The 224,809-nt window shown below is 35.0% G+C and overlaps 29 protein-coding genes and 2 pseudogenes across 60 annotated transcripts in view; 17 read left to right on the top strand and 14 right to left on the bottom strand.

Moving 5' to 3' along the window:
• The window catches only part of LOC18605608 (UPF0496 protein At3g49070), a 2,390-nt gene extending 806 nt beyond the window's left edge, over positions 1 to 1,584 (top strand). Inside the window, exon 3 of one of the 2 annotated variants that reach the window (XM_018117511.1) lies at positions 473 to 1,584. In XM_018117511.1, coding sequence (XP_017973000.1) covers positions 473 to 1,557 — 1,085 coding nt within the window. In that variant the 3' untranslated portion in view covers positions 1,558 to 1,584. The remainder of the gene's footprint in view (positions 1 to 472) is intronic. The other variant, XM_018117512.1, reaches the window with a different exon arrangement.
• LOC18605607 (BAHD acyltransferase DCR) lies at positions 3,835 to 7,059 on the top strand. The gene is made up of 2 exons (XM_018117500.1): positions 3,835 to 4,376; positions 5,811 to 7,059. Exons 1-2 carry the CDS (start codon positions 3,927 to 3,929, stop codon positions 6,693 to 6,695), a joined length of 1,335 nt encoding a protein of 444 aa, XP_017972989.1. The 5' UTR covers positions 3,835 to 3,926; the 3' UTR covers positions 6,696 to 7,059.
• Positions 8,798 to 17,705, bottom strand: LOC18605606 (sec-independent protein translocase protein TATB, chloroplastic). The gene is made up of 6 exons (XM_007038705.2): positions 17,348 to 17,705; positions 17,102 to 17,223; positions 10,050 to 10,109; positions 9,791 to 9,959; positions 9,380 to 9,526; positions 8,798 to 9,300 (listed from the first exon to the last, which is right to left on the bottom strand). The coding sequence occupies exons 1-6, from the start codon at positions 17,577 to 17,579 to the stop codon at positions 9,239 to 9,241; spliced, it is 792 nt and encodes a 263-aa protein (XP_007038767.2). The 5' UTR covers positions 17,580 to 17,705; the 3' UTR covers positions 8,798 to 9,238.
• LOC18605605 lies at positions 22,016 to 25,954 on the top strand. 2 transcript variants are annotated; one of them, XM_007038703.2, is made up of 2 exons: positions 22,016 to 22,363; positions 24,165 to 25,954. In XM_007038703.2, the coding sequence occupies exons 1-2, from the start codon at positions 22,271 to 22,273 to the stop codon at positions 25,527 to 25,529; spliced, it is 1,458 nt and encodes a 485-aa protein (XP_007038765.2). In that variant the 5' UTR covers positions 22,016 to 22,270; the 3' UTR covers positions 25,530 to 25,954. The 2 variants fall into 2 exon arrangements, with proteins under 2 accessions (XP_007038765.2, XP_007038766.2); XM_007038704.2 differs by having other exon boundaries at positions 22,026 to 22,375.
• LOC18605604 (putative transporter arsB) lies at positions 29,544 to 35,221 on the top strand. Of its 4 annotated transcripts, none has more exons than XM_018117452.1 (5): positions 29,544 to 29,604; positions 29,736 to 29,839; positions 31,738 to 33,175; positions 33,283 to 33,472; positions 34,749 to 35,221. In XM_018117452.1, exons 3-5 carry the CDS (start codon positions 31,994 to 31,996, stop codon positions 35,015 to 35,017), a joined length of 1,641 nt encoding a protein of 546 aa, XP_017972941.1. In that variant the 5' UTR covers positions 29,544 to 29,604; positions 29,736 to 29,839; positions 31,738 to 31,993; the 3' UTR covers positions 35,018 to 35,221. The 4 variants fall into 4 exon arrangements, with proteins under 4 accessions (XP_017972941.1, XP_017972942.1, XP_017972943.1 ...); XM_018117453.1 differs by having other exon boundaries at positions 29,736 to 29,868; XM_018117454.1 differs by having other exon boundaries at positions 29,733 to 29,839.
• On the top strand, positions 47,875 to 50,681 carry LOC18605599 (putative transporter arsB). Its single transcript, XM_007038693.2, has 4 exons — positions 47,875 to 48,082; positions 48,330 to 49,699; positions 49,851 to 50,040; positions 50,221 to 50,681. Exons 2-4 carry the CDS (start codon positions 48,506 to 48,508, stop codon positions 50,481 to 50,483), a joined length of 1,647 nt encoding a protein of 548 aa, XP_007038755.2. The 5' UTR covers positions 47,875 to 48,082; positions 48,330 to 48,505; the 3' UTR covers positions 50,484 to 50,681.
• Positions 53,391 to 58,683, top strand: LOC108661185 (annotated as a pseudogene).
• Positions 54,391 to 55,493, top strand: LOC108661356 (annotated as a pseudogene).
• LOC18605600 (putative transporter arsB) lies at positions 68,244 to 71,398 on the top strand. 5 transcript variants are annotated; one of them, XM_018117463.1, is made up of 4 exons: positions 68,244 to 69,174; positions 69,379 to 69,552; positions 69,660 to 69,849; positions 71,129 to 71,398. In XM_018117463.1, the coding sequence occupies exons 1-4, from the start codon at positions 68,371 to 68,373 to the stop codon at positions 71,395 to 71,397; spliced, it is 1,437 nt and encodes a 478-aa protein (XP_017972952.1). In that variant the 5' UTR covers positions 68,244 to 68,370; the 3' UTR covers position 71,398. The 5 variants fall into 5 exon arrangements, with proteins under 5 accessions (XP_017972952.1, XP_017972951.1, XP_017972950.1 ...); XM_018117462.1 differs by having other exon boundaries at positions 68,244 to 69,283; positions 69,371 to 69,552; XM_018117461.1 differs by having other exon boundaries at positions 68,244 to 69,298; positions 69,374 to 69,552.
• On the top strand, positions 77,450 to 79,682 carry LOC18605598 (putative transporter arsB). Its single transcript, XM_018117599.1, has 3 exons — positions 77,450 to 78,854; positions 79,005 to 79,194; positions 79,374 to 79,682. The coding sequence occupies exons 1-3, from the start codon at positions 77,661 to 77,663 to the stop codon at positions 79,634 to 79,636; spliced, it is 1,647 nt and encodes a 548-aa protein (XP_017973088.1). The 5' UTR covers positions 77,450 to 77,660; the 3' UTR covers positions 79,637 to 79,682.
• Positions 83,136 to 87,349, top strand: LOC18605597 (putative transporter arsB). Of its 2 annotated transcripts, XM_007038689.2 has the most exons (5): positions 83,137 to 83,317; positions 83,458 to 83,573; positions 83,670 to 84,670; positions 84,791 to 84,980; positions 86,700 to 87,071. In XM_007038689.2, exons 3-5 carry the CDS (start codon positions 83,729 to 83,731, stop codon positions 86,963 to 86,965), a joined length of 1,398 nt encoding a protein of 465 aa, XP_007038751.2. In that variant the 5' UTR covers positions 83,137 to 83,317; positions 83,458 to 83,573; positions 83,670 to 83,728; the 3' UTR covers positions 86,966 to 87,071. The 2 variants fall into 2 exon arrangements, with proteins under 2 accessions (XP_007038752.2, XP_007038751.2); XM_007038690.2 differs by having other exon boundaries at positions 83,136 to 83,317; positions 83,458 to 84,670; positions 86,700 to 87,349.
• On the top strand, positions 89,546 to 97,238 carry LOC18605596 (mitogen-activated protein kinase kinase kinase YODA). Its single transcript, XM_007038685.2, has 12 exons — positions 89,546 to 89,864; positions 90,706 to 91,473; positions 91,629 to 92,369; positions 92,660 to 92,747; positions 92,880 to 92,942; positions 93,266 to 93,426; positions 93,548 to 93,623; positions 93,807 to 93,866; positions 94,042 to 94,149; positions 94,339 to 94,578; positions 95,725 to 95,810; positions 95,947 to 97,238. The coding sequence occupies exons 2-12, from the start codon at positions 90,917 to 90,919 to the stop codon at positions 96,458 to 96,460; spliced, it is 2,694 nt and encodes an 897-aa protein (XP_007038747.2). The 5' UTR covers positions 89,546 to 89,864; positions 90,706 to 90,916; the 3' UTR covers positions 96,461 to 97,238.
• LOC18605595 (short-chain dehydrogenase TIC 32, chloroplastic) lies at positions 97,061 to 100,563 on the bottom strand. The gene is made up of 8 exons (XM_018117529.1): positions 100,284 to 100,563; positions 99,627 to 99,858; positions 99,402 to 99,481; positions 99,119 to 99,272; positions 98,952 to 99,030; positions 98,401 to 98,485; positions 97,864 to 97,910; positions 97,061 to 97,772 (listed from the first exon to the last, which is right to left on the bottom strand). The coding sequence occupies exons 1-8, from the start codon at positions 100,387 to 100,389 to the stop codon at positions 97,599 to 97,601; spliced, it is 957 nt and encodes a 318-aa protein (XP_017973018.1). The 5' UTR covers positions 100,390 to 100,563; the 3' UTR covers positions 97,061 to 97,598.
• Positions 101,936 to 104,554, bottom strand: LOC18605594 (cell division cycle 20.2, cofactor of APC complex). Its single transcript, XM_007038682.2, has 5 exons — positions 104,124 to 104,554; positions 103,596 to 103,871; positions 103,231 to 103,500; positions 102,289 to 103,134; positions 101,936 to 102,202 (listed from the first exon to the last, which is right to left on the bottom strand). The coding sequence occupies exons 1-4, from the start codon at positions 104,220 to 104,222 to the stop codon at positions 102,412 to 102,414; spliced, it is 1,368 nt and encodes a 455-aa protein (XP_007038744.1). The 5' UTR covers positions 104,223 to 104,554; the 3' UTR covers positions 101,936 to 102,202; positions 102,289 to 102,411.
• Positions 105,136 to 110,552, bottom strand: LOC18605593 (short-chain dehydrogenase TIC 32, chloroplastic). The gene is made up of 8 exons (XM_018117530.1): positions 110,281 to 110,552; positions 108,960 to 109,191; positions 108,641 to 108,720; positions 108,070 to 108,223; positions 107,505 to 107,583; positions 106,770 to 106,854; positions 106,575 to 106,621; positions 105,136 to 105,598 (listed from the first exon to the last, which is right to left on the bottom strand). Exons 1-8 carry the CDS (start codon positions 110,384 to 110,386, stop codon positions 105,440 to 105,442), a joined length of 942 nt encoding a protein of 313 aa, XP_017973019.1. The 5' UTR covers positions 110,387 to 110,552; the 3' UTR covers positions 105,136 to 105,439.
• Positions 111,536 to 116,236, top strand: LOC18605592 (SKP1-like protein 21). 10 transcript variants are annotated; one of them, XM_018117516.1, is made up of 10 exons: positions 111,536 to 111,708; positions 112,206 to 112,532; positions 112,797 to 113,018; positions 113,180 to 113,371; positions 113,456 to 113,566; positions 113,750 to 113,828; positions 114,193 to 114,293; positions 114,576 to 114,757; positions 115,005 to 115,138; positions 115,520 to 116,236. In XM_018117516.1, exons 2-10 carry the CDS (start codon positions 112,497 to 112,499, stop codon positions 115,537 to 115,539), a joined length of 1,077 nt encoding a protein of 358 aa, XP_017973005.1. In that variant the 5' UTR covers positions 111,536 to 111,708; positions 112,206 to 112,496; the 3' UTR covers positions 115,540 to 116,236. The 10 variants fall into 10 exon arrangements, 4 of the variants coding, with proteins under 4 accessions (XP_017973005.1, XP_017973006.1, XP_017973007.1 ...); XM_018117517.1 differs by having other exon boundaries at positions 111,557 to 111,708; positions 112,019 to 112,532; XR_001927112.1 differs by lacking the exon at positions 111,536 to 111,708 and having other exon boundaries at positions 112,497 to 112,532; positions 115,566 to 115,656; positions 115,961 to 116,236.
• On the bottom strand, positions 118,500 to 119,707 carry LOC18605591. Its single transcript, XM_018117557.1, has one exon. The coding sequence runs from the start codon at positions 119,403 to 119,405 to the stop codon at positions 118,662 to 118,664; it is 744 nt and encodes a 247-aa protein (XP_017973046.1). The 5' UTR covers positions 119,406 to 119,707; the 3' UTR covers positions 118,500 to 118,661.
• LOC18605590 lies at positions 120,800 to 126,647 on the bottom strand. Of its 2 annotated transcripts, XM_018117424.1 has the most exons (11): positions 126,421 to 126,647; positions 125,681 to 125,739; positions 124,862 to 125,091; positions 124,629 to 124,765; positions 124,365 to 124,409; positions 124,209 to 124,262; positions 123,855 to 123,959; positions 123,550 to 123,753; positions 123,237 to 123,322; positions 121,491 to 122,533; positions 120,800 to 121,391 (listed from the first exon to the last, which is right to left on the bottom strand). In XM_018117424.1, exons 3-11 carry the CDS (start codon positions 125,040 to 125,042, stop codon positions 121,168 to 121,170), a joined length of 2,079 nt encoding a protein of 692 aa, XP_017972913.1. In that variant the 5' UTR covers positions 125,043 to 125,091; positions 125,681 to 125,739; positions 126,421 to 126,647; the 3' UTR covers positions 120,800 to 121,167. The 2 variants fall into 2 exon arrangements, with proteins under 2 accessions (XP_017972913.1, XP_017972912.1); XM_018117423.1 differs by lacking the exon at positions 125,681 to 125,739.
• On the bottom strand, positions 127,384 to 135,877 carry LOC18605589 (U-box domain-containing protein 32). 2 transcript variants are annotated; one of them, XM_007038670.2, is made up of 10 exons: positions 135,319 to 135,877; positions 134,419 to 134,540; positions 134,068 to 134,189; positions 133,706 to 133,810; positions 133,219 to 133,343; positions 132,961 to 133,088; positions 132,428 to 132,577; positions 129,743 to 130,270; positions 128,388 to 129,146; positions 127,384 to 127,990 (listed from the first exon to the last, which is right to left on the bottom strand). In XM_007038670.2, exons 1-10 carry the CDS (start codon positions 135,500 to 135,502, stop codon positions 127,808 to 127,810), a joined length of 2,406 nt encoding a protein of 801 aa, XP_007038732.2. In that variant the 5' UTR covers positions 135,503 to 135,877; the 3' UTR covers positions 127,384 to 127,807. The 2 variants fall into 2 exon arrangements, with proteins under 2 accessions (XP_007038732.2, XP_007038733.2); XM_007038671.2 differs by having other exon boundaries at positions 134,068 to 134,183.
• Positions 137,655 to 140,537, top strand: LOC18605588 (uncharacterized protein At3g49055). The gene is made up of 5 exons (XM_007038669.2): positions 137,655 to 138,735; positions 139,117 to 139,193; positions 139,391 to 139,502; positions 139,609 to 139,725; positions 140,079 to 140,537. The coding sequence occupies exons 1-5, from the start codon at positions 137,767 to 137,769 to the stop codon at positions 140,430 to 140,432; spliced, it is 1,629 nt and encodes a 542-aa protein (XP_007038731.2). The 5' UTR covers positions 137,655 to 137,766; the 3' UTR covers positions 140,433 to 140,537.
• LOC18605587 (kinesin-like protein KIF22) lies at positions 140,951 to 145,820 on the bottom strand. The gene is made up of 17 exons (XM_007038667.2): positions 145,313 to 145,820; positions 145,047 to 145,212; positions 144,739 to 144,942; positions 144,456 to 144,642; positions 144,144 to 144,349; positions 143,803 to 144,047; positions 143,639 to 143,693; positions 143,376 to 143,429; positions 143,162 to 143,209; positions 142,834 to 142,923; positions 142,674 to 142,758; positions 142,294 to 142,586; positions 142,164 to 142,210; positions 141,715 to 141,736; positions 141,572 to 141,640; positions 141,379 to 141,417; positions 140,951 to 141,211 (listed from the first exon to the last, which is right to left on the bottom strand). Exons 1-17 carry the CDS (start codon positions 145,480 to 145,482, stop codon positions 141,167 to 141,169), a joined length of 2,025 nt encoding a protein of 674 aa, XP_007038729.2. The 5' UTR covers positions 145,483 to 145,820; the 3' UTR covers positions 140,951 to 141,166.
• On the bottom strand, positions 146,536 to 149,512 carry LOC18605585 (probable prolyl 4-hydroxylase 12). 2 transcript variants are annotated; one of them, XM_018117531.1, is made up of 7 exons: positions 149,185 to 149,512; positions 148,527 to 148,643; positions 148,235 to 148,292; positions 148,055 to 148,156; positions 147,473 to 147,530; positions 147,200 to 147,372; positions 146,536 to 147,106 (listed from the first exon to the last, which is right to left on the bottom strand). In XM_018117531.1, the coding sequence occupies exons 1-7, from the start codon at positions 149,253 to 149,255 to the stop codon at positions 146,753 to 146,755; spliced, it is 933 nt and encodes a 310-aa protein (XP_017973020.1). In that variant the 5' UTR covers positions 149,256 to 149,512; the 3' UTR covers positions 146,536 to 146,752. The 2 variants fall into 2 exon arrangements, with proteins under 2 accessions (XP_017973020.1, XP_017973022.1); XM_018117533.1 differs by having other exon boundaries at positions 148,522 to 148,643; positions 149,185 to 149,511.
• On the bottom strand, positions 150,527 to 155,279 carry LOC18605584. The gene is made up of 5 exons (XM_007038663.2): positions 153,410 to 155,279; positions 152,107 to 152,165; positions 151,726 to 151,854; positions 151,224 to 151,359; positions 150,527 to 150,982 (listed from the first exon to the last, which is right to left on the bottom strand). Exons 1-5 carry the CDS (start codon positions 154,112 to 154,114, stop codon positions 150,650 to 150,652), a joined length of 1,362 nt encoding a protein of 453 aa, XP_007038725.2. The 5' UTR covers positions 154,115 to 155,279; the 3' UTR covers positions 150,527 to 150,649.
• Positions 158,025 to 159,747, top strand: LOC18605583 (60S ribosomal protein L36-2). Its single transcript, XM_007038662.2, has 4 exons — positions 158,025 to 158,100; positions 158,784 to 158,887; positions 159,135 to 159,334; positions 159,438 to 159,747. Exons 2-4 carry the CDS (start codon positions 158,786 to 158,788, stop codon positions 159,469 to 159,471), a joined length of 336 nt encoding a protein of 111 aa, XP_007038724.1. The 5' UTR covers positions 158,025 to 158,100; positions 158,784 to 158,785; the 3' UTR covers positions 159,472 to 159,747.
• On the bottom strand, positions 160,165 to 165,763 carry LOC18605582. 4 transcript variants are annotated; one of them, XM_018117393.1, is made up of 11 exons: positions 165,187 to 165,763; positions 164,771 to 164,857; positions 164,504 to 164,602; positions 163,584 to 164,413; positions 163,394 to 163,482; positions 163,165 to 163,268; positions 162,979 to 163,069; positions 162,520 to 162,595; positions 162,303 to 162,417; positions 161,681 to 162,212; positions 160,165 to 160,942 (listed from the first exon to the last, which is right to left on the bottom strand). In XM_018117393.1, the coding sequence occupies exons 1-11, from the start codon at positions 165,485 to 165,487 to the stop codon at positions 160,450 to 160,452; spliced, it is 2,817 nt and encodes a 938-aa protein (XP_017972882.1). In that variant the 5' UTR covers positions 165,488 to 165,763; the 3' UTR covers positions 160,165 to 160,449. The 4 variants fall into 4 exon arrangements, with proteins under 4 accessions (XP_017972882.1, XP_007038720.2, XP_017972884.1 ...); XM_007038658.2 differs by having other exon boundaries at positions 163,584 to 164,602; XM_018117395.1 differs by having other exon boundaries at positions 163,584 to 164,602; positions 164,771 to 164,984; positions 165,187 to 165,762.
• On the bottom strand, positions 166,290 to 174,834 carry LOC18605581 (cleavage and polyadenylation specificity factor subunit 2). The gene is made up of 19 exons (XM_007038656.2): positions 174,598 to 174,834; positions 172,616 to 172,837; positions 172,354 to 172,522; positions 171,971 to 172,067; positions 171,598 to 171,724; positions 171,383 to 171,504; positions 171,152 to 171,246; positions 170,900 to 171,051; positions 170,650 to 170,707; positions 170,452 to 170,559; positions 169,854 to 170,106; positions 168,937 to 169,121; positions 168,712 to 168,804; positions 167,991 to 168,089; positions 167,412 to 167,543; positions 167,281 to 167,325; positions 167,022 to 167,189; positions 166,820 to 166,894; positions 166,290 to 166,694 (listed from the first exon to the last, which is right to left on the bottom strand). The coding sequence occupies exons 2-19, from the start codon at positions 172,762 to 172,764 to the stop codon at positions 166,593 to 166,595; spliced, it is 2,229 nt and encodes a 742-aa protein (XP_007038718.2). The 5' UTR covers positions 172,765 to 172,837; positions 174,598 to 174,834; the 3' UTR covers positions 166,290 to 166,592.
• On the bottom strand, positions 175,276 to 182,702 carry LOC18605579 (signal peptide peptidase-like 1). 2 transcript variants are annotated; one of them, XM_007038650.2, is made up of 5 exons: positions 182,602 to 182,702; positions 181,826 to 181,957; positions 176,489 to 177,428; positions 175,861 to 176,061; positions 175,276 to 175,629 (listed from the first exon to the last, which is right to left on the bottom strand). In XM_007038650.2, exons 3-5 carry the CDS (start codon positions 177,284 to 177,286, stop codon positions 175,513 to 175,515), a joined length of 1,116 nt encoding a protein of 371 aa, XP_007038712.1. In that variant the 5' UTR covers positions 177,287 to 177,428; positions 181,826 to 181,957; positions 182,602 to 182,702; the 3' UTR covers positions 175,276 to 175,512. The 2 variants fall into 2 exon arrangements, with proteins under 2 accessions (XP_007038712.1, XP_017973004.1); XM_018117515.1 differs by lacking the exon at positions 182,602 to 182,702 and adding an exon at positions 182,391 to 182,472.
• On the top strand, positions 184,742 to 188,630 carry LOC18605578 (pectin acetylesterase 9). Of its 5 annotated transcripts, none has more exons than XM_018117502.1 (13): positions 184,742 to 185,088; positions 185,294 to 185,376; positions 185,591 to 185,720; positions 185,807 to 185,886; positions 186,151 to 186,237; positions 186,328 to 186,449; positions 186,536 to 186,596; positions 186,839 to 186,895; positions 186,986 to 187,063; positions 187,171 to 187,276; positions 187,553 to 187,701; positions 187,936 to 188,046; positions 188,447 to 188,630. In XM_018117502.1, the coding sequence occupies exons 1-13, from the start codon at positions 184,956 to 184,958 to the stop codon at positions 188,573 to 188,575; spliced, it is 1,326 nt and encodes a 441-aa protein (XP_017972991.1). In that variant the 5' UTR covers positions 184,742 to 184,955; the 3' UTR covers positions 188,576 to 188,630. The 5 variants fall into 5 exon arrangements, with proteins under 5 accessions (XP_017972991.1, XP_007038711.2, XP_017972993.1 ...); XM_007038649.2 differs by having other exon boundaries at positions 188,138 to 188,537; XM_018117504.1 differs by having other exon boundaries at positions 188,124 to 188,537.
• LOC18605577 (pectin acetylesterase 9) lies at positions 190,243 to 197,268 on the top strand. 2 transcript variants are annotated; one of them, XM_018117507.1, is made up of 14 exons: positions 190,243 to 190,610; positions 190,696 to 190,967; positions 191,080 to 191,162; positions 192,222 to 192,351; positions 194,096 to 194,175; positions 194,444 to 194,530; positions 194,729 to 194,853; positions 194,931 to 194,991; positions 195,538 to 195,594; positions 195,678 to 195,755; positions 195,870 to 195,975; positions 196,154 to 196,302; positions 196,610 to 196,720; positions 196,808 to 197,268. In XM_018117507.1, the coding sequence occupies exons 2-14, from the start codon at positions 190,826 to 190,828 to the stop codon at positions 196,817 to 196,819; spliced, it is 1,221 nt and encodes a 406-aa protein (XP_017972996.1). In that variant the 5' UTR covers positions 190,243 to 190,610; positions 190,696 to 190,825; the 3' UTR covers positions 196,820 to 197,268. The 2 variants fall into 2 exon arrangements, with proteins under 2 accessions (XP_017972996.1, XP_007038709.2); XM_007038647.2 differs by lacking the exon at positions 190,243 to 190,610 and having other exon boundaries at positions 190,662 to 190,967.
• Positions 198,688 to 212,685, top strand: LOC18605576 (tripeptidyl-peptidase 2). The gene is made up of 34 exons (XM_018117382.1): positions 198,688 to 199,176; positions 199,303 to 199,381; positions 199,482 to 199,555; positions 200,030 to 200,139; positions 200,257 to 200,337; positions 201,003 to 201,089; positions 201,172 to 201,314; positions 201,609 to 201,759; positions 201,850 to 201,972; positions 202,301 to 202,384; positions 202,496 to 202,683; positions 202,775 to 202,949; positions 203,060 to 203,181; positions 203,267 to 203,346; positions 203,735 to 203,793; positions 204,118 to 204,272; positions 204,509 to 204,687; positions 204,817 to 204,929; positions 204,998 to 205,168; positions 205,618 to 205,746; positions 205,896 to 205,996; positions 206,098 to 206,215; positions 206,478 to 206,557; positions 206,910 to 206,982; positions 207,279 to 207,364; positions 207,473 to 207,524; positions 207,603 to 207,737; positions 207,916 to 207,987; positions 209,156 to 209,248; positions 209,878 to 209,973; positions 210,800 to 210,898; positions 211,163 to 211,255; positions 211,557 to 211,757; positions 212,363 to 212,685. The coding sequence occupies exons 1-34, from the start codon at positions 198,774 to 198,776 to the stop codon at positions 212,519 to 212,521; spliced, it is 4,164 nt and encodes a 1,387-aa protein (XP_017972871.1). The 5' UTR covers positions 198,688 to 198,773; the 3' UTR covers positions 212,522 to 212,685.
• On the bottom strand, positions 214,654 to 217,898 carry LOC18605575 (cytokinin hydroxylase). The gene is made up of 4 exons (XM_007038645.2): positions 217,610 to 217,898; positions 217,256 to 217,485; positions 216,004 to 216,615; positions 214,654 to 215,291 (listed from the first exon to the last, which is right to left on the bottom strand). The coding sequence occupies exons 1-4, from the start codon at positions 217,896 to 217,898 to the stop codon at positions 214,863 to 214,865; spliced, it is 1,560 nt and encodes a 519-aa protein (XP_007038707.2). The 3' UTR covers positions 214,654 to 214,862.

Raw genomic sequence — 224,809 nt, 5'->3', positions numbered from 1 at the left:
TGTATATAAGTATATATATATATATATATATATATATATATATTTTTTTTTTTTTCAATCAATGAATGCACATGGCGTTTTTTACCAAATTTTTGCAGCTTCATGTATGATGATAGAAAGAGGTTGTTGGGACAGGTTTAGCCTGGCCGGTCTATTAAAGCCTACTCAGCTAGGAAGAGATAACCGCGGCGCTCAGGGCTTTTGACATGGAGCAACAAGTGTAGAAGCCATAGGGCCTATTACTATGTTTGCTTTTTTACAAGTTTAAGCCCGGGATAACTAGTCAACTTAGCCACGATTAGACCTGCAATAATATGTTTGATTTTTAGTTTATATGATATCAAGTTATACGATGAACCCTTGATGAACTAACGAGTCGTTTTCACTAAAGGAAAGCCTTGAAAAAGCATTTCTTTCAAAGTTGAATTGATAATCCCCTTAACCTTTGTTGATATTGTTCTTTGCTTTGCAGCATCTGGTGCTAACTCTTCTGTCATCCCACGCAGCATAGACGTCCGTGAAGAATATGCCAATGCCTTCCGAACGGAATCATACAACGATTTCTGGACACGTGTCCTTGCTATATCCCATATAGATTCTGCCACGTGTATTAGCCCCATTGATTCAACCACTGCAGCTCGGCTTTCTTCTTATCGGCTCTTCGCCGAGCATCTCTTGGATCCGGACCAACCCACTGTTTCTCGGATCCTTACTTTGATCCAAAACCGACCTACCACCCACTCTCTTTTATTGGACTATTTTTCTCAAACTGCTAATGCTTCTCTCTTATGTGGCCTACTATTAAAAGATATCGACCATACACGTGTCAAGTATCGCTCTTTTAGGACCTCATTTCAAGCCCTTGAGATTGCTCAATTTTCAAATGGAAATCAATTTTTGGGTATTGTAACCCGGTTAATTGAATTCTCCAATTCTCCTAACCCATTTTTATCAACTGCTCCATCTTCAAGCCGGGTTCGGGTCATTCAAGCAGGTTGTTGTGATTTGCTTGAACGGCTTGAGTCTAGTCGCGACAAGGCTCGAGCCAAGCTCCATTTAATAAACAGTCTACAACATGGCTCGGGCGTATTTCTAGTAGCATTAACGGCTTCACTAACAATAATAGTTGCATCCCATGCTCTGGCATTGGTCGTGGCTGCGCCGGGCCTTATAGCAGCTTCGCTTGAGCTGGCTTCGATGAGAAGGCTTGCAAGGGAGTCGGCTCAACTAGACGCAGCTGCCAAGGGGACTTATATATTGAATAGAGACTTGGACACAATAAGCCGGCTGGTAGCTCGGCTAAATGACGAACTTGAAGACATGAGTGCAATGGTCAAGTTTTGGCTTGACCGTGGTGAAGATCGACTCCAAGCCAGTGGTGAAGTGGCGCGCCAGCTGAAGAAGAATGATGCTAACTTTACCCAACAGCTTGATGAGTTAGAGGAGCATTTGTATCTGTGTTTCATGACCATAAATAGGGCTAGAAACCTAGTTGTGAGAGAGATTCTAGATCCGGGTCCACGTACCACCCGGACTCCTGATCTGGTATCAAGATAATCATTTATTCTCTCCATACTAATTTAGCCAAAAAAAAAACCATTTTATTGTTGATTTTTGTTGGTTTTGTGTTGACAAACATTGAAAAATAATGAAAAACACAAGAAAACTTACGCCTTAGGGTACCTTTTGGTGAATAATAATTAAAGCAGGTAATGGATCAATGCCACCCCAACTTAATTATGAACAATTTTAAGCTGCGGTGATGAACATTTATTGCTCACCAACTCTTTAGTGTAGAAGTTCTGGACGATGAACTGTCAATCAGAAATTTAGAATCTAGTATAATCAGTTGTCACCATCTTTTCTTTTCTTGTGTTTATACACGCGCATGACATTATGTGACAATTCTATTGTGTGTAATGTAGAAAACTACAGCAAAAAAGTATGGAAATTGTGGTAACTCCCGACGATAGCTACTTCCACTCAACACCCTAGGAAACAATTAATTTCCAGCGTCACTCAAAATTTACGATCTAAACTATGTATTGCTATCTAGCAAGTCTGGCATCATTGATAATGGAGATCAAGCCAGCCTGCCTGCAGCCCGTCTGCATCACCATCCCTCCTTACAATAAATCAAAGGTATCTTAAGAGTTTTGGCTGGCAAGGTCATATGGAGTTAATGATGAATAACTGAATTGTTCCTAGAAGTGAAAACCTGTCCTACATTTTTTGCTAGTAATAATTTCTCATTTCCTTATCATCAACAATAAATACTTTCCGTTTTTGTGGTTGCCTTTTGGCCCTTTTGTTGCAGTCCTGTTCTTTGATATACAATTATAACAGTATGGGATCACATAGTCATAGTAATAAAATCACGGACCGATCTAACCGAAAAGTGTGGGTGCTGTCCCTGTTGAAAAGTTTTTATGCTGTTAATCAAAATCTTACATTTCACAACAGGGGAAGATCTTGCACCCTTTTACGTACTAATGGTCAATTTGGCTTTAGTCAAAAAACATATGGGCCAGGGAACAAGCGGTGTGTCATCAAGCAAGAGATCTGACTTGTAAAATTTTTTAAATAAGGGTACTGACTTTGTTGTAATCGTTGGTTTCCTAGTATCTGTTGTAAAGAGAGGCAAAGGTTAGTGTTGTATTAATAAGAACCGCACATAATTAAGGTCCCATAAGTGAAGATGCATACATCATTTCATAGGCATGGGAAGGTAGTAGTTGCTGTCGACAAGGTCTCCTATAGAAAGTCTAGTTCATGTAGAAAACTTTCCAGTAAATTGACTTAATAAACTTGCATTCAATCGCAACATTTATTGTTGCAAATTTATTAGTCAGCAATATCTTTTGATGGTTTAAGTCTTCATCAATGAAGAGCGTCATGAATTCAAATCTCATCGGTGGAAAGCATATTTTCTTTCTTTTTCATTTTATTGGAAAAAAAATGAGCTTTCATAGAAAATAATGAAATTAGGCATCTCACATGAAGGTCTCCATTACAATGCAACATTTATTCGAAGTGATCTAAGTTGTTAACCATCTTATTCAAAATTGCTATCATTACATGGAATCTTGTAATGTTTAAAGATTAATTTGGGCCATTTGGCATGTGAGGGGTTTTTAAGTTCAATTAATGCTTATGGAAGAAAATGAAGCAAATTAAAATGAGATAGAAAAAAAAAATGGGATTGGCTTTGATTTACGAGTACTACTGGTCCACTCTGAACAAGGAAAAGATATAGAGATATTAGAGAAATACCAATAGCTTTCCGCTCAAACAGGGGGGAGGATGCATCATATATATATATATATATAAGTCCATAACATAAGAGCACCTCTTATATTTATATAGTTATTTCTTTTCTACTAAATATGTAGAGCTTTTTTTTTTCAGAAAAAAAAAAAAAAGAATCTGAGTACCTCTAGTAAATATAGACGTGAAAAAACTTCTACGGCTTCCAAAAGGTTATTTATTGTTTAAACTTACCCTCATTGAGAAAGCTGAACAGGATGCTAGGTGCAAGAGTTTGCAGCTCAAGGTACAAGAGCTTTACAGCACATACACGATAGAGTAGTAACGTTTTGACACAGAGAACAACTATTGAGGTGTCTTAATGTTGGCATTTATTTTAGCCATAGCACAGACAGTGAGCTCGCATAAATTTTTTTACCCAACTGCTTCCCAAACCAGAAGAAGGGACTCGGGCATATTAATGGATCACAACCGCTCTCATGAATCGCATTAATGCAACCCCAACTACATCAACGGAGTGTATGTGCGTGTCTTCTTCTATAAGTATCTATACAGTCTAGTCCCCCCTTTTCTATGTACAACTCTTCGTTTCTTTGAAAACATTGTTCTCTTCTTCTAAGATTTTTATTTTGCTAAACAAAAGAATAATCATCAAGGTTATGGCAGCTGAAGTAGGGAAGAAGGAAGAAATGGCGAAGGTGAAAATCACCAGCAAAAACCATGTCAAACCTTGCAAGATTATAGGAAGAAAAGAATGTCAGTTGGTCACGTTTGATCTCCCATATCTGGCATTCTATTATAACCAGAAGTTGTTGTTTTACAAGGGTGGAGAGTTTGAGGACAAGGTGGAGAAGCTCAAAGACGGGCTCAGGGTAGTTCTGGAGGAGTTTTATCAGCTGGGAGGCAAGCTGGGAAAAGACGAGGAAGGGGTTTTCAGGGTGGACTACGATGATGATATGGACGGTGTTGAAGTCTTGGAAGCCACCGCCGAGGGGATCAGCGTCGATGAACTAGCGGCTGACGAGGGCACAAGCTCTCTGAAGGACCTGATACCATACAATGGTGTCTTGAACTTGGAGGGTCAAAACCGGCCTCTGTTGTCTGTTCAGGTAACACTTTTTTAACTTTTTGCTGTTAGTCCATTGCCAGCCATCAGCCAAATGACATTAGGACTTGCCATATTTGCTTGTTTGCTTCTCTGTTTTCCACAAGGGCTGATCTCTGTCCAGATTCCATTGAATCATTCTTTATACCCTGCAGTTTTTTTTTGGCACTCTGTCTTAGGAAATCATCCTGCATGCTTATTCCCATTACAAGCAACATGAATTCAGATTGGAATGATCAATTTTTTTTTATTAATAAGGAAGATTTTACAATGGCTATATATAATTTTAATTGGCTAGAATATACTACTACGACTACTACGCTATTTTGCTAGTTAATTTAGATATTTGTAGAAGAATATAAAAAGTAAAGAATCAATCGAGTTTTTTTGGCAAAAATATTGTAATAGATGTTATATTATATTTTTTTAATAAAATGTACTTGTTGTGTCACTTAAAAGGGGGACAACTGGCCCACGACCCTTCTGAATTTGATGGAATATATAACAAATGGAATAAAACCTTAATGAAGTTACAGCTGTGCATGCATTACTGCATACATTAGTCTCAGATAGTAGTAAATATTTCACACATGTTTATTTGATAATCAAAACATTTGTTTAAGAAAGAGTGTATAGGTTCACCCAGAATTTGAGATTGAACCTCATTTCTATGGCTGAAAGATTTATACAGAGGGAAAGGATCATATTGCATTATGCATGAATAACCCTATGAATAAGGGAAGTTTTGTTAATGATTGAGGTGCCCATATGATATGCTCCAACAAGGAGCCAGTGCATGCCTTAAATTGACAACCTTGCTGTCCTGAGTCATGAAGAGCATTATAACTCCTTAACTGTAATTCTTATAAAGGAAGAACTTCTGAGTGTTGCCCTGCTCCTATCCATTAGAATTAGATCCTCGTAAAAAGACCAGACGATGGGTCTAGACTTTGATTAGACTCTGCTGTTTGTCATGCCAACCAATGACCCACCTGCATTAATTCTTGATAAACACAAACTTTATTACTTTTATTATTATCATTATTATCTTGCTGAAAGTTACCTGCTTGCTGCTGCTTTCTCCATAATCAAACGGCATAAAGCCAAATAGCCCAATTTGAAGTATGAAGGAAAAAATGTGCAAGATAAGGTAAGACATTATTGGACAGCTCTGAAGAATTTTTATGGGTATGGGACCCCAAGAGAACTGGTCCATCTTTAATTTGTAGGCCATAAATCTGCTTCACTTCTTTTTGTGTTGCCCGTTCATTAATTCCTGTACCATTGGCCTATCTCAATCTGTGGTCTTCAGATATATTCATTTTCATCCAGCCCCATTTTTTGGTCCGTTAGATGCAAATCCATTTATCATCATCACCGTCCATTTTGGGTTAACCTTTTTAAATTATTTATATGTGTTAATGATTTTGTACGACAGTTAACGAAGTTGAAAGACGGACTGGCAATGGGGTGCGCGTTCAACCATGCGATCCTTGATGGAACCTCCACGTGGCATTTCATGAGCTCGTGGGCTCAAATCTGCAGCGGGTCGAACTCTATCTCGGTTCAGCCATTTCTTGAGCGGACCAAAGCCCGAAACACCCGCGTGAAGCTGGACCTCTCGCTCCCACCCAACCCTGTCGAGTCAACCAACGGCGATGCCAACCAAGGCCCGCAACTCAGGGAGAAACTCTTCAGGTTCTCCGAAGCTGCCATCGACAAGATCAAGTCAAAAGTCAACTCTAACCCACCATCCGACGGCTCAAAACCATTCTCAACTTTTCAATCTCTGTCTGTCCATATTTGGCATCACGTAACCCAAGCACGTAACCTTAAACCTGAAGACTACACAGTTTTCACTGTCTTTGCAGATTGTCGTAAAAGGGTCGATCCCCCCATGCCCGAAAGTTACTTTGGCAACCTGATTCAAGCCATCTTCACAGTCACGGCGGCCGGGTTATTGCTGGGGAACCCGCCGGAATTCGGTGCATCAATCGTACAAAAGGCAATCGAAGCTCACAATTCCAAGGCTATCGATGAGCGTAACAAGGAGTGGGAGGCCGCACCCAAGATTTTCCAGTTCAAGGATGCTGGTGTCAACTGCGTGGCTGTTGGGAGCTCTCCAAGGTTTAAGGTGTACGACGTGGATTTCGGGTGGGGAAAGCCAGAAGGGGTGAGGAGTGGTTCCAACAACAGGTTCGATGGGATGGTGTATTTGTATCAAGGGAAGGCTGGAGGCAGGAGCATTGACGTGGAGATCACCTTGGAAGCTGGAGCAATGGAGAAGTTGGAGAAAGATAAGGAATTTCTCATGGAAGTCTAATAATAGTAGTAATACTTTGTGTGATATCATGCTTGGGGTAGCATCATTATAATTCTATGAAATGTCCTTGGTCATTTTAATTTTAACACGGATTGATGTAGAGAGATTGCTAGCTATTGTCACATTTATTTTGAATATAGTTACATTTTCATTGGTTAAAATGAACTAATCGATATAAATGTGAAAATGGTAGCCCCTTGAAAAGTCCGTGTTTAAAATTATAAAATGAAGGCGGCATTTTGTGGCATACGCTTGACTTTGTTGGTTAGGTACGAGTTTGCTATTGGTTTCGTGTTGATATATATATATATATATATATATATATATTTATGCTCTTGTGGCTTTATGGAAGTAATTGATAAGACATATAAAGGTAGTTGGGATTCTCGTTTGGCGATAATGTTGAACTCATTGAACACTTGGAAATCAGGACAACATATAAATAGACGTCGAAACGGTGTTGTCCTATGTGTCGGATGGCCTCTTCATTCTTTAAGCAATTTCTGAAGTGCTGATCCCTTTTAAAAAAATTTTCAGCTTAATTTCCCTTGAGTTGTACCAGAAAGAATTAAGACATTATTACTCAAACACCGATCTGCACCACGTGGGTGTTGTGTTGGTAGTTGTCATTCTCAGTGGTCTTATCCATCTTACCTACCTGTTACCAGATTGGCACTAGGATGGAGGGAGGGGCTACCAAAAAGGGGGTACAATTCACCATTGGTCGCTAAACTTATACTGCATTCCGAAATAAGTTTATCAAAGTTTAATTTCTACCAAACAAATCATGACCAAATTTATAATTAGTTGCAGTAATCACTTTAGTAAGGAGCCATAAATTCAAGAAGAGAACGCCAATGTGGCTGCCACATCAACGTCCATATTAACTGGGAATTAGTCATGCGAGAGGTTGCAGCATAACTGTGACATTGATTGTGGAGGCTACTTATAAAAGACTGGTTGAGAAGCAACAAATCGCAAAGGCAAATAATTGGCCTTATGAAGCTAGCCCGGCCATTTGAAACCACTGCTTATGGGTGGGGTGGAGAAGAGACAAGACACACAACTGTTCCTTCGGCTTGTTTGACCAAAGAGGTAGTTAATTAATTAACAAAAAGCTGACCCTTCAACTAATTTTGGCGACAATTTTCCTACGAACCAAGGGGAATTGTCCCAACGATAACAATAACCTGAATTAAAACCTGTTCCTCTGATTTAATGTGTGATTACCAGTAAGTCATTGTCTTTATTACTAAACAATCATCCCTCAATTATTAAAGATGACACACACTAGAATAAAAATTATAACACCTAAAATACACAACTACTTCTTGATCATTAAATCAAGTAAAAATTAAGACACCTAAAGGCACAACCCACAAGTTCTTGATGATTAAATTGAAATAAAAATTAATTACCAAAGGATGAATAAAAGAAATTTTTTCCTTCGATCTGTGAATACAACTTTATTCTCTTTTAATATGGGTAATATACGTCCAAACAGAGTATATAATGAATAATACATTTCGTTTTATCATATGATGTTATGATGCCGTACCCGAAGAAACGCCACTGATTGAATTATCCAGTTGTTATCTGAAACTTTCTTAGGGAAAAGAAAAAAGGAGAAATTAGATGCTTTGTTTGTATTTTCTTTTTCCTTCTCAATTATAGCCCTGGACCATTTTTAAAACCATTGCAACTCAAGCCATTTTAATGGGAATAGCGTAATACACAATATGGTGCTTAAAGCAAGTCCACCGTCAAAAATGTTTGTGTGAAGAGTAGGTTCTTTCCTTCCTCTCCTCAGTTGCCAAAAATCAGACCTTTGTTCCTCCACCAGTAAACCTAACTCAAAACATTTTTATGGTTTCTCTGCCGTTAACAGGTTCATCTCTTTGTTTCTCTTTCCTTTGGCTCCTTTCTGCAAGCCCTTGCATTAAACTCAACCGAGGCATTTGCAAAACAGAGCGATGGGGTCTCCTTCTTTGCCTTTTGGTTGATGTTATAATCAGCTTCGACTGTAGGGATTTAGCATTTTGTTGTTACCATTATTGGCTTCAATTGAAGTTATCTACGATTTTTCTTTGAAGCACCAGAAATGCCACCTGATATTTTTCTTCAACTCAATTTGCCAGCCGCAAGGGTTTTTCCAATATAGCACAGTTTACAGTAGTATTGCAACAAAGCCTTTCACTAAATGAAAGAAATAATTTTCAGCATATGGTTTTTAGCTGACATGCAGACAACCATCTCCAGAAATGAACAGACGAACCAAAGAAGATTCACGTTCATTATCCCAAAATTCAGAATTCCTCCTCTGCAATGGTACTTGATATGGAAATTATGTTGCAAAATTACTCTTGGCGACTACAGAGATTTGCAGGAACTATTCTACATTATTTAACCAAAATTAAGATGGAAAAAGATGACAAACGTGGCATTTCTTTCTCCATATTTTTCAGGAGGTTTCATCCCTTGCTCTGAGGCTTCTGTGAAACTAATAGATTAGACAACTCCTTCATTCCCCATTTCATGGGATTTCACGTGTCACTTTCAGGTTTCTGAGATGGAGGCATTGCAGAGGCAGTTTCTTTGGCAGTAGCTGTCACCAATTTACACCAATTACATCAAAATATCAGAGAGAGAGAGAGAGAGAGAGAAGAAGAAGAAGGAGAACCAACCTTCTTGTTGATTTTGCGATTCTAACTGGCTTTCTGCAGGAGAGGCAGTCTGATCCTGCTGTTGAGAAGCAGAAGCTTTTAGCTGCTCCTCTGTGACCTTTAGGTACTCTTCACTAGTATAAGCCTTGTTCACGGATGGAGTACCATCTGCAGTTAGGTGACGAATTGCATGGTTCATTGAGTTTCTTCGAAAGATATAAAGGGAATAGGAAAAGGAATAAGAAAGACCCCTCTACAAAGCTATAAACAGCAGAATTGACCACTAACATGTAGCATTTAGTGCATGTTTCAGGGAAACAGATCAAGCAATAAGATAAATGAGGTTTGAAGGAAAAATCTCATTAAGGATCAGAAAACCTAAGGCAATTCATGCCACTAATAGCTTTAAATAAAAGAATATAAATCACTCACTGGGGTCAGCCTTAGTGCCAGATTCCTCAGTGTTGGTAACTGGTGAAGGGGTTGGGATAGAATTACTTATATAGGGGCTGTTTCTTTTCAGTGTAGTTTGTGTTGAACTTGGCATTTCATCAAGACCAATCTCCCGCTCAAGGGTGCTCTTGAATTCCCTTGAAACTTCCTTCATGGAAGAAAAAAACAAAGGTGAAGAATTCAGAAGGGCAAAGCTACCAAGTAAAGATACAAGTAAAACCAAAGTTTCATGCCCTACCTGAAGTTCTCTAATGGTGGGTTGAAATTCACGCAATGTTTTTCCCAGATTCCGAGCAACCTGCACTTTACTAGGCCGTTGAGATACCTAAAGGATTTCAACTTGAACAGAATATTATCTTAACTATGTAAGCTTCTGTTTGGTTGTCTTCTTCACTGCTAAGTTTTTGCTTCCTCAAAAGTTGCTAAAATGTACAAGTAAATATTTAAAGGGCTAGAGGCAAACTCATATTCAACTAAAAATGAGAATGTAGCTCAAATGTAATACAAACATAATTATTTCATCTTAAAGGAAAACAATGTATTTTGTACACGAATATTAAAATTTCAATTTTCAATTATTTAAATTAAGTAGTAAAAGTAACAAGTAAATGCAGCCTACACAAATGGTAACCAAATGCTAAACTCCCAGAAAAATCATTTAACTTCCATTAAGGCAGCAAAGTGACTGCTATACAGTTGTAAATTAATTTTTGATACCTAACACAGTGCAACTTCCCATTAAAGGATAAGAGCATGGCAGGCACTAATTGTCTTCTTTTAATGCCTTTATGGCAGTTTAGATTTATTAAATACAGCTATGTTCACCCATTATGATGCAGCATACCTGATAATTGATTACATAACCTTTTTTAACAGTACCAATGAAAATGTTTACCCTTAGATTTGAGTAACAAATCGTCTAATTAATCAAATGTGATATACCGCAATATCAATATGTCTTCTAACCCTCCACAAGTTAGATACTTCCAGACATCGAGCCATTTAGTAAAATGACAAGATGGATCTTTGGTAAAAACATAACACTTGATCCTAAAGATCTGGATTAATAAAGACCGCAAAGCATGCTCATCAGGAAGCATAAGTCAGCAAGACCTCTGAAGGGACAAGTGAATGTAGAGTTTAGAATAGGTTAACACAATGATCTTTTTCTGGCCGGATAGTGGGAAAGTCATGGGAGTCACAAAGTCAACAAAGATCATCAACTCAAATGCATTGGGCTTAAGTGTCAGATGAAAATAAAAGATTTAGACATCAAGGCCAATTAGGCATTATCTAGTCAAAAGATAACACATTAAGTTTGGTAACAGCAGCTAGCAGTATGGTCTGGTCTTTTGATGGAACAAAATAAGACTTTCATCGATGATTTTTTATCATCTAACATGTTAAGTAGCTATCAATTTCTTTGATTGTCTAGTGGATTCTCATCTAAGAAAAAGCCAAACTACCACCGAGACAAGAAACCATACAGGTAAAGCTAACTTCATTTCTTTACAAAATCCCACACTAGACCAGCTTCAATTTTAAAGAAATTTGTCTTATCATCCTAATCACTTAGAAAAATTCTCAACACCAATTCTTTTCCCTGATTTATTTCAGACTGCATACCATCCATTGCAGGTTGTTGCTTAATTCATTGGGAATTATATTAGTGTATTTTCAAAATCAAAGGTTATATCACATAATGAAAAGCTATCTTAACTCACATGTTATGTCACATAAAGTGCCATAATGTAACTATTGGATTGTACGTAGGTTTTTTTCATATAAATAATTATGTCTCTTGGTAAAATAACAAGCAAAGGTTATGAGACAAATAAAAAAACATCACAGCTCAAAAATTTAAATATAAAAAATTATAGTTTCAAATTATGGCTCAAAGATTGTGTTTTATGGAATAAATAGTTATCCTTATATAAGGTGATTATTGAAACAATACCTTTATTCTTGATGTATCTAACAATCTACTCTCGTAAAGTGCAAAATGAAATTAAGCGTTGGCTTCATTGTAACCCTAAGGCTATTCACATTATTCAACTTTGCATACTAATTGATGAGGGCAAAATAAGTCTTAAAAATACTGTCTATCAACAAGCTCGTCTTGAAATCAATTTTACTGGTTCCTTGAATTCCATTTAAACCCCATTTGCAGCGATAATTTTAAAACTTATTTTTGTGGTGTGAAATTCAAAAGGACTTCACTTAAAAAGATGATCACCAACGTTATCAAGTTAGATTGCTTTAAAGGAGGAAATTTTATTCGGTGGTAGAAAAAAATACGTTTGCTCCTTACAACTCTCAATGTGCTTATGTTCAAACTTGTATGAAGCAAAAATGCGATAATGCTGACTACATATGCATGGGACATATTCTTAATGAAATGTTAGATCCATTGTTCGATGCATACCAAAATGAAGCTAGTGCAAAACAACTTTCGAACAAATTGAAAAAAAGATACATGACTGAAAATGCAAGTAACAAGAAATTTCTCATTAGTCGTTTCAATAACTACAAAATAGTTGATAATCATTCTGTTTTGGAACAATTACGTGAACGTGAACGTAATCTAAATAGCTTTAAGCAATATAGCCTTAAAATGAATGAAACTATTATGGTATCTTCTATAATTGAGAAGTTTTTCCCTTCATGGAGAGATACTAAGAAAATTCTAAAACATAAAAAAAAAAAAAAAGTCCGTCGAGGAGCTTGGTAATCATCTTTGAATATAAGAAGATTATCGTAAACAAGAAGAAGTCAAGCTAGATGAAAAAGAAAAAGATTCTAAAGAAAAGAATCTTAAGACTTCGAAGGTACATGTGATGGAACACAAACCATCAAACAAGTCAGTCTTGCGCAACAAAAGAAAATATTTCGTGAGCATAAATGACAAAAGTCATAAAATCAAAAGGAACAAAAAGAGGACATATTTCCATTGCAATAAATTTGGATACTTCAAGGCAGTATGTAAACTTTTGAAAAACAAGACATAAGGTGTGAATAACAATAAATTTGTAACTACGGTTTCCAAAATCAATCTTCTCCAAGATGATGGAGTATAATGGATTGACACTGGTGCAACTAATCATATATATAAGGACAAGATTCTCTTCAAGACTTTGGAAACAGTTAATGATGGAACCGTACTCTACATGAGAAATTCTTCCAATACACAAGTGAAAGGAAAAGACACCGTACTCTAAATAATGTCTATTATGTACCAGAAGTTAAAAAGTATTTTATGTTGGGTAGTTTGTTAAATAAATATGGCTTTAAATTAGTATTTGAAGCGGATAAATTCATCCTTACAAAAGGTGGACAATATGTGAAGATATTTTTATGAAAAAATGTTCAAACTTAATATTAATAAGAATATTACTAGTTCTATTTATATTGATACCTCATTTAATATTCATGATAGTAAAGCAACTTTGTCTAATTTATGGCATAATAGATTAAGTCATGTTCATTATAGAATAATGCATGATATGGCTAAATTAAAGTTAATACCCAATATTGATGTAAATAATGATATATGTAAAACATGCATGGTTATTAAAATCACAAGAAGCTCATGTCTTAAGGTAGAAATAAACTCCAAATTGCTTGCATTAATAAATTCTGATGTTTGTGACATGCATAATACTCTATCTATTGATAGAAAGAAATACTTTGTAACATTTACAGATGACTTCTCTAGATATTGCTATGTTTACTTATTGCATGCTAAAAATGAAGTAATGAAAAAAGTTAGAATTTATAAAAATGAAATTGAATTACATTGTGAATTGTTTATCAAATATTTACCAAGTGATAGCAGAAGTGAATATTATGATCTCAAGTATTTTGAGTCTACTAGTATTATTCATAAGATTACCACTTTATACGCACCAAAATAAAATGGTGTAGGGGAACGTAAGAACCTAGTTCTTACAGAAATGGTCAATGCTTTGCTTTCTAATTCAAGTTTAGAAAAAGGATTTTGCAGTGAAACCTTATTAACGACTTGTCATATACTAATTAGAATCTCAAACAAAAAGAGTAAAACTACTCCTTATGAGCTATGGAAATGAAGAAAGTCAGAACCTTAATTATTTAAAAGTTTGCAAATGCTAAGTTATAGTAAGAGTTTTTGAACCAAAGAAAAGGAAATTAGGTGAGGAATTAAATGTATATTCATAGTATATGTTCGACATAGTAAAGCATATCGTTTCATGGTGATAGAGCCCAATGATTCATATTCCATTAATACAGTTATAGAATCAAGAGACGTTATCTTTGATAAAATAAAGTTCAATTTAATTCCAAAATCCAAAGAACTAGTAACAGAAAGTGATAAACTTTTGAAAAATGGTGAGGAAACTATTGAGCTTCGAAAAAGTAAACGAATTAGAAAAGCAAAAACATATAGATCCAATTTCCTCATGTACTTAATAGAAGGAACAAGAGAAAAAACACGTGAATACTTACCTTACTACTTTAATGTAGAAAGTGAAGGTGAAGGTGATCCTTAAACTTATGAAGAGGCAATGAAGTCTCGAGATACTTAATTTTGGAAATAAGCAATACAAGATGAGATGGTTTTGCTAATGAGAAACAAAACTTGAAAGTTAGTAAACCTCTCACCAGGTTCTAAGCCAATAGGCTATAAATGGATTTTCAAAAAGAAAATGAAAGTTAATGGAAACATAGATAAGTTTAAAGCAAGACTAACAACAAAGGGTTTTAAACAAAAAGGTATTGATTATTTTGATACATATGCATTGGTAGCAAGAATAGCTACAATTAGAGTGCTTATAACACTTGCATCTATATATAATATGATAATTAATTAAATGGATGTTAAAACAACATTCCTAAATAGTGAGTTAGATGAAGTGTACATGGCACAACTTGAAAGATTTGTCTTTCTTGGTCAAGAAACAAAAGTGTGCAAGCTTGAAAAATCCTTATATGGATTAAAAAAATCACCTAAACAATGGCATCAAAAGTTTGATGAGGTAATGCTAGCTAATGGTTACAAGATCAATCAATCTAACAAATCTAACAAATTAATGTCATCCACATATAGATAAATGATGACATCAATCTATAATGGTAAAGGTGTCATCATTTATCTATATGTGGATGACATTAATTTTTGGTACTGATATAGAAAAAGCGGAGGACACAAAAGTTTTTATCAAAAAATTTTGACATGAAAGATATGAGTATGGCGGACGTTATTTTAATTATAAGAATAATCAGAGACAATAATGACCTAACATTGCCTCAATCTCATTATATTGAAATGATTGTAATAAAGTATGGCAAGTTAGATTGTATGTTAATATCTATGCCTTATGATTCTAATATAAAGCTAATATCTAATAAAGATAAGTCAATAGTACAAAATGAATATGTAACGATGATTGGATGCTTAATGTATGCTATGGTGTGTATAAGGCCGGATATTTTTTTTGCGATTAGGATGCTAAGCCGATTTACAAATAATCCAAGTAAAGAGCATTAGTATGTTGTTTATAAAGTTCTTAGGTACTTAAAAAGTACAATGATTCATGATTTGTTATTTAAGTTTTCTTTTGGTTTTAGAAGGGTATTCGAATGTTAATTGGAACTCAAATAAAACTTATCACACTTCTATGACTAGCTAGGTTTTTACAATTGTTGAGAGTGCTATTTCTAAGGGTTTTAAAAAACAATCTTGTCAAGCGGACTCCACCATGGCAGCTAAATTTATAACTTTAGCATCTGTCATCTAAGAAACGGACTGGTTGAAAGATTTATTTTATAAAATTTCATTATGGCTTAAACCAATGGCATCAATTTCAATATATTGTAACAATGAAGCAACAATATCAAAGGCATATAATCAAGCATACAATAGAAAGAGTCAATATATTAGACTTCAATATAATATTATAAGGCAAAAAATTAGTAACAGTATAGTCACTATAAGTTCTGTGAGGTCTTGTTAAAATTTAACGAATTTATTTATCAAAAATCTAAAAAAGGACTTGATAATAAGGACTTCAAAATGGATGGATCTCAAGCCTATCGACTAAATCTCTAATGGTGGGAGCTCACCTCCACGCTTGTGGTCGACTTGTAAGTCTTGGATAATAACCATTTGACAACATGGATGATTGCAAGCATTAATTTATAATTTCCATCCCAATATGTATAGTGCTTGGTTCCCGTAATGCATAAGGTAAGGTTGAATAAAAGTTCTTAATTGACTCATAACATGTATATGTTAAAGCACTATAATTACAAGGTACTTTCGATAGAGGTTACTTATGTGAGTGGAAGTGTGGCCACTTCTAAAAACTAAAAGCTTGACTTTAACAACACTCATGAGCGGATGCAAAACACAAGGCTATAAAATGTGTTGGCAAAACTAGATACAAAGTGAGCAAAGAAACTTGTGTGTATTTGGTGACTGGACTAGTCAAATGAAAAATTAATGGTTCAATACTTAATCAACCATTCAATTCAAACTAGAATCAACCACATTCACTAAGTAAAGTTCAAATCTGCGAGATATCTTCATTCATACACAAGATTCCCAAAATTGTTAGTATTTGAAAATTTTTGAAAATGGTAAGATATTTTTTGTGTATTTTCAAAATTAAAAGTTATATCACATCACAAATAATTATTTTAGTTCAAAAATTATATCATATAAAGTGACATAATATGACTATTAGATTGTAAGTAGGTTTTTTTCATGTGAATAGTTATGTCCCTTGACAAAATAACATTCAAACGTTATGAAACAAATTGAAAAAATAACATACTTCAAAAGTTTAAATATGAAAAATTATCATTTCAAATTATGGTTCAAAAATTATGTTTTATGAAATGAATTATTGTCTTTTGTGATTATTGAAATAATATTTTTGTCAAAAAGTTATGTGTTGCAAAATGTAAATATATCTTTTATAAAAAGTGTCCTTGAAGAAGAGACACTTGCAAACATATATAAAGAGCTTTCTAGATTAAAATTTGAAAATTGTTGGCATGAGGCCAATGTATCCAAAGATTATAACTAACTAAATCCAATATCCGCATGAAAATATAAGAAATTTCAAGACATGTATACATAAAGGAAACAAAGAGTCTCGAAAATCATCAAATATTTTTGTTTTTGAACGGCGAAAATCATCAAATATTACAAGCCACAAAAGGAGCAACTAATGCGTTCTTCTTTATAATTGGAAAAAAAAAATTAAAGATTAATGAACTAACCTACGTATAAAAGGTAGAACATACCTCAGCCAGACCCTTGGGACCAAACACCAACAAAGCAACTACCCCAATAACCAGAGCCTCAGGAGCTCCAACCCCAAACAGAGATGCATGAACCACCCTACCTTTGCGTCTTCCCCTTTTCTCTGCACCGCCATCATTTCAAACAAAACAAAAAAAACAAACTGAAGAATCAAAATAAATGGTCTTTAAAGGAAAAAAAATACAGCTTAAAAACAAGAAACCCTGATTAGAAGAAAAAAAAAGTACCTAGTTTAAGAGATTTGGGCGAGATTGAAATGCCCAGATGCTTGAGACCACTCCACGGAGAAAAATAAGCTGAACCCAACTGTGGAAACAACGTGGAGAAACGGATACTCGAGGCTCTAGGATATAAAATCAAAGGAGACAAGGAGCAGCTTACTGATTTTGAGCTAACTGAAGATGTGCACAAGAACGTGGAGGTTGAGATTGGTGAGGCGATGACCATGATTGTGGTCATTTGAAGAGACAATTTTATTCTGAGTTTTAGGGGAGCTCAGATTTTCGACGTATAGACATGGAGTGGACCAAAGATTATCTCGAATTGGATGATGTCCATAAATGCAATAGGTGGAAAATGATTATCGAGACGATTACAGTGAAGTTTGCTTTCGGACACAGCGCTGAAGGCCTGCCATGCAGTCCAGTTATCATGTGTTGGGCTCAGACATGACTACTTATTGGTCTTAATCCGAGCAGTCACAGGCTCGCATACCATGTTTGTGGTTGCCCAAATAATTGGGCTTTTCCACGCTGTTTGATGAGCATGAGTTACATGACTAGCACGAGGTGATGTTTGCTTGCGTCTTCCCATTAAAGTAACGATTGGGGTACTGTTAGATGTTAATCTCTTTTTTGACTTTGATAATACTTCCATTTCAGTTACATGGACTAAAGTGCTTGGCCTCTTCCATCAATGGAATATTGTGTCTCCCTAATTCCTTTTCTTTTTTTTTTATAAGAAATGCTAATGCTAATGCCTTTTTCCATAGAGCTAAATTTTGAAATTATCTCAACACTTTATTTCTTTTAAGACTTTGGTCAAAGAAATTAAAGTGACTCAATTCTGTTCATTGTCACAAACATTGATTATTCTTTAATTTTCAAACTTAAAATTTCAAAATTAAAAATTAAAAATTTTTAATTGATCCGTTCAATCACAATACATAATTCGGTTTGAATTAAATTCATAATTTAATAAAGTTGAGATTTATAAAATTGAAAGATGAAATGTACTGTGTAATGTAGTCCAAATAAAATGCATGGTAAACGTTTTTATGAATTGTGTGATTAATAACCAAAAACAAAAAGAGGGAGAAAAAAGAGACTCACAAATCATGCCATTCCATCTTCATAAGAAAGCCAGTTATGATGAGGGGATGAAGCATATGGTGTGCGGCTGGTAACAAGGCATCTGCAATGTATGTATGTATGTGAGAAATCCCCCTCGCATTTATTTTTGATAGAAGATGTCAACAAGAAAAAGAATGGCGTTGAGAGAAATATGCCTGGTGGAATTTTTGCAATACGGGATGGGATGGGATTTTGTTACAACTTTAAATTTTGGGATCAAACCCCCACCTACTTTGATAGCTTGGACATGTGGTGTGCCGGTTTAGCTTTTGCCCTGTAGGTCCATAACCACACTCAGCCACCCCATTTGCGGGTCACTTCCTAAAATATCCCTTCCTTGCGCCTCCTATTGGACCCATCCCTTATATGAAGAAAGTTTTTATAGTTATTCGAATTTAAGCATCATTTATTCAATAGTTTTTTTAATTCAAATTATTCGTAATTTTCATAAATTTAAAATTTAAATCATTAGTAATGTTATATGAATTTTAACAATCAAATGTGAAACATTTTAGCTTATTTGTTTTTCTTTTTAATGACTTACAAAAAGTATGATTTTTTTCAAAAAAAAAAAAACCTTACTACCAAATTTATTTACTAATTAATACCTTTAATTTTCTTTTACCTTTATGTAGTAAATCATCTTAGATTACTTTTGCAACACTGCTTCACCTTTTTTTCATCTGCCACACGTGTGGGAACTGGAAAAGTGAACCATCATAATGTGGAACTTTATAGCCCATTATCTAAAAAAAAGATACATGAGAGAGAATAAAGGCAAACATGATTTTACAAGAAAAAAAAAAAAGTAACCACCCCTCCAAAGTTTATAAGATTAGAAGTTGATATATGAATCATTGCATTACAGCCAACTTTTCCCATCACTATCACCTTCCGGTTACAGAGGTAAAGGATAATGAAATCAAGGTAAAAGTCAATAAAAAGAGAAGGGGTATAATCAAACAATTCTTTCTTCCTTTTTTTTTTTCAATCAATTTGATATCATGAAAGATTTCATTTGATAAGGTAATAAAGAAGAACAAAAAAAGACATGAAGGGAAAAGGTCGAATGGAAAGATTGGAGAAAAAGGGTAGAGAAAGAGCCAAAAGTGAATGGGGGTTGTGATATCATTATCATAGAGGGAAAAGATAACGGGGTAAGAGAGAGAGAAGAGAAACCGAACCACTCGTGCAAGTTTAGTTAAAAAAAAAAAAAAGTGTGTGTGGGGGGGTGTGGAGAGAGACGAGAGAGAAGGGAGTGTCGCTGTCCTACGTTATGCACGAAAGCCGATTATCCGAGCAAGTTGATGAGCACACGTGCACAGCTTTGACAAAAGAGTTCCCTCGTTCCAATGTAACAACAAAGAATGAAAACAAACAAATAAATAAAGAAAGTAACGGGATTGCTCGCTTTGTTGCTCATGAATGAATAAAAAATACCCCTTTAAAACTTTGCAAATTTAGCGGTTGCCAACTGCTATTGTCTTGTCCCCGTTGAGGATTTTCTTCTCTTTTTTTTTTTTTTCTATTTTCATGTAAGTTGTACTACCTATGCATAGACTCTTGAAAACAGTGCGTGAAGGGAAAACATAGAATAAAAGAATATGAAAGAGAATTATTTATCCTACTCAACTCAAAAACCAACAATTTTTTGCACGTATAAAATAAATTATCCATAATAAAATTTTATGTCTGTTCATCACCTAAGTTAAATTTAAGCAAGTCATAAGAAAATTCTCATACCCCTCTCTCTCTCTCTCTCTCTCTCACACACACACACACACATAATAACGGGGTAAAAAATAGTTCTTACACTCGTATACATCGTTAAATTTTAGTGATTTATATTATTGGGCATTGAGGCTTTTTTTTTTAAGTTTTATGAGTAAATTACAAAGAAATATTATATAAGTTGAAGTAGAAGAGATTTATTTATTTTTTTAAATCTGAAATTTGATACTTAACTGTCTTTGATTTATCCTTATACTTTTTTATTTAAAATCATTATTTTATTTTTAAAAAAACTGATTTTAATTTTTATTGTTAGTATTAATTTAATAAAAAATAGATATTTTAATTATTTTATATATGACAGCGTAAAAGATTTTAAATAAAAAATACACGACATTTAATCAAATTTTAAATTTTAAAAAATAAATTTATTTTGTTAAAATTTTTTTTATCATTTACCCTTTTTGATTAGTTGGCCCACAAATGCCAGGCGAAGGTAGCCAACGAATGAAAGAAATGGCAGTCACGAGAGTCTTGCATGGGACGTTGGCGACAGGTGACAAATGCACGCACATAGTCACAAAACAATGAAACTCACGAGTTTCTCACACCTTTCTCTTACCTTCTTTCTTTTTCCGCCATAACTGCGTAGCAATGGCATCCTGAACAATTTTCAATAAAGCGGAAGGGCAATCCCGTCAACTTCCTCGCTACAAAATGCGAAGCGTTATCTTCTTCGGTGAAAACTCCCAGTGGGACTTTAATTATTGCCAAGCTTTTGTTACTTGTTGTTTGAACTTAAAACAGAAAGATTTATAATTACAAAATCACATTTATTTTATTACATAAATAAATTAAATATATAGTAATAATAATTAGAGAGAGAAATATAAGAGAGTGAGGATACACAGCTGTTTCTTGTCCACTCTGTCATCTTTATTTTAGTAAGATTTAGCCACGTCATATTATGAATCTATACTAAGATTAGCCAATCAATTCCTTTGTATACATCGTGAAAATGCCATTTTACATAAAAACATAAGCTATTGTCTTATAACAGCGAAATACTATTATGTAAAAGTGATAAAACGAAATACTATTCCATCTACAATAAAACTCAAATGAAGTCTTTCCCACAATCAAATTTGCCAAAGCTTTATTTTATGTACTTAAAAAAAAAAGTACTACTACTATACTCTTTATGCCCTGTTCGACTGATAGTACTATATTATAGTTGACTTCATGTGTCTCATATAAGCTGTTTGAATTATTTTTCCTGAAAAAAACTAAAGATGAGAAAATGATAATCTTAAGTTAGAAGATTTGTTATACTTAATTATTTTGTTAACTTAATTTCCTTTCTCATAATTGTTTATATTTAATTATTAGTTATTTTTTATATTTGAATATTAATTCTCTAATAAACTAGATACATTTTTACTTCAAGATTAAATTTGAAATCTATTTTATCTTGAAATTATTAAATATACTTTAAAAATAAAAGCATTATTACTTTTGAGCACTATTTCTAAATGCAGGGTATGTGTATTTTCAAAAAGGAAAAAGAAAAAGGAATTATTTAGTATTAATTTCTAATTGGTGGGAGTATCATACACGAACTTCCCGCAAGAGTCCATAAATTACACATGAAAGCAAAATAGATTTTTTTTTTCTTCGAAAAAGAAGCAAAATACAAGCAGCAACAAATGAGGAAAAACTAAAACCAGTGGGTCCCAATCATCTTTTAGATGACGTGGCAATAACTCGGTGCAAAATGGATGAAAACTGGAGGATAACGACTGGAGGGGAACTGAACCGGAAGAGAAGGAAAAAAGGGGAAAACACAAGCAAAGAAAAAAAAAAAAGGGATGCAGAGCGGATAGCTGATCTATATGAATTGATTTAAAAATAAAAATTAACATCTTCAACTTGTCATTTTTTTAATTTTTATTTCAGTCCCGTTGTCTTCAAATCGTTTGAGATTTGTTGAATCTTGAGAGTCAAAAGAGATCAAAGTTACATGAAGCTGATGTTATTAACGCAATGTTTTAAGCTTAGAAATCGAAGATGAGAAGCGTAAACGACAGCGTCGAGACCGTCAACGCCGCTGCTACAGCCATCGTCTCCGCCGACTCCAGAGTCCAACCTACCACCGTTCAGGTACATGTTTATGTATGTATATGCGAATCTTAACATCCACTTTTACTCTTATTTAAAAAAAACCTTTTTCTTTCCGATTGGTTACCTGAGAAAATTATCGGGAAATTCGGGACTTTGAGATTACTTAAGCTCTCTTTTGAATCGAAAATCTTAAGGGAGGAAAGAATAGAAGACAGCAAAAGTGTTGTTTCCGAAATTTTGTTGGTGCTGTTCTTTGCTTGGGTTTTTTATGTTGAAAGTCTGAAATTTCGTTTCGTGATTTGTCTCAAGTATTGAACTTTCTTGCTGTTTCTTTGTTCTCTGTTTGGTTGCCGAGGAACCGAGGTAAAGTAAAAGAAGTTGAAATTTGGATCTTGAGTTTTAATTTGTTTTAGTCTTGGCAGGCAAGTCAATTAGCTGAGCTAGGCTCAGTTAAGGTTCTGCTTTTACTTTTTGGTTTTGCATCAAGAATAGGCATAAAAAAAAAAACTCTTAACAGTGGAATTCGACTTATCAAACAAAAAAGAAAAGTAGATAAGAAAAAGAAATTCAAAGAAAAAAACATCGTTTTATATACGTACTTCTAAAGTGCAGATTTGAGTTTTGAAAGTTTAACTATTCCTTTTTTCTTTTTCTTTTTTTTTTAAAATTAAAATAGTAAAATTTCCGGTATTATGCCTCTTTGTCAGTTTTCTGCAATTCCTTCCTGCTTTGGGTGGGGGCAGCTTTTCTGTTCATTTTAGTGTCTTTTGTCGAAGAATTTGCTGATATCAGGCTAGAGTGTATTACAGCAATTTTTTAAAAAAGAGATATTACGTTGTGGCGGAAAAATAAGGAGATTTGACAAACACAATATAAAAGAAATGGAACTTAATTGGTCATTTGATATCAATGGTTTACAGGTTTTTCTTGGTATATTTGCCATTTTATTGAGATGCCTATAGAAACATCTTCAGGGAAGAACGAAGTTTGATTAGCCAAAATAGTTGATCGGTCTTGTATTTTTGGATTAAAAGTAATTTTCAAAAACTGTGTAATTTGCATTCTAATGTGTAGTCTTCCTTAGAATTCTTAAAGAGTAATCAAAACTAGTTATTCCTTAAAGTCATAGATATGTATGTATGTATGTATGTATGTATTGCTATTGTATGTCAAAAAGGCATTCATGATCAATGTTGTGCTAGTGCTATTCTTATGATGTTGAGACTTGTTTCTGCTGCTTTCATGTGAAGTTTGCTTGTGTGCTTGAACTTTTTTTCATGTATGTCAAAATGTACACAAGAAATTATCCAAGAAACATGGAAAACCAGAGTTTAATAAACATACAGCAACTACCAGGCAGAGAAAAATTTATCAACTTTAGGTGTGGGAATTAGTCATCCTGATGTACTCATTATCATGTTTGGGCAGAGGGACATGCTATTTTAGAGTCTGATAGATGCATTAGATGTGAAGTGCAATCTTGCTTGACTATATTTTTATTTTCAGACTTGAAAAATTTTGTGTTGATAAAGCATGATGCACATGGTGTTCTCCAACAAGTCAGCACTCAGCAGCATGAGAGCAGATGTTTAATTTCGGGTGGCTTAAATTTTCAAATTGAATTTTTCATGATGCTATAATACATTGGTTGAGGGAGGTGTAGAGACTGAAGATGGTGTTCATCTTGCTCTTCATTAATCCTTTGCTCCCATATTGTTCTGGGTGCTGAGAGTTGAAATGAATGTACCTATATTGCTCACTGCCTTATGTAGAATACTTGAAGATGGAAAACTTATTTTCCGTACAAAATACTGATTCACAGTCTTTCATTTAAATACAGAAGAAAAGATGGGGAAGCTGCTGGGGCCTTTACTGGTGTTTTGGATCTCAGAAAAACAGTAAGCGAATTGGCCATGCTGTCCTTGTTCCTGAACCTGTGGTACCAGGAGCTTCAGTCTCAACTGCTGAAAATGTAAGTGATCCAACTGGCATTATACTGCCCTTTATTGCCCCTCCCTCATCTCCTGCATCATTCCTCCAATCGGATCCTCCATCTGCCACCCAATCACCAGCTGGATTGCTGTCCCTAACTTCCCTTTCTGTTAATGCCTACTCCCCCCGTGGCCCTGCATCCATTTTTGCCATAGGCCCTTATGCACATGAAACCCAGTTAGTTACACCACCTGTATTCTCTGCCTTGACAACTGAACCGTCCACGGCTCCTTTTACACCTCCTCCTGAATCTGTTCAACTGACAACACCTTCATCCCCTGAAGTACCATTTGCTCAATTGCTGACATCTTCATTGGAGCGTGCTCGGAGAAACAGTGGGATCAATCAGAAATTTGGATTATCCCATTATGAGTTTCAGTCTTATCAAATATATCCTGGGAGCCCTGGTGGTAATCTCATATCACCGGGTTCAGCAATCTCTAATTCTGGCACATCCTCTCCTTTCCCTGATAGACGTCCAATCCTTGAGTTCCGCATGGGGGAGGCTCCCAAACTTTTAGGGTTTGAAAATTTTACCACTCGCAAATGGGGTTCAAGGCTAGGTTCTGGATCATTGACGCCAGATGGACTGGGGCAAGGTTCAAGACTGGGTTCTGGATCTGTGACTCCAGATGGTATGGGGTTGGGTTCAAGGTTGGGCTCGGGATCATTGACACCTGATGGTTTGGGTCCTGCCTCACGAGATGGTTTTCTTGTAGGGAGTCAGATTTCTGAGGTAGCATTGCTTACTAACCCAGCAAATGGACCTAAAAATGATGAAACGATAGTTGATCACAGAGTATCCTTTGAGTTAAGTGGTGAAGATGTTGCACCCTGTCTCGAAAGCAAGTCATTGCTTCCAAGTAGAGCCGTGTCAGAATATCCAAAGGACTTGGTGGCAGAGGGCAGAAAAGAAAGAGATGGAATAAAAAAAGATCTAGAAAGTTCTTGTGAGTTGTTTATTAGGGAAACTTCCAATGAAACAGTTGAAAAAGCATCAGGAGAAGCTGAAGAGGAGCATAGTTATCAAAAGCATCGCTCTGTTACACTTGGTTCAATTAAAGAATTCAACTTCGACAATACAAAAGGAGAAGCTTCTGATAAGCCCACCATCAGGTCCGAGTGGTGGGCCAATGAAAAGGTTGCTGGAAAGGAGGCTAGGCCTGGTAATAGCTGGACTTTCTTCCCTATGTTACAGCCAGAGGTCAGCTGATTTTGGAACTATGCAACTAGGTTCACCGCAATGCATAAACTTGCGCAATAGATTTGCAACACTAAGCCACTAGCCTTCAGTTGTTTGATCTGAAGATTGTACTTCCTCAGAGTCACAGCTTCAACAGTCTGGTATTAGATGGTGGACTAAAGGCTAGTTTTCAGAGGTCAGAAGAGTCTTTATTCCTCGTGACCTGAAAGATGATCCAGTGAAGGAATACTTTGTTGGGGTCAACAGTGTGGGTACTGTTAGAGCATTCTTTTAATATTTCTTTCCCCGATGTTATACAAAAGAAGAAAAATGAATAGTATTCACATATAGTGTTGTGTTATTATTATTATTTTTATTTTCTTCTAATATGTAATAATAATAAGGATAATTTTTTTTTCATGCTAGTAAATTGCAGCTCATTTGGTGATTTACGAGGTTAATATCTTGCTCTTTTTCGGCAACTACAATGCATTGTTTCAGCACCCATTCAATATCATTCTACTACTCACTGTATGCATTAGTTCTATGTTAATTAATCAACAGCCAACTCAACCTGGTGCCTAGTTGCCATTTTGTGAACTACACCATATCGATGTATGAGTCTGCTTCCCAAAAATTAAAAATGCTATGAAGATGATCCATACGCTTCAATTGCCAGTTCATTCTTTTTCTATCAGGAATTATTTTTTATTTACCGGCTCCTGGAAATTTGTGGCTATGTTTTAACTTTGCTTTTGTGTGTCAAGGTGTTTAACAAAGGCCTGGCCATGGACATCTAGTTAAGCTAGTGCACAAAGAAATCTCCTTAGGAATTGCAAATATTATGAGGCAGCATCCAGCATGGCATCGTCTGTTGTCACTGATAAGAAAGGCAGTTAGTAGGATTCTTGGGATGGAAAAAGTAGAAGAAAGAACACATCTGCTCACTATTAATAAATATTGCTCTGGGACTGCTGGCAGAGAAAAAAAATGGGTCTTCCTGTGGTTAAACCTCTCAAGGCTCATTACTTCAGGTAACTTCTTTGCGTCCTGAACACTAGTTAGAGTTGATGGCCAAATGGCTAATGCATACCATTTTTTATGCCAGGCTATCAGGTCAAGTGTAAATTTCATTGGAAAATATTAGTAGTTTGGAAGTTAGAGCAAGCCCAAAAGCCAGTTTCAATATCTGGATCCAGAATTAACCAAATAAAGAACCCACAGCTGAAGCAGTCCTAACTCCGGACCAACTCTGGATAGCATTGAAGTCGGGAAAGCAAGTATGGTGCAGAAAGTAGTTGATGAGTCAATATGCTTTTAAAAGACAAATCTTTGTACGGCATAGATGGATCAGTAAGACAGTGGAAGTTTTTAGTAGATCATAAAATGATGGTTGATGCCAGCACTTTTTATGCTGGCTAAGGATAAGCAGCATAACTAGCAGCCAAGCTATGTCTCTATCCTGCCCACCTATCCATGAGAAAAATCAACAGACAGAAAAGATAAAATAGCCTGTGGCCCACAGAAAATGGACTCTGATTTACAAAGTCACACTAAGATCGACGGGGATTTTGCGGCCTCACTTCTGCTCTGTTTCTTTTGTCAAATCCTTCTCTTTCTTAGTATCTGACCAACTGACCAACGCTACAAATCTTCTCTTTTCTATCAATAGAGTAAGATTGGTATTTGTCCATTTGGAACCTGATGTTTACAACTGAAGCCAAAGTCCAAGCTTCACATTGTAGTGAGTTGAATCCAAAGCTTTGAATCTGAATGAGGTTTTTGCGTTCACTATTGAACCATTTTAGCCGAAAGTTGTTTCGTTTTTTCCCCTAATTTGGAAGAAAAGTGATTTGAGTTTCAGGACTCCTCTCAAAAGACCAAGTCCTAAAAACTGTTTTTTCCAAAAAAGAAAAGTCAACAAATTGAAATTGGGCTGATTCTGCTTGTAATGGTTATAAATGGGCCGAGATCCCTCTGCCCAACAGAACCCGATTCTTCGGCTATCGGGTTGTATCATTTTGTATCGGGTCAAACAGTGTCTCGCGCCGCTCAATACTTCAGTTCGTTTTACAGGTTACACCTATTTTTTCTTTTTTTTTTTTAAGTAAAAGAAAATAAAAATAATGTACTTATATCAAAATAAAACATGAGAATGAAATTCGCATAAGATTGCTTAATAAAACTAAAACATTATCTCTAGGAAGATTTTTGAAAAACATCATACTAATAGAATATTTAAAAATCATATTTATAAGAAAATCTAATAAATAGTTAAATTCGCAATATACATAAATAATACTAATCTGTCAATCATCTTTTAAGAAATTTTTAATAATTAAAATTAAATTTGAATTAGTATTGATTTATTTGTTTTCATTTGAATCACCTGTGTAGTAATTTTGTTATCCACAACTTAAATCACTTAACCACATTTGTCATTCTAGATCATTGACAAGTCTCAATAAATATCTCATAATTCTACTTGATATAGAAAATAATTTTCAAATTTAACGAAAAAGCCCTATTTTCAGTTCCCAGACCGCATTTCCTTCTTTTTCTTTCTATCGAAAAACAAAAACATCTTTTTCTTTTGTTATATGAGAGTCAAATTCACAACTCAACACGTAACTATAAATGCATGCACTAGACTTCACATTACAGGACCAATAGGCTAATGAAACCTTAACGAAGAGTATATGAACCTAGTCCTTAAAGATTTGTTTCCAAGAAGTTTCAGAATTAATGTAAATGTGACATTTTTCCTTGGGTTTTATCACAAGTCGTAACACAAGTCATAGAAAGAAAATCAAACAAATAAGGAGCGAAGGAAATTAAGGATCTTCAACATTCTTGACTAATTAAACCTGAAAGTGATGATAGTCTTGGCCGTTACTATCTCTCAATTTTAATTTTTTTATTATATATATATATATATAATTTGAGATATATGAATTCATAATGTTTTATGATTATTTTTTAATTACTTTTTATGTAAAATCCTAAATTCGCTGCTGATCACTACACTAAAATTAAATTGTTTAATAATTTTTAAAATTTGTTAAGAAAAATATAACACAAACACTATTTATTATATTACTATTTTTTTAATTATTTTTTTTTATATTTTGAAGCTAATTTATTAGTTATTGTCCTTTCTGTACTATAAGATTATAGTATGTAAGATTCAACTTTCATTACTCTTAATCTTATTTCATATAGTTTTCAAGCCAATAATACATGAAAGATTAAAAATTTACAAAATGTTTGGCAAATTTTTTTATATTTGGAAAAGGGGAGATTGGAAAAAAAAAATTGAATAAAGAAATATACACATTTACCATTAACCTAAATACATGGACTTTGCTTTTCATTAGTAACATATTTTCTTTTCAAAAGCAGCGTCACTGCTAATTAAATACATGATGTGCCTTACATTTTGCAAACATAAATACTTTTCAAAAATAAAAATAATTTTGCTAACATATATAATCAAAATAATAACCTAATAAATTTATAAAATTTTCATGTTGCATCTAAATATTTGATTTAATAGTATGTACATGTATTTTCTTGTTTAAATAATATTTAAATTTGAATTCTCTATTCAAAATTAATAAAAATTATTATACTATATGATATGATAATAAATTCTTAACTTATTCTATTTACATAGAGCATATATATACATATAGACGTTTGCTTGATGCACTCCTCAGCCTTTATTTCCTATTTTAAGACTTGAAAATTAATCATACGTGGTACGAACCCAAAAAAAAAGAGAAGAGTCTTTATGTAGCTTTTCCCCGGTAGATACGCTTCCCACAAAGAGGACAGTAATTTCAACTTTATCCAGCTAGATAGTGACCTTACGACCTTAACGTAAAGTGCACTGTTATGCGCATGATTGACTGATTAGCAGCCCACCGTCCGAGCAAGTCATTGGAAGTTTCTTTTGGTTAACTTGCATCAAAAGTGAATCTCCCAAAAAGTATTCTTAAATATCATCCCAAACCTGGTTTCTTCTATTATAAAAGCCCCACACCTTCACGTCCAACCCAAGGCGCTCTCAACGCCATTATAGCTAGTACAACTTTTTGTTAAGGTGAGTTTAAAGTGCTTTCTTTTTGAGAGGAATAGTCACAATAAGTAGATTGTGAGACAGATTATTATAGCATTTGAATTACATATGGATATTGAGATTTGAGCTAATTAATAGTTCGTTGAATATAGCAGAGGCGAAGATAGATGAACCATAGGCGCGTTTGGATAGATGAACCATAGGCGCGTTTCTTCTATCTTGTTTGAAAACTTCCCATCTGGGTGTTTCCCGTTTTAAGGTATTTTTGAGGTATTTTTGCATGTACAGGTGGGCATGAATATTTCTACCCCTTCGCTTTTTTCTTGTGTTTTATGGTTGAACCGTGTTACCATTTAGGACCCAGGGGACTAACTGTTTTTTTGTGACTGAATTGTTTGGCCTATTTGATCTCTTTGTAACAGGGGATTAGCAGCTGAACGGGTTTTCTTTACCCTCTCTGTTTTTTTCTGGCAACCCCCTTGCCAGCTCTTTCAATGAAATGTTCATGCCCTTAAAAAATATATATATATATATATATATATTTGGTCGTTTGACGCATGGACAGGGAGCATATGTGACCATGAGAGTAGCATTTTATAGAAACAAGTTGAACTATTTGATTTGTTTTTTTGGTATTTTAAAAGCATTTTGTATGCGTGTTGTGGCCAGGGTATACGTACTTGCCATTAGAATCCGGATTTTATCTTTTTTTTTTTAAAGTTGGTTTTATCTTATACTACCATTATGTATTGCACTAGTTATCCTGACGACGATGATGATGATGATGATATTTTTGTTTGTATTTTTCTCGAGCTCATTTTTATTTTTCTGACATGCAAGAGATTTTGCATGGAATATCTTTTTGCATGACTAGTTACTTTTCCGTGTATTTATTGTCTGCTCTCAAGCTGTTTCGTTACTGTTCAATGAACGTCTTATCAGGATATTTGAGTTGGGTTTTTTTTCGAAAATATCCCTCATAATAAAGTATTTTTGAAAATAATTTTTTTTATTTTTAGTCAAGATAAATTAATTTTAGACAAAACTACTTTTAATGAATCCGATCCATATGTTTAGGTCTGTATTTCAAACCGATTCATATCCTTTGAGTTTTCTTCACAAAACCATTCATCTTTGGAGTATTACTTGTTAGAAAGAAAAACTTTTAAGCATTTTGAGCATTTTGAAGTGGTTTTTAATACACGAAGAAAAACTTTTGAACGGTGATTTTTTATACATGAAAAAAAACTTTTGAGCATTATTCACCAAATAGGCATATTCGTTGATTATATTATTAAATGGAATATGATGTGCTGTTTGAAGTAGTTGATTTTATTAAATGAAATTTAATAGTTTTGGTAGTTTTTAAGCATTGCGTAATTAGTTTTTGCGTATTGTGTGACTAGTTTTTAAGTATTATGTGACTAATTTTTAGATATTACGTAACTAATTAATATGGTATTGCGTGACTGGTTGATAAGTATTGCGTGACTAGTTAATAAGGCGTTGCGTGACTGGTTTGTAAGCATTGTGTGACTTAGGCATTGTCTAAAAATCAATCACGTAATACCTACAACCTAGTCATGCAATATCTAAAAACTAGATACACAATGATTAAGTCATATAATACATAAAAATTAGTCTTATAATACTTAAAAATTAGTGACATAATATCTAAAAACCAATAATACAAATACGTAATAATTAATTGATTTGCTTACTCGCAGTCAGATTTAAGTTACCAAAGTTATACAGTATTTTAATTTAGAAATATGTCTAATCAATTTCAACCACTCAACTTTGAAGTTATATGAATATAAACTAATAAATTTAAGAATTTAAAACACATATTTTGATGTCATCTCTACTTTTTGAGATAATAAGAAAGAATTAGATAGTGAGATAAACAGTATTTGATAATAAAGAGAAATCGAAATTTGATTTTAAAATTTTTATTTGAATAGCGAGATGGAGAAAATCGAAATTATTTTTATTTATTTAAAATTATTTAAAAAACATTGTTATCAAATCATATTAAAAATTAATAAAAAATAATTAAAATTATAATAAATAATATTTTTAAATTAAACTTACAAACAAAATTATCTGTCACGATTTCCTTTTTAAGTTTCGTAATGTTGCTTGCTTTTGTAACAGTGTCTTGTTCGGCGTCAAATCTTGTCTTCACTCACTGACAATGTTCGACGGGTTGGCTAATCAATATCTCGGCTCTTTAGTGCATGCCCCTAGGCAGCTAGTTTCTGATAAACTAGAAGTACTTGAAAGGACTACAGTTCCGATATATAAGATTTTTAGGGTTTAGAACTTCATGCACGTGCTGGAATTCTACTGAATAAGATTTTGAAGATTCGAAACTTGCTAGCAAGAAGAACATTTTTATTGTGCTGAGAAAATGGACATGGCTTCTCCGGTTGATGTAGTTCTAGGATCCATTGCTTTTGCAGTCTTTTGGGTATTGGCGGTTTTCCCTGCAGTACCTTATATGCCAATAGGGAGAACAGCGGGCTCCCTACTTGGGGGCTTGCTTATGGTTTTATTCGGAGTCATGACTCCAGATCAAGCTTATGATGCAATTGATCTCCCAATAATTGGTCTTCTGTTTGGAACGATGGTTGTTAGTATCTACCTTGAAAGGGCAGACATGTTCAAATACTTGGAAAAGTTGCTTTCATGGAAGAGTATGGGACCGAAGGATTTGATTTGTCGAATTTGCCTGATTTCTGCCATTTCAAGTTCTCTTTTCACCAATGATACCACTTGTGTGATTTTGACTGAATTTGTGCTGAAAATTGCAAGGCAACATAATCTTCCCCCTTATCCCTTCCTGCTTGCTCTTGCCACAGCTTCAAATATCGGGTCTGCGGCAACTCCAATTGGAAACCCCCAAAACCTGGTCATAGCATTTCAAAGTAAAATTTCGTTTGGGGATTTTCTTATTGGAATTCTGCCCGCCATGCTTGCGGGTTTAATTGTGAACGCTTTACTTCTTCTATGCATGTATTGGAGGTTGTTATCTATTCCGATGGATGAAGAAGATGCCATTGGAAAAGTAGTAGCAGATGAAAATAGAATTTTTCCTTGTGATTCACCAGCCACGATGTTACATTCTTCATCATTAAACTCTCAAGAATGGAACTCCATATTGGAAACAATGAGCCCACAAATATCTCCCAAAACTAATACAAACACAGCTTATGTTGACACTCTTAAAAACCGAGAGAGTTTTGCTGAGAGTGAAATGATCCAGATGTTATCCAAGAGCGCAGTTGAGTCTAATGCAGTAATGATAACCGTGACAAGTGTTGGTTCTTCCGAGAGAAGTGAGGCAATTCCACTTCTATCAGAGCAACATAGAGTGAGGGCACCAGTCTTCGTAGAATCTTCGAAACCAGTAGGGAAGGAAAACTTGGCCACAAGGTGGAAAAGGATAATGTGGAAACCATGCGTGTACCTTGTTACCTTAGGAATGTTGATTTCGTTTCTTATGGATTTTAACATGTCCTGGACTGCAATCACCGCTGCAATTGCTCTTATAGTTCTTGATTTTAATGATGCTCAGCCTTGCCTAGAAAAGGTAATCTGCAAACCAGAATGTTCTTGCTATTGCATCTTTTGCTTCTTGTAATCTCTTTGACGTGGGTACTTACTCAAAGTTCTGCTACACTTCTTTTCTTTTACCAGGTGTCGTATCCGCTTCTAGTTTTCTTCTGCGGAATGTTTGCTACAGTGGCTGGCTTTAACAGGACTGGGATCCCAATCACTCTTTGGGACTTGGTGGAGCCCTATGCAAAGATCAATGATGTTTTCGGGATAGCAGTTCTTGCCATTGTCATACTTGTACTCTCAAATTTGGCTTCGAACGTACCAACTGGTATATGTTGATCTTTACACTCTACATTTTTTTTTAAAGTTAATGATATATTTCAGACGGAGGAAATCAAAAGTTCACCTCTGGATGAATTAGAGTCTGATTCAGGTCTGTTACTCTGAATTTTGAGAATAACAATCCTCAACCATCTCAGTACCCTATACCCAAAAAACTATATATACAATTCACTAGTAATCGCTTGCCTCCCTATTTCCTGCCAATTGCCCTCCCAAACAAAAGAGAAACCAAAGACAGCCTTGTAACTTTCCAGCAAACAAAATAGAGCTATTCCAACTACCAGTAAACACATCTGGTAAAAAAGTTCATTTCTAACATATGTACAATCAAAAAGAACAAAAACCAAAACCTCCACGGCAACATGACCCATAACCGACCAGAGGTAACTCATCCCAGCACTAGAAAGCCTCGTCCTTGATCATTCTGGAAAGCAGTCTCATCAATCACATAGAAACCATCAATTCACACAATAATAAGCCATACCAGTGGTTAATCCAGCACATTGATGAGGTCCTGAGCACGTTGAACTTCAGCTTTAGTGAGTTTATCAGCCAACAGATTGTTCTCTCTAAAAACGTGCTTAACCTCCGAACTTATTACATTCATCCCCACCACTGGTTTGATCCAACCCTCCACGTCTCTATGTCTCCTTCATTCCTACACCAAAAGAAGAATTCCGGTATGCGTCAAGGACCACCCTAGAGGCGGAGGGAGGGGGGGCTAGCTGGGCCCCGCTCTCCCAAAGTTTCAAAAGTTCATAATTTTTTCCTTGTTTTGTTTTAAATATTTATAATTTTATTTTTGGTTTTTTAAAAATTATATAATGTTACCTCTTTAAATATTAAATTTTTTATTTTTGTTTCTTCTAATTTGAAATCATGACTCCACTATTGGACTATTCCATACCTGATTCGCTATTTAACCTTGGCCCAAACCGCAACCCTAAGCTTGCTGGAGCTCCCAAACCTGATTCGCATCCCATACAGCCCCTCTAAACACAATTCCATTGCGTTGTAACCACACAGATCAAGAGATTGCATAAAATGCCATTCTCCAAACTTGTTCATCTCTTCCTCTAACGACTACCTCATTTTACAATTTAAAAAACTCTCTTGGCCTATTCGGGACCACCTCAAACTCTCCTGCTTACACACTCTACATTTGTCAGCGAGAAATGTTGCAGCTGTACAACACTGGCAGGTTTAGCCAGTCATTAAAATTAACATATATGCTCATGGTTTTCTTTTTATTTCTCAAACAGTTCTTTTGCTTGGATGCCCGGTGGCATTATCAGCATCAGCTATTTCTGCAACCCATGAGAAGAAGGCGTGGCTGATTTTAGCTTGGGTCAGCACTGTAGCTGGTAACCTGTCACTTCTCGGATCAGCTGCTAACTTGATCGTGTGTGAGCAAGCTCGCCACGCTCCAGTTGGCTACAATTTAACTTTCTGGAAACACCTTAAATTTGGAGTCCCTTCCACTCTTATAGTTACAGCCATTGGTTTGGCATTGTTGAAGAATGAGATTTGATTTGAAGAATCATATTTAGTTATTCTTAATAATTTTTAATTTATTAGTTAATATCAGCTTATTTTCTCTTTACAGTTATTGTCATATTGAGTAATGGGTTTGTATTGTGAAGTAGTGGTTATGTAAGATATAAATATTACATTGTAAATGTATTTACAAGTGTTATAGTTAAATGAAAAGATTGTAAAAAAACTTTGAGTTCAATTACATTTTCTCTCTCACTATATCTTTCTTTAGTCCTTCAGTTTTATTTTTCATCATTTTAGCAAATAATAGTCTACAAATATAACAAAAACTTTTAGATTTCCAACAGGCATTCATGATGTGCTCATAGAACATAGCCTACGTATAGTCATAACGACAAAGTTTGATTGGAATTAGTATATCATTTTGTACGTTTATTACCATGCTATCGTAATGTAAACCAGCCATTGTTTGACTTCAAAAAATTTCACAATAAAATTCTTGGTCCCTCGTTAGACATTGAATATGGATTTAATGCACGCTCACCTGCAACTTTGCAACTGGCATGGGTATTGATCCCTAAAGTCAGTGTGGAGCATTTACGTTTTCCACTTCATTGGTGCGTTCCTTCCACCAAGTTTTGTCATCTTTCACTTTGATATATTAATGGCTGTTTGAGAACATCTCTACTTACTCTCTGTTGCTGTTGACGGGGGATGGGTCTGTCTTATTGTGATTTGGTTCTCCCTTTTTCTTGTTTCGGTACATTACTCGTGTTAATTTATGCCGGCTATTTGAATGTTGCCTTGGCTGGGCTGCTTTGAACAATGAAATCTTTTGATTGGTTGAGAAAAAAAAACACGCTCTAAACTTTTGACTAAGCCAAAGGAAAGTTATCCAAAGAAAGCAGTAACAATGGTGGAGCATGCTTAAGAATAGGTGGATCGAAGTGACAAACAAGTTGAAGGATACCACACGTTCATTATCTTTCTTGTAGGAGAAATAAATTAAGGGATATAATTAAAGCTCTTTGATATTTCTACATGCCAAAGTCATACCATGGCATATTCTTTGTCACTGATGGTAGTCACAAACAGTTCTTTTTCTTTACTTTTCGTACAATTGCAAGTTCTTACTGTTTAAAATCAAAGTCATTTTGGTGCCTTAAAGTCTTGAATTGAATTTCATACTTTTTTTATGCACCGACCATTGAATTTCATTTGCTAAAGAATATAAACAAGTTACCCGATAACTAAAAACTAATAATTATAGCAGCTTCTATAAATGGATTGTGAGCTGGAGATCAAAGTAAGGGATAGACACATATTGGTGGATCCTTAATAGATACACATTATACATACATACATACAATTATTAGAGTATATTTCATCACATATTTTGGGATTGGCTCTTACAATGATATTAGAGTGTAACCCGCGCGATACGCACGGCAAGATAAGTAATTTTTTAAGTAAATTGAAACTAATATTGGCAGGTCTTGTGTTTAATGGACATGTAAATAGTATCATTTGATAATAATTATATACAAAGCATTTTACTCCAATAGTGTATTTAAGTGAGACATGTTCACTTACAAAAAATTTAACACATGAATGCAAGGCTAGGCAACTATTAAATTTTATGAAATTACTGTTAACATTGGAAAATATATCAGAAATAAACTATTGCATTAATGACAACAGAAATAAAACAGTACTAAACAGAAGTAAAATTTGAATGGTGCATTTTATGCAATGGCTGCCGTCAACAAAAATATGAACAATCAATCCCTAGCAAAAATAGAACTATTCAGATGTATATAATGAATTAAACAAAGAAAATGACAAAAGCCAACCAAAAAAATACAAATCCAACACAAAAAAGAAGAACCCAAGGAGAAGAAAGAACCAACACTAGAGAGCGGAAGACAAAACAACATGCAAAGTAAAAAGACGAGGAAGCAGAACAATTAAGTGAGAGAAGAAAAATTTGGAAGAATAAAAGGAGAAAATACCCAAAAAAGTTGACAAACACTCAAAAACCCCAAAGCACTCCCAACATTTTATTTCAAACCCAAACTCAATATCTAAAACAATCAAAACAATTTGAGTAGTACCAACCATGTCCGAAAACTTCCAAAAGACCAACACAAATTGAATAATACCAATTTTGTTCCCAACAGGTGTCAACACGGGACCTCCCTCGAGATAATTTTTCTATATGTTATGGATGTATAGATTGATTAAATTAATTATGTACGTACTTCTTTTTTATTTTTTAAAAATAAATTTGAAATCTCATGAATTTTGATAACTCTAAAGTCAGAATCATTCAATTAATAAATGTTTCTTTCACTTTATATATATATATATATATATATATATATATATATATATATAATATATAACTAGAGAAAATATTTGAACTTGAGACACCTTAAGCAAAATGTACATGTGATTTAAATATATATTTAATATATAAATAAAAGTTAGGTCTTGACACAAAATATACATTTAAATATTATAAACATATCTCTCTGTATTTAACTTCAGTAAGATAGATTACGTGATACTACATGATAGCTGTATCACTGAAACATCTTTTTTAATAGGCCAAAGTAAAAGGACTATTAGTATAAAGGAATAATTCAACAATAATTGATCACTTCTATTTTATTACTATAATTAATTAATGTCGTCTAAAAACTAAACTCCACAAGTATAATTTATTCCGATCTATAAAATCATTCCTGGACCTCAAAAATAAAAATAAACTCAATTCTTGGCTTTTTCTATTAATCATAGCATGCCATCCACATCAAACACCTTAGAAAAATAATTGAGTAATTCCGCTGTTGTTGAATATGGCCGCTCTTTAGACTTTAGCCCAACATCTTAGAATTTGAAAATGTTAAAAAGTTGTCCTGTCAGGCTGTCTCTGTTCGTCACTGTTTGTTAACTTGTACTGGCTTGACTAATCTAATAACGTGATAAAAGGGTTCGACGCTAAATGGCTCCCCTGGTCTCAAGGGCGGAGGGTAATGTAACAAGTTTTTTTTTTTTTAAATGGATCTCGTATATAAGGTATTTTTGATAATAAATTTTTTTATAATCTTAATTATTTTTAATTAAAAAAAATTAAAATTTAGATAAAATTATCCTTAATGAAACTGACATATTTATTTAGCTTCGCTTCTCAACCTAAAATCTATTAACGGGTCAAGTATATTTAAGTCTACGCCTCAAACTAACTCATATTCTTTGAGCTTTCCTTGTCTGACTATTCATCTCTGGAGTATTTTTTATCAAAAAGCAAATGTTTAAGCATTTTGAGCATTTTGGAGTAGTTTTTAATACACGAAGAAAACCTTTGAACGTTTTGAATATTTTTAAGTATTTTTGAGTGATTTTTGATATATGAAAAAAAAACTTTGGAATATTTTGAACATTTTTTGTCAAGTAGACATATTCGTTAATTATATTATTAAATGAAATATGGTGTATCGTCTGAAGTTGTTGATCTTGTTAAATAGAATTAAATAATTTTTGTGATTTTTGGGCATTACGTGACTAGTTTTTAAGTATTGTGTGACTGGTTGATATGACATTGCGTGACTAGTTGATAGGCATTGCATGACTTATCAGTAAGGCATTACGTGACTTGTTAGTAAGGCATTGCGTGACTTGTTAGTAAGACATCGTGTGACTTAGGCATTGTTTAAAAATCAATCACGCAATATCTAAAAATAAGTTACGCAATACCTAAAACCAATCACGTAATGCTTAAAAACTAGTTACACAATTATTAAGTTACGCAATACCTAAAAACCAATCTCGCAATACTTAAAAACCATTATAATCAATTTCAACTTTTCAACTTTGAGGTTCTATGAATAAACTAATAAACTCAAGAATCTAAAACACATACTTTTTTTTTTGCTAAGCCATGAAATTATGCATTTCATAAAAAATAGGTTACAAAACTCCATAACCCTCCAAAGCAAGACAAAATATATTCCTATTGGGAGGGCCTTGCTCACTCCCTTATATAAAAACAAAATATACCCCATTTACAAAATATTTCTTAAACAATTTTAACTCAAAATCTCATAAAAAAAATCAAAATCCCTAGCAAACATTTTTAACAATCATCTCAATCCCAAACACTATAAAATCGTGAACCACTATAAAACTCATTAAACATACTTTAGCTGTTCCTTCTCCCTGAGCAAAATCGATGTTCATCACCCTTGAGAACCCTAAGATCCACCATCCCAAAAAATAAAACAAAATAAGAAAGAACTTGATGTCATTTCTACGCTTTGGATAGCAAGATAAATAGTATTTGATTAGAGAGAGAAATCGAGATTTTATTTTGAAATTTTTGTCTGGATGGTAGGATAGAGAAAACTGAAACTATTTTAATTTGTTTGAAATTGTTTAAAGGGTATTATTGTCAAGTCATGTAAAAAATTGACTAAAAATAGTTAAAATTATAAAAAGTGATATTTTTGAATTGGGCTTATGAGAAAGGTTATTTCTCACAATTTCCTCTAATGTAACAATGGGGGGCCATGAATTTTTAAAAAAATTTATTATATACATTAATGATTTTTACAAAATTTTTAAAATTTTTTAGTGATTCCTTTCAAAATTTATGAAATTATTTATTGGCTATACATTTTTAATAATTTTTTCAAAATAATTTTTTGTTTTAATATTAATATAAATAAATAATAATAAAATAACTTTATAATAACTTTATTCGAATTTTCTCACACCTCTTTCTCTTTCTTTCTTGTCCTTTTTTGTTTTTTTTTTATTTTTATTTTAATCTTTTCTCTGTACCTCACCACTACAATGCATTTCATTGCTCAAAATAAATTGATGAGCTTATGAGCTTGGACAAAAAATTACAAAAACCAGTCACCATCATTGTGTAAAATTAAAAGGAAATAAAGTTTTTTATTTTTATTTTTTTATTTATATATTTAACCATTGTGTAAAATCTGTTGAAATATTGGCAGATAGTCAATTATCCTTGTAATTATTCTTGTGGTTCTTTCCCATTCTAAAGAGAACTTAGCTGTACATTAGGTGTTGACAGACTCATTATGAGAAAAGCTTGATTATAGGAATAGAGAAGAACTTGATTGTAGGAACAATAGCTTGATTATAGGATCTATACCTTTGACTCATGTCTATATATGGACTGTACAGATTCATTGAGTAATAACACCACAAATATTCTTCTCATACTCTGATTTTTCAACTTGGTATAAGAGCTTGCTCACACCACCATGAGCAAATCCTCTCCTATTATTGTTCAATTCGAAAGTTCATCTTTCAACGTAGGAATTGTACTCAATGAGACAAATTGTGATGTGTGGTCTCAAATCACGAAAATGCATATTGCTGAGAAGGAGAAACTCTTCTTTATTCGTGGATACCCAAAACTACCTATCGAAAAGGATGATGGATATGAAAAGTGGTATCGAAAATGTTGATGTCTATGTCTCCATAAATTATGAAGCGATATATTCGCTTACCCACTACTGGTGATATTTGGAAAGCCATTTTCAAAGCTTTTCATGATAGAGCAGATGAGTTACAAGTTTTCGCTTTAAATTAGAAAGCTTTTTTTGTCAAACAAAATGGTAGAGCACTATCTGTGTATTATGGAAAAGTAACCGAAATCTTTAGTCAGTTGGATCATTGTGATAAGGTGATTATGGAGAGTGAGAAATATGTTTAATCTTACCAAAAATCAGTTCAGCAACAAAAGGTGCACATTTTTCTTGTAGGATTAGATGGTGAATTTGAACAAATTCGTGGTGAAATTTTGAGAAAGGAACCTATTCTTGAATTAGAAGAATGTTATGCATTGGTTCGCCATGAATCTGTTCGACGCACAACGATGAATGGAGACTTTGAAAAATTTGAAGCTTCAGCCATGGTGGCTCGAATCGACCTCCTTAAAACCAGCAAAATCAAACAAAGCCTAGCTATCATAAGGCCACTAATGGTGCCAACAAATCCACCTACAAATGCACCCATTGTGATCAAACTGGTCATACTAAAAGTAGATGCTTTGAAATAGTGGGGTATCCTGAATGGTGGGATCATAGCCGTGATTTACGAAAAAGGAATTCCAAGAAGATCTCTATTGCTGCAATGGTTGAAACAAAGGCAGAGGATGAGGTTGATGAAAAAGCCTCGGCATTGGCAACACTCACAAGTAATGGTGGTAAGGTCTTAAATATGTTTACACTGTTGGAGTAAGATCTTGTGGATTAATGTGATTGTGTAAAGCATGGATTTCAAAAATTTCTTTAACAAAAGAAGCAAGCAATCTAATTATACAAGCGGAAACACACATTATTATTATTGTAAGTAATATAATCACATAAAAAAATAAAATAAGAATCTATTAAGTAAGAAAACCATACCTTTATTTTGAGATTCTTATTTTTTGATAACACCACACCAATGAATGATTTCTCAACCAAATAAGTTTACCACTTATTCTTCAAGAATACTTTCAACTTGAACCTTGAGTGGACAAGGTGTGGAATGCAAAGCTATAAGATGGCAACTAAGTTTATTCTCTTTTTTTAAAAAAAGCTTGGAGGAGGAGAAGAGAAGAGATGGTTGAAACTTTTTAAGGAAAAGTACGTTCTATTATTTTCTTCCAATCTCTTTTCTTTTTATTAAAACTCATGCTTCAAAGGTTTAATCAAAATAAAACACCTTTTAATCAATATTGACCATCCATTCAAAGTTATGGAAGCATCAAACATGCTCCATAATTATCAAAATAAAAATTAAAAAATAAATAATTTAATTCTTTAATTATCATTTAGAATTCTTGATAAAATAAATATCCTTATTGAATAATAACTCTTATTTTATTATTATCCATCTTTATTTAAAAAAAATTAATAATAAATAAAAGAGTAATAGTCAAACATAAAGTCTCTTTTTTATCAACATGGATGTCTAGATTCATTTTGTAAAAATTCTCCTAAAATTATCTTAATTTAAGACAACTCTTGTCTATAATTAAGACAAAAAATATTTTATCTTGTCTAAATTGAGAAAAATATGTTTTCTTGACTAAATTAAGACAAAAATTTTTTTTCTTGTCTTAAATTAAGGCAAACATATTTTTTTGTCTAAATTAAGACCAAACATGTTTTCTTGTCTAAATTAAGACAAACATGTCAAAGCTGTCAATTTTGTATATAATTTAATCAAACAAATTAAAACATACATTCCAACTTAAATAAGTTGAATTTTACGAAGCTAAGTGGAGAATCTATTTGGACATAGATATTCCAAGCTCCAATAAATTTAGAATTATTCTTAATCTCATTAAAAATAATTCAAGCTTATTAACCATGAAATCACTCCACTATAGAGTCATGGTTACACTATTGGATTAACTATTATTACAAGAAATAATTCAATATTTGATATTAATTATTAGTTATCCAATTACAAGCCTTATATTGTGAACCCTCATAACCATCCAATGACAAAAGGTGAAATTATCGTTTTACCATTTATGTCAATTTTGTCCCATAGTCTCAAATTTCATCCAATTAGTGATTGAATACTCTAGATCTAATCTTTTGAGTATCCAGATGTGATGAGTAGTTAATTCATCAATCCACTAGGCTCAGATTAATCACCAATCTTCTTGAAATCACTAGAAGTGATGTTAATGCTATGAACTCCATTATCTGAATATATGTTCCCAAATGTTCATCTCAATTCTAATCCAAAATACGGAGTCTAGATCAACGCTTTATGATGATCATGCTCATGGTAAATCAAATATTATAAGGAGATTAAACACGAGTCCACTATCTATCAGGATTTCGGTTCTACTATAGGCAAATGCATAAGTGTGAGATCAAGATTTAGGTAACGGTAAAACTTAAATTTGATTCCCACATGATTCCAGTTCATGTTATAGTATCATTACTCGAAGTCAACCATTTTGATGATTTGAGATTCATCATTCCCTTGAAATGAATCACATTCGTTTTGTTGGAAGTAATATAGACACTACAGCCTTAACATAATAAAGTGACCAGCTTTATTACATGGCTATGAACAATTTTTAGATTCAATTAAAATACATGTCTCTTATGTATGACTCTTCATACAAATGTATTTTAATATCTCAATAAAATCTTGGTACCTTAATAACTAGATAATGAATGCTTACTAAAACAAACTCTTCATCTTATTATCAAAATGTACTTTCATTACAAATAAATTCAATGAATTTATACATGATAATATACTTGCTTTCCAAGGGACCATATTCTCAAAATTCCCAACATACACTTGTTTCTAATAGTACATGGATAATTGATTCTAGTGCTATAGATCATATGACATTTGATTCTAGATAAGTCTGAACTTTCAAACCATTGTCACAAATATCTATTTCCACGGCCAATGGTTCTTTTAACCCGGTTATTAAGGAAAGATCTTTGTCCTTCACTAATACTTTGAATTTAGATTCTGTTTTAGTTGTTCCATCCTTGGACTATAATTTTTTGTCCGTTTCCCAAATAACTACTTCCTTATTTGTGTTGTAATTTTTTGGCCTGATTTTTGTGTGTTTAAGGACATCCAAATGAGGCAGACGATTGGTTGTGGTGTTAAGCGAGGGAAGTTGTATTACTTGGACTTGGTGTCAAAGAGTTTGGACAAGTTAGGTCAAGCTTTGAAGGTGGATGGCCATGAAGAAGAGAAGAAAAAATATGCCACCAGGTTATGGCATCGACGTTTAGGGCTTACTTTTTTTGGTTATCTCAAGAAGTTATTTCCTTGTTTATTTGCAAAATTTGATGTTGCTAGTTTCAAGTGTGACGTTTGTGAACTTGCAAAGAGCCATCGTGCTTCGTTTCCATTAACTTTGAATTAAAATCCAGTTCCTTTTATGGTCATACATTATGATGTTTGGGGTCCATCTAAAATCACTACCTTGGGTGGATCACGTTGGTTTGTTATTTTTATTGACGATTGTTCCAGAATGACCTGGGTGTGCTTCATGAAGTCCAAAGGCGAAGTGAATTTGTTATTTCAAAAATTTCATAGAATGGTTTGTACTCAGTACAATGCACATGTTCAGGTTCTTCATAGTGACAATGAAGAAAAATATTAGAGTACTAAATTGGGGCAATATTTGGAAGCACATGGAATTATTTATCAAACTACTTGTACTGATATACCATCGTAAAATAGGGTAGTTGAGCGAAAAAATCGTTACTTATTGGAGGCTGTTCATTTTTCATTGATAGAAGCTCATATGCCATTATCTTATTGGGGTGAAGCACTAATTTCTGCAACATATTTGATCAATCGAGTACTCTCAAGCACTATTGATTTGCAGACACCATCGCAAGCTCTTACTAAAGCAATAATTGCCCCAACTGTCCCAAACTTACCTTCATATGTATTTGGTTATGTAGCATTTGTACACCTTCATAAGTATCAATGCAACAAGTTGGCACCTCGAGCATTTTGATGAGTTTTTCTACAGTACGCTACTCATCAAAAGGGGTACCGATGCTATCATCCTCCCACACAACGAATGTTTATTACTTTGGATGTAGTTTTTCATGAAAACTCAATGTATTTTTCATCTGGGTCTAAACATCAAGGGGAGTACCAAGAGGAAGTTCAGACTCTAGACTATGAAGTTCACTTTTCTAAAGAAAGGGAACTCCCTGAACATGGTAACCAGAATGTAGGTAACTTGGACTTAAGTGGTATAAATGTGGACCAAAGTGGTGACACACACCTAGAAACTGAAGTTGTGGTTTCATCTCCATCCAAGTTCCTTGCACCATAAGAAACTGATACACTAAACCAATCGCCTGCTGAAGATGTTTCTGATTTATTGTCTGAACCATTTAGGAAATAGCTACCACAACATCACATTAGAGGTATTCCTAAACCCACATATGAACCTGATCTTTCTAGTAAAATTAAATATCGTATGAGTCATCATGTGTCTAACTACCGTTTGTCAGAACCTAATCAATCCTTTGTGAATCAATTATCTATTGTATTTATTCCTACAATGTGCAAGAAGCCTTAATTGACCCAAGGTGGAGAGCTGCGATGAATGAGGAAATGAAATCCTTACAAAAAAAAATAAAACTTGGGAACTTGTTAATTGTCCACTAGGAAAGAAAACAATTGGATGTCGTTGGGTTTTTACTGTGAAGTACAAAGCAAATGGTACAATTGAATGCTTTAAAGCGAGATTGGTTGCAAAAGGGTACGCTTAAACCTATGGAATTGATTATATAGATACCTTTGCACCTGTAGCTAAACTCAACACAGTTCGAGTCTTGTTGTCTCTAGCTGCAAACTTGGATTGACCATTACAACAATTTAATGTGAAAAATGCCTTTTTACACCGCGAGTTGTCCGAAGACGTCTACATGGATCTCCCACCAAGATGCATGATGCCAAAAAAATATAGTCAGAAGGTATGTAGATTAAAGAAATCACTATATGGGTTGAAACAATCTCCAAGAGCATGGTTTGGGAGGTTCATAAAGTTTATGCTAGCTTTTGGCTACCATCAGAGTAATTCATATCACACTTTATTCCTAAAGAAACAGCAAGATAAAATCACCACACTTATTGTGTATGTAGATGACATGGTGATCATAGGAAATGATCTTGAGGAAAGGAAGAAACTACAGAGTTACTTGTCCAAAGAATTCAAAATGAAAGACCTCAGTCCCTTAAAATTTTTTCTGGAAATCGAAGTGTCCTGATGTGATAAAGGGATCTTCCTTTCTCAAAGAAAATATGCCTTAAACTTGTTACAAGAAACTGGTATGTTAGTATGTCAATCGGCTAATACATTAATAGAATAAGGGTTAAAATTACGTGTGTAGTCTAATCAAGTACCAGTTGATAAATGGAGATACTAGAGACTTGTAGGAAGATTGATGTACTTAGCACATACAAGATTGGACCTTGCTTATGATTTGAGTATTGTCAACCAATTTATGCATAATTTGGGAGAGCAACATATGAATGCTGTTATGCACATTTTGAGGTATCTATAGTCTGCTCCTGGAAAGGGAATTTTGTTTACTAAAAACATGGATTATTAGAGCATGGAAGCATATACTGATGTTGAAAGCATGGAAGCAGTAGATGATAGGCGATCCATTTTTGGATATTTCGCCTTTGTAGGTGGTAACCTAGTAAAAGTAAAAAATAGAATGTTGTTGGACGCTCTAGTGCAGAGGCTGAATTTAGAGCTATGGCACTTGAAGGATAAGGTTTCTCTTAAAGGATTTGGGCTATCCACCTAGACAACCAATCAAACTATATTGTGACAATAAAACAGCTTGTGATATTGCCCAGAATCCGGTTCAACATGATCGTACAAAACATGTGAAAGTTGACAAAATTTTCATCAAGGAGAAGTTGGATGAGCTAATTGTGGAATTGCCTAAAATTCGATCAAAGGACCAGCTGGTCGATATCCTCACCAAAGCAGTTTCAAGTCGAGTGTTCTCAAAGTTTTTGGACAAGTTAGGCATGTGTGACATATATGCACCAACTTGAAGGGGACTGTTGAAATATTGGTAAATAGTCAACTATCCTTGTAATTGTTCTTGTAATTTTTTCCTATTCTAGAGATAACTTAGCTGGACATTAGGTGTTGACAGACTCATTATGAGAAAAGCTTGATTATAGGAATAGAGAAGAATTTGATTGTAGGAACAATAGCTTGATTATAAGATCTATATCTTTGACTCATATCTATATATGGACTGTACAGATTCATCGAGTAATAACATCACAAATATTCTTCTCATACTCTGATTTTTCAACTAAATTTTGTATATTGTATTTAACTATTTATATTTTATACATTATAGTTTTATATTTAGTATTCTAAATTTAAATAGAAATAAAATAATAATTTTAGATATTGACTACCCATTGATTAGGATCTGATCTTAGGTTTTTTTTATGTCAATGGTGTGATGTGCTTGTTCTTTTTTCTGTTGTTGGGTGTTTTTATTTTTTTTTGAGCAACCATCAAGTTTTTAAAGTGGTTTTTCTATGTAATTGTATAAGATTTCAAATAGTTTATCAGTCTTTGATCAAGCAAAAGTTTAATAAAAACACTTTCCAAAAAAAAAATTTTAATTTGATTAAAATACGAGTAAGTTCTAAATAATTTTTTTACATTTGAACTATCAAATATCAATACTTCAAATCATGAAAAAAGTAATATGAATCAAAACGTCTTAAGTTTAATTTTAAAAAAATAGATACTTTTCAAGTAAAATTCGATACTTATAAAATTATTTTTATTTTTTAATTTATATATTATATAAAATTATTTTTATTATAAATTTTTTACTTATTTTTAAATTTAATGTATTTATTTTAAAAAATTTTAATTTTTATACTTTTTCATCTTTGACCTCTCAATAAAAGTTGTTGGCCTCCAACTCTTGATGCCAACTAGTTGCTACTTGGGTAGGTTGCAGCTTACAACTCGAACTGGAAATCCAGTAAAAGAATTTGGGCGACCGAGTGGGTTTGAATTTAACCAACTTTTACGCACTAAATAGATATAATACAAAATGGATTGTTATCAGTAATATGTTTTTTTTTTCCTTTCATTTGTATGATACTAGTGAATTATTATAATTAATTAATTTCATAATATGTTAGTGCTATTGCAGGGATGGTTAAGGGGGTAACTTTCTAAAAGATTGAACGACAAAGAAAGAAAATAATAGATAATAAAATTTAACTTTCTAAAATATTGAAGGACAAAGAAAGAAATAAAAGACTGAATGAACGCGATTGACTGAGTGGACGTGAAAATTATACGAGACAAGATAAGACAGGATTTCTTTCATTGTTCTAAAACGGAAGCTCCAGCTCGTGACACCGAACTTGTGATCCACATTTCTCCTTCAGACATCTAGAAAGAAGTGCTTCCCAAACCCATCTAATGCAAAACCTGGTTTGATGGGATGCCGTTGACTGCACATGCAAAGATCGCCCTGTTCAATTTTTCATTACTGTGAGTATAAACCTTTTCTTCAGTGCTTTGTATGAACATACTTTGCATCTGAATACTTTGAATTCAATAGAGGTTGTGGATTAGAAGTTCACTAAATGGCCATGACTTGGCGACAAAGGAGATAGTTGAATCGTGGACTCTGTTACATCTTTCCAAAAGTTTTTGGGTGCTTGCTGTTTTGAGTTATTGTTTTTGAGTTTACGGAGTTTTCTGACTTCTTTTGAAATTTGACTTGAATTTATGACAGTATCTCGAGGACAAAAATCTTTTACTTCGAAAACAATGTTCTGTTGGATCATACTGCTAAGCTGCTCTGCGCATTTGTTTTGGGCGTGAAACTGATGGCATGAACTGGACTGCTTGTACTGGATAAGATTTTTTCGAAGGTTTGGAATTCTTTAGGTTTTTAATTGATCAGAAACAATGGCCATGGCTTCTTCTGTTAAAGTGGTTCTAGGCTCAATTGCGTTTGCAATCTTCTGGGTATTGGCAGTTTTCCCTGCTGTCCCCTTTCTACCAGTTGGGAGGACTGCAGGGTCCTTACTAGGGGCCATGCTTATGGTTTTGTTCAGAGTCATAACCCCAGATCAAGCATATGATGCAATTGATCTCCCAATCCTTGGCCTTTTATTTGGTACTATGGTTGTCAGTGTCTATCTTGAAAGAGCAGACATGTTTAAATATCTAGGTAAGTTGCTTGCATGGAAGAGTAAAGGTGCTAAGGACTTAATTTGCAGAATCTGCCTGATTTCTGCCATTTCAAGTGCTCTTTTCACCAATGATACCTCATGTGTGGTTTTGACTGAATTTGTGTTAAAAATTGCAAGACAACATAATCTACCCCCTCATCCATTCCTGCTTGCTCTTGCCTCAAGTGCCAATATAGGGTCTTCAGCAACTCCAATTGGGAATCCTCAAAACCTTGTTATAGCAGTTCAGAGTAAAATTTCTTTTGGGGATTTTGTTATTGGAATTCTACCTGCAATGCTGGTAGGAGTCTTAGTGAATGCTTTACTTCTCCTGTGCATGTATTGGAGGTTGTTATCTGTTCAGAAGGATGAAGAAGATCCAAGTGGGGCGGCTGTAGCTGAAGAGGATGTGAGTTCTCATCGGTTTTCACCAGCAACCATGTCACATTTTTCTTCATTGAACCCTCAAGAATGGAACTCAACATTGGACTCTAAGAATGTGATGAGGTCTCCCAACGCAAATGGTAGCACAGCTCATGTTGAGACCCTTAGAAACCGAGGAAATTCAGCTGATCAGAATGAAATCCAGAGGGTACCTAGTGGTTCAATTGATTCTGCAAGGAATTCAAATGCATCAAAGGAGGCCACAACGGATGACCACTCCCATGGGAAGGAGGAACCTGTGGCTTTAAAGATTATTGCATTGACGGATAGCTTGCAAGACGTATGTTCTGTGCAATCTTCAGAAGAAAAGGAAAACTTACCCAGAAGGTGGAAAAGGAGGTTTTGGAAATTCAGTGTTTACTTTGTTACCATGGGGATGCTGATTTCTCTGCTTATGGGCCTTAATATGTCCTGGACTGCAATTACCGCTGCTCTTGCTCTTATAGTTCTTGACTTTCAGGATGCTCGGCCTTGCCTAGAAAAGGTTTTTAAACAATAAAATCAGATTGGAAATAGAAAAAAAAAAAGAGAAAAAGAAAAGCATTATTAGTTTCATAAGAACTTAAATGTTTTACTTGTTATTTTTTTGGCCAGATATAGTTAATTAATTAAGCTCAATTATTTTCTGTGACCAGGTGTCCTATTCGCTTTTAATTTTCTTCTGCGGAATGTTTATCACAGTCGATGGCTTCAACCAAAGTGGAATCCCATGCACTCTTTGGGACTTGATGGAACCCTATGCAAAGATCAATCATGTTTCAGGGATAGCAATTCTAGCCATTGTCATACTTGGCCTCTCCAATTTGGCCTCAAATGTACCGACCGGTATGCTGATGTTTCTTTCCTATGAATATATATCTGATAACACTGGCAACTTTAAAGTACAGATCTTTGTTTCTTCATTTCTTTTCTCCTGAAATAGTAATCAGTTTTGCAACCACCTTTTATGTGCCAGGTCACATTACTTTCTAGTTGCTTAACACCAACATGTTTGATACTTTTCAGTTCTGTTGCTTGGAGGGCGAGTGGCAGCATCAGCTGCTGCAATTTCTGCATCTGATGAGAAGAAAGCATGGCTTATGTTAGCCTGGGTCAGCACTGTGGCTGGGAACCTTTCACTACTGGGATCAGCTGCTAACTTGATAGTGTGTGAGCAAGCTCGTCGTGCTCCACAGCTTGGATACACTTTGTCCTTCTGGAAACACCTTAAATTTGGAGTTCCCTCAACGCTTATAGTTACTGCTATCGGTTTGACACTCTTTAGATGATTAAATAAATGTCCTAAAAAGGAGGCTTATAAGAAAAAACACAAAGAAAAGAATACATGGCACTCATCTTATAGAGAAGATCGAGATTTGCGAGGTTTCCCCAATTAGGCATGGCAGCAAATGTTTGTTTCAAAGCGACTGGTTTTGGTTTATGTTAAATGAAATAATGCTATTAGTCTTGAACTGTTGCATTTGTCATGGCTTTCTTCTAGCCAAAAAGAAAAAAAAAGTCACTATGTTCTCCAATGAAAATTTTATTATATAGAGTTATTTTATCATATTTTAAGTGATAAAATAACTAAATCTTTGTGTTTAAGTAAAATTGTAAGTTGTTTTTTTTTTTTTTTCGTTAATTAGTTAACTTATGATTGAGTTAATTTACTTCAAGTTATTTTAATTTATTTGTATGATAAAAATGTCTATTTTTAACTATGATTGATTTAGTTTTTATGTTTTTAAGATCTTCAAAAGAGAATGCGTCAAGTGACAAAAAATTATACAAATTAATCAGGTGTAGATTTCACTTAATATGTTATGGTATTTTAAACATAATTCAAGTTATAGAAGTCCAATTAACGTGATTTTTAGACCATTAGAAAGCTAAGAGGAATAACTACAATTTTTATTTTTATCACTTCATCCATTTTTTATCAGAACATAATCAAAATTGCATTAAAACTAGCTTGACCACAGTAGTTTTGCTCCAAGCAACTTGAAAGAACAAAGCATGGAAACAGCAAGTACAGCACTGTCCTAGCCAACTAGCAAGCTCCCAAGCCAAAAGCTTGGGCGCTGCAGTGTCGTGCTTCCAACGTTGCAATGCCGACGCGCAAGTTGATAAATTTTTACACTCTTTGATCTTTTAAATCGAAAGGTTACATGGAGTGGTGAAAATAGGCCTTTTTAAAATTGAAAAGAGGGACTTTTCAAGTTTTTTTGGGAGCTAGAAAAGAGAGGCAACTTTCTAAAAAACAGAGGAAGGAGAGGATTCAAGGATTTTTGGGGGAGCTTCAATCATCTACATCAGCTCATTTTTCTCTCACTAGTTCTATCTCTCTCTACTTTTTATTGCAAAATGAATATTTTTTAAAAAATATTAGATTTTGTATTAAATATGTTGAATTGAATTTCTATTCCTAAGATTGTGGTTAATCTCTACTTATAGTTTGGATATTTTAATTTTCTTTTACTTAATATTAATGGGTAATCTGTTGTTTATTTCAAATCGATGTTTATTGCTTCTAATTGTTTGATCAATAATTAAATTAAGTTGGATTTCTAAATACAACTTGACATAGGAAATTTAGAATACATCAAGGATTTGAATAACATGTGTTTACTTTGCTTAGAGTATGGGTGATTTGATTAATATTTAGGATAAAAATATACCTAAATACCATGTGCAACTAAGATTAAGGTATAAACTTAGTGAACTTACCTTAATTAATTTACATAGACATGAAAAATTAGTTAAGATAGGTTTGTTTATAATATCTCAACAGAGAATTGTAGATAAATTTATATTCTAGGTTAGCAACCAACTCATTAATATAAGTATAATGAGTGAAATTAAATCCAAGTGAAAAGTAGAGTACCACAGTCTAGGTTCTACTTTATTGAACTTCTAGAAATTTCTTAACGTTAATTCATTAGTTTAGCTTTGTTACTTTAATTTCAATTTTAATCAATTTTCAAAATTAAATTACTTGGATAAGATTAGAGTGCCGAATTTTAATAATTAGTAAAAATTTAGATACAATTCTTTGTAGATATAACTCCCTCACCACTATATTACTTGTTAATCATATGCATTTACATGATGTCATGCTAAAATTGATAAAATTCTTAAAGTAATTTGCCTTGATAAACTAGAAAACAACATCCAACTTGCCAGCTAATGCTAGATTCTGCGCAAAAATTGATCATGATCAAATTTCTTTTTCCCTTTTAGCCATGAATATATATCTAGCTAAATAAACACAGCCCTTCAAATTCCATGCTCACGCAGACACAAATTGAGTGTGCTTTGCCCAATGCCAATTTTACAGTTTTCTTCAAGTTCTGTGATTATCGATTAGTATTGGTAAGTCTTGGGCCCGCAATTTCGAACGACGAATTGCAATCTTGAGCCCTTCTTCTTTGAGTCTAATGACTAATAGGTAGGAAGCCCAACCCTCATTTGAATACTAACATTATTATTAGACTATGTTAGTCACAGTTAAGGTAAGATTTGAATAGTAATTTTAAAATATTTATTATTTAAGTTTAATTGTAAATAATTATTTTTAACAATAAATTATTTTTTACGAATTTTTTATAAATAATAGAAAATATTTATTAAAATTCATCAATAATCTAAATATGATTTTAAAATTTAATTTATTTGTTTATAAAATTAATTTTAATTTTTAATAATAATAATAATATACGTAAAAATTGATTATAAATTTATAACATTCGAGTAGTCTATCAAATAATAAAATTCAAGATAAAATATCTTAATAATAATAAATACTCTATCTATTAATATCTTTAACAATAATTTATGTGACCAAATTTACTACTAACGTTTCTTTCACGATATAGAAATAACATGGACTTCATTTATCGAGATCCATTCAATAGTTTAATTTGTCTAATCTTTTTTAATCATGAATTATTGAATTTAACTCTCTTTGTTCTTTTTCTTCTTTTTGTCTTTGGTAACGCTCTTTGTAAACAAGAACAAAAAGAATAGCAGTAGTAAATGGCTTTGCTAGGGTGACTCGGGAATATAGTAGTATAAAATATTCCAACCCAAGACAGGGTGAGTGAGTGATCCCTAAATAATACATGTGTAGATCCCGGAAGCCACTCAAAAATCCGAGTAGATCTTACGCATAGCGCATTGAAAATATTGAAATGACGATGGCACAGTTGAAGCCGCATATCTTATTCTTAAATCTAATCCGTCAAATGTTTTTATTTCCAGACAAGTTACTATTGTATCGGATGTCCCCAAGGGACAAGTTACTGTAAGTTTATGTATTAATTTGGTTCCTTCTAATTTATTTTATTTTTAGAAATTGGTTAATTATAACATGTCTACAAAGAAGAATAGGTAAAATAATATAATATTTTTCATGAAATAGGGTTTTTTTTTAAAGCATAAATAGGTTTTTATTTTGATATTTTTATTTGTAAAATAGGTAAAAGTGAGTGTAAAATATATTGTATTAGGAAAATAAATCAGATTAAACATAAGTTGATAGTTCTAATAAATATAAACATCAGTGAGAAAATGTATTATTTTTTGGTATTGGGTGGCTAATAAGAAAATATACTTAAATTTAAAAAGATGAAGATTTGTTTTCTTTATTTATTAGATGCATGGATATATTATTTTTAAATTCAAATTTTTACAAGTATAACTTTATTTACTATATTTTTTGTTAGTTTTGCCGTTAATCTATTTTTATCATTTTTCTTAATTTTTACTATTTTTAAATATCCTATGAAATATCTTAATATCAGGATATATCATGACCCGGGGCAACCTAGCCAAGAATCAGCGGTTGCTCCCTGTACCTCCTCAATAATTGCAAGGTGCAAGTGGGGTTTCTTACAAATTCTGGAACTCTAAAAAAACAGAAGAGAGAAGAGAGAAGACAGGCCAGCCAAAATACATGTGGGATTCTGGCAGTGCAAAGTATTCTCAACTAAAAGCTAATTGAACTAGCTTTTTTCCAGGGAATGGAATGTAGTTTAATTTACTGTCAACAGCTTTCTCGTAACAGTCTTGCTGATAAAATATAAAGCTAATTTTGTTGTACTTGCTAGAAATAGTAGCTGTAGTTGTTGTTCTTACTAGTATTACTTTTCCCAAGCAGAACGAAATCAGCAGTCTGATCCCAAGACAGAAACATAAGGTATTTTAGACAATCTTTATCGTTTCAATTATCAAGATTTCGAGCTTGAAGGCCTGGAGCCTTGTGCAGTCTGTTAGATAAGGCTTTTAAAGAATGCTAAAAGATGGCAATGGCGTCTTATGTAAAACTGATTCTAGGCTCAATTGCCTTTGCAATCTTCTGGGTACTGGCAGTTTTTCCTGCTGTTCCATGTCTACCCATCGGGAGGACTGCAGGGTCCCTTTTAGGAGGTATGCTGATGGTCATTTTTCAAGTCCTAACTGTTGATCAAGCATATGAAGCAATCGATCTTTCAATCCTTGGTCTACTCTTTGGTACAATGGTTGTCAGTGGATATCTTGAAAGTGCAGATGCATTTAAGTACTTAGGTAAGTTGCTCACATGGAAGAGTAAAGGCGCAAAGGACTTAATTTGCAGAATCTGCTTAATTTCTGCCATTTCAAGTGCTTTCTTCACCAATGACACATCTTGTATGGTTTTGACTGAATTTGTGTTGAAAATTGCAAGGCAGAAGAATCTCCCACCTCAACCTTTCTCACTTGCCCTTGCCTCAAGTGCTAATATTGGATCTACAGCAACTCCTATTGGCAACCCCCAAAACTTGGTTATAGCCACAGAGAGTGGGATTTCTTTTGGGGAATTCTTAACCGGAATTCTTCCTGCGACTATACTAGGATCTATTGTCAATGCTCTATTACTTGTATGCATGTAGTGGAATTTGTTATCTGTTAAGATAGATGAAGAAGATTCAGCTGCACAATTTCTTACTGGGGATAGTGTAAGTTCTCACCATTTTTCACCAGGCACAATTCCACGTTTGGCATCATCATGCTCTCAAGGACGACACCCTGGATTGGAAATTAAAAATGTGCTAACCTCCCCCTATGGGAATGGCAGTGTGAACTTGGCTCATCATGACACTCTTAGAAACCGTGTAAATTCAAACCAGGGTGAGACTGAGATTCATGGCTTCCTGGATGGTCCCTGGGAGTCAAGGAATTCAAATTGTTCAGAAAGATGGAAAAGGAAGCTGTGGAATCTAGTTGTTGTAGGAATGTTGATCTCTTTGCTTATGCCTATTCTTGAGTTTTAATTTGTTTTATTCTTGGCAAGCAAGTCAATTAGCTGAGCTAGGCTCAGTTAAGGTTCTGCTTTTACTTTTTGGTTTTGCATCAGGAATAGGCATAAAAAAAAAATCCTCTTAACAGTGGAATTCGACTTATCAAAGAAAAAGAAAAGTAGAAAAGAAAAAAACATCGTTTTATATACGTACTTCTAAAGTGCAGATTTGAGTATAGCAAGTTTAACTATTCCTTTTTTCTTCTTTTTTTAAAAATTAAAACAGTAAAATTTTCGGTATTATGCCTCTTTGTCTGTTTTCTGCAACTCATTCCTGCTTTGGGTGGGGGCAGCTTTTCTGTTCATTTTAGTGTCTTTTGTCGAAGAATTTGCTGATATCAGGCTAGAGTGTATTGCAGCAATTTTTTTAAAAAGAGATATTAGGTTGTGGTGGAAAAATAAGGAGATTTGACAAACACAATATAAAAGAAATGGAACTTAATTGGTCATTTGATATGAATGGTTTGCAGGTTTTTCTTGGTATATTTGCCATTTTATTGAGATGCCTATAGAAACATCTTCAGGGAAGAACGAAGTTTAATTAGCCAAAATAGTTGATCCGTCTTGTAGTTTTGCATTTAAAAGTAATTTTCAAAAACTGTGTAATTTGCATTCTAATGTGTAGTCTTCCTTAGAATTCTTAAAGAGTAATCAAAACTAGTTATTCCTTAAAGTCATAAGTATGTATGTATGTATGTGTGTATTGCCATTGTATGTCAAAAAGGCATTCATGATCAATGTTGTGCTAGTGCTATTCTTATGATGTTGAGACTTGTTTCTGCTGCTTGCATGTGAAGTTTGCTAGTGTGCTTGAACTTTTTTTTCATGTATGTACACAAGAAATTAGCCAAGAACATGGAAAACCAGAGTTTAATAAACATACAGCAACTACCAGGCAGAGAAAAATTTATCAACTTTATATGTGGGAGTTAGTCATCCTGATGTACTCAGTATCATGTTTGGGCAGAGGGAGATGCTATTTTAGAGTCTGATAAACCATATTTTTATAAGTGCAATCTTGCTTGACTATATATTTATTTTCAGACTTGAAAAATTTTGTGTTGATAAAGCATGATGCACATGGTGTTCTCCAAAATGTCAGCACTCAGCAGCATGAAAGCAGATGTTTAATTTTGGGTAGCTTAAATTTTCAAATTGAATTTTTCATGATTGCTATAATACATTGGTTGAGGGAGGTGTAGAGACTGAAGATTGTGTTCATCTTGCTCTTCATTAATCTTTCGCTCCCATATTGTTATGGGGGCTGAGAGTTGAAATGAATGTACCTATATTGCTCACTGCCTTATGTGGAATATTTGAGGATGAAAAACTTATTTTCCGTACAAAATACTGATTCACAGTCTTTCATTTAAATACAGAAAAAAAAATGGGGAAGCTGCTGGGGCCTTTACTGGTGTTTTGGATCTCAGAAAAACAGTAAGCGAATTGGCCATGCTGTCCTTGTTCCTGAACCCGTGGTACCAGGAGCGATGAAAACAAGCACGATAAACTCTTTCAGGAAATTCATAAAGCCTCTGTTCAGACTATTGAAACTGAGATATATATGTGTCATATATAAAACGGTTTGATTACAAGATTATATACTGCTGTGTCATACATCACGCCTGTTCCTAGTATTAACAAGTGTCAGGCATATGGCTACCGTGACCTTAACAAGGCAACACGTATGTGACACCAAGACAGCATAGTTAGCTTACATTGGTACCAGGACAGCGAAGCAAAGTGTATTACTACAAAAAGGACATTTGTCTTGGGGATGCAGGCATTAATATCTAACAGAGCTTCAGTCTCAACTGCTGAAAATGTAAGTAATCCAACTGGCATTATACTGCCCTTTATTGCCCCTCCCTCATCTCCTGCATCATTCCTCCAGTCGGATCCTCCATCTGCCACCCAATCACTAGCTGGATTGCTGTCCCTAACTCCCCTTTCTGTTAATGCGTACTCCCCCCGTGGCCCTGCATCCATTTTTGCCATAGGCCCTTATGCACATGAAACCCAGTTAGTTACACCACCTGTATTCTCTGCCTTGGCACCTGAACCATCCACTGCTCCTTTTACACCTCCTCCTGAATCTATTCAACTGACAACACCTTCATCCCCTGAAGTACCATTTGCTCAATTGCTGGCATCTTCATTGGAGCGTGCTCGGAGAAACGGTGGGATCAATTAGAAATTTGGATTATCCCATTATGAGTTTCAGTCTTATCAAATATACCCTGGGAGCCCTGGTGGTAACCTCAGATCACCTGGGTCAGCAATCTCTAATTCTGGCACATCCTCTCCTTTCCCTGATAGACGTCCAATCCTTGAGTTCCACATGGGGGAGGCTCCCAAACTTTTAGGCTTTGAAAATTTAACCACTCGCAAATGGTGTTCAAGGCTAGGTTCTGGATCATTGACGCCAGATGGACTGGGGCGAGGTTCAAGACTGGGTTCTGGATCTGTGACTCCAGACGGTATGGGGTTGGGTTCGAGGTTGGGTTCGGGATCATTGACACCTGATGGTTTGGGTCCTCCCTCACGAGATGGTTTTCTTATAGGGAGTCAGATTTCTGAGGTAGCATTGCTTACTAACCAAGCAAATGGACCTAAAAATGATGAAACGATAGTTGATCACAGAGTATCTTTTGAGTTAAGTGGTGAAGATGTTGCACGCTGTCTCGAAAGCAAGTCATTGCTACCAAGTAGAACCGTATCAGAATATCCAAAGGACTTGGTGGCTGAGGGCAGGATAGAAAGAGATGGAATAAAAAAGGATCTAGAAAGTTCTTGTGAGTTGTTTATTAGGAAAACTTCCATTGAAACAGTTGAAAAAGCTTCAGGAAAAGCTGAAGAGGAGCATAGTTATCAAAAGCATCGGTCTGTTACACTTGGTTCAATTAAAGAGTTCAACTTCGACAAAACAAAAGGAGAAGCTGGTTGCTAGAAAGGAAGCTAGGCCTGGTAATAGCTGGACTTTCTTCCCTATGTTACGGCCAGGGGTCCGCTGATTTTGGAACTATGCAACTAGGTTCACCACAATGCATAAACTTGTGTAATAGATTTGCAACAGTAAACCACTAGCCTTCAGTTGTTTGATATGAAGAGTTTACTTCCTCAGAGTCACAGCTGTTAGAACACTAAACTGAAAACTTAAAAATTAGCTTCAAGATGTGTATCAATGCTACTGTCTTTAAGGTTTTATTCGCCCCTACTTGTAGTGTGCAAAAGAGTTTCCGGCGTATAAATCTTGAAGATACAATGAAACCCAATGATTGACTGCATTTTACACTGACGAAATCAATCCACTGAGCACTCACCGGAATATAACAAGATTATCAAACTTCTATAATATTTTTCTGTAGAAAAATAGTATAGAAGAAAACTTGAGAAATTTGAGAAAGGAAGGAAAGTTTTTATTTTTCTAATGTACGTTCTGTTGGATAAAGAGAGTATCTTTTATAGGCATAAATGTCGGTGCCCAACAGACACTATTTGTGTCTGTTTCAAAGAGTTGCTTCTTGTTGATCTTTTCCAATAGACGTAACTCTTTTTCTTATTCTCTCTTTTTATTATTTTTTTAATTTTATTTATTTATTTTCAACAGACACAACCCTTCTTTTAACTTAATTTTCAACAGTTACAATTTTTTCTTTTATTAAGATATGAAATCATATTTTTTATTTGAAAATATTCAACAATCCCCCACCATTTTCAAATTAATTCAAATTTTCGATAATCTTGGAAATCATTTGCATAAATGAAGGTGTCTTCCGATTGAACCTTCATTTAGTGAAAACATATTAAAGTTAATCGAAATTGTATGGCAGACTATGTTTTGAACCAGTTATTCCATTTGGTTAACCAAATACATCTCACACAACGATTTCAATACCAATGAATGCACAGTATCTGACGACGCTTTTATGGCCATGCGTCTGTATCTTCTTTTCATGAGTGCTGTTAGAGCCAAGCTCTTGAACTCTTGGAAGCGGCCACACTTCACACTAAAATAGGTAGATCCCATGAATGCCCCCGTAACTAAAGCATTCTAACAAATTATGTTATGGGTTTATTAAGATATATAACTCATCATTTCCTTACCATTACGGGTAGCTAGCACTTCACTTAGGATAAAATATATTATATTATAGTGCTAGCAGCCACAAACAAATGATGTACTTTATCTCATTGAACTCAAGACTTGACGTTATACCAAACGTTGAGTCGAGTTTCCACCATTGGTGACTTTCAATTTATGAGCTTGAGTCTCATCCATTGTGAGGTCTTATTTACAAGATCTCTAGTAAGATTTTTTGTTAAATGATTTGCCAAGTTTTCACTAGACCTCATAAGAGTTATAGTGATCAATCCATCAGAAATTAATTGTCAAACATAGCTATGTCTTAATCCAATATGTCTAGACTTTCCATTATACACTTGGCTATATGTTTTTGCTAGAGTTGCTTCATTATCACAACGGATAGAAATTGGAGAAATTGGTTTAGGCCATAAAGGCACACTATAGAGTAAATTTCTTAGCCATTCAGCTTCTTTGGTGGCAGCAACTAATGCAATAAATTCGACTGTCATGGTAGAATCAGTTATACATGTTTGTTTCTTGGACCCCCAAGAAATGACACCCCCACCAAGCATGAAGATCCATCCGCTTGTGGAAGCATGATCTTCTAAACTTGTAATCCAACTAGCATTTGAATATCCTTCTAGTACTGATGGATATCCATTATAGCAAAGTCCATAATTAATTATTTTCTTTAAATATCTTAGTACTCAATTTATGACTTGCCAATGCAAAGTATCTGGATTACTTGTATATCTACTTAACTTTTCAACAGCAAATGTTGTATCTGGCCTTGTACATGTCATTGCATACATCAAGAAAACCAATTACTCTTACATATTGTAATTGATCAACAACCCTACCGACATTAAGTACTAATTTAATTTAAGGATCCATCGGGTATAGATGCTGAAATACAATTAGTAAGATTAAAATTTTCAAGCACTTTTTCAATGTAGTGCGATTGAGATAAAGTTATGTTATTTTCATATCGAAATATTTTAATTCCTAAAATGACATCTGCTACACCCATATCTTTCATTGCATAGTTTTTTGACAAAAACTTCTTTGTCTCCTCAACTTGTTCTAAATCCGTACCAAAAATTAACATATCATCCACATATAAGCAAATTATAACATCTTTATTATTTTGAAATTTGCTATATATGCACTTGTCAGATTCATTTATGTTGTAGCCATTAGCTAAAACAATTTCATCAAATTTTTTATGCCATTGTTTAGGTGCTTGTTTTAGCCCATACAATGATTTGACAAGTTTACAAACTTTATGCTCTTGTCTTGAAGCAACAAACCCTTCTGGTTGTTCCATGTAGACTTCCTCTTCTAATTCACCATTTAAAAATACTATTTTGACATCCATTTGGTGAATTACCAACTTATAAATTGATGCAAGGGAGATTAGAAGTCTAATTGTAGCAATTCTTGCTACTGGAGCATAAGTATCAAAGTAGTCAATCCCTTGCTTTTGCTTAAAGCCTTTGGCTACTAATCTTGCTTTGAATTTGTCTATGGTTCCATCTACTTTAATTTTCTTTTTGAAAATCCATTTACAACCTATTGGTTTGAAACCTGGTGGAAGATCAACCAAAATTCAAGTATTATTTCCCATTATTGAGTCTATCTCATCATTGATTGCTTCATTCCAAAATGTAGAATCTTGAGACTTCATTGTCTCATCATATGTAACAGGGTCTGATTCTAAATTAAAACAATAAGAAATCTTATTGTCAATATTTTTCCTTATTCCTTCTACAAGGAACATATAAAAGTCTAGGCCAAAATCTTTTACCTTTCTAGCCCTTTTGCTTTTCCTTATTTCTGATCTAGATTCATCATTATCTTGATTTTGTTCCAATGGAATGACATTTGACTGAATTGATTGTAGTGGTTGTAGTTGTCTTAAAACAGATTTGAATCTATTTTCATTAAATATTGCATCTCTTGATTAAATAACAGTATTGACAGGAATTGAATCATTTAGTTCAATTACCATGAACCTATATACTTTACTATGTTGTGCATATCCTATGAATATGCATTCTATTCCTCTTTCGCCCAATTTCTTTTTTTTGGGTTTCGAAATTTTAACTACAGCTTTACATCCCCAAACCTTCATATAATTAAGGTTTGGTTTCTTTTTCTTCTATTGCTTATACGGGGTCATTTTAGTTTCCTTTATAGGAATTCTATTTAATATATGACAAGCTGTTAACAAAGCTTCTCCCCAAAAACCTTTTCCAAGACCTGAATATGATAACATAGCATTTACCATTTCGATCAAGACCCTATTATTCCTTTCTGCTACACCATTATGTTGTGGTGTGTTAGGTGCTGAAATATGATGGATTATTCCAGTGGAGGCAAAATAACTTGGACTATAATATTCTCTACCTCTATCCGATCTTAAACACTTGATAAAAGATTCACATTGTAATTCAACTTCTAATTTATAAACCTTAAATTTATCAAGTACTTCATCTTTAGAATGCAACAAATATACGTAGCAATATCTAGAGAAATCATCAATGAATGTGAGAAAATATTTCTTTCCAACTAATGTAGGTGTACTATGCATATCACACACATCACTATGTATTAATTCAAGTAATTTGGTATTTCTTTTAACTTTAGGAAAAGGATTTCTAGTTATTTTTGTTAGCATGTATGTATTACATTTATCAATATTTGGATTGAATTTTGGAATTAAGTCCATTTTATACATGTCATCCAATCTTCTATAATTTAAATGTCATAATCTATAATGCCATAAATAAGAAGATTCAATCATATAAGTAGAAACATCTATCTTATTATTAACAGTATTTAATTTAAACATTCCATCACACATGTAACCTTTTCCAACAAAAATTCTCCCTTTGGACAAAATGAATTTATCTGCCTCAAATACAAGCTTGAAACCAAACTTATTTAATAGACTTTTAGACACTAAATTTTTCCTAACTTCTGGAACATAGAATACATCTTTCAAAGTTAAAGTTTTTTCAGAAGTGAATTGAAGTTCAACAGTCCCTTTGCCTTTAATCATTGTTGTGGAAGAATTTTCCATGTATAGGAAATTTTCACACTCACTTAATACGAAATTCTTGAAAACACTCTTATCATTGCACACATGTTTTGTTGCTCCAGAATCAACCCACCAAGCATCATTTTCTTCAAGTACATTGATTTCAGAAATCATAACTATAAAATTTTCAGAAGCTTTTCTTTTTGAAGAATTATTTTTCTTCTTCAATAATCGATATTCATTCTTGAAATGTCCTGGTTTTCCACAATAGAAACATGTGCTTTTATTTTGTCTTTTGAATTTCGGACCATTAGCAATCTGCTTGAACTTCTTTTTGACAGGTTTAGTGGTCTATCTTTCCTCTACAACATGTACTTTGGCTTCACCAGAAACAACAACTTGTTCTTGTTTCCTGTATTCCTCTTCAATTCGAAGATGATTTGCCAAAGCCCCAAGAGTTATTTCTTCCTTTTTGTGTTTTAGACTTCTTTTAAAGTCTTTCCATGATGGAGGAAGTTTGTCTATAATGGAGGAAGTTTGTCTATAATGGAGGATACAATTATAGTTTCATCCATTTTCATTTTATATTATTTAAACTGATTAAGCATTCTTTCAATTTCTCTTAGTTGTTCTATAACAGAACGCCCATCAACCATTTGATAATTAATAAAGCGACTAACTAGAAATTTCTTACTTGTTGCATCTTCTGTCATGTACATGGCTTCCAGTTTGTCACATAATTCTTTTGCAGTAGCCTCATTTTGGTATGTGTCAAATAAGCCATCAACCAAACCATTCGAGATGTAACCTTTGCACATATAATCGGCATTTTCCCATTTTTGCCTTTCTCTCGTTGTAGCAACAGACTCATTTTCGTCTTCTTTTGGTCTAGGTGTGGTCAAAACATAGACAACTTTCAAGGTTGATATTAGGAAATGCATCTTCTTTTGCCATCTTAGAAAGTTGCCACCATCAAACCGGTCCAATTTTACAAAATTAGAAGCCAATTCTCTTAGTGTCCCACTTGCAGCAGCCATTGTTGGAACGAAAAGAAAACCTTAAGATTGTTAGAACACCAAATTGAAAACTTAGAAATTGGCTTCAAGGCGTATATCAATGCCATTGTCCTTAAGGTTTTATTTGCCCCCACTTGTAGTGTGCAAAAAAGTTTCCGACGTATACACTTTAAAGATACAATGAAGCCCAATGATTGACAACTTTTTGCACTGACGAAATCAATCCACTGAGCACTAACCGGAATATAACAAGATTATCAAATTTTTATAATATTTTTCTGCAGGAAAATAGTATAGAAAAAAACTTGAGAAATTTGAGAAAGAAAGGAAAGTTTTTGTTTTTCTTATGTACGTTCTGTTGGATAAAGAGAGTCTCTTTTATAGGCATAAATGTCTATTCCCAAGAGACACTGTTTGTGTCTATTTCAAAAAGTTGCTTCCTGTTGGTTTTTTCCAATCTTTTTATTATTTTTTTAATTTTATTTATTTATTTTTAACATATACAATTTTTTTTTAATTTAATTTTCAACAGTCACAATTTTTTCTTTTATTAAGATATGAAATTATATTTTTTATTTGAAAATATCCAACAATAGCTTCAACAGTATGGTATTAGATGGTGGACTAAAGGCTAGTTTTCAGAGGTCAGAAGAGTCTTTATCCCTCGTGACCTGAAAGATGATCCGGTGAAGGAATAATTCATTGGGGTCAACAGTGTGGGTACTGTTAGAGCATTCTTTTAATATTTCTTTCCCCGATGTTATACAAAAGAAAAAAAAAAGAATAGTATTCACATATAGTGTTGTGTTATTATTATTATTTTCATTTTCCTCTAATATGTAATAATAATAAGGATAATTTTTTTTTCATGCTAGTAAATTGCAGCTCATTTGGTGATTAACGAGGTTAATATCTTGGTCTTTTTAGGCAACTACAATGCATTGTTTCAGCACCCATTCAATATCATTCTACTATTCACTGTATGCCTGAGTCCTATGTTAATTAATCAGCAGCAAATTGCTCATCAACAGCCAACTCAACCTGGTGCCTAGTTGCCATTTTGTGAACTACACCATATCGATGTATGAGTCTGCTTCCCAAAAATTAAAAATGCTATGAAGATGATCCATACGCTTCAAATTGCTAGTTCATTCTGATTCTATCAGGAATTATCTTTTCTTTACCGGCTCCTGGAAATTTGTGGCTATGTTTTAACCTTGCTTAGGTGTGTCATGGTGTTTAACAAAGGCCTGGCCTTGGACAACTAGTTAAGCTAGCGCACAAAGAGATCTCCTTAGGAATTGCAAATATTATGAGGCAGCATCCAGCACGGCATCGTCTGTTGTCACTGATAAGAAAGGCATTTAGTAGGATTCTTGGAATGGAAAAGGTAGAAGAAAGAACATCGCTGCTCACTATTAATAAATATTGCTCTGGGACTGCTGGCAGAGAAAAAAAATGGGTCTTCCTGTGGTTAAACCTCTAAAGGCTCATTACTTCGGGTAACTTCTGTGTCATGAACACCAGTTAGAGTTGATGGCCAAATGGCTAATGCATACCATTTTTTATGCCAGGTTATCAGGTCAAGGGTAAATTTTATTGGAAAATATTAGTAGTTTGGAAGCTAGAGCAAGTCCAATAGCCAGTTTCAATATCCGGATCCAGAATTAACCAAAGAACCCACAGCTGAAGCAGTCCTAACTCCGGACCAACTCTGCATAGCATTGAAGTCGGGAATGCAAGTATGGTGCAGATAGTAGTTGATGAGTCAATATGATTTTAAAAGGCAAATCTTTGTAGGGCATAGATGGATCAGTAAGACAGTGGAAGTTTTTAGTAGATCATAAAATGATGGTTGATGCCAGCACTTTTTATGCTGGCTAAGGATAAGCAGAATAATGTTTGTTGGGTAGCAGACTAGCAGCCAAGCTATGTCTCTGTCCTGCCCACCTATCCCTAACAAAAATCAACAGACAGAAAAGATAAAACAGCCTGTGGCCAACAGAAAATGGACTCTGATTTACAAAGTCACACTAAGATCGACGGGGATTTTGCGGCCTCACTTCTGCTCTGTTTCTTTTCTCATATCCTTCTCTTTCTTAGTATCTGACCAACTGACCAATGCTAGAAATCTTATCTTTTCTATCAATAGAGCAAGATTGGTATTTGTCCATTTGGAACCTGATGTTTACAACTGAATCCAAAGTCCAAGCTTCACATTGTAATGAGTTGAACCCAAAGCTTTGCATCTGAATGAGGTTTTTGCGTTCACTATTGAACCATTTTAGCCCAAGGTTGTTTCATTTTTTCCCCTAATTTAAAGAACAAGTCTTAAAAGCTTTTTTTTAAAAAAGAAGAAAAGTCAACAATTTGAAATTGGGCTGATTCAGCTTGTAATGATTATAAATGGGCCGAGATCCCTCTGCCCAACGGAACCCGATTCTTTGGTTATCGGGTTATATCGTTTACTGTCGGGTCAAACAGTGCCTGGTGCCGCTCGATACTTCAATTCGTTTTACGGTTTACACCTTCTATTTTTCCTTTTTTTTTATTAAGAGAAAATAAAAATAGTGTACTTATATAAAAATAAAGTATGAGAATGAAATTCACATAAGATTGCTTAATAAAACTAAAACATTATCTCTAGGAAGATTTTTGAAAAGTGTCATATTAATAAAATATTGAAATATCTTATTTATAAAAAAATTTAATAAATAGTTAAATTCGCAATATACATATATAATATTAATTTTTCAATCAATTTTTAAGATTTTTTAATAATTAAATTTAAATCTGAATTAATATTGATTCATCTGTTTTCATTTAAATCATATGTATAGTAATTTTATTATTCACAACTTAAATTACTCTATAACATTTCTCATTTTAGATTATTGACAAATCTCAATAAATATCTCATAATTTTACTTGATATGTAAAAAAAAACCCTATTTTCAATTTCCAAACTGCTTTTCCTTCTTTTTCTTTCTATCGAAAAACAAAAAACATCCTTTTCTTTTGTTATAGTTGCGCTTAATAGGCCGGTTTGGCTTCCTCTCTGGCGGCGACTTTCATTACCTTACCTACGCTACACTCCCACTCCAAGCTACGCCTGCTGAGCAAGATGCATTGTGATTTCCTCTTCTGTGGATGCACCGGAATATATATAAAAGTCAAATTCACAACTCAACACGTAACTATAAATGCATGGCTAGACTTCACATTACAGGACCACTAGGCTAATAAACCTTAAAGAACGGTATATGAACCTAGTCGTTAAAGGTTTTTCCAAGAAGTTTCAGAATTAATGTAAATGTGACAATTTTTCCTTAGGTTTTATCACAAGTCGCAACAAAACTCTTAGAAAGAAAAACAAACAATGAAGGAGCGAAGGAAATTACGGATCTTCAACATTTTTGACTAAACCTGAAAGTGATGATAGTATTCTTAAGTATCTAATCCATCCAATTACAAACCTGGTTTCTTCTATTATAAAGGCCCCACACCTTCACGTCCAACCCAAGACGCTCTCAACGCCATTAGAGCTGGTACAACTTTTTGTTAAAGTGAGTTTAAAGTGCTTTCTTTTTTAGAGGAATAGTCACAATATGTAGAGTGTGAGACAGATTATTATAGCATTTGAATTACATATGGATATTGAGATTTGAGCTAATTAACAGTTCGTTGAATACAGTAGAGGCGAAGATAGATGAACCAAGGGCGCGGTTCTTCTATCTTGTTTGAAAACTTCCCATCTGGTGTTTCCTGTTTTAAAATATTTTTGAGGTATTTTTGCATGTACAGGTGGGCACAAATATTTTCTACCCCTTCGCTTTTTTCTTATGTTTTGTAGCTGAACTGTATTACCATTTAGGACCCAGGGGACTAATTGTTTTTTTGTGGCTAAATTGTGTAACCCATTTTGTCTCTTTGTAACAGGGGATTAGCAGCTGAAGCGATTTTCTCTACCCTCTCTGTTTTTTTCTGGCAACCCCTTGCCAGCTAGCTCTTTCAATGAAATGTTCATGCCTTTCAAAAAAAAAAAATTTATTTGGTCGTTTGACGCATGAACTGGGAGCATATGTGACCATGAGAGTAGCATTTTATAGAAACAAGCTGAACTATATGATTTTGTTTTTTTGGTATTTTAAAAGCATTTTGTATGCGCATTTGGCCAGGGTATACGTACTTGGAATTAGAATCCGGATTTTATCTTATAGTACCATTATCTATTGCACTAGGTATCCTGATGATGATGATGATGATATTTTTGTTTGTATTTTTCTCAAGCTTAATTCTTATCTTTCTAACATGCAAGAGATTTTGCATGGAATATCTTTTTGCATAACTAATTACTTTTCAGTGTATTTATTGTCTGCTCTCAAGCTGTTTGGTTACTGTTCAATGAACGTTTTTTCAGGATATTTGAGTTTTATAATGTTGCTTGCTTTTGTGACAGTGTCTTGTTCGGGGTCAAATCTTGTCTTCACTCACTGACAATGTTCAACCGGTTGGATAATCAATATCTCGGCTCTTTAGTGCACGCCCCTAGCAGCTAGTTTCTGATAAGCTAGCAGTACTTGAAAGTACTACAGTTCCGATGTATAAGATTTTTAGGGCTTAGAACTTCATGCACTTCCTGGAATCCTACTGAATAAGATTTTGAAGATTCGAAACTTGCTAGCAAGAAGAACATTTTTATTGTGCTGAGAAAATGGACATGGCTTTTCCGGTTGATGTAGTTCTAGGATCCATTGCTTTTGCAGTCTTTTGGGTATTGGCTGTTTTCCCTACAGTACCTTTTATGCCAATACGGAGAACTGCGGGCTCCCTACTTGGGGGCTTGCTCATGGTTTTATTCGGAGTCATGACTCCAGATCAAGCTTATTCCACAATTGATCTCCCGATCCTTGGCCTTTTATTTGGTACTATGGTTGTCAGTGTCTATCTTGAAAGAGCAGATATGTGTAAATATCTAGCTAAGTTGCTTGCATGGACAAGTAAAGGTGCTAAGGACTTAATTTTCAGAATCTGCCTGATTTCTGCCATTTCAAGTGCTCTTTTCACCAATGATACCTCATGTGTAATTTTGACTGAATTTGTGTTAACAATTGCAAGACAACATAATCTACCCCCTCATCCCTTCCTGCTCGCTCTTGCGACAAGTGCAAATATTGGCTCTGCGGCAACTCCAATTGGAAGCCCCCAAAACCTGGTCATAGCATTTAACAGTAAAATTTCGTTTGGGGATTTTCTTATTGGAATTCGGCCGGCAATGCTTGTGGGTTTAATTGTGAACTTTTTGCTGCTTCTGTGCATGTATTGGAGCTTGTTATCTATTCCGATAGATGAAGAAGATGCCATTGGAAAAGTAGTAGCAGATGAAAATAGAATTTTTCCTTGTGATTCACCAGCCACGATGTTACATTCTTCATCATTAAACTCTCAAGAATGGAACTCCATATTGGAAACAATGAACCCACAAATATCTCCCAAAACTAATACAAACACAGCTTATGTTGACACTCTTAAAAACCGAGAGAGTTTTGTTGAGAGTGAAATGATCCAAATGGTATCCAAGAGCGCAGTTGAGTCTAATGCAGTAATGATAACCGTGACAAGTGTTGGTTCTTCCGAGAGAAGTGAGGCAATTCCACTTCTATCAAAGCAACATAGAGTGAGGGCACCAGTCTTCGTAGAATCTTCGAAACCAGCAGGGAAGGAAAACTTGGCCACAAGGTGGAAAAGGACAATGTGGAAACCATGCGTGTACCTTGTTACCTTAGGAATGCTGATTTCGTTTCTTATGGATTTTAACATGTCCTGGACTGCAATCACCGCTGCAATTGCTCTTATCGTTCTTGATTTTAATGATGCACACCCTTGCCTAGAAAAGGTAATCTGCAAACCAGAATGTTCTTGCTATTGCATCTTTTGCTTCTTGTAATCTCTTTGACGTGGGTACTTACTCAAAGTTCTGCTACACTTCTCTTCTTTTACCAGGTGTCGTATCCGCTTCTAGTTTTCTTCTGCGGAATGTTTGCTACAGTGGCTGGCTTTAACAAGACTGGGATCCCAAGCACTCTTTGGGACTTGGTGGAGCCCTATGCAAAGATCAATGATATTTTCGGGATAGCGGTTCTTGCCATTGTCATACTCGTCCTTTCAAATTTGGCTTCGAATGTACCAACTGGTATATGTTGATGTTTACACTCTACATTTTTTTTTTAAAGTTAATGATATATTTCAGACAGAGGAAATCAAAAGTGCACCTCTGGATGAATTAGAGTCTGATTCAGGTCTGTTACTCTGAATTTTGGGAATAACAATCCTCAATCATCTCAATACCCTATACCCAAAAACCTATATATACAATTCACTAGTAATCGCTTGCCTCCCTATTTCCTGCCAGTTGCCCTCCCAAACAAAAGAGAAACCAAAGACAGCCTTGTACCTTTCCAGGAAACAAAAAAGAGCTATTCCAACTACCTGTTAAAACATCTGGTAAAAAAGTTCATTTCTAACATATGTACAATAAAAAAGAACAAAAACCAAAACCTCCACAGCAACATGACCCATAACCAACCAGAGGTAAATCATCTCAGCACTAGAAAGCCTCGTCCTTGATCATTCTGGAAAGCAGTCTCATCAAATCACATAGAAACCATCAACTCACACAATAATAAGCCATACCAGTGGTTAATCCAGCACATTGATGAGGTCCTGAGCACGTTGAACTTCAACTTTTGTAAGTTTATCAGCCAACAGATTGTTCTCTCTAAAAAAATGCTTAACCTCCCAACTTATTACATTCATCCCCACCACTGATTTGATCCAACCCTCCACTTCTCTATATCTCCTTCATTCCCACACCAAAAGCAGAATTCCGGTATGTGTCAAGGATCACCCTAGAGGCGGAGGGAGGGGGGCTAGCTGGGCCCCGCTCTCCCAAAGTTTCAAAAGTTCATAATTTTTTCCTTGTTTTGTTTTAAATATTTATAATTTTATTTTTTTATTTTTTAAAAATTATATAATGTTACCTCTTTAAATATTAAATTTTTTATTTTTATTCCTTCAAATTTGAAATCATGACACCACTATTGGACTATTTCATGCCTGATTCTCTATTTAGCCTTGGCCCAAACCGCAACCCTAAGCTTGCTGAGCTCCAAAACCTGATTCGCATCCATACAGCGCTTCTAAACACAATTTGATTGCGTTGTAACCACACAGATCAAGTGATTGCATACAATGCCATTCTCGAAACTTGGTCATCTCCTCCTCTAACGACTACCTCATCATTTCACAATTTAAAAAACTCTCTTGGCCTATTCGGGACCACCTTAAACTCTCCTGTTTACACACTCTACAGTTGTCAGCTAGAAATGTTGTAGCTGTAAAACACCAGCAGGTTTAGCCTGTCATTAAAATTAACATATATGCTTATGGTTTTCTTTTTATTTCTCAAACAGTTCTTTTGCTTAGAAAGCCGGTGGCATTATCAGCATCAGCTATTTCTGCAACCCATGAGAAGAAGGCATGGCTGATTTTAGCTTGGGTCAGCACTGTAGCTGGTAACCTGTCACTTCTCGGATCGGCTGCTAACTTGATGGTGTGTGAGCAAGCTCGCCACGCTCTAGTTGGCTACAATTTATCTTTCTGGAAACACCTTAAATTTGGAGTCCCTTCCACTCTTATAGTTACAGCCATTGGTTTGGCATTGTTGAAGAATAAGATTTGACTTGAAGAAGCATATTTAGTTATTCTTAACAATTTTTAATTTATTAGTTAATATCAGTTTATTTTCTTTTTTATAGTTATTGTCATATTGAATAATGGATTTGTAAAGTAAGATATAGATATTGCATTGTAAATGTATGTACAAGTGTTATAATTAAATGAAAAGACTATAAAAAGACTTTGAATTTAATTACATTTTCTTTCTCGCTTTATCTTTCTCTAGCCTTCCAGTTTTATTTTTCATCATTTTAGCAGAATAATAATCTGCAAATATAACAAAATCTTTTAAATTTCCAACAAGCATTCCTGATGTGCTCATAGAACATAGTCTACGAATAGTCATAACCACACAGTTTAATTGGAATTAGTATCATTTTGTACATTTATTACCATGCAAAGGTTTTCTATACATGGTTTTGTCAGAACCCATTTTAGTATATCGTAATATAAACCAGCCATTGTTGGACTTTAAAAAATTTCACAATCAAATTCTTGGTCCCTCTTTAGACATTGAATATGGATTTAATGCACGCTCACCTGCAACTTTGCAACTTGCATGGGTATTAATCCCTAAAATCAGTGTGGAGCATTACGTTTTCCACTTCATTGGTGCTTTCCTTCCACCAAGTTTCGTCATCTTTCACTTTGATATATTAATGGCTTTTTGAGAACATCTCTACTTCTGTCTGCTGCTGCTGAAGGGGGATGTGTCTGTCTTATTGTGATTTGGTTTTCCCTTTTTCTTGTTTCGGTACATAACTCATGTTAATTCCTTGGCTGGGCGGCCATTTCATATTCTCTTTTGTAATTGAACTTATGTTAATTCCTTGGCTGGGCGGCCATTTCATATTCTCTTTTGTAATTGTCATTCAACTATCAATGAAGTCTTTTGATTGGTTGAGAAAAAAAAATACGCTCTATACTTTTGACTAAGCCAAAGGAAAGTTATTCAAAGAAAGTAATATCGATGGGGAGCACGCTTAAGCAGAGGTGGATCGAAGTGACAGACAAGTTGAAGGATACCACACGTTCATTATCTTTCTTTTAGGAGAACTAAATTAAGGGATATAATTAAAGCTCTTGGATATTTCTACATGTTAAACATACTGGTATAATAATTATCTAAAAAATAATAAAGATAAAATCTAAAGAAATTAAGTAAATAAAAAAATATAAAAATTTAAGTGATTCGATCTCTTGCTTATGTTTACGAAGTGAAACTGTTATTTTATTATTAAAAAATTAAAATATAATAAATTAACTTTTATGTTTTTTCAAATCAACCCAATATCTCTTACACATCCTTTTTAAATAACTGATCAAGAACACCCATCCAAACCACTCTAACTTTAACTAGAGCAAAATACAGAGTTACAAAATATCTCCTCTCTAGAGCTCCCAAAGCACTACTTTTAATTTTAAAGCTTAGAGATCCATTTTTATAATATAAAAGTTTAAAGTAGAATACGATTATGACTTAATGAAAAATAAGAAATTTAAAACCATACAACTATTCAATATTGTAAACAAACAAGAATCCTATTCAAATAAAATTTAAAATTCTAGTCAACCTAAAACTCAACACATACAATAACAAATTCTTTGAACAATGACATTCACTAATGGTAGTCACAAACAATTCTTTTTCTTTTCTTTTCATACAATTGCAAGCTCTTACTGTTTAAAATCAAAATCATTTTGGTGTGTTAAGGTCTTGAATTGAATTTCAAACTTTTTTTTTATGCTCCGACCATTGAATTTCATTTGCTAAAGAATATAAACAAGTTACCCAATAAATAAAAAATAATAACTATAGTAGCTTCTATGAATGGATTGTGAGCTGGAGATCAAAGTAAGGGATAGAGACATATTGGTGGATCCTTAATAGATACACATTATACATACATACATATAATTATTAGCGTGTATTACATCACATATTTTGGGATTGGCTCTTACAATATTATACATACACACATATAATTATTAGAGTGTATTACATCACATATTTTGGGATTGGTTCTTACAATATTATACATGCACACATATAATTATAAGAGTGTATTACATCACATATATTGGGATTGGCTCTTACAATATTAAACACACATGCATATAATTATTAGAGTGTATTACATCACATATATTGGGATTGGCTCTTACAATTTTATACATACATGCATATAATTATTAAAGTGTCTTACATCACATATTTTGGGATTGGCTCTTACAATATTATACATACACACATATAATTATTAGAGTGTATTACATCACATATATTGGGATTGGCTCTTACAATATTATACATACACACATATAATTATAAGAGTGTATTACATCACATATATTGGGATTGGCTCTTACAATTTTATACACATGCATATAATTATTAGAGTGTATTACATCACATATATTGGGATTGACTCTTACAATTTTATACATACATACATATAATTATTAGAGTGTCTTACATCACATATTTTGGGATTGGCTCTTGCAATGATCTTAGAGTGTAACCTTATGCATGGCAAGATAAGTCATTTTTTAAGTAAATTGAAATTAATGTTGACGGGTCTTGTATTTAATGGACATGTAAATAGTGCCATTTGATAATAATTATATACAAAGCAAAGTGAGACATGTTCACTTACAAAAAATTTGACACATGAATGCAAGGCTAAGCAACTATTAAATTTGATGAAATTAATAGTAACATTAGAAAATATATCAGAAAAAAACTATTGCATTAATGACAACAGAAATAAAACAGAAGTAAAATTTGAATGGAGCATTTCATGCAATGGCTGCCGTTAACAAAAAGAAATATTGAACAAAGAACGTGGTCTCTGAATATAAAAGACAAAGCAAAGCAAATACTCTCAACACTTGTAATATTCTTTTCTTTCTTTTTGGGGCCAAGTTGCGAATTTCAGAGAATTTGCAAAGAGTAAAACTCCAGTCAAGAATCGATTCACATATAACAGAAAAGAGAGCGTTAATGTTAGGAACCATTCACTCAATTTCAGGACGCCAAGTTTTTGCATTTCAACAAGCATTTGTGTCGCAAATGAACTACTGAAACAGTAAAGCAAAAATAAAGAGGGAAAAATCAACTGATAGTTTGGATGACAACCATAGAAAAAAAAAAAAAACCCAAAATCCAACTCACAATCTAACAAAAAACAAAAGGAAAGAAAATTTTAACAACGATCCGAGAAAACCCAACAGAGCAAGAAATGAGGCGAAACCAAAACAAAACACAACATAGCATCATCAACTATGAACAATCAATCCCTAGCAAAAATAGAAATAGTCAGATGTATATAATGAATTAAACAAAGAAAATGACAAAAACTAACCAAAAAAAAAAAACACAAATTCAACACAAAAAAGAAGAACCCAGGGAGAAAAAAGAAAGAACCAACAATAGAGGCGGTAATTTAACAATGTGGGGCCGACGAAGTTTTAAAATTTTTTATTATATATTTTTTTATATTTTAATTTATTTTATTATAATTTAAAATTATTTATTTATTATATATTTTTTAATGACTTCTTTCAAAATTTATGAAATTATTTATTGACTATATATTTTTAATAATTTTCTTAAAAATAATTTTTTTATTTCAATATTAATATTTAATAATAAAATAATTTTATAAACCCTACTTAACTGTATTTTAATTTAAGTTTTTTTACATCTCTTTTTTCTTTTTTGTCTTTTTATTTTTACTTTAATGTTTTCTTTGTACCTCACTAGTAGAATGCATTTCATTCCTCAAATTAAATTTATGAGCTTTCGAGCTTAGACAAAAAATTATAAAGACCACTCACCTCATTGTGTAATTTAAAAGAAAATTAAGTTTTTATATCTTTTCTTTTTTTGATTTATTTTATNCAAAATTTATGAAATTATTTATTGACTATATATTTTTTAATAATTTCTTAAAATAATTTTTTTATTTCAATATTAATATAAATAATAAAATAATTTTATAAACCCTACTTAACTGTATTTTAATTTAAGTTTTTTCATATCTCTTTTCCCTCTTTTTTTTTTTGTCTTTTTATTTTTACTTTAATGTTTTCTTTGTACCTCACTAGTAGAATGCATTTCATTCCTCAAATTAAATTTATGAGCTTTCGAGCTTAGACAAAAAATTATAAAGACCACTCACCTCATTGTGTAATTTAAAAGAAAATTAAGTTTTCTTATATCTTTTTCTTTTTATTTATTTTATTTAACTATTTATATATTTAACCATTATGTAAAATCTGTTGAAATATTGATAGATAGCCAATTATCCTTATAATTGTTCTTGTGATTCTTTCTTATTCTAGAGATAACTTAACTGTACATTAAGTGTTGACAGACTCATTATGAAAAAAGCTTGATTATAGGAATAGAGAAGAACTTGATTATAGGAACAATAGCTTAATTATAGGATTTATACCTTTGACTCATGTCTATATATGGACTGTATAGATCTATTAAGTAATAACACTACAAATATTCTTCTCATACTCTTATTTTTCAACTAAATCCTATATATTGTATTTAACTATTTATATTTTATACATTATAGTTTTATATTTAGTATTTTAAATTTAAATAGAAATAAAATAATAAAATTGGATGTTAGCTACCCATTGATTAGGATCTGATCTTAATTTTTTTTTTTATGTTAGTGGTGTGATGTGCTTGCTCTTTTTTTTGTTGCTAGGCATTTTTTTTTTTGAGCAACCATCAAGTTTTTAAAGTGATTTTTCTGTGTAATTGTATAAATTTTCAAGTAGTTTATCAGTTTTTGATCAAGCAAAAGTTTAATAAAAACATTTGTCAAAAAAAATTCAAATATGATTAAAGTACAAGTAAGTTTTAAATAATTTTTTTACATTTGAACTATTGAACCTCAATACTTCAAATCATGAAAAAGAATAGTATGAATCAAAACGGCGTAAGTTCAATTTTGAAAAAATAGATATTTTTCAAGTAAAATCTGATACTTATAAAATTATTTTTTAAGTTTTTTTTATTTTTTTAATTTACATGTTATATAAAATTATTATTTATTATAAAATTTTAATTATTTTTTAAATTCAATATATTTATTTTAAAAATTTTTAATTTTTATTCTTTTTTATCTTTAACCTCTCAATAAAAATCACACCCGAATATTTATCTCATTAGTTAATACATAATCTTCTTGCCTAAAAAACAGGATTCGAATCGCTCCTCTTTTAACTATAAAAAAAAAACCTCTCAATAAAAGTTGCTGGCCTCCAACTCTCGATGCCAACTAGTTGCTACTTGGGTAGGTTGCAGCCGGTGAAAGAATTTGGGCAATGGAGTCGGTTTGAGTTTAACCGACTTCTACGCACTAAATAGATATAATACAAAATGGATTGTTATCAGTAGTATTTTTTTTCCCTTTCATTTGTATGATACTAGTGAATTATTATAATTAATTAATTTCATAATATGTTAGTGCAAATGCAGGGATGGTTAAGAGGGTAACTTTCTAGAAGATGGAACGACAAAGAAAGAAAATAATAGATAATAAGCTCTAACTTTCTAAAATATTGGAGGACAAAGAAAGAAAATAAAAGATTGAATGAATGCGATTGCCGGAGTGGACGTGGAAATCATGCAAGACAAGATCTTTTTCACGGTTATAAAACGGAAGCTCCAACATGCTAAACCGAACTTGTGATCCACATTTCTCCTTCAGACAACTGGGAAGAAGTGCTTTCCAAACCCATCTAATGCAGAGCCTAGTTTGATGGAAAGCTGTGGCCTTCACAGGCAAGTATGGCCCCGTTCAATTTTTCATTACTGTGAGTCTAAACTTTTTCTTCAGTACTTTGTATGAACATGCTTTGCATCTGAATACTTTGAATTCAATAGAGGTTGTGGACTAGAAGTTCACTAAAATGGCCATGACTTAGCGACAAAGGAGATAGTTGAATCGTGGACTCTGTTACATCTTTCCAAAATTTTTTTGGGTGCTTGCTGTTTTGAGTTCTTGTCTTTGAGTTTTACTGAGTTTTCTGACTTCTTTTGAAATTTGACTTGAATTTATGACAGTGTCTCGAGGACGAAAATCTTTTACTTCGAAAATAATGTTCTGTTGGATCACACTGCTAAGCTGCTCTGCGTAGTTGTTTTGGGCGGGAAACTGATGGCATGAACTGGACTGCTCGTACTGGATAAGATTTCGAAGGTTTGGAATTCTTTAGGTTTTTAATTGATCAGAAACAATGGCCATGGCTTCTTCTGTTAAAGTGGTTCTAGGCTCAATTGCGTTTGCAATCTTCTGGGTATTGGCAGTTTTCCCTGCTGTCCCCTTTCTACCAGTTGGGAGGACTGCAGGGTCCTTACTAGGGGCCATGCTTATGGTTTTGTTTGGAGTCATAACCCCAGATCAAGCATATGATGCAATTGATCTCCCAATCCTTGGCCTTTTATTTGGTACTATGGTTGTCAGTGTCTATCTTGAAAGAGCAGATATGTTTAAATATCTAGGTAAGTTGCTTGCATGGAAGAGTAAAGGTGCTAAGGACTTACTTTTCAGAATCTGCCTGATTTCTGCCATTTCAAGTGCTCTTTTCACCAATGATACCTCATGTGTGATTTTGACTGAATTTGTGTTAAAAATTGCAAGACAACATAATCTACCCCCTCATCCATTCCTGCTTGCTCTTGCCTCAAGTGCCAATATAGGGTCTTCAGCAACTCCAATTGGGAACCCTCAAAACCTTGTTATAGCAATTCAGAGTGGAATTTCTTTCGGGGATTTTCTTATAGGAATTCTACCTGCAATGCTGGTAGGAGTCTTAGTGAATGCTTTACTTCTCCTGTGCATGTATTGGAGGGTGTTATCTGTTCAGAAGGATGAAGAAGATCCAAGTAGAGCGGCTGTAGCTGAAGAGGATGTGATTTCTCATCGGTTTTCACCGGCAACCATGTCACATATTTCTCCATTGAACCCTCAAGAATGGAACTCAACATTTGACTCTATGAATGTGATAAGGTCTCCCAACGCAAATCGTAGCACAGCTCATGTTGAGACCCTTAGAAACCGAGTAAAGTCAGCTGATCAGAATGAAATCCAGAGGGTACCTAGTGGTGCAATTGATTCTGCAAGGAATTCAAATGCATCAAAGGAGGCGACAACGGATGACCACTCCCATGGGAAGGAGGAACCTGTGGCTTCAAAGATGATTGCATTGACAGATAGCTTGCAAGACGTATGTTCTGTGCAACCTTCAGAAGAAAAGGAAAACTTACCCAGAAGGTGGAAAAGGAGGTTTTGGAAATTCAGTGTCTACTTTGTTACCATGGGGATGCTGATTTCTCTGCTTATGGGCCTTAATATGTCCTGGACTGCAGTTACCGCAGCTCTTGCTCTTATAGTTGTTGACTTTCAGGATGCTCAGCCTTGCCTAGAAAAGGTTTTTAAAAAATAAAATCAGATTGGAAATAGAAAAAAAAAAGAGAAAAAGAAAAGCATTATTAGTTTCATAAGAACTTAAATGTTTTACTTATTCATTTTTTGGCCAGATATAGTTAATTAATTAAGCTCAATTATTTTCTGTGACCAGGTGTCCTATTCGCTTTTAATTTTCTTCTGCGGAATGTTTATCACAGTCGATGGCTTCAACAAAAGTGGAATCCCAAGCACTCTTTGGAACTTGATGGAACCCTATGCAAAGATCAATCATGTTTCAGGGATAGCAATTCTAGCCATTGTTATACTTGGCCTCTCCAATTTGGCCTCAAATGTACCGACGGGTATGTTGATGTTTCTCTCCTATGAATATATATCTGATAACACTGGCAACTTTAAGTAGAGATCTTTGTTTCTTCATTTCTTTTCTCCTGAAACAGTAATCAGTTTTGCAACCATCTTTTATGTGCCAGGGCACATAACTTTCTAGTTGTTTAACTCCAACATGTTTGATACTTTTCAGTTCTGTTGCTTGGAGGGCGAGTGGCAGCATCAGCTGCTGCAATTTCTGCATCTGATGAGAAGAAAGCATGGCTTATGTTAGCCTGGGTCAGCACTGTGGCTGGGAACCTTTCACTACTGGGATCAGCTGCTAACTTGATAGTGTGTGAGCAAGCTCGTCGTGCTCCACAGCTTGGATACACTTTGTCCTTCTGGAAACACCTTAAATTTGGAGTTCCCTCAACGCTTATAGTTACTGCTATCGGTTTGACACTCTTTAGATGATTAAATAAATGTCCTAAAAAAGAGGCTTATAAGAAAAAACACAAAGCATGGCAGCAAATGTTTGTTTCAAAGCGACTGGTTTTGGTTTATGTTAAATGAAATAATGCTATTAGTCTTGAACTGTTGCATTTGTCATGGCTTTCTTCTAGCCAAAATGAAAAAAAAAAAGTCACTATGTTCTCCAATGAAAACTCTATTATATAGAGTTATTTTATCATATTTTAAGTGATAAAATGATCAAGTCTTTGTGTTTAAGCAAAATTATAAGTAGTTTTTTTTATTTTTTGTTAATTAGTTAACTTATGATTGAGTTAGTTAATTTCAAGTTATTTTAATTCATTTATATGATAAAAATATCTATTTTAACTATGATTGATTTAGTTTTTATGTTTTTAAGATATTCAAAAGAGAATGCGTAAAGTGGTAAGGAATTGTATAAGTTGGTCAAGTACAGATTTGATTGATTATGCTGTGGTATTTTAAACATAATTCAAGTTACAGAAGTCCAATTAACGTGATTTTTTGACCATAGGAAAGTTAAGAAAAATAACTACAACTTTCATATTTATCACTTCATCCATTTTTTATCAGAACATGGTCAAAATTGCATTAAAACTAGCTTGACCACAGTAGTTTTGCTCTAAGCAACTTGAAAGAACAAAGCATGAAAACAGCAAGTACAGCACTGTCCTAGCCAACTAGCAAGCTCCCAAGCCAAAAGCTTGGGCACTACAGTGTCGTGCTTCCAACGTTGCAGTGTCGACATGCAAGTTGATAATTTTTTACACTCTCTGATCTTCTAAATCAAAAGGTTACATGGAGTCGTGAAAATAGACCTTTTTAAAATTGAAAAGAGGGACTTTTCAAGTTTTTTTGGGAGCTAGAAAAGAGAGGCAACTTTCTGAAAAAAAGAGGAAGGAGAGGATTCAAGTATTTTTGGGGGAGCTTCAATCATTTACATCAACTCGTTTTTTCTCTCACTAGTTCTATCTCTCTCTCTACCTTTTATTGTAAAAATGAATATTTTTTTTAAAAATATTAGATTTTATATTAAATATGCTGAACTGAATTTCTATTCTTAGGATTGTGGTTAATCTCTACTTGTAGTTTAAATATTTTAACCTTCTTTTACTTAATATTAATGGGTAATATGTTATTTATTTCAAATCGATGCTTATTGCTTCTAATTGTTTGATCAATAATTAGATTAAGTTGGATTTCTAAATGCAACTTGACATAGGGAATTTAGAATAGATTAAGGATTTGAATAACATGTGTTTACTTTGCTTAGAGTATGGGTGATTTGATTAATATTTAGGATAAAAATATACCTAAATATCATTTGTGACCAAGATTAGGGTATAAACTTAGTGAACCTACCTTAATTAATTTACATGGACATGGAAAATTAGTTAAGATAGGTTTGTTTAAAATATCTCGAAAAAAATTATAGATAAATTTAGATTCTAGACTAACAATCAACCCATCAATATAAGTATAAGGAGTGAAATTAAATTCAAATGAAAAGTAGAGTACCACAGTCTAGGCTCTATTTTATTGAACTTTTAGAAATTTCTTATCATTAATTCATTAGTTTACCTTTGTTACTTTAATTTCAATTTTAATCAATTTTCGAAATTAAATTACTTGGATAAGATTAGAGTGTCGAATTTTAATAATTAGTAAAAATTTATATACAATTCTCTGTAGATATAACTCACTCACCGTTATATTACTTGTTAATCATATGCATTTACATGATGTCATGCTAAAATTGATAAAAATCTTAAAGTAATTTACCTTGATAAATTAGCAAACAACATCCCACTTGCCAGCTAATACTAGATTCTGCGCAAAAATTGATCATGATCAAATTTCTTTTTCCTTTTTAGCCATGAATATATATCTAGCTAAATAAACACAGCCCTTCAAATTCAATGTTCACGCAGACACAAATTGAGTGTGCTTTGCCCAATGCCAATTTTTACAGTTTTCCTCAAGTTCTGTGATTATCGATTAGTATTGGTAAGTCTTGGGCCCGCAATTTCGACCGACGAATTGCAATCTTGAGCCCTTCTTCTTTGAGTCCAATGACTAATAGGTAGGAAGCCCAACCCTAATTTGAATACTAACATTATTATTAGACTATGTTAGTCACAGTTAAGGTAAGATTTGAATAGTAATTTTAAAATATTTGTTATTTAAGTTTAATTGTAAATAATTTTTTTAATATTAAATTATTTTTTATGATTTTTTTATAATTAATATAAAATATTTATTAAAATTCATTAATAATCTAAAGATGATTTTAAAATTTAATTTATTTGTTTATAAAATTAATTTTAATTTGTTAATTTAATTTTTAATAATAGTATACATAAAAATTAATTATAAATTTATAACGTTCGAGTAGTAGTCTATCGAATAATAAAATTCAAGATAAAATATCTTAATAATAATAAATACTCTATCTATTAATATCTTTAACGATAATTTATTTGACCAAATTTACTACTAACGTTTCTTCCACGATATAGTAATAAAATGGACTTCATTTATCGAGGTCCATTCAATAGTTTAATTTGTCTAATCTTTTTTAATCATGAATTATTGAATTTAACTCTCTTTGTTCTTTTTCTTCTTTCTGTCTTTGGTAACGCTCTTTGTAAACAAGAACAAAAAGAACAGCAGTAGTAAATGGCTTTGCTAGGGTGACTCGGGAATATAGTAGTATAAAATATTCCAACCCAAGACAGGGTGAGTGAGCGATCCCTAAATAAAACATGTGCAGATCCCGGAAGCCACTCAAAAATCCGAGTAGATCTTACGCATAGCGCATCGAAAAGATTGAAATGACGTGGCACATTTGAAGCCGCATATCTTATTCTTACATCTAATCCGTCAAATGTTTTTATTTCCAGACAAGTTACTATTGTATCGGATGTCCCCAAGGGACAAGTTACTGTAAGTTTATGTTTTGTGATATTAATTTGTTTCCTTCTAATTTATTTTATTTTTGGAAAATAATTAATTATAAAATGTCAACAAAGAAGAATAGGTAAACTAATATAATATTTTTCATGAAATAGGCTTTTTTTTTAAAAGCATTAATAGGTTTTTGTTTTGATATTTTTATTTGTAAAATAGGTAAAAACAAGTGTAAAATATATTGTATTAGTAAAATAAATCAGATTAAACATAAGTTGATAGTTCTGATAAATATAAACATTAGTGAGAAAACGTATTATTTTTTAATATTGAGTGGCTAATAAGAAATATACTTAAATTTTAAAAGATGAAGATTTGTTTTCTTTATTTATTAGATGACTGGATATATTGTTTTTAAATTCAAATTTTTACAAATATAACTTTATTTACTATTTTTTTTAGTTTGTCGTTAATCTATTTTTATCATTTTTCTTAATTTTTATTTTTTTTAATAACCGATGAAATATCGTAATATCAGGATATATCATGAGCTAGCGCAACCTAGCCAAGAATCAGCGGTTGCTCCCTGTACCTTTTCCTCAATAATTGCAAGGTGCAAGTGGGGTCTCGTACAAATTCTCGAACTCTAAAAAAATAGGCGAAGAGAGAAGACAGGCCAGCCAAAATATATGTGGGATTCAGACAGTGCAAAGTATTCTCAACTAAAAGCTAATTGAACTAGCTTTTTTCCAGGTAATGGAATGTAGTTTAATTTACTGTCAACAGCTTTCTCGTAACAGTCTTGCTGATAAAATATAAAGCTAATTTTGTTGTACTTGCTAGAAATAGTAGCTGTAGTAGTTGTTCTAACTAGTATTACTTTTCCCAAGCAGAACGAAATCGGCAGTCTGATCCCAAGACAGAAACATAAGGCATTTTAGACAATCTTTATCGTTTCAATTATCAAGATTTCGAGCTTGAAGGCCTGGAGCCTTGTGCAGTCTGTTAGGTAAGGCTTTTAAAGAATGCTAAAAGATGGCAATGGCGTCTTATGTAAAACTGATTCTAGGCTCAATTGCCTTTGCAATCTTCTGGGTACTGGCAGTTTTTCCTGCTGTTCCATGTCTACCCATCGGGAGGACTGCAGGTTCCCTTTTAGGAGGTATGCTGATGGTCATTTTTCAAGTCCTAACTGTTGATCAAGCATATGAAGCAATCGATCTTTCAATCCTTGGTCTACTCTTTGGTACAATGGTTGTCAGTGGATATCTTGAAAGTGCAGATGCATTTAAGTACTTAGGTAAGTTGCTCACATGGAAGAGTAAAGGCGCAAAGGACTTAATTTGCAGAATCTGCTTAATTTCTGCCATTTCAAGTGCTTTCTTCACCAATGACACATCTTGTATGGTTTTGACTGAATTTGTGTTGAAAATTGCAAGGCAGAAGAATCTCCCACCTCAACCTTTCTTACTTGCCCTTGCCTCAAGTGCTAATATTGGATCTACAGCAACTCCTATTGGCAACCCCCAAAACTTGGTTATAGCCACACAGAGTGGGATTTCTTTTGGGGAATTCTTAACCGGAATTCTTCCTGCGACTATACTAGGATCTATTGTCAATGCTCTATTACTTATATGCATGTATTGGAATTTGTTATCTGTTAAGATAGATGAAGAAGATTCAGCTGCACAATTTCTTACTGGGGATGGTGTAAGTTCTCACCATTTTTCACCAGCCACAATGTCACGTTTGGCATCATCAAGCTCTCAAGGACGACTCCCTGGATTGGAAATTACAAATGTGCTAACCTCCCCCCATGTGAATGGCAGTGTGAACTTGGCTTATCATGACACTCTTAGAAACCGTGTAAATTCAGACCAGGGTGAGACTGAGATTCATGGCTTCCTGAATGGTCCCTGGGAGTCAAGGAATTCAAATTGTTCAGAAAGATGGAAAGGGAAGCTGTGGAAATCCTGTGTTTATCTAGTTGTTGTAGGAATGTTGATCTCTTTGCTTATGGGTCTTAATATGTCAGGGACTGCAATTTCTGCTGCACTTGCTCTCATGATTCTTGATTTTAAGGATGCTGTGCCATGCCTGGAGAAGGTAAAATCAGCAGCTATGACCCTTTTACCCCTAATTTAGATGTGAATTGATCATATTACTGGTTAGACATATGGAAGTGTCAGTAACTTGTTGGGAATTTTGCTTCTCTGGTTTGAACAGGTATCCTACTCTCTTCTAATTTTCTTCTGCGGGATGTTTGTCACAGTCCAAGGTTTTAATAAAACTGGAATCCCAAGCGCTCTATGGGAGTTAATGGAGCCCTATGCAAAGATTGATCAAGTCAGTGGAATGGCAGTCCTTGCACTTGTCATTCTTGTCCTGTCAAATCTGGTCTCAAATGTGCCCACTGGTATGTTGATTTTTCTCTTCTATGTTGCTCTATCTTCTTGATGAGAGTGGCTTTCAAATTTGGTCTCATTCAAATTCAATTTCTTTGCAACACTTACTCGGAAGCAATGTTTTTAGTAGTAGAAAACTAGATCAGTTTTGAAGAATATATAACATTAATGAAGTTTCTCCCACAGTTTATTTTAGGATCTAGGATTCTTTGGATCTTCGAGCTGGGATAGATTTTGCATTTTAAAGAATGGCTTATGCCTTTTGATTTAGGATGTTGCTGAATGAAAAGATAAAACATAACTAGATCCTAATCATATGAACAAATGAAAAATAAAATAAAATGTAACTTTATTCTGGTCATAAGACAAATTTGCTGATGGTACAGTTGATTTGCATTATGACAGTGTGGAGTTGAACAACAAGATATGCTAAAGCATAACTTTCTGAAGAGAACTGAGCTGTATGTTTTGAGAGCTTTTAAGAACTTCACCATGTAAAGAAGCAAAAGGAAGATGTAGCTACACTTCAACATAGCAATTAGGTAAATTATAGAACTTAGCAGAATTCATCTGATGTAACTAAAACTTAGGATCCTCAACATATAAATGTTCAAAACAGCCTCTTTCCTCCGAATACTTGATTTTTGATAAAATCTTGAAACATTTTAACTGCTTTTTTGACATATCTGCGGTTTGGGTCATGCACTACTCAGATGTAGTAAAAGAAGAGCAATGAACAGAATGAATTTTCTTCAAGAATTATGGATCTCTTTCCTTTAATTTAATGAAGTTGATGACCTTCAAAAAAGAAAACAATCTTCCCAAGTATCTGTTTCAAGTCATACGCAATACCCATACTCAGGTCACGTTAAGAAGAGGAATGAAACAAATTTCCTTTTAGAATTGTGGATCTTCTTGCTTAATTAATTTAATGAAATTAACAAGCTTCACCTGGGTAAAAATCTCATTCTCAGTTCTTTGAAGATTCAACTACAACTAAAGTAATGGAAAATTAGTAAAATGACTTATGGGATATAAGTTTTTGCTTTACATCTTTTTGAACGCATAACAAAATAAAATGAAATTCTTTGTTAAACAGGTAATTAAAGAAATAAACAGATAAGTTGACGCTTAACTATCTCAAGCTCTCAATGTTTCATTCTTTCCTTGCATCAGAAAAGCAACAAGTGATTGCAACTTATAATTAAACTAAAGCACATTAGCTTCAGCTCTATTTGAGTTTCTGAAACTGCAAAGATAGAAACCTGTACACCAGCATACGCTGTTACTAATATTATACATTTTGAGATGCAAGCCAGTAATAGAACTTTCATTCCTAGACTAGATGCTTGAAATTTCATGGAAGTATTGAAATTATGCTATGGTGTCCATTTGAATTAGGCCTCGGATAGGGCAGGATGCCTCTTTTAATCTGTCATTTAGTTCATTTAAGTTCATTTATAGATTCTCAATTGCCAATGGACTTAAACCTCTTGAATAGCTTACTGACAAATTCTTCCACATGTTTGTGTTGAGTGTGTGTGTGTGACATCTATAGTGGAAGCCTTGCTACCTTGGTGATTCTACTTGGCACTGGTTTTAATTCTCTATCCTTATGATGAAACCTTGGTTTGTTTTGAATCATTATTGACATCATAGCTGTCATAATATAAACCATGCACATATGAGGTAATATGTAGCTTAATCCCCACATGTTTTACTTGTCTCAGTTCTCTTGCTTGGGGCAAGGATGGCAGCATCAGCAGCATTGATTTCAACAGCCTTTGAGAAGAAAGCATGGCTAATTTTATCTTGGGTCAGTACTGTGGCAGGGAACCTCTCATTATTGGGATCTGCTGCCAACTTGATAGTGTGTGAGCAGGCCTGCCGTGTTCCAAATCTGGGGTACACTTTAACCTTTTGGAGCCATCTCAAATTTGGAGTCCCCTCAACTCTTTTAGTCACTGCCATTGGCTTGATACTGATAAAATCATAGCAACAACAACACTCATATCACAGAGCATTTCAGGGTATGATTATTCTTTATTGATGCATAAAAGAACATGGGTGTATTTTCTCCTCAAATCAATGATTAGAGGACAAATTGTTGTGGTCGGCTTGGGAAATTCCAGCTTGATTATGTATGGACTCTGGCCTGGTTCACCTGATCTTCGTGGCTATCCAAACTGATCTGGACTTGGCTGGGCCTGGCCACAAAATGGGACCCAAGAAGTGACCCTGGCTGGTCCCAAAAGTTCAAAAGTCATTGACCCCTTTACCAGAAATTTGAGGAAGCGGGGGGAGTGTAAAGGGGTAAAGACAAAAGATTTGTGGGTTTTTCTGCATGGACCAATTCATTCCAGTCCATCTCTTTGGACTTTTTCAAAATTTGACGTCTCTACTGTCTTTGCACGAGCTCTAAAGCTCGCAGGCGTAAGTGGTATGGGTATTATTCGTTACATGAAGAATCAATGCCTTTTATCAACAAACAACGTTCGAGATTTATTGACATCCTTAATTCTTTCTTTCCTTCAAAATAAACAAAACCACTCAAATTTAAGAGCAAGAATATGCAAAGTTGAAACTTATACGGCAATCAACTTTCCTATTCTATTTAACACACCATTATTGCTGTAAAAGACTTTCTATCACAACTAAAAAAATCAATAAAGAAAAAAAAAAAAGGAGAAACAGGCAATCACCTTTACATCTACCTAATTAGCAGCACTGAATTTACAAATTCAGAGATGTGAAAAAGAGTGTCATTTTCAACATTGAACCAATACCCCACGGGTCATTTTCAACACGTGAATATGAACTTCTCACTTGTAGGAAAAAAGGCAAGTTCTAAAGAATCATTTACTGCTACCAAGAAATAAAACATGAAGATTTATATGGAAAATTTAAGATTTTGTTGTTTATATATATATATATATATATACCGAATAAATAATCACAGCCGTCGGATGAGGACCCACATTCCGGATGTAGGGTTTGGCAGTTCTAGCATATAGCAACCCACATGAAACATATGAGAGAGTAAGGCATGATGCAGGCTCCTAAGGCGCAAATGAAGTGCTTTTTGGGTCATGGGATGGGGGCGAGAGATGTACCAATGCCAAGTTGCCAATTAGACATGATAAGAAAATGAAAAGGCCATTGTGGGGTCATGCCACGTGCAATGGTGCTAGTGGTGGTGGGGCTTAAATTCCGAAGGACCCCACGAGTTCCCTCCTTCTAAGCTTTCCACATGGCCATGTACATCTCCCCTTTTAATTCCATCCCATGGTCTGGGCCGTTTGCCAATCTTTTCTTTCATTTCCAAAGCCTCCCCACCTTTCTCCATGTACAATGCATAATAAAATTATAGTCTGAGACTTTTGTCACTTACCTTTTTTATTTTGATGCTTTCTTCCTTCAAAATTTAAGCTAACAATAATAGAGTAAATAATAAGAGTAATGATTACAAGGGTATTTTTAGGTAATCATAAAGTTGGGGCAAAGGACTTTGGTGCACGTCTTATAAATTGGATAAATAGTAATTCCTAAAATTCATTGATTATTTTGAATAGTTTTAGACATTTTCAAAATTTCAAAATCATTGTGTTTTGTTGTCTTTAGAGTCATAGTACTTGTTATCTTATTCGCAAGTAATATTTCATAATAGTACCAATATTTTATCTTCAAATCAGAAGTATTGAATTTGATTATATCTATAAAAAATAAGTATTTCATTTGAATACCTCATTCCCTAATTATAAAAAAAAAAAGAAATGAATAAACATGAAATAGTACTATTAGGAAAGTCTCAAAGTTCTATCAAAGTCTTAAAATAGGACATGAAAACATCAATATATCATAGAGCCGAAGACTTAATATTTTTTTTGCATGCATTTTGATGGAAAGAGAGTTGAAGAGCTGCTGAAGGGTATAATTTTTGATTACTTCATTGATATCATATGTAAATGTCTTTTCAGAAGAATCATAGAGAACTGGACCATAAAAATATCATATTCAGTAGATTAAATTGACTTGGAACCCTATTGTCAAAAGCTTGATTGCAGTCAGCCGGGTCTAAAATTAAAGGCTTTGAATTATGCCAAAACCCATGCATCGTTAATTGCTACAATTTGGTGGCGGAAAGAAAAAGACACACAAATACTATATACTATAAAATTAAAATTAAAAAAATTTGACCTTTGGGTGTCAAAATTATATTTTAAAAATTTTATGGTACATAGGATTTCTTTTTTTTTTAAAACAAGACGAGTAATTAATTTGCAGCCACCAACCCCATAAAAATAAATTTAAATTAATCTACACATTTAACTCGCGTAAACAATGAAGTAGAGGAAGATTTATAATTTATAATTTATTTTTCAAAAATCAAAATTATTTTTGTAAAAAGAAAAAAAAAGTTAAAAGGCGGAATCAGATCCTAATGGGAAGAGGAATATAAAAACAACTGTACGTGGAAATTTACTGCTCAGTGCTGCTCCTGCTTTTTATTTATTTTTATGATTATTATATTCAAAGTTTATTATCGTATAATAATAGTACTAATTTTTTTTAATATTCTAAAATCAACGTTCAGACAACTCCATGTCTCAACTCAGACATCCTTTCTCTTGCTTTCTCTCTCCATTTCTATCAATCTCTATCTCTACGCGATCTATTAACAAGACTCTCACAATTTCACAAAAGCAAAAAAAAAAAAAAATTTATAATCTTTAAAATATCTCTCTCTTTCAATTTAGATTTATAGGGTTTGTTTTTGGTTCGGGTTTTTGCTTCTTAGCTGGCGATATCTTGGATGATTTGAAGCAAATTCTCGGTCGATTTTCGTCAATTTATTAGTGTGTTGGAGCTCAGATTCGTAGCTCCAAGCATGTGAAGTAAGTTTCCTTTTTTTGTTTCGTTTGATGTTGAGTAATTTTTGTTAGTTATTGTTTATCAGTTAATTGCGGTGTTCGTTGTCGTTTGTTTCTATCATTTTGGGAGTTTGTATGTAGATCTGTTGGTTGGAAGTTACTTTTTCAGCAGTTTTAAGAACGTAACTTTTTGTTTGGTTTCCGAGAAATTTGGGGAGGGAAAAGAAAAATATTTAGTATTCTTTCACGGTCTAAACAATAAAAAATTTCAGATTCAAAATCATATCTTTTTCGGTTGTAATATGTGTTTTGAGAGATGTTTGTTGCTCCTAGGGATTGAAGTCGAGTTTGTTTATGGTTATAAAAAACTATGTGATTTTTTTACATTGGTGAAGTCAAATGTTGTCCTGTTTCTGGGTTTTCCATGAAGTTGAAGTGAATCAGTTAGAACCTGGTAGTTTGGGGACTTAAAGGGGTTATCTGAGAAGCCCTTAAGGCAGAGGGCTGAAGAGACTGAGGTTTAAGAAGTCTGGTTTCAGCTTTATAATAATAGTGGCATGCATGGCATGGAGTCGATTCCTCTAATCAAGAAAGTTGAGAAACTGCGGTTTCTTAGTGACATGTTATCTCAATCCACGTGACGAAAGTTATTGGTTTAGAAGATAGACAAACATGCATTAACATAAACCGATGCACTTGTTTGCCTACAAAAGAAAGGAATGTCATATTTTCTTGTCGAAGTACTTAAAGCAGTATATTCGTGTATGGTATGGAGTATAATTGTGATCTTGCTGGTTTTTGAGCATGTGTTTGAGGAAAACTAAGCATGTGGTCCCTCCTTCCCTCATCTTTTTCTTTTTTGCAGATTTTAGCATTTGCTGTTGGTTGTGAAGCTCACAGGATTCCAGCTCACAATCCAGAATTTGCTGAAGCTTCTCTACTTTGAATCCATTGTTGGATTAAAGAACTGAATTCTATATTGGTCTCAAGCTCTAGAGTTGTAGTATGACATTTGGAAATGAATTTACTTTAGAAAAACTTGCTAACTAGTGCTGTAGATCTTAGAAATCAGAAACATGCCTTCATGGTGGGGAAAGTCATCGTCTAAAGAAGTGAAGAAGAAAACAAGTAAGGAAAGTTTCATTGATACTTTACATCGAAAATTTAAGATTCCATCTGAAGGTAAACCAAACAGTAGATCAGGGGTATCACGAAGACGTTGCACTGACACAATTTCAGAAAAAGGGTCTCAATCCCAAGCAGTATCAAGGTCTCCTTCACCTTCCAAGCAGGTTTCTAGATGTCAAAGTTTTGCTGAAAGGCCTCTTGCTCAACCGCTTCCGCTTCCTGATCTGCACCCTGCAATTGTGGGTCGTACAGATTCTGGAATTAGCATATCAACAAAACCAAGGCAAGAAAAAGGCTCAAAGTCATCATTATTTCTGCCTCTTCCAAGACCTGCATGCATACGTCATAGGCCAAATCGTAATGACCTAGATGGAGATTTCATTACTGCTTCAGTTTCCAGTGAGTGCTCTGCTGAAAGTGATGATCCCACTGACTCACTTCATCGTAGTCCCCAAGCAACTGATTATGACAATGGGACTAGAACTGCTGCAAGCAGCCCTTCCAGGTGAGCCTTCTTGTTTTTAGTTAACCATGGTGCTTGCAATGTGGGTTTATTCTTGTACAAACATGGTATTGCACATTTTACTTCTGGTTACCATCTGTCATTTGTTTGCTGAAAGACTTATCCCTGACAATCTTTAACATCTATTTTGTCTGAAGTTTGATGCTCAAGGACCATTCCTCTACAGTCAGCCAAAGTAACTCAAGAGAGGCAAAAAAACAGACTAGCATTTCCCTTGGTAATAATATCTCACCAAAATCACCAAAAAGGAGACCTATAAGCAATCATGTGCCAAATCTACAGGTTCCCCAACATGGTACTTTTAGCAGTGCTCCAGACAGCTCCATGTCAAGTCCTTCTAGAAGTCCAATGAGAGCTTTTGGCACAGAACAATTAATGAACTCTCCTTTCTGGGTAGGAAAGACTTATACTGATGTCACTTTACTTGGATCTGGCCATTGCTCCAGTCCTGGTTCAGGTCACAATTCTGGGCATAATTCAATGGGTGGAGATATGTCAGGACAGCTATTTTGGCAACAAAGTAGGGGCAGCCCTGAGTATTCGCCAAATCCAAGTCCTAGAATGGCCAGTGCTGGTCCCAGTTCCAGAATTCATAGTGGTGCTGTCACTCCTATTCATCCTAGATCAGCAGGCACGGCCACTGAGTCACAGACTAGCTGGCATGATGATGGAAAACAACAAAGCCACAGGTTGCCCCTTCCTCCTGTAACAATTCCCACTCCTTCTCCTTTCTCCCATTCAAATTCAGCAGCAACATCTCCCTCTGTGCCACGAAGTCCGGGAAGGGCAGAAAATCCTGTAAACCCTGGCTCACGGTGGAAAAAAGGAAAGCTGCTAGGTAGAGGCACATTTGGTCATGTTTATGTTGGCTTTAACAGGTATAATACCCAAAGAAATAGTTGTTAATTTCATTTTCTTAAGTCTTTAATGCTGGGAAATTGACATTTATTGCCCATTGATTTATGCCTTATGCTAGTCCATCCTTGGGCTGAGTAATCGAGACTGATGTTTCAGTGTTTATTTTGTTTTATCAATTACATGTGCTCCTTGCAATATCTTACATGATTGACGAAAGTGCGCATCTGAGGATTTCTCCCTGTTTGCTGCTTCGAAACATTTGTCAGTAATTGGTATTGTTATGTCTGATTTTGTTTTGTAACTTCATCAGTGAAAGTGGTGAAATGTGTGCAATGAAGGAGGTTACATTATTTTCTGATGATGCCAAGTCAAAAGAAAGCACTAAGCAGTTGATGCAGGTAAGTTGTTTTTCCATCAGAGTAAGAAGTTTTCAATTGTCCATATGATATCAAAAGCAAAAATGTGTTCCTCGTTATGCTTTAACTTGGTTATAGCTTTGAAAGAATTTCATGTTCTTATTGCTCCAACAGGAAATTTCTTTATTGAGCCGCTTATGGCATCCGAACATTGTGCAATACTATGGGTCTGAAAAGGTGTGTCCAATGTCTCACAATCTGTTTTATTGTTTTGAAATCTTGTCTATTATGGTTATTTAAAATTGTTATTAAGATAATTAGAAACTCCATTGACCAAAGGATTCTTTCCAAAGCAGTTGCCCTTTATATTATTGAGAAATAGTGAATCATAATGTTAGGAAACTTTTGGGCACTATATTTATGGTCACTTGACTTACCTAACTGCAAAATACTATAACTTGGTAAGCAATTTCTCGGAAAAATAAAAGTAAAAGAGAAAAACTAGGGGTTAATGATTATTATGCTTTACTTACAGAATTTTGGAATGAATTCCTGAACAGGTAGATGACAGACTTTATATATACCTTGAGTATGTATCTGGTGGGTCTATTTATAAACTTCTCCAGGAGTATGGACAGCTTAAAGAACCAGTAATTCGCAGTTATACTCAACAGATTTTGTCTGGGCTTGCCTACCTACACTCTAAGTCTACTGTCCATAGGTGAGTTAAGTTACCTATTTCTAATCTGATATTTAGAGCTATGAACTTAATGGCAGCTGTCTACTGACATTTGCATCAAGAAAAATAATGTTCATCTTCCTATCCTATATTTCTTGTACAGAGATATTAAAGGAGCAAACATACTTGTAGACCCTAATGGTCGTGTTAAGTTGGCTGACTTTGGGATGGCAAAGCATGTAAGTGTAGCCTGTGTAGGCATAATCATTTTTATTTTGAATGAACTTAGACAGATTAAATTGGAGGTAGCCCAGGCTTGTGAAGATTAAATTATGTACTTACTTGATACTGCATTATTATTCAATGATTAGACTTTGTTCTGTAAGGTTACTTCCTCTACTTATGTAATATATGCTTTGCAGATTGCTGGGCAGTCATGTCCATTGTCATTTAAAGGAAGCCCTTACTGGCTGGCACCTGAGGTTAGACTTCTTTTTCCTCTTCTTTTGTCTTTTGGCTTTGAGGTTTATTTCTGGTTCTCAATAATCCATCACATTTTAGGGAGGAAAAAGACACAATTTATCTGGTTTGAGCTTCCTTCCATTGTGAAATCTTCTTTATAATGTATCTCAATTATCTGTTTTATTATTTGCGCAGGTTATAAGGAACACAAGTGGTTACAACCTTGCTGTGGATATATGGAGTCTTGGATGCACTGTTTTGGAAATGGCTACAACAAAACCTCCTTGGAGTCAATATGAAGGGGTCAGTTATAAGGAAGCGAGATAGGATACTTTAAATTTATCAGCTATTTAATTGTGCCTTTGATAAGAGTTCTAAGACAAGCTTCTTTTACAAATTCTCAAGCATACATCTTAATTAAAGTTTTTATATTCTAATTGTATATGCAATTTTTTATTTATTTTTTCCTATTGTGTGATATTTGCATGTCAGGTTGCTGCTATGTTCAAGATTGGGAATAGCAAGGAACTTCCGCCCATTCCAGATTGCCTCCCAGATGAAGGAAAAGATTTTGTGCGGCAATGTTTGCAACGCAACCCACTACATCGTCCTACAGCAGTTCAGCTTTTAGATCACCCATTTGTAAAGTGTGCTGCACCTTTGGAAAGACCTATTCCTGATCCTGAGCCTCCAGATCCAACCCCTGGTGTTACAAATGGGGTGAAAGCTCTGGTATTTTTCTTGTTCATATTGCTTTATCTAATCCATAAGTAGGATGTCAGCATACCCTATATTGTTGCATTAATTACTATGAGCGGTTCATTTAGGCAATGAAATCAATTGCTATAATATATGTTAAATGGGTCTCATCATCTTTGTTGTAATTTCCATTCTTAAATCATATTGCAATGGAGCTTAGCCTGTCATTTATTTACCTTGGGTAATGTATTCTGAATGCATGATAACTTTTCATTACTTCATGTGCAAAAGCTTCGTGATTAACTGGATGAAAAAGTGAAGGCATGAAATAGATTTGTTTTTTCTTATCTTTGGAATGGAAACATGTCATGTTTTGATTTTTTAGTGTATTTCTTCTTTGATCTCCTATTTTATTGTGGTGATTGGAGAGGGGTGCAGAGGGGGGCAAAACCCAAAGAAAGAAAAAAAAATTTCAAAGGAACAAATCAAGGTCTTACTATGCCTAAGTTACCATGTTCTAACAGATCATTGGTACCCACTCACAGCTGTAAGTAAACAAATAAACGTGAAACAAGCTGAAAATTGTCATCTGATCTGCACTAACATTATATTGCCTGCAGATATGCCTAATTTTGGTTCCGTAATCTCACTGGGATTTTGGCTCACAACAGACAAAAGTGTAGGCATAGCCAATATATTTGTGAGCTTTATACAATCAGCATTTTGCATGTGAATTTTTGAAGGGGAAAAGGGATAAATGTTTCTAAAACTCTTTCATGTGGACCAGTTGCAAGGGTAAAGGGGGCCTATAAGCAAAACATCTGGGAGTACACCAAAAATCTGAATAAGTTGTTCTGGTAAGGCATAGAGAGACAATGACTGCAGTGGCTAAGAAAACGTGCTTATGTTATGAGATTAGTATTTGTGCAAGCAATGCCGCTGTCTCTGCTCTAAGTCTTAGGCACATTATAGCTTTAATACTTGACCCTTGGCAGAGACAAGTTTACCTACTGCTTACTTTCTCATTTGATTTTTATTGTTTGGTTGTCTTGGTGCAGATCTTTAAGTGGTTTGTTTCACCTGTTTGTCTTTTTGGCCTGAATTTGTTATGCCTGTTTAAATTATGAATTTTCACATACTACCAATCTTTACTGTTGTTGTGACTTATTGACATCTCAGGGCATTGGGCAAACAAGGAATTATTCCTCCTTGGATTCAGAGCAACTTGCAGTTCATTCATCCAGAGTTTCAAAATTGCATGCTAGGTCTGTCTCTCTCTCTCTCTCTCTCTCACACACACACACACACACACCACACATAATCCCACAAACACAAACAGTAACAATGATAATTACGAACATTGTACGCTTCTGGGTCACATTTCAATTCTCTGATATGCAGTGACGTTGGTATTCCAAGGAATGTATCATGCCCCGTTTCACCCATAGGGAGCCCTCTTTTGCATTCAAGGTCACCACAACATCTGAATGGAAGAATGTCTCCTTCTCCCATATCTAGCCCGCGGACCACTTCAGGCTCATCTACACCTTTGACAGGTGGCAATGGTGCTATACCTTTTGGTTACCTGAAACAATCAGCTTACTTGCAAGAGGGTTTTGGAAGCATGCCAAAGCCCTCAAATGGTCTGTATGTCAGTGGCTCCTCTTATCATGATTCAAATCCTGACATTTTCCGGGGATTGCAATCAGGGTCTCATATCTTTTCGGAACTGGTGCCATCAGAAAATGATGTTCTAGGAATTGGAAGGTCAGTTCATGGGGAATCTTATGATGGACAGTCTGTATTGGCTGATCGAGTGTCTCGACAGCTTCTGAAGGATCATGCAACAATGAGCCCATCCCTGGATCTAAGTCCCAGATCTCCTTCACCCAGCAGAACTGGTGTTATTATCTAAATACAGTCTGAAGACTCACTGATCAGAGTGAATCTCAAGGTTTATCAGAATGTCTTTTGGGTCTGATGGGATGGATTCATTTTCATCTGGTTAACTTCTGAGGAAGCAAATTGTTTAATAAGGAACCAGAACAGATTTGAGTAATAAGGTTGGCGGGGAAATGAGGTGGCTGGTGACTGATGGGTCATTTGCCATGGATTGGAGTTCAGGCTTAATGGATTGTGATCTTTAATGATAAAGCTATTGACAAATCGATTCCTGTTAGATGTTCAGTAGGCCATTTATTCAGATGAAGCTAGTTTCCTGGCCAATAAGAATATTGTTGTCGCAAGTAGTTTTGACATGACGCGGCATGGATCTGTACAGAGTTGTGTAAATCAACTAATGCGTAACTGAACTGTGGTGATGAAAAGCTTGTTGCCAGGAGAAGGATGGCTTCTGATGATCTGATGTATTAAGTTACTCAAGTATAGGCAATCTTCTTGGCTGCAAGAATTATATATTCTTTAAGATCATCATACAGAGGAACTAAGTTGGCCAATTATTTGCGCAGATTTGACACAGTTGTACAGATTTTGAAGAACTGAAGGGGGGATTCCAAGTTTGGTTATGAAGCAGTGACAGGAGTGCTGACCATGTGCCCGACGTCAGTGGTGATGTACATGCCACAGCTCAATTGTAATTGTTATGTACTGCTCTACCTGATTTATTGTATGTACATTACTACTTCAGAAAATTGAAGAAATCTAATTCCATGGTCCTGCATCTTCCAGTACTCTGGTCATCTGGCATCAACATATTTTGAATGGAAGTGTCGAAAAATGTTGAACGAGTCATTTCTATGTGGACCAATTCTTCAAAGGGAAAAAATCCCCACTAATAATGTCCCAAGAGATTAAATCATTTATACAGTTATGCAGGTTTATGTGCTTTATTATTCTCCAGGTTGGAGTTCTGTGAGAATATAGTCAATCCACGAGGATTCTATGGATTGTGTGGATAAGACATTGCACCCTTAACAATGGATTCAAATCGTGTATATTCTACAGAATGTCTGGCGCAGAATCTGTCCGGACTCCAGAAGGACAAACAGCTGTTAAATTGTTAACAAAAATATATGGAAGGAACATAATCTCTATCAAGTATGAGGACGCTTATTGACTAGACTCAAGCTGAAATCCCACAGTTTCCACGCCAGCTCACTATCATTAGCTTGTACGCTTGTTTCAGCTACATTACAGTCTGCAAAGTAGAGGCCAGTCCTTCCCTTAACTTGTGGATGCAACGCAACATAGCATGTAGTTGCTGCCCCCTGAAACAACCTCAATTGAACAATTAACCCAACACATGATAATTTTCCACAGAACTTCAACATAGGGTGTAAAAACAGTAAAAGGTTATACCTGCTCTACATTTTTAATGACATATTTACCGAAAAGGCCAACAAGACCTGCAACAGAGCCAGAAAATAAGATAATTGTCTCCTTTTGTTCATTTATCAAAATGAAAGCTGCAACCAAAACATCTCAATTATAGAAATACTGGCTCTTTCGGTAAAGCTTGAGCGCTCCTACTCTCACCAGAAAAACCAAACATTTATTAGCACAAGAAATAATACCACTTGCCAACTAGCTCCTTGAGGATGCTTATGCAGTTATACTGGACTTCACACTTCCAGTTTGAGAAAAATGAAAAACAGTTGTGGTTCTTTGAGAGTCATTTTCCTATAATATAAGAGATGAAAAAGGGAGACTGTAGATGTAGAAGAGCATTGGTGTTCTCATGTTATAAATGTATCACATTAAGGACAGGATGCTTTTACAGTAATTTTGGTTACACACATGTATTATCTTTACCCACACGAAGTTGCTGTACTTTGAGCCTGTATCTTTATATTATTCTGTTACGAGAGGAAATTTAAGCGGAAAGAGATTCAATACCACTCAAAAAGCTGAGATGACGAAAAAGGTTGGTTGCAATGACACCCGGGTGAATTGAATTTGCTGTTATAGCCACTTGATCTTCCTGTTTAAAGAACATACAATCAAAACATAGCCGTACTTTACAGTTGGCGTGAATATCATATACTTTCTCTAATCAGTTCCATAGTTTGACATTCTTGTGCCTACATGGACAATTCTGTCATGTGTTAGAATAAAAGTTCTAGCTGGTTCATGGTAATAACACTAATGAGTGGACCTCATTCAACAACCCTGTACTCTTTATATCGTAAATTCCACTGTATAAGCACAATCATGTCCCCAATATGGTTTCCAAGATCATTGCTAAAGAGTAAAATAATTTAAACTAGTACACCCCCCATTGGGCCAAGAATGAACAAATGCACCAGACAGCCAAGCCAACCATTTTAGCAGAGAAAAAAATATATAAAAAAAAATTAACTTATATAATTCAAGGAAAAAAAATAAGTATTAAATTGTTAACAGATAGTGTCACTGGTGTAATAATCATCCCTGAACAAGCAAGGCACCTTTAAACGTCTTGCAAGTTCATTAGCATGCAAGACATTGGCAAGCTTTGACTGACCATATGCAGATACACTGTTGTACCTGTAGTCAAGTTCACAAAGAAGTAAAGACATTTCCATTATGTGATTCAGTTATGATTTAATTATGGAATGCATACAGATGGTGTTACCCTGATTGATCATTGATTTTGTCGAATCGAATCCCTTCTGGATATGAGAATTTGTGACGGCGTGATGAGACATTTACAATTCTTCCTTCTGTCTTACTTCCATCAGCTGTCTTCTTCATGGTTTCCAACAATAGATTTGTTAGAAGAAAATGTCCTGCTAAAGGAAACAGACTCTTGTAAGAAAGAATACACGCTCGGTTGAATGCCTCCCCAAGTTGACATATAACCATACTATGTGTCTCTTTTCACGAAACCACGCAAATCAATGTCTTTACGACTTTACCCATGTGGTTTGTCGCGAATTGTAATTCTATCCCATCTTTGGAAAGCATGAATGATGTCGCCATGATCCCTGCGTTGTTACTTGTTAAAATAAGAATGTATTTCTGTTAATAATAAGTCATATTGTTCGAAGATATAAACATTGGCATATCTTGTTAAACAGCTAAGAGATAAACAAAAACAGGGGAGAGAGCGAGTCAGTTGTCTTTTACTCAGTTTATCTTACATGAGGATGTTGAGCGGAAGACCCGAGGATTTGAAATCTGCAGCAAATTTCCTTACTGATGCCATTGAACTCAGATCTAACTCCATTGCATCAATTTTTGCATTGGGGTTTTGCTGAACTATTGTTTCTTTGACTCCCCTGCCTGCAGTCATATTCCTGACCCCCATAACTACGTGGACACCGCGCAACGCAAGAACACGTGCAGTTTCAGTGCCAATACCACTAGATCCCCCTGAAAAACAACTACTGCCTGATGAGAAACCTATACGTTTTTCAAATGAACCCGTCTTTCTATCTACTTTATTTTTTATCAGAACTTTTATCCTTCTTTCACAGTATACTATGGCTTTATCTTGGTGAACATCAACAAGCTCAGCGAAGTAAATCCAAAAACATAGGTTAAAGCAGTGTTCCCACGTTCCTTCCCTTCTTGCTCATATTCTAGAGATGACACCTCCAAAAATTATGCAATACAAGCAATTATTTTCAAATATAGCACTAATTATCATTTTCAATGAAACAAATTGCAGAAAATTGTTATATTGGGCATGGAAACCATGAACTAATCATCACCCAGAATGCAGAAAAAATGGAGTGGAAAGGATTTCCTTCTTTTTTGTTGTTTTCTTTGGGTGAGAATAGAGTAAAGAGAAGGACCTGTGACGATGGCGGTTAGGCCAGTGCCATCAATTCCTTGAGTGGCTTCCTCAGCTGTAGTAGTAGCTGAGAACCCAGATGCCCCTTTCCTGCTAAACAACCACATTTGTAGAAGAAGCAATGTCAACTCAAAAATAGGAGTAAGTCCCAAGTTTTCTTTTCCTTGTTTGTTTTTCTGTTTGGTAAGTCAATGGATAAGTTTGGAAGTGTTCGATTGGGTTTACGGTCGGAATCTCCAAACAGTTAAAGCTGTTAGTTCTGTTGCGCTAACTCAAGACTGATTTTTTTTTTTTCTTACAAATTAATTTAAACTTGTTGTGACAAGTAAATGGTAATTTTAGGGGGTTAAATTTCTTATTATCGTGGTGTCCACTGTACATAGGCGCATAGGGATATCAAGTGTTTAATCATCTAGACAGAAGTTGAAAGTTAGGACTTTAATTGAAAAGTTCATAAAAACTATACTAAGTTGATGGATAATATTATTTGTGCAAAACTAATGCCATTATGAAAGATTGAAAATAAAATTTGGGATACTTTCAACGACTATTCGTATGTTCGAAGGATTTTCAACAAGTAATATTATAGTTCAATTGAGAAACTAAATCGAAATAATGATTCAAATATTTATAATACATAGAATAAATGATAATTTTATAAATTTACTTTAAAAAGATATTCAAAATTAGAACTTATATTATTTACATTTATATAACATTAATGAATATTTTCAAAACTTATTCAAAAGGAATTCATAATTCATCTCAAACTCTGTTGATGCATCTTAACGTATGAAAGAGGGATAGCAGGGTGCTATCGATTGTTCAGAGTTCCATACAACATGTTTACCACCCGTGCACTAGATGGGTCCAAACTTCTACTACTGATGAATTGGATAAGTATGAAAGAGATTACAAATAATAAATCATTTTCTTGTACACTTTCCACAACTGATCATAATCTAGCATTTCATTCATAGCATTTCATAATTTCTAATTCAGATCTCAACCTCATTCAAAAAACAGTGAACGTAAATTAAAATAGGTTTCGGTGTTAAATGTTCGAAGCATGCTACTAAAATGACAGAACTAATGTATTTTGTTCATTGAAAACAGATTTTTAAGATTGGAATGAAACAGATTTAGGAGCCATATGCTTATTATCTGAATGAATATGTTGAAATTATGCTGCGATCACATTATGAAAAGTAAGCAGTGTAGATTTGATCTTTGAATTTTAAGATTTATGTTAGATGAAATGTGAATTGATTGTGCCTTAAAGTTTTGATCCTCCCAACAAGAAGAGAATATGATAACCTAAACTTTATATCTTGTAAAAGTTGAGCAACTTAAATGTGAAGTTGAAAACTTAAGAAAACTTTTTGACAAGTGATTGCTTTAATTGTTCTTCTGCCGCTTAAATTAGTTGTAGAAACAGAAGAGAAAAAAAAAAACATTCTCTTCTTTGTTGAGAAATACGGAAACTGATTCGGAAGTTTGATACTGAAATTTGATTTAGAATCCTTATCACATGTGGTGTTTGTTCTTGTCTCTCCTGGGTCTTATTTCTCCTATTTAAGCCCTAAAAATCCTAATCAAATTAAGTATCTCAATTTTATATGAAGATTCAGAATAAACAGTAAACTAACAAAATAAAATCAAAAAGAAGATGCAAAATTTTACGTGGTTCGGCTTTTAAAGCCTACGTCCACGGGAGTGAGGAAAAAAATTTCACTATGAAGTTGAAAAGAACATACAAGTGGGGATTAACATCAAAAAGGTATCTCCAAAAACCCCGACCCAACAAAACCTTAGACTCTCTCAGTTTGCACATAATTCCACCCACTGATTTCCTACTTTGTATGCTGACCGACAATTGCCCTGGGTGAAGTGAAACTTGACTAACATTCGCACCATCACCTGCACAAAACAAAACACGAACCAATAAGGGAAGCACTCGGTAAAAACGTTTCGAAACTTGTTATCAATCTTCTATCAAAAAGTACCTTGGATAAATTGCTGCTGGTTTTGAAGGAACTAGCACTGGACAAACTGGCAGAGCTAGGGTGTAAAACTCAAGGGAAATCCTCGAAATCCACCACCATCGGTTCTCCTAGTCTTCTTCTTTATCACCGGATACGGTTCAACTGAGAAAATGGTTCTGGGTTCGCTTTTGGAGCAGGTTTAGCCACTTCTGGAACCCCAAAAACATTCCAGAATCTCAGTGTCTCATCCCCTGCAGCTGATGCCACTGTGCAACCGTCCGGGCTTTGAGCCATGTAAAGAACTCTAGATGTATGACCAGTTAGCTCTGCCATCTTCACCATTGATGGATATTTCCAAAGAACTAATTGATTCTGAGTGAATCCATGAGAGCTCAGAAGCTCCCTCTCATTCTTGTTCCACAGCAAAGCACACACCTGAGAGCCGGTATCCACCGAATTCAAGCATGCACCTGTATGTGTGTTCCAAAACTTAATGGTTCTATCTCCTCCACCTCCACCAGTGGCCAGCAAATTGCTCTGGAAAGGGCACCAGGCAAGGGCTTTGACTGCAGAAGTATGATCCTCCAACCTGTGTAGCCATTGTGTTGGTGAATTTGATGATGCCATGGACCTGTCCCATATGTGAACAAGATTATCATTGCCTCCACTAGCTAGTTGTTGTCCAGAAGCTGACCATTTGAGACCGCAAACCTCTTGCTGGTGTCCTCTGTAGGTTTCAACAACATGGGATCTAATTCTTACATCATTGTTAACTATCTGACCATCAATTCCTCCTGTTGTAAGAATGTGATTATTCCATGCCAGTGAACCCACTCTTGACCTGTGACACCCTCTCAGAGTACGCAGCTGCAGGAACAAGGTAAGGAACTATGTCAGAATAAATGACGGAAGAATGAAACAGAAGAAGCTGCAAAAACTTCAGAGATGCGTATAACAACAAACCTGTCGGTTGGAAGCAGAATCCCATAACTGTACTTCAGAGTTGTTCAAGCCAATGGCAATATGCCTACCATCAGGAGCCCAACTAACACTTGTTACTGGGCCATTTTCATCATCAACAGTAACAAGTTCTGAGGTAGAACTATCTGAAGCATCCCACAAATACACAGTGTTTCCAAGTGCTATTGCTAGAACATTGCTGCTGCCCCAATCCAATAAATTCAGGTAGAAGTCGTCCACAAGGTCAGGAGCATCCAATGTTCTCTCAGAACTCTGAAGAATCAAATTATAGTCACAACATTTAAGTGTCTGTGGAACCAATATTCAATGTCTGAACTAATCAAATGCACATGGCATGCTATGCTTACCTGTGGGATGTGTCTTCGTGGCTTTGCAGATTTGGTAGGGTGAACAGAAGAAGTTGAGTGCTCTGAAGGGAAGAGCTCAACAGGTGTTGGTGGCTTGTTCTTGAAAGCCAAGATTCGGGTCCTATTCATGTTCAAGGTTTCAGCCAGCTGCTTCCTGTAGGCCTCCCTGGCAGGTGAGCACACTGTCTGGTTCTCTTTGACCTTCCTCCCTTCGGTCAGCATGTAATGTGCATAGTCAAAGTCCATTGCTGAACGGTTTGGTATAAACCTGTCCATCTGCCAGTACCAAGAAAGCATTCAATTTGAATGTCATTAGAAAATCTAATTTTTTCAAGCTATTAATGAAAAGCTGTCTTCTAGAATCAAGTTTGAGACAAGAAACCCATGATTTAATTACTAGTATCATTTTGTCAAATTGATAAACCATAAATCAAGAACAAATAAAACCCAGTTTTGCAATCAATTAAATTAATTTAAATTTGGCCATTCAAAAAAATTAAATTAATTAAATTTGGAATGAGTATTTACATTTTCTTTAGAATTCCTTCTCTGCAGAAGTTGTTCCTGAAGTGGGCATCTAGATTGCCCCTTCAAATTTGAAAAAGAATTCAAAGATCCTGCATCCATAATGTTAAATACCCAGAAACACAAACAAATATAATACAGAGAGAAGAAAAACAATAAACAAACAAAAAGACCCTGCAAGAAAGCGTTAAGTCAAATCGAAAATATTATAATATACCAACCTAGAACCTGCAAAATTCAAATCATAAGCCTTACAAAAAAAAAATTAACAAAATAAAATCAAATAGAAAAACGTTAGAAACAGAAAATTAGTGCGAGAGAAAGAAGCCTTGTTAGAGAGCGAGAGCTGATTGAAGACGATTGGGCGAATCGATGCGTTTATATAGCGATGCCAATGAGGGGTAGAAAAGCAAAGTTCATTTCCCTTGGGATTTAGAGAATTTTATTTTTTTGTTGAAGGGAATATCTAGGTTTATGGAAAGCGGCAACGGCTACTTTTTGGCAAAGAGCCGTTATAAATCAGGTTGACGAAAATATCCCCAGGGTTTCCTTTTGGTTGTACAAGTGCATCTCGTGTTCGCTTGTAAATTCATAAGCCGGTTATAAGTTGGTGGGCGGCGTTCGTGCTGCCACGTGGGCTTGCCCGATCGGCATGTGTAACAGTAACAAATTAGGTGGTCCTATACAGAATTTATTTGATTTTATTTTTCCATGTAAATTTTGGTTGCAAATATAAATGTTAGTTTATATTTATAAATAGTGGAAAAGCAATGATATATCGTAATCAAAAGAATGAAAAAATAATTCATTGCGTTCACTTTAATATTTATGAAATAAATTATGTAATCATTCTAAATATCTCACTCAATTACAAACTTTTATATTAATTGACATTCAATGATAATTTTTGTATATTCTTCTTTAGAGATTAGAAAGAAAGAAGCTTTAGAAAGCCATTGTGCAAATAAAACTTTGAATATATAAGTATAATAAAATGGTAATGAAGAACTTGGTATGTCGTTTGAAAAATAGGTATAGGTCATAAATAGTGCAGATATTGAAAGGGTGATGCTGACGCCCAAAAAGTACCAAGTATAAGGAACAATTCTTGTTCCCAGAACATCTTTCTCAAATAGAGGCTTTAAGTTTAATAGAAATGTTGGTCAAATAAAAAGAAGTTCAAGCCCTTCAACCACAAAATAGTAAGCGTTGATTCAACCCTGTTTCCCTTGTAAGCAGCTTGGCAGAAAGAGCATGTAATTACTTGAGATGAATGTATATAAATTTGGGTCAGATGCAGGTAGTATCAGCTATTTTGCTCATTTAACCATCTTCATGCTGAAATCCCAGAGTTTCTTTGCCAACTCAACATTCCTGCCGTGTGCACTCGCTTGGCCTATGTTACTGTCCTCGAAATATTCACCAGTTTTACCTTTTACTTGTGGATGCAATGCCACATAGCATGTTGTGGCTGCTCCCTACAATCAGATAAGAGGACATATCAGAAAAACTGGAACTGTGTTCTCATGTAAAAGAAATAGGTTTTCATATTTAAGTGCATTTCCCCACAATTAGATTAACAAATTATGCAACAAATCAGGGGTAATCATATATATATAAAGGATATACATAACATTTTATGATAGTGAGAATGAAATAGCTTAGTACTCTGATATATTGACCCAACAAAAGATAACTGGAAATATAATGGCAAGCAAAGCTTCGCCACAAAAGCATTATAATCTTATTTTCAGTTTGTACAACTAGCATAGGTGGAGATTACCTCAAATTCTACATTCAATTTATTGCAGGACATAGTTGTTAAATAGAGATACATATCGTATATTAAAATTTTATTTTTAGTATCGAGTATTATATCGTAAGATACAAAAAAAAATTTAAAATTAATTATAAATAAATTTTTACATGTAAATAAAAATTAAAAAATATTATATTTTTAATAGAATTGAAGATTATAGGACATAAATTAAAAAGATAATTATATTTTTAATTTAAACTTTCAACATATTTCTCAATAATATAAATTTTTAAATAAAATATATATTTTTCCATATTAATTTATTAGCTAAAAATTAAAAAACATTTATCATGTTAAAATTAAAAGGAAATTAGATTTTTTTACTTTTTTTTTTGTTTAAAACCTAAATATTAAAACTCATAAAATATAATTTTTCATGTTTTAACTCAAAAAATTAATAATAAAATTTTTTTTAATAATTAATTAAATTTAAACTTATAAAAAGTGTATTAACTATATCATATGATACATTTCATATTATAAAATACGTATAACGTATCATACGATAATAATAACTATACAACAGGAAAGTTGATCAAATATTTTGAAAGCATACAAATGCTTGACTGAAACCTGCATTGCTACAATTATTTGCTGATGAATGTGACTGGCAATGCAATGTGAAAAGAGCTTACCTGCTGGACTTTTTTAAGTGCAACCCTACCGAAGATATTAACAATGCCTGCATCAAGCCCCAAAAAAATTGTGAGATGCATGCTGCACACTACACAACCATGTCAATAACGTGAAATTCCTTTCAACTAACAGATTCCCTACAATGAGATTATTCTAATGGGGAGGAGATCATAAAATCAAACACTAAAAAATACCATCAACAATGCCCTTATGCCGGAAAAGATTGGTGACAATTGCTCCTGGATGAAGTGAATTTGCAGTTATATCCACTCCATCTTCCTGCTCAATCAAATGAACATCATTATGCAGAATTCGCTTAGCAAGAACTCATTATCATACCAAGCATGAAGAAGACTGCCAGCAGATAACATGGTTTATAACAATATACAAACATCTCAACATAATATTGATCTGTTTCAAAAGGAAGCTCAACTATACAAGGAAAGCCGAAAAATAATGACAAAGAAAAGGGCCTCAAATTCAACAACTTAGGTTTGGCCTACTGGTTGTTACTCCTGCAATAGACAGCCTAGGTCCAAGTTCAACTTCCTGACCTCGTCCAAATGTACCAAATAGAAAGGGGGCTCAGAATTCAGGTGTCCACAAGACAAATATCTGATAAACCACTTTGAATCAAATAGAGCCCGGCACTAGAAGGTTACCACATTTAGTTCCAAAGGTTCGCCCTTTCAAATTGGACTTTGAAAAAGGAAAGAGATCGCAACTAGACGTGGTGGATAAAAGTTCATGACAGGCAGACTTGCTAAATCACAAGTCAAGATATGAAATTGACAAAATTTTCGCAATTAAAGAACTGGAGGTCATAATAAATTTGCATTGATTAAGAAGTGTCCACTCACCAGCAACACTAGCAATTTTACCAATGATAAAACTTCCCATCCAATGCCATGGAAAAGAAGATCACATACCTTTAGGCGTCTAGCTAATTCATTAGCATGTAGAACATTAGCAAGCTTTGATTGGCCATATGCGGCAAAACTGCTGTACCTGTATATTAGCAAATCGAAACAGACGATGAAAACTAAATTATTCTGCTGAATGGAACAACTGCTTCATCTTGCAAATAGTTGTGCACAGTTACAGTAATAGGCATCCAAATCAAAGATAACAGCAAAGTGACAGTATCTTAGAATTGGCATAAACACATTTCACGTTTAAGATGCCTTAATGTCAAACGAGTAACTGCTAACCGACTTTGATATTGGGTGTCATTATAAGAAGCATTAAATAATTGTTATCTAAAGCAATAGTTAGCATGTCAAAGTGTTGAAAATTCCTGGCAACTTGTCATTACAGAAAAAAACAATGTTGCCAACAAGAAGTTTAAGAGACAATTAGCAACAACTTACTCCAGAACAAACATGTATCGTTCTAAAGAAGACATATGAAAGTTCGTTTTTCCTCTGGATTGCTAATTATTGAAGAGTCGTAAGAGCATAACCAAATGCAATCAAAGAGGGTGTATGGTGTTACCCTGATTTATCATTAATCTTGTCAAAACGAATTCCTTCCTTATATGTGTAATGGTGAGCGACTGATGAGACATTTATAATTCTTCCTTCTCTTTTACTTGCACGTGCAGTTTTCTTCATAGTGTCCAGCAAGAGATTTGTCAAAAGAAAATGACCTGTGGAGAGCATTCAAAAGTTTAGGAGACTGCTCTGCTGATGGATCTGAGAAACAGCAAAATATGCCCTAGTTCTCTGTTTCTTTTTTTTTTTACCCCTCTTTCCATAACCAAACTCTACACAACAGGAAAAGCAGATAGCAATTGGCGTGGTAGCAGACAAGCTATGTAGATTTAGAGTTTTGACAGCATTGTTGAGATGGCAAAAACCATCTTGATCCCCAGATGTTCTGATTTCACAATCACTATGAAGATGGGCTGCTTCCCCAAAACTTAAGGAGCAATAAATACAATCAGAGAACACCCAATTTCCATTATACAGTTGTCTGTTGATGCTTCAAAATGTGACCAAAAAAATGGAGATTGTAATTGTTGTTTTAAATGAATGCCATTCAGATCAATTTTATGCTAACATACCTATGTGGTTAGTTGCAAACTGTAGTTCTATGTTATCCTTCGAAAGCATGAAAGGAGTTGCCATAATTCCTGCATTATTACTGAAAACAAAGAAAGACAAAATTAATCCCTTGTTGTGTGACTGCCTTGTGCTTAGCACGCCTGAAAAGATACTATGTCAGGAAATTGTATAATCATGTGTAAATGGCTTAGCAGACAGAAGTTGGAGATTGGCAATGCAAATAACACACTCATGCTCAGAGAAATGACTATTATACTTGAACCACTCTGGCTGGAAAATGATGATTTAAAAGGCTTCCCACTATTGTAGTTTGCTTACATAAGGAGATTTAGTGGACGACCCGAGGAGCTGAAATCTGATGCAAATTTCTTCACAGATGCCATTGAACTGAGGTCCAATTCCATCGCATCAACCTTAGCTGTTGGAATTTCCTTGACAATTGCTTCTTTGACATCTTTACCAGCAGCCATATTTCTGACTCCCATAATTACATGAACACCACGCAGTGCAAGAACACGTGTAGTTTCAGTGCCAATACCACTGGATGCTCCTATAATCATGTTGACCGTGAAAGAGAAAATATGCTAGTTAAAAGACATAGAAAACGACTTAGTTGCAACGTGTACACAGTTGAGTACCTCCCAATTCAATGCCAAGAGCAATAAATCATGGAACATGCCCAACAAACCAAAGCATTGTTTCGATCTTCAAATCTAAATGGCAAGGGTTTCATATATGCTTACGTACCCAACCAAGATTACAAAAAGAAGTAGCACTCAATTAGGCTGTTCCCAAAGTTTGAGAAATGTAGACCCAAAAATCCTTCTGGTACATCCCTAATACATTGATGTGCTGTCATAACAGTAATATTTTCAAATACTAGACAAACAAACATATTAACGAGGATCAAATTATTGTCTTTATACGTTCTTTCATTATTTATATCCGTACTCTGTAGATGCCAGTGAACTTAGCTGGTAAAATCTCTGGGCAGCATGGCAAAGACAGGCATTGGATGTCACTTTCAATCGAGATTGCAGGGTTTGAAAATGGGAAGGGGATATTTTCAAAGCGGAAGGCACAGCCAACACCAAATTCATCTGACAGATGTCCCTAATGGCGATTTCCCCCAGTGTAGTTATTGGACCACACTACATGACATCATTGACTAATAACATACTGACGTAGAATAATAAGAAAAGAGGAATATTTTCCATTTGTTTATTGCTAATAAAATCAATGCCCCCCCAACTCGATCCGTTTCAGTGTTCATGTAGGAATCCGAAAGGAAGCCCAAAGACAAAGACACAAACCAATACAAAATAGGCTGTGGCTAACAAAAATCATATTAGTTTTCTACGTCTCCTTGTTCTCTATCAACATCAAATATGCAAACGACCAAAATGCCAAAAGCTTCCAAGGAAGATGAATCAGAATTCAATCAATATCATCCGAGAACCTACAGGAAATCACCGAATGGAGACATACAATATCCCACGTTACAAGTCTTAATTCACATACTGCATTGAAGATGGAGATATGACATAATACACGAACAAGTACATGTCAAAAAATTCATATGAGATCTCATTGGGTACAAAATTCAAGAAAAAACAAACCAACCCAGATATGGAAAGACCTGTAACAATGGCAGTGAGACCAGTGCCATCAATTCCTTGTGTAACTTCCTCTGCAGTGGACGATGATGAGAAACCAGATGGCCCTTTTCTGCTAAACAGCCACATGTTTCAAAAGACACTGCAGTGTAGCACACTCCCTTTGTCTGTCTACGATAATGGAACGTTCACAAATTCCAAGAAATCCCCAGAAGAGTAGTAACGTTTCTAAAGACAGAGATTTCAAGTACAAAACAGCAAAGAGTAAAAGTTATTGTGGGTTACGGTTTTTAGACAGTGAGACATGAAGTCTTTGTTTTGCCACGGAAGCAGTTCCTTTATCTTCGGACCCTACAAGTAGCTTTCCAAATTCATCATAAACGGCTGCGTTTTAGCTGAACATCATCCCGCTGATATTTATTACTCCATTGTGTTTTTTGATTTGTCATATGAGTAGATGGATTTTGGTTTGGCTATATTTGTAGGGAAGGAATCCGTTTCAATTGATGACTCTAAATTCCAAACAGGACAAACAGAGCTAACCACCGAAAAATGGCGACGGTCATTGTTAAGTTCCAATATTAATTGGATTATTAACTATTGTTAATTACTCCATTATCTGCTAATGAATTTGATAAAAATGTTAATGAGCCAAATGCTCCGATACTCCTGCTAATGTCAACTTAAACTTTTCTCTTCTTGATTGCAATATTAATTTAAAAAAATTTTAAATAAGAAAATAGAGAGGAAGAGGCTAAAGAGGTGCCCAAGTTTAGTTAACCCATGCAATAGACATGATAGGGTTTTTTACATAAAAAATACAACACATAAAGTGTTTTTCACTTGTTATTGATTTTTTTTATCAATCAAGTTGAGTTCAAATGATCATAAGTTGGTCGTGGAAAGGTTCAAATCAGGAGAGAAACATGCATTATGCATTACGATGGGTAAAAAGAAATACAAATATATTTTTAATTAGTTCCATACCCAACTTATCTATTGGCACCCTTGAGCCTGGCAAAATTGCCAAAGTCAGCAAAAACAAAAAAGTTTCGTGGGTGTTTTTATTAAAAGAAAAACTTTGATGGACTTGCTTGTGTTCTTCACGGTACAAAAAAGCCCAAAGACCAAAGCCCAAATCTAAAAGCCTTTTCCCCAGCTGAGCCTGAGAGAGCTGAGACCGAGGAGTCCAAAAGTCGCAAAGTCTACCCGCCCATGCCAACTTCCATCCAAACCGTAACGACCACCACGTGCGGTGGAGATAAAGTCACGTGCACGACTCAACAGCCCACCAAATTCGTAGTACCAACAACAACGAAAGACAGAAAACAGAAACAGTGGAACTCCTTTTTTTTTTTTTTGTTTTCCAAAAACCCTCGCAACTGTTCTTCCTTTGTCTTTGTCTTTGTCTCCCCCTTTTGGCTTCCATATCTTTCTCTCTTCTCTTCAAGGTACACTGTTTGCCTCTCTCCCTCTTTCAACTTGCATTAATTTCTTTATTTTTGAACTTAAATTCCCCAATTAATTAAGGTAGCTAATTTTGATTAAAAATATTTCCCAGGCTTAACAAATTCCGTAGCTTTTAGTCAAATTTGAGAACTTGTTGATCAATGTTTTTACTTGAGGCTCAGCTGTGGTTAAGTCCTTGGTAGATTAGGAATTGGGGTTCTGAATGTCAGTTATGAAACTATGTTTTGTTTTAGACAACATTTCAAGATACTAGAAAGAAGAAAAATTGTTCGTTTTCTGTCTCAAGTGTAGATGACGTACATGTCAAATTGCCAATCTAACTATGCAACGGATTCCGGAAATATGAAGACGAATCCCTTTTGTTTCGACTTCTAGCAGTTTCTGGAGGCCTAAACCACTCAATCAATTATTCAAGTTTTCAACTTTGGGTCATCTCTTAAGTATATGCTGACATTGGATTTTATTTGAGAAAATTCAGGCATAGTGTCTGGTGGTGCATTGTCCTTATCTTTATGCTTTTCCTCTAGTAAGACACGAAGATCTGTGGAAGCTTCAGTCATAAGAATGCTGTTGCCCATTCTATTAGGATTTCATGGTGTGTCAGATTGGGAAGCATTGATGAAGAGTTTGTATCCACCTAACAAAGTTAACCGTTTGAATAAGACAAAGCCATCGTTTTCTGTATTGTCTCCTTCTTTCTGAATCTGGAGGTGCAAACATCTGGAATTGCACAAGTTTTTCAACAACTAATTTGTGGAATCATCATCAGATGTCAGAAGGTGTTATGGCTGTGGTCAAACCGGAGGTTTGTTTTATGGTTGCTTTTGGATCTTTTAACCCATTATGCTATTTCCCCACTGCTTATAAACGGATTAAAGAGATGCCAGTTAGCTTACCTGTTAGCTATGAACAGTTTTTGTCCACTTCAACTGTTCATTACTCGTTAGGGTCCATTCTTATTATATATGTATTTATGTAGTTTTATATATGAATTTATGTATTTTGTTGCAATTACCATCTATATCATCTCCATTCTTACTTGCTTTTTGTCGTGGTTCTTGTGCTTAAGATGAAGTCCTACATTTGGCTACAAACTACTGATGGTTCAATCCAGCAAGTGGAAGAGGAGGTTGCCATGTTTTGCCCCATGATATGCCGAGAAATTCTTCAAACAGGCATGGGTTCTTCCAAAAACTATGCTATATCACTTCCACAGCGGGTGAATCCTGCTATTTTGGGCTTAATACTTGATTATTGTCGCTTTCATCAAGTACCAGGTCACTCTAATAAGGTTTGATATGTGTTTTTATGTTTTCCAGTGGTTTCTCTTGACTTTCGGATAAAAGTTCTGTCCTGCATTTGTTATGGATTTATACTCTTGTGGTTAACCAGAATATAAGCAGTCTGAGCTGTTGTGGACTTTATTTGATTTTTTTCCCTTTTTATGTGTAGGAGCGCAAAACTTTTAATGAGAAGTTTGTTAGAATGGATACAAAAAGATTGTGTGAATTGACATCTGCAGCCGACAGCCTGCAATTGAAGCCTTTAGTTGACCTAACAAGCCGTGCACTTGCTCGAATAATTGAAGGAAAAACTCCGGAGGAGATACGGGAAACATTCCATTTACCTGATGACCTCACAGAGGTGTGTGTGGCTAGCAAGAAGTAAAAAATTTGTTGAATCATTGGTCTGTATTTGTTGTTTATGATGTAGATTTGGTCATCCCAGGAGGAAAAGTTGGAACCCCTCAGAAATATTACCGATGATCCACGTATCCGGCTTTTAAACCGATTGTATGCCAGAAAAAGGAAGGAATTAAAAGAGAGAGAGAAACTGAAGGTGGTTACTTTTGCTAAGTTTTATTGATGCTAAAGTACACTTGGTTGCCCTTTTTTGAGTTTGTTGACGTATGCAATTTCAGATTGCTTATAAAAAATATTTTCTACAACTCTTTACTGTTGAAACATTTGAACCTGCACATACATAGTTGCCAGAGCAAATGAATATTTTTGTATGTTTCAGAATGTTGAAGTTGAGGAGGAGCGTGTGGATGAACGCTCAGTAGATGATCTCTTGTCTTTTATAAATGGAGGAGATCAAGGTATACTTTATAATTGTTCTCCTGCATCCTTTTGAACCTGGCATAGAATTCTAACATAATTGCCATCTATCTAAATGTTCATTGATTTTCAGTTTCCTTAGGCTTAGAAGCCATAGCTGATAAATTATGTAGTGTTGCTTGCCTTTAAGATCACCTTGATGTTATGGGTGCGGGCCTGTGAATGTCAGTTTGTGCTCTTTGAGCTTTCTTTCTGTTCCAGAAATGATATATCTTGAAGTTATGGTAATGATAGATGCTTCATTAACTGCATTGATCTTTGTAATACTTCATGTTCCAAGCAATGCATGCACATGCTGCAATACACTCTCTTTGTACAAAATTAACTATCTATTCTGCTTTTCAGACTCAAAGGGAGTTAGGACTACCAAGAATAAAAAGAAAAATAGGAGAAGAAAAGAGCAACTAAAGCACTCTTCAGATAGTGTTGATGTAAACTATAATAAGGTTGGCACTCTCCCTTCCTTCCCCTCTGTGTGGGCTCATGTGAACATTCATGTGTTTGTGCATATGAAACATGCATGTGTTCATGCATTCAAGGCCTGCACTTGCGCTCACCTGTGGGCTGTAATCATAATCTCAATAAACACACATTTACTGTCTTAACTATTGTTTTATTCTCAAGAGAGAAACATGATGGTTTCTTCTTTGCTGATTTCTGCTCTCTCTCTCTCTCTCTCTCTCTCTCTCTCTCTCTTCCTTTTAAAAATAAATATATGTTTGAATTAGGAGTTGGATGCTGCTCCTGCTGCTTGCAATCAAGGCAACATTGATAATATTTTGGTGCCTACTCGTAGTAAAACTTCAAAGTTGCAAGATTCTTCAGCTGTCATTTTTTCACCTAAGATGGAGTTTGATGATGCTGATATTGACGATGATATTGATCCCGCAATGAAGGAGGAACTTGACAGGTTTGTTGGATGTTTGTCTTGCTTTTAGATTTTATTGAACCTGAAGTAGGTGGAGCACTCATTTGTTTCTTCAAGAGTATATACTAATTTTTTTGTGGATGAAGAGTGAGGTTTATTGCTGAGCTTTAGGTTGAATATTGCAGCTTGTTCAGACAACGTCAGCATCCTCTGTGTAGGCTTTTATATCTGCATTCAGATCCATTTATTAATTTATTTATGTGTTGATTTGTTTAATTATACCTTCTAGGGAAGTGGAGGACTTTGCTAGGAGGTTGAATTCTGATTGGCCAGAAAGGATGCAAGAAATTTTATCATTAGGCCATGAAAGACGACTTGTACCGATGTCAATAAACGGCGAAGGTCCCATGAGTAGATTTTCAAGTAAGCTACATTCTAAAGTTTCTTAATATTCATTTGTTTGGGCATTCTTCAACTCTAGGCTCAACACTCAATTAAAAGGGACTTGTCAAATTGGTAGTTGGTGTGGGGTTAGGCACCAGTATCTGAAATACTAACTTTTAACTACTGGGTATGACAAGGGGATCCTGGAGCTGAACTCAATCCATCTTTGGATGTCTGATATGCTCATCATATTTGCTAAGACCTATTTTTGCCTGTTCGATGAGTGTTAAAATGCTAGGAATTTTCACTATTAAAATGCATCATTACTCTTGACACAAACACTTTGGCAGAGGGAGTGGCTTAAAATGCCAGCTTACGTGTTTAATGCACAAGTTATACAATTTCAATATGTATAAACAGGTTTGGGCAGGAGATACTAAACAGAGGTAAACTTTCTGTTTTCCAGAATGGACGGCTGCTTGAGTGGTCTAAAGATGATCCTAGCAACCAATTTGCTGCTGTAAGATTCTCAGCTTCGTGCTCGGTTTGATCTGCATGTGAGTGTACTTATTTGTTTTGCCATTGCCAATATGTATCTTTGTTCATAGCGTGTATGTTGGATATTGTCCTTCCCGTTCTTCTTATTCAATTTCTGAAAAAAGAAAAAGACCGTCTCAAATTTTGAGAATCTGTTCATTATGTTCTGATGAGTCAGCCCCTTGCTTGTAGCTTTCACCCATTGTTATTGGCATATTACGTACCACTGCAAAATAATACATTGTCAATACCACAATTTCCCTCTACCTTCTGGTGGATAGTATTTTGTTCATAGCATGGAGCTCTTTGGTATTGTTTCTGCAGGCCCCTCTTTGGAGGTTTAATGCTGTAATGTGCTCTGTGATGAAACAGTTCAGGAATTTAACATCCAAGGTGTAGGATTTGGAACTTTGTAATTTAGTTATTTGAACTTCTAATCAAGCAGTAATAGAATTTCAGCTGTACAGCCAGCCTGAATGCTGTGAGGAAGCAAGATTAAGCTTTATGTGATGTAATTTTCTTGGCGTCAAAGTCCAATATATATCTTTGCTTAGTGATTTAAAGTACTGGTGCAATCGTAGCTTTGCCTATTCATTATCATCCTGGGAAGTGTTACAAGTTTATTCAGCGGGACTCGACTCTTCATTTTATTTTTTGACTTAATTCTCTTCGATGTGGACTATGCGGCCGATCAACTTGACAAAACACAGGACTCTGCAAAGTGGTAAAGTGGTAACACGATGTATAGAGCCTGACACCTGCCCAGTGCTGGAAAGTTAAAAGGAGAAGTGTTATAAGTTTTGAATGAAAGCCCCGGTGGACCACGGTCGTAACTATAACGGTCCTAAAAGTAATGGAAATTCTTTGTAGGTAAGTTTCGACTCGCACAAAAAGCGTAATGATCTAGTCACTATCTCGGAGAGAGATTCGGTGTAATAGACATGTTTATGAAGATGCGGACTACCCACTTATATACTGAAAAACCCAATGAAACTTCATTGTTCCTTGGGATTGGCTTTGGGCTTCTCCTCCGTAGCTTGGGTGGAAGGCGAAGAAGGCTTCCTTTCGAGGTGTCCGAACATCTGCTACGTCCGCCCACGCTTTTTTATTTTAAGTATAGGACAAATTGATGGAAAAGATTGACCCATTCGGTGACTTTCGCGGTCAACTTCACTAAATAGACTTGAATCTGAATTACAATTCAGATCAAATTTTACCACTTTTCGTGCCATATGCGCTTAGACTTGTCTTTTTCTTCCTTTTTCTCTCCGGGTCAATATTGTTCTCAAAAATCTTCGTTTCCATGTAAAACCGAACTCTGAAAATTGTTAACCAACTTTTCCTTAAGTGATCTGACAATGAACAGAAGTTTATCCATTAAAATTTTCCTGTTCAAAGGAAGATCTCTCTTCTTCATTCTCAACAGGAATGCATCAACAAAGCTTCCCTTCCATATAAATCGTCGTGGCATGAACTCATTTCTGCTGTTCGCCAACCCTACCCTAAACCCTGCATTGGTGGGCAGGGGCTGGCCTCCCACTCTTTTAAGCAGCACTTATTTGCTTAGTTGAGTTTGGTGGATCGTGCAATAAGCCTCTCTCGAACCTCCCTTTCTCATACGTCTTTATCAAAGTCTCGCCTACGAAATCCGGTCCATCATCTATGACAGATACCCTTTCCCCCATAGAAAGGGGGAACCCTGTTTAATTACATAATTAAAACATATATTTATTGTTCATAAAGGTTGCACATAACACATAAAAGGGTACCAACCCTTGCACATTTTGATAAGTCACGGAACTAGAACTCACTTAGTATGAATTAGAAGTAGACAACTATTAAATTATTAAATACTCGGTTTTTACAGAAAAAGCTTCTGTATGAAAATTTAACAGAACTGCTGTTATTGGCATACCCGTGAGCGCAGTCAAACTCAGAGCTGTGGCTCTGTTTTGGTGTGATCTTCTCCATTCATTAGCGTTTACGACTTCTCCTCGGAGACGTTTCTTGATTTGATAGTGGCTAGTTCCTTACTTTATGGCTTACCTGAGCTGCTTTTAGCATGTTAGTACAGTAGTTGGTCTCTTAAGAAGGTCTTGTCTGTAGTATCACTGCAATGGGTAAATAGATAGTTTTGTTTTCTTGGATGGGCTGACGGAGCACTTTCAACAAAGACGGGTCCTCTTCCTCCTAGCCAGATGCATTGCAATGCAATTTGATTATATTAGCTAGTAAAAAGGTGTTCGCGCTGTTCCAATTTAGGGAGTAGGTGCTTGCCCTTGGTTGGGACAGAGCTCCTTCCGTCCTTTATTCATTTCAAAGGAAGGCTCCATAGCGATTACATATATATACATCGAATGCGCCGCGCCGTCTTCTTATTGTATATTGGAAGGGGAAGGAAAGTCTTTGTGAGAAAGAACCCCTTTTGTTGCACGAATGCATGTATCTTATCGTAAAGTAAAAATCACTGAATAACATAAAGCAGTGCTTGATGCAAGTTCCTTCTTGAGTGAGCTTTACTAGATGTTCTAGATTTAAGTTTCGAAAATGCTCCTGAAAAAGGAAGGGGGGAAGCCATAATCCTGACACCAGATTTTGTAATCAAAGACGGTCACTATATGATCAACTGCAGAAGTACTGATCATAACTTGAACTGTTTGGGTTTTATCTTGGTCCGATCTAATAGTAGTGTTAAAAGCCTGACTTTATTTTTATTTTTTTGGGAAAATCTTTGGATTGAATGGCGAATTACGGAATTAGTATATCTACCAATCTGCCTGCCATTGATCTGTAAATCTAAGGTACTGATTCATCTAAACCCGTTCCACAATTTAAGCAAGAAGCAGTTGGTAAAAACACAGCATGAAGAAAACAAATATTGTGAGAAACCTCAATCATGAGACCAAATTTATACAAACTAAAACCACGTTAACGTAGTCGGAAGGGAAGAAAGGGAAACCTTATGTGCTAAGCTAAGAGTAAAGTGGGAAACTGGAAAGGGAAAAAAAAAAACCCTAAGATCTGTTCAATCTTTTACCTTAGATTGAGTGTAATACATCTTAAAAGCTTTGGGTAGATAAACAGGCAACAAGAACCCAAAGAGATTGAAGCACCAAAACGCCATATTAGCCACAGCAAGGACTCTTCCAACGTAGAGCCTCCTAGCAGATCCTGCATATTCGTTGTCCAGCTTTGAAAACTCAGTCCTTAGCCAGTCTACAAGGGTGAAAATCCTCCTCGAATTGTAAAACACCGGAACAAAAACGCGAACTGGAATTGAAAACCTGGCCGAGAAGGCCACTCCTTCCATGAAAACTTGACTAGCCAGAAGAAAAACATGCGGTGCTGCTGCCTTTATCCCTGCTTTATCACCCTCAAGAACCCCTTCAAAGATATAAGCTACGGGGAGATAGAGCCCAACAATAGCACCGACGGTTACATACAAGCGAAGAATCTTGTTACTTGGATCAAATACCAAAGAATCTTTTGGAGGAATTTTCCGAGGGAAGGCAACTTTTAAAAGCAAGTACATGTAGATGACAGAAAAGAACACAAAAGCGATGTCTCCAGGGCTCACCATGGCGCTTGCAGCGGTGATGATCATAACAGCAAGACAATTGAGTTGTCGAAGGGTAAGAAACCGGGTCCTCGATGGATGGGCGGGGCTTGGGACGGTTTTGAGAGGATCTGAGCGGGAGCTTTCATGGCCTTGTACTTCTTCATTTGGCAGGCTAATGTCACTGCAGGTTGGACCAACCCCTCCTGACATCCTCTATTTGTTTCTGAGTTTCGCTGGTTTTCTCACTTGTGAACAAAAAAAAATTGAACTGGCTATTTCTAGCAACCAAGGCAAGAGAAAAGGTTAAAATTTCCAGTCCAGAATAGAACGAGAGAAATTTAAGGTGGAAATTTGCTAAGAGAAATGGGGGACGAAGGAAAAGTAGATGCCTAGGGGGTAAGTCAAAGGGGAAATCTCAATTCCGTATAGGCCAGAGGGAGGGAGATAGGATTGGGCTTAAGGTGGTGAGGGTGGAGACGTGGCAGTTGGAGAGGAGTTTAAGGTGGAGAGATAAAGTAAAGAGGGGTTTGTGTCTGGTATATATATCCTGGTTTGATGGTGATACTCAATCGTCAAATGTGGGAGCAGGTTCCTCGCCTTTGGATTTGGGTTGGTGTTCGTACTTTGTATAATGTACTATGCTTAACAGCCGTGGCAGGTGTCGTGCTGCATGGCAAGCTGGAGCGCAAACATACCACGCACCCAGTCGTTTACCAGGGATTGCCACGGCAAATTTTATTTAAAAGCCTTCTTCTATTTAACCTAACGGATTAATACTTAAAAAACAATAATTGTGCATGAGAATCATAATCAATAAATTTTATGTTTTGAAAAAATAATTAAATGTTTTGCAGCCAAACCCAAAGAAAAAACGAGAAATGTGATTTGATTAATTCAAAAGAATTATCCTCAATCTAATATTCAAGACTACAAACTGTGACTTATTTACGATTAAATAAAATTATTAATAATTAGCAAAACCAAATGAAAAATACATATAAAATATTATTATTTTATACACTAACAACAGAAGTTCTCAAATTTATAAGAGAACTTAAGATATTTGGCACGTGCTTATTTATTATTTGATATATATACGTATATATATTCATTCTTTATCAAGACAATTGTTAAATTATACTTTATTTTGCTTCTAAACTAATATAGGTTTCAATTACATGATTTGCACTCTTCCGCTGCAATGCAAATTATTTATTTGTTATTTGTTTTGTTCTTGATTTTGTTCATTCTTACTCAGAGGCTATCTCTCAGGCCCAAAACTTGCCGTTGGCGCATTACGCGGGCGAATTGTAGCAGTGGAAGGAAGGGCGGGGAGGGGGAGAGAGAAAAGAAAAACGAAAATTAAGGAGAGAATATAGAAAATGAAATAAAAAAAATCTAAATTACAAATTCTCTTCCAAATGGACATGTTGCAGGTATATTATTTTACCATGTTACAACTGTTAATAATACTAACGTCAATCATCAAATTCTGTGACTATTTTTTTTTTCACATAAGCAAATCTTGAAATTTATCATTCTAAATTGAATAAATAATAAGATTGATCCTCAAATAGATAAAAGTTTAATTCTAATTTGCGCAATTAGCCGGGAAAAAAAATCATTCTAAAATGTCTTAACAGGACAGCAGTAGAAGAAAAAAAAAGATGAACTTCCACTTTGACCCCAAAAAAAAAAAGGCCTTTGCAATAGCTAAAACCCCAATTTATTACTGCAAAAATTTAGACAATTAAGCCAAAAAAAATTTGAACAGAAAAATCATAAGACTAGTCAAACTTCTATACCACCTTAAGAAAAAAGGACGGAATTATAAAACATTTTCCGGCAAAACCTTTCTTCAATTTTTCGACAGAAGACCACTGGTAAAACTGGAACCTCTGGCTAACAATATAATGATGATTCGCTAAACTGTGCAATCTCAACAATAAATATTCCCATATATCTCCTCGTCTTAGATGGCAGATCTTTGTTTAGGAATGTACCTTATCTTTGCACCCTTTTCAGGCTTCGTTCTGAACTTGCCTTTGGCAGCCCCGCCAGTAGAAGCCTCAAAAGCCCCCGCCCTAACCATCCACTTCTCTGATGAATCAATTTCTACCACTGAACACCCAGGAAGCTCAAGGTTCGGGGAGAGAACCAATGTCAAATGTTCGCCTGCAATAGCCTCCTTCCACCCTACAGAGCAGATCAGAGTGTTTATGGACACATGTTAATTAAGTAAAATGGACCTATAGCAATACATTTAATACATTTATATCGAACACCCTAACTTACTTCCGGCAAGAAAGACCTTGGCAGCATGGCTGTCAAACTGCAAGCTTCCTGGTTGCACACTTTCCTCAAGTGTCGAAGTATTCATGCTTACTACACCATTGCTACTGTCTGTTACCCATGACCTTAGACAGCTTTCATTAGAGGATGTCTGGTCTCCATCCTTTTCAGCAATCACTTCCACTTCAAATTCTCTAATGCCGTTTTGGACTTGCAGTGAACTTTTGCTTTCATGTCGGCTCACTGGCCTCCAAAACTTAATGGTTGATCGGTTTGTAACACCCTGAACAGGATCAAGTTTGCTGGATTTCTCGTGAACATTGTTCTTCTTTGGTATTTGATACTCTGCCAGGCACCTGTCATGGGCTTCAGTGAGATTATTTCCCTCATGATGGCTACAATTTCCAAGTGTGACTGATATAGAGCCAATTAAAACCTCATGGTTTTTATTTTGATCCAGTTGATTTGCTGCTTGTTTCTCTGCTCTACTTTTCAAACTCTCCCCATCATTTACTGCTTTAGGCTTTCGGCTCCACATTTTATTACCATTACCCATTGCAGCAAACCTTTCCCTGTTTGTTCCATGTTTATTTATGCCTCCAAACTTAAATCCAATAGAATTCTGACTGGCATGAAGACCAGTAGGCACCCCTCGCTGTGATTTAGGTGGAGTCTTCCATCTAGCAACAACTATATGCCGATGCCCACCTGCTTGCTCCATTCGTCTTTCAATATTCTGACTAGTTCCGGGATCACAATATCCATTGCTAAACCCCATCTGCATTTTGTAATCTACATCCTCCTGAGGGTTGGAAAAATAAATGCGTTCCATAGATAAGAGAACCTGATCTGTCAATGTGACTGGATTTTGTCTATCACAATCACAAGCAGCTAAAGAGCTGGATGTTTCAGCAGGAATGTTAACCCCCAATGAATCATCCATGTCCTGCTTAACTACTTCCATCTCCCCATGTCTTTGGTCCTTTGCTTTCTGTTCCTTCTGCCTAAGCTTTTTCTGCTTCTTCCTCTCAAGAAGCTCAACTTGCCTACAATGGAGTAATAGGGAATAAATCAGCTAGTAAAAGTTTCTTTAATTTTGCCTTATATAAGATGTTGAAGAACTGTTTCTAAAGAACCCATGCAAGACATTAATCGACAAAACTAAACTAGGAGTTAGGCCCACCTGTTACCACTGTCAAGCCCTATCACATGATGAAGTTGAATCCAGGAACTAAAAGACCAGAACTAGCATAAAAAATGCTAACATTTTTCTTGTGCAATGCATGTTTCTGTAAAGATTTTGATTGTTGACATGGAAAAATGGTTCTGCAAATTTACTTTTTACATAAAGCACTTTTCAGCCTTTAAATTATAACAATTCATTTCTTTTCAAGAGATACAAAATATTATATACTAGCATCTTCTTCTTTCCCTAATTTTTCTTTTGAATCAGTTGGGGAGGAAGCATTTTCTGCATTACATCTTTTGGGAGCAAATTAGTAATTCTGGAAGAGGAGAAATCAAGATTCTTTTCTGATCTTTTTCCTCCTAGACATAATAACTCAAAGACAATTTATAGATAATTACTTTCCCTTATGCTAGTCTGATGAGTTTTGACACCATGAGATGAACTTTTTTAGAGAAAAAGTGGAAGGATAGGATTGGAAAATGGTCCAGCCTTTTTGCACAAGTTAAATATGACAATTTTAAAAATGACTTTGTTAGACATGGAAAAGTAGTGATATGCACCTTTTCTGCGCAGCTTCTTCCTCCTCCACTAGCAACTTCTGGCACCTCAAAGCTTCAGCATCCTTGTCTGCAAGCCATGCCTTAACCTAAACATAAAAAGAAAAAAAAAAAAAAAGACTATTTAATCATGAAATCATAAGGGTAAAAAATGCAAAGTTGACAAATTCATGTGCAGACCTATCCCACTATCCTACTGCTTGTCCCAATGGCTAGGGATTTAGCATAATACTTGCCATCAAAATTATTTCACAAGTGTGTGCATGAAAATTTTATGTAAACCAACCCTAGAAAGAACAGAAAAGAAAACAGGTACCAATTTCTGTTCCACCAAGAAGCTTGTACTAGAAACCAAGTTTTTGGTTTCAAGACCAATCTTTCCTGCTTCCCCATCAAAAATGTATTTTTGCATTGACACGGCTGCACCACAAAGGAAAGTCTTTTCACTTGCATCATCAAGGATACTAAATAATTCCTGTGAAGATATCGGAAACCTTGAAGGTCTAGTTTGGACAATATCCTGCAAAAAATTAGAACATATGACATTCATAGGATAAGAATGTATTAGCGTGCTTTAGATCTATAACGGAACATTTAATGAACAGAAAATATGTCCCTTACCAGAAGGGCAGAACCTGCCCTCAAGCAAACTTGTGGCAAAGCAGAAAACCCTGGTCTCTTTACAAGTGTTGTCAATGATTTTATAACTGAAGGACCCGGAACTTCCTAAAAGGAATAGTTAGCGAGGAGGCAATTATTTAGGAGGGAGACAACAACAAACATAAACAATAATCTACACAATATGTGCATGTTTGTCCAAGTGAGAAATAACCATTTGGATACAAGATAAAGCTACAAAACTAAAAAGTTATATATCAACAATGTGTAAAGCAGATCTGGATGTCACTTGAATCGAATACAAAAGTAACTGTTAAATGACATAACAAGGATTAAGCAGGTGAGCAAAAAAATTACCTCCAATGACACGTCCTTGAATGATATGACTTCCTTCGCCTCATCCTCTGACAGCTGTAAATAATATAAATGAAAATGACAAGAGAAAGACCATAACCTACAACGAATAAGCAAGACAGGAAAAAGGGCGGGGGGAGGGGAGAGAGAGATTAATACCTTGTCCCAAAATGCTGCTAATAGACCCCTATTTTTAGCAGAATCCTACAACATGTAAAAGAACATCTTTTAGAGAAATCCTAAGAGATTTAAAGCAACATTAAAAGTAACCAAAAAGAGCATCCTGGTCACAAGAAAAGGCAAATCTCAAATTGCCAAGAGACAATGATCTTAAAAAAGCATCACAAGAAAAAAGAAATTGCAGGAGAAACTCTCAAAAAATATCAACATAAGAGTGATCATGCTCCCAAGACAGCAAGAAACCTTATCAAGTTTTTTCAACCTATGGTGCACACGAATATGCCTTCGATAGTTAATGGGTGAACAAAATTCTCGCGAACACTTATCACACTTTTGCATCTGCACCTTCAGAGGAGTGAGCAAAGGCCAGCCTGGGAGATCTGTCAGACATACAGGCAAGAAAATCAAGTTATAATATAGCATTGAATATAGTATTCCTGAACAACAATCTGAACCATCAAATGATTTTGAAGTACCTTGTTGATCTAAGGCATGGAGCAATTGAATCCATTGGACTGGAGTGTCCCCAGGCTTTGACAAGGAAAGGAAGGGTTCTTTTCCAATAGCTTGTCTGATGAAAGTGTCCAAAGAATCATTCGGCTCCTCTGATTTCATTAAATCTGCAGCACTGGCAGCCTTGAGTTTTCCAACTGACATTTATGCACACAATCAGAGCACAACCACTAACTTAGAGACGCCACTGCAACTAAAAGGGGGGAAAAAGAAGAAATTAAGATCCTGAAAACAGCTTGCATTACATGACTTACTCATTACTGAATTGCACTACTAGACAATGATGCAGGGAAGAATGCTACTCCACACAATCTAATTAATAACCAGAAAATGACATAGAAAGAATGATAATTAAATAACCAGATAATAGTTACCACTCATTATCCAAAAATGCAGATATTATTCCGCATATAGGTCATTTTACTGAATCTGGAACACTGAACAATGTCTTAAAATAATGCCACCTTCCAACCCAACCCCCCAACACCCCCTTCCCCTCCCNTACGCCCAAAATCCTGCTGGAAAAGGAGATGTGTCTAAATATCATCATTCCATTATGTGCCTCTACTCTTCAAAATACAAGTTAAAATGTGTCCTCTATCATTATCTCAATCCAAAAATACTCAATAGGCATATATGTCCTATGTCTCAAATGTGGTTATCCTAGAGCCATATGCAATAACTTCACAGCCGTGCTTCTTATTTCTGGAATGACAACCAAATGCAAAGATCAAACATAGAAATATCCTGAGTAAACTAATTCAAACAGAGATTGTAAATACATTAGAGAGCAAGTTGTAATTTGTGTGGACTTCTCTGATTGTAACACCCATGTCCAAATCTGAAACCAAGCACCACTAACCATCAAAAAAAAGAGCAGAAAACTTATACCACAAATGCCAGCAAGCAAAATTTCTACAACTAAAATACCAACCACTTAGAACAATAATTCGGTAATGGAACCGACTAAACATCCTATAGCAGTTTATTTCACTGTAGAACAACTAAATAGTTAACCTACATATTAACATTAAAATCCATAGGCCGGTAGCAGACATGTAAATTTTAGTTACAAAAAAAGATAAAAAGATTGACCAGATCAAAACTCAATAACAATGATAATAAAAGATTGCGGAAGAACAGAGTCCTCTTAACGTTATTTATACAAACAAAAAAATTAGCTTTTCGAACCTTCATTTTCCATTAGCAGCAAAAATAAACGTATTTCCAAAACTTCATTTTACTGAGCCAAAATATAACCATTGAACTTAGTTTTGGCCATTTTTCATTCTTCACAGAACGTCAAATTCAAAGTCCGACTTTCTAGTTCCAGTTCTTTAACAAGTTCGACATAGAGCAACAATTAAAATCCATATAAAAAATAATAAATAAATAAAACGAATTAAACAAAAATAGTTGTTAGGGCACCGAGTCACGTGATCTGCGATCAAGGCATGTTATTGAATGTAAAAAAATAAAAAAATATATGAGAAAGAGTAAGTGAAATGATCGGTTAACGTACCAGTGAATGAGTGAGTGAGAGAGAGAGAGATCGGTTTAAGGTGAGACAGAATCTTTAGCGATCGCAAGGATTTAGAGTCGAGGAGGAGGGGGATTGCGGAGTGTTTGGCGGGAGGCAAAATCCCCGAGAAAAAGCGAGGTAGTGATCTGCCGAGAAAATTGTTGCGGAAGAAAACGAGAGGCTCGATGGAGCGAATGTAAGAGAAAAAAATATATAAATTATAAAGGCGAAACCGGAACCCTCTCCAGCAGGAAAATTACAACAAAAAAAAGGAAACAGAAAACAAAATGAACACGTACGTGATTTTGACGTGGGAGATTTTTGTCGCAACGTGATGTTGAGGGGCGTGCATGGCACGCTTGACAAATGGCCCACGGCCAATTGTAAATGCCCAAGCCGAATTCTTTTTCCCTTCTCGAACGGAAGGCCCAAAATCTACACGACTATTGGGCTTTGCAGTCTTCTCGGACAAACAAGCAATATTCCTTGAATTCATCCAAAAAATTTCCCCTCAGCGACCGACTTAACCTCTTTTAAGCCCCGTTTAACGATCCGGTTAATTTTGAAAGGCAACCGTGGCTTGACTGCGGTGAGAAACTCCCCACTAAATCGCGTCATTGTGCCAAACAAGATTTTAATATTGTATGATTCTGTATCTATATATAAGTTTTCATTTTAATATTTCTATAATAAAGGTTCTTAGTATCATGAATTAATTAGCTACATATCTGAAAAAGCATTCAAGTCCCTTTTAATCATTATAATAATATAATTATGAAGGATCTCGAAGGTATTCATTCTCTTTAATCATGTTTTTATAACTCCATCATAATAAGCTTTTGCATAATAATAGCTATCACTTTATGTGATATCATTCTAATATATTTCATTCTCGGATGGTCTTCGTGATCAGAAAAGACACCAACTTAAACAACAGTCAATGGTTACAGAATCAACAATGTATTGTAAACAAAGCATTTCTTAAATTATTATCCTTTTATTAGAAATTAAAAAAAAAAAAAGCCCTTGCATCACTTGGGCAACATTCCACTGTTACTTATACATGAAGTTTCACCTGTGACCGTCAAAACATTCCAATTGAGTTGAACCTCAATTGGAGCAATCAAGTCCATCCGTCAACTTCCCTCTAAATGAGAGTCAAAAACTGTACAAGCATCCCGGTCCTGGACAAAACTGAAACATTTGTAAAAAGAATGGATAGAATGAAACTTCTGATTCAGCACGGCACTGAAATCCCTTGAGCTGTACATGAGAGGATGAGCATGCCATATAGTTTAATCGGTTCTGGTGGTTGAATAGTTATGAAGGTTGGATTGATATGGTAAATATATAGGCAGATGTACAGAAAATGAATACAAGATATATATCACCATTGTTGTTGCCACTCTTGAATTGCTTGATGAAGAGCATAATTAGGGACCAGACTGCAGTGTTCAAGCTTAAGATTTGTCATTGGTGATCTGTCATGGCCACTTTCCAACCATCCTCTAATAGCATCTGCCTCATATGTGAAGCCATCTGCTGCTATTAGTGGATCTTCCATGACCTCCTGCACATTACCATCATGGTAATAAGAATCGCATTCAAAAAATTTTTTTTAGAGGTGAGAAGCAGATTAAAAGAAAACTATATTTGCTAGAATAAGTGAGAAGGGAGGTTCTTTCAAACATGCTAAACACAAAATATGATCATTAGAATTATTAAAAAGGAAAAGCTATGTCAACATATTGATTCACATGTTCAAGTCATACAAGGGATTCACTAAATCAAACACAGCTTCCTAGTACTACAACTCCTTTTGAAGTTGCTTCACACATCACAGGCAAAAGTTCTACCACAAAGTAACAAAGTTATTCCCAACAACTGAATCAAAAGCACAAAAGCATGTCAGCACTCTAACTGGTCCAGTGCAAACATGTATGGCAAGAAATGTGCTTGATTGTTACCTGAAAAATTGGGCAGACAAAATGAGAAGGGATCCGACAGCGCTCCTTAGCTCCCAAGCATGATGCTGAGTTGATACATGACTCACTCATTGGCCCAAGCACACTCCATATTTCTGACACAAGGTCCAGTCGATTCAATGGCAGCTTTTCACAACACCTTAATGCCAAGTGAGCCAAGAGTTGGGCTTCTGCAAGTGGCCAGTCTCCAGCTGACCAGTCCAACACCATGTTAAAGTTTTCTGTCTCTATTGCACATTTTACATCTTTCAAGAGCCCCAAAGCTGGTCTCCCAGTCAACAGTCGTAAGAGTAGCATCCCTAATGAGTACACATCAGATTCTCGAGTAACTTTTCCATTCTCAAGATACTCCGGATCCATATATACAGAGGCAACCTCAGGGTTAGCTTTAGTACATGATGAAGCAGAAATATCTGTCCTTTCACCTTGTGGGATCAAGCGATAGATGCCACTATCACTGAGCTTGGACACAAAATTGGCATCAAGAAGGACTTTAGAGGGTTTTAAGTTCCCATGGGGAATACAAGGCTTATTAGAGTGAAGGAAGATAAGGGCAGAGCATATCTCAGAAGCAATGCGAGTTCGAGTTTGCCATGGAAGAGGCGGAGTGTTATTTTTGCAGGCAAGGCGGTCTTCTAGGCTGCCATTTCTGAGGTACTCAAAGACAAGTGACCTAGATTCTGGGCAAGTTCCAATTATCATGATCAGATTTGGATGTCGCACCCGACTTAAAATCTCTACCTGAAACCCATTGATCAGAAAATAAACCATCATCAGAAAAATTCTATAGTTTTAAAAGGTAACAAATATCTAATTTGTCTCAGGAAACAACTTTTTTAAATAAAGACACAGGCAGCTTAAGAATATAATATTATGAGCAATGCCACATCAATATGTCAGACTACTTTCAAGGAGCAACTCAGATTTCTTAATCCAAAAAAAAATTTCTAGCACCTGATACGATAAGCATACAACAGTTGATTGCTACTAAAGAAACCCTTCAATTTTAGTCTGATATAAAAATAAATTCAAATAATACACTCAAAACATATTTCAGTGTTGAAGCAGCAAGTCAGTGATCAGTAGTACCATATCTCTATAGTATCAGTCAAGGTGTAGCATTGCAAAGCACACTTCTATGCTGCTGATTTAAGTGAATGACGCCAAGGAGTAATTCCTCCATGAAGAAGCTTTTACATTCATGTTTTCTATTGTGATAATCCTAGTTGTAAGCCTCTAGTCCATCATATATATCTTACGTCGATGATTCTAGCTGGAGACTTGAAAATGAAAATTACAATACTGTAGAGATGTGGAGATCTTTGGATCAAGTTTACCTCATTCTCAAATTCCAAGAGGCTTTGACAGCCATATGAGGGCAACATTTTTATAGCAACATGCACATGGCGAAGGAGACCCTTATATACACTTCCATATTTTCCTTCTCCAATCTTCCAGGATGGATCAAAGTTGCGAGTGGCATTATTAATCTCCATGAAAGAAAATTCAAGGATTTGTGTCCCTGGAAAGCTTGCATTTTCACCATTTACCAATTTCCTTAAATCTTTCAATACTCTTATGGCATTTCCATGCTCTATCTGCATGTCATCCCGCTTTTTCTTAAAACTAATTAAAAGTTCCACAGCTGAGAAGAACTTCTCGTCCAACTCCTCCACTGTGCATTGGGAATCAGCAATTTGGCTCTCAAGTACTTTCGTCTGGTCCTTAACCACCTGGAGTTCTTTCATAAGTTCATCACGCTGATCCTTCATCTTTTGTACTTCTTTCTTTTCTCTTTCAAGCAATTCCTCCATCTCTTTTCTTCGGCTCATCTCCTTCACGCATAAGCATTCTAAAGCCTTTGCCTGAAAGAAAGTATGATGAACAGATAGTTGAGGGGAGGAAAAATCAAATTCAGTAGCAGTATCCAAACAAACTTCTCTACTTAAATAAAATTACCAATACAGTCTTCCCAATTTTTATCATCAGCATTATAATAATTATGATGGCAAATGAGTTGGGGGAATTAGCAGAGAAAAACATACTAACAACCTATTCAAACTCGAATATGCTATAGAAGCCTAATCCGATGAACACTGGCAAAGTCAAATTTAGAACCTAATTTTTTTATAATAATAATAGCTGGTTGGTGTAACAAGTTCAACCAACATCAGGAAGGGGAAAGCATGATAGAGAAACCGTTCATCAGAAATAAAGAATATAAAGAAACCAATCAATATAGCAAGAAGCTCCCCACTCTTTTTGTTTTTTTGGTATAATGTTTAAAAAAGCCTTTGAACTATTCAAGAAAATTTAAATAAGTTATTATTCTTTTATTGTGTTCAATCAAGCCCTTATACTTTTATTTTGGATCAAATAAGCTCATATGACTAATGATTGATTAATTGTCATTAATCAAAATACCACTTACCATTTTATACTCACATGACGTTAATGTGGAGGGTGAAAATACCACATCAGAGGTGACCCAATAAGTTCAAAAGCCTAAAACGAAATATTCAAATGATGCTTTTTTTATTGAAATTAAAAAAAAATTATTAAAATTTTATTCTTCTAGCTTTTTTACATGCAAAACTTTTAATTAAACTTTTATAATCAAGTTCTTCTAATATTTCTTTTTCAATTAATAATATAATCAATCTATTTAATCTTTCTTGAGACATTATTGATCTTAAATAAAATTTTATTAATTTTAGTTTTGAAAAACTTCTTTCTCCTAAAGCAATACTTACTGGAATTGTTAACATTATTCTAAAAATATTTAACTATTATAATTATCTTATATTTTTTAAATGATTAATATAAAATCAACAATCAAAATTTTTAATTCAAATAAATCAACCATCACATAAAATAAAAATAATATAACAATATAATATAAATCTAAATTAAAGTAAAAAAATCTGTAAAGATTAGAACAATAGTACCTAATTGTTGAATGTTTATTGCAAATCGCAAATGAGGCTCGCAGCTTTATGAAGATAATAAAAGAACAGACTTCTTGTGTTTACTTTGGAGAAAAATTTAAGTTAAAGGAAGAAAGAATAAATGAGAAAGGAAAATTTCAAAAATAGATATTATACATTGAAAAAAATAATTAGTTTTATATATAAGAAAAAAAATAACTGTTGAAAATCATTAAATGTGTTGATTGGAAATATGAGAAATAAGTGAGAAAAAAAATAGCTATTGAAAATGATTAAATACATGTAACTCTTAGTTTATTAGAAATAAGAAAATATAATTGAGAATTAATAGTATTCTAGAAATAAAGAAGTAATAAAAAATTTAGATTTATTAGGCATATAATTAAAAAAATAAAAGAACAACTAATTTGATGAATTGTTTTTTATTTTATATTTTTTAATATAATTAATTATATTAGAATTATTATAAAATTATAAATCTTCTTTAAAATTGAGGCCTCTCCAAATTGGAGGCCTAAAGCCCTTACTTGGGTGGCTTCACCCTAGGACCAACCCTGTGCCACATGGCCGTGCCATCATGCCACATCACCATGCCACGTCAATGCCATGTGGCACAAACTGACAAGTAGCATTGAATGACAAGTAGCATTTTAACTAAATCAACCATTAGTCATAAGAGCTTTTTTTGCCTCAAAATAAAAGTACAAGAGTTTATTTGACTCAAAATAAAAGTATAAGGACTTAATTGAATGTAATAAAAGAATAAAGATTTATTTGAATTTTTCTAAATAATTTAGGGGCTTTTTTAGATATTATGCCTTATTTTTACTTTTTCTCGTAGTTGGATGAGTATAGCATGCCCAAAAATGAAAGTTGAGCATGAGCCCCATCTTTCTAGAAAATAACAGGCCAACTGATATAGTTTAATTAATGGATTGTAGTGCAAACAGCATTTACTTCATCTTAATTTATTACTTTCAGGCGATGTTTAAGAAGCTTCATTCAATCTGAAATCAGAATCTAGAACCTTGTCAACCTAGCTGTAAAAAAGGAAAAGGAAAAGTAATTTTTCACCTTGCATTTTGCCTCCATGGCATCATTTTCCTCCTTCCATTGCTTCACTGTCTCTGCAAACATGTTTTGCTTTAAGTTGTGATCATCCATAATTGATAGTTCTAGTAGTTGATCAGTTACATTACTCGCTTGTCCTTGATATTCTTCTTCCTGAAAATCAAAAAACCATAGTAAAATAATCAGGCTGTTTAGTGCAATAATGATAGCTCCCAGACTTGAACAAAAACGGCCAACAAAAAGATGAAGCAGATATACAACAAAATTCCCAACCAGCAAAATTGGTCTTTTTCTCTAGCAGAGAATAAATTTATTTGCTGTACACAATCTGACTCAAAGGAATTCAAGCTCTGGTTCATTGAAATTTTATAAATTCAACAGTGAAAGTCATGTCCCTTGGATTTTCTTTTCTTTTATTTTCTAAATGCAAATTTGAACAGGCACAGATAGAACAGCTTAGAATCTTGTACATTACCAGAAAATTGTAAAACATCATGGAAATGATAACAAGTTAAAAATGAAAGCTCTTCTCTGACCTCATCTCTCTGCAAAGGGATTGATCCATAAGTGTCAGCCACTTCACTGCTAGACAGGTTTAGATGTTCTGAACACCAGGAAACAGGCCTTAATTTTCCTTTTATAACATCAGTATCTTCCTCTACATCTGCATAGCTCTGCAACAAAGTTATTCCTTGGGGAAAACAACTGCTTGATATTTTATAGGTTCTACATGAGAGCAAAAGCCAAGAATCTTCCTAATAAAATGAGATCATGATCTGGGCCAATGAGCTTACCTAGAGATCTCACCCTATGTACAGATTCTGATGACAAGAACTCCAATTGCACTGTTCTTACAGGTGAATCCAGTGGTGGTGATAAAGTTGCAATCTCTATGTTAGATCTATCTTTTCCACCTATTCTGTTTCATATTAAGTCCAATTAGTAAAAAACCATTAAAGTTTTCAGTGCAAGACTCAACTATCTTAGAGACCAGAAAATGCTAATCCAGTAGTTAAAGAAAAAGCCAAACACCAATGGTCAACCTAATTTATTCTCAGACACATGCCTAACAGCTAACTAGCCGTGCGGTAGTTGATGCTGACAAATAAAGTTCAGATAATAAGAAGGGTACATCTCTCATGCTAATAATGAAGCCAGAATGACAATTTGACATAGCTTATCCAGTGGACCACAGATGCAGTGAAGGAGGCTCTCCACGTCTCTTCCAACATATAAGAATACCAATCAACCATAACAAGTACTTATAATGTCAGGCATTACCTTGTAAAGATGAGGTAACCCTTGCAAGCAAACCATATATGACAAGAAACTGGCGCCATTTGGCATACAAAGATTGCTTTCTTGGACTTTGGTTGTAGTAGTTTCCTGCAATCTCAAATACAAATGAATGAATTCAGAAATTTGGTACCAAACCAACAAAAATGAAAGGAGATTTTAAACTGGAGGCTCAGCACACCACCATAACCAGCTAGCTAAGTTATATAAACAAGAGTTCATAAGACCAACACACATTTGTGATGTTACTACTTAGGTATAATAGGAGTTTCAACCAAATCTCCTTAAGCATAACAGTCGCATCCGATGATATTGAGTGGCAATTCGATTGTGATAAAGATTCATACTTTGAATAATATTTATCTGCTGCTGCCCCCATGACAAGCCATCTGACACTGTGCCGAACTATAATTTCTACAATCCCCTTTTCAACACTGTCCATCTCTATCCACACTGTATCTGCCTGTACCTATACATTATTATGTCATTAGCTAATAAGAACATCAAATTAATAGCATTCACCCAGTCTCCAAAAGGAGTGCTAACAGGTAAAAGTGAAATGGTTTAAACAGAAAAATTGTTAGACAAATATTAAGTGATATGATTCTTCCTCAGAATAAAAACAACTCAATGGTAGTGTAATTTTTAGTCACATCAGTGAGTGAATTAACTTGAAAAAGAATGAAAAGAGATAATACCCCTGCATGGTCAAGAATAAGCATGTATTCCTCTAAGCGTTCATGCATTTTTGGTCTTTCAAGTTTCTGGAATGCCTCAACTGCATGCTGTTTCAATTTATTGCGAGCAAGCTTTCCTTGGGCTGTTTATATTACCAAATTGAAGAGATAAGAATAATTTTAAAACTTGTACCATATGGTCACTGCAATCAAACTATATATATGCATGATAATCATTATCCGTTATAGATCAAATATGAACATCCACCAAACAGCGGTATAAAGTACAATTTCTGATCAATAACTCCACAAGCTTTCTTTTATTAACCAAATCCACTAGACTTTTAAATCAAATACCAAACACAAACAGCTTACTCTCCCACCTCTGTTTGTCCAAATTGTTACTAGTTTGCAGGATTCAATTCCATAAAGACAAAAAGCACCAAAAAAGATTATTTTTCTTCTTGGGGGGGACATTTTCAATCAAACTCTGTTAGTTTCTATAATAGTCCACTGTTCATTACGCCAACAACTTTCTGCAGGAAGTTTAACATAATACCAGCCATTCTACTTTCCGTTTTCAGAAAGTGTTAGTAAAATCCAATTCTTGTTCATTCCTCTTTCTCGATTGTCGAATTCTATACTAGATCAGCTCACGAAATTATTGTTGAAAAAAATAAATTAAAAAAAAAAGTTATTCATTTTTCAAATGAGCTCTAATAAAACAGGAGTAAACAAACAAATTACTCTCTTTTCTTTAACGTGTTTTTTAATTAAACAAAAAAGCGTAACAGAAAACAACAAAAACAACTTCCAAATTTCCTCTTTTTTTTCCTTCAACTTTCTCAGCGACCAAACAGAATTTCAACAAACACTAACAAACTCCAAAAATCAAAATTCAACAAATTTCTAGAAACTTACTCAATGCAAGTACATGAGGAGGCTGTTGAACGTGAAGCACGCATATCCTTTTCCCGGGAAAGTTCTGAACCGCCCAAAAAAGCGTCGTTTTGCTCTTCTCCACATTCTTCCCCACCGCAACAAATATAGTCTCCTCAACATCGTATTCTCGCTCCCCTTCAATCTCTTCTACCAGACTCCCCATCTATCCACAGATTCTTCTTCCTTTTTGCTTTTTTATTTCAGAATTTGCTGTTCCACAGAAAAAATTATTATTAAGCCCACCTTTAAATTGGAAAAAATTGACTCGGTGAGTCAGTCAGTAAGTCAGTCACCGAGTTTTAAAAGTTGGCCTTTACTTCTGCTTTTCAGCGTTAGATTTGTGGCATATGTCTAACCTAACGTTTTGAAAAAAAGAAAGAAAGAGAGAGACAGTTGCTTGAAGTTAACGACGAGTTCTAAACGGTAAATTAAAAAACTCTGAAGAACTTGAATGGGAAGCAAAGAGATGATAGAGAAGGAATAAAAGGACAACGGATAAGTGTGAAACAGAGAAAAGTTCTAAGAAAAACGACAGCCAGATGGCATTTTATTCACTAATTTTTTTATTTAATTTTATAATTACATGGAAATGCATCGTTACGTTTCTATTTCAATGGACTAATGTGGAAAATTCCTCGCACTTTGATTTTACTTTGAATCTTTATGCTTTTAACAGTTTTTTTAGAACCTTGGGTTTGTCCTTTTTACATTTATGTTGCTTTCCATTTTCCTTATGGAAAATCCTCTTTCGCAACGAGACTGGTATTACTATGCATTTAATAGAAAATCCTACTTTTTCCTCGTCCCATGATAATAAATACGAGAAATGAAATATTTCAAAGTGGAAAATGCTATACCATCACGTTTGTTACTATCTTTGGATATATTTACCCTTTTTATTATTTACATTTAATATTCTTTGGATATATTTACTCATATTAGCTTAGGTTTATTGGAAAATACATTTCTCTTTCTCTTATTCTTGAATACAATTTATAGCTAATTAGAAAGTAAATCCAAAAAAACCAGACCCCACCAAAGTTTGAGCTATCAATTTGATTTCATTTGATACATCAAATCATTTTTTCTAATGAAAACTTGAAAACTACACGTAACTCAGGTTGCATTAAATATATACTAATAAATTTTAGTTTTTCGATCTATTGCATCATGCATACCATGTCATATGACGAAAGTAACAATGAAATTGAAAAGATACTTTTGATTCACCTCAAAGTATAAAAAAGAAATTTGTCAAAAAAAACTTAAAAATTGTGTATTTATATTAAATTCCCTATTTTAAATAATTTAGAATCAACTTGTTTAAAAAATTATAAGAAAGTCAAATCCAATATTATATGATAACTTAGTTAAATTGAGATTGAATAAAATTTACTCTAGATTAGTTTTGTTAGAATTAAATTTTTTTCAAAATATTGATATGTATATTTTTATTGTTTAGTCAACTATCAAACGATTAAACTAAATATATAAGAACATAATGCCATCAATAAAAAATTAAAAAGTAAAATATCTTTATTTTTTAAATTTTGATCAAAATTATACGAAAATTTATTAATTTTTAAAATAAACATTTCGCTTTAAGAATACAAATACTATTAACAGAAGTTATAAAAGAATTAAAATATTTTTTATTAATTTAAAAAATTATTATTATATTTTTAATACAATACAAAAAAACAAAGAGAACCGATCGGTGCTCCCCAACTCACCAAGAAAGGGGAGCACCGGCCAGTGTTGCCAAGGGAGGGCTCCCCATGGGAGCTACGATACTCCCACATGGGGAGTTTTTTTTTTCAATTAATAAAGAATAATTATAAAAATTAATTAAAAATAAAATTATTTTTTTATTCTTATCATGTAGTAAATTGTAAAAATATTAATAGTTAATTAACGGATGACCTACATGTTTAATGAAAATTTTTTTTTTTGAGATGAAACGTTTATTTCGAAAATTAATAAATTTTTATATAATTTTGATCAAAATTAAAAAAAAAATATTTTATTCAAAAATAAAAGTTTAATAATGTATTATTTTGCAATTCTTAATTGAATGGATTAAAAAAGAACAAGGATCGTTATCGCTATGATTTTCAATAAGAGATTCTCCTTCATGAAATTCATGTATGTTTGATCTAATAAATACTTTTTTTATCGGGTGATTGGAAACCGTCTGACAATTATTATTGTTTTTCTAATGCAATAGTTTATTAATAATTGCTTAGCTTTATTAATATTATATTTTTAACGAATCCCCGCCAAAACCCGAACTCTATATGCACCTTTGCCTACCTGACTTTCTTCGATGGCCGTTTGACTGGTAGCTTTTTAAAACTCTCCTCCCTCGCTCCATACTTCTTCCCTCTGTCTCGCCAGAATCCCTAATCATCCTACACTCTATGGACCATGGAAACCATTGCAGATCCCTCATCAGATATCCCAGTCAACGGTCTAGATTCTTCAATCATTCCACTAAACTCCGATCATGATCTCCTAGCCGAGTTGGAATCTCTCCGCGAATCCTACCATGCTCTCCAATCAAAATCTTCGTCCATGGAGGAGAATCTGGGTCTCCTCCAGCACCAAAGAGACGAAGCAATTAGTGAAAGCACGAAGTTAATGGGAAAAGTCCACGAGTTGTCCCTCGAGCGAGACTTTCTTCGCCATCAAATCGAGGAATTCGAAGTCACTTTAAAAGAAAACGAAGAAGAGTTCGCGAAAAAGATTGACGAGGAATCAAAAGCAAAACTAGAACTCGAGAAAGAGCTGGAAGTTTCCGGAGGAAGAATCGAACAGTTACAATCCGAAATGAAAGTCAGAAACGAGGTGTTTGCGAAAAACTTGGACTCAATCCGGTCGGTGAAGGACAATCTGGTCAAACTCATCGAAATTTTAAACGATGAAAAGGAAGTGATCGAGAATTTTGATAGTGAAAGCGAGAAATTGGAATTAGAAGAGGAAGAAATGACGATTTTTTCGAGAGAAATTACCACGGTTTTGAAACTTGCCAGTGAAGCTAACTCGAAAGTAAACGAGTACACGGAAGGAAGAAAAAAGGAGAAGAGAGAATTGGAGAACAGCGTGGTGAGTTTAACGGAGGAGAATCGCGATATCAATAGCTTGTTAAGGGTTGCTTTGGTGGAGAAAGAGGCAGTGGAGAAGAGTTTGAACAAGTTAAAAGGGAACAATGAGCAGAAAAGAGTGGCATTGCTGCAGATTGCGGAAAGGGGATTGCAGAGAGTCGGGTTCGGGTTTATGATGGGAAGTGGAAGTAATGAGCAAGCTCTAGAGAGCTCAGGGGCTAGTACTACTACAGCTAGTACTACGGGGAGTAAATCGGATAGTAGTGAGTGTGAAGAGGAGGTTGTTAGTCTGGTATGTTCAGTTTTCAGTTTATCTTTGTTTGAATCTTGAAACTTGATTATGCTCGTTTCTTGTTTGCGTTCACAGATTTGCTTCATGTGGATGCATCAATTTTGTCATTCAGTTGGACCTAAAACTCATGTTGTTTAAGATCCCAGAACTGGTTTTGTTGTAGCTTAAATGCTTATCTTCATGATTGTTCAAAAATAACTACTTCCATAGGTGCAGCACACTGTAAGTCTAGAACTGTAGAAGCATGTAGCGATAGTTGGAAATCCTTGCTGGTATGCAAAGCTTCTGAATGTGGTTGAATTTTATATGCATCTCTACCATACATTGATAAATGTGCAAAAAGCATAGCGTCTTACTTCCATCGTAACTTGTCTTCGACAGGCCTCAACAGTGGAGAGAATAATGAAGAATTTAAGACTTGAAATTTCTCAATTACGAAGATCTTTGGAAGAATCTAGGTATTTCATTAGTCTACTGCTGCTACTGTAATTCCTGCATATTTTGCTTTTGATGGCTGAGAGACAGAAGCTTGATCAATGTAGCCGTTGTGGAAGATGCAAAGATTGTGAATCTATGCTCCCCTGTTCATAACTATGTCAATTTTTTTTTTTTTGGCCAAATGGATTGTGGTTATTAATTATTGCTGCTATGCCAGGTCAGATACTGAGCGACTACAGAGTCTTACCGAGAAACAAGCTCAAAAACTTGAAGAAAACACACTGTACATTAAGGAATTGGAAGAGAGGGAGAGGGTTTTAGCTCAAAGTGTGAGTATCTGTCATTTTGAATAATGGAATGAATATCCTCTCCACATCTCTTGAAAGTGTTGTCTTCTTTTCATTCCTAACCTCATTTTTTTTTAAACTCTGTAAGGCAGAGGAACTCCTGATGGAAATAAAAGAAACTGAAGCAGAGGTTGCTAGATGGAGGGAAGCTTGTGAGTTGGAAGTGGAAGCTGGAAAAAAGGAAGTTGAAGAACGTGACAAAGTGGTACAAACTTTCTTCTGTTAATATGAACCATTCTTGAGCTCGTGTGCCCTGTGAATGAATGAGAATCTTTACTAATCGGTATCTTAGATTTATTCGTAAAATCACATCACATCTAATGGGAATCGGTTGAGATAAAAATTCAGATTACTTGAATAAGTAGCATGTTCCATAGAATGTTATATCTCGAAAATGGTCAGGACATAGCAAGCCTAGAGATTTTTGGTGGCGGTGTTATCTAAATACTTTAGCTCAAATTATGTGAATGTTTATTCAGCCCTTATGATTCTATTGGCTTAAGGAAAACATGTAGTCCAAGAGAAGTCTGAGACCCTAATGCGTTGCTGTTTGGTTAGGTTGTCATATTGAAGCAAGAGTTGGAGAAAACAAAGGCAGCTCTCGAAATATCCAATGGCAAGTTAAAGCTGAAAGAAGAACTTGCAGCTGCTGCAATGGCTGCCCAGGCAGCTGCAGAGAGGTCTCTGCAGCTAGCTGACAGCAGAGCCGCAGGACTTCGTGATCGGATTGAGGAGTTAACGAAACAATTAGAAGAAGCAGAGAGCAAAGAGAGGAGTCGACGTAAGGTGAGGCACATATGTTGGCCATGGAGAGCCCTGAAAATGAATATCACTAACAACACAAATAATAGAGTTCAGGATGTAAAACGCATGCTACCGGAAATGCAGGCCTTGCTTCATCATACCATGTGATGTAGATATTATATCATACTCTTCTCTCCAAGTCAGCTGATTTATTTCAAATCTTTTTTACCCATGTAATCATAATTCAGTGCTGGGGTTGATTTCCCTTTTTTATTTTCTGTTTCTTTAGTTATATGTGTTTTTTTAAAAAAAAAAACTGAAATTCCATTAGTTTGCCTAGACCATCTCTCTTATAAGCATTAGCAGTGGCATATTGGCTTATTATATTATAACCATTAAAATGCTACTAGAATTGTGGCTATACCTTCAAATTATAAAAATAATAATAAAAAAACGATTGCCTAGTGCAACTATGCCAAAACTAAAAAAATAAAAACCTTTAAATTTATTTGGGTAAAATTTTCTAAAGTAAAGGTTTAGAAGGCTACAACATTCTGGACTGTGCTGGTTTGCAGAACACAAATTATAACTGCGGAAGGCGAAGGCTTCTGAAGGTTTATGTAATTTTGGAACGGTCATCAAGGCATTTTTTCTAAAAAAAAGAATGATAAGATTTTAAATACAAATCAAAGAAAAGTAAGACATCATCTAACTCCAATGCTAAACAATTCTGTATGAGCAATTTCAAGTGAGAAAGCAATATAGAAAATGAATATCTGAAAGTCATATAAAAATCTAAGCAAATAAATACATTTGGCAACTTCAAGTTGCCTGTAGCAAGCTTACAGTAACATACTTTCTACGCTGATACAGATTCTTCAATATCCATCGTCTTTGAGAGTCTAATTGAAGAGCCCTCCAATTTCCTTTCTCATCATTCCTTTGATCTGTAGATGAAATGAACAAACCGACTATAATTCAAGGCACTGCCAGAGTTAAATAACAAACCAAAATTTGGGCATAAAAGAACGTCATAAAACATGCTTTGCAACTTAGCAGTAAACAGCTAAAGCCACATCAGATCATATAAAATATTGAAATAAATGAAAGATACCTGCTTTGCTGAAAGTCCAATTTCCTTTAAATCATCAAGCTGTAAAAATTAATTTTAGCTATTGGTCAAAATTCTCCCCCGAAGACAGTAAATACTTGGAATGCAACTACTTAGAATATAAAGACAACCGAAAGCCAGCCAACAACCTACTTAATAACATGGAGATTCTCTCCATGCTTTTGATGGTACTTACATTCTTAAAAGGTTCTGGAGATTCTTCACGAAGTTCAAGAATGTAAGTAGCTCTCTTCTCTCCGATTCCCTGAATAAAGATGTACATTTAGGACTTATGACAATAGGAAATAACACTGAGATTGTTAGTTATGTGATCCTCACCTTTAATCTTTTCAAGTCTTCTCTGTTAGTAGGAAAAAGAGGGAAAAAAAACAAAGATTAGCCCATCGATAGTATACAATGAAATTGGAAATGAGAGACATGATGATTATTGTGAGATCAAGATTACAATAAAGTGAAAAAAATAAATGCTACAGACGCTAAGGTAAAAGAAAGAGCTTTACCTCTATTGTCACATTCTAACACTCATGCATTTGCCTAGTGATTTGTTCAGTTAGAATTACATTTTTCAATATGGTGAGTTAAAAAGGTCCCGTCTTTCTATTTCCTCTTGTGAAAGGAACAGAGTTTAAATTAGTCTGAACCATTAATGCTTAATTAATCATTTCCTTCAAATGGAATGTCAAAAATTACTAGTCACTAGAAAACATACTCTGATTGGAATTACAGGATATAGAAGAATTAGAACTTTGTGTAATACATATACTTACTTGCTAGCTGTATTTAAGAATCTGATATATTCATCAACAAGAGAATTCTGAAATAGGGAAAAAATGATTAATTAAGCAGTCAAGTAATTAAATACAGAGGGAGATTTTAGTACTGTAGATTAGAATCAACCTTCATTCTGGAACTATGTGCACTGAGTGCTTTCCAAGGGCTGCAATTGGTATTTTCAATTTCCCATTTATCATTTACTGGCAAACTGGGTTCAGGAGTTTTTGGCTCCAAAATTTCAGTAGAGACTTGACCATACAATGAAACATCAGTCTTTGGTGGCATCTCTACACATGATGGAGTTGAGGAAAAAAGCAATTTCAAATTATTAGACAACTCCTGTAATCGTGCACTAATTGGTGGTGATTCATTCTCATTGACAAGTAAAAAGTTGTTCTCCTTATCCATGGCTTGATCTGCCAAAAAAAATGGAATAGTTCATGTATAATTACATGTCATATCTTGTCCACTAAATCAGCTTTTCAATTTGACATGCCAAGTACCTGCTCCAACAAAAGAAAGTGCTTTTGCATTGCTGTCAATATTTGGAATAGCTTTGTCGTGATTATGCTCGTTAGCCACAACAACCTTAAAAATCAAATAGCAACTTCAATCGATAATTGAGCTCCTCAAGCATTTAATGACAAATCGAAGGTAAATCACCTCATCTGGCAGCTTGGTTTCTTGTGTGTTGGAAGCCTTAACTGGCACGTCAGTTTCTTCTGCACTAAGAGCTCCTAATGGGGAAGGTTCCTGAAAGAGGGTAAAATGAAACCATTAAACATGAAAAAAAATATTCAATAGCATTGCTATTGAAATACGCCAGAGGTTGCTGAGTAGTGTACAATCATCATACTGACTTCTTCTGTACTGAAATAGATTTTATGTTCTTTGGAGTAATCAATGAATGGTGTACAAGAAATAAAATTTGACTTTCGTCACACATTTGTTGAATACTATTAAAAGAGAGAGGTTTTAAAAAGGAGTTTACCTCTACAGGAGGTCCTATTGCTTCTAAAATACCTGAACAGTACTTTTCCTGCACAAATGATAACAACTTCCAAATTACGAAAAATTTCAGCAACTGATTTACAGTCTTAGATACACATGCATAATTCACCAAAAAGAGTAGTACAATACCACCCTGTACAAGAAAAAAAAAAAAGAATAGTACAATACCACAAGAAGTTTTACAAAAATGTTACCTCTTCCTGTATGTTATGTTCAATGGCTGAGACAATTTCTAATGACAAGTTTTCCTGCATTGAAATGTAGGAGGCTTACCATAGGATGAATATTCTAATCATCATATTCAATGCATTATTTACTTTAACTATTATGCAAATAGTAAAACATTGCATTTATTCATGCAAAAAAGAGATTGGAAGTATTGATCAGATTCTTTTTATCTTTTTACAAAATCAGAAAGCTTTACGCTTTTTTCCTGGGCAAATAGAAAACCAAGTACCTCCTGAGATGCCTTCTTCGATTTGGTGGAATGACATGCTTCATGAAAAAGTTTCCTTCAAGAATTGAAAAAATATGGAAGATTTAAATTACCATATACAAAGAACAGCAACAATGATGAAAATATTATGTAGCTTGATGCAAATAGCAGCCATCACTACGTACCTTCCTTTGATTGCCGAAGCCTTAACATTGGCTTTGTTTTCTGGAAATCGCACTCGTGTGCCGATCTGTTTTGTCACAGTGGCAGAATTGCTCCCAGGTATACGGCTTTTGTATGAAGAAAGCACCGTTGGTCTTACCATACTTTTGGTTTTCTTTGTGGAGTCAGGGATAACCCTGTTGATGCCTTTACAAGAACGAGAAGCCAAACTTGCCATGTACAAGGAATCTTGGCAAAAGGATGAATTCTACACTCAAAAAAAGTTAAATCAACTCCAAATCGAAATCAAGCTTTGGAAAATAAACAAAAATTCAAGTCAAAAATATGAAACCAAAAACCTTACCAAGCAAGCGACCATCAGAATCTTGTTTGTCCCTCCCAAGGAGTCCCGCAACATTCGAGTTAGCTTACTTTCTCGATAGGGTACATGGCTTTCATTGGCATTTAAAGCATAAACGACATTCTGTAAGGCATATATGGACTTATTAATTTTATTATTCTCCAGGAGATTAACACCATCAGTGCTTTTCCTTCTAGCATCCTCATAACCTGGTAAATGCAATTGTAAAACCAACCAGGGAGTAAAAAGGGGATATTATTAAGCCATAATAGGAAAATACCATACAAAACAATTGAGTATAACTAAAATCAAAACCTGCCAAATCAACAAAGTTCATCTTCCCAAGAGGAAGAGCATCTGACTTATTGGTATGAAATACATGAATGATTAAGCCTTTGTGGCTTCTATGATGAGGTTCAGCCAATATCTTCTGAGGTTGTTTCTGTGAATTATGACCGGAAAGATACAGTTTCTGAAATTCTTGAACAGACTTCACAGGAACCTGGAAAAAGAAAAATGAATTAATCAATGAAACAAGAGGTCAGCTAAACACACTAGAACCTTGTCTTTTAGAAAAACATACTATACTAGAACTTGCCTGAGAAAGTCCTTTGAGTTGAATTTTGCCGCGAGCAACATCCTCCCATACCAAAACTTCATGCCTTTCTGGATCTAAAAGATCATAAGCATGGTCTTTTGAAATCTCATAACAAGATATGTTAATTAACTTGCCAGTTTTCTCTGCCATAGAAAGGATTTCAGTCATGGATAGAACCGCTAAACCTGGTTCCTCTTCCAAGCCCTTCAAAAAATCAAAATTGCTTCTCTTGATAATTACATTCTCAAAAATGAAAAACATAAACTATTCAACAGTAATGTCAAAAGAAAAGAAAAGATTTAACTGACCTGAATTACATAAGTCTTTCCGCTGCTTCTTGCTCCATAGGCAATGACAGTGGCATTATGACCCTTAAAAACATCTTCAATCAGTGGCTTTACTTCTCTTGAAAAAACCAAAGCATTTCCCTCGTTTCGGTCATAGCAATAATCCAATTCATATGACTCTTTACGACTGCAAAGTATATTTTGAGAAAAGAAAGGTAACTAAGCTTTCTTTTCTTGCTTTCATAAATCAAGAACGCTAAATTAAAAATAATTTTATTATTTCTTGCCTTGTTGATTGGTCTCCAAAAGAGATGGTGACGGACTCAGAGTCATCTCCCTTAGGCTTGTGAACTGAAATCCACTTCCCGGAAGCTTCGTCGGCGGACTCCGTTTTCAGATCTGTAAACCCTTTGATTTTCGCTATCACTCGAGCCTTTCGACCCTGGTTCGGCCCCATAACAGAAGATCTTATTACTGGCTGATTTTTTTTTCTTTTCCGAATTTAAATTTGGAAATCAATAGCCGAACCTTCGAGATGAATTTTTGCACTGAGTGATAAAGATTTGATTGAATTATTGAAAAATATAGGCTTAAGGAGACGGAGTAGCCGTTAGGTTTGATTTGGTTTTCAAATTTGGTTGTTCTGGCGCTCTTCTCTGGCTCCTCCTTATATGGCAATTTTCTCATCACTTAGCTTTTCTCGTACGCTTTCTTTCTTGTTTAAACGATGCGTTTTATCCTACTTTAACTGTCAGGCAGACGTTGTCGTTTAGCGGCTGAAAATAAGAGAAAGGATAAAAGGACTGTCGTTCCCCTTTATGTTGTTTTGGTATTTTTTTCGTTTCTTTTCTTTTCGTCTTCACAGCTTTCTTCACGTCCAAACAAGAGCTTTTCAGAAGATGGACGAGAAGAGAGAGATTAACGGGGTGAAGAAGATACAGTCGCCATGCGACGTTGAGGCTTTGAAGAAGTGTTTGGAAGAAAACAAAGGGGACTACGTGAAATGTCAATCCCAGATTGAAGCATTCAAGTCCTCTTGTTCTTTGAAGAAACCGGATCCTTCTGTGGATTCTGCAAATAGCACCCGACGGATTTGATTTCTGACATGAGAAGGAAATCCTTAATTTTGAATGTAACCCACTTCCATGCTTGCTTTGTACTGTTATTTTTTCAGCTTTTTCGTTGGTCCCTTGAGCTGTAGTTTTGCTCTATAATTTAAAAAACTTTTGGAACTGCCCAAGAATCGAATTTGGGTACCGTCTGCCAAACTGATGGAATAATAAGGCTGCGTCTGATTTGATTACTGGTTATGATGCTTAATCTGTTCTTTCGGTGTTTGCTTGTTTGTTTTCAAGTTTTCAGTCGTGGTGCTGCTAGTGTGCAGTGCAGATGAAGCCTACAATGATTTGGGCATAGTTTGTAGACATAGCATTTTAACATGGGAACCTTTGGATTTCTAGATGAAGAAGAGGTATGTGGAAAATGATTCTAGTCAAGCATGCTATGACTCTTTAGGAAATTGTTTTTAACCATAAATTGCCAATTATACCAGTCAATGGGAATAATAACACCATTCCAAGACAAAGAAGTTCCCTAAAATTGATCAACTATCTCTGTTGAAGCAATTGAGAATGACTGGGGGGCCGGGTACAAGGAATTACTGAGAAAAACTACATATACCGGTAATTATTAGAACAATAGAATCAAATCATATACAGGTTTCCTCATCAGCAAGCGTTACAAGTCTTCCTACATGTACCGTAGTAATCAGGAGAACCAACCATGAAAACAGGATTCCTCTGGCATTCCCCGAGAGCAGCCCATTGAGGACAATTAGCATCTTCATCAACGCATTCATTTCCATCAGAGTCAAATGAGACTTTATCCCCTTTAACAGCCCTTAGGCAGAAGAATTTGGTGGCAAACCACATTTCTCCTTCGAGAACAGGGCATCTGGCATGTGAGCTGCTACCATCAGGAGATGCATTGAGGTGAGTAGTGAAAAACAGAATCGCATTTCCCTTAACGGGTTTTACGATATTGCTGGACTTTGCACAATCTGACCATATCTTGCTCCTTGGCTGAAAGAGTAGGAAATCCCTTTATTGAGTCAAGATAAATTTGAGCCGATTTAGGCAAAGTTCAGAGGAGGGTTAAGATAGTTTCTCTCTCACCTCTGCGTGGGGGAAAAGAATCTCACCACCCCTAGTAACATTTGAAAGATACAAAATCAAAGTTGCCATCAAAGGCTCGCTTAAAGCCACTGTGGAAATATTGCCAAAATAATCCAAGTTTTGTTCAGTCCCCTCAAGTCCATGGCGCCTAACCTGTAGAGGCTCACCATTATCTGAAGAAAAATGAACATCAAGTTATAATGAAATGAGAAAAAGGTCCTTTTAAGAGAAAAGACTATCAGGAAGATGAGGAACGGGGATGGTTGAGGATACCTCTGGGAAGGAAAGTCCAAGTTGAAATTCTTTCCTCAATCATTGCAAGTACTTTATCCTAGAATGCACAAATATATATAAGAATGTTATATCACTATACCTGCCATTCCCTATCCAAATGAAGATGAACTTAGAGAGATTTAATAGCATGGGTTCAAGTTGGAAACTAAAGATAATTGGTAGAGGCTTTATGTTGAGTTCTCTTTCTAGCTTTTCTGGTACCTATATGTGTGGTGTATAGGGCAGCACACAGTACAAAAAGATGAGGATATTAATTATTGCATATTCACAGTACACCAAAAGTCAGTAGATTGAGGACAAATTTCTGAGCAAAAGCCAGAAGGAGAATGAATTACCAAGATTGGCTAGATAATGGCTTAAACACTATTGAAGAGATACTTAGTAAACTACCTTCCATCTGCCAGAGTGTCAACTTCACAATAGAGAAAAAAGAATGTCAAGCATAAAATCAAGTTCTTGAGTATGCAACAATTTATTATTAAACAATTACTTCAATAGGTTGCCAACAAGAGATGCATAGAGTATGTAGATATTGTTAGCTTATAAAACAACAGAACTCACTTCTGTATTCAGCAAAGGTTCAGAACTTGTGAGCTGCCTGTTTGTCCCAACATTAACTCGATCATCATTGATCCCTAAAATTCCTTCTTTCGCTCCATGACCCTAAGTCCAGAACAAGTACTTAAAACCAGTCTAGGCATATTGAATTGAAGTAGTGAAAACAGTGGGGCAGAAACATACCAAAGAAATTAGGTGGTCGCACTCCTCATCTGATAAAAAGCCATTATACAGAAAGACCCTATTGGAAGCAAAATAATGTCAGACTTTTAATAAAAAACCGAAAATGTGCAAATGAAAGCAAAAAGTCCAGCAGGCATATTTGCATAAATTGAGAATCTTATAAAGTTCATGCAAAACTGTAATGCAATGCCATTGAAGAATAGCCACTTTATAGGGAAAAGAAATTTTCTGTAAACACGCGTCTCAATGAGATGGCATGAGCAGGCAAACAAGAAATCCATCAATACCTGACCTTGGCTGCCATAAAAGTTGCATTACTCGTGATGGGTCAATCGTGTTTGATTGAGCTGAAAGCCTCGATTGTATAACACTTTCCTCGTGAACCTCCTCATCCCTCAACTCCTTCCGGCTACTCATGCAAAATAATACCAAAAGGAAAAGGTTATAAACGAAGAAGTTATCATAAAGAAGACGGACTTCCAACGGCTGAAGAGACTGGACATTTCCTTAGCAATATAGCAGATGAAGATCATGAAGATAAATCATTAACCAGAGATTCAGAATCTATAGAAGCAATGTTACGTTATATTGAAATAAAATGCTCAATGAAACCTAATGGCACAAAAATTTGTTTTTTACTTTCATTTTAGAGTGCTAATCACTCAACAAAATTGCACTATCATCTAAAACAGTCATATCCACACAATTACTTCAAGAGTTATCCAGGATAACTTCCACAATATAATCACGTATGCATGACTATACAAGATATATAACAAAAACCCAGACGAAGAACACCATGCAATTCATCAATCCTGAATGGGAAATGGATTGATTGCCTCATTCAGAATTAAGACAAACATTTTAATATGGATAAATTTTTCCACTACCCATTTTCAAAATAAACAAGTATAATTTAAGAAAATAAAATGAGATCGGGTTTCCTTTACCTTTCAGCAGAGATGTTGGAGAAAGAACAGGCAAAAAGCAGAAGAAGAAAAATTGAATGAAGTAAAGCCATGAACGGATGCAACAGCGACAGCGATTGGTAGAGACCAACAGGAAATTGAAGCTCAATTCAAATCCAAATAGATTTCCCAGGAAAGCAGAAAGCAGAACCTCCCATGCGATTTGGGAACTCTGTTTTAGCTTCGTTTTTACACGTCGATTCTGAATTTACTAGTACCTTTGCCGTGGGAAGTACTATCCACCCAAGCAGGACAAGACGGATCAACCTTATAATTGTCCTTTTATAATTCCTTTCAAGCAAAGTGTTTGACGATACTTCCTAGGAGTATATTTTATATAAAAAAATTAAATTGCTTTTGGTAATAAACAAAAATTTTACCTTTCATGGCTCATACCCCCAGTATACAGTAGTACATTATTTTTATTTGTAGTTTATAATAAACTACATAAAGAAAAGAAAAAAATCGTTTATATCTCGTGAATGGCTGGGCTAAAGCTATATTCTCATCACTCTCCTTTGGTTCGGAATTTGGAAGGCCCTCTGCTAACCCACGGGTAGAAAGTTTTATTGACTGGTCACCTCTCCATATGGATTGGATTGCGTTAAATATTGATGGTGCATGTAAACGTACAGTATATAGGGGACTGAGTTTTGCATGAGACTTGGGTTACAGGAGAGTTGATCTTCAAATCCATAGCATGTTGACTGTTCAAGTTATCACATTCTGTTTCAATTCAGACTTGATTAATGTCATACAAAATCTTCTCTAAAAATTAGAGGAAAGTGTAGCCTAGACATGTTTTTCACAAAGGGAATAGAGTGGTAAATTTTGTAATTAATCTAAACTTCTCTCAAAATGATTCATATTTATTTTACCTCAATTTATCTTTGAGGTCTAATAATCTATTATAAATGAATACATTGAAAATTTATTTCCCACAAATGATAAAAATTTCTTCTTAAAAAAAAAACCTGCGGCTAGATTATTAAGAAATGTTGTTGATGTGATTAGGTGATAGCAATTATGACTGGCTAAAACAAAAATGCGTTAGTCGGTGGCTAGTGGCCCTGTCCCATTCAAGTTTGATTATGCCTTTAAGTCATCGCCAACATGATCGTTTTTCTTCCTGCCATTGATTTTGGTTACTTAATCAGTCCCCATTTTGTTTGGTCAATTCAATGCAAAGAACCAACTTCTGCATTTCAATGTCTAACAAATGGTTGCAATGGCCAATGACTGTCCATGTCACACAGATTGTAGTGTTGGTTATTCTCCCCCATCTAGGTTCATTTTCTAACCGACCTGTGTTTAGCTTTCAGGATTTCAAGAACGGCAAGTGAAAATTGTTATGGGGTGAAAAATGAGTACCAATGAATCAATGAATGTTGTTCATCACAAACATAATCGTTTCTGTTCTATCCAATTTATCCCTGAATTTGCATCATCAATCATCCCTATGTGATTTTTTAAGCACCATGTGCCCAGATTCATCTTTGTCAAAAAGACGTTCGATCAATTCATTCCAGCTTTCTTTGTTCTTGCTTTGCCCCGATGATCCAACCGATGATTCTCCGCTAGATTTATGGGAGTTCTCCCCATCCTCGGACTCTTCAAAAGTCCCATATTGAGAAGGTGAATAAGCATGGGGCACTGATAGTGTAACAGCCCTTTGGAGTGCAGCTTTGTACTCTTGACTGTGCTCCCTAGCCAAGGTCTCCTGCCGTTCCATTCTCTGTTTTGCTGGGATCTCCATGATCCTATCTTTCTCCAGCATTAACTAAAGCAAAGTGGCAAAACAAAGATGAGGAGGTTTAATTTCAAAAAGTAGTTTTGAGAACAAATTGCACAGAAACCAATCAGCAGAAAGAGACTCATGTAAGGCGTAGTATGAAAACTCTTGCCCAAATATACTCTAAGTCTGAATCATGTACAGTGCTATATATGAATTACATTCATCAATTAGCTCTGGCTCCATTTATTAGATCATTACCATGAAAATAAAGCAGCTTTGAACTTACATCCATGGCTCTCTGTGCTTCTCTCTCTATCCATACTATAGCATGGTCTGAAGTGGCATTACAAGAAAGAACTATGTGCTCAAACCTCCCATCCACCGGCACTGCTGTCCTCACAACAGGTGGAAATCTTCCTAATCTGCAGGAGTGATGAATAATGGATTGTCCATCAACAGGTGATAATATCTTATGCATTCTAGTGAATCTATTTATCATGAGACATTCCTGTGTTGTAAGTTTTAATTAAAAAGATATTAGATACAAGATAAACACATAAGACCCGAGGCCTGTAAGTATTTCTTTATTTGATAATGACCACAACACACTTTGCATTTATGGAAAAAGCGAATTAAGACACCTGCCCAACATACAAACCTGTGCTGAGTTCCAGCCTGGCAAGGCATTCTCAATGATGACACCACCTTAGTTAAGTACCAATAACCAAACTCAGTAAGCCCTAAGCAAATATATAGGAGAGAGCTACACTTGTTGTGCCTCATTATACCTGAAAGGCTTTCGCTCAACAATGTGATAGAGGCGACCAGGTGCATACAGCCTCCTTGGATCTTTAAGCATCTTCTCCTCTGGTATACAAGTATCCCTCATGCATCTCAGGCATAGTAGGCATGGCAAACTGTTCAAACGAAGAAAGCAAAAATTTGTCAATAGATTACTTCAAAACTTAAGGACACTTTGATTTGTAATAAAGTGGGCTATAACTCTCTCTTTTTCCCCTTTTCTTCATGTGCCAATAACTGTTATTTATTGGGAGAAACCAGAGGACCGGGTCATACAACTAGCTTTGCAAAGGATGTTAGCACACTCGAGGAGCCTACCGGCTGTAAATGAAACAATAATTAAAATGGGTGATAAAGTCCAACTATACCAGAAAAGTGACTTGAAAATGTCTTCCAAAGGTGTGGCTGTCCGTGGCAAGAAGTCATCCTAATTCAGGAGTAACCACAATTAAATACAAAAAAGAAATAACAATAATAATATAATAACCAATAGATTGAAGATTTTAAATTAATAAAAATCAAAACAAAAAAGCTGCAGCACTCTTTGACAGAAATCAATACCCTGATTCACAGATGTAAAATATCCCCAACTAATATAATCTCAACCAGATGCTTTCAACATTTGGAACCACTATCAGTGTAAATGCAATAAGATCTTCCAATGTGGACAAAGAAAATGCATTTCAAGTTTTGCAGAGCTACTCATACAATAAATCAGACATATCACCCTATATGCAAAATTCCTTTTGGTTTCTACGCCACTGTATTAGACATAGCCACATCTAAAAATGTATGTTAGAGTTTAGATATCCATTGGAATACAGCAAGTCCTATTTTTCTTTTTTCGTTCACTTCCCTTACTGGCTCTTGAACCTTGCTCTTGAAGGTAAATGTCAGGTCCCTGACCTTCAAGGACAAGAGGAGTGCCAGTTACAGCAGGTTCGATCGACAGATAAGATTTCACTATGATGAATGTGATCTTGGAGTCACTTCATAAAAAATTTTCACCTTAAAATGGAGCATTAAAACTTCTATTACACCTTATGTTGAGATTCTGCAGAAGCTGACTCCTCCATCAGATGCTTCTTCTCTCCCATCAGTCTCATGTTCAACAAGTTATCATGCATCTTGAGGTGCATTCATAATAACCATTCTACTTCCTCTGAAGTTAGACTGAACTTAATGACCACCCTCGGAAGTCCTTTGCCAGAATTTCCACATTATCATAAACAAAACTCGTATAAAGCATAAACCTTCCCCACCCATCAAGCTCGTGATAAACTTTCAAGTGAATGAAGAATAAAGCATTACAAGTAATAATTGATCCCGCTGTGTTAAATAACTAATCTCCAGCAACCATTCATACCTTTGCTCTCAACGAACGTTCTTTTATCTTTCTCCAGCAATCATTCATGCCTTGCTCTCAATGATCATTCTTTTATCGTAATCAGAAGAAAGACACCATGTAACTCACAACTATGAGAAGTCTCATATCCCATATTTCTTAGTAAAAAACATGTAGTGCAGCATGATCTAATACTACAGGTACTGCAATGAACAATGAGAATTCAGTGGGGCCTTCTATAAATGCCAGTAATATTTTAGACCAACTAATAGTAACATTCCCAACAAACAAAAAGGTCAAAAATTAAAGAAAAAAAATCAACTTGCCTGAAGAACCACAGAATTGATGACATCTGCATATCTGACTGCCAAATTTAGTGACATGCACCTTGCAGGTGCAATAGCATAGCACCTGATCCTCCTCCTGTCAATATTTCCCAGTTTATCCTGATGCTGCACAACCACCAAGGCTAACATGGCTGCAACACCTGACCCAAGAGAATGTCCTGCAAACGTCAAAGTATAATTTGGATACCTCTCCACCAACTCCTTCAAAATTTCACACTCTGCATCCAAAACCCATCCAGCAGCCTTCAAGAGTCCATTATGAACATAGCCACCATCAAATTTCTTTTTTCCTAGCTTGTTGTCCAAAAGCACTTGATAGTCACTCTCCTTTGCCAAATTAAGGCCTCTAATGGCAAGGACTATATCAGCATGATCATGATCAAGATATAATATATATGAAGGAGCCCGTCCTTGAGTGTCTACATAAGTTTTTCTGCGAATCAACCAATCTGGGTTTATCCCATAGCCTCCAGGGGGTTCCCAAAGGGGGTGCCAAAGATCTTCTTCATAAACAGCTAGAATATAGCGGCATAGTCGAGGGACAGGCTCGAATTCTTCGGCAGTTGCAAGGCCCCATGTTTCACTGTCATGGCCAGCAGTATGGAGGCATCTTTTCCATGCCCAGCGTGCACATGCCAGACAGTAAACACATTCAAGGAGTGGGAGGCCACATATGATTGACATTGATGCCTACCCTCTAAGTATGACAATGTAGATCATAAAACATGGATTTTGCCTGTATATGGTGTAGAAAGAAGGGAAATGGTACACTGATGTAGGAAATACCAGACAGAAACTTAGAATAGAAACTTGATTAATGAGTTGAGAATTGGACGAAATACCAAAAATCACATCTATTCAAGCAGCAGTGGCTGTGGAAATTGGAGAATTCAAACTACGCAATTTGAAGCTAAGGAAATAAAAAAATCGAAGTTTTACTATATATTTCTGCTCCAAGCAAAGGACTCCCACGAATATTCCAATTCGGTAATTGATTGACAGACAATTTACAAACCAAGGCTAGAAAACTCAATAGACCAACTGCAAAAAATGATTAAAAGTAGGATTTTGATCCACAGAGTAGAAGATAATGAATAGGACCCAAGAAGATTATTTCAACTGTTCCCCTAGGATGCTCTATCAACTGAACACACCAAAAAAAAATAATTTAAAATGGATTCCAAAGCAGACAAAACAAGAGCAAAGTCAACAAACTGGAATTGCTGGAACAGCACAAACATGGGATCAGTGAGAAATACGCTTCCACAACATGTGAAGGGTCAAAACGCAGCACTCACCAGATATAGAAAATGATGGCTATAGAAATAATTGGAACTCGAGGTGGCTCGTAAATTGATAGCTGTACCAAGAAACCGATCTGGGTCTTTCTACCATTAGGGTTTCAATGTCATGAGCTGCTGGGTGATCACAATTTTATCACTAAAATATATTAAAAAAAGAGCAACCTAAAAGAGCAAATAAGAAAGACCCTACCCAAGATACCAGATTTCTGTCTGATCATTAAAACAAAACAAAACTTTAGAGCAAACAGAGGAAGGCTTCTTAATCTACAACAAATGGGATTTCAATAACCTAGTACCATGAACTTTCATTTCCCTCGTATGCTAACCTTCCTTGACAAGAAAACGATTAAAAACATGGACTTTAATTGATAAGGAGGGATGTTCTGAGACTGGGTTAATGCTGAGGTGTAATCATTTTACAGGCAAAAGTATTGGAAAAGACAAGGACGAAAATTTACAGGGCTACCTACAAGTCAAAGTCTAGTAAGAGTTTGGTGTGGGGGGAAGAGGTGTTGGATTCCGATGCAGTGGGCAGTGAGTGTGAAGGGAAGGCTCATCATTTGTCTGTTTTCCAACTGGCAGATGGTTAATGTGTAAATAAGTGGAGAGTTGCAGTGGCATATTGGTCCTATCGGACAAATAAATCATTTTTATGATCCGCTCATATCTTTATGCCTCATTTTTATGAACAGTTAAGAATTCGCTTGAACAGTTGCATAGTTGTTCTCCTCTCTTAAATCCGTTCAAAAACATTTTTCAATTTTCACCGCATCAATTTAAAAACAAAAGAAAAAGAAAGTAATGTTCCAACTTCCAACATGAACAACGTTGTCTGACTAGTGACCTCGCCTTTGATTTCTTCTTCTTTCCATATCTTTTCCCAAAATTTAAAACAAGCTTGATCTCTACTTAACCTATTAATTAAATAAAAAATTCTCAATGAAATAGTAACAAGCAATATTTTTATAGAACATTTGAATATTTAATTATTAATTAATATATTATCTTTGTTTAAAGAATAGAGTTTAATTTGTTTTTAATTAAAAAAACCATACTTTTATTAAAAAGTGAGTATATCTAGTGCACAATACAAAAAGTTATGGATAAATTATGGCAAGTTTCGACTTCTTTTAATATAGAGTACCATTAGTTTATAACGAGTATTAGGTGCAATGCCGACGAGGGGGAGTTGAGGGCTCGATGCCCAGTGAGCCTTTAGACTGAACAAATCCTTTGAAGGATGGAATATTGTACTTGAAGAGGTTTTAGGCTTTGGATTCAAGCACTTTTAGGAAGTAAAATAATATTGTAGAAAAGTCATTTCATCCATGAAATTTAGCAGTACTGGTTCTTCCTCCATAGACAGCTCAGATCTGGCAGAATTGATGATTTTTGGGTACGGAAATATATGTTATGAATGAAGAAAATATTCCATGATGTTTCTATATAAATATAATATTATGTACTGTAGAAATGTGCTTAATGAAGGTGAGCTCACAAAGGGTGAAGCCATTGCGAATCCATTGAATACTTGGCCACTTTGACGATGCTTTTATGTTCTGTTTTGGGGGACTTAGGGAGCGTCATGTGAAATTATGAAGAACGTGAGGTCGGTAACAGGTTTTTCTTTGCAAATAAGAATTAGATAATGTAAAGGGATTTAAGGAGGGGACTGGGGAGGGACGATGCCTCGGAATTCTTCCCAACACACATGGCTTGACAAGTATAAAGAGATTTAAGAAGGGAAAAGGCGAATTGCATCACAGCATACATGGCTTGACAAGTCCAGGCGATTCATTTTATTTCTTATCTTAGTATATATTTTTAGATTCTCTTAGATATTTGCTTGGTGGAAGTAGATATAACTATAAAATATATGAGTTTGGCTATTTTATCCTACAATTCAACAATCTGGCTATTTATGAAAAAAAAAATCATGACGGTAAATACATGAAGATTTATTTTCGTTGAGTAGTGTAGATATTTGATTTTGAATAGTAACATAATATTTTTTCAATATTAATATGTAAATTTACAAAAAGCAATAAATGTAACTCAAAACAAATAGAACAGTTATATCACCGCATGAAATAATGAAAGTAATCCCAAAACAAGTGATAAGATTGTTAAATTAATTTTAATTATGGGAAGTTCTACAAATTTGACTTAGGAACTTAAGACATAGAGATAGTTAAAAAATTATTTTCTTAATTATAACTTAAGATACAAGTGCTTTTCCTAAAAAAACAAAGTCGCTGCGTGTCACAAAACCCATTATACCACAGTAGCATGAACATCTGAAAAATCCACTACCCTACTAGATAATTGGGTAATGTTTTCTTCTGTCACGTGCATATTGTTGTTGAGTAACTATGTTTCTTTTTGATTTATATATAGAATTTTGATAATTTATCTAATGATTTAGAAACTCAACAGCCTCTCTAAGCTTTTTCTCCAAATATTATCTCTTACTAAGCTCTTCCCATCTTGTTCTAGCTACATTTACTTTCAACATTTCCTAAATTTTATCTATCCCATCAATCACATTATTTAGTATTTCAAAAATTGCTCAAATCCTTCTTGCTCTTCGTCTCTTTTAGCACATCTCGTTTTACTTGTTTGCAATGTTATTATTCTCTATAATATAAAAGAACCTCATCTATGACTATGAGTGTTAAGCACCGAGACACTCTAACTTTTATAACATAAATTTTAAAATACATACATATATTATTGGATCAAATGTACACATTTAGCATAACTTTTTCTTATAGTTCTATATATAATAATATCTAGTTATCTAAAATTTATTAATAATTTTTTTATAAATTATAAAATGTAAAAATTTTAAATTTTAAATTTAATATTATAATAAATGATATTTTCATCTTTTTATCACTAATTCTTTTATTATTTCAAAACTATTTTTACCAATCAAACATCATAACGAATTATAATAACAATTTTTATCCTATTTTATTTCATAGAATCAAACTATATAATAATTATTTTATTTTCATAAAACAATTATTTCATAATTACTATCTTATTTTATTTCATGAACCCAATATGCTTTTATAGTTTGATTATTTACCCATGTTTTAGGGCCAGACAGGGTGCAATTAATAAGTCCTTCACCAAATGTTTTGCTTTGTGTGGGCTAGGCCCGAATATCAAGAGCTAGAATAGTTAAAGATTTTGGACCGAATGGGTCACAACTTGTGCCACGTTGGTCTTTCTGACTGAGCGGGCTTACCGGGTGTGGGCTATAAAATTGCTAGCTGCTGTTGGCTGCCTATAAAAGGAGTCAGAAACCTAAAACCCTAATTTCTGTCTGTACTCCGCCTCAGGTCTCCGTCTCAACAGGTATTTCTCCTTCTTTCACTTCTTCTTGATCTCTGCAGAATATTTTTCTTATTTGATTGCTTAGGGAGCGAAGTTCCGAACAGAAAAACAGAAACTTTTCTGTCAGATTGCTTTAGTTTTTAGTAAAATGAAAGACTAAGCTCGGCTATTGATTTGCTTTAGCTGGTTTCATCGAGTGAAGAGGATTTAAGATGTGTTTATTAACTGCTCTGTTTTGATTGGTGGGTTTTTATGATGCTAATGATTTTGGCTGTTCAGAGTTTAATTTTGTCATAAGCTTGGATTTTTTATATGCTATTCTTTATATTTGGTGATTTTTTAAATTCCATTTTGGAAGTTAATGCTTTAGATTTTAAAGCCCATTTTCATTTCACTCGAAGTAAAATTGTTCATGTTATATAGTTATTGATCTTGGTCTTGAGACATTTTGAATATGCACCTAGGTTTTGTTTTGGATTAACTGTTGATGATAATATATCCTGTGAAATTTAGTGGTTTATGGAGAACCAAAAATTAAGTGTTCGAGTCCTAAGTTAAGATCATTTGTATTTGTCAATCCTTTTTAAAAACAGGTTTTCAATCAGAGTGGTTGTATGATCTGGGTTTTAAAGATGATTTAAATGCATTTTGAATGTCGTGTTTCGCATTTTATTTATGTATGTGATTTGGTATTACTTAAGCAGGTATGGCTACCAAGCAGCCAAATAGTGGCCTCTTTGTAGGACTGAACAAGGGCCACATTGTAACCAAGAAGGAGTTGGCTCCACGTCCCTCTAATCGGAAAGGAGTAAGTAGATGCTGTACTGATTAAGCCTTATGTAGTAATAGTCTTTTATTGAAAAAGAGAAAGGGAAAACTGTATGGGGTAAAAGTAGCAATACTTTTAAATTGCCATATTAAGTCTGTAGTTATTCTTTGTAATTATCCTTTAAGAAGGACATTTTTCAGCCTGGACTTTTAGTGAAGTGCGTTTCCTTTTATAGCTGGTATTTTCTTAGTGGAAGGCATAGTTCTGATTTCTCTATTTTATTCAGAAAACTAGCAAAAGAGTCCATTTTGTGAAGAACTTGATCAGGGAAGTTGCTGGTTTCGCACCATATGAGAAGAGGATTACTGAGCTTCTGAAAGTTGGTAAGGACAAGCGAGCACTCAAGGTAGCTAAAAGAAAGTTGGGAACCCACAAGAGGGCAAAGAAGAAGCGTGAGGAGATGTCTAGTGTTCTCCGCAAGATGAGGTAATATCTTATATCTGAGGGGAAACGAGAATTTATTGTCTAATGTTTTGAGGTGGCGTTTTTGCAATCAGAATATGGTAGTGAATCTTTTCCTTCCATGCAGGGCCCATCCTGGAGGTGGAGAAAAGAAGAAGTGAAGCTTTTTTTCTTGATTTGCTCTTGATGGTCTCATTTACCAGTTAGAGAAGTTTGTTTAGAACATGGTTTGTATTTTGTTTGAGACTAAAAACTATGCGCTGAAACTTGTTTTATTTGAATTAGAGATGAGAAATTGCAAGAAGTAATGTCTTTAAATTCTCGTGTTTGTTTGAATTTTATGTATCACCATATCTACATGCAATTCTGGTATTTGGTAAGGTTGCACAGATCTCCAAATTCCTCGAGATGTTCTGCCCCTTAGGCCATTACAATTACTTTTGTACCTTTCTTAACCCTAAGCTATTGAAATTTGTCGTTGTCGATTGATCTGCAGTTTTGAGAGCTTATTTCATTGATAAAACAGATAGGCATGCCCTTCTTAAATGGTGTAGAGTTCCTGTGTCAGTTGCTGATTCAACGGAGTGTGAAATTTGGTAGGCTTCAGTGTTTTCTTTCTGTTGGGGCATTAAACTTTCATTGACTTTCCAAATTAATTCGGTAATCAATTAATATTTGGAACTACCATAAAACCTTTCATAAGCTCCCAATCGTCAAGTTTAACGGACTGATACAATCGTAATTAAGTTGGGCGGTTTGATTTTAGGGTAAACGAAATGAATGAACTCATCTGTTAACTCATTTTATTTTCTTCACCAAGACATTTTCATTTTAAATTCTCGATCAAATCAATGAAATGCCAAACGTAACACCGCTAAGAACAGAGAGCAGCAGTAAATTTCATTTAATTTATTAGTACACTTTCTTTTACACCCATCATTGAATTGATTACTACGTCACTTCTAATGCGAATTGGCCAAGGATCACATGAATTACATACTTCTCAGCCGCAAAATTCGTTTATTGGAGCCGAAGAACTGATGTGAATTGGCCGAAGATCACATAAACAACATACTTCTCAGCTGCAAAATTTGTTTATTGGGGCCCAAGAAAGGGGAAAAAGTAATAAAATGGGAGGACTACGTTCGGAACCTCTGAGTGAGTTTCTCAACTCCTTCCCGGCAATCTCCTGCCACCCGTTTTGCACCTTCCTTGAGGGCCGAACTAAATCCGGCTGTGCTTTGCTGCAACTCTTGCACTGATCCACTCGCCTTCAAGATAGCCTTGTCTTTCAGTTCTTCCGCCTTTGCACCTGCCGTGGAGGTCCACTCCTTCAGCACCGCTATCAAATGCTGGACCCTCTCGACAATCTTACTGATGAACTCTCTCGATTTCCCTTTTACTTGACTTGCTAATACCTTGAGCTTGCCTACCAAAATTTCACCCCTGCTAATAGTTCCTTCAACTGCAACTTGTTTCCCAACATTTACCCATGTACTTCTTGCAACACTCTCTTCGCGGAGGTCATTGTCAACAACCACTTTGATGCCATGCCTCTCCCAGCGATCTCTAGCTTCCTCCAAGGCTTTTGCCTGTTCGCTTGCTCTTCTTGCCTCATCCTCAGCCCAAGCCCTGAATTATAGAGGTTTTGTAACGTAAATAAGGAGTAATCCATTTTAAAAATCAAATGAGAATAGCACAAGAGTAAACACCCATTGCATAGATAAATTAAGTGGGCAAGTGACTGGCAAAATAGAGACAGAAAAACGGAAGGCAATAATGAATCTCCAAAAGGATATTACCCAAAACAAGAAAAGCTAAAAGTATTCATGATTTATTCTTCCACAGAAACAGATTATGATTGCAGGAGAAATATTAATTTGATCACCATAAAGAAATAAATTCATAATAAAAATCAAGCCAGGTTGTGTATCTCAACTCGATAACTTTACCTACTCTTTTAGATTAGCAGTTAGCAAAGGGTAAAACTTTTGCAGTTTGAACACAGATTCTGAAGAAAAATACTTTTGCAATTTAAAATGACAATACTACTCATTACACATTGAACATCATGTCTGACACATTGTTCTTAGCTCTGCCTAGGAACAAAGGTGACATTTATTGATTAAGCAGATAGGCGCGAGTTCATTTAAGATCTGATGAATGCAAATTCTTGTGAAATGAGCAATTGACCATTGAACGAGTATCATCCTTTTTATTTAGCTACCAAGGTAAGAACACACATAAGTTATCTCACAGTCTTTATCCTTGAATATATTTATGTCTGCATGAAGAACATGCTGCTAGTCCTCCCCGTTGAGGTGTATCAATTTAAATGCTACCACTTAATGGTAAACTTTATTTCCTTACCTGGCCATGGATAAGGCTTTTCTCTCCACCTCCAGCTCATGCTGTAATCTGACAATCTCCTGGCTTTCATTCTCAGTTTCTTTTAGTAGTTTGCTAATCCTTTCCTTCTCATATTGTATCTCTACCTTGTTCCTCATCAGGCTTTCCAACTGCTCTTCCACTTCACGCCTTAACCTTGAAAGAACTTCCATTTCTGAATCAATAGCAGCACGGTCCTTCATTAGGGCAATATTCTCTTCCTCTCTGTGAGATCTTAACCTTTCCAGTTCACGTTTTGCCTCTTCGGCCATTTTTTCCACAGCATCGATCTTTTCCCTTTCCATCAAAAGCTCTTTCTCAAAACTTGCATTGACATCTTTCTCAACTTGAGCTACTAAAGCAGTATGAGCAGACACTGCATTTTCCGCCATAGATTCTGCTTCAATACGTGCAAATTCCTCACTTACTAGGTCTGAAGCTTCACCAGTTGCAAGAGCAACAGCAGCTTGGGCTTTTGTCACAGGCTTATCTGGCTGGAACAGTCTCACACAACCTGTCAGGATAATAATAATAATGAAGGCATATCAATCAACAAAATCAAGATGAAACTTAGAGAAAGTAGTTACGATTGAAGATGACTTACCAAAAGCAAGTGTTATTATTCCTTGTTCTCCAGAAGACAAGTCAGCCATAAGTGCGGGCCATGCATCTGGGTTTATCTTATTAATGTCTATAAAGCCAGAAAGTTGGTAGAGGATCTATATATGACCACAAAGGTAAAATTAATACCAAATATACTCACAGCTACATGCAGCAAAGAAGATGAAATGAACAAATAAACAAACTCAAACATAGGCAACCTTTCTGTCAGCTTCTGGGAGTTGTCTTTTCTCTAGGGCCATTTTCCAACTTACAAGATCCTGGCGTGATAGAGGGCTGGAGCATCAAAAATGAGAAGCCAATCAAAAAGCCAGAAGTACAGCTGCCTTGTATCCAAAAACAAAGCAATAGTAACTGAAAAAGTAAAACTGCAACGCAATTTTCATTCATTATTTAGGTTTTATTCAGGCTAAGTCAGAGAGTTACATTTTTTATGCACAAGTTCTATGAACATATTTATGAATAAATTAAAATGAAAATGGTTAACCACAACTTTGGGAAAATAATGGAGAATCTTCATAGATATAGAAACAAAAAAAAAAAAAACCTGCCAATCTTTAGGGAAATAAAATACTGGAAAGATTTGTATTGGTGATAACAATAATCAAGCTAAATAGGACAGCTTATATTGCACAATTCAATGTGTGAACAGTAATAACCTTTCAGGAAAGAAATAAAATGGGCCTAGATCGTCATTAAGCAGATCTTGATTTGAGAACTTGCTTGAGATAAGTCCAGCCTCTGCCAAGCCTGAAATATCCAATTCCATTAGCAACAATGATTATAACAAAAATGAAAGTAACTCCACCAATATTACAGCCAAGGATACGGCATCCTATTCTCACCTTGAATGGATGAAAAATCAGGATCGTCAGGTGTGATGTCATCAAATGCCAGTTCAGTAACATTCTCAATATACATAGCAGGATAAACTTTTGATGCTGTATTCCTGCAAGCAGCAAAAAGGTATTACGAGTAAGTACAAACTTTCCTATTTTATATTGCTATTAGATGCTAATTTCCCAAATACCAACATACTACCATGCATAGGAGTAAAATGAAAGACACTTGTACCTCGAAAGAGCACTGCTTGCAGACACTAACCACCGAGCATACTCGCGACGTGTACATAGATTGCTAGGTTGAACATCAGCCTCAATAACCTGGAAAACATTCACATATATGAGGAATAGGTTGCAAGTCCTCATATCATCTGCGGCGGCTTATACTGTAATTGTTCACCATATTAGAGAGAATGAGATACCTTCAAAACTTGAAGGGCTGCAAGTGCCTGCCCCTGAACCTGATCAACCACTGCAGGAACCAGAACCTTCCCTGGATGCACCTGTAGAGCTGCAGAAACTACAGATGGAGCAGGTATACCGGCAGGGGAGAAGGAACTCCTAGGAGTTGGAGATTCAAAAACTGGTTTGCTATCATTTATCTCATTATAATCAATTTTGCTTCGCTCATTTGTTAATGGATGAGCTGGTGCTGACACAGAGGTTGTTTCAGATGACTCACTCTCATTTAAGTTGTTCACTTCCAGAGATGAATTCTTTATTTCAGCTGAGACCTGCGACATTTTGCTAATCTCAAGGTTTTCTTCAGTTGAAGATGATTCTACAGTATCCAGATTGTCTCTGGGTACAGCCTGAGGTTCTAAAATTGGTTCTAACTCTGAACTATCGGAGACGCTTATAATCACAGGCTCATTGGATGAATTGGAACTAGAAGTCGAATCCACTGAGATATCATAATTCTCTTTTCCTTCTGAGCCAAGCTTTACCTCGTTGAGATCATTGTCTAGGTTTATTGGGTCAGACAAGTTAGTGTCGATAGTTTCTCTGACATTAATCAACTTGTCTTCAATTTCAGAAGTTGCTTCAGGTGAATTGATATCAAAGTTGCTATTTGATTCTCTAAGACTTGATGCAACAACAAAGCCACCAACAACGTCAGATTCAGGCAATTTAGGAGATATTGGACTTGTGTCCTGGCCAACTGACATTCCATCCAAAGCTGAAACAGTTTGCAAGTCTTCTTGATTTGGAACGGTGTTAGTGGCACTATTGCCATTGGATGTGTAACTGTCTACTAAGTAGGTTCCATTATCATTATCAAGTTTATTATCAGTAGAAGTGTCATTAAATTCTGAAGGTGACGAAAGATCCTTATGTATACCTGTCTCACTTTCATTCTCCTCAAATTTATCACTCTCATTATCAGAGGCCAATGAGACTTCCTGTTGAGTTGTTAAGGGCTGCAACTGCTGTTTTGGCCCTGTGGTCAACAAATGGTATGAACATCATCACTACTGCTTGAGAGATGGTTGCCAATTTCATCAAAATTAACTCCAATGAACACAGAAAGGAGAAAAGTAAGAGCATAAAAAACAGATAGAAGATCATGACAAAACAGAACCTAGTGCAATTGAGAGAGACTACTTACTGGAAGTGCTTCGATTACTTAGGGACATAGCTGCAAAGGAAAGCCCTGCTACCAGAACAAGTCCAGCTGATCCAGCTCCCATTATTCCTGAAAGCAAGCTACTTACAAATTGTTATTAGTCCATAAAATGGAAACCAATGATTTTAATTTAAACCCATTCAAGCATGATTAGAACACCCCATTCCCCCACTTTGCCCAAACCTTCTTCACAACCCTGAAAATAGAAGACGAGATTATACAAGTGTCAAATTCTATCCCTAAATATCATCTGCTACATATATACTTCATTTCTATGGAACACCTACGTTGATTGACAGATACTAAATAATAATTTAGTGTAAGAAAAATATAATGCAAAAAACATACTAAGCAAATTATAGTTGGATAAGTATATTAAAGGAATAGTAAATTAATACCTCCAAACCATCCGTTGCTTTTCGAGTCTACGGAATCTTCCAAAGTATCCGAATCAGACCATCCGGAAAAAGTATCCGACCCTGCTGTGGAGTCCGATACGATCCACAAAGCACCATTACGACGGCGTTCCAGTCCCTTCCTCCTGCTTCGTGAAACAGATAGCAGGCGAACAGAAGAACAATCGAGCTTCCCCGTCCGCGCCCGCACGAAAACCACACCTGACTCCTTGCAATTCCTGCAACGCAAAGCCAAGCGGAGTTGTGGAGAGCTCGGCGACCACGTGGCAGTAGTAGAAGCCATTAGAAATAAAATAAAAACTCCGCCCCGCTTGTAAATGCTTAATTGAATTGAATTGAAACAGAACCGGGAGAGATGGAGAAGAAGATTGAAGGGTGATTTCTTCTAGGGTTTGCGGTTGGTTTGGTTTGGTTTGTTCGTTTTTATTACAGAAGAAGAGACAAAGGAAAAAGCGTGAGGATTTTTTGTTATCTTTCTTTATCTACATGATCATCATAAAGCGACGACGATGCCTCACTTTGAGAGTGCCCTCTGTTTTTCTTTTTTTTTTTTATCAATATGTCAAAATCTGTTTACAACGTTTTCAACGAGGGAGGTAGTATAAGCCTAAACGGGTAACTGTTTACACAAACCCAAGACAAGCTACCGGAACTCAAGTTCGGGCACCTACCCCACTATTTTAACCTCCCAAGCCACTCCCCATTTTAATTTTAATATTTATTTTATTCAAGCTGATAATTGTTCAGGATTAAGGGGAGAAATTTTCTTTTAAAAAAAAAAATTTATGATATTTTTTGTATTTCAAATATTAACATTTCCCCTTGAATGTTATAAATAGAAATACAATTATGTAATTTACTTAAATTCATTCTTCATTTTTCATACTAGTATAGTACTTTGATTAACGAGGCTTCACTATATTGTTGCTTTGTTTCAGAAATTTTTTATTTGCACTCAAGTGATAGTATTTGAGTATTTGTCTTAGAACCCAAAAAAGGAAAGCAAATTTGAGAATTGCAAATATATATGTGTGTGTGTGTGTGTGTGTGTGTGTGTAGTGCAACTATTTAAAGAGATTCTGAGATACCTCGACTTCTGAAAAAGTGAAGTGCAAAAGCAAGACGAAAATTATACCATCCTACAACCTTACATTTTTCTAGGATAAGTAAATGGTATATTCAAGCACAATATTCAACAGAGAAACAAACAAAATGAATACTCTTTCTCAGAGAAGGGGCTGTAGGGCTGCACCGATGCAGATGAAGTGCAGCCTCACCAACCTTGCCTTCCATCCTCTATAAGCCCCAGAAAAAGCCGTGGTTCAATAGCAGAACCAGTTGAAGGGCGGAGAACATGTGAACCCCATTTCCAGATTTCATTGTGCAATTTAAAGTAAATAAAACTGGGAATACAGATAATCGCGTATTTTGTAGTAATCCTCACACAAGGGGCCTTCAATAATAATTTGCTGAGTGCCGGAACCCCCACCCTACAGAAGCAACAAAGAGATTAAAGAACATAATCATCCACGGAATATGGCTGATACAAAATTAAGCAGGATGATAGTCTTCTCAGCTTGCTGGGACAGCAAACATAAAATGGCAAATTGCTCACCTTCTGGCTTGCAAACCCAACCTTGCGCAATGTCACATATTCACCACATCGCAATGCCCCACCGGCAAATTCTACCTGTACAGAAACACCTTTGCATATCAAAGGGGGGGCTAAATGTTTCAAGATTTTGGGCTCTAAAAGATGTTTAAGATCAAGCATCTACTTTTTGTGACATATTTAAACATGTATGAACAAACAGTACCTTGACACCCTTACTAGCAAGAAACTGCTTGAAATCTGCCAGTTTTAGATCACCTACGACAACAGATTTATGTGGTGGGGCTAGGGTCGAGAGGGGTAGTAGAGAGAGCATTTCATTTTCCGTCTTCCCTACTTCAGCATCCACCCAGGCTATTTCATAGTCTCCTAACTAAAATTCTAGTTATGTTAGACAAAGAGACAGAGATTGAATATAACTCAACCATGATCATCAACATCATAAGATAAATTAAATTGGTTACCTTTTTAAATAACACATTACTCATCAGCTTCTCAGATAATTGTACCTATGTTAGACAAAATGTCAGAAAATGAATTCTGATTTCTCAAATGATTGGATCAACTTAAGCAAATACATATTCTTGATTTATACCTTATAAGCACACAAATCAGATGTGACGTCAATTGTTTCTTCAATTTGGGGAGCATAAACATGAGGACAGACATGTTTTAAGCAGTGTTGCTTCAAATGCTCTGTTGCCTCAGCTGATCCATGCACCAAGACCTGCAAGGGAAAAAATAATGTTTTAATACAACAAATTAGGCACCTCCATGAAATAGACCCGATCAAAGAATTAAAAAAAATCTAAATGGAAAAATGTGGTAGCATTTGAATATGGCATAAACAACAAAGAGGTGTATCTAAGTTGATTGGGCTATAACAGATTTAGGGAGAAACTGTCTCCTATTATCCTACAGCTATCAATGCCTTTAATCTACTTGTTACATGCTCCACCTCACAGGATTAACCACCTGCGAAAAGCTGGCACATCCACATATAATAGCATACTAACGACATAAATGCATGGCAACTAATGGCATGCCATGCAAGGAAAATGACTGCTTGCTCAAATAACATGAGCAACATTTACATCGACAGCCCATAAAGATGATAAGGCGAATATATAACTAGGAATTTTATATAGTGGCCCAGCACAAGAAATATTCTTACAAGCTTCAATGGAGCCACATGTGCAAGGATTGATTTGACCGATCGACCATCAGAACGCCCCTCATAATCCATGTAAATCAGTGAAGACTTTACTTGCACCTGACCATCATTATAGAACACGGTTCAGTAAATGGCAAAACTCATTGTATTGCAGCTTGACTGGTTTGATGGTGTCAAAACAATGAAACTATGAAACACAATTTAGAAATGGCTGAAATTTTCATAGACAAACACATAAACAAATTCAAGTTCAGTAACAAAACTACAAAAGAAACAGAATAAAGCAATAGATTTCAATATTTCATGTTGATGTAAGTACAACATATTAATTGAAACTAAAATGACTTCTTAAAGGACATGTATCCCTGAAAAAATAATGAGAATAATAATTACAAAAGGAAAAGATGTAAGAACATAAAATACAAAACTCAAATCCTAACATTAAAGTTTGAAGGCATCCACGGAATCCTTAAAGGACCATAGGTGATAAAACAAAAAGATGAATGCTCCTATGATCCTAGCATATCCATTTTCCTGGCTTCAAAATCCTTTATAATGAAAGTAAATGAAACTTATTCAAAAGATAACAAGGATGCTTCCATTTTGTCACAAAAAAAAAAAAAAACCAACAGAATCATCAGTAAGACATAAAATGCCAGTAACTTCATGATAAGAAGTCTAAGCAAACTAATTATACTACAACTTCAGCAATTCAACTTACAGTCAACTCATTAGATATGACTTTTGAAGGTGTTGTGTCAACTATCAAACTAGCAGAGGCTTCATCAACCTTTCCATCCATATCCCCACCAACCTGAGATAATAGCAGTTTCATTGTTCAAACTGACAAGTGTATTCTAAACCCAAAGAGCAGCAGAATAAAAATAGAGAGATATAACAGTCTAAAGTAATCAAGTTCAGATGGCACGAATAAGCAGGCACTTACATGCATAGCTGCTTGATCCATATCTTCATCCTTAATTACATAATCATCAGGATTTATGACCTCACCAAAATCATCCCAATCAGAAGCATTTTCATAGAAGGGAAACATTGGGGCAACACTAGTGGAGGGGGGCACAAATCCATCAATCAGAATATCACGGTATCCACTTCCATGTTGACCTAAATCTGCATAGTACAAGCAGTTTAAAAGATATCAGCCGAGAACACACATGAGGATGCAAAGATACATCAAGCAGCTGAAAATACATCATGAATATACCTCACAAAACATACTTCATCGGGAGGAGAGAAACTATTCAATGAGATAAATTGATGAAAGAAACTATAGTTTATTATTATCTAAAATCTTATCGGAATTTTTTTCCTTTCTAAATAAATTTAAACCATCAAGAATCGATGAAAATAAAATGAAAATAAACAAACTCAACCACAAGTACTTTTATCAAAAAATAAATATATAAGGGTAGGGGAAGGGGGAACTCCTGCATCCATTGACAAGGGGATTATAATTGAAATAAGCTTTTAATGACAAAGATCACATCACCACATAACCATTTAAGGAGACCTGTTTATTACTTGATGCTACATCAGGAATGCACATGGATAATGGAGGTACAAGGGTATTATTCATGTAAATGCATTTTAGCAATTTTGGAGATCTTCTGGCCTTTCAGAATCAATTAACATATGTCAATAATATCTCTTTGTTGTGAAACCCCAAAGCACACCACTCTCTTCTTCTAATTTGAAGAGGAGATAATCATTCAAACGCACATGAAAATATGTAATACAAAAGCATTAACTACATAGGTTAAACACTCAAAAACACCCAACAAGTATAGCAGTCCTCAGAAGAAAATTACATTGATGAGCTTTTAGGAAATGGAAGAACAATACCATCCAGTGAAGAGTGCTTATTATTAGTGTCGATGACCATTGGATCACTTGAACTGATATCAGGCACAATAGAAGCTTTAGATTCCTCCTCTTTGATGAGACTAGCTTTTAGAGCTTCTTCTTTTTTCAACCGGTTTTGCTCTTCTTCATGAGCAATCAACTCCTCCCCAACCAAAGGAACCCTCCTAGACATCATGACTTTAACAGCTTTTGGAGGTGGATCTGCCTGGAGCATGCGAGCTAACGTGCCAAACTACATATACAGGTCAAAGTATAAGCAAGTACATATAATGAGGCAGAAGAGATAATTTTGTCATTTGACAATACAACATAGTAATATACATGCTAGGTAAACAATTTCTACAAATTATAAACCTGTGAAAAATTAAAAAAAAAAATGAACTAGACAGTCATGAAGCATACAAAATAATTCCTGACAAGAAATTAACAATGACAAAGAGCTTAAAACCTTCAGCCACTGAGCAAACAAACCTCTATTGGTCATGAATTAGATACTTCTAAACAAACTCTGCATGAATTGGACTTCGAAAAGTTAAGAAAAATGATCAATTTAAAGTCTACATCCTAAAGAAGTCACCTGGCCCCTTTCAGTAAAAAGCACAAGATTCTTGACATCGGCTGCCCATTCAACAAAAATATCATGAGAAAAACCTGCTTCCAAGCTGGCCATGGATGCTAATACAACCTAAAATAGAAATATAAGCCAACAGTTGAATATATTAGGCTGAGAAAGGTCATGGTAATCTGCTCTTCAAAACTGGTATAATCAACTAACCTTAGGACCATCTGGCACTTTATCAAGTTCATTCTTGCTGATTAAGAGTGTGACATGCCTGCAATGTTGGCATAATACATTCTCATCTAAATGAATAAGGATAAACATAATTTATAGCCATTCATAATAGTTGCATTTTGTTAAGCACATATAAATGTTACAAACTAAGGAATACATATAGGTAGTGCAAAATTGATAATAACAGAATACTAGCAAGTATCAGTAACTTGAATAAAAAGAGACTCCTTACCTCAGAAGAAAAGCATTGTCACGTGAAGTTTCAAAGGATTTAGCTATAGCATCACTCATCCACTCAAGAAAACTCTTGACATAATCAATTGTGCTCGATGAAACATATGTCAGAAAGAAGATGGGGTAGTTCAAAGACTTCATTGCCCAGTGCTGTTTACATCAAGATTCAGACTTTGCAATCAGTAATTTGGCTAAGCAAAAGAATAATAAAAATGATCCACCTTGTCATTTCTCAAGTATCCCTACTAACCTCTTCTAAAACCAAGAGAAGTTCCAACACACGACCAGTAGTATCGACTGGTAGTAACACATTTCCACCAGCTTCTAGAGTCCTCGAGATAGTATCTGCAGAAATATCTCAATTTAGTTTGGTGTATGACCAGTGTGCGGGCATGAAGTCAGCAGAAAAGATCATAAGATGGTCGAACAAATTTGGATTATATTATGATGCAATAATTTTCATCATCAACAAGCAAATTACCTACAAAATCTCTGTCCCTTTCTCTTTGCTGTTTAGGAGGTTGATTGTTCAAAGCGTTGTAGGCATCAGTTATCAGAACAGCAGGCCGAACAAAAGATTCTAGAACAGTTCCATTCAAATGCCTGATAAACCCCAATCATCAGAGTATATAATGATAAAGTTATGCATAAAATAGAACTGCAATTTGAGATCAAATAAAAGGTAAGCATATATACTTTTCTTTGCGGCGGTTAAAGTCTACAGCATATATGACATCTTCTCCATCCTTCGTTATCTTCCAAACAGTACCACCCAATAGATGTCCAGCAACATGAGGAGCAATCACAATTCCCTCTCCTTTTCCTATGAAGATTGTAATGGAAACAAAAACAATACATTAAGCAAGTAAAATTTAATCAGAGGAAACTAAGGGGTTGGGCAGTGACGTCATCCAAACAGACAGTGTCCACTCCACCCACAATATAGTACTAAGTGAGGCAACATTAATTACTTTGAGCTTTTACTGATGAATGAACATCGAACTTAAGATTACTCTAGTTCCAAAAAAGATCACGTTGAAATTGAGATGATTACTAGCAAAAGGTTTACCAGATAAATGATAATTCTGGGAGTAGGTTAGCCGAGTCACATTCTGGAAAGCAGAATCAATGTCATCCAGGGTGAACAATTCAAACTCTGATACTTGCTGCGATTGAGAGATAGCAAAACATGTCAATATAAAACTTTTCACTACAAAACATAAACAGTTTTAGTACCATAAATAGAGAAGTTTAACTTCAGGCTTTAGGCATAATCAACATAATCAACAGTTTTAGTACTATACACTACAAATTCATGGCCACAACATCAACTAACAAAGTGATAGCCTCCGTGTCCAATGATCTATGGCTAAAACATTGTGGAATAGAAATGAAACTCTAACTCAGTAAGTTTAAAAAATAAACACATAAAGTGACAGAGAAAACTTTCACCTTACGCGAGAGATACTGATCATACATAGTGAGAAGGCCTAATCTGAAAACTGGTTCTGTGGAATAAACGGGAGCGGATAGTCCAAATTGTTTCATGGCATATGGGAGAGCACCAAGGTGAAGCGTATCAGGATGCGACAACAACACCGCGTCTATTGTTGGAGCTACCCTGCACGAGCCACAGTCAATTTTTTTTTCCTCCAGAGAGTGATTGATTAATAGGCATTGGTGAAAGTGGAAGAAGAAGAAGAAGAAGAAGAACCTGGAGAGGGGTTGAAGAAGGGAGGGGTCAAAGAGGTCATTCCAGCCACAATCGATTAAGAAGTTGAAGCCGTCGATTGAGACTAAGTAGGACAGAGGATTCTCATTGTATACTCCACATAGTGGGGTTACCTGAACTGATGTCCCCATTCTCCACTGGGTTTGAAACCAAAGATTCACAGGTTTCCAACAGGGTGATACCGTTATAGGGATGGATTGAAGTCTGAAAGAGAAGAAAGATTGCCTAAACCATGTCACTTAAATATTTGAAATGATGAATGCCAATTCCCTAAAAGATTTGGAAAGAGTAAAATATGAAATAAAAAAAAAAAGGTAATTTAAAAAGATATGTTGTTAGCATAAACGAAAAAAACCTACTTTATCATTATAATAAAAATAAAGAAAATGAAAATTATACTATTTTATCAATTATAATACCCTTTTTAACTTCAGATATAATGTTAAAACTGATTGACAATCTTGTACATATGCAAAACTTGACCAACACCTCTCTCATTTTCTCTTCTCTAAATCTTTCTAATTGGATTTTTTTTTTTTGTAAATAAAAATGAAAAATGATTCTCACTTTTCTGTCTTACCAGGTACTAGTAAAAATAATTTTCTTTCCACTTTTCCACCCATCCTCACTTTCCACTTTACCATGCAAAGCCTTGCTCTTCACCAACCTCTTTTCAAGAAAATTAAATCCAAACTAACATCGAGACAAATACAAATAGATCCGAATTTTGGGACCTTTCATAAATAACTTAAAATCTGGTTTCCTTTGCCTAATGAGAAAAAGAAACCTTATTGATCACCAGAGTGAAAAAGCCTCTCAAACTATATAAAGTTCACGGTTAGTGCTCTACAAAATATCTCCTCCATCATTTACCTCTTTTTAATCCATGTAAAGTTTTTATTTCAACTCCTCCTTTTACTTCAGATTTTAACTCATCGCCTGCATGCAGATCAAACTTTAATTGTACATTTTTTTTGTTAGAATATTTATATGAATTTAATTTATTTTACTGTTATTTTTTAATTTATAAGCCCTAGATCAAATTTTAGCACTTTTCTGAAGTTATGCTTTGAGAGATATTGTTGTGAACATAATGAAAGTGTGGCATCTTATCTTAACTTTCTCTGTTTGCTGAGATTTTGATTTATACTATGAAATTAATTTGAGGTAATTTTATATACATTGACAAAAAGAGACATGAAATGAAAGTTTAACTATCATTTGTTTGGTTTTGTTTTTGACCAGAAATGGAATTCTTAGTTCAAAGTAACTGCGCTAAGCAGTTGGGTTAAGCCCTAGAGGACTTGGGGCTTTGTGTAATTAGAAATATTGGAATTATAATTAACTTTTTTAGCTTTTCACCTTTAAAAATAGGTAATTAGTTAATTTTTTTGTTTTGAAGTTTAGGTTGTTTTTGGCAGAATACTTTTGTTCATGTTTTTGTTTTGCTGTTGAGATTTATATAAGCAAATCAGAGTAAAAACAGTAATGCCAAAAGGATTAAATGGAAAATGGGGATGCTAGAATTATGCAAATTAGAGAAATGGGTAGCTCATGTTTGATTTTGAAAGATTTTTCAATCTGTTATCTTCGTTCTAGCTCACCTCCGTTCAATATCTATTTCATATATATTTTGAAAGTGTAACTCAGCAATGAAATTGAAACGTTTTTAATTGATCTTTCATTTGGTAGTACTCGGAAAACAAGATAAGTATATTACGTCTAGGGAAAATTCATTTTTAATGATCTAGCTACCGATGGTTCCTCCTATATTTCAATGTGTTTTCATATTTCTCGTTTGACATAATTGTTTTGCAGGTTGCACGGATATCTCTGCTTAAAGTGTTCAGTAGAGAAACAGCGCTACCCAGAAAACTAACCATAAACAATTCTTTTTCTCTCTAGAGATTGATTAAATTAAAAGGCATCGGTGAAAATGGAAAGAGAAAAAGAAGAAAAAGAACCTGGAGAGGGGTTGAAGAAAGGATAGAACAAAGAGATCATTCCAACCACAGTCGACTAAGAAGTTGAAGCAGTCGATTGAGAGTAGAGACTAAGTAGGACACAGGATTCTCGTTGCATACTCCACACAGTGCGGTTACCCGAACTGACGTCCCTATTCTCCACTCGATTTAGAGGCAAAACCAAAGATTCAGGGGTTCTACCAGTAGAGAGATGGACTAAAGCTTGGAGGAGAAGAAAGATTGCCTAAACGGTGTCGCTTAAACATTTGAAATGAGAGTGCCTGTTTCTCAACAGGATTTGAAAAGAGTGAGCTGATACGACGTCGTTCAAATAAACAAAAAGATGAAATGCTGAGTTTAATCAATTTTATAAAGTATGGGTTTTTTCTATTAACATATCATAATACATGCGGAGGATGAAACTGTCATACAAGTATGGCCATTTTCACAACCGGTTTGCCTTGAGAGAGGACTAGGGGTATAGATTAACTATTAATCAAGACATCATCCATTATGTTCTTTGAAGTGTTTTTCTTCTTATTTTGCCCCTAAGCAATTTAAATACATTTAGGAAGTTGATTTCTGACCCGAGGAGGATTAGTCTCTTGCTTCTGCATATGAGTAGTTGATCAAATATGGTACTCTAACCCAAAAACTAAATAATAATACTATACTTTATCGAGCAAAAATGGCAAACCAGAGAGCATCAAAAAGTAAATAATTGCTCTTGCAATATGCTACAGCTTGGCTCACCAAGTTTGCTTTCTGCCTTCCATTGGGGAAATATTTCATAATCAAAGTTGGATTCAACAAAGTAAAACATTGAATTCTTGATATACTATACTTTTCAAAGGAATATACAACCAAATGGCTATGCATGCCCTTATGTGGCCTTGGATCATATGAAGAGATGGCTCAGACTTCTATTTGTCTTGCCTTCTCATTGAGGTTTAGCATGGTTCCTTCCCATAATTCAACTAGTTCCTTCCTTAACCAGGAGATGAAAATTACAGGTCCCAATGTCGAAGGTACCTACATTTAAAAGATTGAGAATATAAGTTAAAACGGTTATTGAAGTGCAACAGATCTGCAAGGAACCCAAAATGCTATAAAATTCATTAACAGCTTCCCTCATCTTTATTTTGACCTAGTGAACAACGAGAATATGAACTATCTCAAAGACTGCATCATATTTCCAAAAGAAAATCAGGCTAAATATAAAGAGAACAAATAAACTTGAATAAAACTGTGATAACAAAATACCAGATAAAGAAGAGCAGGTTGAGGTGAGTGGGTCAAAATGCCAGCTGCTAGAGCAGTCACTAGTCCAATAGCATACCCAGGAAGCGCATACCATATGTATTTGTGCCCCTTTGAGGAATGTAAATCTAAAAGATTTACTGTTTCCCTACTCTTTCGATGATCAAAACAAAGGACTAATGCTAGAAGCATGGCAGGAATGGCCTACATGAACATAAAAAATTTAATCAAAACCTCTAATAAAAAGAAAAAGATGACATTAGCCAGAGCAGTAAAGTAGAACTGGTAAACAATGCCACTTGTTACTCTCAATAAGTCACACGCATAAGTTCGAGTGCTTGTCTCTACAAACAAATAATTTGAAAAGAATAATATGATTGGTCTATAAGTACAAAACAATGATATTCCTTGTGCAAGTGTCATTTGCACACCAAAATTGTTTGCAAGGACATGTTTGTTCATTCATCTAATAGCAATCATGTCAAGCAGCAGGGGTAATGAGAATAGGCTTTTCAAGCTAGCAATGAAACAGAAGATTTAAGGATACCTTGATAGATACTAACAAATATTGGTCTAGTAAGAAAGCTGAAAAATATTACTTTCTCCATACTGAGGAGAAGGGTTTTCATACCATGTCACCAAGACCAAGCATCATGAAGTCTGCTGTGCTCCCACCAGGTGATGCACCACCCAACAAATTCCTTGGAAAAACAATCTTTACGGGCAACTCTAGCTTCTTTGTAATCAATTGTAAGCCGGGAAGACTCAAACTATTAGCAACTGTGTGAACAGGGTTTGATGCTTGCTGTGTTGCTACCGATACCATGACATTAGCCCCAAAAAATCTTTCAGAGAAGAAAACCCAAAATATGTCATACACGAACAAACATACAAGAAGCATCGCACATATTTTGATGTTTGGAAGGCGCACATGACTAACAAATGCGATACAGATGGAGATACCTAACAAATTGTTCAATATCCAATGCCCTGAAACAAGCCAAGCAGCAACTGTAACAAAGCATGCCAACAGTAATAACCCTTGTATTCTGGTGAATGACTTTGAACAGCACCGAGACACATATGGGTCAGCCAAACCAAATTGTGATTTCAAATAGGCAACATGTGGGTATAGACAGAAGAAAAGGGATGAAACAGAGGCAACAGCTGTGAAGGCAGTCAGGAGTTGTGAGACAGAAGAAAACAGGTAAAACATCAAAAGCAAGCTACAAGAGCTCATTACTGGAATCATTAGTGCTTGGGACCTATCTAAAGTAATTGATGCTTCTGACAAGTCACGATTCCGCTCCATTTCTTTCCCATAATTCAGAGCACGAAATGCAGATCCAAATGTCACAGCCACTGCTGTAACCATGAGAGTAACAGGGGCAGGCTCAAGTAAATATAAAAGCTTCCACAATGATTCCATAACTAAGCACACAACTCTTGTGGATAAATTATCTCAAATTTGTCTTTTATGCACATAAATCAGATACAACACAGGATGAAGCTCCAAATCAAAGTTGCACTATTTCTCTACTGAACACTTTAAGCAGAGAAATCCATGCAACCTGCAAAACAATTATGTCAAACAAGAAATATTAGAACATGTAAAACACAAGAGAAACCATCAGTAGCTAGATTAAGGAAAATGAATCTGCCCTAAAAATAATATACTTATCATGTTTTCCAGAAAAATACCAAACGAAAGATCAAATATCCAATTTTATTGCAGAGATACACATTCAAAATAAAAATTCTTTAATGGGCACTTTTAATTTAAATATATAAAAAAATATCGAACAAAGGTGAGCTAGAAAAAGGATTCCAGATTTGGATATCTTTCAAAATCAAACCATGAGCTACCCATTTCTCTAGTCTGCATAATCTTAGCATCCCCATTTTCCATTTAATCCTTTTCGCAATGTTGTTTTCCTCTGACTTGCATATAAATCTCAACAGCCAAACAGATACAGGAACAAAAATATTCTGCCAAACAACCTAAAATCCAAAACAAAAAATTAACTAAACACCTATCCTAAAGACATAAAGCTATAAAGTTGATTATAATTCCAATATTTTTCTAATTACACGAAGCCCCAAGTCCACTGGGCCTAAACGGACTGCTTAGCTCAGTTACTTTCAATTAAGAATTTCATTTCATTCAAAAACAAAACCAAACAAAAAACAGTCAAAACTTTCATTTCCCGTCTCATTTAATCAATGTACATAAAATTACCTCAAATTTAATTTCACAGTATAAATCAAAATCTCAACAAACAAAGAAAGTTAAGATGAAATGCAAAATTGTCATTAGGTGCACAACAATATCCTGCAAACATAACTCCAGAAAAGTGCTAAAATTTGATCTAGGGCTTAGTAATAGTAATAAAATAAATTAAATTCATATACATATTCTAACAAAATAATATACAACTAAAATTTGGTCTACATACAGGCGATGAGTGATGATAAGAAGCAAAAGGAAAAGTGGAAGTAAATAAATTACAGGGACTAAAAAGGGGAAAGTGATGGAGGAGATATTTTGAGAGATTGATCAATAAGGTTTCCTTTTTACATTGGGCTAAGAAATAGTGATTTTAACTTAATTTATGGAAAGGCCCTGATTTGGATCTTTTTTGTACTTTTATCAATGTTATTTTGGGATTTAATTTGCTTGAAAAGAGGACGATAAGAGCTATGCTTTGCGAGATAAAGTAGACAGTGAGAGGATGAAAGGGGATGGGTGAAAAAGTGGAAAGAAAATTATTTTTACTAGTACTTGGTAAGATAGAAATGTGAGAAGATATAAAATAGAAGAATTTATCATTTTTCATCTTTATTTAAAAAACAAACAATTCCAAATTAAAAAAATTAGAGGAAAGAAAATGAAAGAGGAGTGCGTCAAGTGTTACATATTTACAAGATTGTCCATTATTATTACATTTAAAAATTTATCTTAAGTTACAAAGGATATTATAACGATAAAATAATATAATTTTCATCTTCTTTTTATTTTTTAACTCTACCAAATAAAGGTTTTTTTCTTCTTATTCCACTTTCACCAATGCCTATTAATCACTCTCTAGAGAAAAAAATTGACTATGGCTGGTTTTGCAAGGTAGCTTTGAGGATACATGCGGTGTTCTCGCATCCAAACACACTTCACCTTGGCTCCCCGTATGCCATGAAACAATTTGGACCCTCCAATTCCATTTATTCCATGGAACTGGTTTACAGATTAGGTCTTCTCACTATGTACGATCAATATCTCTCCAGTAAGGTGAAAGTTTTATCCATCTCCCTCCCAAGCGTGAGATCCACTCCTACGGCCGTTACCGGCGCACAAGTCATGTGGGCAAGCCCACATAGCTGAGCAAGCCCATAACTATGTTATGGAAATAAATGAAGCAAAATGCAGTGAAATAAAGAAAAGAAATTAATTAGTAAGATAAACATAGTTGAAAAGACTTGGCGAACTGTGTGGGCTTGCCCACATGACTTTTATGCCGAAAACGGCCATAGGAGAGGGTCATTACAAGCTTGGTGTTAAAGCCCTAGGGTTAGAAGAGTCTTAGGAATTCTCGAGTCTATCAACAGAATGTCGAGATTATTGTAGAGTCTTATCCAAAATTCTTGACTGCAACATGTATCATGAATAAGGGGCTGCACGAACTCCCAAGTCTTAGTAAGTCACCTTTACTAATAATTTTGATGTGAAATTGAAGGGTGATTGCTGCCTTCTAGGTACGAGATGCCACCTAGAACGCAAACCACCTCGAGGGAAACTAGAGGGTTCATGCCCCAGATGTCATTGCGACTAGACCACATGCTTCCACTCCTCGAAGCTGTGGGAGAGGTAGGCCTAGAGGTCAAGCTGCCAAGCCGCCCAACAGTCAAAGTTCCAATGAGAGGCGAGCCAATACCAGTTTAGAGGACACTGGAGGCAAACATCCTATGGTACCCACTGCCACCCTGGTGGAATTGGCAGCTAGATTATGAAGGTTGGCTCAGGAGCTTGTGGAGTTTGTGAGACAAGGGATGCAATACCCCGAAGAGATAATGGGCTTCAGCTCTGAAGATCTGGATTACCAACCCTATGAGGAGATGGATTGGAGGAAAGTTAGGTGACCTTGAGTGATTTTATGAAATTGAGGCCCCCATCTTTCAATGGTACCAATCAAGGCAAAGATTTGCAAGTATTTTAGTTGAGATGGATAAGATTTGCACAATACTAGGCTGTTCTAGCCGTCGGGCAATTGAACTAAAGAGTTTCAGATTGACGGAGGTATTGCAAATTTGGTTTGCTACGCTCAAGTGTAGCAGACCTCCCAGTTTTGCTCCACTTAATTGGGAAGAGTTCACACAAACCTTTATGGATAGATTTTTGCCCCGAAAGCATGAGGGACACTACGGCACAAAAGTTCGAAACTTTGAAACAGACTCTTGGGATGCTTGTGTCAGATTATGATATCCCTGTGTTTATTTTTTAAGTTTACTAAGTCAGAGTTATATTTCCCTTCAACAAGTTTTAGAAATGGGGGCTATTACTTGGTATTAATTGATGGCGTGGCCATAGTTGATTACATCTAAAGCTTAAAGCTAAACTTCTCTATTTATAGTAATAAAATTGCCTATGTTTTGTAGTTAAAATTTTTATGTTGACATGTTTTGCTATCTCTCAATTGCAACAAGTATCAGAGTTTTCAGAAGATGACTCAACTAACTCACTCCCAAAATTATTATTTATCTGGTGAACTTTTTGCGAGTAATCATCTCAATTTCTACATGGCCTATTTTGAGTTCGATTTTTATTCATCAGAAAAAGCTCAGGGGAATTAATGTTGCATGACCTAGTATTGTATGTAGGTGGAGTGGACATTGTCTATTTGGATGATGTCACTGCACAACCCCTTAGATCCCTCAGGTTAAATGTCACCTACTTAATGTATTGTTTTGTTTCCATTACAATCTTCATAAGAAAAGGAGAGGGAACTGTGAATGCTCCTCATCTTGCTGGAAATCTATTGGATGGTACTGTTTATAAGATAACACAGGCTGAAGAAGATGTCATTTATGCTGTAGACTTTAACTGACACATAGAAAAGCATATATGCTTACCTTTTATCTATCTCAAATTGCAATTCTATTTCATTCACAACTTCATCATTTGTGCCCCCTCCACTGGTGTTGCCCCAATGTTTCCCTTCAATGAAAGTGCTTATGATTTGAATGATTCTGGTGAGGTCATGACTCCTGATGATAATGTAAGTAAGGATGAAGATATGGACCAGGTAGCTACCCATGTAAGTGCTCGCTTCTTCGTGCCATCTGAACTTGATTACTTTAGACTATTATATCTCTATCTTTATTTTGCTATTATTTGGGTTTATAGATACACCTGTCAGTTTGAATAATGAAACTGTTATTTATCTCGGTGGGGATATGGATGGAAAAGTTGATAAGCCTCTGCTAGTTTGATACTTGATTAATGAGTTGACTATTAAGTTAAATTGCTGAAGTTGTAGTATAAATTTATTTAGACTTCTCATCATAAAGATACTGACATTGTAGGTCTTACTGACGATTCTGTTGGTTTTGTTCGATCACCTGGAAGCACCCATATTATCATTTAAATAAGTTTTATTTACTTTCATTTACTTCCCTGATCAAGTTCCTTGTGAAATGGATTCTTCTGCTAATTTTCTAAAATAGAGAAATCAGGACTGTGCCTTCCACTAAGAAAATACCAACTATAAAAGAGGATGCAGCTCGCTAAAAGTCCAGGCTAAAACAAGCCCTTCTCAAAGGATAATTACAGATAACAACAGACCTAACATGGCAATTGAAAGGAATTGTCACTTTCTTCCTTATGCAGCTTTCCCTTTCTCTTTTTCAATAAAAGATATTACTTATAATCAATTACTATTACTCTACATAAAACTGAATCAGTATAGAATCTACTTACTCTGTTTCAATTAGAGGGATGCAGAGCCAACTCCTTCTTGGTTAGAATGGGGTCCTTTCAATCCTAAAAAGAGGCCAGTATTTGGCTGCTTGGTAGCCCCGCCAGCTTAAGTAACACCAGATCACATTCAACCTGAAAAAGACAACATTGAAACTGCATTTTAATAATCTTTCAAATCCAGATCACACAATCACTCTGATCAAACTCCTGTTTTAAAAAGGATTGACAAATACAAATGATCTTAACTTAGGACTCAAACCCTTAATTTTTGGTTCTTTCCTTCATAAACCTCTCAAATTTCACAAGATAAATTAGCATCAACAGTTAATCCAAAACAAAACACAGGTGCATACTCAAAATGTCTCAAGACCAAAATCTATAATTATGTAATATGAATTTTTTTTTTACTTCCAGTGAAATGAAAAATGGTCTTTAAACCTAACGCGTAAACTTTCAAAATGGAATTAAAAAAATCATTAAATACAAAGAACCAAATATCAAAATTTAAGCTTATTACAGAAATCAACTATGAACAGCCAAAATCACTATCATCTAAAAAACCCACCAACCAAAACACAGCAGTTAGTAAACACAACTAAAATCCTCTTCACTTGATGAAACCAGCTAAAGCTACTCAATAGTCGAGCTTAGTCTTTCATCTTACTAAGAACTAAAGCAATCTAACAGAAAAGTTTCCGTTTTCGGCTTTGAACTTTGTTCCCCAAGCAATCAAGAACAAGAAGAAGTGAGAGGGCTTAGAGAGGAAGGAGAAATACCTGTTGAGACGGAGATCTGATGCTGAGTAAAAGAAGAAATTGGGAAATTGGGTTTGTGATTCCTTTCCATAGGTAGCCAGCGCAATTGACCCGCACAGGCAAGCCGGTTCAGTCCGAAAGCCCAACGCCCCTTTAGATCTGGCCCATTTGGCCCAAAAGTTTTTAGTATTCGAGCTCCGGATGTTCGGGCCTGACAGAACCAAGGTAAAATATATTGTGAAGGAGTTATAAATAGTCAATTATTGAACTATAGGATAAAATAGCAAAACTCATACATTTTATAGTTATATATGCTTCCACCAACCCAATAACTAAAAAAATGTGAAAAATATATAATGAGATGAAAAAGATGGTGTTACCCAACAACTGTCAAGAAAGCAACTATACTTGTCGAGCCATCTGTCCATACTGACTTCATGCATTCTCATCTTCCCTACTTAAATCTCTTACTACTTGTCAAGTCATGTATAAATTCGACAAAAATATTTTTAATTATTTTTTAAAATTACAACCTTCTATATAATAAAACTTAATCGTAATATATAAAAGTTTTTCATTTTTTTTCTCTTCCTTATCCACCTCACTCTTTCTCTTTTTTTAAACTTCCCCTGTTACCATCATCCTTCGGTGGTAATGGCTGACTAATACCTCCAACGGTCAAATATGGTTGCAAGGGGCCTCAAATCGACGCTTTAGTACGTTAATCATATCTTTGATAATCAAGTGACCAAAAATAAAATAAAATTTATACTAAAGTTTTAATTATAAATCATTATTTCATCCGTCCCTACAGATGGTCCTCTACAAACTTTAACGGTTTTTCAATCAAATAAAAAGAGTGAGTTTCATCTTTACCCTTTATGCTGTTGTCTCTAGCGTCCATGAAACATCAGCGATTGTCTTTTTCGCCAATCTTGCTCTCAGGTTGTAATTTCAGAATTCCTCGCAATTTAAAAAAAATTTATGCCCCACGTCATTCTACAAAAGAAAACCAAAGTTCTCTAATTTTTGCCGCCAAAATTCTCAATTGTTTTGACTGGAAGCCACAAGGCCTAAAAAGTACTTAAAACTCTGATTTTAGTAAATAAAAGAGAGAGAAAACTCTAATTAAAAATCGTATCTTATTTTATAAACAAGATATCATCGATTATATATTCATTGATATCTGTACTATTATGCGAATGAAGTTATTAAGTTTAATGTTAGGAATCAAGTGAAACTAATTCAATCTAAAAAATTCAATCAGAAATCACTTAAATTATTTTACCTAACTCATATGTATAAAATGTCCTAGGCAATTAATCATTATGTTTTCGTAGTGGTCTAATTAACAAATGTCAATATGTACTTAGTAAAGTTAGTTAAAATATTATTTTGTAAAATATTTTATTTAATGTACTATTTTCATTAAATTAAAGAATGCACATTAATTACAAAATTATTTCTGTATCACCTTAATAAATGTAATTAAACACTCTTTAATATTTTTCTTTCATAAATGTCATTTTAATAATTTATTTTTTTATAAATATCATCTAAACAAATTTTGTTAACATTTTCCCGTGGTCCCTCTGATGAGTGATTTTCCTGGCAATAATAAAGTATGAGTCAAGTCAGTAATCATGTAATGTTGACCCGAAGAGACAACATGACTGGTCATTGCAGATTGTCACGACAAAGAATACGAGAACGAGAGAGGCACATTAACTTGGTGAAGCTTGTTGCTGTCCACGTGTAACGCATGTGCTTTGCTGTACTCATCGACTCGGCTGACGTCCGAACAGGCCCAGTTCTCCTCAGTGATTAGGCTGGTTCTGGTCGGCCCCTTTACTTGCCCAAAATTCACGCTGCAACCCATACTGCAAGGTCTAAATTTGGATATTTACGATAAACCCAACAACATCTTCCAAAAGTTTGATGCGTTGGCACTTGGCATCTCCCCCAAACCCAGTACCTGTCGTCGCCTTTACGAACAGTACGGATTATTTATTTCACACATTTAACTTTGACAAATTCATAAAATGATTGATACATGTCTTTTTTTTTTTTGCATGATATGATTATATTAAAATCCTGGAAAAAGAAACGGGAAATCAAAGTCTTTTGCCTGATGTGTACCTTTTTGTTTATCGTGCTGGGGTCGTTAGCAATAATTTTTTTGCTGGAAGTCTACTTCATCATTTAACTCCGACAATCAATCCATGGTTCAACAGATTCTGATTCCTTGAATTTATTTTCTCGCGATTTTCAATCAAATAATAGAAGAAAGAACAGAAACAACTATAAACAGAGCATACTATTCATACTATCATGTTTCCATTTCAAAGAGAAACAAAGCTCTGTAAGGAATAAACATGAAGCTAATGAATATAGCTGCTGTAGCGAGCATACTGGTTTTGTTGGCTTGCGCGCCATGGTGCGCATACTCGCAGGAGCGGCTCCTTGTTCGGATGACTCTGGTTCGAAACGCTCCTGCTCTTGGTGCCTGTAAGACTCAAAAAAATTTAAAAGTATAAGTCTTTTAGTTATTTATTTTACTGTTAACTTTAATCAAATAATAATATTTGAATATTTAATTCATTAATTAATGTATAATTTTTTATTTAAAAAGTAAAGTTTAAATTCTCATTTTTTAATTTAAAAAAAAATTAATCAAATAGTTTTGTTTTGTTACTTTTTCCTTGTTACTTAGTTTGCTTAGATGGGAGCCTGCCAGCGTATCATCTACACAGAGGATTCGGCAATGGAGCAAACAATTGGATTTTGTTCTTTGAGGTAATGTTGCACAATTATAGGCAACAGCAAACAAAAAGCAGAAAGCACCGTATTCTCCAATGTCAACTCACCACGTCAGCAGTTCAAACTTTGAACTTTACGTAATTTATGTTAAATGTCAAATTTGTAATTACTTGGTTCCTAAATGCTAACCAGTTGAGATTAGTAGGTCTAATTTAAAAGTTTTTGTTTATTTCATTATAATCTCAATTAGGGAGGTGGGTGGTGCGGACACAGAGAGCAATGCTTGGACAGAGCCAAAACGAGCTACGGATCAACAAATCACATGAACAAGTGGGCAATTTTTTCCGGTATCTTAAGTAACAACGCCTCCCTCAATCCAGGTGCTCGTCTCCCTTCACATAACCATCGAGGTTTTAGCTTTAATAAAACAAAAAGACTGACCAACCAAACTGCAATCATGAACCAGATTTTTACAATTGGAACCGAGTGAGGCTGAGATATTGTGATGGAGCCTCATTTGCTGGAGATGGCAAGTTTGCTAATGGGGTATCTTGACTTTGGCTCCTTTTATTTTACCTTTGCAATTGTTCCTTTAAGGTAGCTGTATGGTCTATGATTGGCAATATCCAAGATTGCCAGAGAATCCAAATCAAAGCTGTTACAGGGGCATGCAGCATTTTAGCTCGTTGAATTAAGTAATTCTGATAGGAGAAATAATGTTCATGTTAGAATAGCTTTACAGAGGAAGAACTTGATCAGTCCTGCTCTTAAACTGATTCTTTCCATGACATCATTGTAAATGAACGACAGACATCGTTGCTTTACTTCAGAGGGCAAAAAATATGGGAAGCAATCATTCTTGATCTTCTACCCCAAGGCTTGGCAAATGCACATATGGTAAGCTTACACTTAATGAACTTATTTGATATCCCTCCCCTTATGAATGAACTTATCAAAGTTCTGAATTCTTATCCTACTTCTCTTTAGGCTTTGCTAGCAGGTTGCTCAGCTGGGGGTCTGGCGACCTTTCTGCATTGTGACAACTTCACCAGGATGTTACCGAATGCTAGTGTGAATTGCTTGAGTGATGCTGGTTTTATCCTGGACGAGTAAGTTTTCACGGTTCTCAAGTTGATGGCCTGCAGTATTGGTCTTTTGCTTTCAGATTTCACATAATTAGCCTTTCATTTCACAGAAGAGATGTAAGTTTGAACCACACCGTAAGGTCTATCTTTGAAGATATAGTTTCTCTTCAGGTACAAATTTTAACTTGGAAAGCAGTACTATTTTTTGCCTAAGGAACAGTAATTAAATATTGCAGTCACGAAATAAAACGGATTTTCATTTAAAAACGCACAAACATAAATAGTTTACCATTTTAGACATGTACTGTGTCTTTGATATGAACAAGGAGCTTATGACAGAAGAATTTTCTCTGCAATCTGCATATGTATTATCATCCCTTGCTCTATTCACATGTGTAAAGTGTGGATAACAGGGAGTAGAGCAAAATCTTGATCCCAAATGCACCAAGTCCATGAACTATCCTAAGCTGGTATGATGTTCTTTGAGTGCTTTCAGATCTTGGCCCATAAATGTTTGAATACTTTTGTGATAACCTGGTTTTTAACATGTTTCTCTGCAGTGCTTCTTTCCACACTATGCCTTGAAATATATCACAACTCCATTTTTTGTCTTGAACTCTGCTTACGATGTAGTCCAAGTAAAATTTCCTCCATCTCCACTAACTCTCAAGGGATTATTTTGGAATTCGAAGTACAGTTAAAGTTGTAATGATATAATGTGAGTGTAACTTTCTATGTTACATAGTTTCATCGATTTTTGGTGCCACCTTCTGCTGATGTTGAAGGAAAATGGAAACACTGCAAGCATGATCCAGCAGCATGCAGTGCGGACCAGATAGCTATATTGCAAGGTTCGTTCTTTATTTTTACTTCAGTTGTTAGTTTAAGTAATTAATTCTTTTATTACTATTAGTCTATTAGACATCCCATTTCCTATCTATTCAAATAATTTAGATATCTCTGGGGGTGTTGTTGGGATGGCAGTTTCCTTGGCAACAGAAATAGGCTGTTCCTGTGATTGTTCTTGTCCAAATAAGAAAATCTGATTCCTTAATTAATGTGTTGGTAACGGTAACTATACCTGCTGACTGATTCCTTAATGTTCCTTGGACTTTGCTTCTGGGCAGGTTTCAGGCGTGACATGCTTGAAGCATTGAATTTCTTTCTTAAAGATTCACATAGAGGGGGAACTTTCATAAATTCATGCTTTGCCCATTGCCAAAGTGATGCACAAGAATCATGGTTTGCCGTTAATTCTCCAAGAATACACAATAAGGTAACTATTTGTCTATAGCTTTCATTCTCTGTCATCTATAAGATCTGGATTTACATGCCGGATTTCTGATTTCTGATGTCACTTGAGTCACTAATGCTAATATATATGCTATTGTTCGGTGTGACTACAACAACTTTGAAATTCGATATAGAATAGTCTTTCTAGATTTTAATTACTTTTTTTTTAACTTAGATGCCTGACTGTGAATAATGTTGTTATTACTACCTTTTACAGACCATTGCTGAAGTAGTTGGTGATTGGTACTTCACCAGAAGAGAAGCAAAGGAGATTGATTGTGAATATCCTTGTGACACAACGTGCCACAACCTAATGCCAGTGCCTCAGGTATTTCTCTTAGGAATCCGAATAATTGTAATAGTATGTCAAGGAATGGGAGTACATGTTGTGACTGAAGTCTGAAGTGCAAACATTGCAGATTTCATTGATGATTCATAAATAAGTCGAAAAAGACAATTACAAGCTTCCCCTGTTCTCAAAGAGTTGAACCTTTTTGGTGGCTTCTTATTGAGGGGGATGCTAAAAGGAAGTATTGGATTAGAATACGTCAGCAGATTTTATTAGACTTGCACAAGTAGTCATACATGCTTTAATACACTACGTCAAAAAGGTCGATATACCATTCATTGATATACGTCCCTCGCAACATTTGATCAGAAGAGACCTTAGCGTATTAGAAGAGCTTATGCTAAATGTAATTTGCTTGCTGAGCCAAATTGCCTTACAGGGTACGGACTGTGCAAAATGTGGTTCAGTTGGCAACAAAACCTTGACATCAAAAGCTGGTTCCCATGACAGGATTTGGAGCAAGTACTCAATGATCTTAGTGGTTTTGCTGTTACCATTATGCCTTTGATTTTATATTGTTATTCTTTGACCCTCTTACAGGAATAGAAAAGTTGATTCGATAAGTGATTTTAGTATCTGGCATTTTTTAGGGAGAATAAGTTCATTGTTATGTAACTATTTTTCAAAAAAATAAAAAAAGTTCATTGTTATGTAACCAAAAGTGAACAGAGAAGAATCAAAATATCTTTTCCTACCTAAACCAACCAATCCTTTCACAATTGTCTTGGAGCAAATCATTTCGTTTATGATTGATTTCAATAAGTGATTTTAAGTTGTTGTGAAATTCGAACTGCTACTTTGCCTAAGATTAAAACAAAAATGATGAATCAGAGATTTGGTAGATCATCCGTTGGATGTTCATCCAATTCATCTTACTGCAAATTATGTGAACTAGTGAATTTGTGGCATTGCAAGGAAAAAAGGCTAAAAGAAAAAACAAAAGAGAAGCACCAAATTCCCCACTTAGATGTCAAGGACCACAAAACTCAAAATTTCACCAAAAACTAAAGTGCGAATTGAAAATGATATATCATAATCATTGCAAGTTTTTCAATATTATCTAACCAGACGAAAGGATAAACATTAATAGGCTCAAAATTTGTTGGGGTTGCCTAAGGGAATCAATGATTAGAATATCTTATATATCTTCAACCGCTCCAACTCAATCAAAATTAATGCATGTGGGAGAGGAAACTAGTTGTATTTTGGTCCTCCAGATAAATGATGCATGTGAAGTTCATGTGCCTAAAATGAACCAGATCTGGCAATTAAAACTTGCCCAAATGCTGATCTGTAAGCCTCTCCCTCTAACAATGCATAAAAGGAAAGTGATGCTTCCGTTCTATCCTTTACTGCCTTGTAAACATCTTTGTAAACAATATGCACTGAATCATCAGTAAATGAATTTAGATGGCCTTTTGTGACCAATAACAACTACCCTTCCAACCCGGGATCTTAAAATTTCTTTCTCTTAAAGCAAAGTTGACAACTTTAATTTCCTGGCTTCATACCTTTCTACTCTGCTCATTTATTGAACTCCATACATTTATCTCTTTTTTTTGGTTATTATTCTTGTTTTACTCTTTTAATGTCAATAAATCTTGGCACGTATCCGAGTTCCAAGTTATTTGTTCATATTTTCTGCTTCATTCGAGTAAGGGTAGTTTCAAAAGAGAAAACACACTTGCGGATTTGACGTAAAATGTAATGTAGATCATGATTGCGTGGAGATGCTGATACTTGAACTCGTTGGTTTTCTGTCAAATAAAAATTTCTAAATTACTAGAAAAGGAGAACTCGATTAGTCTGATCTTCAATCTTAAAATACCAAATCGTCACGGAAATTGAACCCAATGTCGTCGTACTATCATCTCAACTACATTGAATATTCCACATAACGTTTTTAGAGAGTATAAAGCGCTGGTCGCGGGCAAATTACTCGATAATTATCAATGGAAAGATCAACCATAAGGGGACCCCTGGAAAATTAGTGGCCAAGAACCTAACTAACCAAAAGGCCAAAGCTTAGCTTGGACTTTTAAAACTCAATGAGGAAAAGGATCAATCCATAGCTCAGCAGTGGATCAGGATTGCTCACTTACCAACCCTCATAAGTCAGCAAAGTAGGTCCCAACAACAAACCAAAGCAAACCAAATGTAAGCCCATCAACATTCGCGTATCGACCCCCCTTTCCTCTCTCTTCTCTCCAAATTCAGCAAGCAACAAAACGAAATTCATTGCCAAATCTACTCTCACTTTTATCCTTCACTGTCCCCTCTTCTCTTTCTTTTCTTTTGTTTTTTTCCGGGCTAAGGAAAAATAAGAATATTGATTCCTTTTTTGTCAATGGAGGGAAAAATAGAAATAGTATTCGTTTTATGAAAAGAAACGTGATTATGTTGGAGTTTCCTTCCTCCATTCATTTCCGGGAGTATTACAGCTATTGGCTTGTTTTTTTTTGTCTGATGGAGACATCGGTGTTCTTTTTCTCTGATTTAGCCCAAAAGAATCCAGAGCACATTTAATGACCGTGGCAATAATTGTAAATACTCTTAACTCTACGTACGTTAATGGCCTCTTTTTCTGTCTCGCTATTTATATAATCTCTTCTCTGTCTATTCCTGCAGGTTTAGTAACAGATCTGTTTCTTCGCGGGAATTCTTTTTCTCTCCGTTATCAACAATAAAGTGCGAGAACGAGAGATTTTTCAGTTTTTTGTCTCTTTATTAGTTCGATGAGAACCACAGCTCTTCGAAAATGAACGTGAAGATGATGATGAATATAGAGATAATGCTGAGTTTACTGCTTTCTCTTGCTTTCGCTCCATGGTGCATTTACTCGCAGGAGCAACTCCTGGTTGGTATGACTCTGGTTCGAAACGCCATCGCGTACGGCGCCGGTAAGCTTTTCAATTCTCATTTAAGCTTTTACTCGGAGGGGTTTTTTTTTTTTAAAGTTTTTTTGTTTTGTAGTAGTAAATGTTTTATTTTTTGAATTTTCAATTTTGGCAGTTTGTCTGGATGGAAGTTTGCCTGCGTATCATCTGCACAGAGGATTCGGCGCTGGAGAAAACAACTGGATTTTACAGTTTGAGGTAATTACTAGTTAATTACTGATTTTATTAGAATTTATTTTTTATTTTTTAAAATAAGATCATAGGAGTAATAAGATGATTTACCCGGTGGCTAGCCAAAATCCAAAAACCAAAATGTTTTGGTGGGAAACGGTATAATGATTGGATGCATTGGAAATCAAAACGACATCGGTTGGCACTTTTTCTGAAACATAGGGTCTCGGGCAGTTCACTGTTTTTTTTTCTGAACGTGGACCACGGACCACCTGCGTGAAGTGGTGATGTGGTAGTCTATTGTAGGTCAACTTTGTCAGTTAAATCATTCCATTGGCGACTTTCAAAATAAACTAAAAAAGGGATACAGCCGGGCTACTACTAGTGTTATTTTCACTGCCCTTACGATCTGCCTAGTATAATTCAGAAGGTGTATTAATTGCATGCAATGGGTAAAGTTTTACTAAAAAAAAATGATTACCACATTGCATGTCAGACTACTTAGCAATCATATGTTATGACTAAAAAAATACTAGTCATATGTTATTATCTTAATTTTAAGTTCTTGATTGTTTATTGCTTAGATTTCATGAACAGTCATAACATTCAGGTCATAATAGTCAAAATTATGAAATTATAACGATAAGATAGGATCTTGTCATTTCACATGCTAACGTGATCGAACCTTTTGTGTTCATGATGATTTAAATGTTTCATTTTTGAAATACTGGAGTCAGTGAAGTTCGCAGCTAACAATAAAATCAAGTCTTTCATGTTGTAATTTCAAGCAATTTCTAGATAAACAAGTGAAAAAAAGAAAAGAAAAGAAAGAAGCATAGTAAAATAGCTGTTTTATGGGTCCCATAAACGAATTAAAGTTACATACAAAAGAAGAATAAAGAGTCTATTCAAGCGGCCCAAGCGTCGAAACTAAGGAAAGATCCTCATTGGCCTTTGTAAATGATCACAAGACTAATGGAATGGTCGCCCGGTCAGTGTCGTTATGTCAGTGGGGTCCCATATACTTGAGGTTGTTAATTATGATTCTTAAATTTTCATTCCATTTTTATGATCATCTTTTAACAGGGTGGTGGGTGGTGTAATGATATACCATCATGCCTGGAGAGAGCAAATACGCGCCGTGGATCGACTCGTTACATGAACAAGTTCGAAGTCTTCTCTGGCATCTTAAGCGACAACGACTCCCTCAATCCAGGTTCATTTCACATCTTACTCCATTTTACTGCCCAGATTGGTTAAATCTGGGTCTATTTAAGCCCCAAACTTTACATTGCACAGTTACTGTGTAGGGGGAAAAATTTTCAACTCTGCAAGATTTAAATTTACAAGAGTTCGGTCAGAGTCCGAAATAAATGTGAAATGGATGGTTTTGGAATATCACCATCCCTAAGCTCGATGGAAATTAACGAGAAAATTATGATTGATTAATGGGATTTTAACTTTATGTTCTTGGTATTCTGTCCTACTCGTGTAGATGTATCAAAGAAAACAGACAGAGTAAAGGTACATTATTAGTTGGTTCTGTTGGTATTCCACTGGTCAATATCCATGCAGCAAACAACTTCATCATTAATTTCGCCGGATATTATTTTACTCGACCAACCACTATTGTTTAGTACAGGAAATCTTGTAAGTATTAATCCTTTTGTTTGAAAAGGGGCAATCCTGTAGACGTGTCCATGTTCCTTGCTATCGTTGTGGTCGCCTTCACGTGATTAATAGGTCACGGCTAAGCAGCAGCTGATGCTCCATGCTTTTTTTAAGTTCTGGATCCCGGCACCATTAGCTTCTCTGCCAGGCTTTATTTCATTCGTTTCTAAGCTTGTTGTCTTGGGGCGTTGCAAATTACATATATAACCTTGCTTGTTTGCCCCATTCGAGGACTATTTCTTGTCCTAAATTGTGACCAAGTATCAATTCGATGGGTACAAAGAAGGCAGACTGATTTCTCTTGGTTTGGTTACGTTTTGGAATCTTGCTTCTTTTTCATGATCCTTTTGACATCATACTATCACCTCATATGTTGATAAAATGTCATTCCAACAGTTAGATTATTGTGAAAAATGGGAAAAGCGGCGGCTGTTCCTTGCCTGAAGTAGACATGTCCTTAGCTGGAGTTGGTAAGCAAAGGAGGGAAGTCACATGCATCCCCTAGCTCTGTGTCGCCAGAAAGAATAACTTTCCTAGTTGACTAGTTCCCTTGAAAAGGAATGTAGGGGTTCTACAAGAATAAGCTGCATCAACATAAAACATGATTTGAAGCCAAACCGAATTTCTAAATAGTATTATGAGATTATAAATTTGTGCATATGTTCACAGGAAGGCAAAAATTTATGTGGATTAAATGGTTACTCTCTTTGATGATTTAGAGTCGTGTTTGTGTATCTTTAAAGAACATAACAATGGGGTAAAACCTCTACTATTTAAAGATATGATTGGAGTAACTAGTAAGGGAAGGTGAGATCTTAAGAACTTTGGACTGAACCAAATCTTCCTATTTATGCTTTTGACACCCCGAGAATAAACTTGTAATTAATTAGGGGAATTGCTTTCTACTTTCTTTCTCTAATTTGGACAGTCAAGTTTAGTTTCCTTGACTGATGAAGGGTTAGAGAATTCAATGATGGTCTGAATAAGGAGGTGGAATTGTTACTTGATCACAAAAATTTGTTTTGCAAATTAAGCAACAGTCAACGCCCTTTTTCTGATCATAAATATGGTCTGCTCTCTTTTGGGTGAGCATATTATTTCGAGGATTTTCAAAAATCATGGATTGAAGAATGCTTTTGGTGGGTTGATCGAATGAATCGTTGAAGAGAGAATTTATTTCGTATCACTATGATGAGGAAAAATGTATTTAGAGATTCCTTCTCCTTACAAGATAATGTCATTTCTTTTCTTTATCATTGGAGTAATCATGAAATTCTCACTACAATCAGATTTTTACAACTGGAACCGTGTGAAGCTGAGATATTGTGATGGAGCCTCATTTTCAGGAGATAGCAAGTTTGACAACGGGGTAACTTCTTATCTTTGCCTTTTGCCATGCAGTGTACTTTTTCTTTTTAAATCATATTTTTCACTATATGATCTGAAACTCAAAATGCCATTTAAGATGCACGAATGGTGAAGTCCTTGTAGCAACTATGGCACTGAAAGGTACAATCTGGAAGGAAGACTCCTTCACATTAAGGGGTTGTTATAACTTATAAGCTGTATACTGGGAAAGACCATGAACTGGCTCTTTTACTGATTTCTTTCCATGTGTATGCTTCTGAAATGAACAGACGTCATTGCTTTATTTCAGAGGGCAGAAAATTTGGGAAGCGATTATCCGTGACCTTTTACCTAAAGGGTTGGCAAGTGCACGCAAGGTATGTTCACATTTAGTAGAAATTTGCATATTTCACTTCCTATGTATAAGTTGTGTATTTTGTCATCGTCATATATACATGTGTATTACTTCTAAGAAGACGATCTTCTAATTGAAATGTGATCTGCATTCGTCAGTTGTAATATTTTTATGTGAACTTGAGCAATACTTCATATCATTGGCTCTTTCTTTGCTCTAGGCATTGCTTTCAGGTTGCTCTGCCGGGGGTCTAGCAACCTTTCTGCACTGTGACAACTTCACAAAGATTTTACCAAGCAATGCCAGTGTGAAATGTTTAAGTGATGCTGGATTTTTTCTGGATGAGTAAGTTTCATTGTCCTCTGCAGTCACAATCTTCTATTTCCCAATGTTGCATCCTTAATTTGGTGTTCATTTTGCAGACAAGACATAAGTTTGAATTACACTATGAGGTCCTTCTATCATGATCTAGTTGCTCTACAGGTACTTATTTTATCGATGACTTAAATTGTGATTGTCCAATGTACTAAAATGATTTAAACTTTTGGTTATTTGCTTGTATCTTAATCTCTGGCGATATGTAAACTAGGAAACTGTATATGTAATGCTGTATATTCTGCATTGGACAAACAGGAGAATTTATAAGTACACCTTAAAATTGACATTAGTCATTGTATTAAGGTTAATGTGTTGCAATAATGTCATTTCAATAATCTTCAAATCAAATTGATTAAAAAGGGAGAACGGAAAAAGGGTAACATGCAAGTTGGCAAGAAACTATCCCACTCTGGAGCCCCAAATTTCAAATTGTCAATTTGAATTCAATTGCCTCAGCATTGAATGGCTCAACATTTTCTGCATATATTACATTAATTATAAACTTACTGATACACGATCTAGCTGTAACTTGACGGAAGTACTTCAGAAATTGTGAATGATTAAAGTGAATATTTATCTAAGAATGTAAAAGTAGTTATAGTGTTGTTTGAATATAAAACTCTATTGACATAAAGGAAATGTAAATGACAGGGGATAGAGGAAAATCTAAATCCAAATTGCACAATGTCGATCAACAACCAAAAGCTGGTATAATCTCTGCGATGCTCCTATCGACCCAAGAATGACTTCCTTTTGCTTACAGCTATGGTATTTAACTTCTTTTTCTGTAGTGTTTCTTTCCCCAGTATGCTTTGAAATATATCACAACGCCGTATTTTATCTTGAACTCAGCTTATGATGTATTCCAGGTAGATTTCCTTGCTTTAATTGTTTATAAATTCAATATTATTCACTCTGTAGTTCAAGTGAATGTTCTGGCATAGTATGACCATAATTTTAATCATTTTGTTTCTCCCCAACAGTTTCATCATAGTCTGGTTCCACCTTCTGCTGATTTGCATGGACGTTGGAATCGTTGCAAGCTTAATCCAGCAGCATGCAATGCAAGTCAGATCAATGTATTGCAAGGTTGGTCTTTGGTGCCCTCATATCTGCTGATTAGTTGGTTATCTCTTTTAGATTATTTTCATGTGGTCAGTTCCTATATATGCTAAAGATTTTTTTGTAACGAATGTGTTTTGGGTGGAGGAATGTGAGCTATGATTTCTCATAATCAATTGATGCTAGAATCCAAATCTTTTTCCAGGTTTGAGGCAGGATATGCTTACAGCTCTTTACTCATTCTACAAAAATTCAAGTAGAGGGGGGATGTTTATAAATTCATGCTTTGCTCATTGCCAAAGTGAGTCACAGGACACATGGTTTGCTGTTGATTCTCCAAGAATACACAATAAGGTAACTACCTAAGCCAGTCTTCTCAGCCACTCTAAAATCCAGGTTTTTGAGCTGGCTTTCATTCCTATGCTGCTTTAGTAACAAGAACCCTTTTTTGGGTGAACACCAGGACTAAGTATTGAACCCGCTAGTAAATCATACTTTATTCTAATTACAGTCTGAGCATTGCATATGTTCTCAGCTGTAAAATATGAACTAGTTTTGGTAAAAGAGATGTTTAGAAACTTGAAACTTGAAACTTGATGATATATATATGTATCTATTTACCTCTTTTCGTTCATGAGGAAACTTGAAAATGTCATTACAGACTATTGCAGAAGCAGTTGGTGATTGGTACTTTAGCAGAAGAGTAACAAAAGAGATTGATTGCCCGTATCCTTGTGATACCACTTGCCACAACCTGATACCGTCACCTCAGGTAACGTCCTTAATTATGGCTACCAGTATTTCTGACACAGCCATTTGATTAAAAAACATTCTTGTTGCTATTGAAATGTATTTGCAGGGTTTAAGATAGATGATTCTTTTGTAATGACAAATTCTTCTTGTTCGCCAACGCGTTGAAGCTGGTCCGCAGGTAACCTTTTAACAAGAGAGGGGATGCTGAAAGGAAGTATAGATAGTCATAGGTTAAATATATTTTAAAACGCCAGTACACCAGAATCAATTATAGATGATTTTTCCCAATTCATCAAAAGAATCAATAAGAAGTCCAATTGATTTACATTCATTTTTTAACAAATTTATAGAGAAAATATTAGCCTTTTGATCAGGATGCTGAGAAGAAATAGCAGGATAGCAGACCGTTGAAAGATCCGAGTTTTTTCGAAAAGTTTTGAACAGAGGTCGTAATTTGTAAATCAAAATACTGTAGTCACAATAAATATTCTTTTTTTTTTTTTTGCATTATACTTTGTCTAAAACTAAATAGATACCCGTGCGTTACAGCAGGACAAATTTTATTTATTACAATTTCAGTTTTTTTTTTAATATAAATATTTTTATATATTTTAGGATAATTTTATTTTTAGAATAAAAACAATCTTCTATCTTTTTTTTTACTCCTCTCTTCTTCACCCTCTTCCTCCACTGTCAACCAAGGGCCTGGGGCAACGGGGATAGGACCATATCTAGCCCTCCCAACTTCGCGGTGGAGTTTGGAGCTAGGTTAGCTCCGGCCACCGCCAATCTAGTGAGGGGGCATCCTCGGCTTTCCCTATCTTATCTCCTTGCCAGGTCAGATCCGACCGAAGGACTGGTCCAACGGCGTCGGCGTGAAACCCTCCTCTCTTCCCGGTTCTCTCTATATCCTTAAAAAATTTGAAGCATCAGAAATGTCCTCAAAAATGGACAGGAGAAAACCTCGACGTACGATGCCCTTCAATTTTAAAAAATCCATAAGGATCAATCCAGGAAATGATCATAATATTCTTGATAAATTTAAAAATACTTTCCGTATTTTTTTTTGACTTGTCAGCCAGCATGTAGCTCATTTTATATACTTAATAGAAATATCCATGAAACAGGCTGGGAGGACATATTCGCTACATTACATATCGGTAAGATTTCAGACCTGGCATTGTCAGTTAAAACTTAAAATAGTTGGGAATATTAAGCTTTTAAACAACTCCTCAATGGAGATTCCACGCAACAGCAAAGCTAACACAGGTAAGGCCGTATCGGAAACTCACACTTTCACCAATCGCCTTTAACAAAGGTGGCGAAATTTTCCTTCAAGCCAGGAATCCAAATGGGCCCATACGCCATCTTCTCTGCCCGGAATAGATTAAATTTTATGATGTTTCTGACGGAAGATTTGCTGTGTTCAAAACTGGTTTCAATCTGGAAGTTATTTATCCTGTTTTTTATTTTCAATAATATGGAAGGGAGAAGCATTGAGTTTGGAACATCTTCTTTCAATGAGAGGAATTTTAAGTCAAAAAACAGCCAGCTGAATATGACTGGATGCCTCACCCTATCTCGGTTCTTTATGGTCATTTTTTCCTTAATAAATTTCACTGTCTTTTTCTTCAAATTAATTTCTCATTTACGCATGGAATTACTGCTAAAAATTTTTAAATTTATGCAAATGATCTACCTGTAATCATTTCGATTGATACAGAACAATGATCACTCCAAAAGGTACAGAAAAAATTGCTTTAACATAGTGAAATTTTAACGGTCACTTTGACAAAGAACTCAAAAGGGCCCATAAAAATATCCATTTCGATATGTATTGGAGTTAGATGACATTTCCTTACAATACAAGGACAAAACCGGTAATTTCACTACAGCCGAGCCCCCACGCTACCCTAAACACATCCAATCAAAACTCACCCACAAACAACGCTCTCCGCATAAACAGGTGGCGCGCTGTTCCCTGTAACGGCTCTCCTCCACCGCCCCAGCTACTAGAATTCCCAAAACACCCCTGTCTTAACCCCCATCACAAGAAAAATTGAAAAAAGAGCATGCAAAACCCGTTATTTAAAAGGCTGAGCTGGGCCAATTCCACATTGACATTATTATCTCCAACATTTGACACTCTTCCTTCTCTACTAATAATTGGACCCAAAAGAAAGCTCAGGAAGAATAATTTTAGGAAAAGAAGCAAAAAGGAGTGGAGTCATCATCGAAACGGAAGCGGAACTCGCAGTGGTACATATAGGGCGATGCCTTGCTCTTTAATAGAGACTAGCAATACTTCTTGTGGTGGTGGTGGCGGAGGTGAACAGAATGGCCGTCTTCGTAATTTCAAACTGAACGAGTCCACTTTCTTAGCATCTTTGATGCCGAAGAAGGAGATTGCCGCCGATCGCTTCGTTGAAGCTCATCCTCATTACGACGGCCGTGGCGCCCTCATCGCAATCTTTGGTACCACTTTTGACTTTTTATTGACCAAAAAAAAAAAAAAACTCTCTGGAAATGAAAAGAGAAGGAAACAAGATTTTGATTCTTGAAATTGTTTTGGTCATTCGATTAAAATTCCTGTTTTTTCAGATTCTGGTGTTGACCCGGCTGCCGCTGGCTTGCAACTGACTTCAGATGGGAAGCCAAAGATCTTAGATGTTATTGACTGGTACTTACTACTTAGCTTGTTGTACTATCTGCCTGCTATATCGGTTCTTTTCTTTTTTATTATTATTTTTAACTTACTTGAGAGTTTATTTATTTTTTAGCACTGGGAGTGGAGATGTTGATACCTCAAAAGTGGTGAAGGCTGATGGAGAAGGTCGAATTCGCGGAGCTTCAGGTTGTATTACTGTGAAATATTTGATTGACCTATGATCATGGAAGTGTGCATGGCATTTCTTGTTTAAAATGGTAGAAACAGTCAAGGTTTTTTCATGTTCCTTAAGGCTGCTTCAAATTCTAGATTGTAGTGATAGCTAAAACTTTACCTGTAGTGAATGTTGAGTAATAAGTTATTCCTGCATTCTGTCTTTCAACTGATTAACTGAGACCATTTTAATGTAGTTCTTGGACATTTCCATTCGCTCTATACCTTTTGTGCTGTTAAGAAAATGTGTGAATCTTTAAATGCATGGGCATTGTAGATTAGCCGCTAGCAGTTATGTGGGAGTATTTAGCTTCTTGATAATGTTCTGTGTTGTTCTCTTTTTGTATATACCCCATGTAGCTGGATCATCATCATCTATTTTAATTCTGAGTTGACTTCTATTTTTCTAATCCCATGTTCTGAATTTTGTTAAAAAACGAAATGTAGGGGCTTCATTGGTTGTCAATTCTTCATGGAAAAATCCTTCTGGCGAGTGGCATGTAGGCTATAAATTAATTTATGAGCTCTTTACGGACACATTGACTTCACGTCTAAAGGCAAGAATTGTTTTTCTGTTTAATTCATCAGAATTTTTACTTTTGATATATTAACCCACGATAAATTAATTGATGACCACTAGTTTCTCATCATTTCCTTCATTATTCACGTTGCAGGAAGAAAGAAAGAAAATATGGGACGAAAAAAATCAGGAGGAGATTGCAAAGGCTGTAATGCATCTTGATGAATTTGATCAGGTTGTTGAAAATTGTACTTGGTAACCTCTTGTTATCTGCTTGCTGTATGATCATAGACATAGATTTTCATATGTCAAATCCATATTTCTTTGAAGTTTTAATGAATATAATATAATTGCCTGCAGATTGTCAAATTATGTTTTATACATAGTTTTGTATCCATTGTGTGAAAGTGAAACTAGTTCTTCAATTTTTTTTATGCATCTCTTGTGGTGCAACAGTGCTGTGTAGCTAATGCCTTAATGATATTTTACTCATTTGGCAAGATTAATCTTCTATCTAATTTTCACATGCTAAGAAGGGTATTATGTGATTGAAATATATTCAGCATGTTGAGATGCACAGACTCTTTCTTTAGCTAACTACAAAAAGATTACGTAGTTGCTTCATATACTCTTATCATTCTTTTAGCTGATAAGTGGCATTTATTATATGTTTTCTTTAGTGTCCTTTGTTCATCAATTATGCATATGCTTCAAAATCTAATGTTGTTTCCTTCTGTGATAAAAATGATTCTCTATGATAAATGAAAAGTCTGTGCATCTGATGGTTTCTGTGTTGCTGATAGTGTTTTACTGGTTGGCTATCTCATATCCTCATACTTGAGCAGCATGCATTTTATTACTATTACTCTGTATAATGTGTTATTATATCCATGTGTATAGAAACATACGAAGGTGGAGGATCCAAAATTGAAAAGGGCCCGTGAAGACCTCCAGAACAGAATTGACATATTACGAAAGCAGGCTGAAGTAAGTGTCAAGGATTTTATTAAATTACTTTTCTTTACCCAAATTTATATTGCTCTGAGCATTTCTTGTATTCATGTGCCAGGGCTATGATGACAAAGGACCTGTTATAGATGCTGTTGTATGGCATGATGGAGAAGTATGGAGGGTTGCTCTTGACACTCAGAGTCTTGAGGATGGTCCTAATTGTGGGAAATTGGCTGACTTTGTGCCCTTAACTAATTACAGGTTTGCATCTTTGTGATTTATCTTATCACCCGGTTGGATAAATCTTTCTTTGGTAGACGTTTATACAGAGGGAACGAAATAACTTTTCATTGACGGAAGAATGTTAATACTAATGTAGTACCAAGTAAAACTTGGATTTGAGTGCTTGGCTTGTGGCACTATATTTGTATATTCTGTCATATTGTTAAGCGTTTTTTTAAAAATTTAAGTGTCCCTCCTTGATTTTCTGCTCTGGAGTTTCGAAAATGAACTTAATATAATTGCTAGCAAACTCTGTTGAAACCATCCTTGCAGGATTGAACGGAAATATGGCGTGTTTAGCAAATTAGATGCTTGTACATTTGTTGTTAATGTGTATTATGAGGGAAATATCTTAAGTATTGTTACAGATAGCTCTCCTCATGGTACTCATGTTGCTGGTATTGCTACTGCTTTTCACCCACAGGTACTGCCGTTTAAGCTTAATTAATCTTTTTGCGGCATTTTTCTCTTCACATTTGAATGAAAATCTTCTCACTTGCATGATGGTTAACAGGAGCCCTTGTTAAATGGTGTTGCACCTGGAGCACAGTTAATTTCATGTAAAATTGGAGACTCGCGCTTAGGGTCAATGGAGACAGGAACTGGATTGACGCGGGCACTGATAGCTGCCGTGGAGGTGGTGAAATTGCATTTTTTTTTCTGATGATTTATTTACTTCTGTGTTTTTATGGTCCTTAGGCATTTTTTGTCATATGTAACTGCTTGTTTACTTATAACCTTCTGGGATATATCCAGTCTTTGTTCAATATGAACACATATTCATATATCTTTTTGATGTATTCATGCATTTAGTGTAGATGGTTACTCATCATAGCATGTTGTCTCAGGTACTGCAAATGATATAGGGGTGTCTCTTTGTGTGACAGTTTGTCATATCACCGATAATAATATGTTGCTTTTTAATCAAAACCATTTGGCTTTTTTACCTCCTTTTCCTTTGACAGCATAAATGTGATCTAATCAACATGAGCTATGGAGAAGCTACATTATTACCAGACTATGGGCGCTTTGTTGATCTTGTTAATGAAGTAACAACTCTGAACCTTCCCTTATAGGCGTATTTGTATAGTGTATTTTACCTCTGTAATTTTTCCTCTCTCTCTAATATGCTTTGGCTGTCATCTTTGGATTTATTTTAGGTGGTGAATAAACATCGTTTGATATTTGTGAGTAGTGCTGGCAATAGTGGGCCGGCATTGAGCACGGTTGGTGCTCCAGGTGGTACCTCTTCAAGCATTATAGGAGTTGGTGCATATGTGTCTCCTGCAATGGCTGCAGGTGCTCATTCTGTGGTTGAACCTCCAGCTGAAGGGCTTGAGTACACTTGGTTAGTTAACTTCAATTCTTATGTGGTTGGTCTTGAAACATGAAGTCCATTCTTGTCCCTATTTGCATCTAACTTGTTGGAATGGATGCAGGTCCAGCCGAGGACCGACAGCTGATGGAGATCTTGGAGTTTGTATAAGTGCTCCTGGAGGGGCTGTTGCCCCCGTTCCTACTTGGACCCTTCAAGGGCGCATGCTCATGAATGGAACATCAATGGCATCTCCATCTGCTTGTGGGGGAATTGCATTGCTTATTAGTGCTATGAAGGTCTTTCTATGAGTTATTCGAGTTTTTTAGTTTTTGCTTGTTTCTTTTCCCTCCTGATGTGGTGCTATTCTGTGTACATCTAAAGGAAGAGTATTTAATGTTGCTTGCAGGCTGAGGGAATTTCTGTTAGCCCATATAGTGTAAGGAAAGCTCTTGAGAATACGTCTGTTCCTTTAGGTGTGCTGCCAGAAGATAAGCTAACCACTGGACAAGGGCTTATGCAAGTTGACAAGTTAGAAATTTTGCCCTTAGCTTTGCTTCTTTATAAGTTGAATTTTCATAGTTTTGAAATTCATCTTGACCCTTATGTTTGGCAGTGCATATGAATATATACGGAACTCTCGAGATTTTTCATGTGTTTGGTATCAAATAACGATCAATCAATCTGGAAAATCAAGTAAGTTTAGGTTGATATGCAGACAAATACTATCCAGTGTTCCATGTGTTTGGTACTATTATGCTTGTGCGCTCAGCAAATTTGTGAATGTCATCAAATATTAGTGGCAGGCGTCAACCTATGAAAAAAGAATACACAAGTGCCAAGAGCAACTAATGATATCATGTTTATATGTTTTATCTAACTTTGTGAGGATTTACATTGATATTGGAGTCAGATTTTTGCTAATTTTTACCTAATATTTGGTTTTTCATGAGCATTCATTCTGTCAATACTCAAGCAATTAATTCACAATTGAGGCTGCTTGGAGACTTAAGTATTCTCAGTGGAGTCTGGTTTATTTTTGATATGGAGCTTAACTGTAGCTCATGATGTATTTCACTTACAGCTCCTGCATCACGAGGTATCTACCTAAGAGAGGCCACTGCTAGCCAACAATCTACTGAGGTGGGCTTATTGAAAGACTTGATTAATTTTTAATTGATGGGTATTTTTCTGAAAATTCTTAAAATCAGTATCATCTGTTCTTTGCTGTTCATTTGTGTTATACATTATACTGATCAACTGGCATGCAAGGTATTTTATGTTGTACTCCCTCCATCAAGTGTTCAATTTCCAAAAGTCAAGAATTTAATTATTTACTTTCTCATCTCATTGTTCATTTCAGATTCAAAATAAAGAAATAGTTGTGAAGATAGTTTTTCCCCTTCAACTACATGTTTTTCAGCTTATCCTTGAGTTTTACAGATGCTAAAGTTACATGTTAAATAGTGGGCAGTGCAAGTTGAACCAAAATTTCATGAAGATGCAAGTAAGTTGGAAGAATTGGTTCCTTTTGAGGAGTGTATTGAGCTACATTCTAGTGATAATACAGTTGTGAGAGCTCCTGAGTATCTTCTCCTCACTCACAATGGGCGTAGCTTCAAGTTAGTTGACACTACTTCACTGTTTATATAATGTGCTTAATCTAATCATTATTTGTGGTCTGCTCATCAATTCTTTTCTTTTCTTAAACTTCTAGTATGGACTTAAAATTTAATTATTTTTTATCCTCTTTTTGCTGGTAAAGTAGACTAATCCATTATCATATTTTCCAAATTAAGTTTGTGATACTGGAAGATTGATTGTGTGAGAATGGTGAATTCTTTTCTCTTCTTCTCAGCATAGTTGTTGATCCTACCAAACTTAATGATGGTCTGCACTATTATGAAGTCTATGGAATTGATTGCAAAGCCCCATCGCGTGGTCCTCTTTTCAGAATCCCAATTACTATAACAAAGCCCAAGGTTGTAATGAATCGGCCACCACTAATTTCATTCTCAAGGATGTCATTCCTTCCAGGTATTTTTGGCACAGAATTGGATGCCAATTTATTTCTTCTGCACCTTTTATGCATTAAAGAATCTTATTATAGTATGATTTTTCCATGAGTTGAATGATTTTTTTCTTTGTGATGTCCTGTTTAAATAGGCCATATAGAACGAAGGTATATAGAGGTACCACTTGGTGCTAGTTGGGTTGAGGCAACCATGCGGACATCAGGGTTTGATACTTCAAGACGATTTTTTGTTGACACTGTCCAGGTATCGCATGCTGTGAGAATTCATACCAGATTGACCTAAGCCTTGCTTGACATGTTTGCAACATGCAGATTTGTCCATTGCGAAGGCCTATCAAGTGGGAGAGTGTTGTAACATTTTCTTCTCCCACTGCCAAAAGCTTCGCCTTTCCTGTTGTAGGTGGTCAAACAATGGAACTAGCAATAGCTCAGTTTTGGTCAAGTGGCATGGGAAGTAATGAGGCAACTATTGTAGATTTTGAGGTAAATTTCTGTCGAAAAATCTGGAAAGTTCAATTTTGAATTTTCCAGCCATTGTACAATTCTCTGACTGATTTTCCTTTTTGTCAATTATTGCTATAATTTCTTGATTAGGGATTATCTGTTGCTCTAGAATATTTTGTTGAATTGGCATGTGGATGATCTATTTTTCTTTTTCAGAGTTTTTGAGTTTCTGCTTTCTTCTTCTGATGTGTCTCCCCTCCCTGAGGGTGTGCTCAAGGAGACTTCATCCTGAATAAGTTTTATTTTTAATTTTGGCATGTGATAACCTTACCGAGTAGGTATTTGTTATATATTAACTGTTTCATGTTCTGTGAGTTGTAATATCTTGATGAATTGAAGGTGGGGATACTCTTTTAAGTGTTAATAAAATTGTGTCATGATTTCTTGCATTAAAAAGCCTTACATGTGGATTTTTATAAATTATTTAGATCGTCTTTCATGGAATTGGGGTCAACAAAACAGAAGTAGTCCTTGACGGAAGTGAAGCACCCATCAGAATTGAGGCTGAAGCACTATTGGCGTCAGAAAAACTTGCCCCCACTGCTGTTTTAAACAAGGTAGAGTGGGCTATCCTATACAGTGTGATTTGGGTCTTTTATGCTTTCTCTTTCTTTAGTTTACTTGTTGCTTTCCTTCTGGTGTGCTTGCTCAGACTTTAATAAAGCATCTTTCTTAAAATCCTCTGAATCGTTATGTTAATGAGCAGATAAGAGTTCCATATCGACCTACAGAGGCAAAACTTTGTACTCTTCCGACCAATCGTGACAAATTACCATCAGGGAAACAAATACTAGCACTGACATTAACGTACGTTTTGTCTTCAGTTGCTCATACAAAATTGCCCTTGGTATATGCAATCATTCATTTAAATGCATCTGTATGTGATTTTTTCTTCTTTGCTTCTATAGCTACAAGTTTAAATTGGAAGATGGAGCAGAAGTAAAACCTCATATTCCTTTGCTCAACAATCGCATATATGACACTAAATCTGAGTCCCAATTTTACATGATTTCTGACACAAACAAGGTACATTTTTATTGCTACTGTCAATTACTTTTGAAAGAACAATAGATACAAATTTGTGGTTTTGGTGAATTAGATTTGAACTGAGACAGTTATCCTTTATTTCATATGAAGTAGAATCTACATTTTTTATGTACAGTGCCTTAGACATAGGTGAAAGTTTATATGTTACCATACACAACAGGATTTTTAATGAGCATCTACTTTCTTCTTGTGCTACAATTATGCTGACCTGACAAAATCCCTTTTCTCTCATCCATTGTAGCGTGTATATGCAATGGGTGATTGTTATCCTAAGTCTTCAAAACTTCCAAAGGGCGAATACATTCTCCAACTGTATTTGAGGTACATTCCATTTTACTAAACTTTCCACGTATTGCAGACTTAATTTTGCTTCCTGAATGAGGGATATTGGATGCTGGTGGGACTTTCTCCTCCACTGTCCCTAAATGACAACTCCTCCCTAGGCTCTCTGTTATGGTTTTATCTAATTGAAGAAATTCCTGAATGGCATGACTTGTCTTGTAACTTGGAAATTGTCCTTTCTTAAATTCCAAAACTCTTTTGTTTTTGGAGGGTAAGGAAACAAGTTTTACGTAGGATAGCTGCCAAAGAGGAAAATTCATTCTATCAAGCTTTTCTAACAAGATGCTTAACGCTAGTTTGCTTGCACTTACCGTGACTTACCATGTTCCAGGCATGACAATGTGCAGTACTTGGAAAAAATGAAGCAATTAGTTCTATTTATAGAAAGGAATTTGGAGGAAAAGGTAAACATGGTGTCCTTAATTTTCTTTTTTATTCATATTTCATAAATGTCTCTTATAAATAAAGCACTTTGTAATGCTGCATCTAAATTATGAGGTATGTACGCAGAAAATGGTTTAGATATTGTCTTTCATGCCTTGTCATTTTGGTATTGGAGAAGGGTATACTAAAAAATGTGTCGTCAAAAAATTGTTTTGAACTAGTGACGTTTTCTTTAGTTATTGTCATCTTCCATGGCTGTTTGGAAATGGTTTTTGTGGTATGCTAATCAATGTCCCCATGGTTATTTTGAAACCAGGATATTGCTCGATTGAACTTTTTCTCTGAACCAGATGGCCCTGTGATGGGAAATGGTACCTTTAAATCCTCTGTTTTGGTTCCAGGGTATGTTTAATTTCAAAGATTTATAATTCATGCAGACCCACAGCAACTCTATCCACATGTTGTTTTCTTATTTGTAGTATGTAATTAACTTGAAGCATTATTTGCCAGGAAAAAGGAAGCATTTTATTTAAGTCCTCCAAACAAAGATAAGCTTCCAAAGGTATTACATTTATTGATGTCTCTTTTACTTTAGTAATAGCATGGAAGATGTATAATCACACTTCGATTCTTCCTGTAGAATTCTTCACAAGGATCTGTCCTGCTGGGAGCAATATCACATGGGAAGCTATCATATGCCAGCCAGGAAGAGAGAAAAAATCCAAAAAAGAATCCCGTATCTTATCAGATCTCTTATGTGATACCACCCAATAAGGTTGGGATATTTTTGCCTTTACTGTTTGAGTATTCATCAATTTCTATTGCATCCTGTATGGTACATTTCAGGAAGAGCCTAAAACAATTCTTCTGTTAAGTGATGCACCTCTGAGCTTTCCTTTCATGTTTTACTTTCTTGTTTTTTCTGTCATGGCTAATTGCATTTTTGCTGACAGACTGATGAGGACAAGGGCAAAAGTTCTTCTTCAACTTGCACTAAAACTGTAGCTGAACGTTTAGAAGAAGAGGTACTTGAGCAACTGTATATGTTAAACTTGGTATCTCTTGATTGATTGGTTGCAAGTTGTATCTCGTCATTGTTTTTGTTTTTGTTGTTATCAAACTGTAGTAATTTCTTATAGAACCTATTTAAACTTAAAAGAATTTTTTGTCGGAAACCCATATTTTTTTATTACTTCTGGTGTTTAATGCTTTAAATAGTTTATTTTATTTATTTATCTATTTATTTGTTAAGGTTCAAGATTTTTACTATTTTACAGTATCAATTAAGATAACAGAAACAAATTTCATCAAGATTAATTAGCTTTTTCATAATTCAGTGCAAGAAATTCTATAATCTAGAATGTGTTACCTAAGTCTGTTATCATACTTGCATCTTTATGGTCATAGAACTATTGTCATGTGAAAATGTCCATTTAAGGTTCCAAGGAGAAGCTGCAGGTATGTAAATTTTCAATTTTAATGGGAACTTAAACCTGCCAATTAGTAGCAGGTTTTGTAATGTGAAGGAAGTACATCAATGATATTCTTTCTTACTACTACAGAAATGAGATTTATTCATTTGTTTGTTTGTGTCGATTGGAGTAGGCAATGATATTGATAAGGCTGTGTTCTTAATAGTTAAAAGTGTTAAGTCTGACATGTATCCTGATGCTGTAGTGTGAAACTAGCAGTGTCATTAGAGTTACAATCGAGGTGCATTATGTATATTGCTTGACAGCTTTTGGAATCTGGTCACTATTTTTGTTTGAGTCCTTCCATTTCTATGGGACCCTGTTACTTCTTAGTGAATCCTCTGTTTCCAGCCTTGGATGCATTGGGTTTTTGCATTGTTGCCTCTGGGGGGGCTGACCAAGGCAAGGCAACAATAAGTTGCCTTGATTGGAACTTGTAAAATATTGTCTTTGTAGTGTTATATTTCTTTTTGACCGCGGTGGCATGATTCTGTATTGCATTTGTAAGAAATTACATTAGCTGTATGGGCCACTGTAATGACCACGTGTTTTATTTTTCTTTTTTCCCCCTGAATGAAAAGTATATTTACATGTTCCATTGTGATGACTTCTCTCATATCTCTATCTTCCTTCGGATGAGGCCTTATTTTTTAGCCTTCTAAAATATTTGTTTTCTCTGGTGTTAATATATGGAATAATGCTGGATCCACTCTTCAATTAGGTTCGAGATGCAAAAATAAAGGTTTTTGGAAGCCTGAAGCAAGATACTGATGAAGATCGGTTAGAATGGAAAATTTTAGCTCAATCTCTCAAGGTTAGAACTCTCTCTCCACCTTTTTTTAGTTTGTATATCGTATCCAATGAGTTGAAGAAAGATGTAGCTGTTTGTGAGGAATCATCCTCTCTCTCCCTAACCATTATTTGAAGAGTTAGTTTTCTCAAACTTGGTGGGTAAGTGTGTACCACAATCCAAGTCTAGCATAACCAGGTTGAATGTTCTGTTTTTCTCTTTTCAAAACAGTGGTATGCTTGTGGCAATATATACTAGTTATTTGTAGAAAATGATTTGCAGCACCTAAGTTTACTAGCTCATTCAGTACAAACTGAATATTTCATATAACCCTCTAAACAGCTCAAACATGGCGGAGAAAGTCTTGTGCCCTCCAGCGTTAGACACACTGATTCTTCAATGGAAGAAGTGTGCTATTGTAGCTTGTTGTGTTGAATTGTGTTTAACTTGGTATATATTTTCTGAAACTAGATGAAAACCCTCTTATTTTTTCTGTTCAATATGACATCTAGGTCTAGAGGTGCATGTTGCTATCCCACTATTCTTACTGTAAGAAACAGATAGTACTTCTTTTTAGATTTTGTAACTTCTTGTTTTAGGCTGTCATTAGTGCTTTGTATCAATTTTAATATGTATTATGTGTTCCTTGGCAGTCTGAATACCCTAAATACACTCCACTGCTTGTGAAGATATTGGAAAGTTTGCTTTCCCAGAGCAATATTGGGGACAAAATCCACCATTATGAAGAGGTGAGTTTTATGAAAAGCAGATTTTGGTATGAAAAAACGTCGATGGCTCTCTTGAGTCTGCTTGGGAAAGTGTCTTGTTAAGGTTTCTCCTTCTTTGTTTTGAGTTATGCTTTGCTGCCACGTAATTCCTCCTCAATTGCATAGTTTTTGTGTCCTAAGGTGGCTATGAGATTTGTGTGAACCTCAATTGCATGATTTATGCTTTCTGTTTCTAAAGATTTATAGAAGATTTAATTTTGGTTTTACTTTGTTCTGGAATAAATATGAAAGCAATTTGAACTAGCTTTAGATATGTAATACAATAAATCACGTCAGTTGCTTTAAATTAGATTTTAACTAAATTTGCAATGGACTCTAAAAAATGATGTATTGCATACTTTAAATAGTTTCTTTTTTTGTTAGATTTGTATTGCGTGGAAAGAATTTCCCTCTTAAAGTTGTTAGGCTCCATATTCTTTAATTTATTTTTTTATTTAAGCAGAGTAATGTTTTAAGTTTATTCTTAGGCCCACAAAGGCCTAAAATTTTTTAACCCTCTCTTGGTTCTAGTGGGGGCTTTGTTGTTCTCAAAGACTTAGACCTTGCATGGACTTCTTCTGATGTTATAAGTTGTAGCTAAGAAGGAGGTTGAAGTTTGTGTTTAGCAAAACATACCAGCCAGAGTATATTAATTCCAGCTAAAAGTTTACAGATTTAGAACATCAAACAACATAAGTAGCAGCTATGAGACTAATAATCTGGGTCGTGAGTTCAACTTAACAATACTCCAACTGAAAGGGGAAGATCTAACACCGATAATTGTCACTAATATAATGGAACTTTGCAGGTTATAGATGCAGCAAATGAGGTGGTTGATAGTATAGACAGAGACGAACTGGCAAAATTCTTTTCACTTATGAGTGATCCAGAAGATGAGGAGGCAGAGGTGCGAATTCAAATTGCCAATTGTCCTTCCCCTGTGCTTTCTGTCATTTTGCCCTAACCCTGGGAATTGAGCAAAGAATATTATCACAATTAAAGTTGCTAAACATGTCGTTTTGTTAATTTTTATTTTTCAAGATTTCTGATGGTCTCCAATGTGTTTCCATGCTGCTATCTCATCTCTTTATGTTTTATGCTTTTTTCTTGCTTAGTTTGTTGTTCCCTCAAATGCATAAGGTTTCCTCCTTTCCTTTTTTTTTTTCTTCAGAAAAATAAGAAGAAGATGGAGACAACTCGTGATCAATTAGCAGAGGCACTGTACCAAAAAGGACTGGCACTGGCTGAGATTGAATCTGTAAAGGTAGTGACTGGTACATGTATCACCTGTTTATGTTCTACTTCCATAAATATCTTAAAAGTTATATGTAATCAAAGATTTACTACTGCCATAAATCCTCCCCCAATCATCCCATGTTAGTCTACGACAAATTCTTTTCTTGTAATTCATCTTTTTATAGCTTTTTCATTTTCTGAGATTATTGGATTCTTTTATTAAAAAATGGGTTGATATCTGCAAATATATGATATTTATACCAACAAACTCAGTTATGGTAGTTTATCATCTTCATTAGAATTTAAAGTTATTGCCATCACCATCGTAGGGCGAGAAAGCTTCAGCCTTGGTTACTGAAGGCACCAAAGACGTGGATCAAGCTGGTGACGAAGGGATAGATATCCAGTCAGACTTATTTGAGGAAAACTTCAAAGAACTGAATAAATGGGTAGACCTGAAGTCCTCTAAGTATGGCACACTCTCTGTACTACGTGAGAGACGCTCTGGAAGGCTTGGAACTGCTCTAAAGGTATTTTATCTCATGATAATCCAAGCAGCACATTCTAGTTATTTATGATTTTTGAAAAAGAAGTAGCACTGTCTAGTTACTGTTATCTGCTTTTATTTGGTTCTTGTTTGTGGATTTACTGTTTATTTCGAATTTTGGGAGGGCGATTTGAGCATGGATATTGAAATAAACCCCCTCCCCTCTACTTTTTTTTTTTACCCTCATATCTTCTTTCAACAAAAGCCACTAAACCACCAGCAAGGGAAAGAAAAAATGGAAGGGAAACGAATAAGGAGTCTGAGAAACCTGAATTGTTGAAATTTTAAGTGACTGATGCTTTATGGCATTAGTCGGCCTGCAGAAAAATTTTATGAAGCATATTTGAGTTAAGAAAAGTATGGAATGATTTTCTAATCCCTTGATTTTTTCTTTGCACTTGCTAGTATCAACGGCCTTGGGCCGTTGATAAGGTTTTATTTTCACATTTAGTGCGTTAGTTGATTGTAAATGTGGTAATTTCCTTTATGTTGGACGGAGATATTTCTTTAAATGAAAATGTAAAACAAGTGCCCTCAGGGCACTCATTCGCAAGACCTTTTCTTGAATTTTAAAATCTGCTGTCGCAGGTACTAAATGACATGATTCAGGATGATGGAGAGCCTCCCAAGAAGAAATTCTATGAATTGAAGCTCACTTTGCTTGATGATATTGGATGGAGCCATTTGTCAACATATGAAGGACAATGGATGCATGTGCGCTTCCCTACAAGCTTGCCTCTCTTTTAAGGTTGCTCAAATTTATGAGACCAGGTGTATTCTGATAGGGGAACCTGGTTAGGTGCCAGTTCCAGTTTGACAAAAGATTGAACATTGTAAGGATGGTTTGTTTTTTTAGATAAATCATTGTGAGGATGGTTTCCATGATAATAAAATACAATTCTCTTGTCAAATTCTTGTTTGTGAGAAACTGATGTTATCTTGTGATCCACTGGGCCGCCCACTACACTAGAAAATATGTAGCTGCAACATGACGTCTGCTTCTAGAATACTCGGCAACAGGATTAGAGTGAGATGTTTTTCCGTTTTAACTTTTTCTTGTCGCCCAGGGTGTTGTGGTCACTGGCAGACCGGGAAATTACACAAAGAAATTAAGCAGAAAATTAAAAGAGGCCTGACTCTGACAGTTCGCATCTTAAACAGTTGATCCTTTGAAGGGTGGGATTTGTAGCAAGTCAACGTCATCGTCAATTATGGATGACGATTTGACATTGGATGGAGACAAAGGAGAGAATAAGGGTCTATGGATTGGTGATTTAGAAGTTGGATGTCCGAAGTTCAAGGCTGGCAAAATACCTGAAGAAAAAAGTAGTACAACTTGAAATATCCAATATCCAAGTGTTGGCAATTTTCCTTGTACCAAAAAAGGGATCCCAGCTTCAGTAGATGGGAAGCTGTAAGCCCCAATATCGCCCACAGAATTCCCCAAATAAAACTGCTTGGAAACTGGAAACAGTTGGAGAAATCCAGTCAAAAACTATCATAGAGTTTAAATAAAAGCTTGATGTGAGTTCTGAACCAAATTGATAGGGACACTGCACCATCGTGACGCGATCTATAATCTTTTAAACTTGATTATGTTGCTTGAACAATTACTGCCTCATTGACTATAAGCATGCTACTTGTTCGCGATCAATCCACAAGAGGATTATGACTACGCTCGACTTAGTTGGATCAGAGTCACAAAACATATAATGACCTTTCTATGGTTTTGTTGACGGAGAGCTGGAAATAACATAGAGCTGGTCTTTTCAGAGCTGCCTGTCAAGACCGGCACTTAGACTTTGTCGATCATGAGATATGTTTCGGCATTTTATTTGAACTTGAAAGGTGTAATTAGTCCGCAGAATCTTTGTTCTGTCCTGGACTTTTTTAACAAATGGATAGGCTGCAAGTCCCCTTCCTCGTATTTCTTTAGTTGGCCTCCTAGCTCAGGAATGATTCACGACTTGGAAATTCTTTAGCCAGCGATCAGGCTGGTCTTTCGTTGGTAGTTAAAAGATCATGATTATGATGTTATTTGTTTATTTAAGTGTAAGAATTGTTGTTGAAGATCCATTTTTGATGTGTGGGTCCTGAGTTTGAATTCCTTCTCTCCATTTTCAATTAGAAATGATACAATCTGTAGTAAACCAAAAAGATAATTTCTTTGATACACTATTAATGAAGATGGCAGAAAGTATTTTGAGTGATCATGAAGATCCAATTAATGTTTATGCAAATTAAATACTGACATCCAATAATTTAAAAGAAAATATTATATATAATGATTTTTTATTTTGAATAGCTGCTTTTCTATTAATAAAGATATGCTCTGTACATATGGGAGCTTGAAGTGCACACAAAAATAACTTCACTCCCCTGTAGACATAAGTATTAGGTAGCCAGAAACATCCAGCAACCCAGAAATACAAGAAGCAGATCCCCTCCCCTCCATACAAAATGATAAGGTTACTAAACCTTTCCAGTACACAGTAAACAAATACCAACCCATCTTGTGTCTCAGCTAGCTTTTCCAAACATCAAATACAGTACCAGAAATTCGATGCAGCAAAATCGTTCAGATAACTACATTTAATGTATTTCAAAGCAAAAAAAATTGTTTTTGTATGTATATATATATAATTTATAACATGTCAGGGTTGTATAAATATTGCTGGGTGACAATGATGGAAGAACACATACAGAGTATTAAATACTCCAAACTCCGTACAAAAAATCCTATATATATATATATATATATATATATTAGTATATATTCAAGTTATAGACAAACATGGATGATGTAATAGGTATAAACAGACACTGAATTTAGAGAAACTGAATTTTACTTTTATTTTCCATTTATTGTAACACATAAACATTAAAAAAAGTTTGAACGCCTTGTCTATGCGTGGCGCAAACAGTACGTACATATATAAAGAAATAAACAAATAGAGAAGAAGAGAATACAAGTATGGTCTTCAATTTTTAAGTCATTCTAATAACTAATTGAGGTTTATGAACTTTACTCTTCTCCTAATCTAATCCGAATATACCACAGCAAACAAAAAAGAAGGGAAAAAGGAACCTAAAGGGGTTGAACTATGAGAGGCAGTCCATGTCTAGGCCTTAGGGAAAGCAGAATAGAAGGTGAATGGCGATAACTTGGAGAAGGGGAGAAGGAAAACCTAGTGAGTATAAGGGTCAAGACAACTTTGTATTCCATCATTGTCAAATTTCTCCCAACACACATCCTCCCTCCAAACCCAAAAGGCAAGAACCCCATTTTGTGCTTGCAACCCCCGTATAGATGATCATCCTTAAACCTCTCCGGCCGGAACTCATTAACGTCATCTCCCCACATCGCCGGATCATGGTGCATGGCTACGACGTCGATCCACATGTTGGTTCCGTTAGGGATAACAAGATCATCCACCTTTATATCTTCTCTTGATTGCCTTTGTGCATTTGGTGCTGGAGAGTACAGCCTAAGCACCTCATTCATCACCCATCCCATCTGCAATCGTAACCACACAAATATATCTTTGTAAGAATTAATCCTTACCCGAATTAAACAAAAAGGCAAAAAAACAAATCAAATAAGAAGAGAAATATATATATATATATATATATATATATATATATATNATATATATATATAATATATATATTATATATATATATATTTGCACGTGAAATTCGTTTATTTAATACTTAACAGGAATATATATTTTCTACATCAACCATGACATTTGTCTACGTAATAAAAACAAAATCAATGATATGGCTAGGACTCAAGAAGACTTCGAGTTGGCCGGCTAGGACTGGGGAACCTAAATTAACCAAACTAGTTATGAAGTGTCAGTAGCACCGTCTATTCAACTTCCTGGTTTTTTTGGGGACAAAGTCCAAACTATTGGGAGTTGCCAAAGTGTCAAAAAGGAGTAGTTTGTTTCTGCATATGATATGCTGCAGACACGTTAATTTTGACCTTTGACGTGGAATGTTGAACTTTCCACTCAACAAGGATCAAGAATTTAGTTCTTTCAGGATATAGGGAAATTCTCAGACTACAACTCGGGAAACATATGTATAAATTGAGAAGAAACGGATTGGATTGAACTTTTTTGTCTTCATCAAATTAGAAAAGGAAAAAGAAGAATTAATATTAATCAAAAGTGATAGATCACATGGTGTATGTATCTTTCATATATATATATATATATTACCTTCTTTAAGCCAGCAAGCTTGGTGAAATCGATCTCTTCATCATCTCCAATCACTTCTCTGATTTCCTCCCTCAATTGGTTTTGCCAATCTGGATGCATGGCTAAAAGCAGCAACGTCCACGTGAGTGCCAATGCGGTGGTTTCATGGCCACCAAAAAAGAAAGTCTTGCACTCATCAACAAGCTCCGTTGCCGTCAAGCTCTTCCCTACCCGTCCGTCGACATGGCTCCCTTCCATCAATAAACTGAGCAAGTCTTTCTGAGGAGATCCATCCCAAGACTTCTGACGAGCATCTATGATGGACAAAAGGAGCTGGTCTATTTCTTTGCCAAGTTTCTTCGCTTCTAGGTTTTTCTTAGGACACATGAATTTGCTAAAAGGAACACCCACATAGCGGTTGGAGTTAAACAGTGTGATTTGCGTGGCCCTCAATTTCTCGAGCACTTTGCTCCCGCTCTCGAAGCTCAAACCAAAGCTTGTCCTTGCAATGATTTCCCCGGCCGTTTTTATGATTTCTCTTTCAACGTCGATTTCAGGTTTACCAGAATTTATAAGGGTAGCCCACCTGTCTAGCATCTTTGTGGCCGGTGCCACCATCAAGCTTGCCATAGCCTGCATTATCAAAAGCAATATAACTCAGCATGTTTAATTACTACTACCATTTTTAGTACTATGATGTGAGGAAAATTAGAACCAATTCTGGACTTGATACCCTTGAAAAAGCATCTGAATTTACAAATAAGATCACTATTACAAACCTAAGTTGTTATTCATATATCCAGAAAAGAAAAAAAAATTAAAACCCAACAATGATACATAAGTGTACATTCTATTTGTAAAGATGTTTAATTTTTTTTTTTTTTGAATTTGGAGTAGGAGATTTGAATCCTACTCTTTAAGTATGGAGATTATGTAATGATGTTTAATTCATTCATTTTTATTTTTTTTATTATAAATTCTCTGATAGTGAATGTAGTTTTTTTCGTTTAAAGTTAATATATATTGTTTTGGTGACCATTGTGTAAGGACTTAACCCCATCTTCAGGTTGACAATTTGTGACTAAAGTTTCCTACTTTTTAATTTTTAGACTTTTATGACACTTGGGAAACGCTGTCACTTGTTGAAAATGCATTTTATCAACAAAATTAACGTATACTTTTTCCACCACGGAAAGTGTAGATGATGGAGCCTTTGAATTTTTCTTTTTCATTTTGATAAGGTGTGTGAGAAGGAGAGAAAATTAAGAGAGACCTTCAAGTTAGCTGGAGAGAATGCAGGAGTAATAACATGGCGATGGCGAACCCAGTCATCTCCTTCAACCATGAGCAAACCGCTTCCGAACATAGGCTCTCTGTCATGTTTAAACACATTGGGTTTTCCCCAGCTCTTTCCCAGGACTCCCGACGACATTTTTTTAAGGAACTCTGGCTCGGCAATATATAAAAATGGCTCCGTCCCCAGCCAGTAGATGAACACTTTTCCTGCCAACAAAAGACAAGTCAACCAAAGAAAAGAACCATGAAGAAGGGAAAAAAAAAAAAGTAAACGTAGTTCTTTAACTAATTACGGGTTTTTATTATTATGTAGTACGAATCAAAGGCTTACCATGAGATTTTTGCCACCGAGCAAAGTAAGGGAACACAGTAGAATGTATATCATGGGAAATACCGGAGGATCCAAGTGACGAATCATTAATATTCTTATTACTTTTCATCTCTCTAATATTTCCCAGAGGAAAACTAGGAGCTGGACCTCCAAACCCATTCTTCTTAATCTTACGATAAGCTCGAATGGGCAGGATCCAGCAAGAGAATAACAATCTCAGGAAGAAATAGAGAAGAAAAGTGAGCATGGCCAAGCTGAGAAAAGTTTGGGATAGCTTGAAAAACCCCATTATCTCTCTCTTTCTGTGGCTAGCTCTTTGTATAATCACCTTAAGATATCAGCTTGTTTGGAGTAAATTTGATAAATGAGGAAGAGAATGAAGTGGGTATTTATAGATGATGACAGGGGCAGTTCAAGAATGTCGGAGTTTTGACTATTGGGCATTTGCCCCACCCGTATTTGGATTTCAACGTTTTTCAAGGCTTTTCTGTTGAATCTTTTAAAAAGATCTGCTTTTGTTTTTCTTTACTCTCTTTCGCTTTTTTTCTTTTTTGTATAAAAATAAGTAATGCTAATAATAATTGCCTAATAAATATTTCATGGATAAATAAATTAATGTTTGTTGCTGTTGCTTTTGGTTTTGTCTACCACTTTGATTTGTCTTTTGTCAAATACTGGTTTCCTTTTGGTCCCCTCGTGGCTTAAGCACACGGGGTCGGATATAGATCTGGTGTAGACGCCGCCCCGTTCTTTCTTGAGCTTCAGCCCAATCGAATCCCTCCACGTCGGATCCTTTGACTGATTTACAGCTGGCTTCCACACTACACGTGGACTTTTTTAAATCCCATGAATTTCTAGGAAGCTTAATCGCCCCGATTAAAACAAATAATATTTTTTAATGCATTCGGAAAAAAAAAAGGCTTAAATTATTTAAATTAAGTGTATATTTGACATAGTTTTTTTTTTTTTAATTTATCTATCTCTTAAAAGTAAAAATCAAGTCAAACATGATTTTTTAAGAAACTCTTAAAAAAAAAATAACTTTTTTTTTAAGAATAAAATTTAAAAAAAAAATTTTTAAAAAGCTCCAAAGAAGAGCTTTTTCTTTTCTTCTTTTAAAAAATATAAAATAAATTTTATTTTTATTTTAAAAATATATTCATTTATTAAAAATAATTATAATATTATATTCTCAATAAAAAAATATCTTTTATGATAATTTTAACAAAAATTATAATTTATAAAAAAAAATTATCAAATAATTTTAATTTAATTTTAAAAATTATTATTTTTTATTAGAGTTTTATAATAATTTTTAAATTAAAAAAAAAATCAGACTAAACAGGTTCTAAAAGCAGAATTTGTGACCATAAATCCTTGGGCTTTACACTTTAGCCTCCACCATAGAAAACCATTCGAATTTCTAAGGTTTGGACTGTGGAAAATGGAATTCGTTTGGATTTTATTTTTATTTTTAAGAAATGGTTTTATAAGTACTAGTGTTTGACTGGAGAGGGGGTTTTGCGCCCTTTGGAATAGCAGATGAGAAAGGTCAAACCCAGTCAAATTGAAGTATTTAACACTAAAAACGCTCATGTGAAAACACGTTAAACATACACACCACTGGATAATATTAATATTCATGAAGCTCATTAATTAATTTGTATACTTTTTTAATACAAACTTATTCTTACGAAGTTTATGAGCACACACTTTCTCATTGTGTGAAACGTTATCGTATAAAGGCGGTTTTACCCTTTAGGCTTTAAAACAACTTTTGAGGCTTTAAATTTAGTTGTACTATTGTTTAAAGAGATAATGAAAGGTATAAAGTTCAATCCTTTGAGTCAAAGTATACAGGAGATTTTAAGAAAAGCCGGAAAAATTAATACTAATTAACCACCTATTAGCATTAATTAGAAGTCCAAAATGTTGTTGTTTCCCTAGGAATTAATTATTATTTCATTACAATATATATATGTATGAAATTTGGAATTTTATATACATGTTGATTCCTATATAAAATTATGACATTAAATTGATTATAAATTTATCTTTTAATTTAACACATGAGTCATTGACTCATGATACACCCCACCCCTTTTTTTGTAAAAAAAAAAAAAAAAAATAGAATGAAGTGAAATTGTCACCACCTATTTAGAGCATTATTGATTAAAACAAATTAAATATGTACGAAAAAGTCTGAAGTTACTTTATTTACTAAACTACATATAATTGGGTCTTAGATTTGTGCAGTTTGAAAGGAATTAAGATTTCTGCTAACAATCCCTCCCTCGAGCGTCATGCTTATAGAGAGATTCAATGGTCAAGTCTATAGTGATTTTTTCAAAACTGCGAAAAGGCTTGAGAAGAAGAAAATAAAACATTAGTACTTGGCCTCACCAACTCCCCATTAAAAGTTGGGTGGGTAAACATTTATACATAGGTAGTTCGGGAGCAGTCATACACCATATAATTAAATTAATCTTTCTTATCTTCCTATTAATTACTTTCAAGACTATATATACAATTTTTAATTCCAAATTCGTTCTCTTAAGCTTATACTAATACTGGAGAATGTCTTGGGTCCCAAGAGTATATTAATTTTCAATTACAAGTAGTGGTGATGGCTTTTTTGGCAAAGTCCTCCGCTTCATTTATAGCGATTAGTTGTCGCACTATTCATGCATTTCGTATACTTTTTATCCAGTGGATTTGGTTATTTTATACCTTCACGCCAGGGAATTCTATACCTTGTAAGGTTTTTTTGTTGCTGAATGGGTTTATTCTATGTAACTGTGATGTCAAAGTAATAATTCCAACCAAGACTGCATTTTCACGCTTAAGAAAAAATGGGAAAACTGAAAATCATGCTTTGAGTCAAAGATCAAATATTGGAATTGGAAGTCAAAGATAAATGGTTCATTTTCTTGGAGGCGAAAAATATTCGAAGGACGCTACGCTGCTTCCTAATCAGATGAGGGAAGGATTATTGGGTAGCCATTGATAAAATGTAATGATAACGATCTCTCAAATCTGACCACGAGCTTCTCGCCTTTTCCCTCCGAAGGAACTTGTTTATCAAGTGCAACTCTTTTCTGCGCCCAGTTTTCTCATTTGCTTCTGACTACATGATAGCTAGGAGGTTCGTGTTTGACAAAAAGTGCCAAAGGGTTGGAAAAATCTCAGTCCCGCATTAACGCAAAAAGTACGTAGTTATAAATCCCTTTGTCGTTAAATGAAAGTCGCAACTAATCCGAAAAAGAAATACGCGGTTATGGCAAAATCTGTACGAAATGCTCCAACAAAACAAGCTATCAAAACTTGAATACTTAACCCAGCTGTCAAATGCTCAAGTGACAGTCAACGCAGACAAATTCAATCCTCTAGGAATAATAACTCAGTTTGTTTGAATAAGAAAAGTCAATGTGTCACTCCCTTTTGTCTAAATCCTTGCATATTTTTGATCTGGTTAATAAATACAGGTGGACACACTAATTTAAAAATATTTCTATATATATATATATATATATTTCTTAATAAATTATTTTAATCAAAATCAAATGCATTAAAAACAACTATTAACATTTTTTATCAATATTTAATTTTCTTTTTTCAATTTCAATGCTCTCGAAGTAGCTAGATCTAATGGCCGGTGAAACAAAAGGTGGCATAAAGTGTGTAATGATTTCTATTGAAGTACGATGGAGTCTTATTAACTGCGTAGCTTGAGTTGCATTATATGAAAGAGGAAAATTCAACCCAACAACAAGATTACAAAAGGAAAAACAAGGAAAACGCCTTGCCGTCCAAGCAATTAAATCTGAAAGCTACTTGTTGAATATTTTCCTTCATGGATCGATAGCATCAAACTCACTTACGTGTGCTCTTTTTTGGGCTAATGCTTTCATTTTTTGCAAGATACAGTTAGAAAGGTTCGTTGGACTCAATCAATATAGCACCAGCTAGTTCAGAAGTGATCAACAATTCAAAGGGTAGTTGACTAATTAAACCATGGAGTAACACGTGCTACACATATAGACCCTACGTGTTCCATGCAATTTAAATTGAAGTAGTACTGTTTCACGGGAGATTTAACTTGAAAATGGCATTTGAATAACATAATAATAGTATTTTTCCAATTGGCTAACACATTATTAATTATAAACTATAAAGCTGATTCGGTTTCTCATACGAGTTGTTTGTGCCTTCATCTTTTTTTTTTTTTTATTTATCAAAGTTTTCAACATGCACTCTAAATCGGAGTCATTATATTGAAGTTACAAAATTGAACCATGATTAGTTTAGACCAAATGGTTAAAACCTTTTGTAAAGAAATTTCGTTTAGACTAGCTAATTAGCCTCCATGTTTCTGTTGTTTTTCTTTTTTTGTTTTGATTATGCATTCATACGGGTGTCGGACATTTTTAATAATAATAATGTGAAACACAATCTCACATTGAAAAAAATTAAAAGGAGAAGAAAATCTTTTAAACAATTATATTTATTCAAATAGCTAAGTCTGTTTAAAAAATTTTTGTTTGTTTCAAATAATTATATTTGTACAAAAAGATATTTTTATCTATAAATACGATTTTTTGATTTTTTAAAAATATACCGAAAAAAAAATTACAATCAATCTCTTGTCTTTCTCCAAATTATACTTCTCATATTACTTCTATATTATTTTGCTATAGAAAAATTTTATAAGAATTTGATAATTTTGTTATACATCGGAGAATATTAGATGGGTTGATTTTATCAATACAACACGTAATAAATCATTAAATTTTAGTGTATTTTTTAAATTTATCGCATATAATTAACATTTAAATAAATAATCAACAAAAAATAATTAAAATCTTAAAAAAAAGTGTCATGGATACATTCGTTGAATTCGTTTTTCTAATATTTTTTATTTTCCAATCATGTGGTTTATACACGGTGATCATTCATGGTTCCCCATGGCTGAGTAGGATAAGAAGCTATGTCCTATAAAATAAGTGAACGGTGGCGTTTTATCATGAAGCTCATCGTGAAATGAAAGGGAAGATATTTTTAGATGCGTTGATTGTGAGATCAGTGCAAACGTCATATGTTAAGAGAAACTAATTCAATAAGGGAATTCAATTAATTATAAAAAGGTGATTATTGAAGTCATGACAACCTAACCATTTAACTATTTAAACTTTTGGATTCAATATAATATAAAAGTTATTTATAGGAGCAGCTCAATACTTTTAAAAGTATAAAATTAGATATTCAAATGAGATTTTTTTTATTAAAATTAAAAAAACAATGAAGAAATAGTTGAGAATTAATAATATCGTAAAAATTGAGAAATGATAAAAATTTGAGATTTATTAATCACATAATTAGGAAAGTAAGAAAATATATGATTTTATTAATTAGTTTGAGTGCTGAACCTGCTTAATATAATTAGGAGAAAATAAATATGTATTAGATATGAGAGAATCGATAAATATTTTATTAATTATCTTAATTTTTGTATATTTTTAATATAATTGATTATGTTATTATTATAAAATTATGAAACCAATCAAAATTTGGGGCTAAACCCTTGTTTTGGTGGCTTGACCCTAAAGCCGACTCTGACGATATATCTAGATTAATTAACCTAATATCTAATTTCAACAAGGAGTGTAAATACTATAATTTGGTATAGTTCAAGTTTCGTGGCTGCCTATTCCTCAAGTAACCCTTAGTCCTTCGTAAACTTTGATTAATTTTCAACTCGCTTAAGTTTGAAAAAATGTGATTGAAGTGCTAAGAAAATAACCTTTTGTTTGTCTCTTTTTATTAAGCAAGGATATAAACGTGTTTTAGATAAACCGATAAATGTGCATGCATCTCACATATAATTATTCAGTTATTCTATGGCCCATTGTTTATTGTTATTTTCGGTCACTCTCCCAAGCCTGCAAGGAGTATCTATCCTATAAAGAACTATACCTTGCATGTGTTCTAAAAACAAGAAAAAGAAAAGTGAAGGGTCGGTCTGCATGATCTTGTAGTACCACAAAATCAAGAGTTAGGAATTAGAATGCGAAAATGCTGAAAGAAACAAATCTTGGAGGTCAAAATAAGTGTCCGGCCAAGAGCTAAAATCTCAAACTAAATGTCTTTGAGTTTTAATTTGGGTATTAGTTTGTTGCTCCTTTCAGTCATTCTAAGTGAACAAATCTTGAAAAAGTATCGTATAAAATATATTTTGGATGTACATATTGGTTCCATATGAGTTTGCAAACCACAAAATCAAGAATTAAGTTACGATATCGAAATATCTGACCAAGAATAAAATCTAATTAAATATCTTGAAAACTTAAATTAATTAAGAATAGTCAGACTGTCTTCAAACTAGATTTATACTTGAGTAGCAGCATTAGAATTAAAATATAGATAAGATTTATGTACTATATGAGTTGGCAACTGTTTATGCCTAAAAAAACAAGATTAATTAATCGATAATCTTAATTGTCAGGCTGGTTACAACATATAGTACAAAAGCAACGTGTGATCATGAACAGTCCCAGGCGTGTAATCTCCACTCCATCACTAAAACATGGGTTGAAACCTACGAATTGACAAACAACAAAAAAACTGATCAACCTCAATTTTAGGATAGTTTTTGTTCTGGAAATCCAATACACAAAGCCAAATCCGGCGGCTATGGCTTTTGAAGCAATGAATAATTAAACTATCAAGGGCAGTGGCTAGGCACCTTTTTCCGCCCCATTTTATAATTGCAGCTAACTAACCTAGAAACGGCTTGTTAGTGCACATAACAGTATTCCCAATCTCTCAAATAATTACCAAATTCAACAAATTTTATGATGTGTGTGTATGCAGTATAAAATCTTGTGATGGTCGGTTTTGGGAGAGTAATGAAAACTGTGACTGATGATACTAATTTAATTCTAACTGTTATGAGAGTCTTTGACCAGGGGCGGAGCCTCCTTATGTCATGCCCCCCCCCAAAACTTTTAAATTTTTTTTCATAACATATAAAAATTTTTAATTTTTTTTATATATTCTATTACTTGCTCCCTCAAAATAATATTTTATCTAATGATTAATAAAAAAAAATAATTTCACTTATCTCACTCAACTTTAAAATTTTTTTAATTTATATTATATTATTTTTATTTATTTTTTATTTATTTATTTTTATTTTTTATT

The sequence above is a fragment of the Theobroma cacao genome, chromosome 3 (genome assembly GCF_000208745.1).
Source record: "Theobroma cacao cultivar B97-61/B2 chromosome 3, Criollo_cocoa_genome_V2, whole genome shotgun sequence".
NCBI classification, from domain to species: domain Eukaryota; kingdom Viridiplantae; phylum Streptophyta; class Magnoliopsida; order Malvales; family Malvaceae; genus Theobroma; species Theobroma cacao.
Note: the sequence above shows the minus strand (reverse complement) of the source record. Positions and strands in the feature narration are given on the sequence as shown.

Bases quoted from the DNA above. Each gene is read 5' to 3' on its own strand.
- LOC18605595 (XM_018117529.1), bottom strand. From the start codon at position 100,389: ATGTGGTTGTTTAGCAGGAAAGGGGCATCTGGGTTCTCAGCTACTACT. The intron at 99,031-99,118 runs GTAACACCATCT...ACTTGACTACAG, and splicing joins AAAATCAATGATCAATCAGG to GTACAACAGTGTATCTGCAT. The intron at 97,911-98,400 runs GTATTGAATCTC...GCTCTGTTGCAG, and splicing joins TCATCTCAGCTTTTTGAGTG to GTCTTGTTGGCCTTTTCGGT.
- LOC18605597 (XM_007038690.2), top strand. From the start codon at position 83,600: ATGGCAATGGCGTCTTATGTAAAACTGATTCTAGGCTCAATTGCCTTT. The intron at 84,671-84,790 runs GTAAAATCAGCA...TGGTTTGAACAG, and splicing joins CTGTGCCATGCCTGGAGAAG to GTATCCTACTCTCTTCTAAT. The intron at 84,981-86,699 runs GTATGTTGATTT...TACTTGTCTCAG, and splicing joins GGTCTCAAATGTGCCCACTG to TTCTCTTGCTTGGGGCAAGG.
- LOC18605582 (XM_007038658.2), bottom strand. From the start codon at position 165,487: ATGGCTTCTACTACTGCCACGTGGTCGCCGAGCTCTCCACAACTCCGC. The intron at 162,418-162,519 runs GTTGCCTATGTT...GGTCATATATAG, and splicing joins TCCCAGAAGCTGACAGAAAG to ATCCTCTACCAACTTTCTGG. The intron at 160,943-161,680 runs GTAAGGAAATAA...TCTATAATTCAG, and splicing joins AAAGCCTTATCCATGGCCAG to GGCTTGGGCTGAGGATGAGG.
- LOC18605598 (XM_018117599.1), top strand. From the start codon at position 77,661: ATGGCCATGGCTTCTTCTGTTAAAGTGGTTCTAGGCTCAATTGCGTTT. The intron at 78,855-79,004 runs GTTTTTAAAAAA...TTCTGTGACCAG, and splicing joins CTCAGCCTTGCCTAGAAAAG to GTGTCCTATTCGCTTTTAAT. The intron at 79,195-79,373 runs GTATGTTGATGT...GATACTTTTCAG, and splicing joins GGCCTCAAATGTACCGACGG to TTCTGTTGCTTGGAGGGCGA.
- LOC18605605 (XM_007038704.2), top strand. From the start codon at position 22,271: ATGAGAAGCGTAAACGACAGCGTCGAGACCGTCAACGCCGCTGCTACA. The intron at 22,376-24,164 runs GTATGTATATGC...ATTTAAATACAG, and splicing joins CCGTTCAGGTACATGTTTAT to AAGAAAAGATGGGGAAGCTG.
- LOC18605596 (XM_007038685.2), top strand. From the start codon at position 90,917: ATGCCTTCATGGTGGGGAAAGTCATCGTCTAAAGAAGTGAAGAAGAAA. The intron at 92,370-92,659 runs GTATAATACCCA...TAACTTCATCAG, and splicing joins GTTTATGTTGGCTTTAACAG to TGAAAGTGGTGAAATGTGTG. The intron at 95,811-95,946 runs GTCTGTCTCTCT...TCTGATATGCAG, and splicing joins GTTTCAAAATTGCATGCTAG to TGACGTTGGTATTCCAAGGA.
- LOC18605575 (XM_007038645.2), bottom strand. From the start codon at position 217,898: ATGGGGTTTTTCAAGCTATCCCAAACTTTTCTCAGCTTGGCCATGCTC. The intron at 217,486-217,609 runs GTAAGCCTTTGA...TTTTGTTGGCAG, and splicing joins TCGGTGGCAAAAATCTCATG to GAAAAGTGTTCATCTACTGG. The intron at 216,616-217,255 runs GTCTCTCTTAAT...TTGATAATGCAG, and splicing joins TCTCTCCAGCTAACTTGAAG to GCTATGGCAAGCTTGATGGT.
- LOC18605588 (XM_007038669.2), top strand. From the start codon at position 137,767: ATGGAAACCATTGCAGATCCCTCATCAGATATCCCAGTCAACGGTCTA. The intron at 139,194-139,390 runs GTATTTCATTAG...CTGCTATGCCAG, and splicing joins AGATCTTTGGAAGAATCTAG to GTCAGATACTGAGCGACTAC. The intron at 139,503-139,608 runs GTGAGTATCTGT...AAACTCTGTAAG, and splicing joins AGAGGGTTTTAGCTCAAAGT to GCAGAGGAACTCCTGATGGA.
- LOC18605590 (XM_018117424.1), bottom strand. From the start codon at position 125,042: ATGTCAGTTGGAAAACTCAAGGCTGCCAGTGCTGCAGATTTAATGAAA. The intron at 124,410-124,628 runs GTTTCTTGCTGT...TACATGTTGTAG, and splicing joins GGTTGAAAAAACTTGATAAG to GATTCTGCTAAAAATAGGGG. The intron at 121,392-121,490 runs GTAAGTTAGGGT...TCTGCTCTGTAG, and splicing joins CAAGGTCTTTCTTGCCGGAA to GGTGGAAGGAGGCTATTGCA.
- LOC18605578 (XM_018117502.1), top strand. From the start codon at position 184,956: ATGAAGCTAATGAATATAGCTGCTGTAGCGAGCATACTGGTTTTGTTG. The intron at 186,597-186,838 runs GTACAAATTTTA...TGTGGATAACAG, and splicing joins AAGATATAGTTTCTCTTCAG to GGAGTAGAGCAAAATCTTGA. The intron at 188,047-188,446 runs GTATTTCTCTTA...ATTGCCTTACAG, and splicing joins ACCTAATGCCAGTGCCTCAG to GGTACGGACTGTGCAAAATG.
- LOC18605589 (XM_007038670.2), bottom strand. From the start codon at position 135,502: ATGGGGAGTCTGGTAGAAGAGATTGAAGGGGAGCGAGAATACGATGTT. The intron at 132,578-132,960 runs GTCAGAGAAGAG...TTTGATTTTCAG, and splicing joins TCCCTTTGCAGAGAGATGAG to GAAGAAGAATATCAAGGACA. The intron at 130,271-132,427 runs GTGAAAAATTAC...ACTTTCTTTCAG, and splicing joins CCATGGAGGCAAAATGCAAG to GCAAAGGCTTTAGAATGCTT.
- LOC18605584 (XM_007038663.2), bottom strand. From the start codon at position 154,114: ATGTCAATCATATGTGGCCTCCCACTCCTTGAATGTGTTTACTGTCTG. The intron at 151,855-152,106 runs GTATAGTTGGAC...TCGTTTGAACAG, and splicing joins ATTTTCAAGTCACTTTTCTG to TTTGCCATGCCTACTATGCC. The intron at 150,983-151,223 runs GTAAGTTCAAAG...ACTTTGCTTTAG, and splicing joins AAGCACAGAGAGCCATGGAT to TTAATGCTGGAGAAAGATAG.
- LOC18605577 (XM_018117507.1), top strand. From the start codon at position 190,826: ATGAACGTGAAGATGATGATGAATATAGAGATAATGCTGAGTTTACTG. The intron at 192,352-194,095 runs GTTCATTTCACA...CACTACAATCAG, and splicing joins CAACGACTCCCTCAATCCAG to ATTTTTACAACTGGAACCGT. The intron at 194,854-194,930 runs GTAAGTTTCATT...TTCATTTTGCAG, and splicing joins GCTGGATTTTTTCTGGATGA to ACAAGACATAAGTTTGAATT.
- LOC18605579 (XM_007038650.2), bottom strand. From the start codon at position 177,286: ATGGAATCATTGTGGAAGCTTTTATATTTACTTGAGCCTGCCCCTGTT. The intron at 176,062-176,488 runs GTATGAAAACCC...ATGTTCATGTAG, and splicing joins TGCTTGGTCTTGGTGACATG to GCCATTCCTGCCATGCTTCT. The intron at 175,630-175,860 runs GTATTTTGTTAT...TTTTAAATGTAG, and splicing joins AACCTGCTCTTCTTTATCTG to GTACCTTCGACATTGGGACC.
- LOC18605591 (XM_018117557.1), bottom strand. From the start codon at position 119,405: ATGTCAGGAGGGGTTGGTCCAACCTGCAGTGACATTAGCCTGCCAAAT.
- LOC18605600 (XM_018117459.1), top strand. From the start codon at position 68,371: ATGGACATGGCTTTTCCGGTTGATGTAGTTCTAGGATCCATTGCTTTT. The intron at 69,553-69,659 runs GTAATCTGCAAA...TTCTTTTACCAG, and splicing joins CACACCCTTGCCTAGAAAAG to GTGTCGTATCCGCTTCTAGT. The intron at 69,850-71,128 runs GTATATGTTGAT...TTTCTCAAACAG, and splicing joins GGCTTCGAATGTACCAACTG to TTCTTTTGCTTAGAAAGCCG.
- LOC18605592 (XM_018117516.1), top strand. From the start codon at position 112,497: ATGTCAGAAGGTGTTATGGCTGTGGTCAAACCGGAG. The intron at 113,372-113,455 runs GTGTGTGTGGCT...TGGTCATCCCAG, and splicing joins TACCTGATGACCTCACAGAG to GAGGAAAAGTTGGAACCCCT. The intron at 113,567-113,749 runs GTGGTTACTTTT...TGTATGTTTCAG, and splicing joins AAGAGAGAGAGAAACTGAAG to AATGTTGAAGTTGAGGAGGA.
- LOC18605606 (XM_007038705.2), bottom strand. From the start codon at position 17,579: ATGACCACAATCATGGTCATCGCCTCACCAATCTCAACCTCCACGTTC. The intron at 17,224-17,347 runs GTACTTTTTTTT...ATGGCGGTGCAG, and splicing joins GCCCAAATCTCTTAAACTAG to AGAAAAGGGGAAGACGCAAA. The intron at 10,110-17,101 runs GTATGTTCTACC...AGTAAAGTGCAG, and splicing joins GTCCCAAGGGTCTGGCTGAG to GTTGCTCGGAATCTGGGAAA.
- LOC18605607 (XM_018117500.1), top strand. From the start codon at position 3,927: ATGGCAGCTGAAGTAGGGAAGAAGGAAGAAATGGCGAAGGTGAAAATC. The intron at 4,377-5,810 runs GTAACACTTTTT...TTTGTACGACAG, and splicing joins GGCCTCTGTTGTCTGTTCAG to TTAACGAAGTTGAAAGACGG.
- LOC18605576 (XM_018117382.1), top strand. From the start codon at position 198,774: ATGCAAAACCCGTTATTTAAAAGGCTGAGCTGGGCCAATTCCACATTG. The intron at 202,950-203,059 runs GTCTTTCTATGA...TGTTGCTTGCAG, and splicing joins TGCTTATTAGTGCTATGAAG to GCTGAGGGAATTTCTGTTAG. The intron at 206,983-207,278 runs GTAAACATGGTG...TTTTGAAACCAG, and splicing joins AAAGGAATTTGGAGGAAAAG to GATATTGCTCGATTGAACTT.
- LOC18605585 (XM_018117531.1), bottom strand. From the start codon at position 149,255: ATGGCTTTACTTCATTCAATTTTTCTTCTTCTGCTTTTTGCCTGTTCT. The intron at 148,644-149,184 runs GTAAAGGAAACC...TTGCATGAGTAG, and splicing joins TCCAACATCTCTGCTGAAAG to CCGGAAGGAGTTGAGGGATG. The intron at 148,293-148,526 runs GTCAGGTATTGA...TGCTTCCAATAG, and splicing joins CAACTTTTATGGCAGCCAAG to GGTCTTTCTGTATAATGGCT.
- LOC18605583 (XM_007038662.2), top strand. From the start codon at position 158,786: ATGGCTACCAAGCAGCCAAATAGTGGCCTCTTTGTAGGACTGAACAAG. The intron at 158,888-159,134 runs GTAAGTAGATGC...TATTTTATTCAG, and splicing joins GTCCCTCTAATCGGAAAGGA to AAAACTAGCAAAAGAGTCCA. The intron at 159,335-159,437 runs GTAATATCTTAT...CCTTCCATGCAG, and splicing joins AGTGTTCTCCGCAAGATGAG to GGCCCATCCTGGAGGTGGAG.
- LOC18605599 (XM_007038693.2), top strand. From the start codon at position 48,506: ATGGCCATGGCTTCTTCTGTTAAAGTGGTTCTAGGCTCAATTGCGTTT. The intron at 49,700-49,850 runs GTTTTTAAACAA...TTCTGTGACCAG, and splicing joins CTCGGCCTTGCCTAGAAAAG to GTGTCCTATTCGCTTTTAAT. The intron at 50,041-50,220 runs GTATGCTGATGT...GATACTTTTCAG, and splicing joins GGCCTCAAATGTACCGACCG to TTCTGTTGCTTGGAGGGCGA.
- LOC18605581 (XM_007038656.2), bottom strand. From the start codon at position 172,764: ATGGGGACATCAGTTCAGGTAACCCCACTATGTGGAGTATACAATGAG. The intron at 171,247-171,382 runs GTAATTTGCTTG...ATATTTCTGCAG, and splicing joins AAGGGACAGAGATTTTGTAG to ATACTATCTCGAGGACTCTA. The intron at 167,544-167,990 runs GTAAGAATATTT...TTTCCCTTGCAG, and splicing joins ATGTGGCTCCATTGAAGCTT to GTCTTGGTGCATGGATCAGC.
- LOC18605587 (XM_007038667.2), bottom strand. From the start codon at position 145,482: ATGGGGCCGAACCAGGGTCGAAAGGCTCGAGTGATAGCGAAAATCAAA. The intron at 144,643-144,738 runs GCAAGTTCTAGT...TTCTTTTTCCAG, and splicing joins AACTCAAAGGACTTTCTCAG to GTTCCTGTGAAGTCTGTTCA. The intron at 142,924-143,161 runs GTAAACTCCTTT...ACCCTCTTTCAG, and splicing joins CAATAGGACCTCCTGTAGAG to GAACCTTCCCCATTAGGAGC.
- LOC18605593 (XM_018117530.1), bottom strand. From the start codon at position 110,386: ATGTGGCTGTTTAGCAGAAAAGGGCCATCTGGTTTCTCATCATCGTCC. The intron at 109,192-110,280 runs GTCTTTCCATAT...ACATGATTATAG, and splicing joins TCTCACTGCCATTGTTACAG to GAGCATCCAGTGGTATTGGC. The intron at 108,224-108,640 runs GTATGTTAGCAT...TGCTCTCCACAG, and splicing joins GTTTGCAACTAACCACATAG to GTCATTTTCTTTTGACAAAT.
- LOC18605604 (XM_007038702.2), top strand. From the start codon at position 31,994: ATGGACATGGCTTCTCCGGTTGATGTAGTTCTAGGATCCATTGCTTTT. The intron at 33,176-33,282 runs GTAATCTGCAAA...TTCTTTTACCAG, and splicing joins CTCAGCCTTGCCTAGAAAAG to GTGTCGTATCCGCTTCTAGT. The intron at 33,473-34,748 runs GTATATGTTGAT...TTTCTCAAACAG, and splicing joins GGCTTCGAACGTACCAACTG to TTCTTTTGCTTGGATGCCCG.
- LOC18605594 (XM_007038682.2), bottom strand. From the start codon at position 104,222: ATGGATGCAGGATCTTTGAATTCTTTTTCAAATTTGAAGGGGCAATCT. The intron at 103,501-103,595 runs GTAAGCATAGCA...TTGATTCTTCAG, and splicing joins CACGAAGACACATCCCACAG to AGTTCTGAGAGAACATTGGA. The intron at 103,135-103,230 runs GTTTGTTGTTAT...TTGTTCCTGCAG, and splicing joins ATTCTGCTTCCAACCGACAG to CTGCGTACTCTGAGAGGGTG.